At 44.6% G+C, this 286,903-nt stretch overlaps 4 protein-coding genes across 31 annotated transcripts; 2 read left to right on the plus strand and 2 right to left on the minus strand.

Moving 5' to 3' along the window:
• Positions 1-97,550: 97,550 nt before the first annotated feature.
• SNAP47 (synaptosome associated protein 47) lies at positions 97,551-127,012 on the minus strand. 10 transcript variants are annotated; one of them, XM_058179967.1, is made up of 7 exons: positions 126,845-127,012; positions 121,327-121,409; positions 118,730-118,963; positions 117,866-118,407; positions 114,077-114,564; positions 105,506-105,657; positions 97,551-102,191 (listed from the first exon to the last, which is right to left on the minus strand). In XM_058179967.1, the coding sequence occupies exons 4-7, from the start codon at positions 118,360-118,362 to the stop codon at positions 102,045-102,047; spliced, it is 1,284 nt and encodes a 427-aa protein (XP_058035950.1). In that variant the 5' UTR covers positions 118,363-118,407; positions 118,730-118,963; positions 121,327-121,409; positions 126,845-127,012; the 3' UTR covers positions 97,551-102,044. The 10 variants fall into 10 exon arrangements, with proteins under 10 accessions (XP_058035950.1, XP_058035948.1, XP_058035955.1 ...); XM_058179965.1 differs by having other exon boundaries at positions 121,327-121,440; XM_058179972.1 differs by lacking the exon at positions 121,327-121,409 and having other exon boundaries at positions 118,860-118,960.
• A 79-nt stretch (positions 127,013-127,091) lies between these two features.
• JMJD4 (jumonji domain containing 4) lies at positions 127,092-141,439 on the plus strand. 3 transcript variants are annotated; one of them, XR_009154812.1, is made up of 8 exons: positions 127,092-127,235; positions 132,203-132,869; positions 134,141-134,306; positions 135,308-135,433; positions 136,653-136,920; positions 138,359-138,505; positions 138,790-139,163; positions 139,899-141,439. XR_009154812.1 is itself a non-coding variant. In XM_058179960.1 (7 exons), exons 2-7 carry the CDS (start codon positions 132,605-132,607, stop codon positions 139,099-139,101), a joined length of 1,284 nt encoding a protein of 427 aa, XP_058035943.1. In that variant the 5' UTR covers positions 127,092-127,235; positions 132,203-132,604; the 3' UTR covers positions 139,102-141,439. The 3 variants fall into 3 exon arrangements, 2 of the variants coding, with proteins under 2 accessions (XP_058035943.1, XP_058035944.1); XM_058179960.1 differs by having other exon boundaries at positions 138,790-141,439; XM_058179961.1 differs by having other exon boundaries at positions 127,098-127,235; positions 132,207-132,869; positions 138,790-141,439.
• A 1,494-nt stretch (positions 141,440-142,933) lies between these two features.
• ALS2CL (ALS2 C-terminal like) lies at positions 142,934-206,570 on the minus strand. 17 transcript variants are annotated; one of them, XM_058179926.1, is made up of 27 exons: positions 206,438-206,470; positions 203,819-203,924; positions 183,095-183,214; positions 181,260-181,437; positions 176,371-176,436; positions 172,939-173,104; positions 172,176-172,304; positions 170,764-170,883; positions 169,410-169,477; positions 168,267-168,333; positions 167,010-167,206; positions 166,869-166,934; positions 165,867-165,965; positions 163,759-163,920; positions 162,856-162,967; positions 162,659-162,736; positions 160,031-160,158; positions 157,170-157,343; positions 154,136-154,226; positions 152,832-152,989; positions 151,346-151,408; positions 149,563-149,736; positions 148,215-148,257; positions 147,936-147,997; positions 146,722-146,871; positions 145,818-145,911; positions 142,934-144,683 (listed from the first exon to the last, which is right to left on the minus strand). In XM_058179926.1, the coding sequence occupies exons 1-27, from the start codon at positions 206,453-206,455 to the stop codon at positions 144,645-144,647; spliced, it is 2,928 nt and encodes a 975-aa protein (XP_058035909.1). In that variant the 5' UTR covers positions 206,456-206,470; the 3' UTR covers positions 142,934-144,644. The 17 variants fall into 17 exon arrangements, with proteins under 17 accessions (XP_058035909.1, XP_058035907.1, XP_058035922.1 ...); XM_058179924.1 differs by having other exon boundaries at positions 183,095-183,277; XM_058179939.1 differs by lacking the exons at positions 203,819-203,924; positions 206,438-206,470 and adding exons at positions 199,884-200,032; positions 202,054-202,155 and having other exon boundaries at positions 183,095-183,203.
• Positions 206,571-211,190: 4,620 nt separating this feature from the next.
• TMIE (transmembrane inner ear) lies at positions 211,191-233,651 on the plus strand. Its single transcript, XM_058179988.1, has 4 exons — positions 211,191-211,451; positions 218,066-218,183; positions 221,039-221,188; positions 232,134-233,651. The coding sequence occupies exons 1-4, from the start codon at positions 211,350-211,352 to the stop codon at positions 232,469-232,471; spliced, it is 708 nt and encodes a 235-aa protein (XP_058035971.1). The 5' UTR covers positions 211,191-211,349; the 3' UTR covers positions 232,472-233,651.
• Positions 233,652-286,903: the final 53,252 nt, after the last annotated feature.

Below are 286,903 nucleotides of genomic sequence, written 5' to 3' on the forward strand. Positions count from 1 at the left end.
GTTTATGTATGTGGGGGTTGCGTGGAGGTGTGGATGTGGACTTCAGCTGTATGATTAATTATTTTTCTGACTCTCCCCTATTTCTGGAAGACCCTCAACCCAACACACTACTGTTGCTTTGAGACAGGAAACACGGTCAAACACCGTTAAGTTTTACAAAAGCCACAATAATGTTTTTAAAAACGTGGATTTAAAATCCTTCCCTTGTTCAGAATTCCCCCCACTTATCTATGGGGCTAAATTCACTCCATCAGACAAGGGGAAAATTCCTAGCACATAGAGGTAGTCAGTGATGGGATTCAAGTAATTTAACAACCGGTTCTCTGCCCTAATGATTTCTTCCAACAACCAAGTTGTCAAACTGCTCAGAAAGTTAACAACCGGTTCTCCTGAAGTGATGCGAACTGGCTGAATCCCACCACTGGAGGCAGTCCTTGACTTATGACCATTCATTCAACGATTGTTCGGAGGTACAGAGGCACTGAAAAAAGTCATTTGCAGCCAGTCCTCACACTTACGACTGTCAGAACATTCTCCACGGTCATGGGATCAAAATTCCCGCGTTTGGCAACTGCCATGACAGTTTCTGGGGGGGTGTCATGTGACTCCCCCTTTTGCGACCTTCCCAGCCGGTTTCCAACAAGTAAAAACAAAGGAGGAAGTTGTCTTCACTTAATGACAGCATGATTCACTGAACAACTGAAGTGACTTGCTTAACAACCATGTTGAAAAGTTGTTTTTTTTTTAAAAAAACTTCGAGCACGAAGCCTTACCTATCGATTTTGCTTGTTGGAAACTAACTCAGAAGGTTGGAAGGTCGCAAAAAGGGATCACATGACCCTGGAATGCTGCAACCGTCATTTATTTATTTATTTATTTATTGTTTATATTTATATACCGCCCTATCTCCCAAAGGACTCAGGGCGGTTTACAGGCATTTAAAAAACAAAAAATACAATAAATACAATTCTAAAAACAATTAAAAAACTTATTCAAAAGCCTTAATTAAAAATATAAAAATTAAAACCCAAGATAAAACCCACAAACTAAAATCTAACTCAGTCCTGCGCAGTTAAATAGATATGTTTTAAGCTCGCGGCGGAAGGTCCGAAGGTCCGAAAGCTGACGAAGTCCTGGGGGCAGTTCATTCCAGAGGGTGGGAGCCCCCACAGAGAAGGCCCTTCCCCTGGGCATCGCCAGACGACATTGCCTCGCTGACGGCACCCTGAGGAGACCCTCTCTATGAGAGCGCACGGGTCGGTGAGAGGTATTCGGTAGCAGCAGGCGGTCCCGTAGATAACCCGGCCCTATGCCATGGAGCGCTTTAAAGGTGGTCACCAAAACCTTGAAGCGCACCCGGAAGGCCACAGGCAGCCAGTGCAGTCTGCGCAGGATGGGTGTTATACGGGAGCCACGAGGGGCTCCATCTATCACCCGCGCAGCCGCATTCTGGACTAACTGCAGCCTCTGGATGCCCTTCAAGGGGAGCCCCATGTAGAGAGCATTGCAGTAATCCAGGCGAGACGTCACGAGTGCGTGGGTGACCGTGCATAGGGCATCCCGGTCCAGAAAGGGGCGCAACTGGCGTACCAGGCGAACCTGGTAGAACGCTCTCCTGGAGACGGCCGTCAAATGATCTTCTAGAGACAGCCGTTCATCCAGGAGGACGCCTAAGTTGCGAACCCTCTCCATCGGGGCCACTGACTCGCCACCGATGGTCAGCCGCGGATTTAGCTGACTGTACCAGGATGCCGGCATCCACAGCCACTCTGTCTTGGCGGGATTGAGCTTGAGCCTGTTTCTCCCCATCCAGACCCGTACGGCCTCCAGACACCGGGACAGCACTTCGATAGCTTCGTTGGGGTGGTCCGGTGTAGAAAAGTACAGCTGGGTGTCATCCGCATACAGCTGGTACTTCACACCGAAACCACTGATGATCTCACCCAGCGGCTTCATGTAGATGTTAAACAGTAGGGGCGAGAGGATCGACCCCTGTGGCACCCCACAAGTGAGGCGCCTCGGGGCCGACCTCTGCCCCCCTGTCAACACCGACTGCGACCGGTCGGAGAGATAGGAGGAGAACCACCGATAAACGATGCCTCCCACTCCCAATCCCTCCAACCGGTGCAGCAGGATACCATGGTCGATGGTATCGAAAGCCGCTGAGAGGTCTAATAGGACCAGGGCAGAGGAACAACCCCTATCCCTGGCCCTCCAGAGATCATCCACCAACGCGACCAAAGCCGTCTCCGTGCTGTAGCCGGGCCGGAAACCGGACTGGAACGGGTCTAGATAGACAGTTTCCTCCAGGTGTAAGGGAAACTGATATGCCACCATACTCTCTACAACCTTCGCCGCGAAGCGAAGGTTGGAGACCGGACGATAATTACCTAAAACAGCCGGGTCAGGAAGGCTTCTTGAGGAGGGCCTCACCACCGCCTCTTTCAAGGCGGCGGAAGACGCCCTCCACCAAAGAAGCGATCGTAATCGCCTGGAGCCAGCCTCGTGTCACCTCCCGAGTGGCCAGCACCAGCCAGGAGGGGCACGGGTCCAGTAAACACGTGGTGGCATTCAGCCTACCCAACAACCTGTCCATGTCCTCGGGAGCCACAGGGTCAAACTCATCCCAAACAATATTGCCAAAACCACCCTCGAGCATCTCACCCGCGTCACCGCAATCTTGGTCCAGACCATCCCGAAGCTGAACGATTTTATCGTATAGATAACCGTTAAACTCCTCAGCACGTCCCTGCAACGGGTCATCCCGCTCCCCCTGATGTAGGAGGGAGCGAGTCACCCGGAACAGGGCGGCTGGGCGGTTATCTGCCGATGCAATGAGGGAGGAGGCGTAGCTACGCCTCGCTTCCCTCAATGCCACTAGGTAAGTCCTAGTATAGGACTTCACTAGTGTCCGATCAGCTTCGAGCGGCTGAACCTCCAGGAACTCTCTAGGCGTCTTCTCCGGCGCTTCATCCCTCTCTGCTCCCTGGAGGACCAAGGAGGCGGTTGGGACCTGCGCCGGGTCAGAGGCCGCAAAGGCACGACACGGTCTAAGGCCCCCGCCGCGGCCCGTTCCCAGGCCGCAACAAGTTCCTCAACCGAGCCGTGAGCCAGACCCTCAGGAAATGGCCCAAGCTCCGTCCGGAACCCATCCGGGTCCATCAGGCGCCTGGGACGGAACCAACGTATCGGCTCCGTCTCCCTGCGGTGGTGAATGGCGGTCAGAAAGTCCAGGCGAAGAAGAGAGTGATCTGACCATGACAAAGGTTCAGTGACTATTTCCTTTAAGTCCAGATCTCTCAACCACTGACCAGAGAGAAAAATCAGGTCCAGAGTGCCACCCCCAATGTGAGTAGGGCCATCAACTACTTGGGTCAGGTCCAAGGCCGTCATGGAAGCCATGAACTCCCGAGCTGCCGTCGATGACGAGCCGGAAGATGGCAAGTTAAAGTCCCCCATGACTAAAAGTCTGGGGGTCTCAACTGCCACCCCAGCAAGCACCTCCAGGAGCTCGGGCAGGGCAGCTGTCACGCAGCAAGGAGCCAGGTACGCGACCAGCATAACTACATGCCAGTTGCCAAGCATGCAAATTTTGATTATGAGGAATGCTGCAATGGTTATAAATTGAGGATCGGTTATAAATCACATTTTTTGGCCCCATTTTAATTCCAAGTCGTCCTTGAACAAATAAGTTGTTGTAAGTCAGAATGACATGCAAATCTTAGAGGTTGCAATGTTTAAAAGAAATTCATTTCCTTTTCTATACAGGAAGTTTCCAACTTACGGCGACCTGTTTAGTGACCGTTTGAAATTACAATGGCATTGAAAAAAAATTATTTATGACCATTTTTCACACTTATGACCATTGTGGCATCTCCATGGTCAGATGATCAAAAATTGGACATGTATAAAAATAAGATGGAAAACATATAAAAAGAAAGTCGGACATTTGACAACGGATTCACATTTATGACCGCTGCAGTGTCCCAGGGTCACATTATCCCATTTTGTGACCTTCTGACAAGCAAAATCAATGGGGGAAGCCGGATTCATTTAACAACCGTGTAGCTAACTTAACGACTGCAGTGATTCACTTAACAACAGTGGCAAGAAAGGTCATAAAACAGGGCAAAACTCACTTAACAACTGTCTTGCCTAGCAGTTCTTGGTTTACGACCACAATTGAGCCTAACATTTATGTCGTTAAGTGAGAAATTTGTTAAGTCAGCTTTGCCCCATTTTATGACGTTTCTTGCCAGTGTTGTTAAGTGAATCATTTCAGTTGTTAAATTAGAAAAACGGTTGTGAAGTAAATCTGGTTTCTCCATCTTGCCTGTCAGAAGGTCGCAAAAGTGGATCACATGACCCAGGAGACCTGCGGCCGTCATAAATGTTGAATCAAGCAATCACATGATCCTGGGGATGCTGCAATGGTCATAAGAGCGAAAAATGGTTATAAGTCACTTTTTCCAGTTCCGTTGTAACTTTTGAACGGTCATTAAGTGAACCGTTGTAAGTCGAGAACTACCTGTATATAAAACCAGGAAGCTTCGATTAAAAAATACTGTTCAGATACAAACTCCATAAACAGTAGCTGCTCAAACCAGCGTAAAACAAAACTCCAACATCTTTTTATTTTGAGTTGACACTGTTTGCAAACGAGCAGGAATGGTAAATCTGCACTCATGATTTCATGAAACGGCCAAGAAATGGTTCCAGCTGCTGCAAACACACATACACACCCCGGGGATAATTTTAAAAATAGCCTTTTGCTGAAAAGCCTGCAGTTCATTCACCCAGATGTGCGTCTCAAAACCCAACCAAAACCCCAAGAAGAATTTGCCGAGAGAGCAGAAAAAGGCACATATTTATGTTTATTGAAATGACCTGCCCTTGAGCAAGCTGGCAATGCGAGGTGAGGGGAATTATGCAATTTATAGATGGATAGATAGAAGAGGGAGGGAGGGATGGAGGGAGGAGAGAGATATGATAGACAGACAGACCAGATAATAGGTAGGATAAAGATGGATGGATGGATGGATGGATGGATGGATGGATGGATGGATGGATGGATGGATGGATGGATGGATGGATAGACAGACAGACAGACAGACAGACAGACAGATAGATAGATATAGATGGATGGATGGATGAGAGGGAGAAAGATATGATAGACAGACAGACTGACCAGATAATCGGTAGATAGATAGATAGATAGATAGATAGATAGATAGATAGATAGATAGATAGATGATGGATGGATGGATGGATGGATGGATGGATGGATGGATGGATGGATGGATGGATGGATGGACGGACGGACAGACAGACAGACAGACAGACAGACAGATAGATAGATAGATGGATGGATGGATGAGAGGGAGAAAGATATGATAGACAGACAGACTGACCAGATAATCGGTAGATAGATAGATAGAATAGAATTTTATTGGCCAAGTGTGATTGGACACACAAGGAATTTGTCTTGGTGCATATGCTCTCAGTGTACATAAAAGAAAAGATACCTTCATCAAGGTACGTTCATCAAGGTACGTTCATCAAGATACGTTCATCAAGATAGATAGATAGATAGATAGATAGATAGATGGATGGATGGATGGATGGATGGATGGATGGATGGATGGATGGATGGATGGATCGATGGATGGATCGATGGATGAGATACATGATAGATAGATAGATAGATAGATAGATAGATAGATAGATAGATAGATAGATAGATGGATGGATGGATGGATGGATGGATGGATGGATGGATGGATGGATGGATGGATGGATGGATGGATGAGATACATGATAGATAGATAGATAGATAGATAGATAGATGGATGGATGGATGGATGGATGGATGGATGGATGGGAGGGAGGGAGGGAGGGAGGGAGGAAGATATGAGAGACAGACAGACTGACCAGATAACCGGTAGATAGATAGATAGATAGATGATAGATAGATAGATAGATAGATAGATAGATATAAAACAAATATATAAATATATAAATAATAAAACAAATATAACCCCCCCAAGCACATCCTAGATCTGACCAACCACTGCCTATCCAACACATACTTCATCTATAATGGACAAAAATACAAACAAATAGAAGGCGCACCCATGGGATCACCCCTCTCACCTGTCATTGCCAACCTCTACATGGAACACTTTGAAACCCAAGCTCTAGAAAAATCTGATCACAAACCCAAACTCTGGCTCAGATACGTAGACGACACCTTCATAATCTGGCCACACGGGAAAGAAAAACTTGACAACTTCCTCACACACCTCAATAGCCTACACCCCAAAATACAGTTCACCATGGAAACAGAAGTTAACAACCAACTTCCCTTCCTAGATGTCTTAGTCTACAGGAAACCCAATGGCTCCCTAGGACACACCATCTACCAGAAGAAAACACACACAAATCGCTATCTGCACGCACTCTCACACCACCACCCAGCACAGATCAACTCCGTAGCCAAGACACTCATCTCCAGAACAAAACGCTTAGCTGACGAACAACACCTAAAAACCGAACTACACACTCTCACAAACGTACTAACATCCAATGGATTCCAGAGAAATAAGATTATCAAACTAATCCAAAAAGAACCCCCCACTAAAATCCAAGACAGAGAACAAGAAAACGGCACAGCCCTCCTCCCATATATAAAAGGCACCACAGACAGAATCAGCAAGATCCTCCACAAACACAACATCAAGACAGCATTCTGCACAAACCGAAAAATATCCACCATCCTAAGAAACCCCAAAGACAAAATTGAGTTAGAAAATCAAGGAGTATATGAAATCCCATGCACCGCCTGCCCCACCACATACATTGGACAAACCAACAGAAGAATAAGTGCACGCATTGAAGAACACAAGAACTCAGTCAAAAAAGAGGAACCAACTTCTTCCCTGGTCCAACACCTTAAAGCCACAGGACACGATATTGACTTAAAAAAGACCAGAACTATCGCCAAAACTGAACACTTTAACAACAGAATAATCAGAGAAGCCATCGAGATAGAAAAACGGCCACACAGCATGAACAAAAGAGATGATACCTCCCGCCTACCACCCATTTGGAAACCTGCCCTTATTGACAAACGTGTCCCTAACATGAGGAATGACACCAGACCCATACTCACGAGGTCCACACAGGATGTCACCACCACACATCCACCCAGAAAGCAGACCCAAACCCACACTGATCATGAAGCACGATTAAGGACCAGAAGCCAGACCGCAGCTGCAACATTGGCCATTTCAAACCCCTCCAATCCATACATGCAGCAGACTGACACCCACTATGAAGATGTGGCACAACCGCGAACATGAAGCTGGACAACAGCTGTGCAGCTCACCAGCTCAAATCCCCCTGCAGCTCAGACTAATCTGAGCACAACCAAGCCCCCACCCAAAGAGGACACACCCCCATCCAATCAGAGCACCAAAAAACCCCCATCCAATCAGAGCACAGCCAAGCTCCCACCCAATCAGTTCAAACCCCCACTAGCAGTTAAAAAGGAAGAAACAGCTGCAGTCACACATTGCTCCCAGAAGCATGAAGCTGAAGCCTGAAGATGACGAATGAGACTTTGTCGAAACGTCGCCAAGACACTTCCAATTTTACGCGGGAGAAAACCCGAATAACCAAAGATCTAGATAGATAGATAGATAGATAGATAGATAGATAGATAGATAGATAGATAGATAGATAGATAGATAGATAGATAGATGGATGGATGGATGGATGGATGGAGGGAGGGAGGGATGGATGGATGGATGGATGGATGGATGGGAGGGAGGGAGGGAGGGAGGAAGATATGAGAGACAGACAGACTGACCAGATAACCGGTAGATAGATAGATAGATAGATGATAGATAGATAGATAGATAGATAGATAGATAGATAGATAGATAGATAGATAGATAGATAGATGGATGGATGAGATACATGATAGATAGATGGATAGATAGATAGATGTTTATTTATTTATTTATTTATTTATTAATCACACTTTTATACCGCACCATCTCCCGAAGGACTCAAGGCGGTTCACAGGCATATTAAAATAAAACAATATAATAAATAAGCAATATAAAACCCAATTAAAACTAAATATTATAATAGCCAAATCACTAAAACGGTAAAAAACCGATTAAAAACCGATTAAAAACCGATTAAAATTTAACTAAAATAATTTATTCTTAGGCTAGTCCAGCTCGCTGAAATAATAAGGTCTTCAGTTCATGTCTGAAAGTCTGGAGGTCAGGAAGTTGTCATAAACCCGGAGGAAGCTCGTTCCACAGGGTTGGTGCCGCCACAGAGAAGGCCCTCCCCCTGGGGGTCACCAACCTACATTGTTTGGTCGACGGCACCCTGAGGAGGCCCACTCTGTGGGAGCGCACAGGTCGTTGGGAGGCAATCGGCGGCAGAAGGCGGTCTCATAAATATCCCGGTCCTAAGCCATGGAGTACTTTAAAGATGGTGACCAAAACCTTGAATTGCATCCGGAAGGCTACCGGCATCCAGTGTAGGCCGCGCAGGATGGGTGTTATGTGGGAGCAACACGGTGCTCCCTCTATGTTGTGTCTTGCCCGCTCTCACCGCAGCCGGGGTCTGCTTATCTGCTTTCGAACGCTGAAGAATGTCCTCCCGGCCCCAGCCCTGGCTCCATGCCCAGGCAAACAGAGCAGCTAGACCCCTCCCCCTCCTCCACAGCATGTGAGCCTGAGGAAAGTTTATTTCCAACAGCTGCTGATTGGAGTGACCCTCGCATCAGAAGACTGGATAGGCGGAGGCAACAGAAGGAAGGGAGGGGCAGGCCTTAATGAGTGCTGAGTCATGGAGCCACACCCCATGGCCTATATAAAGGATCTGCTTTCTGGCATTCTCTGAGTCAGGCAAAGTCGAACTTATCTTGCTGAAGTCACTTTCTGGTCTCCTGCCTGCTCTGAGGACTTTGCTAGGACTTTGGGCAGAGCTGCAGAGGCAAGCCAGATTCGGATTTCCCTGACCCGGCCGTCAGCAGAGGAGTGGGACACAACACTCTATCACCCGCGCGGCCGCATTCTGGACTAGCTGGAGCCTCCTGGTGCTCTTCAAGGGGAGCCCCATGTAGAGAGCATTGCAATAGTCCAGTCGGGAAGTGACGAGGGCATGAGTGACCGTGCGTAAGGCGTCCCGGTCAAGGAAGGGGCGCAACTGGCGAATCAGGTGAACCTGATAAAATGCTCCCCTGGCGACGGCTGTCAAATGTTCCTCTAAGGACAGCCGATCGTCTAGGAGAACGCCTAAGTTGCGCACTCCCTCCCTGGGGGTCAGTACTTCCCCCCCCCACAGTCAGCGATGGTGTAAGCTGACTGTACCGGGACACCGGAACCCATAGCCACTCTATCTTGGAAGGGTTGAGTCGGAGCCTGTTCCTCCCCATCCAGACCCGCACGGCCTCAAGACACCGGCCCATCACCTCAACGGCTTCGTTGGGATGGTTCAGAGTGGAAATGTCAGCTGAGTATCATCAGCGTACAGATGATAATCCACCCCGAAACCACGGATAACCTCACCCAGCGGCTTCATATAGATGTTGAACAGGAGAGGCGAGAGAACAGACCCCTGAGGCACCCCACAAGTGAGGCCGACCTCTGCCCCCCTGCCAACACCGTCTGCGAACGATCAGAGAGATAGGAGGAGAACCACCGATACACGGTGCCTCCCACCCCCAATCCCTACAACCGCCGCAGCAGGATACCATGGTCGATGGTATCAAAAGCCGCCGAGAGATCTAACAGAACCAGGACAGAGGAACAACCCCTGTCCCGGGCTCTCCAGAGGTCATCCACCAACGCGACCAAAGCCGTCTCAGTGCTGTAACCAGGTCTGAAGCCGGACTGGAATGGGTCTAGAAAGACAGTTTCCTCCAGGTGTTGAGGAAGCTGATATGCCACCACACTCTCAACAACCTTCGCCAAAAAGCGAAGGTTGGAGACTGGACGATAGTTAACTAAAACCGCCGGGTCCAGGGAGGGCTTCTTGAGGAGAGGCCTCACCACCGCCTCTTTCAGGGTGGTGGGGAAAACACTCTCAAACAAAGAAGCGTTGGTAACTCCCAGGAGCCAGCCTCGTGTGACCTCCCGTGTGGCCAGTACCATCCAGGAGGGACACGGGTCCAATAAAACATGTGGTGGGATTCAACCTACCCAACAACCTGTCCATGTCATCAGGAGTCACAGGATCGAACTCAGCCCAGATAACATTCTCAAGACTCGTCTCTGCCATCCCACCTGGATCTATCCAATCAGTGTCCAAGCCGTCCCGAATCTGAACGATTTTATCGGACAGATACTGTACAAAATCCTCAGCACGAACCTGTAAGGGGTCCTCCCGAGCTTCTTGCGTAAGCAGGGAGCAGGTCACCCTAAACAGGGTGGCTGGGTGATTATCTGCCGATGCGATAAGTGCGGAGAAATAGTTATGTTTCGCCGCCCTGATCGCCACTAGATAGGTCTGAATATATGACCTCACTAGTGTTCGGTCGGGTTCGGAGCGGCTGGACCTCCAAGCGCTCTCTAGGCTTCTTTTCTGGCGCTTCATCTCCCTCAGCTCCTCGTTGCACCAAGGAGCTGGTCGAGTTCGTCGCCGGGTCAGAAGCCGCAAAGGCACGACACGGTCCAACGCGCCGGCCACCGCCTCCTCCCAGGTGGCCGCCAGTTCTTCAGCTGAGCCGTGGGCTAAATCCCTCAGAAATGGCCCAAGCTCTGTCAGAAATCTCTCAGGGTCCATCAGGCACCTGGGATGGAACCATCGAACCGGTTCTGTCTCCCTGTGGTGAGGTATAGCGGTCCGAAAGTCTAGCTGAAGGAGTAAATGATCTGACCATGACGGGTTGAGATATTAATTCCCCTAACTCCAGATCATTTAGCCACTGTCCCGAGATGAAAATCAAGTCCAGTGTGTTACCCCCGACGTGGGTGGGGACATCAACTACCTGGGTCAGGTCCAAGGCCGTCATGGAAGCCATGAACTCCCGAGCTGCCGTTGACCAATCGCCCGCAGACGGCAAGTTGAAATCCCCCATGACCATAAGTCTGGGGGTCTCAACTACCGTCCCGGCTATCATCTCCAGCAGCTCGGGCAGGGCTGCTGTCACGTAGCAAGGAGCCAGGTACGTAATCAGCAAGCCCACCTGCACCCCCCGGCCCCACCTCACTAAGAGGGTTTCACAACCGGCTATCTGCAGGACAGCGACCTCCCTCGGATCCAGATTCTCGTTAATGACAACCGCTACCCCCACCCCTGCCCTGGGCCCTCAGCTGATGGAACGTGCGGAAGCCTGGTGGGCACATCTCGGTGAGGGGAGCCCCCCCTTCCGTGCCCAACCAGGTCTCCGTAATGCCCATTAGGTCCGCTCCCCTCTCTTGAATAAGATCGAATATGAGGGGGGCCTTATATATGACGGATCTGGCATTGCATAACATCAATCGAAGGTCCAGGTTCCGGGGGATATAACCACTTGGGACACGAGTGAAGCTTAGGGGCCCAGAGTGCGGTATCGCTTTCAAACATACCTGCCCCTCCCTCGTACCGTGCAGATGGAAGTGCCCATACATGCCCGAGTCTTAACCTCCTCCAAGACCTCCAATTTACAAACCTCCAGATTATGAACCTCAGAAGGGACTAGCCTAATCCCCTGTGGGCGTGCCCACCCCACCCCACCCCCAACCCATTATTTGATTTAGATAAAAGTTTACAAAAAGATAAATTTAAAAACCTCCTTAACCCTCTCTTAGAAGCATGCCACCTCTCGGGATTCCAAAATCCATCATCGAGGTAGGCCTTCGATAAAGAGGAGGGCCACACCCACGAGAGGGGGGCATCTTGCAGTGGAAGAAGCTGGTTAAATGAAAAAGTCATCAGAGTCTGAAGAAATGGTGGTATCCTGGTTTGTCGAGATCTTGAACGACAGTCGTTGGGCAGAACCACCAGCTGGAAAATGAAGAGATCTTAAAAAGTGCATGGTATAGACAGCATAGTCATGGGTGGAACTAAGATGGTCCACCACCCAGGTTCTCACGAAGGTTCCATAGACAGGAGAAAAAGAGAGCAGCGACCGTTGCCGCCGCGGGACGTCTTCCACGATAGCATTATTGCCATCGCCGTCGTCACCGCCCTGGCATCCAGCAGCCACTCAAGGAGCCCCCAAGGACCCCCCAGCAGAGCCCCCAAGAGGCCACAGGGCCCCCCCGGGGGAAAATAGATAGATAGATAGATAGATAGATAGATAGATAGATAGATAGATAGATGAGAGGGAGGGAGGGAGGGAGGGAGGGAGGGAGGGAGATATGATAGACAGACAGACCAGATAATAGGTAGGATAGAGATGGATGGATGGATGGATGGATGGATGGATGGATGGATGGATGGATGAGAGGGAGGGAGGGAGGAAGATATGATAGACAGACAGACAGACCAGAGAATCGGTAGATAGATAGATAGATAGATAGATAGATAGATAGATAGATAGATAGATAGATAGATGAGAGGGAGGGAAGGAGGGAGGGAGGGAGGGAGATATGATAGACAGACAGACCAGATAATAGGTAGAGATGGATGGATGGATAGATAGATAGATAGATAGATGACAGAGATGATAGAAAGATAGAGATAGACAGACAGACAGACAGACATCTACTTCAGGGATGAAATGCTCCCGGTTCGGACAAGAGTTGCCGATTGGTAGAGATGGCAGTTGGTGATTCAGAAAACAGGTAGCAAATATCTCTGTGCCTCCTGCCCATGCCCACCCAATCGCCCGGTCGCCTGCTTGCCCGCTTGCCACTGTTTTCCGGCTCACTCACCTGAATGGGAGGAATAGGTTGTCAAAAATGCTTTTAAAACGTAAAAAAAGGTTCCGACGATCACAGCTGAGCCACGCAATCGTCAGAGCCTTTTTTTTTTACTTTTAAAAGCATTTTTTACAACCTATTCGGCCAAATAGGTTGTAAAAAAAATGCTTTTAAAAGTAAAAAAAAAAAAAGATTGAGTGCCACAGCTGTTCCCAGCCTCGTGCTGTTCGACTTACCTCATGCCTCCTTTTGGTGTGCACTGAGTGTACACGCACACCTCCATTTGGCACATGGCGCACATGCGCAGCCAGCAAACCAATAGTAAACCGGTTCAGATTTTACCACTGATCTACATTGTTGTGCCTCGTCCGCTTTCCCCACAGCCGGGCCCATCTTATCTGCTTCTGAACGCTGAGGAATGTCCTAACATGCCTCCTGGCCCCGGCCCTGACTCCATGCCCACGCAAATGGAGCAACTAGACCCCTCCCCCTCCCCCACAGCATGTGAGCCTGAGGAAGGTCAATTACCAACAGCTGCAGACTGGAGTGACCCTCGCTTCAGGAGAATTGATAGGCGGCGGCAACAGAAGGAAGGGAGGGACAGGCCTGGATAAGTGTTGAGTCATGGAGCCACACCCCATGGCCTATATAAAGGATCTGCTTTCTGGCATTCTCTGAGTCAGGCAAAGTCTACCTTATCTTGCTGAAGTCACTTTCTGGTCTCCTGCCTGTCTTGAGTACTTTGCTAGGACTTTGGCAGAGCTGCAGAGGCAAGCCTGATTCGGATTTCCCTGACCTGGCCGTCAGCGGAGGAGTGGGGCACGACATACATCTACATCTACATCTACATATATATATACATCTACATATACTTGTTTTCGTAGGTTTTCACAGGTATTGGTATGTAGGTCTTGGCATATTCGGGTCTTTTCCCATGTAAGGTTGAGAGTATCTTGGCGACGTTTCAACGATGCTTGGCGATGCTATGAAACAACCGACCAATCTGCAAACACCCACTCCATCTATCAATCAAGATGCAACCACACAGCCAACCAACCCACTCGCAGCAACACTCCCCACCTCCCCACCAGTATTTATAGAGAGACGGCAGCTCCGACCACGCTTTGCTCGCACAAGCACAAAGTCGAAAGCACCAGCCTGAAGATGATGAGTGAGACCTCGTCGAAACGTAGCCAGGATACTCTCAACCTTACAGGGGAAAAGACCCGAATATGCCAAGACCTATCTACATATACATATATATAGAGAGAGAAATGGATGGATGGAGAGAGACAGACAGACAGACAGGAAGAGACCAGGTAGGCATAGTGACAGATAGAGAGAGAGGGATGGATTGATAGACTGATAGAAAGATTGCTAGATACAGATAGAGACAGAGACAGAAAGAGAGAGATGATGGTGATGATGAAGGTGATCACATGACACCAGGACAATGCAGCCATCAAAAATATGAGTCAATTGCCAAGAATCCCAATTCTGATCATGTGACCACAGGATGCTGCAACAGCCGTTAAGTGTGAAAAACGGTCATAATTCTCTTTCTTTAGTGCTATTATCACTTTGAACAGGCACTAACGAACTGTTGTAAGTCGAGGACTATTTCTACCTGCACTATTGGCCAGCGATGAGCCCTTTTGAAAAGATACATTTGATATGGTGTTGGAAAACACACAAACACACCCACATACATCCAGATCCAATGATGTTATGACACCGAACGCTGAGGTTCATTTATCCTGCTACGAAATCAATAAAGCTGCAGAGATAGAAATGGATGAAAAACAAGGGAATTTGGAAATGGGTGGAGAAATTTTGAAGACAACCATCCAGAACATAACAATGAAGAATAGCAGGTGGTCCTGCTTTGATCTGTAGCTTAATTTGCAGCACATATTTCCATGGACCGTCCACCTGATTGCTTAACAACCCAGAAATGTTAACACAAAGCAGAAGGTTTCGAAATTGAAAGGAACAGCCAAGCTCTTCTCTGTTTTCATACTACCCCAATGCCTTCTGGTGGGACCAAACCTTCTCCAGGGCCAAGAGACAACCATCAAATTAAAATGGCGAACCGGTCAAGGTGGCCTGACAAGTTCTCCAGGACTCCTAAAAATGTCAAGATGAAAAGAACAGCTGCCTTTCTCAGAGCAGGACCTTGGAGAAGCTTCTAAAAGAACTGAGACTTCGAGGTTGACCTCCTCTTAAATCATGGTCTTCTCTAGAAAGCCTCAGAGAGAAGGCCCAGAATGAGGCCCAAAAACTATAAGGAAGGAAGTTTAAGGTGGATGTCCAGAAGAAATAGTGGCAACTTCTCCTGGCTGGGATCTTCAAAAAAAGAGGTTGGATGGGCCATTCTAAATGTCCTTCAAGGTCCCTTCCACGTTTTTTATTAGGACAACACCTAACAATCAGATGGAGATCCAAGCATCTTCATTGGTCCCAAACCTGAAGAAACTAAAAAATAAAAATAAAAAAACATCTAGATGTGTGGGACATCAGCTCCCATAAACCCCATCCAGAACGGTTCAGGATGGGTGATAATTATGGGCATCGCAACTTCCCCTCCTCAAAATTAACTTTCCAGTTGAAGCTCATCTTTTTCTCAGATGCTGAAGATTAGCAAATTTAATTTAAGGGAGATTCATGGAATGGGTTTGTTTTCACAGATCTGAGGTAGAGAAGATCTCATGTTCCCTATTTTTCCAGGATCTTCTTCTAAGAGGAGAAGAAGCTTCGCCTTTCCATCAATTTTATTTTAAAATCAAGACATATTCAAATTCAAATCCAATTTTGTTTTCGTCTAGATCAGGGGTCGCCAACCTTGGCAACTTTAAGACCTGTGGTCTTAAAGGTTGGAGACCCTTGATCTAGACGGCTAAATATTCTTCAAAGATAAGCATAATCCAATAAATAATAATAATAAAATAATAATAATAATCCGGAATCTTCCCTCAAAATTGTGGCACAGTTGATCTAGAACCGTGATGGCAAAAACTATGGCATGCATACCACAGTTGGCACATGGAGCCATATCTGTGAGCATGCCCTAGCTCAGCTCCAGCGCGCATGCGTGCGCTGGCCAACTGATTTTCGGCCCTTCCAGGCCTACCAGAAGTCGGGAAATGGGCCATTTCTGGACTCCAGAGGGCCTCCTGTGGGATGGGGAAGGCTGTTTTCATCCTCCCCAGGCCCCAAGAAAGTCTCCAGGTCCTGGGGAGGGCAAAAATGGGCCTACTGGGCCCACCGTGCCATTGCGTGCCGAAAGCAGGGGGTGTGAGGGGGGAAGCACGCATATGTGTGGGGGTGGGGTGGGGCACATTGAATTATGGGTGTGGGCGACCCCCCCAGTGCTTCCCCCACTTTTGCCACGCGACAGTAAAAAGGTTGGCTATTGCTGATCTAGAACATCTCTCTGGATGCGAAGCTGAAATCCTCCAGAGAGGACAACAACTCCTCAATTCATTCCCAATCTGACAGGTTCTGGAGAAATTTTGAGCAATTTGGAAAACTGGTAGCAGAAATTTTGAGTAGTTCGGAGACCCGGCAAATACCATCTCTGGCTGGCTCCAGAATGCGAAAGGAATGGAGATTTTGCAGTATCCTTCCCCTGGAGTGGGGTGGGAATGGATTCTGTTAGCCAACTTCCTTCTTTGTACATTGATTTCATCTTGAACTTTTTTAGATTTTCTCACCAGGCGCCCTTATTCTTGGCTACCTGATTGAAGAGTCAAACATCCCTTATCCAAGTTCAATTTTGTGTCCTCTTGATGATGGGAAATTCATAGGAAACGCTTGCAGAGCTGGGCTGATGAACCATGCAGAAGTTTTGGCTGCCTTGTTCGTGAACTTAGCAAACATAGGAAGGACATCAGGAGGACAGGGGTCAAACTGAGGGAAGGGAAAAAATCTTGAGGAACATTTCTTTTGTTGAGAAATCAAGAAATCAAGAATAGGTTGAAAAACCAGAGCTCAGAGTAAACCCAAAACCTGTAAGAAGGAACCTTTGCATGATCTGGGTGGAAATCAATGAGCAGAATCTGATTAAATAGATGCGGTTGAGAGATCTACGCATGAGATGGAAGACTCAAGATACTTGTGTCCTCCAGAAAGATACATCTAGAGAAACAGTTTTTGGGAGAACATCTCTGAGGACAGAAGTCCAATACATAGTTATGAACTTCTCAGCAACATCTTGTAGATCTTCTTAGATATTTCTCCTCTTTGCTCTTTGATCCTGGGTAAAATACATAGCCATCATGATTCATCACCATTGCGGGTTTTATATACCATGTGGTCCGCTGATACACATGCATAAGCATACACTTACACACAAGCATTGAAGCTGTTAACCATCATCAGGTCTTCTTGATAAAGTATTTTATAGCCGGCCCTGTGATGGCCCAAGAGAAGCTCTGATATATCCGATATATCTCTTTGGAAGTCCTACCTTTGAACCTCACTGAATAAGTGTAGTTTTCAACCTTACGACATGGGACAGGAATTTGCTATCGCCAGGCATAGTTTCTCCATAATTATTATAGATTGTGTGTGATTTTCTTTTTCGGAAGAGGTTGAAGTCCGACCTACGGAGAAATTTTTTTTTTAATACTCTGAAGATGTTCAATTTGTCTCCATCAGCCAATTCTTTATTTTTATTTTTATTTTTATTTTTTCAGGGCAAAATTTTTTATTTTCCATAATAATTCCCACAATTTGACCAGTGTACAATACAATCACTTATCCAACAATTGATCCTATACTCAAATTATACTCCATCAGGGCTGCTCGACCGCCACTCCCTCCCTTAATCCTTTCTTCCCTTCTCATCCTTCTTTGACTTTCCCCACCATCCTTCTCCTCGCTTTCCTACTTCCCCTCCTCTTTCCCACTTCTCACTACCATCCTTTCTAACCCTCTATCTTCTCCTTCTTCTCCTCCTCCTATCCTTTCTTCTCCCTCCCTTCTTTCCTACCTACCCACCTGCCTACCTACTTTCTTCCTTCTTTACTCCTCTTTCCTTACCTTTTCACTTCGGGAGTGGTTTCCGAGCAGTCCCGACTTTACACCATTCCAACTTGTTTAATTCTACCATTATTCCTGTACAATGGCAATCAATTTATAGTCTTCTCCTTCCCCCATTTCCCTCCTCCCCGAGACTTCCCAGAACAGAATACAGGGTATTGTAACTAACAAACATAATCTAAAATATAACATAAAACATATTCCATTTCAGCCAATTCTTATCACCTGCAAAAACCAATCCCAGCTGAACATTCAGTGGATTTCAGATAGCAAGAGATGTTGCATCATCTTTTTCAATCTCGCTCTCAGGTCTTCTGCAAATCTTGAAAGCATCACCTCCAGAAGACTTTTGAAAGAAAAGTCCCTGACACCCACTGCTGCCACCAAACAGTGCTCTAGGGATAGTTCTTGACTTACAACCCCCATTGAGTCATAAAGAGGGGGGATTCATAACACCTCCTGCCTCCCTGTTCTGGTGGGCCAGGTAGATGGGAACAATATCACCGCCAGAAGGGACTGTACGTAAATAGAGTCACTTCCTTCAAGTACTGATTATGTCACCTAGTTCGGTCATAAAATGTCTGCAAGACATCACAGTTCAACCCTGAACTACAAATATTCTCTTGCATTGGTAACTTTCCTCCCTCCCTCCCTCCCTCCCTTCCTTTCTTGCTTCTTTCCTTTTTTTCTTCTTTTCCTCCCTCCTTTCATTTCTTTATTTCTTTCTCTTTTCCTTCCTTTCTCCTCCCTCCCTCCCTCCTTTCTTTTTTATTTCCTTTCCACTTTCCTTCCTTCCTTTGTTTCCTATTTTCCTTCTTTCCTCCTTTCTTGTTTTCCTCCCTCCATCCTTTCTTTATTTTTTCTTTTTATTCTCCTTCCTTCTCTCCTCCCTCCTTTCCTTCTTCCCTCCTTCCTTTTCTTCTTTATTTCTTTTTTATTCTCTCCCTCCCTCCCTCCCTCCCTCTTTCTTTCTTTCTTTCTTTCTTTCGTTCTTTCTTTCTTTCTTTCTTTCTTTCTCTCTCTCTCTCTCTCTCCTTCTTTCCTTCCTTCCTTCCTTCCTTCCTTCCTTCCTTCCTTCCTTCCGAAACCACAGAGCCAAACTACTTTTCGAGGTCTAGACAGCTCAAGTGAGGTTTAGATTCCATCAAAACAATCCCAGCAAGGTGTTCTGTTAGCTTTGGAATTCGGAGATAGGATTTATTCATCTTTTAGTCAAACTCAGCATTTGGAAGGGGGAAAGGGGGATGAACTGAAGAGAGGAAGGAGTGATGAAGCCAGCCGTGAATCAGAGCAATGGATGAATGACAGGCCAACAAATACATTCATTCTCAAAGTCAACCCATTGACCAATCCAGGGTTTCCAAAGCAAACAGGAAAAGTTTATCCTCTTAGAGGTTACACAAAGGGCTGGACCTGAATTATTCTATTAAACCAAAATTCAACTTTATCTAACTATGTTGGTGACTGGCAGGGTCTGAGTCTGCCTCTTTCAGGAGCCACGTGGCTTGAAAAAGCAGTCCAATTGCAGGTAGCCCTCGACTTAACAACCATTGATGTAATGCACTTTAAATTCGGACACTGGGCAACTGGCTCGCATTTATGAAGCTTGCAATATCCCCGGGGTCAGGTGATCCCCTTTTACAGCCTTTGGACAAGCAGAGGGACACGGCGAACGTCATAAATAGGAGCCGTTTGCAAAGCATTCAGATTTGATCATGTGGCCACAGGGATGCTGCCATGGTCGTAAATGTGAAAAATGACCATAAGTTACTTTTTTGGGTGCTGTTATAAATTTGAACAGTTGCTAAATGAATGGTTGTAATTCATTTAGCTGCATTCATTTACAGGAATATGAATGAGAGAGTCCAGCATATTTGGCCCTTAAATATTGGAAAGGATTTGCAAAGCCCCAGACTTCTTATAGAGAGATAGAGATAGAGAGAGATAGGTAGTCAGGTAGGTAGGTAGATAGACAGATGAGATAGATAGATAGATAGATAGATAGATAGATAGATAGATAGATAGATAGATAGATAGATAGATAGATAGATGTAGGTAGGTAGATATAATAGATAAAGATATAGATAGTTAGGTAGATAGACAGATAGACAGATGATAGAGATAGATAGATATAGATATAGATATAGATATAGATATATAGATGTAAGGTAAGTAGGTAGGTAGGTAGGCAGGAATATGAATGAGAGAGTCCAGCATATTTGGCCCTTAAATATTGGAAAGGATTTGCAAAGCCCCAGACTTCTTATAGAGAGATAGAGATAGAGAGAGATAGGTAGTCAGGTAGGTAGGTAGATAGACAGATGAGATAGATAGATAGATAGATAGATAGATAGATAGATAGATAGATAGATAGATAGATAGATAGATAGATAGATAGATAGATAGATCGATCGATCTAGGTAGGTAGAATATAATAGATATAATAGATAAAGATATAGATAAGTAGGCAGGTACGTAGATAGACAGATAGACAGACAGACAGATGCTAGAGATAGATAGATAGGTAGGTAGGTAGATATAGATATAGATATATAGACAGATATATAGATGTAGGTAGGTAGGTAGATATAGATAGGTAGGTGGATGGATGGATGGATGGATAGATAGATAGATAGATAGATAGATAGATAGATAGATAGATAGATAGATGATATAGATATATAGATATATAGATATAGATATATAGATGTAGGTAGGTAGGTAGATGATAGATAGATAGATAGATAGTGTTAAGTTCGGGCAATGAAGAGGCAGGAGACCAACGAGTGGCAACAGCTCTTTAGTTTATTGTGACCCAGCAAAAGACAACTGGCAAAAACCCCTCTTTAAATACTCTTTTGGCTGAGGCTTCAACCAATCAGCAACGTGCAATTTTCCCGCCCAAAATTCCCTCTTGAAGTTCAAAATACATTACACTCCTTCCCTCCCAGAACGCTTTGTACCTCTATTTACATAATATCTACATGCTATCTCTCTACGTAGTCACGCAGGTAGACAGGGCGTCTCCTAACTCTTTCTGACCTGTGCAGTTCATTTTCTGGGAGAGAGTCGAGCTGGTCGGAGGGACTGTTTGTTCCTCCCCGCTCCTCCTCTAGGCCGTCCGGCCCTGGATTATTGGCTGAATCGTTCCTGTTGCCTTCAGGAGGAACCGGTTGGCGTCGCTGGACTTCATCGGAATCAGATAAGTCCTCCGCTCGCCTCGGGTTTGAGTCAGCTGCAGACTCAAACAATTGGTAGTCAGGGCCTGGTTGTTTGGTTTCTAGTTTGTTTGGTATACGTTTTCTTAACTGGTCTATGTGGCGTTTCCATACCCGGCCGTCCTCCATGTCTACTACGTATAATTTGGGTCCGTTTATGCCCAGAATTTCCCCCTTTAACCATGTTGGGCCCTCGCTATAGTTGTGTGCCCATACTGGGTCACCTACCTTCATTTCCCTGGTTTTTCCTTGAATACCCTTGTACCCGTCTGGGGTATAAGTTGGGTTTAGTCGGTCTAGTGGGCACCTGAGTTTCCTGCCCATTAAGAGTTCCGCTGGGCTGCGGCCAGTTGTTACACAAGGGGTCCTATGTTGGACGGCCAGGAAAGTGTCTATTTTCGTTTGCCAGTCGCCTGGACTTATCCTAGATAGCGCTTCCTTGGTGCTCCGAACGAAACGTTCTGCAAGTCCGTTCGTCGCCGGGTGGAAAGGCGCCGAGAGGACATGTCTGATACCCTCTCCCGCTAGATACCCCTCGAACTGATTTGCCGTGAATTGCGGGCCGTTGTCAGAGACTAGGGTGTCGGGCAGGCCGTGTGTTACGAATAGATGCCTTAGGACTGTGATTACTGCTTCGGCCGTTGTGCTTTTCATGAGGATTATTTCCAACCATTTTGAGTAGGCATCTACCATAATTAAAAAGGTCTGCCCATGGAACAGCCCCGCAAAATCTCTGTGAATCCTGGACCAAGGCCCCTGGGGTTTCTCCCACTCTCTAACTGGGGCTGTAGGGGGTAGCGACCTCGACTCTTGACAGGATTGGCATTTCCCTACCCTGTCGCTGATGTCCTTATCTATTAAGGGCCACCATACATAAACTCACTAAACTCTTCATCCGCACAATCCCTGGGTGGCCCTCATGCAACAGTTCCAACACATTTTCGCGTAATTTTTCTGGGATAACTACCCTATCCCCCCATAACAGACACCCCCCTTGAACAGACAGTTCTGATTGTTTTTTCGCAAAGTCTTTGAACGCCGCCTGCGAGCGGGCCAACCCCTTTGCACCCAACCGATCACAGTCCGAATTGTAATGTCTCTATACGATGCCCTAGCCACCTGCTTGGATGTGACTGGGCCAGAGTCTAAAGAGTCAATTAGTAAGACGGGTGTCCCCGGGGTGGGGTCCTCAATTGTCTCTGGTAGAGGGCATCTGCTCAGAGCATCTGCATGCCCTAAGTCTTTTCCTGGGCGGTAGAGCAATTTGTAGGAGTATGCTGCTAGGAAAATAGTCCATCGGGTCAGCCTGGGAGAAAGTGCCACGGGTGTTGGGCGGTCACCCGCTAAAAGCCCTAGAAGGGGTCTGTGGTCCGTGACTATCTCGAAATTTCATCCGAATAAGTATTCGTGAAATTTCTTAACCCCGGAGACTATGGCCAACGCTTCCCTATCTAACTGGCTGTAGTTCCTTTCCGCAGAGGACATCGTCCGGGAATAATACGCTATAGGGGCTTCTGTTCCATTCGGTAACCTGTGGCTAAGCACTGCCCCCACCCCATATGGTGAAGCGTCACAAACTAGTACTAGTGGCAACGTGCCATTGTACTGGATGAGGAGGCTATCGCTGGACAAAAGGTTTTTTACCCCCTCAAATGCCCTAGCCTCTTCTTTTCCCCATGACCACACAGCTTTCTTTGCTAGCAACTTATGTAGCGGTTCGGCTACTGTTGCTTTATTCTTCAAGAATACCGCATAGAAATTAACAAGCCCCAAGAATGCCTGTAATTCTGTTTTATTTTTGGGGGCTGGGGCCTTTCTAATGGCCCGTACCTTGCTCTCCATGGGGTGGATCCCTTCCCTGTCTATCCTGTATCCTAGGAATTCTACAGATTTCACCCCAATATGGCATTTGTTGAGCTTAACCTTAAGCCCCGCTGACCTAAAAATGCCCAACACCTTCCTTAGTTTTACCCCGAGTTCCTCTAAGTTTTCAGCTGATACCAATACATCGTCGAAGTATGGTACCACTCCTGGCAGGCCCTGTAATAATCGCTCCATTAGGTTCTGGAAGAGCCCTGGGGCCACGCTAACTCCGAACTGGAGTCGCGTACATTTGAAAGCCCCACGGTGCGTGACGATTGTCTGCGCCTCAGCTGTGCTGCTATCTACAGGTAGCTGCTGGTAGGCTTGGGCCAAATCAAGTTTGGCGAAGACCTGCCCTTGCCCTAATGAGTGTAGCAGATGTTGCACCACTGGAACGGGGTATGCACTTTTCTGCAACGCTTTGTTAAGCGTTGTTTTGTAGTCAGCGCAAATTCGGACCGAACCGTCCGGTTTGACTGGGGTTACTATGGGTGTCTCCCATTTTGCATGGTCGACGGGGACTAATATTCCCTGGCTTACTAACTTGTCCAATTCTCGGTCAATTTTAGGTTTTAGGGCGAATGGGACCCTCCTAGCCTTTAACCGGATAGGGGCGACTTGGGGGTTGAGGTTTAAAGAAATAGGGGTCCCCATGTACTTGCCCAGGCAATCCTTGAATACGTCCTCGAACTCCTTCAGTAGTTCGTCTCTGAGGATGACGTCGCTCCTGTGGACCCCGGTCACTCCCATACCCAAAGCTCGGAACCAGTCCAACCCTAGCAAACTCGGTAGAGTTCCGTTTACTATGGTGATCGGCAGGGTCTTTGTGAATTGTCCATATTTGACTTGGACGGCTGTAGCTCCTCGAACAGGGATCCGATTCCTGGTAGTCCTGTACCCTCAGCTTCTGGGTTTGTAGCTGACGTTTAGCGATCGCTGGCAAGTCTCTCACGATGGTGTCCCAGGACATAATTGTGATTGACGACCCAGTGTCTACTTCCATGGGACACGGCACCCCTTCAACGTAGACTTGGGTAAATATCTTCTTCTCTAGTCATGTCGATGCGTGGCCCACTCTCACAGTGGTCTGGTTTAACCCGCCCTTTTAAATGGACCAATCCCTGGCCGCTTCGCTGCTCCCGCGCTCTGATTGGTCGGTTTGAATTTTTGGCGGGAAGGTTGGGGGGCTCGGCAGGCCCGAGCTATGTGTCCTTTTTTTTCACACCGTCGACAAACCGCATCCTTGAATCTGCAGTTTTGCCGTTGGTGTTGCCCCCCACGACTCACACATTCGTCCTGGTCACCTCTCTCCAGCCTCCCGGTGTGGAACACCTCTTCCTCTTCCTCACCTTCCGATTCGGCCTGGACTTCCTCGCTGTGGTAGTCTTTGTCCCGGCACCCTGCGCGTTTGGCTTTTGCAAGGTCTCCGCCGCCTTGGTGGACATTTCATGAGCTCTGGCTTCGTCCAGGGCTATCGCTAGAGTCAGGTTGCTTTTAGACAGCAGCTGCCTTTGTAGTCTGATGTCCCTGACCTCACAAATGAGTTGTTCGAGTAAGGAATCCTCCAAATCTCTGTACTCGCAGTGGTTTGCGGCTTTCCTCAATGCGGCCATGTACACATTTATTGATTCGCCTTCTCGCTGTACCCGTTGCCTCAATTCGAAACGTTGGACGAACTTTGAGGGTACCAGTGCGTAGTGCGCTCGAAGTGTTGTTTGTAGTGTCTGCCACGGTACCGATTGTACCGGCGTTGGTTCTGAGAGTGACTCCGCCGTATCGAAGATCTCTGGACCGCAGTGGCTCAGGAAGTATGCTCGCTTCCGATTGTCCGAGACTCCCTGTAGTTCGTTCGCTTCGAGGAAACACTCGAAACGAGCCATATACGACCCCCATTTCTCCTTGGCTGGGTCGAATGGCGCTGGCGGCGTGTAGCTGGACATCGCTATCTTCCACCTTCGCAAACTGGCTGGGTTAAGGAATTCCTGGTTCCTTCAGCTCTTTCTTTTGATCTCACTGCCTCAACATCCCACCTTCGTCGCCAATGTTAAGTTCGGGCAATGAAGAGGCAGGAGACCAACGAGTGGCAACAGCTCTTTAGTTTATTGTGACCCAGCAAAAGACAACCGGCAAAAACCCCTCTTTAAATACTCTTTTGGCTGAGGCTTCAACCAATCAGCAACGTGCAATTTTCCCGCCTCAAAATTCCCTCTAGAAGTTCAAAATACATTACAGACAGATAGATAGATAGATAGATAGATAGATAGATAGATAGATAGATAGATAGATAGATAGATAGATAGATAGATAGATAGATAGATATAGGTAGGTAGATAGATGATAGATAGGTAGATATTTCCAATATCTATCTATCTATCTATCTATCTATCTATCTATCTATCTATCTATCTATCTATCTATCTATTTATATTATATATGTATATATAAATATATCTTTATCCAAACACAACCAACTCTAAACCTCACAGCCCTGATTAAAACCACATTGTCGAGGGAGGGCTGAAGGGAGGGGATCTCCAGATTGATTTATAAAACCACGAAAGGTGCTTTAATGCAGCTGTTCCTGGGCTGCACAAAACGTCAAAAGAAATCTTGGCTCCTGCAACATCCCTCTTACTCCTGGGTTGCAACACCTCAGAAGCCGAAATTGCTGGAACCCCTTTTGCCAGAGGGTTTAGCTGCATGAGAACAAGCCAGCATTTGTAGTTTACGCAGCTGTCTGGCTGGGAAATGTAACTTTGGAAATGCAATTCATTGGCTAAATAACAATGATTACGGTCACATTATGTATTATAACGATGGGAACCAGTTGGATTTGGTGGTTAAGGTGCTAGGAACCAGGAGACAGTGAGTTCTAGTCACACCTTAGGCAGAATTTTGGGCCAATCAACAGGAGAAGGAGAGATTTAGTTCTGCCTTAGGGATAAAAGCCCTCTTGGTGACTTTGGGCCACTTCCTCTCCCTCAACCCAAACTACACCACAGGGTTGTTGTTGTGGGTAAACAGGCGGAAGAAGGAGAATTAGATATGTTCACTGTCTGGTGCATGTTGTGTTATTTTTCTTCTGAGTAGTGATACCCCACAGTGTTTTTCCTCCTCCTCCCCCTCTTCTACCCTTTCCTTTCCTTTCTCCTTTTCCTTTTCCTTCTCCTCCTCTTTCTTTCTCATTCTCTCTCTTTCTCCTCCCTTCTAGCTCTGATGATGTTCCCTAGTTTGGTCGTGAAACATCTGCAAGAAAACCACCCAGCTCAGAGAGCACCAAAGACCCAACAGTCTCCTCCTCCTCCCCGCTCCTCTTCTCTGCACCCCCTTCCTTCTAGCACTGATGATGTTCCATAGCTGGGTCATAAGATGTCTGCAAGAAAATAACGAAGCTCAGACAGCATCAAGGGCTCCACGGTCCTCCTCCTCTCCACAAACTCCTCTCCTTTCTAGCATTGACGATGCTACCTAGTTATGACCATTGCAGCATCTGCATGCATGGTCTCGTGATTAAAATTCAGGTGTTTGGCGACTCCTAGCACTGATGGCGTTACCTAGTTGGGTCCTGAAACGTCTGCAAGAAAACCACAGAGAGCACCAAGGACCGTAACCCACCCCCCTGATCTACAAATCCCTTCCTCTGTTGGTCTCAAAGTCTTCTCGGCTGGTATGGTTCTCAACGGGATTTGATTTCGGCTCACGAGGACGAGGGACGTCCCATTTGTGTTCCGTTTTTGGTTTCAACGCCCCCGCTTTGATCTGGTTCCCCTTTCTTGAAGAAGACTGCAAGTCCTTCTCCTGAAGAGAAGGCGTTGATGGTCTTCAAACTCTCAAAGCCAGAGTTGAGGCGAGTTCACTTCCTTTCCGAACTACACAGCCCAGAGTCCTTACGACAACCGACAACCGCCTTAGCCCTGCCATTCCCAATTTGGCACCCGATTCCTGAAAGGCTCTCCCAACGTAAACACTCTCTCGCTAATGAGGGTTAATAAACTGTTGAAAGCCGTTGCCTGGCAGGTCATCTACTCAAGGAGTAGGACATCTGGTTCTTCTAGGAAATAGAAAGAAGGTGGCAGAGAAACTCTGGATGGAGAGGTCAGGAAGTTATGTGTGTTTTTTGGGGGGGGGCGAGAGAAGGGGGGTGGCTTTTAAACCACCCCCAACTGTATTTCGTTTCGTTTTATTTTTTATTTTATTTTATTTTATCTTGTTTTGTTCTATTAACAAAAATTTATTTTATTATTTTGTTTTGCTTTGCTTTGCTTTGTTTTATTTTATTTTATTATTTTGTTTTATTAACAAAATTTTATTTTATTACTTTATTTTGCTTTGCTTTGCTTTGCTTTTTGTTTTATTTTATTATTTTGTTTTATTAACAAAATTTTATTTTATTATTTTGTTTTGCTTTGTTTTGTTTTCCTTTGTTTTCTTTTATTTTCTTTTATTATTTTGCTATTTTTATTTTATTTCCTTTTATTATTTTTTCTTGTATTTTTTTATTATTTTTCCTTTCTTTTATTTTTTATTATTTTTTTAGCATTTTAGTTTTTTATTTTGTTATTTTATTTATTGTTATTGGGTTATCGGTTCCCCTCTCCATTTTTTATACAGTGTTTTATCGCTTGTAAATTCCCCAGTCAGCTATACACATTCCCTTAATAAATAAAAATAAATATTTTCTTTTATTGTTTTATTGCAGCATTTTAACATTTTAGTTTAGTATAGTTGGTTTTATTTTAGCCTTTCATTTTTTATTTTACATTGCTTTATTTGATCATTTTCTTTTATTATTGTAATACTTTAGCATTTTTGTTTATTTTATTTGATCATTTTATTTTACTATATTGTTTCACTTTATCATGTTCGTCCCTTGACAGGGGAATTCTGGGAGTTGAAGTCCATGGGTCTTCAAAGTTAACAAGATGGAGGGACACCCTTCTAATCTGTTAATGAATATCGTTGCCGATAGGATAGAAGAAGTTGTAAATGCTCCAACACTGGAAATTTTTAAGTAAATGTTGGATAGCCATTTGTCTGAATTGGTGTAGGGTTTCCTGCCTGGGCAGGGGGTTGGACTAGAAGACCTCCAAGGTCCCTTCCAACTCTGATAATATTATTATTATTATTATTATTATTATTATTATTATTATTATTATTATTATTATTATTATTATTATTATTATTAAGTTAACTACCGAATAGATGCTTCAGGTGGAAGAGATCTCTCCACCTTTGCTGACCCATATCTGTGGCAAACTATGTTGAGAAGTGACCTCAACTCATTCTCATTCATTCTCATTTCATTCCCTGCCTCTCAGATTCAAGACAGGAAGAAGATAAGATACCATATACATTGTCTTCCAATAGAAGACAATATTTGCAGCTCAGGGTGAAACTATGGAGTCCTCAGTGCTCTCTGTGCTTGGTTGATCACTCTAAACATGGAGCCAAAGCTAGCTTCCGGACTTTCTGATCCCACCCCATAATTTTGACTGGTGATCTGGACCTTCTCTGGAGACAAGTCACCCCTTTTGACGGTCTGGAATTGGTCAAGAAAGCTGGAACGACTCAATTTGGCTGTGGTGAACCTATTAAAGAGCCCTTACTGGCAGATCTCCTGTTCTACAAGATCCAGGACCAACAAAAATTGGACGTGAAAATATTCCCCAACCCTAGGAAGGGTGTTCCTTTCCAAACCGCCACAAGGTTGTGTTTGGGACAGTAGCTCACGTGGCCAAGATCTCCTTCAAGAACCAAGACCCAGAAGCCAAGGTTCTTCAAAGGTTCTGTTCAGCTTTCCAAGCTAAACATGGTGGGACCAAGCCAACGTGAGATGGGAAGCCTCCAAGCAACAATTAGTTGGATGAACGGACTCATCCTTTTGGATCGACAGCAATATCAATAACCACCGTGGTTATTATTTATGTAGGGTATGTTGAGATCATGGTGGTATTCCATCATTATTATGAGATGGGGTGATTTTATTCGATGAGCCCCTTTGCTCTTGACATAAAGTCTGCGGGTGGATTTATGAATCTTCTCCTTAATTGCATCACTTTGAGATTTTTGGATTGTCTTCATAAAGTCTTGGCAGTTCTCACAAGGGTCGTGAGGTTCCTCACTGAGACTCCACAGAAGCTAAATGTCTTCAACAGCAGGCTGAAGATCGACATTTGGTGCCTGTTCCAGAAGAAAAAAAAACCCAACAGAATTACAGAGTTTGAAGGCCTTGAAGGTCTTTCTAGTCCAATCCCCTGGTCTATCAGGAGAGCCTATACTATTCTGGACAAATGGCTATCTAATCTCTTCTTGAAGACCACCAGTGATGAAGTACCCACAACTTCTTCAGGCAAGTTGTTCCACTGATTAATTGTTCTTACTGTCAGGAAATTCCTCCTTAGTTCAAGGTTGCTTCTCTCCTTGATTAGTTTCCATTCATTGCTTCTTGTTCTGGACATTAGATGGATCCTCCTTTTCTTTATGACAGTCCCTCAAATACTGGAAGATGCTATCATGTCCTAATCCTTCTCTTCGTTGATGTACATACATGTCCCTCAGCTGTCCATCAACATCTTTTATATATCTATATATATAGAGATGTTTTCTGAGGTTTTCGCGGGTGTTTGTATGTAGGTCTTTGGTTATTCTGAAGCCTGAAGATGAAGCCTGAAGATGACAAATGAGACTTCGTCGAAACGTCGCCAAGACACTTCCAATTTTACGCGGGAGAAAACCCGAATAACCAAAGACCTACATATATATAGATATAGATATATCCTGGTGACCACAACTGGATGCAATTTAGCAACTGAGACATAACTTAATTACATCGTCAGTCTACTAAAAACGCATCTTGCCATACCTCCGAGATTCTTCTGCAGAACTTCAGATTGATCATATGGAATTGCAAAAGGGTTTTTATTTTATCTGAGAGATTTAACAAAATTTATGCTGGTAGAATAGCACTGAGTTCACATTCAGGTAGTCCTCAACCTACAACGAGTCACCGAGTCGCGGTTCCAAGTTACACACTGGCAATGGAAAAAGTGATTTACGATTGCTTTTCCATGCTTACGACCATTGCTGAAACCGCATGGTCTCCTGATCAAAATTCAAATGGTTGGCAACTCCTAGCACTATTGATGTATTCTAATGGGGTCCTGAAACATCTGCAAGAAAACCACAGACTCACAGGACACCAATAGTCTTTTTCCTCCTCCTCCTCCTCTCTGTAAATCTTACTTTCTTCTACCACTGATGATGTTACCTAGTAGGGTCATGAAATGTTTGCAAGAAAACCACCAAGCTCAGAGGGCACCAAGGACCCCATAGTCATTGTCTTCTTTCCTTCTCCTCCTCCTCCTCCTCCTCCTCCTCCTCCTCCTCCTCCTCCTCCTCCTCCTCCTCCTCCTCCTCCTCCTCCTCTCTACAAACTCCACTCTCTTCTAGCACGGATGATGTTACCTAGTTGGGTCATGAAACATCTGAAAGAAAACCACCAAGCTCAGAGGGCACTAAGGACCCCACAATCCTCCACCTCGTCCTCCTCCTCCTCCTCCTCCTCCTCCTCCTCCTCCTCCTCCTCCTCCTCCTCCTCCCTTTATCTTTCCTCCAGCCCTTGACCAAGCAGGACTAGAAGCCAAGATGTCCTCCCCCATGGTGTTAACTCTCCTACCTCCAACCTCTGGCAGGGTAGAGAGTTGGGTGTAACCCCGGAGGAGATCTCGTACTTGGCACGGTACCATCCAAGTTCATGCGAGACCACGGCTGGTGGAAGGCATTCTCTCAGCATCTGGGCTCTTATCTCCCCAAATCCCACCACCTCCCTGCCCCCCCCCCCCAAGTCCAGACCTGCTAGAAGACCTCAGCCTTGGGGTCAAATGGATCTTCCTCCCCATCACATGCTTGGTTAACTTTTCTTCCCTTTCTCGGGCAGACGGCACCGTTTTTTGTTTTTTTTTGCCAAACACGGTGGGGGTCTTGGCCCAGCAGAGTGCAGACATAACAAAGGAGTCAGTTGGGCCCCTTGCTTGCTTCCAACAACCCCCCACCCCTTCTTAGGCCCCCAAATGATCCTGGAATGAGAGAGGCAGGGGAGAGGGAGAAGGGGAGGGGGATGAGAGAGAAAATGACAGACAGGATAAGGAGAATGAGAGGAAAATGTGTGGGGGAAAGAATGTGTATGTGAGAGAGAGAGAGAAAGAGAGAGAATGAAAGAAAAAGAGTGAGAGAAAATGAGAGAGAATGTGTGTGTGTTTGAGAGAGAGGATGACAGAGAGAAAGGGAAAAAGGCTGTGAAGAGAGAGAGAATATGTGTGTGAGAGAAAGAGAGGATGAGAAGAATGAGAGAAAGAAAGAGAGTGAGAGAGAAAATGAGAAAGAAATGAAAGAGAAAGAGAGAAAATGAAAGAGAGAACGGGTATATATGTGTGTGTAGGTGTGAGAGAGAAAGAGAGAGAAAGAGAGAGAATAGAATAGAATAGAATAGAATAGAATAGAATAGAATAGAATAGAATAGAATAGAATAGAATAGAATAGAATTTTATTGGCCAAGTGTGATTGGACACACAAGGAATTTGTCTTGGTGCATATGCTCTCAGTGTTCATAAAAGAAATAGAATAGAATAGAATAGAATAGAATAGAATAGAATAGAATAGAATAGAATAGAATAGAATAGAATAGAATAGAATAGAATTTTATTGGCCAAGTGTGATTGGACACACAAGGAATTTGTCTTGGTGCATATGCTCTCAGTGTGCATAAAAGAAAAGATACGTTCATCAAGGCACAACATTTACAACACAATTGATGATCAATATATCAATATAAATCATAAGGATTGCCAGCAACAAGTTATAGTCATACAGTCATAAGTGGAAAGAGATTGGCGATGGGAACTATGAAACGATTAATAGTAGTGCAGAGAAAGAGAAGGTGAGAATGAAAGAAGGAGTGAGAGAAAATGAGAGAGAATGTGTGTGTGGGAAGGAGAGAGAGAGGATGACAGAGAGAATGAAAGGGAAAGAGACTGCAAAGAGAGAGAGAAAGAGAGAGAGAGTGAGAGAGAAAATGGGAGAAAATGAAAGAGAAAGAGAGAAAATGAAAGAGAGAACGGGTATATATGTGTGTGTAGGTGTGAGAGAGAAAGAGAGAGAAAGAGAGAGAAAGAGAAGGTGAGAATGAAAGAAAAAGAGTGAGAGAAAATGAGAGAGAGAATGTGTGTGCGTTTGAGAGAGAGGATGACGAGAGAAAGGGAAAAAGACTGCGAAGAGAGAGAGAGAGAATATGTGTGTGAGAGAAAGAGAGGATGAGAAGAATGAGAGAAAGAAAGAGTGAGAGAGAAAATGAGAAAGAAATGAAAGAGAAAGAGAGAAAATGAAAGAGAGAACGGGTATATATGTGTGTGTGTGTGAGAGAGAAAGAGCGAGAAAGAGAAAGAAGGAGTGAGAGAAAATGAGAGAGAATGTGTGTGTGGGGAGGAGAGAGAGAGGATGACAGAGAGAATGAAAGGGAAAGAGACTGCAAAGAGAGAGAGAGAGTGTGTGTGTGAGAGAAAGAGAGGATGAGAAGAATGAGAGAGAGAAAGAAAGAGAGTGAGAGAGAAAATGAAAGAGAGAACCAGTATGTGTGTGTGAGAGAGAGAGAGAAAGAAAGAGAGTGAGAGAGAAAATGGGAGAAAATGAAAGAGAGAACCAGTATATGTGTGTGTGTGAGAGAGAGAGAGAGAGAGAAAGAGAGAAATTCACTTAACAATAGCGGCAAAAAAGGCTGTAAAATGGGACAAAACTCACTTAACAACTGAACCGCTTTGCAACAGCAATTTTGGCCTCAATTATGCTCCTAAGCTGAGGGACACCTGCAATTAATCATTTTACCTGCAAACTAAAATTAAAATTTAACTGCAAAGAGAGAGGAGACTTCAGGCAGCTGAATCAGGCTCCTTAGAAAAGGGATGAGGGCGAGCCCCTTCCCCCATCCCCGTCTCCCCCCCAACCCCCCCACACGCGGACCCCTAGTCTGGGATTTTTCAGCTTGTAAAACAACATTGCAATCACATCCTGGAATTTTGGAAGGCGATGATAGGGTAGGATCGAACGGGGAGCAGTAGATGTCAAAAGCATCAACTGAATTCGAACTCTCTGCCAAGAATTGTGGAATTTTATTATGGGGGTGGGGGTGGGGGTGGTTGAACGCAGAGGGAGGGGTGTAAAACATATGGTTTTGCGTGCCAGAGCATGTAGGTTTAATTAGGAAGCAAAACCAGAAAAGCAGGGAAAGATTTTGGCTGAATTCTGCCCTGCAAACTCTTACGGGTAGTTCTCCATTTACAACCGTTCGTTTTAGTGACCGTTCAAAGTTACGACGGCACTGAAAAAAGAGACTTAGAACCGCTTTTCACCCTTACGACCGTTTCAGCATTTCTGTGGTCACGTGATCAGAATTCGGACGCTTAGCAACTGATTCGTATTTATGACGGTTGCAGCGTCCCCGGATTACGTGATCCCATCTGGCGACCGTCCGAAAAGCCAAAGTCAACGGGGAACTTGGACTCGCTTAACGACCGTGTGACTAATTGAATGACCGCGGTGGTTTGCTTAGCGACGGTGGAAAGGAAGGTCGTAAAAATGGGGAAAAGTTCCGTGAACGGAAATTTTTGGCTCAATTATGGTCATAAGTCGAGGACTGCCTGAACACATCTCAGACTTTTGGGTTCACACGACGGTTTAAGCCATTAGAGAAATCCTTCAAGGTCACTAGGCAAAATGGTTGTTAAGTGAGTAGCAACTGATTTTACGACCTGTTTGGCCAGGACTGTTAAGCCAATCACTGCAGTGATCCTGAATTGTGCGGTCATTAAGCGAATCCAACTGCCTCCCCATTGACTTTGCTTGTCAGAAGGTCTCAAAGGGGACCCCAGGACCATCCTAAGCATGAACCAGTTGCCACAGCAACGGTCATAACCGTGAAACACGAATGTAAGTCACTTTTTTACAGTGCGGTTGTAACTTTGAATGGTCCTTAAATGAATGGCCGTAATTTGAGGACTCCCTCTCCATGTCGAATTCCCAAATTTTGAAACGGGACCGTGTGGATGTTCTGTTGCAGGTCGCTTTTTTCCACACCGCTGTCACTTTGAATGGTCACTAAAGGAACAGTTGTAAGTGTGAGGACCTGTAATTCGCTATCCCGTCCCAGGCAGCCTCAGGAAGCCCAGCAAGATAAGGAACATTCCGCATATCTCGGTTTTATTATTCCAAGGAAAGACAATAGTTGAATTTAAGGATTTTTGCCAGGGGCTGCAGAAGTTTTCCATTTGCTCCTAAGTTTTCACATTTCTCCATCTGGGTCAAAAATTCAGATAGAAACATGACTAGAAAAGTTGTCACAAATGTCTCCCATCCACACACACACACACACACACACACACACACACCCAATGTTGTGGATTTAAAGATTTGGGGGGGGGGGCATGATGTTTTCCCACCTTGGTAGATCTTTTTGCATGCATGATTTACTTCCTCATTCCCTCCCTCCTTCCCTTCTCTCCTTTCCTTTCTTTTCTTTTCCTTTCCTTTCCCTTCCCTTCCCTACCCTTTCCTTCCCTTCCCTTCCCTTCCCTTTCCTTTCTTTCCTTTCCCTTCCCTTCCCTTTCCTCCACTCCCTACCTCCCTCCTTTCCTTTCCTTTCCCTCCTTCTTTCCTTTCCTTCCCTTTCCTTCCCTTTCCTTTCCCTTCCCTACCCTTCCTTCTCTTCCTACCCTTCCCTTCTCTTCCTTCCTTCCCTTCCTTCCTTCCCTTTCCTTCCTTCCTTCCTTCCTCCTCCTTCCTTCCTCCTTCCCTTTCCCTTCCTTTCCTTTCCTTTCCCTTCCTTCCCTTTCCTTTCCTTTCCCTTCCCTACCCTTCCCTTCTCTTCCCTACCCTTCCCTTCTCTTCCCTTCCCTTCCCTTCCCTTTCCTTTCCTTTCCCTTCCCTTCCCTTCCCTCCACTCCTTCCCTCCCTCCTTTCCTTTCCCTTCCTTTCCTTTCCTTTCCTTTCCCTCCTTCTTTCCTTTCCTTCCCTTTCCTTCCCTTTCCTTTCCCTTCCCTACCCTTCCCTTCTCTTCCCTACCCTTCCCTTCTTCCCTTCCTTCCTTCCTTCCTTCCTTCCTTCCCTCCACCTTCCCTCCTCCTTCCTTCCTTCCTTCCTTTCCTTCCTTCCTTCCTTCCTTTCCTTCCTTCCCTACCCTTCCTCTCTTCCTACCCTTCCTTCTCTTCCCTTCCTTCCTTCCTTCCTTCCTTTCCTTCCTTCCCTTCCCTCCACTCCTTCCCTCCCTCCTTTCCTTCCTTCCTTTCCTTCCTTCCCTTCCTTCCTCCACTCCCTACCTCCCTCCTTTCCTTTCCTCCTTCTTTCCTTCCTTCCTTCCTTCCTTCCTTCCCTTCCTTCCTTCCTTCCTTCCTTCCTTCCTTCCTTCCTTCCTTCCTTCCCTACCCTTCCTTCTCTTCCCTTCCTTCCTTCCTTCCCTTCCTTCCTTCCTTCCTTTCCTCCACTCCCTCCCTCCCTCCTTTCCTTTCCTTTCCCTCCTCCTTTCCTTCCCTTCCCTTCCCTTCCCTTTCCTTCCCTTTCCTTCCCTTTCCTTTTTTTCCTTTCCCTTCCCTTCCCTTTCCTCCACTCCCTACCTCCCTCCTTTCCTTTCCTTTCCTTTCCTTTCCTTTCCTTTTTCCCTCCCTCTTTCCTTTCCTGGTAGCCGATTGATCCCATCAGGGAGATCCAATCGGAAATGACCCAATCCTTATTACATTTCTAGGAATCCATTCTCACAGATACTATTTGTTTGTTTCACAGCCTCTGTTTCTAGGGCAATTATTACTTTTTTCCCTAAAAAAAATTAGCCCAACGACTATGATTAATTTCCACTCTGTTGCCATGGTTATTAATAATAATGAAGTGATCATTACTGCATGCAGACTCCTGGAGCACAATGCTAATATTTGTTTCGAAAATAAGGACTGGACGAAGGACAAGATTTTTCCAAGAGCATGTGAAAACTCCATTTTTGTGTGTGTATGTGCACACACATGTGCGTGTAACACATTTACAAAATTCATTCCTGGCTAAATTCATTTAGCCGTGTCTAAATAGAATAGAATAGAATAGAATAGAATAGAATAGAATAGAATTTTTATTGGCCAAGTGTGATTGGACACACAAGGAATTTGTTTTGGTGCTTCAACAATCAATTTTTTGCAAACAGAGACCATCCTCACCTTACAAAAGTTCATTTAATGACCGTTCAAAGTTACAACAGCACTGGAAAAAAGTGACTTATGACCGTGTTTCACACTTACGACCATTGCAGCATCCCCATGGTCACGTGATTAAAATTCAGACAATTGGCAACTGGCTCATATTTATGATGGTTTTGGTGTCCTGGGGTCACGTGATCCCCTATTTGCGACCTCCTGTCAAGCAAAGTCAAGGGGGAAGCCAGATTCGCTTAATGACTGTATTACTAACTTAACAACCACAGTGATTCACTTAACGACTGTGGCAAGGAAGGCCGTCAAATGGGGCAAAATTTCACTAAACAACTGTCTCACTTAACAACAGAAACTCTGGGCTCCATTGAGGTTGTAAATCGAGGACTTCCTGTATAAATCTATAAATATTAGCCCAATATTAGTCTGGATCATTTTCTTCTTTCTCTCTCTCTGGTTGGATTTGTCTCTAAAATAGGATTTATGAAACTTCGTTAATCTGTAATTTCTGCTTGAGTGATGAACCTCTGCAGGGAAAATGGCACTTTAAATCAGATTTAAAAATAGCTTTTAAAAGCTGACTTTTCTGGTTTATAGGAAACTCTGAAGACAGAAGGAAAAAATATCTTTGTTGTGGTTGGCAGGGACAGTAATGAGAAAGGTGTAACCCTCTCCATGACTTTGGCATTTATCACGATAATTCTAGATTTGAAGCCTGGAAAATTCCTGGAGGGGTGAATTATGCCCCCCCCCCGGAAAAAAAAATGAGTTCGGGGTGAGTATTGTCTTTGCACGCAGATAGTCCTCGCCTTACGATCACAATTGAGTCCAAAGTTTCTGTCACTAAGTGCGACAGCCTATCTCTAACCTTAACCCTTTCTTGCCGCAATTGATCAGTGGATCTTTGACGTTGTTAAGTTAGGAACATGGTTGTTAAGTGAATCTCACTTCCTCCTTGATTTTGTTCATTAGACGACTGCATGACTCTGGGACCCTAAAACCATTATATTGCTAGTGCGATAGATAGATAGATAGATAGATAGATAGATAGATAGATAGATAGATAGATAGATAGATAGATAGATAGGTAGGTAGGTAGGTAGGTAGGTAGGTAGGTAGATAGATAGATAGATAGATAGATAGATAGATAGATAGATAGATAGATAGATAGATAGATAGATAGATAGATAGATAGATAGATAGATAGATAGGTAGATAGAGAGATAGAGAGATAGATAGATAGATGGATGGATAGAGAGAGAGAAAGACAGACAGATAGAAAGACAGACAGACAGACAGATGGACGGACAGACGGATAGATAGATAGATAGAGAGAGAGAGAGAGAGAAACAGAGAGAGAGAGAAAGACAGAGAGAGAGAGAGACAGACAGACAGAAAGATAGATGGATAGATAGAAAAAGAGAGAGAGAGACAGACAGACAGACAGACAGCAAGATAGATAGATGGATAGAGAGAGAGAGAGAGAGACGGACGGACGGATGGACGGACAGACAGACAGATGGATAGAGATAGAAAGAAAGAAAGAGAAAGAGACAGGCAAACAGACAGAAAGAGACAGGCAGACAGACAGAAAGAGATAGATAGATAGTGATAGATAGATAGATATAGATAGATAGATAGATAATAGCTAGAAGCTAGATGGCTAGACAGGCAGATAAGAGAGAGAGAGAGATGATGATGATGATGATGATGTTTGATGAAGGTGATCACATGATTCCAGAACAAATGTCATGAGTCAGTTGCCAAGCATTTGAATTTTGATCATGTGACCAAGGGGAATGCTGCAATGGTAGTAAGTGTGGAAAACGGTCATAAGTCTCTTTTTTTCAGTGCTGTTGTAACGGTCACTAAACGAACTGTTGTAATTTGAGGACTACCTATATCTTTCACTTGGTTGGCATTTTGGGAGCTTATTGGACTGTTCCTGAACCTCAACGGCATTAAAATTCAACTTCCAGAATTCCCTAGCCAATCTGCATGGAATTTAATATCCAGATGTTGAGACTCTGGAAAGAGTGCAGAGAAGAGCAACAAAGATGATTAGGGGACTGGAGGCTAAAACATATGAAGAACAGTTGCAGGGACTCGGTATGTCTAGTTTAATGAAAAGAAGGACTAGGGGAGACATGATAGCTGTGTTCCAATATCTCAGGGGTTGCCACAAAGAAGAGGGAGTCGGGCTGTTCTCCAAAGCACCTGAGGGTAGAACAAGAAGCAATGGGTGGAAACTGATCAAGGAGAGAAGCAACTTAGAACTAAGGAGAAATTTCCTGACAGCGAGAACAATTAACCAGTGGAACCACTTGCCTCCAGAAGTTGTGGATGCTCCAACACTGGAGGTTGTTAAGAACAGATTGGATAGCCATTTGTCTGAAATGGTATCGGCCAGTGATGGCTAACTTTTTTGCCGTCGCATGCCAAAAATGGGGGGAGCGCAGCAGGGGGAGGGGGTCGTACGTGTGTGTGCCCACACCCATAATTCAATGTGCCCCCCCACTGTGCAGAGGCTCCAGAGGCTTTCTAGGAGTCTTCTTCTACGCATGCGCAAGAATGGCGGCGTTTTGAATTTCATGCTGACAGCGTGCCGGGTTTTCCTGGGCCGCGATGCTGAGGAGGTCGATCGCCGAGCTACCTGAGCCCTCCGCCCCATATGTCATCTTTCCGGCAACCGAAGGGAGACCTTTGGGCCTCGCTAGATCCTCGGTTGCCGGGAACGGGGCTGGAGTCGCGGACGGGTAGCGGACGGCGGATGGTGGCGGCCATTTTGGGGGGCGCGGAGCGGCGCTCGCTGGAAATGGCTGGGCCGGATCGCGGCTTGCTGCTTGCCGGCCGCGCACGACATCGGCGGCTGGGTGTTTGCCGCTTCGGTCATCAGCGGCATTGTCTGTCATCAGCGGCATTGATACCAGCGATACCATCGGCATCGTCTGTGGCCTACTGACCGCGTTATGGCTTTGGCAGCTGGATCGTTCTACCGCACCTGTCATCAGCGGCTTTGATACCAGCGGCCTACTAGCCGCGCTTGATATCAGCGGCTGGATTGTTTGCCGCATTTGTTATCAGCGTCATTGATACCAGCGGTGTTGGACACAGGTGGCTCTGGCAGGCGTGATCTGATTCCAGCTGACTTCTGGCCGCGTATGACATCGTGTGACATCGGCGGCTAGAAACCCTTTTTCTGCTTTCGGCACTGGCGGCATTAATTATGGATGGCTTCGGATTTAGTCTTGGACGGCATTGGCGGGCGAAACTTTTGCTGCATTTATCTTTGGCGGCATCAATGGGCGGAATCCATCAGCCGAATTTCCATCTTTATTATGCCCCTTACCGGCCGTTATTGGCCTTGGTTCATGGCTGTCCTGGCTCTGTCCGTAGGCCGCGATATCATCTACTGTCCAGGGATGCCCTTTTTTTTCCTGCTGTTATTTATAATCTTTGCATGAAATACTCGCCTGCTGAACTTCTTCGATTGCGAGGTTCCTCCGCCTCGCAGGAATGGCCCTCCGTGTTATCGAGGGCCTGCCTTAACGAGGGGTCTTGGGACCCGGAGAGGTGGCATGCGATGAAGAAGAACCTCTGTGGATTTGTAAATAGGTTTTTTAAAAAAGGTCTTTTAAAGGGGGGGAGGGAAGAGACGGGTGGGGGGAAAAACCCGTCGGGGAGGGAATGTCCAGTCCTGGGGTTTGTTCATGGCGTTTCTTCATCTGGTCCGAGGGCGGGGGGGGAGGGGTGTGTTCCAGGTGTTGAGGTTCCATCTGTATGGTAAGTGGGAGGGGCAGATATGGTGGAAGCAAGGGGCCGTATCATTTGTTGGGAGCTGTTTAAAAGCGATCACGTGCTCCGGCCCCTTAGTCCTTACCCGTTCCCCGGAAGGTCAAGATCCTCAGAGCTTGGGCCTCCGGTTGATGTCGTGCAATGCCCGGTCCATGGTCAATAAGGCCCCCCTGATCTGCGATCTTATTCAGGGGGAGTCCGCGGACTTTATGGGCATTACGGAGACCTGGCTGGGCACAGAAGGGGGTGTACCCCTGGTCGAACTGTGCCCTCCGGGATTCCGAGCATTCCATCAACCGAGGGCCCAGGGTAGGGGTGGAGGGGTGGCGGTTGTGATGAGGGAAGGTCTGGAGCCGAGAGAGTCCACTGTGCCTCAGATAGCCGGTTGTGAATCCTTCCTTGTGAAGTGGGGCCATAGGAATCAGATGAGTCTGTTGATCGCGTACCTGGCTCCTTGCTGCGTGACTACAGCCCTACCTGAGCTGCTGGAGGTGCTTGCCGGGGTGGCGGTTGAGATTCCCAGACTCCTGGATCATCGTTGATGACAAGCCGGCCAATGGCAAGTTGAAATCCCCCATGAACAAAAGTCTTTGGCCCCAACAGAAAGGGTGCGCAACTTGGGCATTCTCCTGGATGGACGGCTGAAGAACATCTGGCGGCCGTCTCCAGGAGAGCTTTTTACCAGGTTCGCCTGGTTCGCCAGTTGCGCCCCTTCCTTGACCGGGATGCCTTATGCACGGTCACTCACGCTCTTGTCACTTCTCGTCTGGATTATTGCAATGCTCTCTACATGGGGCTACCCCTGAAGTGCACTCGGAGGCTTGGCTGGAGCCAGGGCAACGCTCATGTGCTCACAGATATGGATCCGCGTGTCATAGGCTCGCCATCACAGCTATGGCGTTTCAGACAAATGGTTGTCCAGTCTCTTTTCAAAACTTCCAGTGATGGAGCACCTACAACCTCTTGTAGGCAAATCCTTCCACTGATTAATTGCACTCAATGAAATTTCTCCTTAGTTCTAGGTCTTCAATTCCCAGAATTCTGTGAGCTGAAATTCTATAGATCTTAAATATTTTGAGGTTGCAAAGCACCCGCTTAGTGGATTGAGTTAATCCAGGCTGTCTGGCTTGTTCCAACCCTGAAAAAGGGTTAAATCAGTAATTTGATTAAAACTGACTTTGGGGATATGAGCCAAAGTTGTTGTTGTTTTTTTTTCCAATTGTGCTGAACTAATTTACAAAAGCAAAGTAAACATGCAGCCAACAGAGGTCGTGAAATATTGTATTTTTAAGGGAATAATTGTAAGAATTTGAAAAAAAAGAAGACACACCAAAAAAAGACACAGAAATGCTTGGCCAACGATGTTAGGAGCAGAAGAACGAAAACTGTGACAATATTGGTCAAAAGGTTTGTTCTTTCGCTCTTTGTCACAACAAAAACAAGCAAACAAAACAAAACCTCTGCTTCAGATGTTGAGACAGAACGCACACCGAGAATTTATTGCTGCAAACAAGTGCAGGACTCTCTCCTTTGTGCAGCCCAATAACTCTTTTCTGCAACCTGTGGGGAAAAAAAATCTTTCTTTCTCCCTCCCTCCCTCCCTCCTTCCCTCCTTTCTTTCTTTCCCTCTCTCTCCCTCCTTTCCTCCCTCCTTTCTCTTTCTTTCTTTTTTTCCTTTTCTTTCTTTCTTTCTTTCTTTCTTCCCTCCCTTTCTTCCTTCCTTCCTTCCTTCCATCCCTCCTTCCCTCCCTTTCTTTCCTTCCTTCCTCCCTCCCTCCTTTCCTCCCTCCTTTCTCTTTCTTTCTTTCTTTTTTCTTTTTCTTTCTTTCTTTCTTTTTTTCTTTTTTGTTCTTTCTTTCTTTCCTTTCTTCTTCCTTCCTCCTTCCCTCCCTCCCTCCTTTGTTTCTTTCTTTCTTTCTTTCTTTTTTCTTTCTTTCTTCCTCTCTCTCTCTCTCTCTCCTTCCTTCCTTCCTTCCTCCTTCCCTCCCTCCCTCCCTCCCTCCTTCCTTCCTTCTTTCCTTTCTTTTATCTTTCTCTCTCTCTCTTCCTCCCTCCCTCCCTCTCTCTTTCAACACCCATCTCACAGGCAATTAATGGAAACTCATCGTTCTTGGTCCTTTGACAGATTCCAAATATCCAAGAAGGAGATGTGCCGTCTGGACAAACCAGCGGTCGATCCAAAATCAGATGAGCCAATCAACTCATGTCAACTCAGACTGAGAAATGAAGGACCAGACCAAACCATAGGAGCTAAAATTTTGATTCCTGAGATTTTTCCCTAACAGCAAAGTAACTAGAGGGTTAAGAAGACATCGGACGGAATGACAGAATCGCAGAGTTGGAAAGGACCTTGGAGGTCATCTAGCCCAACCCCCTACTCAAGCAGGAAACCAGAGGTGGATTTCAGAGGTTCTGACCAGTTCTGGAGAACCGGTAGCGGAAATTTCGAGTAGTTCGGAGAACCAGTAGTAAAAATTCTGACTGGCCCTGCTCCCCATCTGTTCTCCGCCTCCCGAGTCCCAGCTGATCGGGAGGAAATGGGGATTTTGCAGTAACCTTCCCTGCCACACCCACCAAGCCACACCCACAGAACCGGTAGTAAAAATTTTTGAAACCCACCACTGCAGGAAACCCTCTCCCATTTCAGACAAATGGCTATCCAATCTGTCTGACATGGTACAGCGTTTGCTGCTTGAGCAGTGGGTGGGTGGGGGAGCGGGGTGGGACTAGATGACCTCTAAGGTCCCTTCCAACTCTGATTACTCTCTGATTTTTCCCCCTCCACCACCACCACCACCCCGCCCATGAAAGAAAGTTTCCAAACTCCAGCAAAGGGCGCAAACTTTCACAGGCCCCGATTTATCTTGGCTTGGTTCTTTTAACATGTTTTGGGAAGGGCTCGGAAAGGAAATGGGTGGAACATCTCATCGCAAGCCGCAAGCTTTGTCCTCCTTCTCTTCTCCCTCCCAACAGGTCTGGGAACACACCGCTTTGGGCTTCCCGCTCCCCACAACCACACCAGATGTGTTCCTCCTCCTCTTGCGGGTGTGTGTCTGTGTGTGTGTGTTTGCATGCACGCGTGAAACACCGCAAATGTTTCTCCTTCTCTTCTCCAGGCTGGGAGACAAAGCGCCTGGCTCATGTTTCTAAAAATCAAATTATTTGCAAATGGTAGAATCACATCCTCCCCAGGAGGAGGAGGAGGAGGAGGAGAAGGAGGAGGAGGAGGAGGAGGAGGAGGAGGAGGAGGAGGAGGAGGAGGAGGAGGAGGAGGAGAAGAAGAAGAAGAAGAAGAAGAAGAAGAAGAAGAAGAAGAAGAAGAAGAAGAAGAAGAAGAAGAAGAAGAAGAAGAAGAAGAAAAGAGGAAGAGGAGGAGGAGGAGAGGAGGAGCGGGGAGAGGAATGAAGGATGAAATGGAGGAGAAGGAGAAGACATAGGTGTGGAGGAGGAGGAGGAGGTGTACAATGGATGGAAGAAAATGGAAGTCTGACCTACAAAATCTCATTTTAAGGGGGCGAAAAACAAGTCCTCCTTAAGTGGAAGTTTATTTTAAGTTGATTCCAGGAAACGGGCGAGTGGACGGGTGTGTCCCAGAAATTCACACTTCGCTCCCAGGAGGTGAACTGGGGAACATTTGGGCTGTTTGGAAGGTGGGAGAGGAACTGCAGAACAGGATTTTGGCTCCTGGCAACCATCATTTAACAACCATTAACCGCTTTCCACAAATATTGGAGGGATTCAGCTCCTAAGTTTGGAGCCAGCAGGAGTAAGTTAGTAAAGAAGTTCCAAAGTAATCAATCAATCAATCAACCAATCAATTAATCAACTAATCAATCAGAATAGAGCTGGAAGGGACCTTGGACCTTGCTTCTCCCCCTGATCAGTTTCCACCTGTTGCTTCTTGTTCTACCCTCAGGTGCTTTGGAGAATAGCTTGACTCCCTCTTCTTTGTGGCAACCCCTGAGATATTGGAAGACTGCTATCATGTCTCCCCTAGTCCTTCTTTTCATTAAACTAGACATACCCAGTTCCTGCAGCCGTTCTTCATATGTTTTAGCCTCCAGTCCCCTAATCATCTTTGTTGCTCTTCTCTGCACTCTTTCCAGGGTCTCAATATCTTTTTTATTGATAGATAGATAGATAGATAGATAGATAGATAGATAGATAGATAGATAGATAGATAGATAGATGATAGATACACACACAGAGAGAGAGACAGAGAGAGAGAGAGAGAGAGAGAGACAGAGAGAGAGACAGAGACAGAGACAGACAGACAATATTAATAAATTTGCCAATATTCACAAAACATAAGGGAATCATTAAAACACACCTGAAATTTGGAAGAATAAAGGGGTCTTTTAGGGAAGAGGGGGGAGACAGATTTCAGGCAGAGGGAGTGAGTAGGTGCTCCATCGTTGGAGATTTTCGACAGCCATTTGTCTGGAACTGTATAGTTTTTCCTGCTTGAGTAGGGGGTTGGACTAGATAACCTCCAAGGTCCCTTCCAAATCTGTTATTCTGTGCCTTAGAATGATTTCCCAGTGGTTCTATCTTCTATGAGATGAGGGGCCCTATCTAGGGGAGAAGAAGAAACACTGTTACGATTATCTATAGAATTGCCCAGGGCTATTGGGAAGGAAGGAAACTACACGCAGTTGTGCGCAGTTGTGCATTCAAGGTGTTTGTGCCCTGAGCAAATGGCCTTCGGGCAGAGGTTCCTGAACAACATCCTTAGGATTTTCTGGAGAAAAGGGATCCTGGGGTGTTATCCATTAAATTGACATATATAAAGTACTGCTATACAAAAACCCTAGTAAGGCCACACCTGGAATTACTGCGTCCAGTTTTGGTTCACCGCATTGCAAAAAAGATGTTGAGACTTTGGAAAAAGTGCAGAGAAGAGCAACGAAGATGATTAAAGTCAAAAACACACAAAAACATATGAATAATGCTATCATCCCATCCTTATTCCTTTTTTTCTCTAGACTGGCCTTTCTCTAGACTTTGGAAAAAGTGCAGAGAATAGAATAGAATAGAATAGAACAGAATAGAATAGAATAGAATAGAATTTTATTGGCCAAGTGTGATTGGACACACAAGGAATTTGTCTTGGTGCATATGCTCTCAGTGTACATAAAAGAAAAGATACATTCATCAAGGTACAACATTTACAACACAATTGATGGTCAATATATCAATATAAATCATAAGGATTGCCAGCAACAAGTTATAGTCATACAGTCATAAGTGGAGAGAGATTGGTGATGGGAACGATGAGAAGATTAATAGTAGTGCAGATTCAGTAAATAGTTTGACAGTGTTGATGGAATTATTTGTTTAGCAGAGTGATGGCCTTCGGGAAAAAACTGTTCTTGTGTCTAGTTGTTCTGGTGTGCAGTGCTCTATAGCGTCGTTTTGAGGGTAGGAGTTGAAACAGTTTATGTCCTGGATGTGAGAATCTGTAAATATTTTCATGGCCCTCTTCTTGATTCGTGCAGTATACAGGTCCTCAATGGAAGGCAGGTTGGTAGCAATTATTTTTTCTGCAGTTCTAATTATCCTCTGAAGTCTGTGTTTTTCTTGTTGGGTTGCAGAACCGAACCAGACAGTTATAGAGGTGCAAATGACAGACTCAATAATTCCTCTGTAGAATTGGATCAGCAGCTCCTTGGGCAGTTTGAGCTTACTGAGTTGGCGCAGAAAGAACATTCTTTGTTGTCCTTTTTTAATAATGTTTTTGATGTTAGCTGTCCATTTGAGATCTTGCGATATGATAGAACCTAGAAATTTGAAGGTTTCTACTGTTGATACTGTGTTGTCAAGTATTGTGAGAGGTGGAAGTATGGAAGGGTTTCTCCTAAAGTCTACCACCATTTCTACGGTTTTGAGCGTGTTCAGTTCCAGATTGTTTTGGTTGCACCACAAGGCTAGTCGTTCGACCTCTCGTCTATATGCGGATTCGTCATTGTCTCGAATGAGACCAATCACTGTTGTGTCATCTGCGAACTTCAGTAGCTTAACAGATGGATCGTTGGAGATGCAGTCATTGGTATACAGAGAGAAGAGAAGTGGGGAGAGCACACAGCCTTGGGGGGCTCCTGTGCTAATTGTACAGGTATTTGATGTGACCTTGCTTAGCTTCACCGAGAAGAGCAACGAAGATGATTAAAGTCAAAAACATACGAAAACATATGAATAATGCTATCATGCCACCCTTATTCCTTTTTTTCTCTAGACTGGCCTGCAAGGATTTGGGTCTGGCCGGTCTAGAGAAAAAAAGGAATAAGGGTGGCATGATAGCATTATTCCAGTTTTTGAGGGGCTGCCCCAAAGAAGAGGTAGTCCATCTATTCTCCAAAGCACCAGAAGGCAGGAGATGAAGCAACGGATGGAAACTAAAGGAGAGAAGCAACCTGGAATTAAGGAGAAATTTCCTAATAGTGAGGACAATTAACTGGCGGAACAGCTTGCCACCAGAAGTTCTGGATGGTCCATCAGTGGAGGTTTTTAAGAAGACTCCAGACAGCCACTTGTCTGAAATGCTATACGGTCTACTGCTTGAGTAGGGGGTTGGACTAGAAGACCTCCAAGGTCCCTTCCAGCTCTGTTATTCTGGGTCTTACAAGAATTTCCCAGGCCAGCTGTGTTTGGAAATAGAGAACAAATCATGTTTTTGACTAGAACAGGGGTCTCCAAGCTTAGCAACCTTAAGCCTGGAGGACTTCAACTCCCAGAATGCCCCAGCCAGCTTTGGGGAATTCTGGGAGTTGAAGTCCTCCAGGCTTAAAGTTGCCAAGCTTGGAGACCCCTGGACTAGAAGACCGAAGACCATGAGAACTTGCATGTGGTGGCATCTGAGAGCCCAGAGAGATTACAGGTTACACGTTACCAGTTGAGACGGGGACCCTGGTTGAAACAGAACGGAAGAAAGGATGTAGGGTGGCTTTGGGACAACCATAAAAATTTAAACATAGTGAGTCCAAATTAAGAGTGGTGAAAACCAAAGGACACAAAGGGTGAGGATTGATTTCACGATTGGAATTTCTGGGGGAGATCCAGAACCTCCAGGGATCTTCCATGGATACATTTATCCAACCAAGTAGACTTTAAAAAAAAATAAAAATTGGCACCACAACCTTGCCAGGTTTCAGACCCATCTGAAATCTCTTCTCCTTCTCTTTCTCCTCCTCCTCCTTCTTCCTCCTTCTCTTCCTATTAATCTATCTTCTCTTTCTCCTCCTCCTTCTCCTTCCTCTCTCCCTCCCTTCCCCTCCTCCTTGTTCTTCACAACTTCTGCAGGCAAGTCGTTCCACTTATTAATTGTTCTGTCAGGAAATTTCTCCTTAGTTCTAAGTTGCTTCGGAGAAATTTCTTCTCATTTTCTTCTCATTCTTTCCTTCCTCCTACTTCTTGCTTCCTTCCATCCTTTCCTCCTCCTTCTCCTTTCCTCTCTTCTCCTCCTCCTTCTTCCTCCTTCTCTTCCTATTAATCTATCTTCTCTTTCTCCTCCTCCTTCTCCTTCCTCTCTCCCTCCCTTCCCCTCCTCCTTGTTCTTCACAACTTCTGCAGGCAAGTCGTTCCACTTATTAATTGTTCTGTCAGGAAATTTCTCCTTAGTTCTAAGTTGCTTCGGAGAAATTTCTTCTCATTTTCTTCTCATTCTTTCCTTCCTCCTACTTCTTGCTTCCTTCCATCCTTTCCTCCCTCCTTCTCCCTTTCCTTACTCTCTTCCTCCTCCTCCTCTTCCTTCTCCTCCTCCAACTTTTCTTACCTTTCTCCCTCCCTTCTCCTCCTTTTCTCTCTTTCATTCCTTTCTTCCTCTCTTCTTTTCTTCCTCCCTTCTTTCCATCTTTGTCAGTCCCTCCCTCCTCCTCTTCCCCCTCCCCCTCCCTTTTCTTTATTCCTCCCTCTCTTCTCCTTTCCTCTCTTTCCTTCCTTCCTTCTTTCCATCTTTGTCAGTCCCTCCTCCTCCTCTTCCCCTCCCCCTCCCTTTTCTTTATTCCTCCCTCTCTTCTCCTTTCCTCTCTTTCCTTCCTTCCTTCTTTCCTCCCACCTTCCCTCCTCTCTCTCTCTCCTTCCTTCCTACTTCTGAACTTGGCTGATGTCCCTCAATAAAGTATTTAAGGGCTGAGTTCCAGATTACCCCTCTTTTAATCCTGTTTCTCCTCTTCCCCCAATTATTTTCCATCTGTTGCTGGATGAAGCTGTGACCAAGAAGTCTGGGCTGGTAGCCCAAATGCTGTGTACACCATCTCTCCACCTCGTGTTGTTGTCTTTCTCAGCACTGGCCAGTATGTATTCAAGAAGCATTGATGAATGTCCCTCAAAGCTTTCTTCTTCTTTTTCTTCTTCTCAGCAGGAAGAATGTTGTCCACCTCTGGTCTATTCCCAGGAGAGATAGTTTGCATGTCCAGGATGAGAAGTAGGCAGCCAGCTCATCTCCTTGGAATGTGCTCCTAGGCTTAAAAACGTATCTTGAAGGGAATGGCCAGAATGCAACATCCTGTTGAAGATGTTTTGATGACTCTGAAAAGGTTGACTTGAACCCAAGGTTGTTGACTTAGATGGCAGCCGTTCAGAGTTCAGACTATCTGTCGGCTATTATGAATGTTCCTCTCTTCTTCAAGGACTAATGAATGCGTTGGGTTCATATAGACCATCCGACTTGGGCCTCTCTTCCATTTTCTCGTTCTACTCATCTCCATCAGTGCGGGGCCTTCAAGGTTGAGGGAGAATATTTCCTAGAATTTCCAGCCAGATGGCTGTGGGCCACCAGCCTTTGGGACTTATGGCTGTCAAGAGGCCAGAACATCTGGAACCTCTGCCTGATGTGTTACATTCGGGTAGAGCCGGGTCTTCCTTCTTTTCTGAAGAAACGTTCTTCACCAGAAGGAGGGTTTGCAGCTACAGAAATGTCCAGCTGACCTAGATTTGTTGGGAAAGCAGAAATCACCCACCAAGTTCAGGGTCTCCTGGGAAGAAAATCAGATCTCACCATAAGGGGGGATGGTGAAGAACACAAGGGGTCCACTCTGAAGAGCTTATATTCTTGATATGAAAGCCCTGCGGGGGGAGGGGACTATGAAGGTATAGAGGGCTCTGCATAAACGGGGCTCATGAATGGTCCAACGGTTTTTGAGCTGAGGGTCCTGATCGGTCTGAATGATGGTGGCTTTGCTGCATTTCTATTTAAATCCATCCTTCCTTCCTTCCTTCCTTCCTTCCTTCCTTCCTTCCTTCCTTCCTTCCCTCCCTCCCTCCCTCCCTCCCTCTGTCTTTCTGTAGGTCTCTCTCTCTCTCTCTTCCTTCCTTCCTTTCTCTCTATCTCTTTCTTTCTTTTTTCCTGTGCCTCTTTCTTTCTGTCTTTCTGTCTGTCTGCCTTTATGTCTTCCTTCCTTCCTTCCTTCCTTCCTTCCTTCCTCCCTCCCTCCCTCCCTCCCTCCCTCCCTTCCTTCCTGTCTTCCTGTAGGTCTCTCTCTCTCTCTTTTGTTTATCTTCTTTCATTTCTTTCTCTCTTTCTTTTTTCTGGGTCTCTTTCTTTCTGTCTTTCTGTGTGTCTGGGTCTCCCTTCCTTCCTTCCTTCCTTCCTTCCTTCCTTCCTTCCTTCCTTCCTTCCTTCCTTCCTTCCTTCCCTCCTTCCTTCCTTCCTTCCTTCCTTCCTTCCTTCCTTCCTTCCTTCCTTCCTTCCTTCCTTCCTTCCTTCCCTCCCTCCTTTCCTTTCCTTCCTTCCTCCCTCCCTCCCTCCCTCCCTCCCTTTTTTCTTTCTTCCTGTTTCTTCTTCTTCCTCTTCTTCCTCTCTACAACCCCCCTTCCTTTCTAGCACTGATGATGTTACCTAGTTCGGTATTAAAATGTCTGTAAGGAAACCACCAAGATCAGACAGTACCATGGACCCGACAACCCTCTTCCTCCTCCTCCCTCTTCTTCCTCTTCTTCATTCCCCTTTCCTCCTCCACCATCATCGTCCCCATCGCCATCATCATCTCCTCCTCCTCCTCCTTCTTCTCAACCTTTCCCACAATTATGGAGTCCTTCTTCTCCAGCAGGAAATGAGAAATGGAAATGGGGTGGAACTCCAGGGACCCCCCTTGGCAGGGACCGAAGTCCGGAACCCTGGAAAATGAGGATGACGTCATTGAAGGAAGCCGATTTCCACTGGGCCCAATCTGGATTAATTCTTTGGATACATGTTATAAATATCCAGGAAGGATATTTCGTTTTCTGCATCTCCTAGGGAGATCCCTCTGCACTGAGTTGGTGGGGCCCAGATCTGTGCAATTGCCTTCTATGAGAAAGAAAGAGAGAGAAAAAGAGAGAGAGAGAGAGAAGAAAGAAACAAAGGAAGGAAGGAAGAAAAAGAAAGAAAGAAAAAGGAAGGAAGGAAAGAAGGAAGGAAGGGGAAGGGGAAAGGAGCCAAAAAAGGTAAGAGGAAGGAAGGAAGCGAGGGAGGGAGGGGAAGGAAGAAAGGACAGGAAAGAAGGAAGGAAGGAAGAGAAAGGGAGGAAGGAGGAAGGAAGGAGGAAGAAAGAAAAGAAAGAAAAAGGAAGGAAGGGAAAGAAAGAGGGTGGAAGAAAAAAAAGAAAGATAGGAAGGAAGGAGGGAAGGGAGGGAGGGAGGATAAAGTTAGAAAGCAGGAAAGGAAGACAGGTGGAAGGAAAGATTCGGAGACAGCCATCAGCCATCATTTCTCCTGCCTCCATCCAAGCCAAACATTTCTTAAGATTCTTCTGATTTTAAGGGCTCCCTCGGATTTGCACAGTCCATTTCAGGGGGATTTGCTCTGCGCCCCTTCCTCTCCCATCCAATTCTTCTGCCCAGGAGATCCTCTGCAGGACTTCACTCAGCCCAAAAGGTTCCTCTGACCTCCCCACTCTCCCATCCCCGCCCCCATCCTTTCTCTCCTTCCTTCTTTTTTTATTTTTTATTTTTTCACAACAGTATACGCAAACATTGACATAAAATAACAAGACATCATATAAACATATATAGAAGCAAAAGCATGCAACAACTATATTAATCTGATATAATAAAAGGGAACAATAGGACAGGAACGGTAGTCACTTTTGTGCTCTTATGCACGTCCCTCATAGTCCTCTTAGGAATGGGGTGAGGTCAATAGTAGAGAGTTTTTGGTTGAAGTTTTTGGGTTTATGAGAAGAGACCACAGAGTCAGGTAGTGAGTTCCAAGTATTAACAACTCTTTTGCAGAAGTCATATTTTCTGCAATCAAGATTGAAACGGTTAATATTAAGTTTAAATCTATTGTTTGCTCTTGTATTATTGCGATTGAAACTGAAGTAGTCTTTAACAGGAAGGATATTGCAATAGATGATTCTCTGTGTTAAACATTTCCTTCCTTCCTTCCTTCCTTCCTTCCTTCCTTCCTTCCTTCCTTCCTTCCTTCCTTCCTTCCTTCCTTCCTCCCTCCCTCCCTCCTTCCTTTCCTTCCTTCCTTCCTCCTCCTCCCTCCTTCCTCCTCCTCCTCCTCCTCCTCCTCCTCCTCCTCCTCCCTCCTTCCTTCCTTCTTTCCTTCCTTCCTGCCTGCCTTCCTGCCTTGAGGAGCACCTGTTCCTGGGAAGCTCTGCAAATCCACCCCCTGTTCTCCTGCCGGTAGACACACGAAGGAGGGCAAACATTGCGGCTGGGCTTGGACCCCTCGCTGGTTTCCTCCTGGAGGTGATGGAGCCAGCAATGACCTCATCGAGGGGACCTCTGGAGCTGGACGTGGACAAGGGGACTTTTCAGAGGCTGCCCAGGAGGTGTGAGAGGAAAACCTCCTGCACTTGCTCATGTTCCTTCCCCACCCCCACCCCAGCCAACCTCTTTCGTAAGTTCTTCCAGTGTCTGGGTGGATGGTTGGGTGGATGGAGGGAGGGATGCAGGGAGGAAGAAAACAGGGGGAAGAAGGAAGGAAACGGAAGGAGGAAGGAGGAGGAGGAGGAGGAGGAGGAAGGAAGGAAGGAAGGAGAGGAGAGAAAGGAAGGAAGGAGAGGAGGGAGGAGGGAGGAAGAAGGAGAGGAAGGAAGGAGGAGAGAAGGAAGGAAGGAAGGAGGAAGAGAGGAGGGAGGAGGAGGAGGAGGAGAGAAGGAAGGAAGGGGAGAGGAAGGAGGAAGGAAGGAAGGAGAGGAGGAGGGAGGAGGGAGAAAAGAAGGAAGGGAGAGAGAAGGAAGGAAAGAAGGAAGGAAGGAGGAAGGAAGGAAGGGAGAGATGGAAAGATGGAAGGGAGAGGAAGGAAGGAAGGAAGGAAGGGGGGGGAGGGAGAAAAGGAAGGAAGGGGGAGAGAGAAGAAAGGAAGGAAAGAGAGGGAGGGAGAGAAGGAAGGAAGGAACAAGGAAGGAAGGAAGGGGGAGAGAGAAGAAAGGAGGAAGGAAGGAGAGGGAGGAGGGAGAGAAGAAAGGAAGGGGAGAGAGAAAAGGAAGGAAGGAAAATTTTTTGTCAAGGAGAGACAAAAAAAATTACATCCATAAAATTGGTGCACATATTTGACTACTCTCATTTTTCATTAAAATACAGGACGTCTTCAACTTACAGCAATTCATTTAGTGACTATTCAAAGTCATGATGGCTCTGACATAGGATAGGACCAATTTTCACACATGACCACTGCAGCATCTCTGTGGTCACGTGATCACAATTCAGATGCTTGGCAGCTGACTCATATTTATGACGGTCACAGTGTCGTGATCCCCTTTTGCGACTTCCTGACCAACAAAACCAATGGGCAATTCACTTAACAACCAATGTGACCCACTTAACGATTGCAGTGAAAGGGCGTAAAATGGGGCAAAACTCACTTAACAACTGCCTTGCTTAGGGATGGAAATTTTGGGCTCCGTTGTGGTTGTAAATCGAGGACCACCTGAAAAATGCAATAGTCCCTCTTGAGATTCTGTCCTCACAACAACAGCCCTGTAAGGTAGGCAGGACCTATGGAATGGCTGGCCCCAAATCCTACAGGGAGATTCCATGGTTATGGATAGATTTAAATCTCAGTCTCTGATCTGATCTTAGTCGGAAACTAACCAACATACTATGTTTCTTATATTTTGGGGAGTATCTCAACTTTTATCTTTGATCAAACTGATTAAGTCAGTTTTCCTATTGTACTAAAAAGCTGATGAACCCATTATACCTAACTGTGATTCTCCCAATTAGTCGCTATGACATACGCTGAACTGAACGTTGAATTGAAGCTTATTATGGAGAAACTTTCTACTAAATTAAAGATGGAAGGACAGTTGTGGAAGAAAGTTCTAGATGGGTGGTTCTCAACGTTAGAAACTTTTAAGACTTGTGGACCAGCTGGGGAATTCTGGGAGTTGAAGTTCACATGTCTTAAAAAGTGCCAAAGTTGAGAAATACTGATCTAGATATTCCGTCTACAGCTCTATACCATGAGTTGGACCTAGAACGTCCACAATTCCAGCCCATCCTGTGTGAAACTGGTCCAACATCTCAGCATGGCTGGCTGGGAATTCTGGGAGCTGAAGTCCACCATGTTCACGTTGCCAAGGTTGAGAAACACTGGTCTACTGGGAACATGCACCTTTGGACTCATTATATTTTAATCTTTACATGAACTTCTCCAGATGTTCCAACGTCTACCTGATTCTCCATCCCTGCTTCATAGCTCTTCGGTCCACCCTGGTTCCATTCATGGTAGTCCATCTCTACTCTGCCCTGGGTTCCATCCTTCCTTTGACCCTCTCTTTTTCAATCTCCCACACGATTTCAAGTGGATCTGGAATCTAAGGTTTCCTAAATTTTCACGTCCAAGCTGACTAGACATCGTTAGCATGGCTGGCTTGGAAATTACAGTCGAAGTCCAGTTATCTTCATGTTGCTGAGGTTGAGAAACACTGGTCTGTTGAAAGGTGGACCTTTGGAGTCCTTCTGTTTCAAACTTTTCATGGACTTCTCCAGATGTTCCAACGTCTACCTGATTCTCCATCCCTGCTTCATAGCTCTTCGGTCCACCCTGGTTCCATTCATGGTAGTCCATCTCTACTCTGCCCTGGGTTCCATCCTTCCTTTGACCCTCTCTTTTTCGATCTCCTGCACGATTTCAGGTGGACCTGGAACCTCCTGCCTTCTCGTCCAAGCTGACCGCCCATAAATAACACCATTTCTCCAGGCAATGTCCGTTTCCAAGGTGTACCTTGGAGCAGCTTCAGACTTCTTCACTTTGAAGAACGATGCTTCCTGCTTCTCCGACAGACACCCAGTCATCTGACTGGAGAAACATCTCCTGTTTCTCTGTTGACCACCTGAAATTCTCCGATGAGCTGTCTATTTCCATCCTGGGAAGGTGGAAAGGCTGAGCTCCTTCCTTTTCAGGGAAGGTCCCACCTCTCACTCGCCCTCCAAGGGAGAGGAAAGGAGGAGTCCCAGTCTCTCTGTTTGACTTTCCCATAGGTTTGTTTTGGCTTCTCCAGTGAGAAGTTGGATGCTCCATCCAGGACCCCGTCATGCCGAGACTTGCCACCCGCTCAGAGCCGCTGAGCCAAACTGACACCTTCCAGGCCAAGTGCTCGGAGTCCAATTTGGAAAAGTTTCCAGTAGGAAACGCCAATTAGTAAGACCAAGTGAGCGAAAATGGAAAAGTATTTAGGATGAATGCTGACAGTTACCTTGTCCTGATGTGGTAATTCGTGGAAGACACAGCCTATAATGCGCTGCCTTTCGTGGAGAATATGGTTCCCACTTATTTCCTACTATAGTGGTTATTCTTTAATGTTTGCAGTAATTTACTATTAGGAGTAATTTGCTTCATGGAGCAATTTACTATTTGGAGTAAAGCATTAATGCCTTACTCCTAGGGTTCATCATTATTCTAGACCTAGTAGGTAAAGGTAAAGGTTCCCCTCGCACATACGTACTAGTCATTGCCGACTCTAGGGGGCGGTGCTCCTCTCCGTTTCAAAGCCGAAGAGCCAGAGCTGTCCGAAGACGTCTCCGTGGTCATGTGGCCGGCATGACTCTATGCCAAAGGCACACGGAACACTGTTCCCTTCCCACCAAAGGTTGTCCCTATTTTTTCTACTTGCATTTTTACGTGTAGAATTGGAGCTAAATGGCAGGCCATGGTTCCCACCTATTTCTTTAAAAATTGGTAATTCTTTTCTATTTGGAGTAATTACTATTAGGAGTAACTTACTGTATGGAGTACTGTTTGGAGTAATGCACAAAAGCTTACTGCGAAGGATAATTTTTCTAGATTTAGCAGAATTTGAGCTCAAAGACAGTGCATAGTTCCCACCTATTTTTTTTTTATTATGATGGTCATTATTTCCTATTTGGTATAATTACTATTAGATGTAATTTACTACATCGAGTAATTTGCTATTTGGAATAATACATTAATGTATTATTTTAGATTTAGCAGCACTGGAGCTGCATGATACAGCTTGACTCCCACCTTTTTCTTATAAGTAGTGGTCATTCTTTTCCATTTGGAATAATTACTACTTGGAGTAACTTGCTACTTGGAGTAACTTACTATCTGGAGTAATGCACAAATGCTTTATTGCTAGGGATTCACTGTTATTCCAGACTTAGCTGTATTGCAGCTGAATGGCAGAGCACGGTTCACATTCATTTCTTATCCTGATGGTCATTCTTTTCTATTTGGAGTAATTACTACTAGGAGTAACTTACTACTTGGAGTAAATTACTATTTTGAATAATGTAGAACTGTTTTACTGCTGGGGATTCATTATTATTCTGGACAGCAGAACTGGAGCTGAATGGCACAGCGAATAAATCTCTAAATTGACTATAAATAAGTACTAGTGGCGTTTTAAACGTTTCATTTGAAGCAACATGGAAGATGGAATGCAGTCTCCCCAAGGGATTAAAGTGTGTGTTACTTATGTTACTATGGCGACCGCGTGTGTTACTTGTGGTTTTGTCTTACTAAAGGTCAGGCCTTTTGCTGCGTTTCACAGCCTGGTTTTCACCGAGGTGTATCGAGCATGTTGCGTGGAGTTTGCAAATGTTAGTCTTCCGCCAAATGAGATTTCTTATTTTTTTTCAAAGGAAGGGGAAAAATAGGGTAATTAATCAAAATTAAATGACCCCAAACATCTCATCGGTGGTAAGCCATGGTTAGATTCACTCCATTTCCTAAGCCATAACTGTGATTTGCTTGAATTCTCATGATGCAAGCTGGGTGCACCTGGCTACTCGGGCTTGTAAAGCACGCTTTGCTCGTGGTTAAGCGTACCTCGATCTTCCCAAACGTAATTTACTCGGTCAACCTGTTTTAATCAAATTTGGGTCAACAAAAGCTTAGCTCCTAGGGTGAGAACCCCCATTAGACAGGTAATCCTAAACTAATGACCACAGTTGCTAAGCAAGGTGGTTGTTAAGTGAGCCAAACCCAATTTTAGGAACTTTTTTTGCCAGTGTTGTTAAGCGAATCACTGTAGTTGTTAAGTAAACTATGAGGTCGTTAAGTGAATCTTGCTTCCCCCCATTGACTTTGCTGATCAGAAGCCAGCTGGGAAGGCCACAAAAGTGGATCCCATGATCCATTTGTGTGCTTGGCAACTGGTTGATGGTTGCACCATCCAAAGTGCAACCATCAACCAGTTGCCAAGCACACAAATTTAGATCATGTGACTATGGGAACGTTGCAACGGTGGTAAGTGTGAAAAATACATCATAAGTCGGGTTTTTTTTAGTGCTGTGTAGTCATTAAATCAATGATTGTAAGTTGAGGATCCTATACGTTTGAGACAAATGGCTTTTCCAAACTCTTCTTAAAAATTTCCACAACTTCTGGTGGCAAGCTGTTCCACTGGTTAATTCTTCTCATTGTCAGGAAGTTTCTCCTTAATTCCGGGTTGCTTCTCTCCTTGGCTCAGTGGCTAAGAAGCTGAGCTTGTCAATCAAAAGGTCGGCAGTTGAGCGGTTCGAATCCCTAGTGCCGTGTAATGGGGTGAGCTCCCGTTCCTTGTCCCAGCTTCTGCCAACCTAGCAGTTCAAAAGAACGTAAAAAAAAAATGCAAGTAAAAAAAATAGGGACCACCTTTGGTGGGAAGGGAACAGTGTTCCGTGTGCCTTTGGCGTTGAATCACGCCGGCCACATGACCACAGAGACGTCTTTGGACAGCGCTGGCTCTTCGGCTTTGAAACGGAGATCAGCACCGCCCCCTAGAGTCGGCAACGACTCGCACATATGTGCGAGGGGAACCTTCACCTTACCTCTCTCCTTGATTAGTTTCCATCCGTTGCTTCTTGTCCTGCCCTCAGGTGCTTTGGAGAATAGTTTGACCCCCTCATCTTTGCAGGAGCCCCTCAAATATTGGAAGACTGCTATCATGTCATCATGAGTCCTTCTTTTCATTAAATATCTAGTTCCCACAACCATTCATCCTGTGGTATAGTCCCCAGTTCCTTAATCATTTGCATTTGACCCAGCATGCACTCAGTGAGCCAAAGTCTACTCTCAGACACTGCATTTTGAAAACTCTGGAGGGGGACCCAGCCCTTGGGCCAGTCAACTAATAACCTACTAACAGTAGCTGGTAACTTCTTGGAACAGACTGATGAAGAGGGTTAGGGTTAGAAGAGGGCCATCTGTCTTCCAATGACTTTGCCCCTTGGGAAACTTTGGCGAGCCACTGGATGGAAAAGCAATTTGGGCACCAGAAGAACCGTTGCGATGTGCCAAGATAGCTCAGGATGCCAATATGGAGAGAATATGTTTGAAATTGGACTGTCGGTTCTCGCAACTGGAGTGAAAAAATCACAACTAATCAGTTTCAGCCAATTTTGGTGTAATGTTGGACTTAGGTGGCCCTGAGACCGAGTAGATGGGATCTCAGTGCTGCCTGGTTTGCTAGTCCCAGAAAATATTTCATCATGTGGTCATCTAGTATCTAGTCATCTAGCATCTAATCATCTAGCATCTAGTAGCGAGGAGAACCAGGTGAAGGCCTCAAATTGCTGATGATGAAGGTGTCCTTGAGTCTCTTTGGACTGGAAGACTTCTAAGATCCCTTCCATCTCTGTTGTTCCATATTCCTTGGAATCCAGAAACAGTTCTAAGCATCCAGAACCATCCACCGCCATTGCAACTTCAAGAGATCCATCAAAAGATGAGTAGCAGAAGATGAGACTGAATGTCTACTGTTGAGAAACCTGATGGATTGAAAATTCATGGTCAGGATCTTGGATGGTTTGAATCTTCATGGACTTGGACACGATGGTCCAAAAATTCATGGGCCTAACCTTCATGGCATTCCAAGTAGTGACAATGTAAGGAGGGGGAATGGTGGAGGTGTAGGATTGAAGAGGAGAGAAACCTATTGAGTTGTTTCTTCACCTTCACACAGGATACCTCTTGGGTCATCAGGACATCTCATAATTCCAGAACGTTCTTGTGGGAGAAGAAATATGGCTTCCACCTAACCTTGGTGATTTGAAGAGGTATGGAATTCAACTCCCAGAATTCACAGGGAAACTCAGCTGGCTGGGGAATTCTAGAAGTTGAAGTCTATACCTCTTCAATTGTCCAAGATTAAGAACACTGACCTAAGAGGAACTAGGCAGAACATCAGTGAGTTTTGGGTGATTTGCCCAAAATCACCAGCCAGATTCCATGCCTAAGGTGGTACTAGAACTCCCCGTCTTCTGCTTTCTAGCCTGGTGCCTTAACTCCTAGACAAACCTGCTTCTCAGTTTCTATTTCAGTTTAGAAATTACAGTTTCTTTGAAGATCTGGACCAATTGTGTGTCTAATTTTATTAAAAAAGAAGCAAAAAAGAAGTGCATAATCTTCTTCTTCTTCTTCTTCTTCTTCCTCCTCCTCCTCCTCCTCCTCCTCCTCTTCCTCCTCCTCTTCGTCTTCTTCTCCTTCTTCTCCTTCTCCTTCTTCGTCTCTTCCTCCTCTTCCTCCTCCTCTTCCTCCTCCTCCTCCTCCTCCTCCTCCTCTTCTTCTTCTTCTCCTTCTCTTCTTCCTCCTCCTCCTCCTCTTCTCCTCCTCCTCCTCCTCTTCTCCTCCTCCTCCTCCTCCCCTCCCCTCCTCCTCCTCCCTCCTCCCCCACCCACCCCCACCACCCTGGCACATCTCAGTCTAACAAATAAACACGGATGCGTTTTTGGACAAGCAATCAAACCTGGTGGGTTATCTGCCAGTGTAAAGCTTCCACTCCCTCCCTCTTGGCCAGATGCCTTGAGTATCATCCCTTGAGTAATGGGGTGTTGGTGGAGAGGCAGTGATTAAAGAGAGAGGAGACAGATGGACGCAGCCCACGGTCGGACCAACGACTAAAGAAAGTTTAGAAAGTGTCCACATTGCTTAGAATGTTAACTTCTTGACACTGCAAAGAAAAACAGAAGTTCAAGATGCGGAATTAGATTCAATTAGATGCAGAAGCTTATCAAAGAGAGATCCGACACAGAATTTAAGAGAAATTCCCCGTCCACGAAGGCAATCATTGGAACCGGTTTATCTCCAGAAGTTCTGCGTGCTCCATCACTGGAGCTTTTCAAGAAGGCAAATAGGACTGCAGAGATGCGGGAACTGACATGCGAAAACCATTCGTAATTCACTTTTTGCAGTGGCGTATGATCGCTACACAAACTGTTGTAAATCAAGGATTATCTATACTTTCAAAATAATTGGGAAATTGGTAGAAAACCTCCAAAGAAGAAGAAAAAGAAAACAAAACCCAATTCAGCCAGTCCTCGACTTAAAACCACAATGGATCCCAAAACTTCTATTGTCAAGTGAGACATTTGTTAAGTGAATTTTGCCTTACCATTTAATGACCTTTCTTGCCACCGTTGTTAAGTGTATCACTGCAGCTGTTAAATTGCAGGTCCCACGGTTGTTAAGTGAATCCAGCCTCCTCATAGGCTTTTACTTGTCCGAAGGAGATCACGTGACCTGGGACACTGCAACCGTCATAAATATGAACCCGTTGAATTTTGATCACATGATCACGGGCATGTTGCAAAGGTTGTAACTATGAAACACGGTCAAAAGTCACACGGCTAAAGAAATGGTTGTAACTCAAGGACTAACTGCGAGGTATGATGAGCATCCATAACTCTGATGCCCCTTTCTGGTCCACCTCAAAGGGCTACTACTTCCTGTTACAGGCAGTCCTCAACTTACAACCACAACTGAGCCCACAATTTCTCTCCCTAAGCGAGACAGTTGTTAAGTTTTTAAGTCGAGAAACACCTGTGTGTCATTTTCATTGCACCTCTTGTCCAAAAATACTCTGTGTTTCGTATGCTACACACAATAGCAAGGTTGACAAAGCTAGTATCTGGATACTTTCCGGATACTCCTTCCTTACTACATGCCCAGGAAGTAACTGACTGGCCACGATTCCTGCTTGTCAGCCATCTCATCTTTCTTTGCCTGCTTATCTCAAAACGTCCCTCTGGCACTTTCAGGTCCTCCCACCATAGATGATAACCCCAAGGAGAAAATGTCAAGCAAGGCCACAACATTGTGTTGGCGTTGACACAACCACCCTGCCTGCCGCTCCCTCTCAGTGAGAAAAAAGCTATCGGGGAGTCTCAGATGTCCGGGCAGAAAGTCACACCCTAGAGATAAGGGTTGTCTTTGTTGGCTATCCAAATCAAGCAACTCCCTCATCCAGAGCAAGCAACTGCCTCAGACTTCTTGGAAAAGAAGAAAGGTCAGGGGAGGTCCATAGCTCCATGATTGACCCTACTCAACTCTAGCAAATGTTTTGGGTCCTGGAAGGAGGTCAACCAGAAGGTAAAATAACCATGGACTTGTTTTGGGTCCTGTGAAGGAAGTCAACCAGAAAATGAGACAACCTTGGAGATAATTCACCAATCAGTTGGCAGGATTTTAAGCCTGTGGTCTGCCAAGATATCTCACCAGGGTTGCGGGCAAGACTTGGCTCTCCACATGGCTGTTCCACTGGCAGGAGATAAGATGGGGTGGGGTGGGACTGAGAAGACAAAATCACCCCACGATTTGATTCCTGCTCTATTTGGGAAGCCACAATGATCTCCAGATCCCTTTTCTCTTTCTTTTTGACTTCTTGGGACAACAGGAGCCATCACAGATCTCCGATGTTTGAACGAACTCTGATTCATAGTTAGAACAAACTCTGATTCATAGTTAGATTTTCTGAAGGAATCATGGTCACGGTTCAGAACATGCATCAAATCATCTAGTAAGTCCTCGACTTACCTGACAGTTAGAACAATCAATAAGTGGAACGACTTGCCTGCAGAAGTTGTGAATGCTCCAACACTGGAAATTTTTAAGAAAATGTTGGATAACCATCTGTCTGAAATGGTGTAGGGTTTCCTGCCTGGGCAGGGGGTTGGACTAGAAGACCTCCAAGGTCCCTTCCAACTCTATTGTTGTTGTTGTTGCTGTTGTTGTTGCTGCTGCTGCTGCTGCTGTTGTTGTTGTTGTTATTATTATTATTATTATGTTACAACAGCACAGGACCCATGACTGTTTTTCAGAATTTGCAGCATCCGCATGGTCACTGATCAAAATTCAACCGCTTGGCAACTGACTCATATTTATGACGGTGGCCGTCTCCTTTTGCAACCCTTTAACCGACGAAGTCAATGGGGAAGCCAGATTCACTTAACAACCGGGTGACTATCTTAACAAATACAATGATTCACTTAACAACTGTGGCAAGAAAGGTGGTAAAATGAGGGGGAATTCACTTAACAACGGTTTCGCTTAGCTACGGAAATTCTGGCTCAATTGTAGAAGTCAAGGTCAACCTGTCATTCAATAAATGATGGTTTTGGACAGCGAGATTTTACCCTTTGGCCCAAATCTGAGGGCTGATCCGTGACCATGATTCCTTCAGAAAATCTAACTATGAATCAGAGTTCGTTCAAACATCGGAGATCTGTAATGGCTCCTGTTGTCCCAAGAAGTCAAAAAGAAAGAGAAAAGGGATCTGGAGATCATTGTGGCTTCCCAAATAGAGCAGGAATCAAATCGTGGGGTGATTTTGTCTTCTCAGTCCCACCCCACCCCATCTTATCTCCTGCCAGTGGAACAGCCATGTGGTAGAGAACGCCCCAAGGGTCATCTTCTGCTGGTGGTCTCAGTTTAGATGGGACGTTGAACAACTTCGAGTTCGTGGAGGAGGACACTTAAGGGGTTCCAACTTTTCTCTAGGACCAGCCATAAATGGAAGAAGACCATCAAACCAATCTCAAGCTCTCCTGAAGTTCTGCTGACTTGAACAGCCATCCATCCAAACACCTAAACAAAGTTATTGTTTATCGTGCTATTTTATATTGTTTTTAATCTAAATTTATCAAGATTTGTATTTGTGGCCACAACGGTTTTTAAGCGAACCCGGTTTCCCCATTGCTCGTCAGAAGGTCGCAAAAGTGGATCACGTGATCACAGGACATTGCAACCGTCATAAATAGGAGTCAGTTGCCAAGCGGTTGAATTTTGGTCACGTGACCATGGAGATCTTGCAATGGGGGTAAGTGTGAAAAAACGGTGGTAAATAATTTTCTTCAGTGCCCTTGTAACTTTGAATGGTCACTAAATGAACTGCTGTAAGTTGAGGACATTTTATACATCAGTTTATGTCCATCATTTATTTTTTTTATTTATTTAATTTGATTTTTATACCGCCCTTCTCCCGAAGGACTCAGGGCGGTGTACAGGCAAAATAAAAACAACAATACAAATATACACAATTTAAATACCCCTAAAAAACTTATTCAAAATTAGCCTGATATTAAAAATCATCATCAATTAAAACCCCATTTAAAATTGGTAAAATTCCCTTTTAAAATCCAATTAAGCCAGCCCCGCGCGAATAAAAAGATGGGTCTTCAGTTCGCGACGAAATGTCCGAAGGTCAGGAATTTGACGTAAACCAGGGGGAAGCTCGTTCCAGAGAGTGGGAGCCCCCACAGAGAAGGCCCTTCCCCTACCATTTATCATGGTAGATAAATAAAAATAAAACATGAAGTCACCTCCCAGTTAGACGACTGAAGCACGTGAACGATTTAAAATTGCCAACTCTTATTCCCTCAGAAAACACAACTGACAAGAAACGTGGAGTATAAATAAAATAAAACACAAAATAAAACCTACAACATACAACAATAAAATGAAATGAAAGGAAGGAAATAATAGAATAACATAGAATAGAATAAAATGAAAAATATAACAAAAGAAGATAAAATAAAATAACGAAATGAAATAATGAAATATAATCAAGTAGAACATCAAATAAAAAAATAATAAAATAACAGAATACAAGAAAATAAGATATATAAAAATGAAATGAAATAAAAACAATATAAAACATAAAATAAAAATTAATAAAACCAATAGAATAATAGAATAAAACAAATTAACAAAATAAGATAAAATAAAGCAAAAGTTAAAAAGTGAAATGAAATAAAAGATAAAATAAAAAGTAAAAATAAAAGGAAATACTGCCATAAAATGAGATAAGATTAAAAAATACAATACTATACAATGCAGAACACAGAATGCAGAACAACAAAGTGGAAGGGACCTTAGAGATCTTCTAGTCCAAACCGCTGGTCAGGCAGGAAATCCTGGCCTGTAACATTTCAGACTAGTGGCTGTCTAGTCTCTTCTTGAAAGCCCCTAACGATGAAACATTCATAACTTCTGGAGGCAAATTATTCCATTGTTTACAATTACAATTACAATTACAATTATAATATAATAATAATAATACAATATAATACAAATATAATAATACAATATAAATACAATATAATATATAATATAATAATAAATATAATACAATATAATATAAATACAAACATAATATAGTATAGTATAAATATAAAACATAAAATAAAATAAAATAAAATAAAATAAATATAAAATAAATATAATAATAAATATAAATATAATATAAATATAATATAAATATAAATATAACATAATAAATATAGTATAAATACAATATAAAATAAATATAATACAATAATAAATATAAAACATAATATAAATGTAATATAAATATAATATAATATAGTATAAATATAAAACATAATATAAATTAAATATAATATAATATAAATATAATATAGTATAAATACAAATATACAAATACAATACAATACAATACAAACACAATACAAACACAATACAAGAGAATACAATGATAAAATAAAGAATGAATGCCTGCATGAGCTGGGACGTACGGCCATTTATTTGCATCTGGAGGACAATTACGGAGAGTATCAATTTGGAAGTGCAGATGGAATTTCCCCCAAGGAGACCCCTCACCCATTAGCTGATTATTCATTCTCCCTGGGTCTTCTGTTTGTGACATCACTCAGGGTTGCCAGGGGCAACCAAGGATGATGTCACAGAGGGAGAATTCACACCTTAGAAGGCAAAGCCAGGGACCTGCACTGGACGGAGGGCCAAAAGACCCCCTCTGGACACAAGGGGCTAGGACATTGGACAGGAGAAATGTTTTTTAAAAATGGGGATCTTTTTGAACAGAAAAGTAATGATTCAAACTTTGCATTTGAATAATGATAACATTAGCAATGGTGGAATAAGAACAGCTGTTGGATCGGGCGGTGGGGACATCCATGGTGGGACGGAGACCTTTTCTCCTCTCAATGCAAAGAACGGAGAAATTAAGAGTTGGAGATGCTCCAGTGCTTTATAAATTCACAGAATCCGAGGACTTTGGAGGTCTTCTAGTCCCAAAATGGTCCCTCAACATGAAAGACTTGAAGCTGCTAAAGATCATCAGGAAAAGAAAGTTTTTGAACTGATGCCAGTTAGGGGATTCTGGGAGTGGAAGTCCACCCATTTCAAGGATGCCAGCTGGGGGATTCTGGGAGTGGAAGTCCACCCATTTCAAGGATGCCAGCTGGGGGATTCTGGGAGTGGAAGTCTATTCAACCTCAAGGAGCTAAGATTGAGAAACACTAATATAGAGAAACAGTTGCATAGAAACTTATAGCAGTTAAAGAAAAAGAAAAGAAGTGTGAGCTAACACAACAGAAAAGAAAACGCAGGAAGTGCAGATGTGAATAAATAATTCCCTAAGTATTTGTCATTAATAGGAAGGAATGTCGTTTTCCAAAATCTGATGTATTTTTCCTGGACTTACTACGCTGATTCAATTACAATTAACCTTTGGGTTTCCTACAATTTGGGAAGAAACCTCCTTTTGCAAAGGTGTACTCCAAGATAAAATTCTAATTATCTGCACTGATTCTGTGAGGATGTAAAAAATCCAGATTACAACCGGTTGTTGCGCGCTGGTTTTACAAGCGCTTTGCAGAAATAGATAAATTCAGCAATTTCTATCATTAACGCACTAATTCTATCTTCATACCTTGAGAAAAAGGGTTCCCCCCCCATTTCTGGGGGGGCACAGTTAGTCCTCCACTTACGACTACAGTTGAGCGCAAAATTTCTGTCGGTAAGCGAGACAGTTGCTGAGTGAATTGTGCCCCATTTTACGAACTTCCTTGACGTGCTTGTTAAGTGAGTCACTACAGTTACTAAATTAGCCTCACGGTTGTTAAGTGAGCCTGGTTTCCCCATTGACTTTGCTTGTCGGAAGGTCATGAAAGGGGCTCACGGTCGCTGCGACCGTCATAAATGTGAGTCAGTGGCCAGGACATCCGAATTTTGATCGCGTGACCCTGGGGAGGCAGCAACAGTTGTAAGAGTGAGAAACATTCCCGGGATTTTGAGTGCCATGGTAACTTCGAATTGTAACTAAATCAAAGTTGAGAATAGAATAGAATTTTTTTTTATTGGCCAAGTGTGATTGGACACACAAGGAAATTTGTCTTGGTGCATATGCTCTCAGTGAACATAAAAGAAAAGATACCTTCATCAAGGTACAACATTTACAACACAAATGATGGTCAATGTATCAATATAAATCATAAGGACTACCTATACTCTATTCCAGGGGTCTCCAACCTTGGTAACTTTAAGCCTGGAGGACTTCAATTCCCAGAATGCCCCAGCCAGCTTTGCTGGCTGGGGACTTCTGGGAGTTGAAGTCCTCCAGGCTTAAAGTTGCCAAGGTTGGAGACCCCTGTTCTAAGGGGACCGGAGCGCCAGAAACCCAAAGACCAGCTGGCCGACACACGCATGCCTGGTTTTTTGGCCATTTTTCGGGCCATATACAGGCCATTTTTCGGGGCATTTTCAGGGCATTTTTTTGGGCTTTTTTGCAGGCCGTTTTTCGGGCTATTTTCAGGCTGTTTTTCGGCTGTTTTTGGCCTGAAAAATGGCCAGTTTTTGCCATTTTTCGGGTCATTTTGCAGCCTTTTTTACGGGATGTTTTTCAGGCTGCTTTTGGGGGCATTTTCAGGTCTTTTTCTGGGGCTGTTTTTGGGCTGCTTTTGGGGGGCATTTTTGGGCCGTTTCCCAGGCCATTTTCAAGCTGTTTTTCAGGCTGTTTTGGGGTCATTTTGGGGCTGTTTTTCAGGAACCAAAAGATCAGCTGGCAACAGTGTGTGTGCCCACAGAGAGTGCTCTGCGTGCCACCTCTGGCATACCGTCAAGGCTCTATTCTGTTCTGTTCTGTTCTGTTCATTGCATTCTCTGTTTTATTTGGTTCGGTTCAGTTCCATTTATCCTATCTTATCCTACTCATTCTCTTTTCTTCTCCTCTCCTCTCCTCTTCTCTTTTCTCTTCTCTTCTTCCTATCCTATCCTTCTCTTCTCTTCTCTTCTCTTCTCTTTTCTCTTCTACTCTACTTCTATTCTAAATTCCATTCCTATCCTATCCAACCTATCCTATCCTATCCTATCCTATCCTATCCTCTTATTCTATTCTATTCTATTCTATTCTATTCTATTCTATTCTATTCTATTCTACTCTACTCTACTCTACTTCTATTCTAAATTCCACCCCTATCCTATCCTATCCTATCCTATCCTATCCTATCCTATCCTATCCTATCCTATCCTATCCTATCCTATCCTATCCTCTTATTCTATTCTATTCTATTCTATTCTATTCTATACTCTACTATAATAATAATAATAATAATAATAATTATTATTATTATTATTATTATTATTATTATTATTATTATTATTATTATTATTATTATTATTTAATTTTTATACTGCCCTTCTCCTGAAGGACTCAGGGCGGTGAACAGCCAAGTAAAAACAATACAATATATTACAATAAAAACTATTTAAAAAACTTATTCGATATGGCCTAAATTTAAATATAAAATATAAAATAAACCCCTTTTAAAACAAATTAAAAACCCCTATCAAGACAGTCCTGCTCGGAAGAATAGGTACGTCTTCAGCTCACGGCGAAAAGTCCGGATATCAGGAAGTTGTCAAAGTCCTGGGGGAAGCTCGTTCCAGAGGGTAGGTGCCCCCACAGAGAAGGCTCTCCCCCTGGGGGTCGCCAGCCAACACTGCTTGGCTGACGGCACCCTGAGGAGACCCTCTCTATGGGAGCATACCGGCCAGTGGGAGACATGTGGTAGCAGAAGGCGGTCCCAAAGATATCCCGGTCCTATGCCATGGGGCGCTTTAAAGGTGATAACCAACACCTTGAAGTGCACCCGGAAGACCACAGGTAGCCAGTGCAGCCTGCGCAGGATTGGTGTTATATGGGAGCCACGAGTGGCTCCCTCTATCACCCGCGCAGCTGCATTCTGGACCAACTGAAGCCTCCGGGTGCTCCTCAAGGGGAGCCCCATGTAGAGAGCATTGCAGTAATCCAGGCGAGAAGTGACGAGGGCGTGAGTGACCGTGCATAAGGCATCCCGGTCTAGAAAGGGGCGCAACTGGCGGACCAGGTGAACATGGTAAAAGGCTCTCCTGGAGACGGTCGCCAAATGATCTTCAAAGGACAACCGTTCATCCAGGAGAACACCCAGATTGCGCACCCTCTCCATTGGGGCCAATAATTCGCCTCCAACAGTCAGCCGTGGTTGCAGCTGGCTGTACCGGGATGCCGGCATCCACAGCCACTCAGTTTTGGAGGGGTTGAGCTTGAGCCTGTTTCTCCCCATCCAGACCCGCACGGCCTCCAAACACTGAGACAACACTTCAATAGCTTCATTGGGGTGGTCAGGGGTGGAAATGTACAGCTGGGTGTCATCCGCGTACAGTTGATAACTCACCCCAAAACCACTGATGACCTCGCCCAGCGGCTTCATATAGATGTTGAACAGGAGAGGCGAGAGAAAGGACCCCTGTGGCACCCCACAAAGGAGGCGCCTCGAGGTCGAACTCTGCCCCCCTGCCAACACTGTCTGCGATCGGTCGGAGAGATAGGACGAGAACCACCGAAACACGGTGCCTCCCACTCCTAAACTCCCCAACCGTCGCAGCAGGATACCATGGTCGATGGTATCAAAAGCCGCTGAGAGATCTAGGAGAACCAGGGCAGAGGAATAACCCCTATCCCAGGCCCTCCAGTGGTCATCCACCAACGCGACCAAAGCTGTCTCCGTGCTGTACCCGGGTCGGAAACCGGACTGGAACGGGTCTAGATAGACAGATTCATCCAGGTACTGGGGTAACTGATGTGCCACCACACTCTCAACAACCTTCGCCACAAAGCGAAGGTTGGAAACTGGACGATAGTTACCTAAAACAGCCGGGTCCAGGGAGGGCTTCTTGAGGAGGGGCCTCACCACCGCTTCTTTCAAGGCGGTGGGAACAACACCCTCCCCCAAGGAAGCGTTGACAATCCCCTGGAGCCAGCCTCGTGTCACCTCCCGGGTGGCCAGCACCAACCAGGAGGGACACGGGTCCAATAAACATGTGGTGGCATTCAGCCGTCCCAGCAACCTGTCCATGTCCTTGGGAGCCACAGGATCAAACTCCTCCCAGATGGTTTCAACAAGACTAGCCTCCGTCACCTCGCCCGAAACTACCCAATTTTGGTCCAGACCATCCCGAAGCTGAGTGATTTTGTCAAACAGATACCTGCTGAAATCCTCAGCACAACCCTGTAAGGGATCATCGCCCGCCCGCCCCCGGTGTAGGAGGGAGCAAGTCACCCTAAACAGGGAGGCTGGGCGGTTCTCTGCTGACGCAATGAGGGTAGAAACATAGGCCCGCTTGGCCTCCCTCAATGTCACTAGATAGGTCTGGGTGAAAGACCTAACTAGTGTATGGTCAGCTTCGGAACGGCTGGACCTCCAAGCGCTCTCTAGGCATCTTCTCCGGCGCTTCATCTCCCTCAGCTCCTCGGAGAACCAAGGAGCTGGTTGAGACCTACGCCGGATCAGAGGCCGCAAAGGCACGACACGGTCCAAGGCTCCCATCGCGGCCTGTCCTGTCTACTCTACTTCTATTCTAAATTCCATCCCTATCCTAACCTATCCTATCCTATCCTATCCTATCCTATCCTATCCTATCCTATCCTCTTATTCTATTCTATTCTATTCTATTCTATTCTATTCTATTCTATTCTATTCTATTCTATTCTATTCTATTCTAAATTCCATCCCTATCCTATCCTATCCTATCCTATCCTATCTTATCCTATCCTATTTATAGAATAGAGGTCTATTCTATATATATATATATAAAAACGTCTTCTGCAGTCATGACATAAGCCTAAGACTGAAAGTCAGCCTTGTTACATCTTTTCTGTCCTGCTCTATGGAGAAGAGAGCTGGTCTCGGTCAGAAAGCCACTTGAAGAGACTGGAAGTATTTAAAATGTGGATTTACAGGCGCCTGTTACGTATAAGTTGGGTTGACAAAACCAGACACGAGGCGAGGATAAGCCGCCTGGGAAAGCCAAGGGAAATCATGAAAAACATAAAAAAGCAAAAGTTAGAGTATTTTGGACACGGGATGTGACATCCCGAAACTATTCTATTCTATTCTATTCTATTCTATTCTATTCTATTCTATTCTATTCTATTCTATTCTATTTTCTGTTCTGACAAAGACAGATGGTTATCCAATATTTTCTTAAAAACTTCAGTGTCGGAGAATTCACAACTTCTAGAGGCAAGTAGTTCCACTGATTAATTGTTCTCACTGTCAGGAAATTTCTCCTTAATTCTAGATTGCTTTCCGCCTTGATTAGTCTCCATCAGTTGCATTTTGAAGAAGAGATTGACTCCCCTCTTCTTTGGGGCAACTCCTTAAATATTGGAAGACCATTATAGTCCTTCTTTTCAATTAAACTAGACAGACCCAATTCCAGCAACCGTTCTTCATACGTTTTAGCCTCCAGTCCCCTAATCCTCTTTGTTGCTCTTCTCTGCACTCTTTCTAGAGTCTCAGCATCTTTTTTACATCGTGGCAACCAAAACTGAATGCAATATTCCAAGTGTGGCCCTACCAAGGCATTATAAAGTGGTATTAACACTTCACGTGATCTTGATTCTATCCCTCTGTTTATGCAGCCCAGAACTGTGTTGGCTTTTTTGGCAGCTGCTGCACATACTATTCTTTCTCTATTCTGCTCTGTTCTATTCTATGCTGTATCCTAGTCTAGTTTAGTCCATTCTATTTTGTATTTCTGTTATATTCTGTTCTTTTCTGTTCTGTCCCATCCCATTCTAATCTTATTTTGCATAGTTCAGATTCACAGATAGTCCCTGAGTTCAAACCACAACTGAGACCGGAATCTCCATTATTAACCAAGGCGGCTGTTAAGTGAGTTGCATCCAATTTTATGACCATGTGTTTTTTTTTGCCATTAAGCGAAACACTAAACTTGTAAAGGGAATCCTGTGGTCTTTAAGCTAATTCAGCTTCCCCCCTTGCTGGAAACTGGCTGGGAAGGTCATCATCACCATTGGTGATCATAGAACCAGGAATAACAGGCTTGGGAGGGACCTTGGAGGTCTTCTAGTCTGACCCCTTGCTCGAGCGTGAACCCAGGATGCTGCGACCATTGTAAATCCATGCCGGATGCCGAGCATCCCAAAATATTTGATCACGTGACAACAAGGAGGCTATGTTGGTTGTAAGAGCGAGGACTAATATAAATCAGGTTTTCCAGTGGCGTTGTAGCTTTGAACAGTCACTAAATGAATGGTTGTAATTCGAGGATTACCTATATATAGAACAAAGCAACCAATACATAAAACCAAGGATTCTAAAAATACACAAAGTTTTATATTTACTGCCCTTATCTCTAAATTTCTAGGGAAACTGCTATTCCTATTTTCTGCATTACAGTTAGTTCTCAACTTACAGCCATTCGTTTAACGACCGACTGAAATTACAACAAGCGGTGAAAAAAAATGACTTAGGAACATTTTTCACACTTACGACCATTGCAGAGTCCCTGTAATCGTGTGACCCAAATTCAAACTCTTGGCAGCTGACTCGTATTTACGACGGTCGCAGTGTCCCAAGGTCACGTGATCCCCTTTTCACGACTTCCTGACAAACAAATTCACCCAACAATCGTGTTCCTAACTTAACAACTGCAGTGATTCACTTAACGGCGTCCAAGAAAGGTCGTAAAATGGGGAGGGGGGCAAAACTCACTTAACAACTGCCTGTGTAAGTTCAGTGAAGAATTTTCACAGTTCAAATCTGATATTTTTTTTCCCCCTTTTCCTTTTGTTTTGCTCCACGTGGGTCTGACTGTTTCACCTTCAGATGCTGCCTGGCCACAAAACCTCAAACACAGAGCGAATCAAAATTTCTCCGCAAGTTTTCCTGTTTTTCTGCCCCTCCCCCCGCCCTCCACCTCTCTCTCTCTCTTTCTCTCTCTGCTGTACTTTCCTTTTGGAGCTTCCCTGTTGCCCACAGAAAACATCTCCGGCTAGTCCTCCCAGCCAAGGCAAATGTTTTTGGGGAGTTCTCTTAACCACAGACGTTGTGGAAAGAGGGGGGAGGGGGTGACAGATGGAGAGGGAGGGGGGAGGGAGAAGGAGGAGAAGCAGAAGGAGAAAGAGAAGGAAAGAGGGAGGGAGGGAGGGAGGGAGGAAGGAAGGAAGGAAGGAAGGAAGGAAGGAAGGAAGGAAGGAGGGAGGAAGGAGGCAAAAAGAAATAAGAGGAAAGTCAGTAGCTATGTAGGTAGATGGGAAAGAAGGAAAGAAGGAAGGGAGGAAGGAGGAAGGAAGGAAGGAAGGAAGGAGGCAAAAAGAAATAAGAGGAAAGTCAGTAGCTATGTAGGTAGATGGGAAGGAAGGAAGGAAGGAAGGAAGGAAGGAGGAAGGAAGGAAGGAAGGAGGGAGGGAGGGAGGGGGGGAGGGAGGAAGGAAGGAAGGAGGGAGGGAAGGAGGAAGGAGGCAAAAAGAAATAAGAGGAAAGTCAGTAGCTATGTAGGTAGATGGGAAGGAAGGAAGGAGGAAGGAAGGAAGGAGGGAGGGAGGGAGGGAGGAAGGGAGGAAGAGAGGAAGGGAGGGAGGAAGGAAAGAAGGAAGGAAAAGAAATAGAGGAAGAAAGGAAGGGGGTAAGAGATGGAAGGGAGAGAAAGAGAGGAAGGAAGGACAGGAGGGAAAGGAAGGAAGGAAGGAAGGAAGGAAGGAAGGAAGGAAGGAAGGAAGGAAGGAAGGAAGGAAGGAAGGAAGGAAGGAAGGAAGGAAAGATTTTGATCACATAATCTGGTAATGTTGAGATGGTTGAAAGTGTGAAAAACAGTCCTAGGTCTCTTAGAACAGTGGAGTCGTAACTTTGAACGATTGCTAAGTGACCGGTTGTAAGTCGAAGACCACCTGTATTGAACATTCTGCGCCTTCTTCTATCTCCCACCTTCAGGCCTCCATTGAATGAGGCTTTCCTGCGTATTGATGGGGGTCTGTGTATATTTTGCTCTTTCAGTTGCTATGGCCGTGTCTGAAGTGAGGGGTGAGGACATAAAATATCCCCCCAAATCCCACCCTCCTCCCGCCTCTGGGGGGAATCGTTGTTTGTTTTAAACCATGTTTCAAGCTTTGGGGGTCCCGGGGACCATCCCGAATTTCACGCAAGGCTTCCAAAGACATCAGAGGCCATTTAACCAGGTGAGGGGTTTTCCCTCTGCGAAGAAGAAGAAGAAGGGGGGGTCAATTACTTCGGTGTGATTGGCAGGTATTTGCTGGCAGGAAGCTTTTAAACAGACCATCGCTGCTGCTTGGAAACGGCGCCGGACCACAACAGGAGGGTCTGTTTGGTTCACATGGCGACAGACCCTGCAAAATAACAATAACAATAATAATTAAAATAAATGGAAGGGCGGGTGAGCAAGGAAAGGTGACGAGAACCAAGGTACAAACAGCCCATCCACCTCAATGCCACGGTAGGAACCCGACAGAACAGAAGGCAGAAGCTGCAAGGATATATATATATTTGTTTTCTGAGGTTTTCGCGGGTGTTTGTATGCAGGTCTTTGGTTATTTGGGTTTTCTCCTGCGTAAAATTGGAAGTGTCTTGGCGACGTTTCGACGCAGTCTCATTCGTCATCTTCAAGCTTCAGCTTCGTGCTTCTAGGAGCAATTTTACGCGGGAGAAAACCCAAATAATCAAATCTTTGAATAATCAAAGACCTACATATATATATTGCAGAAACAGCTGCAATCACACATTACTCCCAGAAGCACGAAGCTGAAGCCTGAAGATGACGAATGAGATTTTCGTCGAAACGTCGCCAAGACACTTCCAATTTTACGCGGGAGAAAACCCAAATAACCAAAGACCTACATATAATATGCCCTATATGCATATGCATATACATGTACATAATATACATAAATATTAATATAATATATACATAAATATATATAACCTTGTTTCTCCGAAAATAAGACCTATGTTTTTTTTGAACCCTGAAATAAGCGCTTGGCCTTATTGCCATGCGCTCAAAAGCCTGATTGGGCTTATTATTAGGGGATGTCTTATTTTGGGAGAAACAGGGTATGTATATACATATATATATATATACCCTTATGGGTGTCCTTCCTTCCCTCCTTCCTTCCCTCCCTCCTTCCTTCCTTCTCCCTCCCTCCCTCCCTCCCTCCCTCCTTCTTTCCTTCTTTTTCTTCATTTTAATATATTTTTATTATGTTTCTTTCTGAAGATAAATCGGATATTGTTTCTACCATAAATATTCAAAACTAATTAATATCAATGGAATATCTATTCTTTTTTTCCCCTTTCTTTCTTCCTTTTCCTTCTTTTCTTCCTTTCTCTTTCTTTCCTTCTTTTTGTTTTCTTTCTGTTTCCTTTCTTCCTTTTTCCTTTCTTCCTTTCTGTTTTTCCTTCCTTCCATCCTTCATCTTTCCTTTTTATTCTTTCTTACTTTTATCCTTTCTTTCTTTTCTTTCTTTCTTCCTTCCTTTCCTTTTTTCTTTCCTTCCTTTTCCCCTTTTTTCTTACTTTTTCTTTTCTTTTTCTTTTTCTATTTCTTTTCTTTTTCTATTTTTTTCCTTTCTTTTTCAGTTTCCCTCCGTTCTTTGTCCTTCCTTCCTTCCTTCTTTCCTTCATCTTTTCTTTCCTAGGCAATTTTTCTTAACCTTTTTTTCTTTCAGGATCCATTTCCAACTTTTAAAAATTATCAAGAACCCCCAAAACAGTTTCCCTACATTTACCAACGTTGCCAGTAGTAAAAATTAAAATGGATGCCTTTGTATGATATTGATTGAATCTTGTAAAAGTAACAATATTAAGCCCGTTCTATACAGACTAAAGAAAAGTCTTTTCATATCCAAACTGTGCATTTTTTAACAAATCAAAAATAATAATGGGAAGAGGGATGTTGGGTTAAATATTTGCATGTCTCTTCAATATCAGGTAAATTCTGGAATCAATTCTAGGGAATTCCATGGGGCCCCCCCTCAACTTTAAAAGGACTTCGTGTGCTGATAAAACCGGCAATGCCTTCTCTCCTTCCTCCACCACCAGATGTGAGCCAGGCAAACATCTGGGACGCTGCCAGGGTTGCAGATTACAGATCCTTGTTTACTTATTGGGCAGGTCTGCATATATATTAATAAGCTAGTTCAATATTGTGGCTCTGCGGTCAAATATGCTTTGCCAAAGAGGCCGTTGACCTAATTTGCCATCACGGCTTCCTAATCACATTGCCTCCTTCAGCTCAGAAGCAGCTCATACCTTGAAGCCCCCCCTGAGTCAAGGGCAGGCTGGCTTCTCTAGGATCCCTCACCCTAACCTTGGCCCCCTTAAGCTGCATGGACTTCAACTCCCAGAATTCCCCAGCATCATTGGTGGAATCTAAATTGTTTTTACTACCGGTTCTGTGGGCGTGGCGTGGCGGGCGTGGCAGGGGAAGGATACTGCAAAATCTCCATTCCCTCCCCACTCTGGGGCCAGCCAGAGGTGGCATTTGTCGGTTCTCCAAACTACTCAAAATTTCCGCTACCGGTTCTCCAGAACCTGTCAGAACCTGCTGGATTTCACCCCTGCCCAGCATGCATGGAAGGAAGGGAGGGAGGAGAGGGAGGAGAGAAAGAAGGATGAAGGGAGGAAAGAAGAAGAAAAAGAAGTAGAAGTAGAAGGGAAGGAGGGAGGAAGGAAGGAACAAGAGGGAGGAGTGAAGGAAGAAAGGAGGAAGGAAAGAAAAAAAGGAGGGAGGGGGGAATAAGATGGAGGAGAGAAGGAAGGTGGAAGGAACAAAGGAGAAAGAAAGGAACTAAAGAAAAGGGAGGAGACAAAAGACAGGATGGAAGGAAGGAAGGAAGGAAGGAAGGAAGGAAGGAAGGAAGGAAGGAAGGAAGGAAGGAAGGAAGGAAGGAGGGAGGGAGGGAAGGAGATAACGTCTCCTGCCTTGGCGGGGTGGGGGAGTTTTAGACTAGAAGACCTCAAAGGTCCCTTCCAGCCCCACCATTCTATGAATCACGGGTTCCCATCCCAAGATCTGGAGATCTTGGTTTGAACAGAGGCCTCCCATGAATTGCAACCCCTCAGCTGTCCATTCTCCTCTATCCCACCATGAACCGAGACAGGAAATTGGCCCCCTTCAGGCTTAATTAAGCCCGCAGCAGCTTGGAGACCCCATGAACCCCCAGGAAGCAAGAAGGGCTGCAATGGGTGTTCTGGTCTCTGTCAACACACATGACAAGGTCACTTGCAAGAGAAGGCTAAAAGTGACTTCTTCAACTGCAAACCCGAGATAATGATATTTTAGGGACTGGGGCCAAAGATTAGCAGCTTAATCAAAGCCCTTTTGTCGTGACAAGAGAAACCAACAGTGGTTCAACCCCGGATGTTTCTGGCTGCCCTCGATGACTTCTCTTGATGATGGATGAAGATCTGTCAAGTCTTCTCCAGGAATGGAAGGCCTTATTCAGCTGGTGTTGAAGGACAAGGAGACCTGGAAGAGGAGGGAGGGAGGAGGAAGGAAGGAAGGAAGGAAGGAAGGAAGGAAGGAAGGAAGGAAGGAAGGAAGGAAGGAAGGAAGGAAGGAAGAGGATTATCTTGGTCAATGTTGATGACATGGAGGTTGGAAGGGGACTTTGGAGGACCTGAATGGACAAGGACCACATCTGCTGGGGTTTAAGGTCAGGAACAAACCCTCCACAGATGAGCAAATTCAAATTAATTCAGAGTTTCTCAGCCTCCCTTGAGACATCAAAAATGGATGGACTTCAACACCCAGAATTTCCCCAAGACACTGGGAGTTGAAGCCCACTCATCTCCAAGTTGCTCGATTTGAAGGATACTATTACCATGCCATTTTCGGACAGCTAGGTTCCTCAAACCTGGGACCTTGAAGATGGGTGGACGTCAACTCCCAGAATTCTTCTGGAAGATGCTGAAGCTGGGGGATTCTGGGAGTTGAAGTCCACCTGTCTTAAGCTGGCTCAGGTTGAGCGATCCATTGCCATCTCTGAATCAAAGGATTTCTCAGCCTTGGGACCTTAAAGATGGTGGGACTTCAACTCCCAGAATCCCGCAAATAAATACAGTGTCAGACGCCTTATTATTTATTTATTATTTGTTCATTTCATTGCGAATTATTATTGTACCGCATGCCAGTTTCTCCTTCTGTGTTCTTAAAATTAAATTATCTTAACCAAAAGTGGGGGAAAAACAGAACCATAAATACTGCTATTTGCCTGCTGTCTAAAAAAATTGGAGAATGACAAGATGTCCTCAACTTACAACCACAATTGGGAATAGAATTCTCATCGCTAAGCAAGGTAAGTAAGTCGGTCCTGATTTTACAACCTTTTTTGCCATGGTTGTTACGTGAATCACAGCAGTTGTTAAGTGAATCATGCATTCGTTAAGCAAAGCTGGCTCCTCCTCCTCCTCATCTACCTTCTTCTCCTTCTCCTTCTCGTCATCCTTCTCCTTCTCCCTGTTGTCCTGCCCCTTCTCCTCCTCCTCGCCTATCTTCTCCTTCTGGTCTACATTATACATCTTCCTTCCTTCCTTCTTTCCCTCCTCCTCCTTCTCACTTACCTTCTCCTCCTCCCTATTGTCCATCCCCTTCTTCTCCTTCTCATCTTCTCCTCCTCCTTGTCTATCTTCTCCTCCTCCTCATCTTCTCCTCCTCCTCCTTCTTGTCTACATTGTCCTTATTTTCTCCTTGTCATCCTTTTCCTTCTCCCTCTTGTCCTTACCCCTCCTCTTCCTCCTCATCAATCTTCTTCTACGCCTCTTCCTTCTCATATTCTCCTCATTCTCCTCTATCTTCTCCTCTCTTCCTATCATCCTTCTCCTTCTCCTCATATTCTCCCCCTCGCGTCTACCTTCTTCTTGATCTTCTCATCTTTCTCCCTGTCCTTCCCCTTTTCCATGAAAATGGAAAAAATCTATCTCTAGATCAGGGGTCTCCAACCTTGGTCCCTTTAAGACTTCAACTCCCAGAGTTGAAGTCCACAAGTCTTAAAGGGATCAAGGTTGGAGACCCCTGATCTAGATGGTCACTAAGAGTTGATCCCAATTTGATGGGACATCATCCAGGGAGAAAGCTCTTGGTCAAAAAGCTAAATGTCAACAAGAGACCTTTAATCATATCTGATGAGAAGATTTCTTCAAAACTCCTGACCAAGTAGGTTGGTTTTCTTGTTTCTCCAAGTCTTTTGAGGGGTTTTCAAAACGGGATTTAGGGGCAGCAGTGGGGGAGATCAGCTGTAAAAACTGAGAACCCTTTTTAACCTGAAATGGGTTGTGATGGCTTTTCTTCTGAATGGAAAGAAACTTGGCCAACACCTCATTGGAAAAAGCCACAGCTTTTCCATAAAATGAGCTGGGATATGGAAAAGGGCTGGATGGATTACGATTCCTGGGGACTGATTTGCTGGGTATCCAGCCTTTTCTCTGCTTGCTGAGAAGGTGAGGCCAGGTTCTCAAGACCACACATGGAGGCTAGCTGGCCCTTCTTTTCGTGAATGGCTTTCTGCTTCCCTCTGGTGGTTGAAAGCAGCCCTCCCACATTAAAGTTGAGTATTTGTGCAAATGTTCACATTGAGTTGTGGGTCAACATGTTGGAATCTGAGGGCTGGAAGGGACATTGGAGGTCTTCTAGTCCTACCCCCCTTAGATCAATAGTTCTGAACAAATAGTAGTTCTTCTTCTTCCTCCTCCTCCTCTGCTTCCTCCTCCTCCTCCTCCTCCTCCTCCTCCTCCTCCTCCTCCTTCTCCTCCTCCTCCTCTTTCTTCTTCTTCTCCTCATCTATCTTTTCCTTCTCTTCCTTCTCTATCTCTTCTCCTCCCTCTCCTCCTTGTTTGAAGTTACAATGCACTGGAAAAAGTGACCTATGACCATTTTTCACACTTAACAACCATTCCCACGGTCGCTGTATCAAAATGTTGCCACTTGGCAACTGACTCATATTTATGACGGTTGCAATGTCCCGGGGTGATGTGATCCACTTTTGCGACCTTCTGACAAGAAACATCAATGGGGAAGCCATTCACTTAATGACCGTGTGACTCACTTATCAACTGCAGTGATTCACTTAACAACTGGGGCAAGAAAGGTCATGAAATTGGGCAAAACTGAACTTCCGGTTTGGCTCCGCTGTGTTAATGGCGGCAATTTCAGTCCGCCCGTTCTTTGTGATTCTGTGAGAGCTGTTTAGACAGTGCTAATCTTCTGTCAACAGCTCGTAAATCTCTGCCTCGGGCAAAGAGGGGGAGATGAGCATTTGAACTGAAGTTTGAGCCCCCAAGAAAAGCCCCAGAATGATTTCTGGTGGTTTGATGGGAAACGCTCCTTCGATAGTTCAAAAAAAGCTCCAGAGTCCAGAACGCCTCTGCAAAAGCAGAGCAAAACGCAGCGTCCATCTCCGTGACTGAAGAGGATTAATGATAAATTTTCAACACGGAAGAATCGAAAGCAGGAAGGCTGGCATTTGCTTGTAAGATGATTTTAACTCCCTGACAGAGAAGTTATTTGAAGAGTGGAGATGAAGAAAGATGGCGTTTTGTTTTTTGAAAGTGAAAGCTAAGGAAATGCTGATTACAATTGCTGGTGTGGAACCTCTAAGAAGAAAATAACAAGATTTTTTTTCTAAATGGAATTCTTTTTAAAAAAATCTATTTCTTTTTATTATCTTTTTTTTACAGTGTTTAAGAAGAAAAATTTATTGGGTTTTTTCTTTTATTCCTCCCCTTTTTTTTTTCTTCTTCTTCTTGATATTACTTAGTTTAAAATGGCTTTTAAGCAAAGAGATTTAACCACTTCTAAATTATTGGAAATATCTTCACTTCAGGTACGGAAATTGAAAGAAGATATTAAAGACAGTCTAAGGAATTTTTACAGGAGCTTATGGGCTCATCTTTCAGAAATAGATCAAAATTTAATGAAATGGAGAGAAATACTGGATTTTAAAGATTTGGTGGAAGAGCAGAGTAAGGAGATGAAAAATTAAAGGAATCAATTACTCCATTATTGTTATCTAGTACATAGACAGAAGAAAGACTGAATGAATTTAACCAAATTAATTTAGATTTGCAAAGGAAAATAGATGAAGTTCAAATTAATTTGAATTTAGAAAATAAAATAGATGATATTCAGGTTAAGGCTGATAAGGCAGAGGAAGAAAGGGTTATATTACAATATAAATTAATGGAATATGCTATAAGGGTAAGGGTTTAAGAGAATTTAAAGAGGAAAATTTGAAAGAGATTTTTATTCAGGCCTTTGCCCAGATAGAGGAATGGAACCAGAAGATTTTGAAGTAAATATTGAAAAAATTTATCGTGTTAATTCCTGGTGGGCAAGGCAGAAGTGTTTACCGAGAGATGTGGTTATTTATTTTACAAATAAGAGGATTAGGTATGGAATTTTGCAAGCATTTTATAAAAATAAATTTCAAATATTAGGACAAGATATAATAATGATGAAGGAAATTCCTCCTAAAATGTTAAGAAGAAAAGAATTTGCCTTTCTGGTGGATGAGCTTAAGAAACATCAGATATATTTTAGATGGGAGGTTCCAGCAGGTTTAACACTGAATTATAAAGGAAAAAGTATTTTCTCAATACAATTTGTAAAGCACGAGATTTTTATACTAATGTATTAAAGATTGGGAATTCTTTGTTAACAGATGTTAAGTTGAATGGTGAATAGATGGTTGAAAATGTGTAAGATAGAAGAAGGAGGAGAATGTTTAACTTTATTAAATATGATTATGGTTAATTTTTGTAAATGACTTATTGTGGATATAAATGTGTAATTTTAGGGGTACTATATGATATATTAAAGGTATAAAGGAATAGGAAGATGGAATATTGTTTAATTTTGGAGGATAGATAGTAAAATTTAGGAACTTGGATTAAATATTATATTTAAGAGATGGATGTAATGTTAATTAGAATGTAATTGTTATAATAGATATATTGTGGATGATATAGGTGTAATTTTAACAATGTTATTTGACATAAGTAAGGTAAAGTGAAGATTTTAATTATTACAATTGACACTTTGGATATTTGTAATATTATTTGTTGTATATATAAATGTTAAAGATGTGAAAAGATGGACTATTGCTTACCCTGAAGGTTGGACAGAAAAATTAAAGAAACTAAGTCGGAAATATGAACTATTTTTGAGAGATTGCTAAGGAAGAAAGACATTTTAGAAGAAACTTTGGTGAATATTGGAAGATGGAACGTTGTTTTGATATTGATTGATGAAGGTTGGATATTAAAAACTACGTACTTTATTCAAGAATAAACACTAACTCAATTGGAAACTTTGGAGAATTCTAGGAGTGGAATGGTCTGATATATAATGGAGTGGAAGAAAAGTATCTTCTTTGTCTTTGGAAGGAGTGGAGGTTTTAAGGAACGACTATGGTTTATGATTTGTGCTAGTTTTTAATTTTTGTTGTTATTTTTATACCCTGTACTCGGTTCTCGGAAGTCCTGGGGGGTGGGGGGAGGAAGGGGAAGGGAGGGAGGGGTAGAAAATGGATTGATAGTTAATGTACAAAGATGATTGAAGATGTATAATTAATGTAAGATCGGACCTGCCTGGTTACTACTTTAGAATGAAGGAAAGAAGGAGTAGAAGAGAAGGAGGAAGAGAAGAGGAGGAGGAGGAAAGGAAGGAAGGAAGAGGAGAAGAAGGAGAAGAAAGGAATAGGGAGGAAAGAGGAGAGGATGTAGATAAGAGAGGGGGAGGATGGTTATGGAAAGTAGAAGAAGGTAAAGAAGGAGAGTAAAAGGAAAAGGAAGGGGGTGGTGACCAGGCAGATCCGATTAATTGTATATGAGGGTACATTAAATATGTTATTGGATATGTTATTGGATAAGAATGTCAAAATAAAACTTTTTAAAACAAAAAAAAAAAAGAAATTGGGCAAAACTCACATAACAACTTGTCTCGCTTAAAAATAGATATTTGGGCTCAGTTATGGTCGTAAGTCGTGAACTGCCTGTATTTCCCTTTAATTCCATTCATCACATTTCTTTCTCGGTTAAAAATTATACGATTTTATTAAAAAAGGAAAACTGAACATCAAATCAATTGCATGCAATTCCTTTTTACAGATCATTCTTCCACACTATGGGACAAAAAGCATCTTTACACACGAAATTAAAAACAATTACAGGGATAAATGCATGTTTAGAAGCAGGGCTGAACAGCCAGCATGAAAATCTGTCGCTCAAGGTCGTCTCAGCAATTAAAAGAGGGAAAGGAAAAGCTTCAATTAAAGGACGATTTTCAAACAACCAGAGTATAATTACCTCGGAGCGGCCTGTTAAAAGGCTCACAGGCTATCCAGCAAGACATTAACAAAAACAAAATATAAAATAAAACTCAAATTAAAACAATGAAATAAAAAAATAAAATTGCAAATCAAATAAAATTGCAAATGAAACAAAACAGAACGAAATGAAATGAAAAACAAAATGATAAGATAAAATGGATGCTGTTAAATAAAACAAACGGGTGAGGAACCCTAATCAAAATACAATTAAAAACCAATTATGCAGATAGAGAAGAGGATCCGCAAACATCCATCGCTCGGTCCTTTCAGGGATATCTTGGAAGAGACAAAAGTACCTGGGAAAATGTGGCTTCCCAGAGGCCCAATGACAAATTTTGGCAGGTGATTCGGTAGTAAGAAACTGTAGATTTCAGTATAGAAATTACTCACTCTGTAAACACCACCTGGTCTTTTTCACCCCAGGAAAAAAACAATAGAAATGTTGAGCCAACTCACCAAGGATTCTCGATATTGACAGCTTTGAGATGGGGAGACTTCAACTCCCAGAATTCCCCAGCCGGCGTGGGTTCCAAATTTGCATAGAAGTGGGGCTATCTCTTTTGCATAAAGAGATTCTCATCCTAAGAGAATCCTATCACCTTTCTTTTAGCTGTAAGTTTATTTAGCAACCATTTAAAGTTGCAATAGCACTGAAAAATCTGGTTTACAACTGGCCCTTGCGTTTGTGACCATCGTAATATTATTTATTTTTTATTTGTTTATTAGTTTGTCGAACAAGTATGAACCTGGATATGAATGAAAGAAATGAATATAAATAAATGGGGACAGTAGAACAGGGACGGTAGGCAGGCACGTTTGTGCTCATATGCACGCCCCTTACAGACCTCTTAGGAATGGGGTGAGGTCCACAATAGCCAGTCTAAGGTTAAAGTTTTGGGGGTTTGAGGATGTAACAACAGAGTCAGGTAGTGCATTCAAGGCGTTGACCACTCTGTTCCTGGAGTCGTATTTTCTGCAATCGAGTTTGGAGCGGTTTACTTTGAGTTTGTATCTATTGTTCGCCCATGTATTATTGAGGTTGAAGCTGAAGTAATCGTTGACAGGTAGGAAGTTGTAGCAGACAATTTTATGTACTATGTTTAGGTCAGATTGAAGACGGTGAAGTTCTAAGTTGTCTAAGCCTAAAATTTGGAGTCTGGTGGCATAAGGTATTTTATTGCGGGAAGAGGAGTGGGGGACTCTTTTTGTGAAATACTTCTGGACCTGCTCAATCGTATTAATGTCCAATATACAGTGTGGATTCCAGGCAGATGAGCTGTATTCGAGAATTGGTCTGGCAAAGGTTTTGTGTGCCCCCGTTAGCAGTACAATGTTACCGGAGAAGAAGCTTCGCAAAATCAGGTTAACAACTCTTAATGCCTTTTTGGCAATGCTGTTACAGTGAGCTCTGGGGCTTAGATCGTTTGAGATGAGTACTCCTAGGTCCTTGACAGAGTGAGGGTTGTCTACGACGTCGTATCCGCCCAGCTTGTATTTGGTGTTCTGACTTTTGTTGCCAATGTGTAGGACAGAGCATTTATTACCCTGTTTCCCCTAAAATAAGACATCCCCTGATAATAAGCCCAATTGGGCTTTTGAGCGCATGCACTAAAATAAGCCTCCCCTTGAAAATTAGCCCTCCCCGAAAAATATTTAAACCCATGCGCAGCCGGTCCCCGCCATTTCCTCTGGTTTCCTCCATGCGCCCCAAAATAATAAGACTTCCCCGAAAATAAGGTCAAGCGCTTATTTCAGGGTTCAAAAAAATATAAGACAGGGTCTTATTTTGGGGGAAACATGGGTAGTTGAGATTTGGAGTTGCCAAATGTGCGACCATTCTGACACATGCTCAAGGTCGCTTTGTAGGGCAGCAGCATTGTCAGTGGTGTTAAATAATTTTACGTCATCAGCAAAGAGGACGCAGCTGCTTTTAATATGATTTTCTTCTTCTCCTGATTAATTCCTTCCTTCCTTCTTCCCTTCCCTTCCCTTCTCTTCCCTGTCTCCTGCTCTCTTTCCTCCTTCCTCTGCATGTCTCCTTCATCATTCTCATTTTTCTTCCTCTTCCTTTCCCTCCCTTTCCTCTCTCCTTCCTTCTTTCCCTTCATTTCTTTCTTTTTCTTTCTTTTTCTTTTTCTCTCTCTCCTCCTCCTTCCTCCCTCCCTCTCCGTTTCCATTTAATCCTCTCTCCTTTCCTTCCTTCCCACCCTTCCTTCCATTTCTTCCTTTCTCCCTCCCTTTCTCCTTCCCTCCATCTATTCTTTTCTTCCTTCATTCCCTCCTTCTTCCCTTCCCACTCCTTCATTCTTTCCTCTCTCTCTCTCTCTCTTTCTTTCTCTTTCTCTTCCTTCCTTTCTTTCTTTCTTCCCTTCCTTCCTTCCATTTCTTCCTTTCTCCCTCCCTTTCTCCTTCCCTCCATATATTCTTTTCTTCCTTCATTCCCTCCTTCTTCCCTTCCCACTCCTTCATTCTTTCCTCTTTCTTTCTTTCTCTTTCTTTCTTCCCTTCCTTCCTTCCTTCCTTCCATTTCTTCCTTTCTCCCTCCCTTTCTCCTTCCCTCCATATATTCTTTTCTTCCTTCATTCCCTCCTTCTTCCCTTCCCACTCCTTCATTCTTTCCTCTTTCTTTCTTTCTTTCTTTCTTTCTTTCTTTCTTTCTCTTTCTTTCTTTCTTTCTCTTTCTTTCTTCCCTCCCTCCCTCCCTCCCTTCCTTCCTTGCTTCCTTCCTTGCTTCCTTCCTTCCTTCCTTCCTTCCTTCCTTCCTTCCTTCCTTCCTTCCTTCCTTCTTTCCTCCCCCACCAGGGAAGATGCAAAGCCAGGGAAGGAAGGGAAGGGTCACCTTTCTTGTCTGCAGATCCTGAAAGGATTACAGAATGAAGGACAGGATGTCAGACCCCCTACCCACTCAACCCTAACCAATACAGAAAACGCCCCCTCTTCTCAGCAGAATCTCAGCCACCCTTTTCCTCTCTTGGGAACGAAATTCCACAACCGAATTCTCCCTCCATAAATAAAAGAGCCAGTTGATTTTTTTAAAAAAAACAAATCCAGGAGAAATATCCTGCATAATACCCGCTCTGAATGTTTTAATCCACCTTGCAAAATCCCTCTTTAAAATTATCCTTTGCCAGCCTGCATAACCAGGTTAATTTCCAATCTGGTCAAAAGGTCAACCCAAAAGTTTGGCGCTTACCCAAAAACTGGTGCAGAAGGAGAAATCAACCACGGCGGGGAGTGGAATTGTGAATTTTTTGTTCGGAGCCCGATTTGGTCCTGGTCGGAAGGGTTCGTGACCAGAGGTTCTACTGTGAATCTGGCTTCTCCATTGACTTTGCTTGTCAGAAGGTCGCAAAAGGAGATCACGTAACTCTGGGACTCTGCAACGGTCGTAAATATGAAGAATGGTCATAAGAACGTGGTTTTTTTTGTTCCATTGTAAGAGTCGTGGTGGCTGAGAGGCTAAGACACGGAGCTTGTCAATCGAAAAGTCGGCAGTTCAGCGGTTCGAATCCTGAGTGCCGCCTAGCGGGGTGAGCTCCCGTGACTTGTCCCAGCTTCTGCCAACCTAGCAGTTCGAAAGCAGGTAAAAAATGCAAGTAGAAAAATAGGGACCACCTTTGGTGGGAAAGGAACAGCGTTCCATGCGCCTTTGGCATTGAGTCATGCCGGCCACATGACCACGGAGACGTCTTTGGACAGCGCTGGCTCTTCGGCTTGGAAACGGAGATGAGTAGCGCCCCCTAGAGTCAGGAACGACTAGCACGTATGTGCGGGGGGTGGAACCTTTATCTTTACCTTTAAATTGAACAGTCACCAAATGAACTGTTGTAAGTTGAGGACTACACACACACACACATATTTTGAGAGCGGGCAACAGAAATTTATTTTTAATCTGTGCCAACGTGCTCACAGTAAAACCAAAGGGAAAAAACAAAAAAAAAGACAATAAAGGTTTTATTATCTTAATCTTAATAACATTTGGCCGGCCACACCTGTTGAGGGGACGCAGCGAGGGGCGCTCGGCAAATTCATGACACGTCCGTCCAGCCAGCCAGCCAGCCAGACAAACTTCTCAAGTGTTGTTGCCGTCACCGGTAGACCATGCCACCGTTTGTGTTGGCAGCAATGCCAGGAACGTAAAACCCGGTGGCTTCGCGTTGCAGGCTCCGATGTTCCGAATTGCGCATAGCTTGGCAAGGGTGTGATGGATCTCCCGCAGGTGTCGGTGGTGGGTCGAGCCAACAACAGGAAACGAAGGGATGCGGGGGGGGGGTGGAGAGGCAACTGGCAAAGAGAGAGAAAAGAGAGAGAGAGGGGGAGAGGGAGAGAAGGAGGGAGGGAGGGAGGGAAGGATGCAGACTTCAAGGTATGCGTGGACTTCAGAAAGGCAGGCGGGTATCCGGTTCTATGATGTCCTGCAGGGAGGGAGGGAGGGGATGGGGACAGGTGGAAAAAGCCACGGGGCTTCCCTGAGGTCCGTGTTTGCTTTAGGTGGGAGGGGTCCCTTGGCCATTGGCAGCAAGCAAGCAAACCTGGAGGTCGGGCGTCAGAGGAGTTGTATGTAAAAAAGAGAGTTGGGTCAATGGTGCAGAAAGCACAAAGAGAATATTTGAAACTCAGAGTTGGATGGGAAGGGAAAGTGGCGGGGGGTGGTGGTCCTTGGTGGTCTCTGAGCTAGACCAAGCTAGGTAACATCATCGGGGGAGGGGGGAGGAGGAGGAGGAGGAGGACTGTGGGATCCTTGCTACTCTCTGAACTGGGTTCTTTTCTTGCTGACTTTTTATTACCAATCTAGGTAACATTGTCAGGGATAGAAGGGGGAGGAGGAGGACTGTGTGGGTCCTTGTGCTCTTTGAGCTTGGTGGTTTTGTTGCAGACGTCTCAGGACCCAACTGGGTAACGTCATCAGTGCTAGATGGAAGAAGGGTTTGCAGAGAGGAGGAGGAGGAGGACTGTGGGTCCTTGGTGTTCTCTGAGCTGGGTGGTTTTCTTGCAGATGTTTCATGACCCAGCTAAGTCACATCATCAGTGCTAGAAGGGAGGGGGATCCAAAAGAAGTTCTTTGAAACTGACAGCATTCTTACAAAGCTTTGCTAAGCCCAGGACTGATTTCCTCAGATTTTAATCCTTAAGGAACAGCTAGTCCTTGACTTATGACCGGCTAATTAGTTACAATGGACCTTCCTAGGAGTTCTTACAACTCAGATCTGAAGTTCTGACAGCTAAACCCACCCCCACCCCTCCCCTCATGGTCACGTGAGTACAATGTGAGCACGCAACAACCACCTCAAATTATGACCACTTACAGTATCCGCACATTTGGTTACGTTTTATGTCGGTTTTGCCAAAAATAGTCCTGGTGTTTGATCCTTGGCATTGTTTTTTACAATCGTGGTGTTTGCTTAATAACCACCACAACAAAACTGTAAAATTATGACTTGTGATGAAGATGGGCAGGGCCAGGGCCTATTATGGTCATAAGTCGAGAACTCCTTGGAAAGCCGGGATTCTCAGCTTTAACACATTTAAGACCTGAATTTCAACTATGACGTTCAAAATGTTCTAAGATTATATCTAACGTAAAGGCAGTCTTCGACTAACAATTCATTTAGTGACGGTTCAAAGTTACAATAGCACTGAAAAAAGTCATTTATAATCATTTTATACACTTTATATTGTATATCCGTTGCAGCATCCCCATGGTCACGTGATCAAAATTCATACACTTGGCAACTGATTCACATTTACGACGGTCGCAATGTCCTGGGCTCAAGTAATCCCCTTTTGCGACCTTCTGACAAGCAAAGTTGACAGGGAAGCCAAATTCACTTAATAACCATGTTACTTACTTAATGACTGCAGTGATTCACTTAAGAACTGAGGCCACAAAGGTTGTAAAATGGGGCAAAACTCACTAAACAAATGTCTCGCTTAACAACAGAAATGTTGGCGTCAGTTGTGGTTGTAAGTAGAGGACCACCTGCATTTCTTAATAAATGCAATTTATTGGTCCCCAATTTTCTAACATATGCCAATGGCTGGGTTAAATCTGTCCTCTGCATCCAAGATTATTTTATTTTATTTTATTTATTATCTGCAAGGGGACTTCTGAAACAGACAGCAACACCTTGGATCCTTTCAGCACTTCGTGCATGCTCAGGAACCCTCCACAAAGCCTCCCCTGCTGAGTGGGGATTTCACAGCTGTTCCTTTCGACTTCGGAGATTGATGTCCTGCCAGATACACACTGCTGTTGACATGTCTTGAGTTGCAGGACTGGCCCTCGGGGGCTGCGGAAAGCGAGGGCTGACCCTTCACGGCCCCCGTTATCTCCGCTAGGCCCGGATGATGGGAAAAAAGGCTTCCCCTTGACCCCCTCAGCCGTCTCATGGCTGATTCCCAGAAGCGAGACCTCGGAAAGGATCAGATAGGTAGATGAACAGAATCTCCGGCTCCAAAGAGGCACTGAGCAATTAACCAGCTGGTTGGTTCCTCCTTGGAAGAGAATCAGAAAGATCCCACCTTTTCAAAAGCAAAATATCCTTTTCAGCCAGGACTTCTTTTTTCTTTTCCTTTTTTTTTTTTTAAAGGAATTATTTCCCTGAGAAAATTTAGCTGCCAGAAGAAGGGAGGGGGAATTGGAGAGAAGAAGAAGAAGAAGAAGAAGAAGAAGAAGAAGAAGAAGAAGAAGAAGAAGAAGAAGAAGAAGAAGAAAAAGAAGAAGAAGAAGAAAAAGAAGAAGAAGAAGAAGAAGAAGAGGAGGGAGGGGGAGGGGGAGGAGGAGGAGGAGGAGGAGAAAAAGAAGAAGAGGAAGAAGGAATGAGGAGGAGGAGGAGGAAAAAAAGGAGGAGGAGGAGGAGAAGAAGGAGGAGGAGGAGGAGGAGGAGGAGGAGGAGGAGAAAAAAGGAGGAGGGAAAAAGGAGGAGGAGGAAGAGAAGGAAGAGGAGGAGAAAGAGGAGGAGGAGGAGGAAGAGGAGGAGAAAAGGAGGAGGAGGAGGAGGAAGAGGAGAAGAAGGAGGAGGAGGAGGAGGAAGAAGAAGAGGAAGAAGAAGGAATGAGGAGGAGGAGGAAAAAGGAGGAGGAGGAGGAGAAGAAGAATGAATGAGGAGGAGGAGGAGGAGGAGAAAAGAAGAAGAAGAAGAAGAAGGAATGAGGAGGAGGAAAAAAAGGAGGAGGAGGAGGAGGAGGAGGAGGAGGAGGAGGAGGAGGAGGAGGAGGAGGAGAAGAACGAATGAGGAGGAGGAGGAGAAGAAGAAGAAGAAGAAGAAGAAGAAGAAGAAGAGACGAGGAGGAGAGGAGGAGGAGAAAAAGGAGGAGGAGGAGGAGGAGAGGAAGGAGAAGGAAGGAGGAGGAGGAGGAGGAGGAGGAGGATGACGACAACCAAGGCTGTGGGTCCAGAGAGGAGAGGTTATGGCTCCCTTGTTGGACCCTAAAATTGTCCTGCTTCTGCTCTTGCAAACTTTGCAAACTCCAAACTGGGAACCAGCAAGAAGGAAGAGAAGAAAACCAGTTGGAGATAGAGCAGTTCCAGCACCTGAGGGCACTTTGCAAAGTTAATAATTTTGTGTGGCCAGAATTCCACCTGCTGAATCACGTAATACAGGTAGTCCTCAACTTACAACCACAACTGAACCCAACATTTGTTACTAAGCGAGTCCGTTGTTAAGTGAGTTTTTGCCCTATTTTACGACCTTTCCTGCCACATTTGTTAAACGAATCACTGAAGTTATTAAATTAGTAACACAATTGTTAAGTCAATCCAGGTTCCCCAGAAGGTCGCGAAAGGGGAATCACAGGATCTCGGGACCCTGCAGCCGTCATAAATATGAGCTAGTTCCCAAGCGTCCAAATTTTGATCACGTGACCCTGGGGATGTAGCCAAGGCTGAAGGTGTGGAAAACAATGTCCCTTTTTCCAGTGCCGTTGTAACTTGGAATGGTCACTAAATGAACTGTTGTAAGTGGAGGACTACCTGTAGTAGCAACACCACCTTCATTGCATTTAGTAGACCAGCAGACCAACTTAGCCTGGGCACAAAACTTTATCTATTGTAATCAGTGTGGGAGAGCTGAGCTTTCTCCTTCCTCTCTCTCTTTCTCTCCACCTCTTCTTTCTTCCTTCGTTTCTCTCCCTCCTTTCTTCCTCCTTCCCTTCTTTTCTTCCTCTCTCATTCTCCTCCCTCCCTTTTCCTCCCTCCCTTTTTTCTTCCTTTTTCTTCTTTGCTTTTCCTTCCTTCCTCCCTCCCTTCCTCCCATCTCCTTCCTTCTCCTCCTCCTCCTTCCCTCCTTCCCTCCTTCCCTATTTTCTTCCTCCCTCCCTTCCCCTTCCTTCCTCCCTCTCCATTGCTTCCTCCTTCCCTCCCTCCCATCTCCTTCCTTCCTTCTCCCTCCCCTCCTTCCCTATTTCCTTCCTCCTTCCCTCCCTCCCTCCCCTCCCTTCCCTTCCCTTCCCCACTCTGTCCATTGCTTCCTCCTTCCCTCCTTCCCATCTCCTCCCTCCCTCCCTCCATCTCTTCCTTCCTCCTCCCCTCCTCTCCCCAGTCCAGTTACCTGGCGGTCTTCCATCCAAAGATCTGCACTTTAATTTTTTTATTAAAAGTAACAGCAGAGATCAGGAGATGGAGGTGCTCTTTTAGTGGATTTGTGTAGCAGGCAAGAGATCAGTCTGGATGACCTCCAGCCCTTCCATGACTGTAGGCCTATTGCAGATGGCTCAACATTGTGGTTCTCTTAATTCAATCTGGTTCATTCTTTGGTCAAATCGAAACCTCATTCTGGATTATTTCATTTTACCTGTTTGCTTCCTTACCTGAATGTGACGCCTGCACAAGCCCAGCCAGATGCTCTAAGTTGGGAGCTTTCTCAGGTAACTCCATGCACCACATAAACCCTCAGCCACACCCACCCCTCCAGTCTTCAGCCCTTCCTCAGGAAAAGTTTTGCTGAACTACCCAGATTTCAATCAGACCCACATTAACATTTTTGCAAAAGCCACTGGGGACATAGAAAGGATCCATTGCTGATTTCTTGCATCTGCCAAGCCAAACTCTTCTGTAAACTCAAATAGAACCCACTGGGTCATTGCTAGCCAGGGAAAGGAAGGAAGGAAGGAAGGAAGGAAGGAAGGAAGGAAGGAAGGAAGGAAGGAAGGAAGGAAGGAAGGAAGGAAGGAAGAAAAAGAAAGAAAGAGAGAGAGAAAAAGAAAATGAGGGGAAATAGGGGAGAAAGGAAGGAGCAAGGAGGAGGAAGGAGAGAGAGAAAGCAAGAAAATGAGGGAGGAGAAAGGAAGGAGAAAGAGTGGGAGGGAGTAATGAAGAAAGGAAGAAGAAAGGGAGGAGAGAATGGAAGGAAGGAAGAAAGAAAGAAAGAAAGAAAGAAAGAAAGAAAGAAAGAAAGAAAGAAAGAAAGAAAGAAAAGATGGCACTGAGGAAGGAAGGGAAGATGGAAGGAAGGAGGAGAGGGAGGGAGGGAGGGAGGGAGGAGATAGAAGGAGGAAGGAGGAGGAAAGAAGGAAGGAAGGAAAAAGATAGGAAGGAGGAACAGAAGGAGGAAGGAAGGAAATAGGAGGGAGGGAGGAAAAAAGAAAAAGAAAGAAAGAAGGAGGAGGAGAGGGAGGGAGGGAGGGAAGAAGAAAGGAAGGAAGGAGAGAGGGAGCAATGAAGAAGGGAAGAAGAGAGGGAGGAGAGGAAGGGAGGGAGGAAGAAGATGGGAGTGAGGGAGGAAGGGAAGGCAGGAGGAAGGAGATGGAAGGGAAGAAGGAAACAGAAAGGAAGAGAAGAGAAGAGAAAAGAGAATAGAATAGAATAGAATGGAATAGAATAGAATAGAATAGAATAGAATAGAATAGAATTTTATTGGCCAAGTGTGATTGGACACACAAGGAATTTGTCTTGGTGCATATGCTCTCAGTGTTACATAAAAGAAAAGATACCTTCATCAAGGTACAAAATTTACAACACAATTGATGGTCAATATATCAATATAAATCATAAGGATTGCCAGCAACAAGTGATAGTCATACAGTCATAAGTGGAAAGAGATTGGTGATGAGAACTATGAGAAGATTAATAGTAGTGCAGATTCAGTAAATAGTCTGACAGTGTTGATGGAAGAGAAGAGAAGAGAAGAGAAGAGAAGAGAAGAGAAGAGAAGAGAAGAGAAGAGAAGAGAAGAGAAGAGAAGAGAAGAGAAGAGAAGAGAAGAGAAGAGAAGGGAAACATGGACATTCTATAATGTTTACAGCCTCATGATGCCAAGAATAGCAATATTACCAACACTTTCCAAAAGTTGCTGCTTTTTCATCCAGATCTGATAGAGATACTTCCCCATATTGATTCCGGGAACAATATAATTTGGCTCACTAACTAATCTGGCTCCTGTTTCACTCTATGTGCGACGGCTTGCCGTGTCCCAGGTTCACATACTCCCCATTTGCAATCTTCCCACCTGGCTTCCAACAAGCAGAATCAATGGGGGGGAGCCAGATTCGCTTAATGGCCTTGTGATTCATTTAACAACTGCATGGATTTGCCTAACAACCATGGCCCAAAAAAAAAAAAAGAAGATGTAACTCACTTAAAACGACCATCTTGCTTAGCAGTGGAAATTGTGTGTCCCAACTGCGGGGACACACAATTCAAGGACTCCCTGTAATTCTTCTTTGCGACCAAACAGGTTGAGAAGGGGAAAAAAGGACATTTCCAAAATTACAATTAGAAAGCACTGAGTTATTTTTCCCCCCCAGCTCAAGTCTTAACTTGCTCGCATGTTATATTAAAGCTGTTTCCATTGGCATTCGAAATATCAATTATGATTAGTAATTATTAACCCTAATGTTAAAAAACCAACATAGTTTTCCACCGGCCAATGTCCCTTTAAGGTTTCTGTTATGCTTCGATTGCAGGCCTGATTTATTACACCTGTAGTTTTAAAAGTTTGTGTATGTTACAGCGCTCTGGTTCCTTCTCCTGACTACCACATCTGGAATTAATTTTGCAAAAAAAAAAAAAAAAAAAAGTGGGGGGGTAGCAAATTGGGACGGCAAATACAGGCTATACAGCTATCGGCCTCCAGATTTTCTCTTGGCAACCTGATAGGGTTAGGGTTTAGCTGGGCCGGGAGGCGGGACTAGATGACCTTTAAGGTGCCCTCCGATTCGGACATTTTTGCTTTTCTAATCCAATCCTGGCATGGTACAGGGAGACAACTTAAGAGGCATTTTTGAACAGGAGGCGGCAGTTTCTCTGTTGACACCGAGAGCAGGACAAGGATCGACCACATTGAAATGGAAAGACCAAAAAAAAAAAAGATTTAAATGTTTAGTCTGCTGTCAATTTTTAAAGCAGTACAGTTATATAGTAAAAGGTAAATGTTCCCCTCGCACATACGTGCTAGTCGTTCCTGACTCTAGGGGGCGGTGCTCATCTCCGTTTCAAAGCCGAAGAGCCAGCGCTGTCCGAAGACGTCTCCGTGGTCATGTGGCCGGCGTGACTCAACGCCAAAGGCGCACGGAACGCTGTTCCCTTCCCACCAAAGGTGGTCCCTATTTTTCTACTTGCATTTTTTACCTGCTTTCGAACTGCTAGGTTGGCAGAAGCTGGGACAAGTCACGGGAGCTCACCCCGTTACGCGGCAGCACTGGGGATTCGAACCGCCGGACTGCCGACCTTTCTGATTGACAAGCTCAGTGTCTTAGCCACTGAGCCACCGCATCCCTTATATATTTATAATTATATATTTATATACAGATATATTTAACTATATATTTATATCCACCTATATGTATAACTATATATCTTTCTATCTAGCCATAGAAATTTATATTTGTGTATATTATACCTCCGTCTCCATCATTCTGTCTGTCTGTCTGTCTATTTGTTGTCTGTCCGTCTGTCTATCTTCCATCCATCATCTACCTACCTATCATCTATCCTTTTTCTCTCCCTCTGTCTACCTATTCTCTCTCTCTCTCTATCTCTCTCCCTAGCTACCTGCCTGCCCGCCCCTCCCCCCCTCTCGTCCTCAGTTTACAATTGTTTGTTTAGTGACCGTTTCAGTTACAAGGACACTGAAAAATGTTGCTTCCAAGCGTTGCAACATCCCCTTTGCACATGATCAAAATTCAGACGCTTGGGAACTGGTTCATATTTACAACATTTGCAATGACGTAAAGGCCACCCGATTCCCATTTGCGACCATTGGACAAGCCAAGTCATCGCTTAAAGACCATGTGATTAATTTAACAACTGCAGGGATTAGTTTAACTGTGACAAGAATGATCACAAAAAGGAGTAAAATTCACTTTCCAACTGTCTCAGGTAACAACAGAAATTTTGGGCTATATATATATGTGTGTGTGTGTGTGTTTGTATATATGTATACAGGTATATGTATATATGGTATGCATATGCATGTGTATACATACATAATATACAAGAATATATAAAGAAAAATATACATGTAGGTATGTCTGAAATACTTAAATAGAAAATATAAACGTATGTATATGTATAGAGACATTTTTTATTTATAAAAAAAAACGAATATGTCAAATTTGGGGATACACTGCCCTCTACTGGCTATCTCTTAATATTACAAAACCAAGATAGACTTGCAATTCAGGTGTGAATCTGTGAATATTTCTGTGTTTTCTTGTTGAGCAGCCACCAGACGATTTACACGTAATCCTCAATTTATGACCCACAATTGAGCACAAAAATTCTGTTGCTAAGTGAGACAGTTCTTAAGGGCGTTTTGGCCCATTTTGCGACCTTTCCTGCCACAACTGTGAAGTGAACCATTGCAGCTGTTAAGTTAGTTGCACGGTTGTTAGTCCATACGTTGCTTACTGGGGATTAAAGGTTCCCTTGGCACATATGTGCTAATTGTTCCCAACTCTAGGGGGCGATGCTCATCTTCGTTTTAAAGTCAAAGAGCTGTCCGAAGACGTCTCTGTGGTCATGTGGCCGGCATGACTCAACGCCAAAGGTGCCCGGAACGCTGTTCCCTTCCCACCAAATGTGGTCCCTATTTTTCTACTTGCATTTTTTAACCTGCTTTCGAACTGCTAGGTTGGCAGAAGCTGGGACAAGTCATGGGAACTTACCCCGCTAGGCGGCACTCAGGATTCGAACCGCTGAACTGCCGACTTTTCGATCGGCAAGCTCAGCGTCTTAGCCACTGAGCCACCGTGTCCCACTGCTGGGGTTAAAACTGGCAGTTAAATTCAATGCATGCTGTCTAGGGAATTCTGGGACTTGAAGTCCACCGCTCTTCAAGTGGCCAAGCCTGCGAAACACTGCTCTACTGCATCCGTTCCCTTGCGTGCGGCCTCCCATCTGCGTATCCAGGACATCCCAGCCTTGCGGAGGCCCTGAATTCGCACTTCGCACGCTCACAGGGGCCACCTCTGACTCTCCCGCTTGTGGTGGGCATCTCCTTTCCCATTCCGTCCGCTCCACGGGTTTCCTCCAGATGCAGCGGGAAGGCTGGGAAAGGAATGGGGATGGGTTTTTTTCCCCTTCAGATGTTCGGTGCTCCGGGTCGCTGAGGTGAGGCTGGGTCACTCACCATGAGGACTAGATGCTTGAAAACAGGCCCAAGAGAGGAAAGGAGAAAAGGAACTCTGCAACCTGCGACAGTTTGAATGTCTGACATAACTGGGATTTTTCAGGAATCACACAATCAAAGACCTCGTCTGTCCAGCTGCTCCACAATTCACCTGGCACACACGGCCGATGCCTTTCAATATAACTTTGCCATTTAAAGAGTTTGCAAACGATTTACGATTTGCTTCGTGCCAGACATTTGCACCCTGGGTTGTTTTCATCCAATTTCCAAGTTTTCAGGAAGCTCAAATCCGATTTGGTGCATTTGAGATTTAGGGTATTTCAGAAATATGAAAAATAAGATTAGTCCCCCTGGATTCTCCCTTATCCATTCTTCGATACACCCAGTGTTCCGTTTAGCAATTATATTTGTACAAAATATATATACATATCTCTGCCCTTGTTTTACAGTCCTCAAGTTACAGCAGTTAATTTAATGACCGTTTAAAGTTACAAAGACTTATGATTATTTTTCACATTGTAGCATCTCCATAATCATGTGATCAAAATTCAGGTGCTTGATTCGTATTTATGACAGCCGCAGTGTCTCGGGGTCACGTGATCCCCTTTTGCGACCTTCTGACAAGCAAAGTCAATGGGGAAGGCCAGATTCACTTAACGACAGTGTTCCTAACTTAACAACTGCCGTGATTCACTTAACAACCATGGCAAGAAAAGGTCATAGAAGAGGGCAAATTTCACTGAATAAATGTCTCACTTAGCCGCAGAAATTTTGGGCTCAATTGCGGTCATTAGTCGAGAAGTTACTGTATCAGGAGCAGTCAGAGGAAATATCTAGAAAATGTCTATTTTTTATAAATGAGTTTCTCAATTTTTGGCAACTTGAAGATTTGTGGATTTCAACTCCCAGATTGCTGGCTGGGGGATTCTGGGAGTTGAAATCCACACATCGTCAAGTTGCCAAAAATTGAGAAATAAATGATTTACAGCTTATTTATCTCTACAAAAACCGTGTTATTTCCGTTTTGTCAAGTCTATGCATGGCCGGTTATGAAATTCAGCAGATTCTTACTGTGAGCAGCTTTAGATTTGTCTCTGGGGAGAGAAAACACAGTTGTAGTAAACAAAAATAAAAATAAAAAGAGTTATGTCAGTTATATGCCTCTGGCATTTTGCTACCCAAGAGGTTGCGTCAAAAATTGGAGGGGGAAGTCGGTCTTGCAAGGAATCGACACAATCCAGCTTTTTTGGCAACACGGCTGAGCACAAAAATTATGTAGGATGCAAATCAACCAGGATTGGGGAAACAAACCATTTAACTTAGAATAAACTTGAGTTAGGCAAACCACGTCAGAGATTTGTCTCGTTCTTTGGAAAAGAATATGGAATACTGGTAGTCTTCGTCTCATGTCCGCGACTGAGCCCTAAAATTTCCATTGCTAAGCAAGTTTCTCCCCCACACCACCCTCGTTACAACCTTTCTTGCCAGAGTGGTTGAGGGAATCACCACAGCTGATAAATTAGTAACCCGGTTGTTAAGTGAATCTGGCTTGCAAAAGCTGATCACGTGACTCCCGGGGACCCTGCAACCGTCAGAAGTACATGCCAGTTTCCAAGCGTCCCAATTTTGATCACGTGACCATAGGGATGCTGCAGCGGTCGTGTGAAAAACGGTCCCGAGTCCACTTTCTCTCAGCACCGTGGTAAGTTCGAACGGGCACTAAGTCAAGGACTGCTTGGAAACAGGCAAATGAGACATAGGTGATCCTCTAGGTAAGAGCATCAAAGGTTTCTTCTGACCAGCTGCTGTTTGCTGTGCCAGGAAGAGGTTGGGTGAAGAGACGGCACTTGCCACTGTAAGTTAGTCATTCATTTTATTATCAGGGGGAAAAGAAAAAACATGTTACAGTCAAATCAATTAACAAGAATACCCCCAGTCAGATTTGGGAAACACAAGATGTCACCCGGCTGCCCTCCCACCTAAATTTCCAGGTCTGGGGGGGTGGGTGGGGGGGGGGAGGATGACTGTGGGGAGGGAAATCAAATATTGTGATGGGGGAACTAATTCCAGTTTTTTCCTACGGAACTGGTTCAGTTTTTATTCCCTTGCACTTCCCAAATCTGCATAAATAGCGTCCCATAAATTAAAACAACCTGGTTTAAGAAAAAATAAATAAGCCCAGACACAATTAGTGGTTAAAAAACAAAATTGGCAACATAAAAAGGCAGAAAGTAATCAGTATTTTTTAAAAAAACAAAACAACAGCAGAACGTGCAAAATGCTGCGTAGGGTTTAACTTCCCTTTGCGTGCAAATCCTTTGTAAACGTTAAGCCCCTGGAATAGGATGTAGTAAAATAGGAGTTGACAAACGGCGATTAAGGAAGAACAGATCGAATCTGCGGCAGTTAAATTAATTGGAAATGCAGGTATTCCTCGGCTTACGACCACCATTGAGCCCAAAATTTCCTTCGCTAAGCGGGACAGTTGTTGAGCGAGTTTTGCCTCACCTTATGACCTTTCTTGCCACCGTTGTTAAGTGAATCCCCGCGGCTGTTAAGTTAGCAATGCGGTTGTTAAGTGAATCTGGCTTCCCCGTTGACTTTGCTCATCAGAAGGTCGCAAAAGGGGATCATGTGACCCCGGGACCGTCATATATCTGAGTCAGCTGCCAAGCATCTGAATTTTAATCACATAATCGTGGAGATGCTGCAACGATCGTAAGTGTGAAAAAAAGTCACAGGTTACTTTTTTCAGCACTCTTGTAACTTTGAATGGTCATTAAGTGAATGGCCGTAAGTCGAGGACTGACTGCAATCTTCCCCCAGAGATCCCTGCAAGTAGCTCTGAGCACAGCTAAGTTTGAATCTGCTAATTCGCATGAAAAGGAATTTGCAACCTATCCAGAATGAATCTAGTTGCAGCCCAATTTGTCGCTCTTAACACACCCAAAACAGAAACAGCTGTGAAATACACACCAAGCGACTGAGATTTTGTATATATGTAAAAATCTAATCAATTAAGAGTCTGAGAAATGTAATTTAAACCAGGGGTCTCCAACCTTGGCAACTTTAAGCCTGGCGGACTTCAACTCCCAGAATCCCCCAGCCAGCAAAGTCCGCCAGACTTAAAAGTTGCCAAGGTTGGAGAGCCCTGGTTTAAACATTAAGGAAAAAAAACTCACTTTATAGTTTCGATTGGAACTTACGGTCACTAACTGCGAAAAATAGTCTGTAACGGCGGCAGTTTTAGCCCAACTTAAATCTATAATTAACGGCTCACAACTAGCAATAAATAAACAAACAAACTGGAATATAATGATGTTTAGTAAACAAATTCACCCTCATCACCAACTATTTCTTTTCTCTCGGCTGATAAAAAGGAAAGCGGAGCTTCAGAAAAGGCAGAGTTTGCACAGGTAGTCCTCGCTTAACGACCGTTCAAAGTTGCGACGGTGTTAAAGCTTTGCGACCGATCCTCGCACTTATGACCATCATTGCCCTGCAATTACAGGATTGTCAAGCATGCAATACGCGTGCAATAAGCGGCCCTAACAGAGAAAGCGGAAGGCAGATTGTTGTGATCTTGTGATGTTTTAACGACTGAAAGGGAAGAAAATCAGTGAAGTGACTTTCTGCTTAGCGACCGAGCTGCCAGACCAGATTGTAGCCGGAATGCCACGCATAACGCAACACACTTAGGAAAAGCTGATCTCAGCCATGCGCAGTGACAACCCACCGTTACCTGCCTTTTAATCATCATCCGGATTTTCTGCAGGTCAGATTTGGTAGACTACTAGATAGTCCTCGAATTATGACCATCAGCGTTTTTGTTGCTAACCAAGGTGGCTGCTAAGTGAATTCTAAGTGCTAATTCTAATTCTAATTCTAATTCTAAATGCTAATTCTAAGGCTGCTAAGTGAATAAGGGCCGCGGTGTGGCTCAGGCTGTAAGAAGCCTGTTATTAAAACACAACTGCCTGCAATTACTGCAGGTTCAAGTCCCACCAGGTCCAAGGTTGACTCAGCCTTCCATCCTTTATAAGGTAGGTAAAATGAGGACCCAGATTGTTGGGGGGGCAATAAGTTGACTTTGTAAATATACAAATAGAATGAGACTATTGCCTTACACACTGTAAGCCGCCCTGAGTCTTCGGAGAAGGGCGGGATATAAATGTAAATAAAAAAAAAATTCACAACTTTTCACAACCATGGTCGTTAAGTGAATCCGGCTTCCCCCACTGACTTCGCTCATCAGAAGCCAGCTGGGAAGGTTGCATATGGAGACCACTTGACCTCAGAGATGCTGCAACCTTCCTAAATTCGCGCTGGTTGCCGAGTGCCTGAATTCAGATCGCAGGACTATGGGGCTGCTGTGATGGTCGTAAATGGGAGGACTAGTTATGTCGCTTTTTTTCACTGCCGTTGTAACTTCAAACAGCCGCTAAACGAATGGCTGTATGTCGCAAACTATTTGTTATCTCCAACTCAGTGACTTTTCAGATGGGTGGACTTCAACACCCAGAATTCCAAGGGCAACATGGCTGGCTGGTGGATTATGGAAGTTGGAGTCATCCTCTCTTAAAGCATGCCAGCTGGGTGATTCTGGGAGTTGAAGTTCATGCATGCTGGCTGGTGAATTCTGGGACTAACAGGTTCCTATTAAAATAAAGCTCAATTTGTGTCTGCGTTAAGACCAACGCATCTCACAGGCGGAAAGTAAAGCCCAACTTCCCGTTCGATTCTAACCGAATTCAAATCCTGCTACTCGAAAGAAGTCTCTTTTATTCCCCAGTGTTGCTTCTGGGTTCCGATCCAGAGATTTCCGTCGTTAATCATCCCCAAATCTCCCAAGTCAATTCAGTTCATTTCCGACAGGTGCTACTACGGCTGCAATATTTTTATTTTCTCTTTTTCTCCATGCAAAATGGCATTCGACTAGTCCAGGGGTCTGCAAACGTGGCTCTCTTAAGACTTGTGGACTTGAATTCCCAGAGCAAAGCTGGCTGAGGAACTCTGGGAGTTGAAGTCCACAAGTCTTAAAAGAGCCAAGTTTGCAGACCCCTGGACTAGACGGATGTCAATGCTGCGTTAACAGTCATTCCCTTTTGTGTTAAATTCAACAGTTAAAGTGCACAGAGCAATCTAAGGGCTGTTCAAAAATGGTGAGTCTCCCCCAAAAATAGCAGAAATAAGACCATTTTCCCCCCCAGATTCCTAGCAAGTCAGCTACATTAACAGGCAGTTTTGTCACTGTCTTAGATTTTTTTTAAAAAAACAACCTAAAAGCAAAATATTCATGCTGATAAGTAAGTGGGATGCAGGCAACGTAGCCATGCCCGCAAACTTCAGATTGCTAAATGTTTCTCCTTCCTCCGTGTTTAGGGGCCAGGTAAGCCCACGTAAGAGATTTAAACAAAATTCACAATCTCGAAGAAATCCCAGCGGAGAAATAGACGGAAGGTGGGCTCAAACCAGACCAGAAATTCATCGCCTCACTTATGGGTGTCTCTCTAAAATGCCTGCTTGTCCGCATATTCGCTTCGGCACGATGGCTTTCTCGAAAAAGGTAGGGTGAAGGCCAATCCAGACATTAAATAACAAAACAAAACATAAAACATAGAATCCTAGGGCCGGAAGGGACCTCAGAGGTCTTCTAGTCCAACCCCTTGCTCAAAGGAGAGCTTAGACCATCCCGGTCAAATGGTTGTCCAGTCTGTCTTTGAAAACCTCCAGAAATGGAGCACCCACAAGCCTGGGAGGGGCGGCACGGGGGGAAAATACGTAGGCTTCCTGAAGCCCCAAAGACTGGCCCAATGCCAGAGGTGCTATCGAAGTCACGAAGAAGACCGTCGGTGGTGCGACGGAGGTGCTTCCAACTAAAATTTTCGCAAATCACATTGCCGCCTTTCCCACGCGCCGTTCGAGATTCTCTCTACTGGCATGGATAATTTCAAGGTGCAGCGGGTCTCTCGCCAAAAGGAGGGGTGGGGGGGGGAGGGGGTAGGACCCCCCCCCCCATGACGTGGTGTTTCTCACATCAGCTGCAGAATAACCGAAACTGAAGGTTGTTTCGGTTTCGCAACTTTTTACGTCCTTCCTTTTTTGCGACTCAAAAGGTCCTTTCGCGAGTTAGGTAAAAGAACTTGGGTTCCTTCGCAGTTTAAACCAAACTCCCCTTCGTTTAATAATAACAACAACAATAATAATAATAATACCCCAGTCGGGAACACCTTCCTTCTTTCGTGAATATCAATTTGACACCTAAAAGGAGGTGTGGCCCACGGGACGAACGAGGCCCTCTGCTTCCCAGCTGCCCAAATCCTCTCGTTTTGAGAACGGGGGTTGTTGTTTCCTAGGTGAGTTTCCGGATTCTGCGGTTCTGCCGGTCGATATTCATGGTGGCCCGATCCACGGTGGACGTGATGGCATCCAGGCTTTCGTCCTGCCGCTCCAGCTCCGTCTCCGTCTCCAAGGCCAGGCATTTGAGCCTCCGAAGAATCTGGGTTAAGAGAAAAGAGGTTTGGTTGCAACCGGGAAGCCAAGGAAGGAAACGTTCGGCCCTCCTTCTCGCCTGGCCCGCTGTCGGGGATACCGCCTTGAAGAATCTTGCACGGCACAGGCGGTCCTCGACTTACGACCAGTATCGGGACCAGAGGTTTGGCCGTTGAGTTGAGGCAGCCATGTAAGCGGACTCAGGAGCATAAGAGAAGAGAAGGAGAAAATCAAATCGGCTTCCCCGATTTCAGCTCAGCCCTGGCGAGCTGGGAGATGCTTGAGAGCGTAGCTGGGACTCTGAGTTCGCACCGAATTGTCTGACAGGAAGGAAGAGCAAGACTGAGGGTGGAATGAGAGGAGGAGGAGGAGGAGGAGGAGGAGGAAGGAAAGACTGTGGGGTCCTTGGTGCTCTCTGAGCTTGGTTGTTTTTTTGCAGATGTTTTATTACCAAACTAGGTAACATCATCAGGCTAGAAGAGAGGAGGAGGAGGAGAGGAGGAGGAGGAGGAGGAGGAGGAGGAGGCTAATAGCCAAGCACAGAAAGCACCGAGAATCCCTCATTACAATCCGAGAATCCCTCATTACAATCCTGAGCATAAATATTCTCTTTTAAAGAAAAGAAGGGAATGAAGGGAAGGGAGAATGAGAAGACAGATATGGAAAAAGAGGAGGAATATGAGAAAAGAAAGGTGAAGGAGAAGACGGGAGGTGGAGGTGGAGAAGGAGGCAAAGAAGAAGGCAGAAGTGGAGAAAGAGAAGGAGGAAATAGGTAAGAAAGAGGGGAAATGAGAAGGAAGGAAGAATGAAGTACAGAGAAAAAGAGGAGAACCAAGAGAAGGGAGGAGGAGATAGACATGGAGAAAGAGGAAGAGAAGGAGATAGAAAAGAAAGAGAAGGAGAAGAAGGAAAGAAGATAGAGGACAGAGAAAAGGAGGTGGAGAATGAAGGGAAGGGAGGAGGAATTGGAAAGTTAAATATGGAGGAAGAGGAGGAGAAAAAGGAAGATTCTGTGTGTATCTGCATGTGTGTGTGTGTGAGAGAGAGAGAAAGAGACAGAGGGGGGATGGATGAATGGATGAAAGGGGAGAGAGAGGGAGGGAGGGAAGGATGCAGAGTGTGGCCTGAACTTCTTCGCTTTCCACCTGCCAGCTCCAGCCAACCCAGTTTCAGACCGACTGGCCCAGTACAGCCTGGCTCACAGCAACTGCCCTTCACAAGTCTGGACTTCTGGAGAACTGGGTGGATCAGACATAACTGACTCATCAGCGCCAAAATGAGAGGAGTGGCTGGGGGTGGGGTGGGGTGGGATGGGGGAGAAACCAACCTAGCATCTTGAGGTTCGCCACCGCCTGTCGGTTTTCCAATCCTGCAGATGGGACCAAGAGCAGAAGAGGAGAAACCGGAGCCCCTGGCAGGACTCTTCCTGCCAAAACCCACTGAGATCTCTCCCGACTTTCTCCAACCACAGACTTTAAACTAATATTATCCTGTCTCCTCCCATCTTCGCTGACATGATGTCAACTTCGGGGAGTTGGTAGACGGGAGGAACCATCGTGAAAAACCATTTTTCTCTAAAGCGAAGGGCCCACATTGCTCCCCACCCCATCGGTGTGTCTCCCCCCCCCCGCACCCCAGAGCAGATTATGGCGCTTTGGATGGATCCCAGATCCTATGAAGGAGGAATTTCCAGATCTCTCGAGAAAGTCTTAAAGATGCTTTTCATAGAAGCGGCTGAGACGCCTCCTGGGCCTCTGTGCTGTATCACGACCCCACAACGAGCATCAGAGTAATGGAGGGGAGGGGGGGTTAAGATTCGCCTTCCCTAGGTTTCTTTGTAGCATGAAGCCAACATTTTCTATGACCGACACCGATCCCTCTCCGGTAGCTCCCGAGTTCATACGGTGCACAATTATTTTGTGGTTAGGATCTTAGCCTACCCAGCCCCAGGGATACCCCATAACCTATCACTATTTCTCTTGGAGTTGGATACAGTGTGGCTTTGGGGCGGGGGGGGGGGTCCTTGGTGCTCTTTGAGCTTGGCAGTTTTCTTACAGGCATCTCGTGACCCAACCAGGTAATCTCATCAGTGCTTGAAGGGAATGTTGTGGAGAGGAGGAGGAGGAGAATGTGACTCTTGGTTCTCTCTGAGCTTAGTCGTTTGCTTGCAGGCATTGCATTACTCAACTAGGTAACATCATCAGTGCTAGAACGGGGTGGGATTAACTCTTCTAGCACTTACTATAATACGTATTTGGGCCGTGAAACATCAGGAAGGGAGGGAGGGAGGGAGGGAGGGAAGGAGGAAGGAAAGAAGGAAGGAAGGAAGGAAGGAAGGAAGGAAGGAAGGAAGGAAGGAAGGAAGGAAGGAAGGAAGGAAGGAAAAGAAAGGGGGTGGGTGGATTGGTTTGGTAGATAGGTAGACAGACAGATGACGGGGAGCTGATAAATATAGCTGATAGATGGATAAGGCAGTTGATGGAAGGAAGGAGGAGGAGGAGGAGGAGGAGGAGGAGGAGGGAGGGAGGAGGAAGGAGGAAGGAGGAAGGAAGGAAGGAAGGAAGGAAGGAAGGAAGGAAGGAAGGAAGGAAGGAAGAAGGAAGGAAGGAAGGAAGGAAGGAAAAGAAAGGGGGTGGGTGGATTGGTTTGGTAGATAGGTAGACAGACAGATGACGGGGAGCTGATAAATATAGCTGATAGATGGATAAGGCAGTTGATGGAAGGAAGGGAGGGAGGGAGGGAGGGAGGGAGGGAAGGAGGAAGGAAGGAAGGAAGGAAGGAAGGAAGGAAGGAAGGAAGGAAGGAAGGAAGGAAGGAAGGAAGGAAGGAAGGAAGGAAGGAAGGAAGGAAGGAAGGAAGGAAGGAAGGAAGGAAGGAAAAGAAAGGGGGGGTGGATTGGTTTGGTAGATAGGTAGACAGACAGACAGATGATGGGGAGCTGATAAATATAGCTGATAGATGGATAAGGCAGTTGATGGATGGAAGGGAGGGAGGGAGGGAGGGAGGGAGGGAGGGAAGGAAGGAAGTAAGGAAGGAAGGAAGGAAAGAAGGAAGGAAGGAAGGAAGGAAGGAAAAGAAAGGGGGGGTGGATTGGTTTGGTAGATAGGTAGACAGACAGACAGATGATGGGGAGCTGATAAATATAGCTGATAGATGGATAAGGCAGTTGATGGAAGGGAGGGAGGGAGGGAGGGAGGGAGGGAGGGAGGGAGGAAGGAAGGAAGGAAGGAAGGAAGGAAGGAAGGAAGGAAGGAAGGAAGGAAGGAAGGCAGGCTGAATAGAAAAGGAATTCTATTTAATCGTCCCAGCCTCAGGGCTTACCTGGCGGATTTCCTGCGTTTCACTCTGGGAGATGGCCTGTTTCTCCTTCTGCACCTGAGCCTGGTGCTGCTGCTGCTGCTGGTGGTCTCCATTCCCTCGAGAGGAGGAGGGTGTCACTCCAGTCTGAACTAGGCTTCCCACAAACCCAGTGGCTGCAAGAAGAGGGGGGGGGAATGAGGGGGGATTGTTAAGCGAATCACTGCAGTTGTTAATTGAATCACATGATTGTTAATCAGATCTGGCTTGTAAATATATGCCGGTTACAAAGCAGCCAAATTTTGACCATGTGACCCTGGGGATGATGTGATGGGCGTAAGGCGAGGACTGGTGCTAAGTGAATTTTTTCAGTGCCCTTGTAACTTCAAACAGTCACTACACAAATGGTTAACGTTAAGGAAGTCTACACATCTGAAAACCACCAAGGCAGAGAAACGCTGCATTTATAGATAAGCCTCAACTTATGACAGGTCACTTAATGATTATTAGAAGTTATGACAGACCGGGATTTGAAGTTCCAACAGTCACTGCCCCCCAAGGATCACATGACCACATTTTTTTTCGCATCCCACAATCAGTTTTTTTTTTTGCTGAAAACACGCATTTCTTTCCAGTTTTGGGCAAAACCACTGGTTCGCTTAATGACCAGAGCATTCATTTAATGACTGATGCAAAAACCAAGAATAAACACATGACTGACCCGAGTTATGAGTTACGACTGCAATGGGCAGGCTCCCATTAGGGTCGTAAATCGAGGACTATCGGTCATGCAATGGTCACAGATGACAAAAGTTGTAACAGGCAGCAGAGATTTTAATTCCTGAAGCTGACAAAAAACACAGCCACACAATGGCAACTGCTGATTGTTGTGTGCAATGCCTCCATGCAATGAAAGTGCAACTGGAATCTAAAACTCAGCTGAGTTCCCCACTTACGCCCGCAATTTCCATCACTAAATGAGACAGTTGTTAAGAGAGTTTGGCCCCATTTTACGAGATTTCTTGCCACAGTTGTTAAGTGAACCTGATTTCCCCGTTGACGTTGCTTGTCAGGAGGTCGCAAAAGGGGATCACGCGACCCCAGGACTCTGCGACCGTCATAAATATGGAGTGGTTACCAAGCATCTGAATTTCGATCAGGTGACCAGGGGGAAGCTGCGACGGCCGTAAGTGTGAGAAGCGGTCATAGGTCACTTTTTATACTGCTGTTGTATCTTCAGCCACTAAATGGACTGTTGTTAAGTTGCATGTATTTTTATTATTTCGCGTCAAGAAATAAAATAAGATATACAGTTAAGTAAATCGAGATTTAGTAGCCCCCTTCATACACTGGGCGGCGCTCTCATCGAACGGTTGTTAAAAGAACTGCTGTAACTTGGCGACCGTCACTAAACGAGCAGTCGCAAGTCAAGGACTACCCGATCTTGCAGCGTGGAGCTGCAAAGAGTAGGCTAAGCCGGCCCCCTCCTCCTCTCTGTGCCCAGGGTCTCTGCTGGAACAGGATACGCTGGGCTGGGGGGGGGGGCCAAGGGGTGTGTGTGTGGGGGGGAAGAGCCTCCTTTAGAGGAAGCTGCCCCTGCCCCAAAGCAGCCCCCCCCCCGGCCCCCTCTCCACCGCGACAGCTGCCGGGCTCTAGGCCAGAAACCAGGCGGAAAAGCCGACGCTCGCTCAGATTTTGGAGGCCCCGTGCCAGAAAGACTGGGCCGGTGTCAGCTCGGGATTGTGTTACTTAATGGAAAAGGCAGACACAAAAGCTGCAGCTAAAAATACAACACCCACCCACCCACCCATCAAATCCTCCCCACCCCCCACCCGCCCAGGAGTTAATTACCGCAGACTCTTAATTCTTCCCCTCCCGCCCAGAATTAATTCGGTTCTCGCAGCAAACCGGGAGCCGTTGGCTACAAGGGAGACGTCGATGGCGGCCTAAAATTTAACACGGTTCACAATCCTGCCAGCCGAGCGGCACAGGTGCAAAACTTTCCACCGATGACGCCTTACAGGTAGTCCTTGACTTACAAATGTCGGTTTAGGGACCTTTCGAAGTTACCAAAAAGAAAAAAGAAAAAAAAAGGGGGGGGGGACGGGACGATGACTTATGGCCGTTTTTTTTACACCTACGGCTGTCGCTTCATTCCCCGTGGTCACGTGATCAAGACTCAAGAGGCTTAGCAATGGACATTTTGGATTTGATTGTGGCCGTAAATCGAGGACATCCTGTGCAGGCAGTCCTTGACTTACAACAATTTGTTCCGTACGAAGTTACGACAGGACTGAAAACAGTGACTAATGACCAATTTTCACACTTATGACCGTTGCAGCATCCCGATGGTCACTTAATCAAAATTCAGACGCTTGGTAATTGGTTCATATTTATGACGGTCGCAGTGTCCTGGGGTCACGTGATCCCCTTTTGAGACCTTCTGAAGAGCAAAGCCAATGGGGAAGCCAGATTCGCTTAACAACCATGCTACTAACTAAACGACTACAGTGATTCACTTAACGACTGTATCAAGAAAGGTCGCAAAATGGGGCAAAACTCGCTTAACAATTGTTTTTGCTTAGCAATGGAAATCTGGTGCTCGATTGTGGTCGTAAGTCGAGGACTACTTTCACACTTACGACCGGTCGCTTGGCGAGCATTCAAAGTCACGACAGACGTCCCTCAAAAGATACGTATTTCTGGCAACGACACCCCATAGCAAATTTCATGACTGCAGATTCAGTGAGTGAACATGGCGATTCACTTAACAACCGGTAGGAAAAAATCCGCTGTAAAATCGGGCCAGTCAGTTTCTCTATGCATTCTCAGCGCTGCTGGGATGGGGAGGAATCTTCCTGTAAGCCACCTTCAAGTTCTTAGAACATAAATTGGATCCATCCACCAGCAGGGCGCCTGGCCAAGGAAGAACCTGCCTTAAGCCTCCTTGTTTCAGGAGATTAAATGACTGCCTTTCCCAGCTTAGATTGGGGGCCTCTTTTTCAGAGCAACGTTCACCAAGTCACACTGCTCTTTGTCTGGCTGCCAACGGCCCCCGAATTAAACCTCAGACTCTCTTTACGCCTCCGTATTTCTTCCTGCAAGATCCCGTTTAAAGGCCTCTACTAGAGGGAGCAGCTTTGGAGGAGGGTTCAAAAACGGGAGGGGGGGGGAGATCAAATCAAAGAGGAATCAAATCAAATTGGCCAGCTTGAACCATTCCCCAACCTCTTTTAGAAAAACAAGGAGATACTGAATGTCTATTTTTCTGTCTACATACACGCTCGCGCGTGCACACCCACCCACCCACACACATACACACAATGTATACAATGTGTGTCCATGCATACTCTATCTACCGGTATCTCTCTCTCTTTTCTATCTTCTATTTTCTATCTACATTTTCTATCTATCTATCTATCTATCTATCTATCTATCTATCTATCTATCTATCTCTATCTCTACCTATCTATCATCTGTCTCTTTATCTCTATCTCTCTCCATATATATACACACACACAATCTATCTATCTCTCTTTCTCTCTATCCATCCATCTCTCTCTAAACACAGACACAAACTCTCTTTCTATATATATTTATCTTTCTGTCTGTCTCTTTCTCCCTCCCTACATATATATACACACACACACACACATATACACACACACACAAACTCTTTCTATATCTATCTATCTATCTATCTATCTATCTATCTATCTATCTATCTATCTATCTATCTATCTATCTATCTATCTATCATCTCCCTTCCTCTCCTTCTCTACATACATACATACATACAGTAGTCCTCAACTTACACCTATTTGTTTAATGACCATTCAAAATTACAATAGCACTGAAAAAAATGACTTATGACTGTTTTTTGGTCATGCCCCAGATGCATGGCAACTGACTCCTATTAATGACGGTTGCACTGTCCTGGGGTCACGTGATCCCCTTTTGCGACCTCCTGATAAGCTTAACAAGCATGTAATTCACTTAACAACTGCAGTGATTCGCTTGACAACTGTGGCAAAAAAAAAGGTAATAAAATGTTGCAAAACTCACTTAACAACCGTATCGCCTAGCAGTAGAAGCTTTGGACTCGTATGTGGTTGTAAGTCGAGGACTACCTGTCTACTGAATGATCAGGTGCAGTGCTTGATCGCCACCTAGTGGCCATTCTCAGTTAAAAAAAGGCAAGCCTAATAAGTTTTAGAGAAACAGAACAAGCCAGCATCTAGCCATCCTTGATAGATTGATGTTACTGATGTTTGCGACTTAAAGAAGAAAGAAAGGACACTGGAGTCCTATCAGTTGTGAATGCAAACCATTTTATGCACAACAAGGAACAAGCTGAAAAAGACTCACCAAAGAAATTATTTTATATTATGAGTCCTTCGGGAGAAGGGCGGTATAAAAATCTAATAAATAAATAAATAAATAAATAAATTTTTAATAACTGGTGAATTGAACCAAGATGAAGAAAAGCAACCAGTTGTTCCGCCTTCCAAGAGCTAAACTAGCATTTTACCATCTGGTGCCCAGGAGTCCTTCGTTTAAAAATGAACTGGCTATTCCAAGCACCGAATTTCAGCAACTGACCAACAAAAGCGTATTCTAATCTTTAATTTAATTTAATTTTAGCAGAGGGTACAGCGGAACACGGGTTGGTTAATGGCTAGCTTGCTTTAAGGGCCTGAAACTCTTTTTTTTTAAGCGTAACAGACCAGAAAATTCTTTCCTCCTACATTTTTTTAGAATTTGGAAAATATGTTAGAAGGTAGCAATAGCAATAGAATTTAGACTTATATACTGCTTCACAGTGCTTTCCAGCCCTCTCTAAACAGTTTACAGAGTCAGCCTCTTGCCCCAAACAATCTGGGTCCTTATTTTACCCATCATGGAAGGCTGAGTTAACCTTGAGCCTGGTGAGATTCGAACTGCCAAATTGCAGGCAGCCAGCAGCCAGCAGAAGAAGCCTGCAGGACTGCACTCTAACCAATGTGCCATTGCGGCTCTTAGGAGATAAGAAGGATGGATTGGAATACATTTTTGAAAATTGCAATTTATGGCATGAAATTTGGGCCAACTACGCCCCTATAGCGAACAACGGGGCGGCTTCATGACCGTCCTGTTTCGCTTAACAACCACTGCAAAAAAATGACGTAAAAACATGCCTGGTCACATAGTGACCTGCTTTAAAACTGCCATGATTTATAACCATAATGAGCTCCATTAAGACTGTTATATGGAGCCTTTCCCTTTGCTTCAGCCATTGTCTTGTAGCAGGAGGAAAGTAACTGTTCCGCTGCTCCAAATACAGATGCCCACCGCCAACCCCCCACCCCACCCCACCTCCACTCTCCACCAACTACAAGGTAAATCAATATCCGAAGACTGTCAAAAGGATACTCAAAGCATCATAGATGCTCCTATGGAGGTAAACCCAGTCAGGGTTCTTTCAGCTGTGTGTGAGACTCTTACAACTTTGGGCTAAAGGTATTTGAATACAGAATGACAAGAGCTGGAAGGGATCCCAGAGGTCTTCTAATCCAACCCTCCGCTCAAGCAGGAGACCCTACCCCATTTCCGACAGGTGGCTGTCCAGTCTCTTCTTTAAAAACTTCAGTGTTGGAGCACCCTCAACTTCTGGAAGGACGCTGTACCGCTGGTTAATTGTTCTCTCTGTTAGGAAATTTCTCTTATTTCTAGATTGGTTCTCTCCTTGGTTAGTTTCCATCTGTTGCTTCTCGTCCTACCTTCAGGTGCTTTGGAGCAGGGGTCTCCAACCTTGGTCCCTTTAAGACTTGTGGACTTCAACTCCCAGAGTCCCTCAGCCAGCAAAGCTGGCTGAGGAACTCTGGGAGTTGAAGTCCACAAGTCTTAAAGGGACCAAGGTTGGAGACCCCTGCTTTGGAGAATGGATAGAAACACACACACACCCAAAACACTGGAACATTGCTATCATGTCACCCCTAGTCCTTCTCTTCACTAAACTAAACATACCAATTCCAGCAACCGTTCTTCGTATCTTTTAGCCTCCTGTCCCCTAGTCATCTCGGTTGCTCTTCTCTGCACTCTTTCCAGAGTCTCAACATCTTTTTTTTTTGTATTGTGCTGACCACAACTGGATGCAGCATTCCAGTATTCCAGCCACAGGTAGCCCTTGACTTCTGGCCACAATGAAGCTCCAAATTTCTATTGCTAAGTGGGACAATTGTTAAGCCAGGCTCCCCCCGTTTTGCCACCTTTCCTGCCACAGTTGTTAAGTGACTCGCTGTGGCGGTTGTTGCTAGTAACAGCAATCTAGCAAAAATGGCTAGAGGCTGGTGGTTGTTTTTCATTCAACTCAGAATGGCCACTAGGTGGCGGTCAACGACCACACTTGATCAACCAGTCTGTAGGTAGCCCTTTACTTATATAACCACTTATATGAGCCCCAAATTTCCACTAAGTGAGACAGTTGTTAAGTGAATTGTTTTGTGAGTTAAATTTCGGGCTCAACTGTGGCTGTAAGTCGAGGACTACCTGTACAGGCGTCCTCCACATACAAATACAATTTTTTTATTTTTATTTTTTTTTTTGCATTTATATCCCGCCCTTCTCCGAAGACTCAGGGCGGCTTACACTATGTTGAGCCCCAAATTCCTGTTGCCAATCGAAACAGTCGTTAAGTGAGTTTTGCCCCTTTTTACGACCTTTCCTGACAGAGTGGTTAAGCGAATCCCTGCAGTAGTTAAGTTATTCACACAACTGTTGAGTGAATCTGGCTTCCCCCTTCTCTTCATTTGCCAGAAAGTCGCAAAAGGGGATCACGTGGCCCCGGGACGCTGTGACCGTCATAAGTAAGAGTCAGTTGCCAAGCACCTGGGCTTGATCACGTGACTGCTGGGATGCTGCAACGGTCAGTGTGAAAAACGGTCTTAAGTCACTCTTTTAAGTACCATTGTAACCTGGAACGGTCACTAAACAAATGGCTGTAAATCAAAGACCACCTAAGACTTCTTGTGATCTGGACACTAAAATAGAATAGAATAACAGAGTTGGAAGGGGACCTTGGAGGTCTTCTAGTCCAACCCCCCTACTCAAGGAGGAGACCCTAAACCATTTCAGACGAATGGTTGTCCAATCTCTTCTTAAAAATTTCCAGTGTTGGAGCATTTATAGCTTCTGCAGGCAAGTTGTTCCACTGATTGATTGTTGTAACTGTCAGGAAATTTCTCCTTAGTTCTAAGTTGCTTCTCTCCTTGATCAGTTTCCACCCATTGCTTCTTGTTCTACCCTCAGGTGCTTTGGAGAACAGCCCGACTGCCTCTTCTTTCTGGCAACCCCTGAGATATTGGAAGACTGCTATCATGTCTCCCCTAGTCCTTCTTGTCATTAAACTAGACATACCCAGTTCCTGCAACCGTTCTTCATATGTTTTATCCTCCAGTCCCCTAATCATCTTTGTTGCTCTTCTCTGCACTCTTTCCAGGGTCTCAATATCTTTTCTACATTGTGGCGACCAAAACTGGATGCAGTAACCCAAGTGTGGTTTCTTTTATTTTTCATTATTCTTTGCGATTCACTACGGATTTCATACTCATGAGACCATCTGCTAAGAATTATTTATACTGACTGTTTCCTAATATGATTTGATTAGTTATTTGTACCCTATGACTATCATTAAGTGTTGTATCTTATGATTCTTGACCAGTGGTGAAATCTGAACCGGTTTACTACAGGTTCACTGGCCACATATGCACCAAACACAAGCCGTGTGCAGATGCGCAGTGCGCACGAAAAGGAGGCTTGGGAAGGTAAGCAGAACAGCGGGTGGGGAGGGGGGTAAACAGTTGTGGTACGCGTGGGAACCGTTTTAAAAACTTTTTAAAAGCATTTTTTACTACCGGCTCGGGCGAATAGGTAGTAAAAATTCTTTTAAAAAGTTAAAAAAAAGGTTTCAATGATCGCGGGGCACAGCTGTAATCGTCAGAGCCTTTTTAAAAAAAATTTAAAGCATGTTTTACTATCTATTCGCCTGAGCCAGTAGTAAAAAAATGCCTAAAAATTTAAAAAAAAAAGGTTCCAGCGATCAGCTGAGCGACACGTGATCGTCAGAACTTTTTTTTTTTTTTTTACTTTTTAAAGCATTTTTAACTACCAGTTCTGGAAAACCAGTAGTAAAAAATGCTTAAAAAGTTTTTTTAAAAAGTTCCAACGATTGCATGTTGCTCAGCAGATCATCGGAACTTTTTTTTTTACTACCGGTTCAGGCAAACCGGCCCAAACCAGTAGCATTTCACCTATTCTTGACAAATGTATCTTTTCTTTTATGTACACTGAGAGCATATGCACCAAGACAAATTCCTTGTGTGTCCAATCACACTTGGCCAATAAAGAATTCTATCCTGTTCTGTTCTGTTCTGTTCTATCCTGTCCTATCCTATCCTATCCTATCCTATCCTATCCTATCCTATCCTATCCTATCCTATCAGCCTAAACTGTGTTGGCTTTTTAGGCAGCTACCGCACACGGCTTCCTCATACATGCTCTTCCTTTTGCTATTATTTCTGAAATTCGAACTATCCGACTTCCTCCCCTCCCTCTTACCTGCTTGCCAAATGGAGCCCCCCGCCTCCTCTGGAGACGCCCTCTTAGGCTGTGCGAAGGCCAAAGCGTCTTCCAAGAACTGAATCTTCTTGTTGAACTGCATCTCCAGGAACGGGATGGCTTCGGGCATCTTTGCCGACAGCAGCCGGTAGCAGATATCCGGTTTGCCGATAAACCTCTGTCGGACGCAGATTTCGTAAGGGGTGTGGACCCTGACGTCATCCACGTCCCTCTTGTCGAACCAGTGCAATAGCTGGGATTTGGCGTCACAGATCCTCAGGCCGGACACTAAGAGGGTGAGGCTGCCCGGTTTGACGTGAGCATCGGTCCGTTCGGTGATGATGACAGGGATATGCACAATGACGCCATCTTTGTTTTTGGAGGGAGAAGCTGCGGGGTTCTCCTTCGCCTTCCCCGCTTCGGACACAGCCCTGGGGAGTTTCCCACCGAAGGGCCACCAAGACGGAGATTCGAGTTCGGACAATAACCTAAGAGGAAGGGAAGAATGATTAGAAATGATCTAAGTGCCAAAGCCCACTGCAACTATATAGCAAAAAAGGCTCTAATTCTGTCTAGCTTCTTTTCCAAAAAACGCTACACTACTAACCAGAGCATTCAAAACATTTGCCAGACCCATTCTTGAATACAGCTCATCCGTCTGGAACCCATACCACATCTCTGACATTAATACAATTGAACGCGTCCAGAAAATATTTTACAAGAAGATTTCTCCACTCCTCTGAAAACAACAAATTACCTTATTCCACCAGACTTGAAATCCTGGGATTAGAAAACTTAGAACTCCGCCGACTCTGACAAGACCTGAGTTTAACACACAGAATCATCTATTGCAACGTGCTTCCTGTTAAAGACTACTTCAGCTTCAATAGCAATAATATAAGAGCAAACAATAGATTCAAACTTAATGTCAACCGTTTCAATCTTGATTGCAGAAAATATGACTTTTGTAACAGAGTTGTTAATGCTTGGAATACACTGCCTGACTCTGTGGTCTCCTCTCCAACTCCTAAAATCTTCAACCAAAAACTGTCTACCATTGACCTCACCCCATTCCTAAGAGGACTATAAGGGGCGTGCATAAGAGCACAAAAGTGCCTACCGTTCCTGTCCTATTGTTTCCTTTCAATATATGTTCCTGTATATAATGTTATGACAAAATTAAAAAAAAATACAGGCAGTCCACGACTTGTGACCATTCTTTTAGTGTTCGAACTTACAATGGCACTGAAAAAAGTGGTTTATGACCATTGTTCACACTTACGACCGTTGCAGTACCCCCGTGGTCATGTGATCAAAATTCAGACACTGGCAATTGACTCGTATTTATGATGGCCGTAGTGTCCCTTTTTGCGACCTTCTGATAAGCAAAGTCCACGGGGAACCCAGATTTACTTAACGACCATGTTAACTAATTTAACAATTATAGTAATTCGCTTAAACAATTGAGACAAGGAAAGTTCTAAAAATGGGGCAAAACTGAAAGATGTCTCACTTAGCAATGGAAATTTTGGGCTCAACTGTGGTCATAAATCAAGGACTTCCTGTATAGATAATCCTCAACTTTCGGCCACAGTTGCGCCCAATGTTTATACTGATAAGTGAGACACTTGTCAGCTGAGTTTTGCCCCATTTTACGACCTCTCTTGCTGCATTGACTTTGCTTGTCAGAAGGTCGCAAAAGGGGATCACATGACCACCGGGACGCTGCGGCCGTTGTAAATTTGAGTCAACTGCCAAGCATCCAAATTTTGGTCGCGTGACCGCGAGGATTCTGCAAACGGTCATAAGTGTGGAAAGCGGTCACCAGTCACTTTTTCATTGCCATTGTAACTTCAAACGGTCACTAAATGAAGAGTTGTAAGTCGAGGAGTACCTGTATGTCTGGCCAGTTAATGAAAGCCAACGCAAGCCCCAGGAAGAAGACATGTGTCTTCCAGATGTGCTGGAGAGAAACACCTGTCCTCTCTGCCTAGTGACAGAGCTGACTGGAGCTGCTGGGAACTGTAGTTCATTAGGACTGGAAGGAGCACACACACCACCCCGCCCCCAAAGAGTCGCAAACAGTCACACCACAGAATCTGCTCCCATGGCCACGTTCCACGTGGATGTTGGGCACTTTGCAACCAGTACTCTTTATGCCCGCTTACGGTGTTATGCAGAGCCAGGATCACTAGTCTTGATTTTTTTATTTTTTTTGGTCCCTTTCTGGCAAAAAATAAAAATAGCCATTCGAATGAATGGATCCGCACTTATGACTGGTGCGTTCTCTTAACGAACACCACAAAAAAGGTAATGAAGTCGCTTCCAGTCACAAGAGCGCTACGATTTAAAGACTGGATTCTTACTAGATTTTTATCACACCTCTGTTCGGTTTTGTAAGTTGTTCAAGGCAGTGAAGAGTCCAAATAGTCCTTCGTCCTCCGTTTTCCCCACAACAACCCTGTGTGGTGGGTTGGGCTGAGAGGGAAGGGACTGGCCTGAAGTTACCCAGCCAGATTACATGCCTTAAGGTGGGACTAGAACTCAGAGTCTCCTGGTGACTGTCCCAAAGTCACCCAGCCAGTTTTCATGCTTAAAGCGGGACTAGAACTCACCATCTGATGGGCTCAAAGTCAACCAGTCGGCTTTCATGCCTAAGGCGGGACTAGAACTCACTGTCACCTGATGATTGGCCCCAAATCACCCAGCTGAAATCCTCGGATGGAACTGGAACTCACCATCACCTGGTGATTGTCCCAAAGTCCCCCAACCAGCTTTCCTGCCTAAGGCACGAAGCTCAGGCTCTCCAGGTTTCTAAGCCAGCTCCTCAACTCCTACCCCAAACTGGCTCTCTTCCGGTCCCAACTGCAGTCGTAAGTCAAGGCCTTCCTACATTAAGCCAATGTAGGATCCTTTCCCAACGCAGCAGTTTGCCCTTATTTCAGGAGAAAGCATTCTTGAATTTAAGTCATTCTCTACCTCTCTTTTAAGCTGCAGCTCTCCACTTGTTCTTGAGGACAAATTCTCAGTGGGGAAATCTAATTTCTTTCCCATGGGTTCTGTGGGCGTGGCTTGGTGGGTGTGGCTTGGCGGGCGGGCGGGTCATGTGACTGGGTGGGCGTGGCTATGTGACTGGGGGATCAAAAGACAGAAACTCACTAAGAATGTCCTACTGGCGCAGAGTTGGACTAGATGACCTCCAGGTCCCTTCCAGCCCTGGATTATCCTCTGAAGCTGCATCTAGTGCCAGGTTTGTAGTCCTTCCTTCCTCTCCTTTTTCCTCCCTCCCTCCCTCCCTCCCTTTCTTTCTCTCTCTCTCTCAAACGAACCCCCCGCCACCCATTTTTTGCCTAGCAGTCTTCAGCTTTTTTACCTTTTAAAAAATGCTTTTAAAAGTAAAAAAAAAAAAAAAAAGCCTCCGACGATCGTGTGGCTCAGCTGGGCATGTGGGGGGGGGAGGGGGGGCAGGGATTTTTGCCACCAGTTCTCCAAACTACCCAAACCGGGAGTTTTCACCCCTGCAATGAGTGTCCTCTAAGACAGGGGTCTCCGACCTTGGCCGCTTTAAGTCTTGTGGACTTCAATTCCCAGAATTCCTCAGTCAGCTTTTGCTCTGGGAGTTGAAGCCCACAAGTCTTAAAGCGGCCAACGTTGGAGACCCCTGCTCTGAGACTCCATCCAAAGCAGACCTCCAGATGTTCTCCTAGGCCCCGCCAACTCTATGACCCACCCTGGGGAGGACCGGATCCCACACCTGTCTCAATCAGAACCCATGGCTTGCCGCCATACCTGTCTGCCACATCCATCTCAGACTCAATCTTGTCCAGGCCTTTCATGATGTTATCGAACTGTTCACCCTGGTGCTCCAGGACCTTTGCGGTATCTTCCAGGCGCTTCTCAGATCCCATCAGCAAGCCGGTCAGTTCCTTGCCCTTGGAAGTCTGGGCGCACGCTGCCTGCGGCCTGGCTCCGCCGGGCGAGAGGAGTTGTTCTCTCCAAAAGTGTTCCAGCACGTTGAAGATCACGTTTCGGTTGGGTTGAAGGGAGCTGAACCAATGCTTGGTGTTGCTCTCTAAGAGGGTGAGGGAACTGAAGATTAAGGTGGACGATTCTTTCTTGATCTCGCTGATGGAGGAAAGGGGGAAGCTGGCCAGAATCTCTCCGGATTTGTCCGCCGTAAATTTGACCGAAACTGGAGTCAGCAGGAGTTTCCCGGGAACCCATTGTTTTTCCGAGCTGAGATAATAGGAGCAGGACCAAGCATGGATGTGAATGTTGTCCTCCATGATCTTATTTCTTACCGCCGCTTCCTCAAAACAAACATTTCACACCTTCCAAAGATCAAATAAATTGTGCAATCAGCGATTAGTAATTAACACATGGTTCAATTCACCTTTCACGAGCCTTATGACGAATACTTGTGTTCAAAACACGGAAGAAGGCATGGTGAGAATCTAACTCAGGGCTGCCCATCCTTGGCAACTTTCAGACCTGTGGACTTCAATTCCCAGAATCCCCATGCATGGCTGCCTGGGGAGATCTGGGAATTGAAGCCCACAGGTCTGAAATTGGCCAAGGAATGGATGCTACTGCTTTAAAACATTGAAATGTGAACTCACTCCTTCTGATCCCCAAATCTTGACTTTTGAATACCTGAAGCTGCGGTCTTCTGAATTAACTGTTGGGTTTACTAGTCCTCAGCTTGCAGTCCTCAACTTACAACCATTTGTTTAACAGCCATTCCAATTTTTTTTTAAAGGTGGTTTATGTCCAGTTCTCACACCTATGACCGCTGCAGTGTCCACGCAGTCAGGTGGTCAAACTTTGGATGCTTGACAAAGCATCTGGGGTTGTCCAATTGTCATCTGCAGCCTTCCTCAGCAGCTTCTGGCAAGCAAACGCAAATTCTATTAGTTAAATGAAACTAAACCCCAGGCACAATCAATCACTCCCTTTCTCAATTCCCACCCTTCAAAAAAAAAAAAACTCAAAACAAGAACATGCAAATTTCATTTAAAATAGACCAGTTCAACTTTGTCACTGCCACGCACGAAAGATACAACATGTCAACTTAAAAGCAACAAAAATGAACACAGATTCTTCAGCCTTGCTCATTTTAAGTTGTGCGGACTTCAGCTTCCAGAATTCCCTAGCCAGCCAGTTTTTGACAAAAAAAAAAAGTCAATTAAAGAAGCGCGTTCACTTAATTACTGTGTGATTCATTCAACGGCCATGTGGTTCACTTAACGTCTGCGGTAAAACAGTCATAAAATCAAGTCCAGATACATAATGACTCACTTAATGACTGCATTGCTTAGTGACAAGAAATTCTGGTCTCGACTATGATCATTAGTTGAGGACTAACTATAACTTCAGATATAGCAACATGTGCAAAAACAGATTGATTCATACATGTACATTTGTTACTTGACAACTGCAAATCAGCTGATCGCATAGAAGAAACAAATTCTAAGCTTCCTTTAGCCACCCCAAATGGCACAGGCAACTGATCATTATGTGAAGCATTCGCTAAGTGAAACGGCGGTTGCTAAGTGAAACCGCAAAACTCCTCTTATGTATTCTGCTTTGCTATACAGACTTGTGAAAGTCATCAATGCAAGGACTGATGGGGGAAAAAGCACTTTTTCATCATGGTCGTAACTGAGAACGGTTGCTAAGTGAGGACTGCCTGTACAACTAATCTAAAGGACAGGTTGTTGTTTTTTTAAATAAAGCCAGTTCACACACACTCAACCCTTCATTAGCAATAACAGACGTTGGAATAATATTTAAGCATTCTGGACATGATCATCTATCAGAATAAAAGCTATTAAAGACATTCGGGTCTTAATAATAATAACAGAGTTGGAAGGGACCTTGGAGGTCTTCTAGTCCAACCCCCTACCAGGCAGGGAACCCTATACCATTTCAGACAAATGGTTGTCCAATCTCTTCTTAAAAACTTCCAGTGTTGAAGCATTCACAACTTCTGGAGGCAAGTTGTTCCACTGATTAATTGTTCTAACTGCCAGGAAATTTCTCCTTAGTTCTAAATTGCTTCTCTCCTTGATTAGCTTCCAAGCATTGCTTCTTGTTCTACCCTCAGGTGCTTTGGGTCTCTCTCTTTGTTTGTCGTTTTCCATCTCCTCTACACAACCCACTAAATATCTTGTCTTAATTAAACACAGTATTTCCCCATTTACCTGGACTGTTGGTGCATCCAGAAGTTTTCGATAGCTTAAAATTTCTTATCAATTTTGAGGCTTCTTGGTTTCGGAGTCCAACAAAAATTGCCCAAAATTGTACAGATCAAAAACAAACACACACAAAAAGGAAAAAAAACCTATCACACTACATAAAATTTGCTACACATCTAAAACTTAGAAAACATATATTTTGGGGGAAAATGATAATCCAAAGCAGGCATTTGACTGTCCACAGCACAAGAAAATGAACATTAAAGGAGGATGCTAGATATTATGTGTGTGTGTGTGTGTGTGTGTGTGTGTGTGTGTGTGTAAATATATATATATATATAAATATATATATATATATATATATATATATATATATATATATATATATATATATATATATATATATATTGTTTTGATCTCATGATTCATTGTCCAAGTCACCTTTACCATCTGGGTAGTCATGTTCTCACATGACGAAATGGAGGAAATTATTATTGCTCAGGTATCACATGTGACCACAGTCAACATCACATCAGGAAACCAGGTCTTATATTGATACAAATAGTCCTCGGCTTACGACCATAGCTGAGACCGAAATTTATGTTGCTAAGTGAGACATTTGTTAAGTGAGTTTTGCCCCATTTCACCACCTTTCTTGCCACAAGTGAATCCTTGCAGTTGTTAAGTGAGTCACACCGTTGTTAAGTGAATCTGGGCTTTGCTTGTCAGAAGGTCGCAAAAGGGGATCATGTGACCCTGGGACACTGCGACTGTCATAAATACAAGTCAGTTGCCAAGCGTCTGAATTCTGACCCACGAGAATGCCCGCAATGGTCAGAAGTCACCATTGTAACATCCAATGGTCACTAAATGAACTGTTGTAAGTCCAGGACTATCTGTCCTTCTGGTTTTTTTTTTTTTTTTTTTAAATAATTTAGATGCATCCTGCCTTTATTATTCTCACAAATATCTCAAGGCAGCAAACGTATCTGACACAGCTTCCTCATCCTATTTTTCCCAAAACAACAACCTAGCTGAGAGAGATTGACTGACCTGAAGTCACCCAGCTGGCTTTCATGGCTAAGGCAGGACTCGAACTCATCTAGTCCAGGATTTCCCCTTGGGACAGCGCCGGCCTTTATGGAATTATAAAAGCTGTTTTCTTTGCTGCAAAGATGATGCAACCTTTCCAGCAAAATCAATAAATTACTCTTCGGACCAACAAACATATTTTACGAGTCCTTTTCCCAGAAGCCTTCAAGGAACTGTCCATGAAATAAAATATTAAAATATCATAGTATTTCCTTGTTTACTCCGAAGCAGAGAACTTGGTTGTTGCTGCTGTTTTTAAAAAAACATGTAATTTTAAATTATTCATGGCAAGACAGCCAGGAAACGCAACCTAAGTACAAGCTGTACCGGCAGACCTGGTCAAATGCGGTACGGACAAAACAAGACCATTAAAGGCAAAACGTTTCACTCATTAACCAGGTAGGTAGTCCTCGGCATTTCTGTTGCTAAGTGAGAAAGTTAAGTGAGCCTTGCCCCATTTTACGACCTCCCTTGACACGGTTGTTAAGGGAATCGCTGCACTTGTTAAATTAGTAGTCTGACTCCCCCCTCCCCCGTTGACTCTGATTATCAGAGGCTCGCAAAAGGGGATCACATGACCCCGGGATGTTGCGACCATCATAAATATGAGTCAATCACCAAGCGTCTGAATTTAGATTATGTGACCGTGGGGATGTTGCAATAGTCCTAAGTGTGAAAAGGGGTCGTAAGTCCCTTTCTTCAGAGCTGGGGTAACTTCAGTCATTAAACTGAAAGGGGCCTCTGGTGGCTCAGACTGCTAAGACAGTCTGCTATTAACAGCAGCTGCTTGCAATTACTGCAAGTTCAAGTCCCACCAGGCCCAAGGTTGACTCAGCCTGCCATCCCTTATAAGGTAGGTAAAATCTATCTAGACCCGTTCCAGTCCGGTTTCCGGCCCGGTTACAGCACGGAGACGGCTTTGGTCGCGTTGGTGGATGATCTCTGGAGGGCCAGGGATAGGGGTTGTTCCTCTGCCCTGGTCCTATTAGACCTCTCAGCGGCTTTTGATACCATCGACCATGGTATCCTGCTGCGCCGGTTGGAGGGATTGGGAGTGGGAGGCACCGTCTATCGGTGGTTCTCCTCCTATCTCTCCGATCGGTCGCAGACGGTGTTGACGGGGGGGCAGAGGTCGGCCCCGAGGCGCCTCACTTGTGGGGTGCCGCAGGGGTCGATCCTCTCGCCCCTTCTGTTCAACATCTATATGAAGCCGCTGGGTGAGATCATCAGTGGTTTCGGCGTGAGGTACCAGCTGTATGCGGATGACACCCAGCTGTAGTTTTCCACACCGGACCACCCCAATGAAGCCATCGAAGTGCTGTCCCGGTGTCTGGAGGCCGTACGGGTCTGGATGGGGAGAAACAGGCTCAAGCTCAATCCCTCCAAGACTGAGTGGCTGTGGATGCCGGCATCCCGGTACAGTCAGCTAAATCCGCGGCTGACCATCGGTGGCGAGTCATTGGCCCCGATGGAGAGGGTGCGCAACTTAGGCGTCCTCCTGGATGAACGGCTGTCTCTAGAAGATCATTTGACGGCCGTCTCCAGGAGAGCGTTCTACCAGGTTTGCCTGGTGCGCCAGTTGCGCCCCTTTCTGGACCGGGATGCCCTATGCACGGTCACTCACGCACTCGTGACGTCTCGCCTGGATTACTGCAATGCTCTCTACATGGGGCTCCCTTGAAGGGCATCCGGAGGCTACAGTTAGTCAGAATGCGGCTGCGGGTGATAGAAGGAGCCCTCGTGGCTCCCGTGATAACACCCATCCTGCGCAGACTGCACTGGCTACCTGTGGCCTTCCGGGTGCGCTTCAAGGTTTTGGTGACCACCTTTAAAGCGCTCCATGGCATAGGGCCGGGTTATCTACGGGACCGCCTACTGCTACCAAATACCTCTCACCGACCCATGCGCTCTCATAGAGAGGGACTCCTCAGGGTGCCGTCAGCGAGGCAATGTCGTCTGGCGACGCCCAGGGGAAGGGCCTTCTCTGTGGGGGCTCCCACCCTCTGGAACGAACTACCCCCAGGACTTCGTCAGCTTCCGGACCTTCGGACCTTCCGCCGCGAGCTTAAAACATACTTATTTAATTGCGCAGGACTGAGCTAGATTTTAATTTACGGTTTTTAAATTGGGTTTTATCTTCATATTTTAATTTAGGCTTTTAGAATAAGTTTTTTAATTGTTTTTAGATTGTATTTACCTGTTTTTTAAATGCCTGTAAACCGCCCTGAGTCCTTTGGGAGATAGGGCGGTATATAAATTTAAACAATAAATAAATAAATAAATAAATGAGGACCCAGATTGTTGGGGGCAATAAGTTGACTTTGTATATAATATACAAATGGATGAAGACTACTGCTTAACATAGTGTAAGCCGCCCTGAGTCTTCGGAGAAGGGCGGGATATAAATGCAAATAAAAATATAAAAAAACAACGAACGAATGGTTGTGGAGGTAGGGCAAGGACTAGCCATCTAGTAAATGGAGGCCAATGGGGCAGAGAACGCCCCACCTCCTCTTTGTGTGCATTTTGCTCCCTATCTCTTATTAATGTTTCGTTTTAAATGACTGTTCAATTAAAAAAAAATTCACTGTTTTAATATTTTACATTGCAATTTATTCATGTGCCTGTAAGTCACTGGGGGTCGCCTTTGGCAACATCTGAAATGTCCAGAATGGTATAAGAGGGGTTAGAATAGGGCAGTAGTGAAATGTAAAATGTGTTACTACTGGTAACACATCTTAGGCCGAAGAGGGTGCAGAAAAAAATGCTTTTAAAAGCCTCCGATGATCAGGCAACTCAGCTGGGATCGCCAGAGGAGCCTTTTAAAAGCCTCTGACGATTCCAGATGAACCGCACGATCATCAGAGTTTTTTTTTTTTTTTTTACTTTTAAAAGCATTTTTTTCAGCTGAAGAAAAAATGCTTTTAAAAGTAAAAAAAAAAAGCCTCTGATGATAGTGCGGCTTAGCTGGGCATGGGCGGGACGCGAGGCCAGGGCTTTTTGCTACCGGTTTTCCGAACCATCCGCCACCATCGCTACCGGATCAGGCGATCCGGTCCGAACCGGGAGCATTTCAACCCTGGACTAGGGGACCTCCAAGGTCCCTTTCAATTCTCTTATTCTGTATTCTGCACGGTGGGTGGCATAAAAGGTTGATAAACAGATAAGATATAAGAGTAAAATGTCTATGGAGGTGTTAATTGCACACAAAACACAAAACCTGACCACAGCTACACTAACAGCTACAAATTATTTTTTGCAAGATGTCTAATCAAACCATCTATTTCATATTTTGAATACACTGGGCAAGAGTATTTACTTTTTCACACCCTGTGGGAAATTAATCCTCGATGTATAGCCATTCGTTCAAAGTTACATCATCACTGAAAGAAGGGACTTATGGCCATTTTCACACTTATGACGGTTGCGGCATCCCCATGATCATGTGATTTACATTCAGAGGCTTAGCAGCTGACTCATATTTATGATGCTCGCAGTATCCTGGGCTTCATGTGACCAACTTTTGCAACCTTTTTACAAGAAAAGTCATTGGGGAAGCCAGATTCATTTAATAACCATGTTGCTAACAACTGCAGTGATTCATTTAACAACTGAGGCAAGAAAGGTCATAAAATGGGGCAAAATTCACTTCACACAACTGAGCCCAGAATTTATGTTGCTAAGTGAGTTTTGCTCCATTTTACGACCTTTCATGCCACCATAGTTAAGCGAATCACTGCGGTTGTTAAATTAGTAACACGGTTAAGAGAATCTGGCTTCCCCATTGACTTTGCTTATAACAAGATTCTACAATCATCATAAATACGAAATCAGTTGCCAGGTGTCGGAATTTTGATCACGTGACTATGGGGATGCTGCGATGGTCGCAAGAGTGAAAAATGATCCTGAAGTCACTTATTTCAGTGGTGTTGTAACTTTGAATAAGTCACTAAATGAACTGTTGTAAGTCAAGAAGTACCTGTATCTATACTGATGCTTTGTGATCAAAATAGAATAGAATAATAGAGAACAGAACAGGATACAAAACAGGGGTCTCCAAAGCTTTGTTGGCTGAGGGTCTCTGAGAGTTGAAGTCCACAAGTCTTAAAGTGACCAAAGTTGGAGACCCCTGATATAGAATAGAACAGAACAAATATCTGTATAATTATGTGTAATGTACATACACACACACATACACACACATATATGTATATATATATACACACACATACATACATAGAATAGAATAGAATAATAGAAAGAATATGGAACATAAAATATAGAATAAAATATAGAACATAGAAGAATAGAATAGAATAGAATAATAGAGAACATAGAATATAGTGTAGTATAGAATAGAATATAGAATAGAATAGAATAATAGAAAAAATATGGAACATAGAATATATAATAGAATAGAATAATGAATATAGAACATAGAATAGAATAGAATAGAATAGAATAGAATAGAATAGAATAGAATAGAATAGAATAGAATAATAGAAAGAATACGGAACATAAAATATAGAATAAAATATAGAACATAGAAGAATAGAATAGAATAATAAATAGAGAACATAGAATATAGTATAGTATAGAATAGAATACAGAATAGAATAGAATAGAATAATAGAAAGAATATGGAACATAGAATATAGAATAGAATAGAATAATGAATATAGAACATAGAATAGAATAGAATAGAATAGAATAGAATAGAATAGAATAGAATAGAACAGAACAGAATAACTTTATTGCCACTTTGAATGTACACAAATCGGCATGCATTAAAAATGAAATTTCCTTGCATACAGCTCTCAAAGGGTCACCACCTCCAATATACGCTACTACATAAACGACAGAATAAATAAATAATAAATAAATAACAATAAGTACAAAATTATGCAGACACCCACATATATTACAAGACACAAAGGGAGAAAACAAGTTATTAGAGGGCTCTAGTTGGGATGTATTTACACATCCGGGGGGGGAAGAAAACGACAATGGTATTTTGCCCTTGTCCGAGACAGACGTTCAAGATTATCTGATTTTTATTTTTATTTTTTTTTAAATTTATTTTATTTATTTCGTCAAGCATGCCATTAGATGACAGGTACAGGTGTAAACGTGATTATAAATCCATGTGAAGGATACGAAGAAAAGAAAGCACCGGGGGGGCCCTCACTGCCCCCCCCTTAACCCTTGGGGCTTCCCAGGGGCTCCCCCGACCACCAAGGACCCCCAGCTGCCGCCCCCTCCCCACCTCCCTTCCCCACAAAGAAGAGGGCGAAGGCCTGGTCCTCTGCCTTCCCTCCTCCGGCTTCCCCCCGCCCTCAGACTACAACTCCCGGCAGCCCTTGCGCGAGCCTGACGAGGCCCTCACGGCGAGATATTGGGGAGGGGGCTTCCGTAGGGCAACGCCGACCCGCCCCCCACATCCCCGGGAAGTGCCGTCGTGCCCACCGCGGCTCCTCACCGGTCGCTCGCGAAAGGCGGCGGGAAAGAGCCGCAGTCAATCCGCCATTGCTCGAGTCTCCCGCTGCTTTCTTTCTTTCTTTCTTTTCTTTTTTTTTTTCTTCTTCTCCTCTCCCCCTCATTCCCTCACGACGCTCGCCACGCGCCTGCGCAAACCCGGCGCGCCGTTTGATTGGGTGTCCCCCCCACCCCCACCCCTCCGCGAACAAAGTCGTGCGCAGGCGCAGTGCTCGGGTCTTCGAGACCACAGGAGGCACGGGCGCGCGCTGGGCGGCGACGGAGCTGCCTGAGAGGGGCGGTGGGGGCGCCGGCGAAGACGGCTCACGGCGCATGCGCAGCCGTTTGGGCGCGTCCTCTGAGGGGTCCGAAGAAGAAGCGGCGGCAGAGGCCGGGTTAGTGGGGGGGGGGGGTTGCGCATGCGCGTGCTGTGGTGGGTTTTGAGGGGCGGCGGGGAGCTGAAAGGAAAGCGAAGAGGGGGATATGGGGAAACTGAGGAAGGGTATGGGGGGGCTGCGGGGCCTCTTTTCAGGCGTTTTGCGTTTGGAGGTGGAGGATGGGACTACAGATCCCGTTATTCCCATCTCTCGCCTCAGAGATCCCGTCATTCCCAGCTGCCGTCGCCTAGCTAACCTCTATCCCCAAGCTAACCACTGGACTACAATTCCCATCTCCCTGAGGGCATTGGATAGCCTTTCCCACGCCCCCAGTCCAGAAAGTAATTGACTACAATTCCCATCTCCTACCCCCTGTAACCATTAGATTGCAATCCCCATGCCCTCAGTCCAGAAAATAATTGACTACAATTCCCATCTTCCCTCAGCCATTAGATTTCAATTCTCCTGTCCAGAAAATAATTGACTACAATTCCCATCTGCCACCCCCTGTAACCATTAGATTGCAATCCCCACGCCCTCAGTCCAGAAAATAATTGACTACAATTCCCATCTCCCACCCCCTGTAACCATTAGATTGCAATCCCCACGCCCTCAGTCCAGAAAATAATTGACTACAATTCCCATCTGCCACCCCCTGTAACCATTAGATTGCAATCCCCACACTCTCAGTCTAGAGAGTATTTGACTACATTTCCCATCTCCCCTCAGCCATTAGATTTCAATTCTCCTGTCTTAAGTCTGGAAAGCAATTGATTACAGTTTCCATCTTCCACCCCCTGTGGCCATTAGGCTGCAGGTCCTTTGCCCGAAAGCCACCTACAGATTTGTACCCTATAGTATTATAGATTGATGTTTACTTGTTTCTGGTAAAAAAATTTAAAAACTCGGCATAAGATTTAGTAATAATTATTTCCTGATACAATTTTCTTAAAGGTTTTGCCTTTAGTTAAAAATTGAAATACAAAAAAGAAAAGAAAAGAAATATTGGGAAGGTAATTATAATTGGACTGCAAGGGGAACAAACAAGTCAGTCCTAGAGGAGATCAACCCTGACTGCTCTTTAGAAGGCCAGATCCTGAAGAGAAAACTCAAATCCTTTGGCCACCTAATGAGAAGGAAGGACTCACTGGAGAAGAGCCTCATGCTGGGAAAGATTGAGGGCAAAAGAAGAAGGGGACGACAGAGAACGAGGTGGCTGGATGGAGTCATGGAAGCAGTCAGTGTGAGCTTAAATGGACTCCAGAGGATGGTAGAGGACAGGAAGGCCTGGAGGAACGTTGTCCATGGGGTCGCGATGGGTCGGACACGACTTCACAACTAACAACAACAAAAATTATAATTGCTCACGTTTCAAATGGGTGAATTTGGGCCAATCCCTTTCTCTCTCAACCCAACCCACCTCACAGGGTTGTTGTGATGGGGAAAATAGGAAATAGCTATACTGTATTAATGAAGTTTGCACACCTGGAGTTGTACATTAAAAAAGGAGGATTGAAAAAATATGTATATAGGGTTTCTAATGTAATACAAATAGTTCTTGACTTACAATTACAATTGAGCCACAGATTTATGTTGCTAAATGAAAGATTTGTTAAATGAGTTTTGCCTCATTTTACGACATTTCTTGCCACAGTTGTTAAGTGAATGTTAAGTTGTTTAATTTATCACACAATGATTAAGTGAATTTGGCTTCCCATTGACTTTGCTTGTCAGAAGGTCACAAAAGGGAATCACCTGATCCTGGGACACTGACCGTCACAACTATGAGCCAATTGCCAACCGTCTGAATTTTGATCCATGTGACCATGGAGGATACTACAATGGTCGTAAGTCTCTTTTTTCAGTGCCATTGTAACTTTGAACCGTCACTAAATGAACTGTTGTAAGTTGAGGATTATCTAAATCTCAGTTTCTGGCAAAAATCTCATAAATTAGAATCATGTGACTGCTGGGTGCTGCAAATGGCTGTAATGAGTGACAGATGCCCAAAATGTGATCATGTGACTGGGGGGGGGGGTTTCATTGTAATTTTCAATGTGGGTCATAAGTAGGTTTTTTTTCAGGGTCTGTCGTAACTTCAAAACACCCAGTCGTAGGTTGAGGACTATGTGAATGTGAAGACTGATGAAGAGGTCAAGATTGTACAGATCCCTTATTTTATTTGGATGAAACAGATGGAAATGGACATATTATAATTCTGCCATTATAAAAGAATTTAAAAGTCTCAGCATCTGTCCGAAGAAGGGATGACTTGGGGTCATTTTGCAATTACTGTGACTAATTCTAATTTTTCATGATTATGCCATCCTGCTGGAATGACACTACAATGAGGCCAGCAAATTGGTAGTTGTGTGTGTATGTGTCGTCTTTTATGTATTCCCACTGTTCATTTTCAGACGTAAGGTTGTCTGTTCATTTCAGGACAAATCCTCTCTACTTTGGATTTATGGAACTTGCGTTCCTATGATTGACAGTTTGAGGTCACTGCTTGCAAAGCAAATGTGCCAGCAATAGTTGGTTCAATTAATCTTGCAGACAAATAGGGCATTGTTTGGCTCTTGGACAAGATATTATCTTCTTTTTTTTCAAAACATCTACACATTGTGGAATGAGAAGCACTTAAACCAGGAACATGCTACATCAGAAATAAAATTTAAAAATCTGCTTCCTCCCATTTGCAAAGAACAGTTTGCAAAGAACAGAGAATACCTCTGGATTTAAAAAAAAAAAACCCCTGTACCATTTCAGACAAATGGCTCTCCAATCCCTTCTTAAAAACTTCCAGTGTTGAAGCATTTACAACTCTGGAGTCAAGTTGGTCCAGTGATTAATTGTTCTCAATGTTAGGAAACTTCTCCATAGTTCCAGATTGCTTCTCTCCTTGATTAGTTTCCATCCATTGTTTCTTCTGCCATCCGGAGCTTTGGAGAATAGATTCTCTTCTTTGTAGGAGAAGATATTGGAAGTCTGTTACCATGTCACCCCAGTCCTTGTCTTCATTAAACTAGACATACCCAGTTCCAGCAACCCTTCTTTATATGTTTTAGCCTCCAGTCCCCTAATCGTCTTTTGTTGCTCTTCAATGCACTCTTTCTGCACAATGTCTTCAACATTTTTTCTCCATCATGGCAACCAAAAGTACTCCATGGCAGTATTCCAAGTCTGGTCTTAAAGGTAAAGGTAGAGGTTTCCCTCGCACATATGTGTTAGTCATTCCTGATTCTAGGGAGTGATGCTCATCTCCATTTCAAAGGTGAAGAGCCAGCACTGTCCAAAGACGTCTTCGTGGTCCTGTGGCCGGCATGACTCAACGCCAAAGACGCACGGAACGCTGTTCCCTTCCCACCAAGGGTGGTCCTTATTTTTCTACTTGCATTTTTTATGTGCTTTCGAACTGCTAGGTTGGCAAAAGCTGGGACAAGTCATGGGAGCTCACCCCATTTCACGGCACTAGGGATTCGAACCGCTGAACCTTTCGATCGACAAGTTCAGCATCTTAGCCCCTTGAGCCACCACGTCCCCAAGTCTGGTCTTACCAAGGCTTTATAAAATGGTACTAACTCTTTACATGATCTTGATTCTGTCCCTCTGTTAATGCAGCCTAGGATTGCGTTGATCTTTGTGGCTGAAGACACACACTGCTGGCTCATCTTTAAGTGATTGTCCACTAGGACTCCAAGATCCCTCTCGCAGTTACCACTATTGAGCCAGGTACCACCTGTTCTGTACCTGTGCATTTGGTTTTTCTTGCCTGAATGTAGAACCTTACTTTTGCTGCATTAGCACCATTTGCAACAATTCTCCCACGCGTAAGGGAACAGAATGATTTTTCCCTACTCCTTTGAGGAAAGGAAAGCATCTTGCATTGAGTGACACGTTTAAATTTTCCTTTTTGAGATTCTCCGAGATGCTTTTAAGAAAAAAATGTCAGGCACTTTATTCAGGATAAATCTTCATCCCTGCAGGCATCCATTTCCATCTGTTTCATCTAAATAAAATGAGGGATCTGTATAATCTTGACCTATTTATTCATCCGTCTTCCCATTCAGGTAGTCCTCAACTTACGACTGGGTGCCTTAGCAGCCATTTGAAGTTACGACAGACTCCCAAAAATCTACTTACATCCCACACTGAGAGTTACAATGAAAACTCCCCGGTCACATGATCAAATTTTGGGCATTTGGCACTCATTGCAGCCATTTGCAGCATACCACAGTCATGTAATGGTAATTTATGACGTTTTTGCCGGAAACTGACATTTAGGTAGTCCTTGACTTAAAACAGTTCATTTAGTGACTGCTCAAAGTTACAACGGCACTAAAAAAAATGACTTGGGATACTTTTTCACACTTACGACTGTTGCAGCATCCCCATGGACACCTCATCGAATTCAGACAACTAGAAACTGACTCAGAACTATGACAGTCACAGTGTCCCAGGGTCACACGATCCCTTTTGTGACCTGACAAAGTTAGTGGTGAAGCTGGATTCACTTAACAACCATTTTACTAATTTAACAGTAGCAGTGATTCAACCATGGCAAGAAAGGTCGTAAAATGGACAAAACCCACTGAACAAATATCTCGCTTATCAAGATAAATTTTGGGCTCAGTTGTGGTCATAAATCGAGGATTACCTATACTTGAAATTTCCCATAGCAAAAATGCCCCATAGCGAACAACAGCTTTGCTTAATGACTGCTGTATTTGCTTTACGACCACTGCAAAAATGGTCATAAAATGAGGTGTGGTGACACAGTGACCCACTTTATAACTGTCATGACTTACCATTGAAATTGTAGTCATAAGTTCAGGACTACATGTGAGGCAACTGGACAGTTTACAGATTATTTTCCTTTTTTCCCTTCTGCATTTTTGTCTTTTCCTTTGAAACTATCCGTATGCCTAAAAGCCAACCCTTTGACAGAGTGGTGTTAAAATGACTGTTTTGTTGCTTGGTCCTAGAAAGACCCTCTCCTTGGCCACTGCCCTCCATGAAATGCCAGAGGGGAAAGAGGACCAAATTATCCCGCTCCTTGCTCCAGCTCTGAAAAGAAAACCCTCGGCTGGAGATAGCTGATGTGCTGCCGATCCGCCTCTCAAGCGTTCTAGTCCTCAAAAAGCCCAAACGACAAAGAGCATTGGAGCCCTTCCTCACGCAAGCCCAATGGGACGATTTTCCAGCAAGGTCTGGAATTGGACCTCTTTTTTCTACGCCCTTCACCGTTCCTGATTTTTTTTTTCCCTCTCCTCCCTGACAAACCCCCCCTCCCCATCTTTTTTTTTTAAAGAAAAAAAAAATCTTTCTGGCAAACCCAGTCCAGTTACTTCATAGGGACTAGTCTCCTTCCCTCTGTCCTCGCCTGAATGGACAGGGAGACTTTTGCGTGTGCCACAAAGTTTTTCCGCGACTACAGCGGCCCGACTCGGGGCGCCGCCTGCCAGCCTCACGACCATGTGGACTACATCGAGAAGCCGGAGACGTTCACATACGCGGATTTTTTCAAGGATTACTTGATCCCCAACGATCCTTGCGTCTTCTCCGCGAAGTTCACAGAGGGCTGGGTCAGCCGGAGGAAGTGGGTCACGCCGGACGGGAAACCCAACTTGGATTACCTCCTGCGAACGTTCGGTAAGCCGGCTTTTCATTGAAACTGAACTGGCCGTAATCTTGGTGTTTTTTGTTTTTTGTTCTTGTTCGAGAGGTGGTGGAGGTGGCTGCGGTGGTGCGCGGTTCTTGATTTGGCCAAAGGCCGCAGGCCCTGCCTGACTGGTTGAAAATCTGGGGCCGACTTGAAGATGCTCCAGCAGTTTTAGGGGCAGTCGTAAAATTAGAAGCAAGCCTTTCCTTCTGTCCAGGAGAGTGAATAGCTAAGATAGTGTATATATAGCAACATTTCTCAAGCCTTAAGACACTTTTAAGATGTGGGTGGAGACTTCAACTCCCAGAATTACTTGCAGGAGAATACTAGGAGGTAGTCCCTCTCCCCTCCTATTCCTCCCTCTCTCCTCTCTTCCTCCCTTTCTCCTTTCCTCTCTCCTCTCCTCTCTCCTCTCTTCCTTGCTCCCCCTCTTTCCTTCCTCTCTTCCCTCCCTTCTCCCTTTCTCCTCTCCATCCTTCTCCTCTCCTCCCTTTCCCCTCATCTTTCCTTCTCCTCTCTTCCTTGCTCCCTCTCTCTTCCCCTCTTTCCTTCCTCCCTCATCCTTCTCTTCCCTCTCTTCCCTTTCTCTTCTCCTCCCTCTCCCCTCACCTTTTCTCCTTTCTTCCTTGCTCCCTCCCTCTTTCCTTCCTTTCTCATCCTCCTCTCTTTCCTCTCCTCTTTCTCTCTCCTCCCTTTCTCCTCTCCATCCCACTCTTCTCCTCTCTCCCCTCGCCTCCTCTCCTTCTCCTCTCTTCCTTGCTCTCTCTCTTTTCCCCTCTTTCCTTCCTCTCTCATCCTCTTCTCTTCCCTCTGCCCTCGCCTTTTCTCCTCTCCTCTCCTCCTCCTCTGCTCACCTCCCTTTTCCTGTCTTCTGCTCCCTCCTCCCTCTTCCCCCCTCTCCCTTTCCCCTCCCCTCCTCTCATTTCCTTGTTTCTCCCTCTTCTCTCCTCCCCGCCTTTACTCTCACCTCTCCTGTCTCTTCCTCCCTCTCCCCTCTCTTCCTCTCTCCCTCTTTCCTTTCCTCCCTCCCCTACCCACTGCTCAGAAAAGGAGAGAATGCCTTTCCAGATGGCAGTCACGCAGGCATGCCCCACTGGGGTCCCCCTAGAGTCTAGGGGGTCTTAATTTGGTCTGGGGCCTAGACCAAATCCCTCCACGGCTTGACCTTTCACCCCCCTACCCCCTACCCCCCCCCCCGGAGCGAGGCCAGGAAACAACAAGAGAGTCCAACCCTGGTGGGCTGAAAGAGTTTATGTTGCAGGCGAGGCTGTAGTCCCTGTGGCCAACTGCGATGTCAAGGAATACAATTGTAACCCAAAGGAACAGCTTAAGCTCAAGGAATACATAAGCTATTGGAAGGAACACATTAAAAAAAGCTATCGCTCCACCCGCGGCTGCCTTTACCTCAAGGATTGGCATCTGCAAAGGTAAGCCACGGCTCTTGCCCGGAGATTGCCGGCATGTCGCTAAATCCCCTCAGTTGATGGTTTTTTTGGGTGGTCCTGCTCCTGACGCCACCTGCCCGGAAGAAACCTCCTTAATTCGCCTCTCTTGTCAGGAACCCACAGCATGAATTTCCTCCTGAAGCTGCAGGAATTGGCTTTAATTTGCACCTCTCGTCATGAACTCACTCACCTGCCGTTGTTTTTTTGTCCTCCTGAGTGTGTCGAATGAATTATTATTATTACTATTATTATTATTATTATTTACATTATTATTATTATTTTCTGGTTTTCTCCTACAATTTGCACGCCTCTTGAGTTCCACCCTGTGTTGTGCTGCCACAGGCGTGCTTCCTTCTTCCATGTCGTAGCACCCTTGTAGGGGCAGTCCTCAACTTGCAACCGTTCGTTTAGTGACTGTTGGGAGCTACCTGACAGAAATGACTTACAGTCAGTCCTCGCACTTACGACCCGTGCAGCATCCTCTCACATCAGTGGCCAGCTTGGCACACGGCATGGTATTTAAGGCCATTGCAGCCTCCCAGGATTGCATGATCGCCATTTACGTCCTTCCCTGCCGGCTTCCGGCAACATCCCCAAGGTCATGTGATCCAAATTCGGACACTTGGCAGCCAACTCGTATTTATGACAGTTACAGCATCCCGGGGGTTGCGTGATCCCCTTTTGCGACCTTCTGGCCAGCAAAGTCAATGGGGAAGCCAGATTGTTACTAACTTAACAATTGCAGTGATTTCCCGTAACGACTGTTTCAGTTGTTGGAAAGGCTGTAAAATGGGGCAAAATTCCCTTAATGATTGCCTTGCTTAGCAACAAAAATATTGGGCTCAGTTGTGGTCGTAAGTCGAGGACTCCCTGTATCTGTTTGGCTGGATAGTCCTCCTAAGTTATTAAACCATCATCTGCCCTTCGTTACGCTCTGGTTTGTCGCAGATTTCAAATGTTGTCATAATCCTTGTCTCTTTAAGGACATTTCCGGATCAGGAGGTCTACACCACGCCCATCTATTTCTCCTCTGATTGGTTGAATGAATACTGGGAAGCCATCGCTGTGGATGACTACCGGTTTGTCTACATGGGACCTAAAGGCTCATGGTAGAACCAACTCCTAATCGGTTTTTTCTTGGGGGGGGGGGTGAGGAGGAAATGTTTGTTTGGAATAGCTGTGATGATGTCCCATCAAGTTGTGGTTGACTCTTGATGAGAACCTAGATAGGTTTTCTGCAGGATGTTCTCACCCAGCCTGGTCCTTCAAGGCTTCTTCCAATGGTGCCCCCATCAACCCTGTAACTGAGTGTCCCTGGAGATCCTCCGTCATTCAGGACAGTGATCATCACATAGATCTAGTTCACAACTCCCCAAAGGACTCACATCCACTCAACAACAGCATTTCTGAGTGAAAAGTACGTGGCCACTCAAAGGAATTCAAGGAATTCAAAAAGTGTGTGGCCGTTCAAAGGAATCAGAGGTCACTGATCTACTTGAAGATAAACACTGGTTCAAGGTTTCTTGAAACCTTTTTTCTTCTGGGATTTGAAGCCACTTGAATTCTTAGATTTGAAGCCACTTGAATTTGAAGCCACTTGACTTCAAATCCCAGAATTCCTCAACCAGCCTGAGGAAATAGAAATAGCTTCTCCTCCTCTATCTCTATCTCCATCTCTATCTTCTCTTCCTCGTTGCCTATCCTTCTCACTGCTTCTCCTCCTTCATGTCCTCCTTCTCCTCATTGCCTATTTTCTCTTTGTCTATCTTTTCCTCTTTGTCTATCTTCTCCATCCTCTTTGTTCATTTCCCCCTCCTCATTGTCTTCTCCATCTCTATTTCCTCCTCCTCATTGTCTATTTCTTTGTCCTTATTATCTATCTATCTCCTCCTCCAACTCCATCATCTCCTCTTTGTCTATCTTCTCTTTCTCCATCTTTTCCTTCCATCTTCTCCTCCTTCATGTTCTCATTGTCTATCTTCTCCGTTTTTCCTCTTTCTCATTTTCTATCTTCTCCTTCTCCTGTTCCCCCCACCCCCCATTCAGAGCATGCTGGCTGGGGAATTTTGATGAGTTGAAGTCCATTCATATTCAAGTGGCCAAGCTCGAGCTACACTCAGAGGTAGCTCTATCCCAAAATATCCAGCAAAAGGGTGTCCAGTCTCTATGGCCCTGGCAGTCCCAAATTAGCCCAGGATATTTCTGCTTTGCAGGATCTACAACTCTGTCTTCAGAAGGTGGAATTCAATTTCACAGTTAAGTCTCCCTCTTATTCAGTGCGTCGTCCTCCTTCTTCCTCACCTGCCTGCCTCTTCCCTTTTCTGCCAGGACGCCCTTCCACGCCGACGTCTTCCGCTCTTACAGCTGGTCGGCCAACATCTGCGGCAAAAAGAAATGGCTAGTTTTCCCCCCAGGCCAAGAAGAGTTTCTAAAGGACCGCCACGGCCACCTGCCATTCGACATCACAGCTCCCGACTTGAAGAATGGCTCCTTGTATCCCCGCTACGCTCAGAGCAGCCCTCCGGTCGAAATCATACAGGAAGCTGGTGAGATAGTCTTCATCCCGAGCGGTTGGCATCATCAGGTTTACAATCTGGTGAGAATCTTCCAAAAACCACAAGCTTTCGACTACACACACACACACACACACACACACCCCGCACTGTGGATTCTGCTGCTGCCAACGTCATTTGGTAGCATGCATTTTCTTTCTAGGGCCACTGAGAGGAAGATGTCACCACTGAGTTCACAAGCCTTGCTTTGCACGCCAGAGATTCTGGGCGCCCTTTCCTCTGACGCAGCATTAAACAATTGTGGCTGCTCAGACTTAATTGTTCCTGATTCGATATAAGCAAAAAGCAAGAAAGCCAGTTTGGGGCTTAGTGCAGTGGTTCCCAACCAGTGTGCCGCGGCACTAAGGGGTGCCATGAGATCTTTTGAGGGTGCCGGGAACTTTTGAGCTACAGAGATTTTAAATATCTATTTCCTTATAAGGGTGCCGGGAACTTTTGAAAGGCTTTCCAAGGGTGCCTCAAACAAGAAAAGGTTGTGCCTCAAACAAGAAAAGGTTGGGAACCACTGGCTTAGTGGCTAAGGCACTGGGCTAGAAACTGAGGAAATAAGAGTTTTAGTCCAGCTGGTGACTTTCGGCCAACTGTTAGTTTTAGTCCCACCTTAGGCAAGTCCAATCAACAAGAAATGGAGAGTTCTAGTTCTACCTTAGGCATGAAAGCTGGCTGAGTGATATGGGCCAATCGCCAGGAGACAGTGAATTCTAGTTCCATTTTAGGCATGAAAGCCGCTTGGGTGATTTGGAGCCAATCACCAGGAGACAGTGAGTTCTAGTCCCGCCTTAGGCATAAAAGACAGCTGGGTGACTTTGGCCAATCACCAGGAGATGGCGCGTCACCAAGAAACTATCTGTGAGATTTGGTCCAACATCATCCAGCCAATTGTTGATTCCTAAGGCAGGATTAGAACTCATTGTCTCCTGGTATTTGGCCCAAAGTCACCCTTTGATGCCAAAGTTTCAGCCCTAAATTTACAGCTTGATTTCTCCCCAACTCCCTATTTTCTTAAGAGACCCAATCCACAGTCTACGAGTTGAATTCTCTTTTAAACCAACTACCTAATCCTTTTCTGTGATGAAATGTTTGACTTTTGATGGGTCGTTGAACAGAAATTTTCATCCTAGAGCCCCAAAGGTGCTTTTTCAAGAGGCAACTGGACTTTCTGGGTTTTTGGTTTTTTTTGAAGATACTCTTGGATGAGAAGTGAAACGTCTTGAAAGAAAAACCAGAAAATCCAGTTGCCTGTTGAAAAAACACCTTTGGTTAAAAAAAAAAATAGCACCCTAACCATGACCTGAGTGGCTGAGAATCTCCATGGAGCCCATTTTAATCCTTTGAGGAATTCAGTCCCTTAGGCTAGGAGGAGACCAATAGTACCACACCAGCCCCCTCATCTTCGTCCCAGTCCCCCCAGGTGTCACAGGTCAGAGGGATAAACGTTTCCCGTTTCCTGCCCCCTCCCAGGAAGACACCATCTCCATCAACCACAACTGGGTGAACGGATGCAACGTGGCCATTATGTGGAGCTTCCTCCAGGACGAACTCGCCGCCGTCCAGCGGGAGATCAAAGAATGGAAAGAGACCATGGAAGACTGGCACCTGCAATGCCAGGTAAAAAACACACCTGGGAACCTTTCGCCAGGAGTCTGGTCCCTGACATACAGGTAGATATTTTCGAGTGAAACCTGAATAGGACACCATAGCTACAGCCTCTCGGCGTGACCGAAGACATGGTGGAGCCTGCAAACCATCCGGTTAACGTCTCAACCACATTGAGCGTCCTTTGTTTTTTGTTCTCCCTCCTTCCCTCCCTCCCTCTCTCTCTCTCTCTCTCTCTCTCTCTCTTCTGGACGATGTGCTGGGCCTCAGCCTCTCCCCTTCTTCCTCTTCCCCAGGTGCTGATGAAGTCCTACACTGGCATCGACTACAAAGAATTCTACAACTTCCTGAAGATCATTGCGGAAAATCGCATTTTCGTGCTGGAGCACCACCACTCGGAAGACGATGCCTCCAAGCGTTCCTCCAGGGCCGCCCTCTCCAGCCTGGGGATGCTTCACGCGGTGTTCGACCTGAAAAGGACCGCAAAAGTCTTGGCCTCCTTGAACGCCAACGAAGAATTCAAGAAGCTGAAACCCGACGCCCTCTCGCCGCCCCCGCAGGCTCTCTTGCACCGTCTGAAAGCTGCAATCGACACTGCCCTCCTCTGAAAGCCTCCCTGGCGAGCATCTTTTGATTTGCAAATGGCCTTTCCTTTGCAAGATGGCTGCATGTGAATATTATCCTCTTCTTCTTCTTTTTCCCCCCTTTCAATCGCCCCTTTTAAAAGTCTCCAGCACAAAAATTATTATTATTATTTTGAGGAGATCAACGGGTAACGCAGAGGTAGATTTTTAGATAATTTAAAAAGTAAAGGAGTCCGTATAAGTTTTACAGGTAATCCTCGGCTTATGACCACAGCTGAGCCCAAAGTTTCCACAGACACTTGTTAAGTGGTGAATTTGGGCCCATTTTATGATTTTTCTCACTGCTGTTGTTCAGTTAGTAATCCGGTTGTTAAGTGAATCTGGCTTCCCGGTTGATTTTGCTCATCCGAAGGTCGCAAAAGGGGAATCAGGTGACCCCGGGACACTGTGACCGTCATAAATAAGGGTCAGTTGCCAGGCGTCTGAATTTTGATCATGATGCTGCAATGGCCGTATATATGAAAAACGGTCATAAGCCACTTGAACGGTCACTAAATGAACAGTTGTAAGTCAAGGACTATCTGTACTCTGCTAGTTGTAGATGAATTTAGGAGGTGAACTAGGGAATTTAAGGGCGGGGGGGTAGGAAATGTTGCTGAAAAGCAAAGAGTCAAATTCGAGGGTACGAGGGAGTTATATTCGCTCCCCGAAAACTCGCTTCCTGAAGAAATAGGACTAGAGTATTCTTGAGTTACTGCTACTTACTGAATTTAAATCTGGCCGAATCAAAATTCTGAATAAATATCTATATCTATCCATAGAAGCTTATACTCCTGGCACCTTTGCTTCGTTTGATTCTTTGGGCCGGCGGAAAAGAGCCTTAAGATGGAGCACACAGACGAGAAAAGAAAGGACAAATGAAAAAAGTCTCATATTTATTGCTTGAAGCCAATTTTTTTTCCCCTCGGCGCTGCGTGAATGTGAGAGAGCAATTAGGAATTTTCAGCTCAGGCATAGCATATCAACTTTTCAGGGATCGGCCGAAGATTGTGGTGGGTCTTAGCCGGCTCAAGCTGGACGGTGGACAAGGGCTTCCACTTTTTCTTACTAAGCCATGTTCGCTTTCTCCGCCTCAAGGGCTGCCTCTCACTTTGCCTTTCTGCTTTGAGTTCAAGACGTTTTCGAAATCAGCCGGGATTGTCGGTTTTTTTCCCTTCTTCTTCGTTTTCGTAAACCAAGATTTCCTGAAATCCTTCTCGGTGGCTTCCAGGCCTGGAGCAGAACCACCCCTGGTGAATTCAAGAGACGAGGAGGACAAAGAACATCAAATCGGAGGGTTGCAAGGGACCTTGGAGGTCTTCTAGTCCAACCCCCCCCAGGAACAAAGGCTTTGAAGGACTTTTCTCCGAGGCCCAACCTTCTCTCTTCCTCCTTGATCAGATGTGATGGGCGAACATGGAGACTTTGCTCAAGCTATGAGTGGGAGAAAGGAAAGAGGAGGTGGTCCTTCAAACACGAGGAAACAGACTAAATCTCCACAACAGTTGCTCGGAGGAAGGGCGTCCCTTCCTTTAAAAAAGGACAGCACAAAATTTACTGTACATTTTAGGAATGATCCATGGTGTCCTCTGAGCTGGGTGGTTTTCTTGCAGACATTTCATGACCCAACTAGGTAACATCATCAGGGCTAGAAGGAATTGCATGAGAAGAAAGGGAGGACGACGATTGTGAAATCCTTGGTGCTCTCTCAGAAATGTCTATATTGTTCCAGACATTTCATGAACAAACTAGGTAGTATCATCAGTGCTAGAAGGGAAAGGGATGTGTGGAGAGGAGGAAGAGGGGGACTTTCTTGAAACCTCTGCAAGAAATTCCCGAGTTCAGAGAACACCAAAGACCCCACAGTCATCGTCTTCTCTACAAACCTTCCTTCTAGCACTGATGATGTTACTTAGTTGGGTCAAGAAATGTCTGCGAGAAAACCCACCAAGAGCCCCACATTTCATCCCTGAACATAGTTATAGGATACGAGCTTCGATGCTATGGCTAAGTGTAACTAGTCCATATGCCATAAGGGCTCAAAACTACTCGTAGGATGTCCCTTTGGGGGTGTCTGTAGAACCCTCCCCACCTCTATAGAGGCTTCCTTCTCAATGGGGACTGGCTGGGACCTGGTCTTCCTCTTAGCTGTAGTCCATTAAATGTCCACTTTGACCTTTCCTGGTGGGGGCCCCTGTTTTAACCCTGAGCTGAAGTGGACCCCCACCCCCTTCCCCCCAAGTGTTTTGCCAGAGCATCTGGAGATCTTGATAAAATCGCACATTGAGGGGAAAAAAAAGAGATAATAAATGAATTAAACGTTCTTGGTTTCTCTGGTCTTTTTCAATCGGTCGCTCTTGAGCTGGGCCTGAATGCCACAGGGTGAAAAGAAGGTTGTGCGTAAAACATGGTTACCCAACCTTGGCAACGTTCAACTGGAATTGCCCTCCCTCCCTCCCTCCGTCCTATTTTTTTCGCTTCCTTCCGCAGTGGTTAGAGCGCAGTCCTGCAGGCTACTTCTGCTGACTGCTGGCTGACTGCAGTTTGGCAGTTAAAATCTCACCAGATTCAAGGTTGACTCAGCCCTGAAAATGAGGATCCCAATGGTTGGGGGCAATGTGCTGACTTTATAAACCGCTTAGAGAGGGCTGTAACAGTACTATGAAGCGGTATATAAGTCTTAAGTGCTATTGCTATTCCTTCTTTCTCTTTCCACCTTTCCCTTCTTTCGTTCTTACTCTTGTCTTTCTTTTACTTACACTCAGTTCGGCTTTTCCTTCCTTTCCTTTTTTCCCCTTATACTCAATCCTTTTTTACATTCAGTTCCTCCTTCCCTTTTCCCTTTCCTTCCTTCCTTTCTCCTTCCTTTTCATCCTCTCTTTCCTTCTTTTTTTTACTCAGTTCCTCCCTCTTTTCCTTCCTCCTTTCTTCTTACTCTCCCTTTTTCTTACTCAGTTCCTCTTTTCCTTCCTTTTTTTGGTTTTTTCTTACACTCAGTTCTTACTTACTTATTTACTTACTTTTTCCTTACACTCAGTTGTTCCTCCCTCCCTCCCTTCTGTATAATTTTTCCTCTTTTCCTCCCCTTTTGTTCTCACAGTGGAAAAACACCTCCAGAATAAAATGTCACGTATACATGAGGTCCTTTTGTACTTATCTCAAATTGTGTCCACTTTTTTTATCTGATGTATTGCAAAAAACAAGGTCACGGTTGAGAACACGTTTGGCGGTTTATTAATTTTTGTGTTTTTTAAAAAATATAAAACCCAGTCAATAATTCTACAAAAGACCAGAATTTCAGAGAAAAGTCGATTAGGAAAAATTAGAGTTGCATTTCTAACAGCTGGGAAATGATTTGCCTGGTACTTGAGAGAAGTTGACCTCGGAGAAAAACAAGCTAAATGCTTGTCACGTTAAACTTCTCTGTTCCCCAAAACCAATCCTGTTTCAAATTATTTTTAAAAAAACAACAGAATTTAGCATCCAGTATGAAATATTGGTAGTTGTAGAAAATCTCTTTGCAACTTCATAATTAAGGTGTTTTTTTTCCTCTCCCTCTGGTGGATCATTTTGAGACCCTTAACTCTCTCCATCCTTAGGATCCTGTTCCTTCTATTTTAATTGGTAGACGTAGCAAAGGGTGTTAAAATAGGACAAATAAAAATTGAGATTTCTGCCCTTAACAGACTGCAGCTCTCAAGAGAAACGTTTTAATTTGTTAAAAAAGATGGGATTTTGCAGATTGACCCGCAAAAATACATCTGTGAGACATAAGCAGAAGTACAAAGAACAGAAAAAAACACTACACAGGTAGTCCTCCATTTACAACAGTTCATTTAGTGACCTTTCAAGTTACAATGGCACTGAGAAAGTGGTGATTTATGACTGTTTTTCACAGTTATGATGGTCGCAGTTTCCTGGGGTCACGTGATCCCCTTGCGACCTGATCAGAAAAGTCAAATGGAGCATCATATTCACTTAACAACCATGTGATTGTTGTGTGTGCGCCCCCCCGAGCTGGGCCCCCTGCCAGAAAGTGACTCGGAAAGTGAGGGGAAAGGGCCATCAGGACTTACCTCTGGAGCATTGGCTCCTCTGGCTCAGCTCCAGGAGCCAGAGGCAGGCCAGGTGGAGGAGATAACAAGGCCTCCATCCCCTGATTCTTCCCCCCCCAGGCCATGCCTCCAGACCCAGCTGATGGCAACCAGGCTGACTAGATCCCAGGTTTCAGAGATACGCGAGGCGCTACAACAAAGAAAGGGGTGGGGCAGGCCTAGAGAGTGCTGAGTCACAAAGCCACACCCCACAGAGTATAAAAGCAGCCCTGGCTGCTCTTCTGCTCCATGACGAGCAAAAATTGAGCTGAACTCTTTGATTCGTGGAGAAGTGAGCTAAACATTCGGCCTGGATTGCTGACTTCCTGGTTGCCTGGCAACCCCAAGATAAGGGAAACTTTAGCAGGCAGCTGCAGATTCCCTGCCAAGATGATAGCCATGAACTCAATTACTGGCTTGTTTAGCCAGCTCGCATGGCTGAGGCCAGGAGGGGACAGAACAGTGACAGACTTAACAATTGCACTTAACTGGGGCAGGAAAGTTCATAAAATGGGGCAAAATTCACTTAATATCTCAAGAGAATTTTGGGCTCAATTATAGTCGTAAGTCAAGGACTACCTATATTCTATTGAATCTCCTTACAAAAGTCCTCACTTAATGACCGTTCCAATGGACCCTCCTGAGGTCATCCAACCACACTGCAGGAATTTGGCAACTGGTTTACCTTTAGGAACCAGTTCCATAGTCAGGTGATACAATTAATGTTTTTTTTTAAATTATATTTATTAAATTTACTATACGTAATTATTTTCTAAACTTATTGAATTTACTAAGTATTATTTACCAAATTTATGGAATGTATTCACTTATTTATCTACCAAGTTTATTTATTGAAATTATTCTATTAAATTTGTTCCTTGAATTCTTATTTCAGTGAGTAAATGCAGCTGTTCAATTAATACCATGGTCGTTAAGCGAATCCAGCTCCCCCATTAATTGCACTTGCCAGGAAGTTGCAAAAGAGGAATCGAGTGACAGCCCGCCTTCCCCGGGACTCTGCAACCGTCATAAATTTGAGACAGTTGCCAGGCATCTGAATTTTGATCACAGGGGATGCTGCGATGGTCGTAAGGCTGAGAAATGGCCATAGGTCACTTTTTTTCACTGCTGTTATAACTTTGAACGGTCACTAAATGAACTGTTGTAAATCAAGGACTACCTGTAGCCTCACCCTATCTTTTTTTCTGTCAATTTCAAGCAAGCTCCGGTCATTGATTCAATTTTGAAGAAACTGACAGCGCCTTTAAAAGAATGAACATGCTTCCCATAGGAAAGACAAATATTAATTTTAAAAAATAAACAACAGCAGCAACTGCGTTCAGTCTAGTTTCTGGGCATGACCAGAATAAATTCTCCAACTGCTGTTGGCTGTGGATGATGGGGTTGTGTAGTCTTTCAGGAGTCACACGCCGTTCAAGGAAGTCTTATCTCCTGGATAAGCTGGTAGCAGGACTAAAAGGCAAGAAGGAAAGTTCAGTTTGGAGATTAAGAACTAAAAAAAAAAATTGCGTTTATTCTGTGTTCCTCCCCTTAAGCTCATCTTCTCTCTCCCATCACCCCATAAATGTTGAGGGGGAAAAAACTCCAGCAGCTGACACAACATCAGGAAAATATTGCATTTTGCCACCTGCTAAAATTTATCTTTTTGGGTAAATATTACACACTGAGATTAAAAGACTCCCAACTCAATCTAGCAGTATAGCAATTAAAAAAAACCTTTTTTCTCCAAAGGAAGATTTATAAATCCAGCTCAGCTGTAGATGAAGAAGGATGCCATCGAAAACACAAAGGAAGGATCCTTCCTTCCTTCCTTCCTTCTTGCCTTCCTCCCTCCCTCCCTTTCCTCTTTCCTTCTCCCTTCCTTCCTTCCTTTCCCTCCCTCCCTTCATTTCCCCTTCCTTCCTTCCTCTCTTTCCCTTCCTCCTTTCTTTCTTTCCTTCCTCCTTCCCTTTCCCCTTCCTTCCTTTCCTTCCCTCCCTCTCTCCCTTTCTCCTTTCCCCTTCCTTCCTTCCCTTCCTCTCTTTCCCCTTCTTCCTTCCTTCCTTCCTTCCTTCCTTCCTCCTTCCTCCCTCCTTTCCTTCCTCCTTCCTTCCTTTCCCTTCCTTCCCTTCCTCCCTTTCCCCTTCCTTCCTCCTTTCTTTCCTTCCCTTCCCTTTCCCTTCCTTTCCCCTCCCTCCCCTCCTCCGTCCCTTTCCTCTTCCTTGCTTCCTTCCTTGCTTCCTTCCTTCCTTCCTTTCCTTCCCTCCCTCTCTCCCTTTCTCCTTTCCCCTTCCTTCCTTCCCTTCCTCTCTTTCCCCTTCCTTCTTCCCTTTCCCCTCCCTCTTTTCCTCCCTTCCTCCCTTCCTCCCCCTCCTTTCCTTCCTTCCTCCTTCCCTTTCCCCTTTCTCCCTTCCTTCCCTTCCTCCCTTTCCCCTTCCTTCCTCCTTTCTTTCCTTCCCTTCCCTTTCCCTTCCTTTCCCCTCCCTCCCCTCCTCCGTCCCTTTCCTCTTCCTTGCTTCCTCCCTTCCTTCCTTTCCTCCCTCCCTCCCTCCTTTTTCTTTCTACTCCTTCCGTCCTTTATTATTTCTTCCCTTCCTCCCCCCTTACCTCCAGTGCCGTCAGGAGGAAGTCATGTTTTCCACCATTTGTGGGATCCATCAGATCTCTGATCAAGTGAATTTCTGCTCCTAGACGTTGGATGCTACAAAAGAGGAACATCTTACATCAGAACAGGAAGGTGGGTGACAATCAGGTTAGGTGTCTGCAGAGCATCATCACAACAATTGAGACCATCCACACAATCTTGACCATACGGTGTAGAATCTTATGAGTGGGGGGTTGAAGTCTGCATGGAGGAGGAGGAGGAAGAGGAGGAGGAGGAAGAATGTTGGTACTCTCTGAACATGGTGGGTTTTTTGCAGATGTTTCATGACTCATGTAGTGCATGGAAGAGGGGTTTGTGGAGAGGAGGAGGAAGAGGAGGAGGAGGACGAGGAAGAGGAGGAGGAGGAAGAGGAGGAGGGAGAGGAGGAGGAAAAGGACTGAAGAGCCCTTGTTGCTGTCTGAACTGGGTGGTTTCCTTGCAAACCTTTCATGACCCAACTAGGGAACTTCATCAGTGCTAGAAGAGAGTGGAGTTTTTTTTTAATTTATTTGCATTTATATCCCGCCCTTCTCCGAAGACTCGGGGCGGCTTACACTATGTTAGCAATAGTCTTCATCCTATTTGTATATTTATAATTGGTAGTAGAGTTGGTAGAGAGGAGGGGGGAGGAGGAGGAAAAGTATTGTGGAATCCTCAGTGCTCTCTGAGCTGGGTGGTTTCCTTGCAGATGTTTCATGACCCAACTAGGGAACTTCATCAGTGCTAGAAGGGATGAGGGGGTTGCGGAGAGAGGAAGAGGAGGAAGAAGGACTGTGGGGGTCCTTGGTGCTTTCCGAGCTTCGTTGCTGGCCTGTCAGGTGTGTGTTCCCCCCCCCACACTTGCAATCCACAGAAGCATGTCCTCACCTGGCCCGTGTGACCACATAGGTCAGCAGAGGCAGTAAATCATCCATCGGCAAATTACATTCCTTCCCCAAAATCTGGTTTATCGTTTCCTCAATCTCCTCGTACGTCTGCTGCAGAATGTCCAGTTTTTCCTGAGGGTCCATGGTAGTGCTGCAAGGGAGGAGGGGGTGAACAGAGACACAAGGCTCCCAATTCTATAAAATCCCCTGGGAAGCCAAAAGCTGCTATGAGGTGCACAGGGAAGAATTTTTTGAGAATGATTTCTCAAAAAAAAAAAGAAAAAAAGAGGAATCTCATTGACCAGTAGTCTCATTGACCAGTAGTCCTCGGCTTACGACTGGTTGTTTATCAATGACCATTCTAAGCTATGACAAATCGCCCAAAAGCGTTTTGACACCTGGATTCGAATTTCAGACAGCTGCCCCACTGGTCACATGACTGCGTTTGGGGTGATCAGCAGCCAGACTGTATTTATGGCCATCTGCACTCTTTGAACGGTCACTAAACGAACGGCAGTAAATCAAGGACGGCTTGTATCCTTCTCATTCGATGAGAGGTTAGGGTTAGATTTAGGACAACTGGGCTTTCTGACTTTTCTGTGAAGACATTTCACTTCTCATCCAATAAGCTTCTTCAGCTCTGATTGGATGGAAGGATTTCTACTCCTTCCAGACAGCTGGTCATTTGTATTCTTTTAGCAGGTCATTGTGACCACTTGGCGGTTTAACCGTGTCCTCAGGGTCACCTGTGTGCTGCAAATGGGTGTGGAGCCTTCTTGGAATTGCTGAACATCCTGCGGAAAGCACAACTCCACAACAGATTTATAGGTTTATAAATCTAATAAAATAAATAAATAATAATAAATAATAAACACAAGTTCTTTCAGCAGTTCCAAGAAGCTCCACGCCCATTTGCACCACTCGGGTGACCCCGAGGACAGAGGTAAACCTCCAAGCGGCCTCAACGATACTCCAAAAGAACGCAAATGGCCAGCTGTCTGCAAGGAATATAAACCCTTCCATCTGGTCGGAACTGAAGAAGCTTCTTGGATGAGAAGCGAAACGTCTTCAAAGAAAAATCAGAAAGTCCAGTTTGCCTCCTGAAAGAGCACTTTAGGATGACTGAGGATAGACGTTGAGCTCTATTGTCGTCGTAAGTTAAAGACCCCCTTGCATTATGAAGCTAAGATTAGAAGAACTTTTGCTGGTACTTACATCAACTTCTGCAGACATTCAGTAGCAGAGAGAAAGCAATGATCCTTCACCAGCGACTGCCTCTTTAAAAGAAGAACACCACAAGAGGTTAGCACACCTGGGGGGGTATTGGAGGACACCCCAATCTAAGGTTTTGGGGTGTCCGAAATATTCTACATCCAAACAGGGGTCTTTAATTCATGTGGAGATGCGGCATCGAAGATGCGAAGTTTCAAACATGCAGGCGTGAGAAGTGTGCGGTGTGTCTGAACCGGGACTCGAACCCGCGCGAGAACTTACTTGGTTACTGGTGAGGGTGAGGTCTTTCAGGGGCCAGAAGTCTCTGGAAAAGGAAAAAGGAGGAGGGGATGAGGGACATTTTCCAAGAGGTGGAAGAGGAGAAAATCGGATTGCAATCGGGGAGCAGCACCTGCTCCAAGGAAATTTGGAAAAAGTTGTAGGGAGGGAGGGAGGAGGAGATAGAGGAAGGAAGGGATGGAGGGAAGAAAAGGAGAGTGGGAGAGAGAAAATAGGGAGGAAGAAAAGAGGAGAGGGGAAGAGAGGAGGAAGGGAGGGGAGAGGAAAGCATAAGAGGGAAAAAGAGAGGAGGGAGGAGAGAGGAAGAGATGGAGGAAGGAAGGATCGAGGGAAGAAAGGGAGAGTGGGAGAGAGGAAAGAGAGAGAGGAAGGAAAGAGGAGAGGGAAGAAGAGAAAGGAAGGGAGGGGGAGAGGGAAGCATAAGAGGGATGAAAAAAGAGAGGGAGGGAGGAAAGGAGGAAGAGACGGAGGAAGGAAAGAGGAGAGGGAGGAAAGGGGGAGGGAGGGAAAGGAGGGCAGGTGGAAGGACAGAAGACCGAAAGAGGGGGAGGGAGGGAGGACAAGAAGTGAGGAAGAAAGGGAGGTATAAAGAGAAGGGAGAAACGGAGAAAGACGAGAGAGGGAAGAAGTCAGAGGTAGGATAGGAAGGGAGAGAGGGAAGGATGGATGGAGGGAAGGAAGGAAGGAGAAAGGAAAGAAAGGAGGGGTGTTTTGTCCCCTCCCAACCACAACCAAAAAGACACGCGAGCTGACTATATTTGTCAGCAATTTACTCCGACGACATATAACAGTGCTGGCAACGAACCTGCGATTGCCTGCCAAGTTCTCCTCAGACCAGCGTAATTTGCAGTTCAGGAATAAACAGAAGCCAAAGTCTGAATCACAAAATAGCACAGCCAAAGCTCCCAAAAGTCTGTTTTTGTCCGTCACGGAGCCCAAAGGCAGCTCCACCCACTTTTATACCCTGTGGGGTGTGGCTCCGTGACTCAGCACTCCCTGGGCCGGCTCCTTCCTTCCTTTTGCTGCGCACGCTTCACTCGGCGTCGCTGCCTTGCATCTAGCCACCATTGATCCTCCTCAGCTGGCTCTTGGAGCTCTGCCAGGGAGGAGGAGGAGGAGGGGTCGGGGGAAAATGGCCGTGTCAGCTCCTCCTCCACCACCTGGCCTGCCTCTGGGACCTGGAGCTGAGCCAGAGAGGAAGGTCCCGCAGAGGGAAGACCTGTCGGCTCTTCCCCCTCACTCTCTGAGTCACACTCAGCCAGGAGGCCCGGCTCGGGGGCTGCAGCAGACACAACAAGGGGCCTTCCTGAGACCACCACCCCCTACTCACTTCTGCACATCCAGGTATTCCAGGAGTTTGGTGTCGGAGAGGCGGCTGAGGTTGATGATTCCCTGGCAATAAACCTCGTCCTGCTTCCCGTGGGCGACCATGTAGAGCATCAGAAGATCCGGGTAGAAATACGGGAGGATGAGAGGCAGAATGACAGAAGCTCCTTCCACGTCCCTAATCCGAGGGACAGCAACAAATCCCATCATTCCCATCCTCTCTTTCAACCCACAACAGCAAAGAGCTCTCGACCCACAACACTGACACGTTCACTGCTACCGAGGTCTGGGTTCAAATCCAACCTCATCTATGGAAACTCGGCGGATTACTCCGGTGAGTTAATCAGACTGGCCCACCTTATAGGGTTGTTGTAAAGGGGGAAAAAATCCAAGGGGAGAAAATATTAACGAAGCCACCATGATCTCCCAGAGGGTAGGTGAGATCTGCAGATAGTTCTCGACTGATAACAGTTTGTTTAGTGACCATTCCAAATTACAACAACTTATGTCCGTTTTTTACACTTGCGACCATGGTCAAATGATCCAAATTCAGATGCTTGGCAACTGACTCATATTTATGACGGCTGCAATGTTCCGGGAGTCATCTAATCTCCTTTTTACGACCATCTGACAAGCAAAATCAATGGGGAAGCCAGATTCGCTTAACAACCGTGTTACTAATGTAAGAACTGCAGTGGTTCACTTAACAACGCTGGCAAGAAAGGTAGTAAACTGGGCAAAACACAATAAATGTCTCACTTAGCCATGGAAATTATGGTTGTAACTCGAGGACTAGCTATAAATCAAAAGAAACAAGCACATCAGTTAATCTGGAAGGCTAAAAATCACGAAAATGTAAGATTTCTGTCATTTTTAATGGGGAACAAAACTGAAGTAGCAACCAAAGAAAGAAACCAGTGGCAAAATCCAATTTTTTTTACTACCGGGCGTGGCTTGGTAGGTGTGGCTCGGTGGGCGTGGCAGGGGAAGGATATTGCAAAATCCCCACTCTGGGGCCAGCCACAGATAGTATTGGCCAGTTCTCCAAACCAGGGGTCCCCAACCTTGCTGACTTTAAGCCCGGTGGACTTCAACTGGCTGGGGAATTCTTATTTATTTATTTATTTATTTATTTATTTATTTATTTATTTATTTATTTAAATTTTTATACCGCCCTTCTCCCGAAGGACTCAGGGCGGTGTACAGCCAAAAATAAAAACAGCAAGTATACAAAGTTAAAATATCAATTTAAAATACCTATTCAATAGTGGCCGAATTAAAACTGTCAGACTGACCTAACCTAAAATACCCCATATAAAATTACAAAGGATTAAAACTTTAAAGTTTGGAATTTAAAAAATCAGTCAGTCCAGTCCCGCTTGAATAAATAAGTGAGTTGAATTCTGGGAGTTGAAGTCCACCAGGCTTAAAGTATTCTGGGAGTTGAAGTCCTCCAGGCTTAAAGTCGCCAAGATTGGGGACCCCTGCTCCAAACTACTCAAAATTTCCACTACCAGTTCTCTGAACTGCTCAAAATTTCCTCTATCAATTCTCCAGAACCTGCTGGATTTCGCCCCTGAAAGAAACCGTGTTTTTTATATTATCATCCACAAAATTTTGGAAATGCAACCGCGTGTCCAGAAATGAATCCCAACCTTTTAGCATTTGAATGTGTGAATTTGTACAACATGGTTTATGTTGCACAAAATGAGCACCAAAGGACTGTGGCTTAGGTAACAAGCCATGATTCGAACAATCAAGGGCTTAACGGAGTTGTATATCTATACCTTTTTTCTGTGTTTTGGGTAGATTTGAAGCTTTTGACCTTGAAAGCAAGTTGCAACAAGTCTCTACAAGAGAAGGAATTTAAAAGAGACTGTTAGAAAACAATCGGAAATTTAAAATTCAAATTCAGAAACTTAAAATTTAAGCTCAGAAAAGACACTTGGAAAATTAGGAAATTTTAAAAAGTCATTAGGAGACTCTAGGAAATTTAAAATTGAAACTCAAAAGTCTTCAATTTAAAGTCAGAAAAGACACTTGGAAATTAAAAGAGATCATTAGAAGGTGCTAGAAATTTTAAAATTTAAATATGGAAAAGATACTTTGAAAATTAACAAAGTTAAAAGGAACCATTAGAAAGACACTGGAAAATTTAAGTTTTAAACATGGGAAGTGAAAATTTAAACTTGGAAAATTAAGAAATTTAAGAGAGATCATTAGAACACACTGAGAAATATACACAGAAATGAACAACTTAAACTAAAAAAAGAAACACAGAAAATTACGGAATTTTAAAAAGATTAGAAAATACCCAGAAACTTAAAATTTAAACTTCGAAAAGACTTGGAACATTAAGAAACTTAAAAGGGATCGTGAGAAAACACTTAGAAATTTAAAGTCAGAAACTTACATTTTAAACTCAGAAAACTAAAATACTTAAGAGAGATAATGAGACTCCGAAAGTTAAAATTTAAACTCAGAAAGGTAAAAATTCAAGGCCAGAAAATTAAGAAATTTTAAAAACATCGTTAGTAGACACTCAAAAATTTAAAAAACTGAGAAATTTAAATTTTGAACTTGCTCAAATCTAAACTATTGAACTTGCTCAAATCTATTCTTTAGCTAAAGATTTGGGCCTCCCACCTATAGGTATACAGTAAGCGAAACTGAGCAAGGGGTTGGATTAGAAAACCTCCAAGGCTCCTTTCAACTCGTATTCTCTTATATAGGCAGTCCTCAACTTACAACCACAATCGAGCCCAAACATTTATGTTGATAGATGATACATTTGTTACGTGTTTTGCCTCCCTTACAACCTTTCATGCCACAGTTGTTAAGTTAGTAACACGGTTGTTAAGTAAATCTGACTTGGCTTATCAGAAGGTCGCAGAAGAGGATCACATGACCCTGGGACACTGCAACCGTCATAAATATGAGTCAGTTGCCAAGGGTCCAGATTTTAATCACTGGGGATGCTCAAAAGTGTGAAAATGGGTCACAAGTCACTTTTTTCAGTGCCGTTGTAACCTCAAATCAGTCACTAAACAAACGGTTGTAAATCAAGGACTACCTCTACGGTTAAAAAATGATATTTTCCACATCTAGGATCTCTTACAAATTTAAAGGAAAGTTTTAGAAGCACAATCCAGGCAAAGAGCAAATGGAAAACACCAGAGTAGGAAGCCAGTGACCCAAAGCAGAAAATAAATTTACTTGCAGTTGCTTAAGAGCGAAGTTTTCCAGGAACTGTGCAACACAAGCCATACTTACTGATAAAATTCCCATATTTTCTTGGCGTAGTGTTTGACCTCTTCTTGGGCCATTCTCAAGAGATGCTTGTTAGCACCGATGCCAGAATAAGTGGATTGAAACACCAAAATCAGAGTTTTCAGCAATTTCCCTAAAGGATGTAAGGAGGACCCTAGAGCCTGGAAAATCAAGAAAATAAAATACTTTAAAATCAAGCTGGATTTTAAACTTGGACATAGTATAGATAGATAGGGAAATGCCAAACAGGGCTTGTGCTCCTACTACAGTTAGTCCTGAATTTACAACGGTTCGTTTAGTGACCTTTTGAGTGACAAGGAAAGAAGTGACTTATGACTGTTTTTCATACTTACGACCATTGCAGCATCCCAGGGTCATGTGATCAAAATTCAGGTGGTTTGCGATACTCAATGGAGAAGCCAGATTCCCCTAAACCTTGTTACTCATTTAACAACCCTAATGATTCCCTTAACAACGGAAGCAAAAAAGGTGGTAAAATGGGACGAAACTCTCTTAACAAATGTCTCACTTAACAACATAAATTTTGGGCCCTATTGTGGTCGCAATTCAAGGACTACCTGCATTTCTTGCCTCCCTACTCTTCAATACAGGTAATCTTCAACTTTTATGATTACAATTGATCTCAAAATTTCTGTTGCTAAGCTAGACAGTTCCTCATTGAATTTTGCCCAATTTTATGACCTTTCTTCCCACAGTTGTTAAGTGAATCGCTGCAGTCGTTAAGGGAATCTGGCTTCCCCATTGACTTTGCTTGTCAGAAGGTCGCAAAAGGGGATCACGTGACCCAGCAATGGTCATAAATACGAATTAGTTGCCAAGCATGCAAATTTTTATCATGTGACATTGGAATGCTGCAACGGTTGTCAGTACGAAAAACAATCCTAAGTCACTTTTTTTAGTGCCGTCGTAACTTCAAGAGGTCACTGTTGTAAGTCGAGGACTTCCTGTACAAGGAAGAGGTTTTTAAGATTTGCAAAAATGGATGCTCAACTGTCCCTTTGACAGAAATACAAAACAGAAACAACGGATGGAAACTAATCCAGGAGAGAAGCAACCTGGCGTTAAGGAGAAATTTCCTGACAAGGGAGGACAATTAAACAATGGAACTCCTTGCCACCAGAAATTGTAGGTGCTTCATCCCTGGAGGTTTTTAAGAAAAGTCTGGACAGCCACTTGTCTGGAATGGCACAGGGTCTCCTGCCTGAGCAGGGGGTTGGGCTAGAAGACCTCCAAGGTCCCTTCCAGCTCTATTATTCTGTTTGATGCTTAGCTGTGCTACACCATACCTGTTGCAAATAACTCTGCCGAACTTCCGGCTCCTGGTGTTTTATTAGTTCTTCAAGAAAGTCCGTTTTCTCAGACGCTTCTGTGGTTCCTCTAGAGGAAACAAACCGAGGTGAGTAAAGCCATCGAGCAAAACCATCGAGTAAAACCACAGCCTCACGGTTTCTCCGACGTTACAGGTAGTCCTTGACTTACAACCGTTCATTTAGTGACCGTTCGCAATTAAAATTTACTAAAATCCTAGAATCCTGGGAGTTGAAGTCCTCTAGGCTTAAAGTTGCCAAGGTTTGGGGACTCCTGATTTAAATAACCTGATCCCAACCCAGGTAGGGCTTTCAAGATGATCATGAGCATCTGGAGTTGAACCTGGAAGCACATCGGAAGCCAAATCAACTCCCGCAAGAGACGTGTACAAATTTAGATTTGCACAAAACCACTGCGTGTTGAACCAAAGGAAGCTTCCAGGTAGTTTCCGAGGGCAGCCCCAGTTAGAACAGCACTGAGAAATGGGATTTATGACAGTTTTTCACACTTATGACCGTTGCACTCTCTCCATGTGATCAGAATTCAGACGCTTGGCAACTATTTATGACGGTTGCAGTGTCCCGGAGCATATAATCCCCTTTTGCGGCCTTCTAACAATGGGGAAGCCAGATTCACTTAATAACCATGTTACCTACTTATCAGCTGCAGTGATTCACTTAACAACGGTGGCAAGTGAGGTTGTAAAATGAGGCAAAATTTGATTTAAGAACTGTCTTGCTTGGCAACATAACTTTTTGGGCTCAATTGTGGTCATAAGTCAAGGACTAACACCTGAGGGAAAAATACAGGTAGTCCTCGAATTATGACCACATGTACATCAAAAAATGTATCCATAAGGAGAGGGGTCCTTAAGCGAATCATCACACAATCCTATGTGGTTTTCTAACCTTTTGCATTACGGTCTTTAAGTGAATCACCACATTCGATAGGTGGGATATCACATGATTGCGACTTGCAAACTTCCCTGCTAGCTTCTCCTTTGGATGTTGTGTGTTGGATGCTGGTTGGGAAGGTCGTAACTGGGGATCACCAGACCCCAGGATGCTACAACCATCAAAACTGAATGGTCATAAGTTGAGGACTACTGGTATATCCGCACGCCCCTCCAGATCAAATCCCCCTCCCTACCATCCAATCCTGAAGATGATTTTGAATATTTATATGCCAAGTTGAAGCATCAAATTCATCACCCAGCTGAACTGGTACACTTAACGACCGTGGCAGCATCCCCATGGTCACATGATAGAACGCTGGGCAAGTGACTCGTATTTATGACGTTTGCAGTGTCCTTAAGGTCACATGGCTCCCCCTCCCTCAACACTATCAAACTATTTACTAAATCTACACTACTATTAATCTTCTCATCATTAGTAAGCTCAAACTGCCCAAGGAGCTGCTGATTCAGTTCTACAGAGGAATTATTGAGTCTGTCATTTGCACCTCTATAACTGTCTGGTTTGGTTCTGCAACCCAACAAGAAAGACACAGACTTCAGAGGATCATTAGAACAGTAATTATTCGGTTGAAAAAATGCTTTTAAAAGTAAAAAAAAAAAAAAAACAGCCTCTGATGATTGCGCAGCTCAGCTGGGATCGTCAGAATTCCTTTCAAAGCATTTTTTCTACAAGCTCTTCGGCCGAAGAGGCTGTTGAAAAAAATGCTTTTAAAAGGCTCCTCTGGCGATCCCAGCTGAGTGGAGAAAATTTGAATTTGGGAAGATGGACTAATTTTAAAAATGGACTGTAAGAAGGGAAGGGAAGATTGTATTGGTATTGTTCCTTTTCTTTTTTCTTTTTTCTTATTCTTTCTTATCTCTTTATTTTTATTGTGAGGGGATTTAAAGTTTTAGAGCAGGGTGGGAGTTTATGTATATTTTGTATATTTTAGCTTGTGATTGTACCCAGTATTTGCTCTGGGAAGTCCGGGGGTGGGGTGGGGGGAAGGAGGGGGGAGGGGGGGAAATGATACATGGATTGGTTATTAATGTACAATAATGATTGAAGATATGAAATTAAAATTTGAAATGATATTGGGGCTACTCGACTGCCATTTCAGAAAGAAAGGGAGAGAGGAGTAGAAGAAGGGAAGAAAGTAGGTAGGAAAGAGTTAAGAAGGAGGAGGGGAATAAGAAGGTTAGAAAGGGTGGAAGAAGGGAGGGTGGAGAAGGAGGAGAGGAAGTAGTAAAATGAAGGAGATGAAGGAGGGGAAAGTAGTAGAGGGTAGAGAGGGAGGTTGTGAAGAAAGGAAGTGGCAGTCGGGCAGGCCCGAATCAGCAATATATAAAAATTAATGATTAATGATGGATAACAGATTGTACATAAATATGATGTTGGAAAATGGAAATTAAAAAAAATTATATATTAAAAAAGTTTTTTTTAAAAAACATGGCCAACCAGTCACATTACCCCCCCACCAAGCCACGCTTACAGAACCGGTAGTAAAAAAATTTACATTTCACCCCTGGTCCCACCAGATGGACCTCCTTAAGAAAGGAGACCCATAACATCTCCTGCCACCCTGCTCTGATGGGTCAGGTAGATATAACTGGGAAAAGGTGGTCTTTTAAATGAGGGGTCTCTAACCTTGGCAAATATAAGACTGGCGGACTTCAACTCCTAGAATCCTGGGAGTTGAAGTCCTCCAGGCTTAAAGTTGCCAAGGTTGGAGACTCCTGATTTAAATAACCTGATCCCAACCCAGGTAGGGTTTTGAAGATGACCATGAGCATCTGGAGTTGCACCTGGAAGCACATCGGCAGCCAAATCAACTCCCACAAGAGAGGCGTGCGAATCTAGATTTGCAGAAAATTACTGTATGTTGAACCAAAGGAAGCTTCCACGTAGTTTCCATGGGCAGCCCCAGGAAGAGCACCTTGCGGTAGTCAAGATCTAACCCCACTGTCATCCCGTCTTCATAAAGACGGCAAACCCCAGGCCCCGATCCTGATGCTCGGAAACAGCGACGGTCTCTCGCAAGGCGACGGCCATTTACCCATGGCAGAAGAGATTCTCCTGAGATTTGCGCAGTTCGCGACTTGTCTGGACGTGAAAACCCATGAACGATTCTTCCGCGTCCGCTTGGCCTCCCATGCGGACAAATGCCAGAAACTGGTTGTAGAGGTCTTCCCATCGCTTCTCCACCGGGAATTCTTCCTGACCCAACTGACTGGACAAGAAAAACATATGGTTCACACTTACAACATCCCCATCCTCGATGACTCTCAAATCACGTGCAAATGGACATCCATGAGCATCTAGGGCAGTGATGTCGAATCTATGCCATGCATGCTGGAAGTGGCACGCAGACCAGGGGTGAAATCTACTTACCTTCCTTACTGGTTCGGAAGTGGATCACATGCACGCGCAGGTAAAAAACACATTAAAAGATAAAGTTTCCCCTCGCACATACGTGCTAGTCGTTCCCGACTCTAGGGGGCGGTGCTCATCTCCGTTTCAAAGCCAAAGAGCCAGCACTGTCCGAAGACATCTCCGTGGTCACGTGGCCGGCATGACTCAAAGCCAAAGGCGCACGGAACGCTGTTCTCTTCCCACCAAAGGTGGTCCCTATTTTTTCTACTTGCATTTTTTATGTGCTTTCGAACTGCTAGGTTGGCAGAAGCTGGGACAAGTAATGGGAGCTCACCCCGTTACGCGGCACTAGGGATTCGAACCGCTGAATTGCCGACCTTTCGATCGACAAGCTCAGCATTTTAGCCACTTGAGCCACCACGTCCCTACAAAAAAAACACATTACTTCCTGGTTAAAACCAGGAAGTAATGACACCCGGGCGGGTGGGCGGAGCTTCGTTCAACCATCGCTACTAAATCGCCAAACTACTGGCCACGATCACTACCGGATCACGCGATCTGGTCCGATCCGGGAGCATTTCACCCCTGACGCAGAGCCCGTCAGCTGTCACCCATAGCTCTTCCAGGTTCTAGCTAGCGGGTCTTCGTGCACGCGGGAGCACCAGAAACTAGAAGACCAGGTGACCGGCTTCCATGCGGACGCCGGACGCCGGAAACCGGGAACTCACCTCTTCTAGTCTCCAGCATACCCCACCCCACCCGTCTGTGCACTCCCATTTTGGCACTCAGTCCCAAAAAGGTTCACCAACATTGATCTAAGGTGACGGGCATTAACTCACAGCTATCAGCCTCTGGCAATGTAGATCTGTTCATATTCACCTTACAGACAGTCTCTGACTTACAACAGTTCGTTCAGCGACCGTTTGAAGTTATAGCAGCACTGAAAAAAGTGACTTAGGACCGTTTTTCACACTTACGACTGTTGCATTCATCCCCGTGGTCTCCTTATCAAAATTCAAACACTCGACAACTGACTCATGTTTATGACGGTTGCAGTGGTGGTTGGTGTCACATGATCCCGTTTTGCGACTTTCTGACAAGCAAAGTCAATGGGGAAGCCGGATTCACTTAACAACCATGTGACTCGCTTAAAATGGGGCAAAACTCCCTGAACAACTGCCTCACTTAGTGACAAAGCATAGGCTAAATTGTGGTCGTAAGTTGAGGACTGCCTGTACAAACTCCCATGTTTTCCCACAAGAAGTCAAATTCTGTAAAGTCGACCAAATGGAGATACTGGCTGGTCCATGAAAGGGTATACTCGGGATAAGGCCAAAAAGTCAAAATGGAGCCCACACTGGAACAATTGAAACATTGACTGTTTTTGATGTTTAATGTTTCACGGGGACCATCATGGCTTCAAAGATGGTAGAGATGACCCCTGGATCTTGGTGTCCTACCGAACTTCATGGCTGAGCAAAGTCTCCGAATCCTGATTTAATGATTCTAACCCAACACTTCATCACATTGAAAACTTGTGAACTTCAACTCCCAGAATTGTCCATGCTAGCTGTGGGATTCTGGGAGTTGGAGTCCTCCCCTCTTAAAGCATGCTGGCTGAGGGATTCTGGGAGTTGGAGTCCTCCCCTCTTAAAGCATGCCGGCTGAGGGATTCTGGGAGTTGGAGTCCTCCCCTCTTAAAGCATGCCGGCTGAGGGATTCTGGGAGTTGGAGTCCTCCCCTCTTAAAGCATGCCGGCTGAGGGATTCTGGGAGTTGGAGTCCTCCCCTCTTAAAGCTTGCTGGCTGAGGGATTCTGGGAGTTGGAGTCCACCCCTCTTAAAGCATGCTGGCTGGGGGATTCTGGGAGTTGGAGTCCTCCCCTCTTAAAGCTTGCTGGCTGAGGGATTCTGAGAGTTGGAGTCCTCCCCCTTTAAAGCATGCCGGCTGAGGGATTCTGGGAGTTGGAGTCCACCCCTCTTAAAGCTTGCTGGCTAAGGGATTCTGGGAGTTGGAGTCCTCCCCTCTTAAAGCTTGCTGGCTAAGGGATTCTGGGAGTTGGAGTCCACCCCTCTTAAAGCATGCTGGCTAGGGGATTCTGGGAGTTGGAGTCCACCCCTCTTAAATCATGCTGGCTGGGGGATTCTGGGAGTTGGAGTCCTCCCCTCTTAAAGCTTGCTGGCTAAGGGATTCTGGGAGTTGGAGTCCTCCCCTCTTAAAGCATGCCGGCTGAGGGATTCTGGGAGTTGGAGTCCTCCCCTCTTAAAGCATGCCGGCTGAGGGATTCTGGGAGTTGGAGTCCTCCCCTCTTAAAGCATGCTGGCTAGGGGATTCTGGGAATTGAAGCCCACCCATCTTCAATGTGTTGAGCTTGAGAAACATTGGATTACAGGTCATTAGACCAGGATTTGGAGACCTGTTTATGGTGGGATTGCTCTAGAAGTCCATCAGGAAGGTCTTTCCTAGCCAAACTTCCTGGGGAACAAGAATGGATTTTCTAGAGTGGAAGCCCCACCCTCTCAACAAACCAAGCCTTCTGACTTACATAGCAGATTTGGTGACAGTCTGTTGATCTCCAGAATGGCTGCTCATCCCTGGCACCTGTAGTCCTTCTCTAGATTTGTTGGCGAAGGTTTCCTCCAGAACAAACCCATTTGAAAAGGTCAGCTTTCCCTACGTAAAATTATACGATGGTTGGTTGCATTCATACAGCCGCCCATTTCAAATACATGATCCCGTGTCACTAAAGCTATTAAACATGATAAAAACAGGCAGACGCACCCAGAAAACCCATTCCAGTATAGGTAGTCCTCAACTTTTAACCATTCATTTAGTGTCCATTCGACATTACAACGGCTTTGCTGAAAAAAGTGACTTAACGGCCGTTTTTTCACGTTTACGACCGTTGCGGTCACATGATCAAAATTCAGATGCTTGGCAACCAACTGGTATTTATGACGGTCATGTGATCCCCATGCGATTCACTTAATAACCATGTTACTAATTTAACAACTGCATTGATTCACTTATCAGCGGTGGCAAGAATAGTCGTAAATTGGGGGAAATAACTCTCTTGCTTAGCAATAGAAATTTGCGACTCGGTTGCGATTGTAAGTCCACAACTGGGACTGAAATTTTGGTCACTAAATGATGCGGTCATTAAGTGAGTCATCAGATGATTGGACCCATATTACGACCATTTTAGAGCAGAATCATGCAGTCCTTAAGCAAATTCAAGCTTAAATTTTAATAGCAGTCTACCATAAACGTCAACCAGTTTCTAAGGCTGTGACAGTCATAACTTCAAGGATAGTTTATAAGTTCCTTTGTTCAGCACCATCGTTAACTCCAAGCTGTTCTTAAACAAACGGTCATAATTTGAGGAGTCCTTGTGAAAAATTTAGCAGTTGGGAAGGGGATTAAAATCATCCAGTATCACTAACACACCTGGCTAATTTGAATGTACTAATTGTTAGTTTATTCTAATTTTAACTATTGTTCCTTGCCAATGCTTAGTTTATCGTTAATCATTATTATTAATAGTTAATAATTTTGGTTAATCAATAACTGTCATTAATTATTCATTATTACTAATCACTATTTCCCCACATCCATACAAATATCATGGCAGCAATAAAGAAAATCCATCTATCTATCTATCTATCTATCTATCTATCTATCTATCTATCTATCTACCTATCTATCTATCTATCTTTGTTTCTCTCTCTTATCTACCTATCTATCATCTAACTATCTATCTATCTATCTATCTATCTATCTATCTATCTATCTATTTTTGTTTCTCTCTCTCATCCATCCATCCATCCATCCATCCATCCATCCATCCATCCATCCATCCATCTATCTATCTATCTATCTATCTATCTATCTATCTATCTATCTATCTATCTATCTATCTATCTATCTATCTTTGTTTCTCTCTCTCATCTATATCTATCTATCTATCTATCTATCTATCTATCTATCTATCTATCTATCTATCTATCATTTATCTATCTATCTATCTATCTATCTATCTATCATTTATCTATCATCTATCTATATCTATCTATCTATCTATCTATCTATCTATCTATCTATCTATCTATCTATCTATCTATCTATCTATCTATCGTAACTATCGAGTTTCCCTGAAAATAAGAACCTGTTTTATATTTTTTTGAACCTTGAAATAAGTTCTTGGCCTTATTGCCATGCGGTCAAAAGCCCGATTGGGCTTATTATCAGGGGATGTCTTATTTTGGGGGAAACAGGGTATATCTATCTATTTATCAATCTATTTAACCATCTATCTACCTATCATCTATCCATTTATCTGTCTGTCTATCTGTATTGATCTACCTACCTACCTTTCAGTGGTGGGTTTCAAATTTTTTTTACTACCGGTTCTGTGGGTGTGGCTTGGTGGGCGTGGCATGGCTTGGTGGGCGTGGCTTGGTGGGCGTGGCAGGGGAAGGATACTGCAAGATCCCCATTTCCTCCCGATTAGCTGGGACTTGGGAGGCAGAGAATAGATGGGGGCGGGGCCAGTCAGAATTTTTACTACCAGTTCTCGGAACTACTCAAAATTTCTGCTACCGTTTTTGTTTGTTTGTTTGTTTGTTTAATTTCTTTTGTCACAACAGTATACATAAACAATTGTCATAAATAAAACAACATATCTTGAAGAAAATATATATATATATAAGTAAAAAAAATATGCATCAACTATATTAATTTGATATAATGAATAGAACAATAGGACAGGAACGGTAGGCACTTTTGTGCTCTTATGCACGCCCCTTATCTTATCTTATGCCCGGTTCTGCAGAACTGGTCAGAACCTGCTGAAACCCACCTCTGCTACCTACTACCTACCTACCTACCTATCTGTTTGACATCTAACTTATCATACCTCTTTCTCATCTATCTATCTATCTATCAATCTATTTATCCATCCATATACCTATCATCTATCCATCTTTCAATTTATCACCTATCTCTCTATCTATAAATAAATAAACTATACAGTATTAATCTACAGACCTGGGATTTCCTGGTGGTCTCCTGTCTAGGGATTTATCAACCCCGATGTTAAGAAAAACATTTTAAGCAGCAGCCCGACTCTTCCATCCAGACCTCGATTCGAACAGGTCCTCCATCTCATACTTGCCTTGCCAACAAACTTGAAGTCGTTCGTGAAATTTCCCTCGTAGACGGAATCATCTTCCAGAATCAAAACCCCGGATCCCTTCCAGACGAAGAGAGAAAAAGAGAAAGGAATGGTTGGTTAAAGGTGGGGTTGAAAATCAAGTAAATAAATAAATGTTAGTTTTTATAGAACCCATAGCAGGCAAAAGATTCCCTTACCACCATTTTATCCAGGTGGAAAGTCCTTTGGAAGCAGACACCTGACTGCATCACCACAATTCCTGGTCCGTGCCTCTGGTCGTTTTCCCACATCCCAATGTATCTTTCACCTCTGAAATCCAACAAGCCAGAAATAAGAAAGTGAAAGTGAAATTAAATTAAATTAAATTTGTGTTCTTGGTGGTTCCTTGCTTAGGCTGTTGTTGACTACCAAAACTGACAGGGTGAGCCACTAGTATATACACAGACAGCAAACCCCACATCCTTCAGGCACTGCTGATGTTACCTAGTTGGGTCATGAAGCGTCTGTAAAGATCAGTTTACCACTGCTAGGTCAACCTGATTCCTCCAGATGGTTTCAGTTACAAATTCCATCAGCTCAAACCAACATGGCCAAAAGGAATGGTTTATGGGAGTGGCAATCCAAAACATTTTGAACGGTGTGTCAATGTGGTTGATCTCTATGTGTCTGTTGATGGCTGATCAGTGATGAAAAAACCAGACTTAGAGAGCACCAAGGACCGCCCCCCAGTTCTCATCATCTTCCTTCCTCCTCCTTTTCCTCCTCTTCCTTCTTTTCTCCACCAACCCCACCTCCTTCTAGCACTGATGATGTTACCTAGTTGGGTCCTGAAACATCTGCATAGAAACAACCAAACTGAGAGAGCACCAAGGACTTCAGTCATCCTCTTCCTCCTCTTCTTCCTCCTTCTCCTCCTTCCACAGTCCTTGTCCTCCTTCACCAGCTCCTCCTCCTCCCCTCCTTCTCCTCTACACAACACCCCTTCTAGCACTGATGATGTTATCTAGTTGGGTCATGAAACATCTGCAAGAAAACCACCAAGCTCAGAGAGCACCAAGGACCTTACATTTTATTTACTCATGAGATGCAAGCCATCTTACCTTTCCTTGTCATCCCAGACACCATAACCTGTCCTCTTGTCCTTTGTCCAGTGTCCAGTGTATTTGAATGGATGGTCAGTACTCAGGGGGCTGTCTAGCACACCAAAACCCTCACGCATGTTGTCCTTGAAATACCCTTTGTAGACCATCTCATTGCCGTATCTGAAAAATGCGCCAACTTTAACAAAGACCTCTTCAGTGGAGAGTCGTTTTATCAGTACAGGTAAAGTGTACTTATGAAGAGAGGTAGAAAATCTTGTTTAGCCTCTGGTGGCTCAACAGACTAATGCAGTCTGTTATTAACAGCAGCTGCTTGCAATTACTGCAGGTTCAAGTCCCACCAGGCCCAAGGTTGACTCAGCCTTCCATCCTTTATAAGGTAGGTAAAACGAGGACCCAGATTGTTGGAGGGGCAATAAGTTGACTTTGTATATAATATACAAATGAATGAAGACTATTGCTAACATAGTGTAAGCCGCCCTGAGTCTTCGGAGAAGGGCGGGATATAAATGCAAATAAATAATAATAATAATAATAATAATAATAATAATAATAATAATAATAATAATAATAATAATAATAATAATAATAATATTTTACTTTGTTCATTGATCCCAAAAAACCCAAAAATAATAAAAATGCATACATTCTCAAAAAAAGGGAGAGAGATCATAGGTACTTTTAAAAGAAAGCTTTAAAAAAATAGAAGGAAAAAAATTGCATCATTTTAATGGTAAATAGAATTCTAGATTAATGCTGGGAACGATTGACGGCAAAAGAAGAAGGGGACGGCAGAGAACGAGGTGGCTGGATGGAGTCACTGAAGCAGTAGGCATGAGCTTAAATGGACTCCAGAGGATGGTAGAGGACAGGAAGGCCTGGAGGAACGTTGTCCATGGGGTTGCGATGGGTCGGACATGACTTCGCAAATAACAACAACAAAGAATTCTAGAGACAGTTTATGTAATTCTATTATTATTCAATCACATTCTTTAAACGTATGTAATCGTCGACTTAAAACCACAACTGAGATCAAAATTTTCCGTTGCTATGCAAGGCAGTTGTTAAGTGAGTTTTGGCCCATTTTATGACCTTTCTTACCACCCTTGTTAAGTGAATCACCGCCTTTGTTAAATTAGTCACACGGTCGTTAAGCAAATCCGCCTTCCCCATTAAGTTTGCTCGTCAGAAGGTCTCAAAAGGAGATCACGTGACCCCGAGACACTGCGACCGTCATAAATATGAGCCAGTCGCCAAGCATCTGTATTTTGATCACGGGACCCTGGGGATGCTGCAATGGTCATAAGAAAAACACCCAGAAATCACTTTTTCAATGCCATCATAACTTTGAACGGTCACTAAACAAACTTTGGTAAGTGGAGAACTACCTTTATTCTATAACTGGGAGGTGTAGAATATCCAGGAAAGGAAGGAAGGAAAGGAAGAAGAAGAAGAAAGAGAGGAAGAGGAAGAGGAAGGAAGGACAGAAGGAAGGAAGGAAGGAAGGAAGGAGGGAGGGAGGGAGGGGGAGAGAGAGAGAGAGAGAGGAAGAAAGAAAGAAAGAAAGAAAGAAAGAAAGAAAGAAGAAAGAGAAAGAGAGAAAGTCAACATAGATTTCCCTTTCAATCACTGTCAATCCAAGTTCTTACAGGTAGTCCTCGATTTATGACCACAAGTTACTGAGCCCAAAATTTCTGTGGCTAAACAAAACAGTGGTTAAGTAAAATTTTGCTCCATTTTACAACATTTTTTGCCACCGTGTTGAAGTGAATCCCTACAGTTTGTCACACGGTCGTTAAGTGAATCTGGCTTCCCTATGGGTTTGATATCAGAAGGTCACAAAAGAGGATCACATGACTCCGGGACACTGTAACCGTCATAAATACGAATCAGTTGCCAGCCGTCCCAATTTTGCAATGGTCATAAGTGTGAAAAAACAATCCTAAGGTCACATTTTTCAGTGCCACTGTAACTTCGAATGGTCACTAAACGAACTGGTTGTAAGTCGAGGACTACCTATGTTCTATAACTGGGAGGTGTAGAATATCCAGGATTCTTTCTACCAATGGCTCATCCCAAACAGATCCCAGGTAATCTTTTGAACTTACTCACAGATACCGTAGCCATTCATCTGGCCTTCCCGCCAGTGGCATTTGTAGCAGTCATAGCGGTCACTGGATCCTTGAGGGATCAAACAGATCCCGAACCTGAAACCCGGCAGAAAAGACGTTAGACAGAAACGGTGAGGTTGACTTAATTCTAGTGAGGAAATCTCGCGATTCTGCTATTGGAGGAAGCCCTTAAGGTCATCCAATCCAACCTGCTTTGTAGGACCCCAAATTAAAACATCCTCAATGCTCCATCACATCCAGTACAGGCCGTCCTTGACTTACGACCGCAATTGAGCCCAAACTTTCCATTGCCAAGTGAGACGGTTGTTAAGTGAGTTTTGCTCCATGTTACGAACTTTCTTGCTGCTGCCGTTAAATGAATCGCTGCAATGTTAAGTTAGTAACACGGCTGTTAAGTGAATCCGGCTTCCCTACTGACTTAAGTTGCCTGAAGGTTGCAAAAAGGGCATCACATGACCTTGGCACACAGCAACCGTCATAAATGTGAGTCAATGGCCAAGTGTCTGAATTTTGATCATGTTACCACAGGGAACGTTGCCACGGTCACAAATGAGAGGACTGGTTGAAAGTCACATTTTTAGCACTGTCGTAACTTAGAGTGGTCGTTAAACAGGTGGTTGTAAGTCGAGGACCAGCTGTATATAAGTGTGTAAGATCAATTCTGAGACAAACATCAGCGCAGTTTTTCTCGGCACCTTCCAGAGGCCGCTTGATTTTGCCTTAATTTAAAGGGATTTTTAACCTCCTAGGCTTCTCTCTTTAATCCAGGATTTCCTGGTGGCCTCCCATCCAAAGCCCAATTTGGCCCAATCTTGCTTAGTTGCCAAACATTCACAAGATCGGGTGGATTTCAGGCGTGGATCCACCCAGCAGACAAATCTGGGCATTGCACATTAAACTTGAGCGAGACCAAGCCACCTGCCACTCACAACGGCCCCCTTGTAGGTCGGCAATTCACCAGGTGAAAAAGCCTCTCACCCGTCTTCCAAGCCTTTTTTGAAATCTCCTGCAAAATTCCGGCCATTGGGCCACGTCAGCTTCCCTCTGCAAAGATTAAAGCAATGCATTAAATCTGAGTCATTTTAAGAGGGTGCCTTCCAGCCCCAGGCGGGGACTTACTTTCCGTGGGGTTTCCCCAAGCACCACTCTCCCTCGTACGTGGCGCTCTTGAACCGCCCTTCGGCCCTGAATGCGAAGGTGGCAAAGCGGCAGAGCTGGGGGGGCAAGTTTTTGCCTTCATCGCCCCACACGGAGACCTCTCTCTTGTCCGCCAAGGCCTGGGCCACCGCCCGGTAGATCTTCCACTGCCACACCACCTGCAGAGGGGAATACGAGATGGGTGGCAAACAAATGGATGAAAGGAAGGAAGGAGGGAGGGAGGGGAGACAGAAAGAAAGAAAGAAAGAAAGAAAGAAAGAAAGAAAGAAAGAAAGAAAGAAAGAAAGAAAGAAAGAAAGAAAGAAAGAAAGAAAGAGGAAGAAGAAAAGAAAGAAAGAGGAAAAGAGAGAAAAAGAAAGAAAGAGAGAAAGAAAGAAAGAGAAAGAAAGAGAGAGAAAAAGAAGGAGTGAGAAAGAGAAGGAAAGGAGAGAGAGAAAGAAAGTCAGAGAGAGAGAAAAAGAATGAGTGAGAAAGAGAAGGAAAGGAGAGAGAGAAAGAAAGAAAGACAGAGAGAGAGAAAGAATGAGAAAGAGGAAGAAAGAGGGAAAGAGAGAAAGAAAGAGAGAAAGAAAGAAAGAAAGAAAGAGAAAGAGAAAGAAAGAGAGAGAGGAAGAAGAAAAGAAAGAAAGGAAAGAGAGAAAGAAAGAGAGAGAGAGAGAAAAAGAATGAGTGAGAAAGAGAAGGAAAGGAGAGAGAGAAAGAAAGACAGAGAGAGAGAAAAGAATGAGTGAGAAAGAGAAGGAAAGGAGAGAGAGAGAAAGAAAGACAGAGAGAGAAAAGAATGAGAAAGAGGAAGAAAGAGGAAAGAGAGAGAAAGAAAGAGGGAGAAAGAGGGAGAAAGAAAGAGGGAGAGAAAGAAAGAAAGAAGAGAGAGAGAGAAAGAAAGAAAGAAAGAGAAAGAAAGAAAAAAGCAGAGAAAGAAGGAAGGAGAGTACAACAAGACAGAAAGAGTGAGAGAAAGTGTGTGTGTGTGAGAGAGAGAGAGAGAGAGAGAGTCCCCATTTACTTTGCTTGTCAGAAGGTCACATGACCCCGTGACACTGCAACCGTCATAAGTACATGCCAGTTTCCAAGCATTTGTATTTTGGTCACGTGACCATGGAGATGCTGCAACGGTCACAGCTGTGAAAAAGCCACTATTTTCAGTGACATTGTAACTTTAAACGGTCACTAAATGAAGCATTTCACGTCCACCACCCAATGCCATGTACCACTCACTTGGGCTTCTGGTTCTTTGGCCGACAGGAAGAAATTTTCTTCTGGAGTCACAATGTTTAAAGTGTGGCTGCAAAAAAAAAAAAACCCAAAAAACAGCGAATTGTTGACATTGTGCATTAAAAATAATTTCACTTTTTTTAACCGTGTGAACGGAAGGAAGCGTCTGGATCAAGGAAGGTTTTCTTATCATTGAATTCTTATCAATTCCTCCACCCACATTTTTCCTCCCAAGTACATGAAGTCCTCGACTTACAGCCGTTTGCTTAGTGACCGTTCAAACTTAACAACGGCACTGAAAAAAGTGACCTTATGACCGTTGAAACATCCCCAGGGTCACAATTCGGACACTTGGCAACCGGCTCCTATTTACGACGGTCGCAGTGTCCGGGGCAAGGGGTGTCACGTGATCCCTTTTTACGACCTTCTGACAGGCACAGTTAAAGGGGAAGCCGGATCCACTTAACAACCACATGACTAACTTAACAACTGTCAGAAGAAAGGTCGTAAAATGGGGGGGGCAAATCTCACTTAATTGTCTCACTTAGCAACAAAAACCTTGGGGTCAATTGTGGTCGTAACTTGGGGACTGCCTGTATGTGCGAGAACCGGTCATAAATCACCTTTTTCAGCGCTGTTGTGTGGTCACTAAACAAACAGTTGTAAGCCAAGTGCTAATTTGAAAGATACTAAATCTTCCCCAGGTAATAAATGGGGAACGACATAAATTTTTCCTCTGCTCTATGTAGGTAAAAGGTAAAGGTTCCCCTTGCACATATGTGCTGGTCATTCCTGACTCTAGGGGGTGGTGCTCATCTCCGTTTCAAAGCCGAACAGCCAGCGCTGTCCGAAGACGTCTCCGTGGTCATGTGGCCGGCATGACTCAACGCCAAAGGCGCACGGAACGCTGTCCTCTTCCCACCAAAGGTGGTCCCTATTTTTCTAGTTGCATTTTTTTTAAGTGCTTTCGAACTGCTAGGTTGGCAGAAGCTGGGACAAGTCACGAGAGCTCACCCCGTTACGCGGCAGCACTAGGGATTCGAACCGCTGGACTGCCGACCTTTCTGATCGACAAGCTCAGTGTCTTAGCCCCTGGGCCACCGCGTCCCTCTATTCTACATAAGCCATTGAATTAATTTTACTCACTTTCCGGTTTCGCTGGAAGTTGTCTCAACCCACAGAAGCTTCAGATCAAAACTCTGGAAGTTATTCCCCTGGAAAATTTGAGAATTAAAAGAAGTATAAAAACAGAAAGGAAAAAGGTAGCCTCAAAACAATTAATGAAAAAAAACACAGACATTATCTGCTGCTCTTTGCTTGAAGGGAGTAACTGGCACACAAGGCATTAAACCCATTACAATTCTGATTCTTGGGGTTCCTAAGGCTCAGGTGGAGAGCCCTCCTCTGATCTTGAAAGAGACAGGTATTATGGGATGGAAATGGGTGCTTGAGATAAAACAGGCTTGGGAAATCTCCAGGAATTTGCAGAATTGCAACCAATATGTAGGGAAAGAAAGGAAGAAGAAGAGGAGGAAGGGAGAAGGAGGAGGAAGAAGAAGAAGAGGAGGGGAAGAAGAGGAGGGGAAGAAGAGGAAGGAGGAGGAGGAGAGGAAGGGGAGGAGAGGGAGGAGGAGGAGAGGAAGCGGAGGAGAGAGAGGAAGAAGGGGAAGAAGAGGAGGAGGAAAAAGAGGAGGAGGAGGAGGAAGAAGAAGAGGAGGAGAGAAAAGAGGAGGGGGAAGAAGAGGAGGAAGGAGGAGGAGAGGAGGAGGGGGAAGAGAGGGAGGAGGATGAAGAAGAAGAGGAGGGGGAGGAATAGGAGGAGGGGAGGAGAGGAGGAAGAAGAAGAAGATGAGGTGGAGGAATAGGAGGAGGGGAGGGGAGGGAGGAGCAAGAGGAAGAAATGGAAGAGGAGGAGGAGGAGAAGGAGGGGGAGGAGGAGGAAGAAGAGGAGGAGAGAGAGAAGGAGGTGGAAGAAGAGGAGGAAGGAGAGGAGGAAGAGGAAGAAGAGGAGGGGAGAAGGAATAGGAAGAAGAAGAGGAGAGGAAGAAGAGGAGAGGAGGAAGAGGAGGAGGGAAGAAGAAGAAGGTGGAAGAGGAGGGAGAGGAGGTGGAAGAAGAGGAGGAGGGAAGGGAGGAGAGGGAGGAAGAAGGAGGAGAAGAAAAAGAAGAGGGGGAGGAGGAGGAGGAGGAGGAAGAAGAGAAGGGGGAAGAGGAGGGGGGTGCTTTCTAGTTCCAGATTAGAAATTGGGAGAGGGGGAATTCCATCTTAGGCACGGAAGCTAGTCTCTCTCTCAACCCAGCCCACCTCACAAGGTTGTTGTGGAGAAAATAGGGAGGAGGAAGGTAGATTCCCTGCCTTGAGTCATCAATATAGAATGACAAAAGTGGAATAAAAACTCAGTAAGTGGATCCCCGGGATTTTAGGGTCTGTGGGTCACAGAGAAAGCCACGCTGAGTGTCCCAAGCCGAGAGCATCCAAAATCCGTCTTGGATCTTCTTACCTGGATGAGCACCAGGGCATCGTTAAAGAGGAGGATACGGTCCGTTCTGCTGGAGCTGGTGAAGATGGGGAGGCTTTCGCTGTCTTCCAGCAACCGTCTCTCAGGGGTACAAAGGACATCCTACGAGACAGAGGGAGAGAGATACAGGCAGTCCTTGATTAACAACGGTTAGCGACCGTTCATCGTTACAACGGCACGGAAAAAAAGTGACTTACAATGATTTTTCACGCGTATGACCGTTGCATCATCCCCAGGGCCACGTGATCCAAATTGGGACGATGGGCAACCGACTCACGTTTATGACAGTTGCAGAGTCCCCTTTTGCAGGCTTCTGACAAACAACGGGGAATCCAGATTCGCTTAACGACCATGTGACTAATTTAACAGCTGCAGGGATTCACTTACAGCCCCGTGGCAAGGAATGGGACAAAATTCCTTAATAATCATCTTGCTTAGCAGTGGAACTTTGGACTCTAGTTGTGGTTGTAAGTCGAGGACTACCTGCACTTATAATCAGGTAGTCCTCGACTTACAACAGTGACCGTTCAAAGTTACAACGGCACTGAAAAAAGAGACTTATGACTGTTTTTCACACTTACTACCATTGCAACATCATTGTGGTCAGGTGATCAAAATTCAGACGCTTGGCAACTAGTTCATATTTATGACGGTCGCAGCGTCCCAGGGTCATGTGATCCCCTTTTGTGATTTTCTGACCAGCAAAATCAATGGGGAAGCCAGATTCACTGAATTGTGTGACTAATTTAACAAATGCAATGATTCACTTAACAACGGTGGCAAAAAAAAGTCGTAAACTGGACTTAACAAATGTTTCACTTGGCAACATAAACATTGGGCTTAATTGTGCTTGTAGCTTCAGGTTTACCTGTCAGAGTATATTCATCAACTGGAATAGGACATGGTAACAAAGTCAGCCAATGAATAGGCATAGCAACTAAATCAGCCAATGAGGGCTGTTTGGGAGCTGAGACAGACTGGAGCCAGGGCGAGTCTTAGTCTGCAGCTTCTGAGCCTGTGCAGAGAAATTGTAATTAGTCTGCTCTGCTGAAATGAAACTAACTGTTCTCTCCTGCCTTGTGTGCTTTGCTTGTAGCTGCTAATGCATTGAAGAAGAATCTCTATTGGTATTGTAAATTTATTTCATGTATTATTATGTATATAAAGAAGTTAATGAATCCTGCTGCATCTATCTTCCTTTGTATGCTTTCTGGATGTTTGATTTTCTGACATTACCTGTACCTAAATTTTGTAACCAATCTTTCCAATTTCAGGTGTGTTTGGACTAAAGTCGCACCAGACAAACACACAGGACAAAAATGATATTTGGGCAGGAATCCTGATGGCCATTTCAGTGGGACCCCTCATTTATCCATCCGTTCTCAAGAACGCACCGTGAACTTAGTTCCTATGGACTTCCACAAGGCGGCGGTGAAGCCAGCTTCGTCCACGATTCGGCTGACGTGTGAACGCAGCTTTGCAAACTTTTCAGAAGCGTCGGCTATTTTTTCTTTCTCTAAGATCTGTGGAAAGAAAAGCATACACTGAGCCGGCTTGGCCGGCTCCCAACTCCTTCTGTCTTTCAAGGTGGGCGTTGGCAAAATGGGGTGAATCTGCTTCGAGGATTAATTCAGCTTTCGGATTCACACAATCCCGTGAACTCTTAAGTGGTTCCAACTAGCTGGAGGGGAGGGGGAGGGAAAGGAGGAGGAGGAAGAGAAGAACTGTAGAATCCTTGGTGCTGTCTGAGCTTCCAGATGTGTCATGACCCAATTAAATATCATCATCAGTACTAGTAGGGTTTGTAGGTGGGAGGAGGAGGAAGAAAACGAAGAAGAGGAAGAAGAAAGAAAAGAAGAAGAAGTAGAGGAGGAAGAGGAGGAGGAAGAAGAAGAGGGAGAAGAAGAGGAAGAAGGAGAATGTGAATGTGGGGTCCTTGGTGCTCTCTGAGCTGGGTGGTTTTCTTGCAGACGTCTCATCACCCAACTAGGGAACATGATCAGTGCCAGAAGTGGGAACCCCACTCCCTTCTAGCACTGGTGATGTAATCAAGTAGGATCATGAAACATCTACAAGTCAACCACCAAGCTAAGAGAGCAACAAGGACTCCACAGACGTGGGTGGTGGGTGGAGGGTGTCTGGCTACAGATGCTTTACCTGGCCTGTGGCTGCCTTGAGTTTGGCGAGGAGGCAGGCGTATCGCTGCAGGTGGTCTCGGAACGGCTTCTGCAACACCGCGTGAAGCCCTATGGCCAGGCAGCTGTCAGGTGAGAAATCGGCAAGCAATTCCCCCAGGGCAGGCTTATGCAACTTCCAGACATCGCTGCAATTGGGAAGAAATAGCAAGACCACAGAACGGTCAAACTGGAAAACGATCCAAAGAAAATTCTGAATATATATATATTTTTTTTACAAAAAAGGCCCCTTTCCATCAAATATTGAAATTCTTCAACCAATAGAAATTTTGCCACGAAACCTATAGAATAGAATAGAATAGAATTTTTTATTGGCCAAGTGTGATTGGACAAACAAGGAATTTGTCTTGGTGCATATGCTCTCAGTGTACATAAAAGAAAAGATACATTTGTCAAGAATCATTAGACTAGACTAGACTAGACTAGACTAGACTAGACTAGAATAGAATTTTTATTGGCCAAGTGTGATTGGACACACAAGGAATTTGTCTTGGTGCATATGCTCTCAGTGTACATAAAGGAAAAGATACCTTCATCAAGGTACAACATTTACAACACAATTGATGATCAATATATCAATATAAATTGTTACGTTCGGGAAGTAACGAGGCTGGAGACCAGGGTAGTGACAACAGCTCTTTAATATAGGGTGAACCCAGCGACAGGCTGGGGGAAAAACCTCTCCTTTTATACAGTTCTGCTGGAGGCTTCGTCCAATCAGCATCGTGCTGATTTCCCGCTCAAATATTTAAAGGTACAAACATGAATACATAACACTCCTCCCCTCCCAGAAAACACTTTGCCTCGATTTACATTTTATTTACATGTTATTTTTCGACGTAGTCACGCAAATAACCTGGGCGTCTCCTAATTCTTTCAGACCTGCGCGGTTCAGACCTGGGTGGTGTTTTGAGCTGGTCGGAGGGTCTGTTTTCTCCTCCCAGCTCTTTCTCTAGGCCATCGGGCCCTGGATTACTGGCAGTCTCTTTTTCTTGGCCCTCCGGCCTTGGATTTCATGAGTATGATCTCCAACCATTTAGAGAATGCGTCGACCACCACTAGGAAGGTTTGGCCATGGAAAGGGCCAGCAAAATCAATGTGGATTCTTGACCAGGGCCCTTGAGGTTTTTCCCATTCCCTGACTGGGGCCGTTGGGGGTAGGGGTCTGGACTCTTGGCAAGCCTGGCATTTCCCTACCCTCTCAGCAATCTCTGAGTCCATGAGTGGCCACCACACATAGCTTCTTGCTAGCCCCTTCATCCTTACGATCCCTGGGTGACCCTCGTGGAGGAGGTCCAGTACCTTTCCCCTTAATTTATCCGGGATTACCACACGATCGCCCCATAACAGGCACCCCCCTTGAGCCGAGAGCTCATCACGTTTTTTAACAAATTCCTTAAAACGTTCGCCCGGCGCAGCGGGCCACCCTCTTTGTACCCAACCGAGTACAGTCCTTAACATAATGTCCCGGTATGATGCCCGAGCCACTTCCTTAGATGTGACTGGGCCAGAGTCCAAAGAGTCAATAAGCAGGATGGGCGTCCCCGGCGTGGGGTCTTCGATCGCCCCTGGTAGTGGACATTTCATGTGCTCTGGCTTCGTCCAGAGCGTTGGCCAGCGTTAGGTTGCTCTTTGCTAGCAGCCGTCGCCGCAAACTGATGTCTCTGACCCCTCGGATGAGTTGCTCAAGCAGCACCTCGTCTAGGTCTCGGTATCCGCAGTCCTTGGACGCTTTCCTTAGGGCGGCCATGTAGTCACCGATGGATTCGCCCTCCATCTGTCTTCGCTCTCCGAATTCAAACCGCCGCACGTATTTGGACGGCGCGTGCGCAAGTGGTTTTTAGTAAGGTTTGCAGAGTTGGCCACGATACCGATTGTATCGGCGTTGGCTCTGCCAGGCTTCCGATATCGATGACCTCCGGACCACAGTGGCTTAAGAAATAAGCCCTTTTGCGGTTATCTGGAACTCCTTGCAGTTCGTTGGCTTCTAGAAAGCTTTCGAAACGGGTCATATACGTTCCCCATTTCTCTCTAGCCGGGTCAAACGGTGCGGGCGGAGTGTAACTGGCCATCTCCGCTTTTCTGCCCTGTGTTTGCTGGGTTCGGGTCTATCGTGCTTCAGCTCGGTTCTGGTTCTCCTTAGCCTCAAGATCCCATCCTCGTCGCCAGTGTTACGTTCTGGAAGTAACGAGGCTGGAGACCAGGGTAGTGACAACAGCTCTTTAATATAGGGTGAACCCAGCAACTGGCTGGGAGAAAAACCTCTCCTTTTATACAGTTCTACTGGAGGCTTCGTCCAATCAGCAACGTGCTGATTTCCCGCTCAAATATTTAAAGGTACATACAAGAATACATAACATAAATCATAAGGATTGCCAGCAACAAGTTATAGTCATACAGTCATAAGTGGAAAGAGATTGGTGATGGGAACTATGAAACGATTAATAGTAGTGCAGATTCAGTAAATAGTCTGACAGTGTTGAGGGAATTATTTGTTTAGCAGAGTGATGGCCTTCGGGAAAAAACTGTTCTTGTGTCTAGTTGTTCTGGTGTGCAGTGCTCTATAGCGTCGTTTTGAGGGTAGGAGTTGAAACAGTTTATGTCCAGGATGTGAGGGATCTGCAAATATTTTCACGGCCCTCTTCTTGATTCGTGCATATATATCATGGGTCTCCAACTTGGGAACTTTAAGACTTGTGGGCTTCAACTCCCAGAGTTCCTCAGGGCTGAGGAACTCTGGGAGTTGAAGTCCACAAGTCTTAAAGTTGCCCTGATACATATGACCTTTCTTGCCACGGTTGTTAAGTGAATCTGGCTTCCTTGCTGGAAGGTCTCCAAAGGGGATCAGGACACTGCGACCGTCATAAATATGAATCGGCTGCCAAGCATCTGAATTTTGATCACATGACCCTGGGGCTGTTGCAACGGTCATTAAGGGTGAGAAACGGTCATATTTTTTTTTCAGTGCTGTTGTAACTTCAAACGGTCACTAAATGATTTTTTTTTTTTAAGTCAAGGACTGCCTGTATCAAACTATGGCCTTTCGTACTCTTTTTCTTAATGTTCTCTTTCTTAATAATGTATGTATTTCTACCATTGGGGTTTTTTGTCTGTTTTGTTCTTTCTGTTAGGAATTCCAAACCATCCATCAATCACTAAAAAACGTTTGGCCTGAAAAAAGCTTTGGAGCCCAATCCAATTTTTTTTTTCTTTCCTTTAAAAGCGATCGTGTAATATTTCGCACATTTTAAATCTCCAAATACGTTGTTCTTGCCATGTCACGATTTTGCTCTCCTAGAAACAAGCTGGAAAAAGATTTTGGCCCTGAACAGCTGAATTCAAACCGGAAATATTTTTAGTTTTAAAGAGCCAATTCTAATGCTTCATTGCTCACCTTTTACTCCTGGATGCCTGTTCAAAATTTTGCAACACCACGCAAGTACCAAATGTGAAGAAGTATCTGTAGGTTAAACAAAGAAAGACAGAGGTCTGTTATTGCTGCTGGCCACTGTAAGATGGCTGGACTTCAACTCCCACAATTCCCAAGTCTGCATGCTTCTATAGCGGTGGACTTCAACTCCCAGAATCCCCCAGCCGGCATGCTTTAAGAGGGCTGGACTTCAACTCCCAGAATCCCCCAGCCGGCATGCTTTAAGAGGGCTGGACTTCCACTCCCAGAATCCCCCAGCCAGCATTCTTTAAGAGGGCTGGACTTCAACTCCCAGAATCCCCCAGCCGGCATGCTTTAAGAGGGCTGGACTTCCCAGAATCCCCCAGCCCGCATGCTTTAAGAGGGCTGGACTTCAACTCCCAGAATCCCCCAGCCAGCATGCTTTAAGAGGGCTGGACTTCAACTCCCAGAATCCCCCAGCCAGAATGCTTTAAGAGGGCTGGACTTCAACTCCCAGAATCCCCCAGCCAGAATGCTTTAAGAGGGCTGGACTTCCCAGAATCCCTCAGCCCACATGCTTTAAGAGGGCTGGACTTCAACTCCCAGAATCCCCCAGCCAGAATGCTTTAAGAGGACTGGACTTCCCAGAATCCCTCAGCCCACATGCTTTAAGAGGGCTGGACTTCAACTCCCAGAATCCCCCAGCCAGAATGCTTTAAGAGGACTGGACTTCCCAGAATCCCCCAGCCCGCATGTTTTAAGAGGGCTGGACTTCAACTCCCAGAATCCCCCAGCCAGAATGCTTTAAGAGGGCTGGACTTCCACTCCCAGAATCCTCCAGCCAGCATGCTTTAAGAGGGGTGGACTTCCCAGAATCCCCCAGCAGGCATGCTTTAAGTGGGCAGGACTTCCACTCCCAGAATCCCCCAGCCGGCTCTGCTTTAAGAGGGGAGGACTTCCGCTCCCAGAATTGAAGGATGGTGGCTGGAGATTTCTGGAAGTTGAAGTCCCCCCCACTCTTAAATTTCCCAAGGTTGAAAAACAGTCTTCCAGGTCAAGGAGACCCTTCAACTCTCATATTCCATCATCCTGGCCAGGTAGGATGTGGCTGCTAGAAGCTCAGGAGATGAAGAAGCTGCCACTAAATGAACAGCTGTAAGTTGAGGACTGCCTGTATTTAGGAGAGAAGCTGGTGATGGGAAACTTTGAGTTATCTGAGTCGGTCTAGAGAGCTAAGGGGCTGCAGGTCCACTCCTACTCCAAACGTTTTCGGGCCACAAAACATGGACCATAAAAACCCATTTCTTGGAACCTCCCAGTCAAGAGTTGTAGCGGCCCTGAAAAAAAAAGAATTTATGTCCATTTTTTCACACCTACAACTGTTGTAGTATCCGCATGGCAACGTGATCAAAATTCAGCCGCTTGGTAACAGACTCGTATTAATGACGGTTGCAGTGTCCTGGGGGGGGGGGTGTCACATGATCCCCGTTTACGACCTTCTGACAAGCAAGGTCAGTGGGAAAGCTCAGATTCACTTAACAACCCTGAGACTCACCTAACAACTGCAGAGATTCACTTAACAACGGTAACAAGAAAAGTCGTAAAATGGGGCAAAATTTACTTAACTGTCTTGCTTAGCAACTGAAATTTGGGGCTCAACTGTGGTCGTAAGTCGAGGATTACCTGTATATATTTTTTTTGTTCAAAAAGTTTTTATTGGTCAAAAAAGGTTTATACAAATACATATCAGGTATGGTAAATTTTCATTTTTCTTATGCAAGATAAGAATTTTGCTCAAATTTTAAACACATACAACAGCCATATGGCAAGCAGGTGACACGAAGTAGCTAAGTTTACAAATCTTACATACGCAATAAAGAAGGGTCAAGAATAAACAGAATATCATACAAAAGAGAATAAGGAAAACCAACACAATACCAAATATCTTTGTCACTTCCTAGTTTTGGATCTCAGAACTCTGGGTTCAGCCTGACCCAACTCCAGGGCCGCAACAGCGGCAGCCGCCTCCGCCCCATGGTCTATAAGCTCCCCTTCTTCAACTCCTGGGTCATCTAATTCCAGGAGGGCTTTGTGTTCCTCCACGTAGGCCGTAGCCTCCGCAATTGTACTAATTTTTTTCGTAATGCCCTCCCGGAAAATCATCAATCCCTCTGGCATCAGCCATCTGAAGCCTACTCCCTTCTGGTACAATTTGCTTGACAAAAAGTAATATTTCTTTCTCATTTCACGTACCTGTCTGGGAATCTGCCTCAGAATGGCTATCTCCCTGCCCCTATAAGTCAGTGCCCCACTCCTATGTTTTCTAAGAATTTCATCTCTCGTCTCTCTTCTCACAAATTTGACATGAACCTCTCTGGGAACTGCATGCGTGCGTGCATATTGTGAATTAACTCTATAAACTCGATCCACATCCCAATTCATGAAGTCAACACCTCTCCCAAGAAATTCTCCCAACAATTTAGTCACAACATCTCTCAAATCTTCTTGGTCCACTTCTTCCAAATTTTGAAACCTAAGGAAATAAGACATTTTATCCATCTGTAGTCCAAGCACAGCATTGCCTGTCGTCTCCTCTCTTTTCTGCACTGCCCGCATCTCACCCTCAGACCTTCCACTTTCTGCTTGTTTTCTGCTGAGACTTGTTGAGTATCCTTTAAATCCTTTTGGATAGTCACAATTTCAGCTCATATATGCCTTTGGCCTCTTAGCAAAGCATCCAGTTTCTTGTGCATATTGGATAACTTTTCCAGAATTCTCTCCATCTCTCCAGCAGTTGGTCTCTGACCTTTTGCCATTTAAAAAAAAAATTTCAAAATCCTCAGGCAAGCACAGTATCCTTGTAATTTCCTCCGGATCCACCAGGGGGCACTCACAGGAGCAACGAGTCCAGAGTACAATTAGTCAACCAGGAAGCCGAAGGGAAGTGATGTCACCAAGATTCTCATAGTGAAGGCGGAAGCTGGGCGCCACCACTGTTCCCCAGAGGAGGGGCCTCAAACCCTCCCCCCTAAATTTCTCCATCACCTCTTCTCTCCAGAGCTCCACAAAACCGGTAATCTTCTTATTTTAAGTTCTCCTCTCTCCAGAATGACCCGTGCTCCTTCCAGCCGCAGGGGAGAAAACCCCCCCCGCACTCCGGGCACTCCACTCGCGTTACCGATATCCCTTCCCTTCTCCATTCCTCAATTCTTCTCCGTTCCTGTTCACCACCAGGCTGCTGCAGTTATAAATCCAAAGCCCGGTGTCACGGGCACAGCGCCCAGCGGCGACCAAAGTAATGGCCGTGGCCTGTGGCCTCCAAACCCCGCCGAGCCTAGGACGCGCCAGCATCGGTCCCCCCAGTCCTGTATGTCGGCTGGGAGACCCCTGGCGAGCCGTCCGTGCGGCAGGTGTCCTTTTCGGAACACCTGGCCCCTAGGGGCCTCGGCGGCGGCCGGATTCGGGCACTGGAGGCAGGAGAAGCCTCCAGACGACCGTTGCCACTGGACACCGGAAGTCGTCTCCGATTACCTGTATATATTATTGTATAAAAGTAAAAAGTTGAGGTTTCATCTTATTATCATATTCTACTGCACCAAATGATTCGGTAGAGTAAGATAATATTCTTATTGTATATTCTAATTGTATAATTCAATTAGAATATTATAAGTGAATATTGTTATTCTATATTTTAATTGTATAATTTAATTAGAATATTATAAGATATATTATTCCATATTTTAATTCTATAATTCAATTAGAATATTATGATAATATTGTCATTCTATATTTTAATTATATAATTCAATAGAATATTATGATAATATTGTTATTCTAAATTTTAATTCTATAATTCAGTTAGAATATTATAAGACAATATTGTTATTCTATATTTTAATTCTATAATTCAATTAGAATATTATAAGATAATATTGTTATTCTATATTTTAATTCTATAATTCAATTAGAATATTATGATAATATTGTCATTCTATATTTTAATTCTATAATTCAATAGAATATTATAAGACAATATTGTTATTCTATATTTTAATTCTATAATTCAATTAGAATATTATAAGATAATATTGTTATTCTATATTTTAATTCTATAATTCAATTGGAATATTATGATAATATTGTTATTCTATGTTTTAATTCTATAATTCTATTAGAACATTATAAGATAACGTTATTCTATATTTTAATTATATAATTCAATTAGAATATAAGATAACGTTATTCATATTTTAATTCTATAATTCAATTAGAATATTATAAGATAATATTGTTATTCTATATTTTAATTCTATAATTCAATTGGAATATTATGATAATATTGTTATTCTATGTTTTAATTCTATAATTCTATTAGAACATTATAAGAACGTTATTCTATATTTTAATTATATAATTCAATTAGAATATTATAAGATAACGTTATTCATATTTTAATTCTATAATTCAATTAGAATATTATAAGATAATATTGTTATTCTATATTTTAATTCTATAATTCAATTGGAATATTATGATAATATTGTTATTCTATGTTTTAATTCTATAATTCTATTAGAACATTATAAGATAACATTATTCTATATTTTAATTATATAATTCAATTAGAATATTATAAGATAATGTTATTCATATTTTAATTCTATAATTCAATTAGAATATTATAAACGAATATTTTTATTCTATATTCTAATATTCTTGTTCTATATTTTTTTCTCTTTTCCCTTCTACCCTACACTTCTCTCTCTTCCCCTTTTCTTTCTCCTATTTGACTTTCAACTTCCTTTATGCCTGGATAAATGAATACAAAAAGCTTTTAACAGCGGCCAAACATCCTCCCCTCTCCTCCACAAGATGGGCTTTGTAGTACTCACTGGACATAAGCATTCAGGAACGAGTCTGCTTTGCAGACGAGATACACATCAGGGACACCAACGGATTCGGAGGTGCTATTCGCCTTCTTTAGCGTCCTGTAGTTCTCCTCCGTCAGATGCCAGATCGCTTGGAAGTGGTCGTTCAACAGGAAAAAGAATTTTACATTCTCCAAAGACCCTTTTCAAGACAAAAAATTGAGACAACCCCCCACCCCCCTTAAAGTGAGAAAGGATCCAGTTTGGAAAATTGTCCAGAAATAAAAAGGAAATTTGGTGATCTTGTAAACAGGCAATCCTCGACTTATGACACAATTGAGCCCAACATTTTTTGTTGCTAAACGAAACGTTTGTTAAATGAGTTTTGACCCATTTTGCGATCTCGTTTCTCACAGTCATTGAATGAATCCCTGACGTTGTTAAGTCAGTAAGGCAGTTGTTAAGAGAATCTGGCTTCCTCCATTGACTTTGCTTGTCGGACGGTCACATAAGGGAATCACGTGACCCCCAAGGCACTGCGACCGTCATAAATACGAGTCAGTAGCCAAGCGTCTGAATTTTTGATCATGTGATCAAAAAGGGATGCTGCAACGGTCACAGGTGTGAAAAACAATTGTGAATTATTTTTGTCAGTGCTGCTGTCAGTTCGAACTGTCACTAAACAAACTCTTATAAGTGTCACTCTGTGGCTGAGCTGGTGGATGCGTCAGAGAGGATGTTATACTAATAATATATCGGCCTTAAAATTAAAGTGTTTTTTTTCCCCTTTTTCCTCTGGGTTAAAAGTGGGCTAAGTACTATATAGAGAAATTTTGTGCCTAATTTAAATTAAAACTCTGAATGCAGGCACAGCTATTCTTCAAGGGACTCTACAGAAAGTCCTTGACTTATGACCACAATTTAAACCCAACTGAAAAAAAAAGGATAAATGGATTATCACCCTCCCAAATTTAACATAACATAACATAACATCAGAGTTGGAAGGGACCTTGGAGGCCTTCTAGTCCAACCCCCTGCCCAGGCAGGAAACCCTACACCATCTCAGTCAGATGGTTATCCAACATCTTCTTAAAAATTTCCAGTGTTGGAGCATTTACAACTTCTGCAGGCAAGTCGTTCCACTTATTGATTGTTCTAACTGTCAATTAATTTGGTTCTTTGTTTTTCCACAATGTTTTCTACCCCCACCCTTAAATTCCCTTAAGTTCAGGGATTTCTAACCTTGTCAATTTTAAGACTTGTGGACTTCCCAGAGTTCCTCAGCCAGCAAAGCTCTGGGAGTTGAAGTCCACAAGTCTTAAAATTGGAGGTTGGAGGTTGGAGACCCCTGCCCTAGTTCACCCCCTAAAGTCATCTACAACTAGCGGAGTACAGATAGTCCTTGAGTTACAACGATTCATTTAGTGACCATTTGAGTGGCTTATGACCGTTGCAGCATCGTGATCAAAATTTAGACACTGACTCATATTTACGACAGTCGCTATGTCCTGGGGGCGAGGTGTCACCTTTCACGACAAGCAAAATCAGTGCAGGGAGACAGATCCGCTTAACAACCGTGTGACTAACTTAACAACCACAGGGATCCATTTAACAACCGTGGAGAGAACAGTCATAAAACGGGCCAAAACTCACTCAACAACTGTCTCGCTTAGCAACGCAAATCATGGGCTCAAATCGAGGTCATAATTAGAGGACTAGACTGTTATCTAGAATTTCCCCACGGTAAATTCCAACCCACCCTGGTAAATTCCAACCCACCCTGGCTGAAGTGACCCATTCCGAAGCCCAGATGAAAAGCGGCTAAACCTGAACCCAAGACAGGGTCCTCGCCTTCTTACCTGTTTGCAGAAGGGGCTTCAGGACCACCGCGTTGATCCGCGCCAGATGCGCTGAGAACGTCTCCTCAACCCTGAGTAGTGACGAGACCACCTCCGAGATCCTCATTTCCTGGGAAGACCCTGTTGGAAAAAAAGAGAAGGCAGAGACGCCGAGTTGGGCCGGAGTTCCAAAAGTTTTGGACGCTTCAAAAAGAAACCAGGTTGAAATTCAACTTGATCCTCCAAATCATGGTTCACACACTGGAACACCCTTAAAAATTCAGCAAAGAGGAAGTGGGTGGGGATTGATATTTAAGATGTGAAAGATTGTGGTGGGATTAAGGATGAAGAGGTGTGGACTTCAGCTCCCAGAATTCCCCAGCCAGCATGATTTAAAATAAGTGGACTTCAACTCCCAGAATTCCCCAGCATGCTGTAAGAGAGGTGGACTTCAACTCCCAGAATCTTCCAGCATGCTGTAAGGGACATGGACTTCAACTCCCAGAATTCCCCAGCATGCTGTAAGGGACATGGACTTCAACTCCCAGAATTCCCCAGCATGCTGTAAGGGACATGGACTTCAACTCCCAGAATCCCCCAGCCAGGCTACTTTGAGATACGTGGACTTCAGCTCCCAGAATTCTCCACTCAGACTGCTTTAAGATAAATTGACTTTATTTTAAGATGGGTGAGCTTTAACTCCCAGAAGAGCTGGCTGGGGAATTCTGGGAGTTGAAGTCCAAACATCTTTAAGCTGCCAAGGTTGAAAAATATTGGGACAGGGCATAATAACCAGATCTAGAAAAATAATCCATGTTTATCCCTGTCCCTTCTTATGCTAAATAAAACCAAACCAGGTTTATTATGAATTTATTTCTACTGGCATCAAATCCCAGACTGTATGATCACTTCTCCAGTCCCTTGTCAATGCTTCTATCATGCCAGGGGCATGATTAAATTTATTTACAAGTGGGGGAGACATAAATAAGTGAGTCAGTAAATTAAACCAGGATATCTTGATTATGATTATATTTTTCTTTCTGATTTGCTTCAGAAAGCACGTGAGTTTGAGCTGCTGCTTTAAGGTGAATTGGGGGAGGAATATTTCTGCATTTCTTTCTGATTTGCTTCAGAAAGCACGTGAGTTTGAGCTGCTGCTTTAAGGTGAATTGGGGGAGGAATATTTCTGCATTTCTTTCTGATTTGCTTCAGAAAGCACGTGAGTTTGAGCTGCTGCTTTAAGGTGAATTGGGGGAGGAATATTTCTGCATTTCTTTCTGATTTGCTTCAGAAAGCACGTGAGTTTGAGCTGCTGCTTTAAGGTGAATTGGGGGAGGAATATTTCTGCATTTCTTTCTGATTTGCTTCAGAAAAGCACGTGAGTTTGAGCTGCTGCTTTAAGGTGAATTGGGGGAGGAATATTTCTGCATTTCTTTCTGATTTGCTTCAGAAAAGCACGTGAGTTTGAGCTGCTGCTTTAAGGTGAATTGGGGGAGGAATATTTCTGCATTTCTTTCTGATTTGCTTCAGAAAAGCACGTGAGTTTGAGCTGCTGCTTTAAGGTGAATTGGGGGAGGAATATTTCTGCATTTCTTTCTGATTTGCTTCAGAAAAGCACGTGAGTTTGAGCTGCTGCTTTAAGGTGAATTGGGGGAGGAATATTTCTGCATTTCTTTCTGATTTGCTTCAGAAAAGCACGTGAGTTTGAGCTGCTGCTTTAAGGTGAATTGGGGGAGGAATATTTCTGCATTTCTTTCTGATTTGCTTCAGAAAAGCACGTGAGTTTGAGCTGCTGCTTTAAGGTGAATTGGGGGAGGAATATTTCTGCATTTCTTTCTGATTTGCTTCAGAAAAGCACGTGAGTTTGAGCTGCTGCTTTAAGGTGAATTGGGGAGGAATATTTCTGCATTTCTTTCTGATTTGCTTCAGAAAAGCACGTGAGTTTGAGCTGCTGCTTTAAGGTGAATTGGGGAGGAATATTTCTGCATTTCTTTCTGATTTGCTTCAGAAAAGCACGTGAGTTTGAGCTGCTGCTTTAAGGTGAATTGGGGGTGGAATATTTCTGCATTTCTTTCTGATTTGCTTCAGAAAAGCACGTGAGTTTGAGCTGCTGCTTTAAGGTGAATTGGGGGAGGAATATTTCTGCATTTCTTTCTGATTTGCTTCAGAAAAGTACGTGAGTTTGAGCTGCTGCTTTAAGGTGAATTGGGGGTGGAATATTTCTGCATTTCTTTCTGATTTGCTTCAGAAAAGCACGTGAGTTTGAGCTGCTGCTTTAAGGTGAATTGGGGGAGGAATATTTCTGCATTTCTTTCTGATTTGCTTCAGAAAGCACGTGAGTTTGAGCTGCTGCTTTAAGGTGAATTGGGGGAGGAATATTTCTGCATTTCTTTCTGATTTGCTTCAGAAAAGCACGTGAGTTTGAGCTGCTGCTTTAAGGTGAATTGGGGGAGGAATATTTCTGCATTTCTTTCTGATTTGCTTCAGAAAAGCACGTGAGTTTGAGCTGCTGCTTTAAGGTGAATTGGGGTGGAATATTTCTGCATTTCTTTCTGATTTGCTTCAGAAAAGCACGTGAGTTTGAGCTGCTGCTTTAAGGTGAATTGGGGAGGAATATTTCTGCATTTCTTTCTGATTTGCTTCAGAAAAGCACGTGAGTTTGAGCTGCTGCTTTAAGGTGAATTGGGGTGGAATATTTCTGCATTTCTTTCTGATTTGCTTCAGAAAAGCACGTGAGTTTGAGCTGCTGCTTTAAGGTGAATTGGGGAGGAATATTTCTGCATTTCTTTCTGATTTGCTTCAGAAAAGCACGTGAGTTTGAGCTGCTGCTTTAAGGTGAATTGGGGAATATTTCTGCATTTCTTTCTGATTTGCTTCAGAAAAGCACGTGAGTTTGAGCTGCTGCTTTAAGGTGAATTGGGGAGAATATTTCTGCATTTCTTTCTGATTTGCTTCAGAAAAACGTGAGTTTGAGCTGCTGCTTTAAGGTGAATTGGGGAGGAATATTTCTGCATTTCTTTCTGATTTGCTTCAGAAAAGCACGTGAGTTTGAGCTGCTGCTTTAAGGTGAATTGGGGTGGAATATTTCTGCATTTCTTTCTGATTTGCTTCAGAAAAGCACGTGAGTTTGAGCTGCTGCTTTAAGGTGAATTGGGGAGGAATATTTCTGCATTTCTTTCTGATTTGCTTCAGAAAAGCACGTGAGTTTGAGCTGCTGCTTTAAGGTGAATTGGGGAGGAATATTTCTGCATTTCTTTCTGATTTGCTTCAGAAAAGCACGTGAGTTTGAGCTGCTGCTTTAAGGTGAATTGGGGAGGAATATTTCTGCATTTCTTTCTGATTTGCTTCAGAAAAGCACGTGAGTTTGAGCTGCTGCTTTAAGGTGAATTGGGGAGGAATATTTCTGCATTTCTTTCTGATTTGCTTCAGAAAAGCACGTGAGTTTGAGCTGCTGCTTTAAGGTGAATTGGGGTGGAATATTTCTGCATTTCTTTCTGATTTGCTTCAGAAAAGCACGTGAGTTTGAGCTGCTGCTTTAAGGTGAATTGGGGGAGGAATATTTCTGCATTTCTTTCTGATTTGCTTCAGAAAAGCACGTGAGTTTGAGCTGCTGCTTTAAGGTGAATTGGGGGAGGAATATTTCTGCATTTCTTTCTGATTTGCTTCAGAAAAGCACGTGAGTTTGAGCTGCTGCTTTAAGGTGAATTGGGGGAGGAATATTTCTGCATTTCTTTCTGATTTGCTTCAGAAAAGCACGTGAGTTTGAGCTGCTGCTTTAAGGTGAATTGGTGGAATATTTCTGCATTTCTTTCTGATTTGCTTCAGAAAAGCACGTGAGTTTGAGCTGCTGCTTTAAGGTGAATTGGGGAGAATATTTCTGCATTTCTTTCTGATTTGCTTCAGAAAAGCACGTGAGTTTGAGCTGCTGCTTTAAGGTGAATTGGGGAGGAATATTTCTGCATTTCTTTCTGATTTGCTTCAGAAAAGCACGTGAGTTTGAGCTGCTGCTTTAAGGTGAATTGGGGAGGAATATTTCTGCATTTCTTTCTGATTTGCTTCAGAAAAGCACGTGAGTTTGAGCTGCTGCTTTAAGGTGAATTGGGGAGGAATATTTCTGCATTTCTTTCTGATTTGCTTCAGAAAAGCACGTGAGTTTGAGCTGCTGCTTTAAGGTGAATTGGGGAGAATATTTCTGCACTTCTTTCTGATCTGCTTCAGAAAAGCACGTGAGTTTGTGCTGCTGCTTTAAGGTGAATTGGGGGAGGAATATTTCTGCATTTCTTTTTGATTTGCTTCAGAAAAGCACGTGAGTTTGAGCTGCTGCTTTAAGGTGAATTGGGGGAGGAATATTTCTGCATTTCTTTCTGATTTGCTTCAGAAAAGCACGTGAGTTTGAGCTGCTGCTTTAAGGTGAATTGGGGGAGGAATATTTCTGCATTTCTTTCTGATTTGCTTCAGAAAAGCACGTGAGTTTGAGCTGCTGCTTTAAGGTGAATTGGGGGAGGAATATTTCTGCATTTCTTTCTGATTTGCTTCAGAAAAGCACGTGAGTTTGAGCTGCTGCTTTAAGGTGAATTGGGGTGGAATATTTCTGCATTTCTTTCTGATTTGCTTCAGAAAGCACGTGAGTTTGAGCTGCTGCTTTAAGGTGAATTGGGGGAGGAATATTTCTGCATTTCTTTCTGATTTGCTTCAGAAAAGCACGTGAGTTTGAGCTGCTGCTTTAAGGTGAATTGGGGGAGGAATATTTCTGCATTTCTTTCTGATTTGCTTCAGAAAAGCACGTGAGTTTGAGCTGCTGCTTTAAGGTGAATTGGGAGGAATATTTCTGCATTTCTTTCTGATTTGCTTCAGAAAAACGTGAGTTTGAGCTGCTGCTTTAAGGTGAATTGGGGAGGAATATTTCTGCATTTCTTTCTGATTTGCTTCAGAAAAGCACGTGAGTTTGAGCTGCTGCTTTAAGGTGAATTGGGGTGGAATATTTCTGCATTTCTTTCTGATTTGCTTCAGAAAGCACGTGAGTTTGAGCTGCTGCTTTAAGGTGAATTGGGGGAGGAATATTTCTGCATTTCTTTCTGATTTGCTTCAGAAAAGCACGTGAGTTTGAGCTGCTGCTTTAAGGTGAATTGGTTGAGGAATATTTCTGCATTTCTTTCTGATTTGCTTCAGAAAGCACGTGAGTTTGAGCTGCTGCTTTAAGGTGAATTGAAGGAGGAATATTTCTGCATTTCTTTCTGATTTGCTTCAGAAAAGCACGTGAGTTTGAGCTGCTGCTTTAAGGTGAATTGGGGTGGAATATTTCTGCATTTCTTTCTGATTTGCTTCAGAAAAGCACGTGAGTTTGAGCTGCTGCTTTAAGGTGAATTGGGGGAGGAATATTTCTGCATTTCTTTCTGATTTGCTTCAGAAAAGCACGTGAGTTTGAGCTGCTGCTTTAAGGTGAATTGGGAGGAATATTTCTGCATTTCTTTCTGATTTGCTTCAGAAAAGCACGTGAGTTTGAGCTGCTGCTTTAAGGTGAATTGGGGGAGGAATATTTCTGCATTTCTTTCTGATTTGCTTCAGAAAAGCACGTGAGTTTGAGCTGCTGCTTTAAGGTGAATTGGGGGAGGAATATTTCTGCATTTCTTTCTGATTTGCTTCAGAAAGCACGTGAGTTTGAGCTGCTGCTTTAAGGTGAATTGGGGGAGGAATATTTCTGCATTTCTTTCTGATTTGCTTCAGAAAAGCACGTGAGTTTGAGCTGCTGCTTTAAGGTGAATTGGGGGAGGAATATTTCTGCATTTCTTTCTGATTTGCTTCAGAAAAGCACGTGAGTTTGAGCTGCTGCTTTAAGGTGAATTGGGGTGGAATATTTCTGCATTTCTTTCTGATTTGCTTCAGAAAAGCACGTGAGTTTGAGCTGCTGCTTTAAGGTGAATTGGGGAGGAATATTTCTGCATTTCTTTCTGATTTGCTTCAGAAAAGCACGTGAGTTTGAGCTGCTGCTTTAAGGTGAATTGGGGTGGAATATTTCTGCATTTCTTTCTGATTTGCTTCAGAAAAGCACGTGAGTTTGAGCTGCTGCTTTAAGGTGAATTGGGGAGGAATATTTCTGCATTTCTTTCTGATTTGCTTCAGAAAAGCACGTGAGTTTGAGCTGCTGCTTTAAGGTGAATTGGGGTGGAATATTTCTGCATTTCTTTCTGATTTGCTTCAGAAAAGCACGTGAGTTTGAGCTGCTGCTTTAAGGTGAATTGGGGAGAATATTTCTGCATTTCTTTCTGATTTGCTTCAGAAAAGCACGTGAGTTTGAGCTGCTGCTTTAAGGTGAATTGGGGGAGGAATATTTCTGCATTTCTTTCTGATTTGCTTCAGAAAGCACGTGAGTTTGAGCTGCTGCTTTAAGGTGAATTGGGGGAGGAATATTTCTGCATTTCTTTCTGATTTGCTTCAGAAAAGCACGTGAGTTTGAGCTGCTGCTTTAAGGTGAATTGGGGGAGGAATATTTCTGCATTTCTTTCTGATTTGCTTCAGAAAGCACGTGAGTTTGAGCTGCTGCTTTAAGGTGAATTGGGGGTGGAATATTTCTGCATTTCTTTCTGATTTGCTTCAGAAAAGCACGTGAGTTTGAGCTGCTTTAAGGTGAATTGGGGGAGGAATATTTCTGCATTTCTTTCTGATTTGCTTCAGAAAAGCACGTGAGTTTGAGCTGCTGCTTTAAGGTGAATTGGGGGTGGAATATTTCTGCATTTCTTTCTGATTTGCTTCAGAAAGCACGTGAGTTTGAGCTGCTGCTTTAAGGTGAATTGGGGGAGGAATATTTCTGCATTTCTTTCTGATTTGCTTCAGAAAAGCACGTGAGTTTGAGCTGCTGCTTTAAGGTGGATTGGGGGAGGAATATTTCTGCATTTCTTTCTGGTTTGCTTCAGAAAAGCACGTGAGTTTGAGCTGCTGCTTTAAGGTGAATTGGGGTGGAATATTTCTGCATTTCTTTCTGATTTGCTTCAGAAAAGCACGTGAGTTTGAGCTGCTGCTTTAAGGTGGATTGGGGTGGAATATTTCTGCATTTCTTTCTGATTTGCTTCAGAAAAGCACGTGAGTTTGAGCTGCTGCTTTAAGGTGAATTGGGGGAGGAATATTTCTGCATTTCTTTCTGATTTGCTTCAGAAAAGCACGTGAGTTTGAGCTGCTGCTTTAAGGTGAATTGGGGGAGGAATATTTCTGCATTTCTTTCTGATTTGCTTCAGAAAAGCACGTGAGTTTGAGCTGCTGCTTAAGGTGAATTGGGGAGGAATATTTCTGCATTTCTTTCTGATTTGCTTCAGAAAAGCACGTGAGTTTGAGCTGCTGCTTTAAGGTGAATTGGGGGAGGAATATTTCTGCATTTCTTTCTGATTTGCTTCAGAAAGCACGTGAGTTTGAGCTGCTGCTTTAAGGTGAATTGGGGGAGGAATATTTCTGCATTTCTTTCTGATTTGCTTCAGAAAAGCACGTGAGTTTGAGCTGCTGCTTTAAGGTGAATTGGGGAGGAATATTTCTGCATTTCTTTCTGATTTGCTTCAGAAAAGCACGTGAGTTTGAGCTGCTGCTTTAAGGTGAATTGGGGGAGGAATATTTCTGCATTTCTTTCTGATTTGCTTCAGAAAAGCACGTGAGTTTGAGCTGCTGCTTTAAGGTGAATTGGGGGTGGAATATTTCTGCATTTCTTTCTGATTTCACAACCCGCGCGCCGAATCTAATCTAATCACTATAAATAAAAAATAGCAATAATATATTCAGGGTTGGTCCACTTGAGATTGTGATTTTATTCTATTCAAAATGACTGGCTTAGTTCAGTGCAATACTTGTTTTGCAGCTGTCTTTCGCAGTACCTTTTTCAAATTTGGGTACTGTCCTCTTTGTAAACAAATTAGCAGTCTACGTGGACAGATTAAATATCTAGAATCTCTAATCTATGCTCTCCAAGCAGAAATTAGGTACCCAATTCAGCCATTCCAGCTGCTGAGCCATCAGCCCCCTCTACCACAAAGATCCAGCAGGAAAAGGGCAGTATGGACAACCGTGGGATCTGGCAGGGTGAGAGCTGTGAACCATAAACACAAAGCTTTTACAGTGTCCCAGTATAACAGATATAGTGCCCTTGCTGACCTAAATAGGAACACTAAAGTGACAGATCAAGGTAGTTGTGATACTGATAACTCAAACAATCAAGGGATTATGGTTCAAGATGAAGAACTTACTTTGGAAAAGTGTGAACCTACTTTGGAAAAGTGTGTATCAAGTATTACAGATCGGTCACACAAGAAGAGCAAGGTATCCAAAAAGAGAAGCCACCTTCTGATTGGTGATTCAATTGTAAGGGATGTAAATTTAGGAAAGGATATGGAGGTTTTGAAAGACGTCAGGTGTCTACCTGGTGCTACTGCCAGCAGAGACAAGAGGCGTATTCTTAAGATAGTCAAGAATGCCAGTAAGGATTCTGATGTTGATGCTATTATACACCTTGGCACAAATGATCTGTCCCAAAAGGATGTGCTTTCTGTGCAGAATGATTTCCAGAGCTTAGGGTATGAACTTAATAGCATAGGTTGTAGGCTTAACTTTTCAGAGGTTTTACCAGTACATAAGGAACAAAAAGGTAAAGGCCAGCGTGTAGTGGAGTTTAATGTGTGGCTAAAGGAGTGGTGTAAAAGGGAAGGCTTTGGTTTTATTAGTCATGATGTCTGCAACTGGTCCAATGAAAATTGTACAAAGAGATGGATTGCATCCATCAAAGAAAGGACTGAGTTACTTAGCAATACATTCACAGATTTTCTGGATAAACATTTAAACGGACAGTGGGGACAGAGAATTAACTGATAAGGAAAATTTCTGTCCCCAGCAATCGAAAACTAAAAGGGTTATCAGTGCATGTAACATAGATGTCTGTATGGGTAAGACTATCAACCATGCTATCAAGCAAAACCAAGCATTTAACAGTGAGTGCCATACCATGTGCACTAAACCAACAGGTGGCATGAAAGTAGGGGCAGTCAACACAGGTTATGTAGACAGTAAACACAAGATCAATCCAAATGGACTCAAATGTCTATACACCAATGCACAGAGTATGAGGAATAAACAGGGTGAATTAGAAATCCAAGTAAATGAGGGTAGATATGATATTGTTGCCATTACGGAAACTTGGTGGGATGAAACTGACAAATGGAACATACAACTAGAGGCATATAAATTATTTAAAAGAAATAGACCAAATAAAAGAGGAGGTGGAGTTGCACTATATATAAAAAATAACTACATCTCTACAGAAATAGAGCACATCAATGATGAAAATCATCTTGAATGTATTTGGGTCAATATAAAAGGGTGAAAACGATATTGCCATAGGTCTATACTATAGGCCACCCAACCAAACAGAGGAAGTAGATGAACTTTTGCTAGTCAGCTAACTAAGGTATGTAGGAAGCACATCACAGTAGTAATGGGGATTTTAACTACCCTGACATCAACTGGGAAACAAACTCTGCACCAAGTGGAAAATCCAACAGGTTCCTAACAAACCTAGCAGACAACTTTGTTTCCCAAAAATAGAGAAGGCGACAAGGGGTCAGCCATATTGGACTTAATTCTCACTAACAGAGATGAAATGATAGAAGGTGTTGAAGCTACAGGAACCTTGGGGCAAGTGACCACGCAATATTGGAATTCAACATTAAGCAAATACAAGTAGTAGAACAAAGTCAAACTAGAGTCTTGGACTTTAAGAGAGCTAATTTCAATAAACTTAGAGAGATCTTGAGAAGGATTCAATGGATGAGAATCCTCAGGGGGAAAACAACTCAAGAAGCTTGGGAAATTTTGAAAAGTGAGATTATAAAAGCACAGTCTAACACAATACCAATGAAGAAGAAAAATAGTAGATCACAAAAGAAACCAGCATGGATGCATAAAGAACTATCTGACAAATTGAAAGACAAAAGGACAAATATAAAAATGGAAAGAGGGCAAATAACTAAGGCAGAATATCAGCAACAGCCCGAGCCTGTAAAGATGAAGTGAGGAAAGCTAAGGCTCACAATGAACAAAGGCTAGCGACAAAAGTAAAAATAATAAAAAGCTTCTTCCAACATGTTAAAAACAAGAAAAAAGTCAAGGAAACAATTGGCCCATTGCTGGGAGAAAGTGGCAAGAAGATGACAAGCAACAGGGAGAAAGCAGATCTACTTAACTCATATTTTGCATCTGTCTTTACACAAAAGGAAAAACAATCCAACCTATCAAAACAGCACTACAAAAACAGATTAGAAACACAAGTTAAAATAGGGAAGAAAATGGTAAGTGAACACCTGTCTACCCTAGACGAGTTCAAATCACCAGGACCGGATGGATTACACCCCAAGGTTCTGAAGGAACTGGCAGACGTGATCTCAGAACCACTGAACTATATCTTTCAAAGATCCTGGAGCACAGGGAGCTGCCAGAGGACTGGAAAAGAGCTGATGTAGTTCCCATCTTCAAAAAGGAAAAAACAGATCCAGGAAACTACAGACCTATCAGTCTGACCTCAATACCGGGAAGATTCTGGAAAAGATAATCAAGCAACGAATCACCGAACACCTAGAAGCAAACAAAGTAATAACCAAAAGCCAACATGGGTTTGTCAAAACAGATCATGCCAGACTAATCTTATCGCATTCTTTGACAAAATGACAAAATTAGTAGACCAGAGGAATGCTGTTGATATAATTTACTTGGACTTCAGTAAAGCATTTGATAAAGTAGACCATAACCTACTACCAGATAAAGTAGAAAATGTGGGTTAGACAGCACCACCACCAGATGGATTCGTAACTGGCTGACCAACCGCACTCAACGTGTAGTCCTCAACGGAACTACATCCACATGGGAGGAAGTATGCAGTGGAGTACCCCAAGGCTCTGTTTTAGGCCCAGTACTCTTCAACATCTTCATCAATGACTTGGACGAGGGGATAGATGGGGAACTCATCAAATTTGCAGATGACACCAAGCTGGCAGGAATAGCCAACACTCCAGAAGATAGGCTCAAGTTACAGAAAGATCTTGACAGACTTGAACATTGGGCGCTATCTAACAAAATGAAATTCAACAGTGAAAAAAGTAAGGTTCTACATTTAGGCCAAAAAAACAAAATGCACCAGTACCGTATATGTGGTACCTTGCTCAATAGTAGTACCTGTGAGAGGGATCTTGGAGTCCTAGTGGATAACCATCTAGATATGAGCCAGCAGTGTGCAGCAGCTGTTAAAAAAGCCAACACAATTCTGGGCTGCATAAACAGAGGGATAGAATCAAGATCACGTGATCGTGCCTTCTATAATTTTGTCAACAACAAGCTTAAAAACTCTAGACGCATGCCACCTCTAAAAGATCCTGATGGCAATGAATACAATGCTGAAGAATCTAGAGCAAACCTCTTTAATAAATTCTTTGCATCAGTTTTTGTCAACAGTGATGGCACTCATCCAACATTCCAAATTTGTACAATCAATGAGCATGACAACTTAACAATTGTTGATTTTACAGAAGAAAATGTTGGTAAAGCTCTAAGTAAATTGAAGCCATCTCTATCCATTGGACCTGATGGTCTTTGTGCTTACTTTTTAAAAAAACTCTCTAGTAATCTAGCAGAACCCCTAAGTATAATCTTTAATATAGCCTTTAGAACCAGTTCCCTTCCCAGTCTCTGGTCGCTAGCCACAGTCATTCCAGTTTTCAGGAAAGGCGACCCCAGCCTAGGTGATAATTATAGACCTATCTCCTATGTTGCGTCGCCTGCAAGGTTATGGAATCCATCATCAACCAATCCATTACCTTACACTTAGAAATGCACAACCTTCTCTCAAATAAACAATTTGGCTTCAGGAAAAAATTATCATGCAATCTACAACTTCTCTACTGTAAAAACCTATGGACTACTAATCTTGATCTAGGTAAATCAATAGATGCAATATACATAGACTTCTGCAAAGCTTTTGACTCAGTAGTACATGATAAACTTCTCCTAAAATTAAAATCCTATGGCATTTCAGGACCCTTACACCACTGGATATCTGCTTTTTTGTCAAACAGACAACAAATAGTTAAAATTGGTAATGCTCTTTCAAATCCTGTTCCTGTCAAGAGTGGTGTTCCTCAAGGCAGCGTTCTTGGACCTACTCTCTTTATAATATATATAAATGATCTTTGTATTGATATTTCAAGTAACTGTGTTCTCTTTGCTGATGATGTCAAACTTTTCAACACCACTGACAATGCATCCACAATTCAAAAGGACCTTGATCATCTATCTGCCTGGTCTAAAATTTGGCAACTACAAATTTCAACCAGTAAATGCTCAGTCTTGCACATTGGAAGAAAGAACCCAATCACAAAGTACATGCTTGATGGACATTGCCTGCAGATGACCCCCACCCTGTCAAAGACCTTGGGTTTTGCATCTAACGATTTAAGTTCCAAAGCCCACTGCAACTACATAGCTAAGAAGGCTCTAAGAGTTGTCAACTTAATTTTACGTAGCTTCTTTTCAAAAAACACCATGCTACTGACCAGAGCATATAAAACATTTGTTAGGCCAATTCTTGATTACTGCTCTCCTGTCTGGAACCCTTACCATATATCTGACATCAACACAGTTGAGCGTGTCCAAAGGTATTTTACGAGAAGAATTCTCCATTCCTCTGAAACTAATAAAATACCTTATTCCACCAGACTTGATATCTTGGGTCTAGAAAACTTGGAACTTCGTCGCCTTCGACTGGATCTGGGTTTAGCATATAAAATCATCCGTTGTAATGTCCTTCCTGTCAATGACTTTTTTAGTTTCAATAACAATATCACAAGAGCTACAAACAGATTCAAACTCAATGTCAACCGTTCCAGTTTAGATTGCAGAAAACACGATTTCTGTAACAGAATTGTATATACTTGGAATGCATTACCTGACTCTGTGGTTTCTTCTCATAACCCCAAAGGTTTCACTCAAAAACTGTCCACGGTTGACCTCACCACTTTCCTAAGAGGACTCTAAAGGGGCGTGCATAAGAGCACAAACGTGCCTACCGTTCCTGTCCTACTGTTTCTTTCCCTATGTATATACACGTTTTTAGTACCTCATTTCTCCTCATATATACGTTCATATATTTATAACCTTTTATGTAACGCTTGTATATTGTTATGACAAATAAATAAATAAATAAATAAATAAATAAATAAAATAAATAAGTGCTAGTACCACTTTATAATGCCTTGGTAAGGCCACACTTGGAATATTGCATCCAGTTTTGGTCGCCACGATGTAAAAAAGATGTTGAGACTCTAGAAAGAGTGCAGAGAAGAGCAACAAAGATGATTAGGGGACTGGAGGATAAAACATATGAAGAACGGTTGCAGGAACTGGGTATGTCTAGTTTAACAAAAAGAAGGACCAGGGGAGACATGATAGCAGTGTTCCAATATCTCAGGGGTTGCCACAAAGAAGAGGGAGTCGGGCTGTTCTCCAGAGCACCTGAGGGTAGAACAAGAAGCAATGGGTGGAAACTGATCAAGGAAAGAAGCAACTTAGAACTAAGGAGAAATTTCCTGACAGTTAGAACAATTAATAAGTGGAACAACTTGCCTTCAGAAGTTGTGAATGCTCCAACACTGGAAATTTTTAAGAAAATGTTGGATAACCATCTGACTGAGATGGTGTAGGGTTTCCTGCCTGGGCAGGGGGTTGGACTAGAAGGCCTCCAAGGTCCCTTCCAACTCTGATGTTATGTTATGTTATGTATGTTATGTTATGATCTGTGGGCATCTGTTTTTAATACTGTATTATTATGTTTGCTGTTGTTTTTCAGTCTGTAGAATCACATCAACAAGCAAAACAAATATGAATACATTGGGTGAAAACATGACTTGAAATCTAATTTTCTGCCTTCCATATGTAGCCAACCTGAAAAACGTGACTTATGACCAGCCCTCACACTTACGACCATCATAGGATTCCCATGGTCACGTGATCAAAATTTGGGCACTTGGCAACCGGCATGTATTTATGATAGCTGCAGCATCCTGGGGTCACATGATCCCCTTTTGCAATTTTCTGACAAGCAAAGTCAAAGTCAGGAGCCGGATTTACTTAATGACCATATGATTCACTTAACAACGGCAGTCATTCGCTGAACAACAGTGGGGAAAAAAGTTTGTAAAATCGGGTGCGGTTCACTTAACAACTGCAGGAATTTACTTAAGAACAGTGGCACCAAACGTTGGGAAATCAGGCGTGACTCACTTAACAATCTCCTTGCTTAGCAACGGAAATTTCATGGTCGTAAGTGGAGGACTGCTTGTAGCGGGAAGTTTTCAGCTGTGGATAAAAAGGCGTTGAGCACACAAAGGCATCTCTGCAAATCGACAACTGCTTAAGAATGACATTTTTTTTGCGTGTATGTGTGTATCCAAGGTATGACATTGTATAACAACACAATCTCTTGTACAGTTTTGGTTTGCGCACTGCGAACGGGCTGGCCCATTTTGGAAGTCTGCAAACTTTTGGGGAGTTTTTTTTCCTCTTTTTTTCCCCCCCCCCCCCAACAGCTTTTGAAACCGGACTGGACACACTGACTCACAAACGGTGAACAAACACATTTCTATTTTCTGACCTCTTTTTAAAAACGTAGCAACCCCAACCTCAAAAATCTACAAACGGGATGAATGCAGCTCAGTATGAAAATCGTGAATCCTGTCTGCTTGCACCGTTGTTAAATTAGTCACACGGTTGTTAAGTGAATCTGATTTCTCCATTGACTTTGTTTGTCAGAAGGTCGCAAAAGGAGATTATGTGACTCTGGGGACATTGCGACCGTCATAAATATGAACCAGTTGCCAAGCGTCTGAATTTGGATCCCATGGCCACAGGGATACTGCAACGGTCATAAATGTGAAAAATGGTTGTAAGTGCAAGGATGGGTTGTAAGTCACTTTTTTCCCAAGCATCTGAATTTAGACCCGATGACCAAGAGGTTGCTGCAATGGTCATAAGTATGAAAAATGGTTGTAAGTGCAAGGACCGACTTGCAAGTCATTTTTTTCATGCTGTTCTTACTTCCTGCTTACTGACTACTTACAGTCAGTAAATGAACTGTTGTAAATTGAAGATTAGGTATGGGCCATCACAGCTGGTGGCTTTCAAGGGTTGGGTGGGGCACCGGGGCCTTATGCAACCTAATTATGCAAGGCCTTTTTTTCAAGTTTCTAGACCTCACCCTTCCTGTGCCCTGACATGATTTCAACGTCCCTCTTCCCTTAATGATTAATTACTCAGGCATGTATTTACAAGGCCTGGGGTGCCTTGGGAATCTTTTACACAGTTTATCCACCTTGGTGTAAATCAAGTAGCTCAGCCAGCCAACGGGGTTGTCCTTAATTTGGGGAGCTGCGAGAAAGACCTGGGTGTGATTTCTGACTCGGTTCTCCCTTCCCAGCAGTTGGCAGGGAAATAGACCTTCGCCTATATATACGGAATGGTATAGATTAGAATAACTTTACTATTATCACTTTGAATGCACGCTAATCGGCATACAGTAAAATGATATTTCATACATTAAAATGAAATTTTGGGTCTTGAGTAGGGGGGGGTCAGAATAGATGACCTCCGAGGTCTTTTCCAACCCTGTGAGTCTATGTTCTCTCCCTGGCAAGAGTTTAGCAACAGGGTAAAATTGTTCCTTCAACAGGTTACAGGCATACGGGTCTGGATGGGGAGAAACAGGCTCAAGCTTAATCCCTCCAAGACGGAGTGGCTGTGGATGCCGGCATCCCGATTCAGTCAGCTGCAGCCGCGGCTGGCTGTTGGAGGCGAGTTATTGGCCCCAAAGGATAGGGTGCGCAACTTAGGTGTCCTCCTGGATGATCGGCTGTCGTTTGAAGACCATCTGACGGCCGTCTCCAGGAGGGCCTTCCACCAGGTTCGCCTGGTTCGGCAGTTGCGCCCCTTCCTTGATCGGGATGCCTTGTGCACAGTCACTCATGCGCTCGTTACCTCTCGCTTGGATTACTGTAATGCTCTCTACATGGGGCTCCCCTTGAAGTGCACTCGGAGGCTTCAGTTAGTCCAGAATGCAGCTGCGCGGGTGATAGAGGGAGCTACGCGTAGCTCCCATGTAACACCGCTCCTGCGCAGACTGCACTGGCTGCCTGTGGCCTTCCGAGTGCACTTTAAGGTTTTGGTTACTACCTTTAAAGCGTTCCATGGCTTAGGGCCTGGGTACTTACGGGACCGCCTGCTGTTACCACACGCCTCCCACCGACCCGTACGCTCCCATAGAGAGAGACTTCTCAGGGTGCCGTCCGCCAAACAATGCCGGCTGGCGGCCCCCAGGGGAAGGGCCTTCTCTGTGGGCGCTCCCACACTCTGGAACGAGCTTCCCCCGGGTTTACGCCAAATACCTGACCTTCGGACATTCCGTCGCGAACTGAAGACACATCTCTTTATCCGCGCGGGGCTGGCTTAAATTGGAATTTTAATGTTAAATTTATTAATTTTTAAACGGGTTTTTTAGTGTATGGTAAATTTTAATCCTCAGGCTAATTTAAATAAGTTTTTTAAATTGTATTTTAACCTGTATATTGTATTGCTGGTTTTATCTTGCCTGTACACCGCCCTGAGTCCTTCGGGAGAAGGGCGGTATAAAAATCAAATAAATAAATAAATAAATAAATAAAATACAAGCAGTCCTTGAACTTACAACCATTCATTTAGGTTGTAACTTCCGAAAATGTGACTTATGATTGCTTTTCATACTTACGACCGTTGCAGAATCCTCGTGGCCACGTGATCAAAATTCAGATGCTTGGCAACGGACTTATGACAGTTGCAGAGTCCCTGGGATGTCACACGATCCCCCTTTTGTGACCTCCTATGAAACCAGATTCACTTAACAACTGCAGGGATACGCTAATAATAATAATAATAATAATAATAATGTTTTAATTTGTATACCGCCCTTCTCCCGAAGGACTCAGGGCGGTGAACAACCAAATAAAATACAAACACAGACACATACAATATTAAAAAACAACCCTTAAAAAACTTATTCAATTTGTCAAAAAATTTAAAATACAAATTACAACCATAAAATTACAAAAATTTAAAACCCATTTAAATTAAATTAAAATTTTAAAAATCAAGCCAGTTCAGCCATACGAAATAAATAGGTTTTAAGTTCGCGGCGAAAGGTCCTAAGGTCAGGTAATTGTCGAAGTCCAGGGGGAAGCTCGTTCCACAGGGTAGGAGCCCCCACAGAGAAGGCCCTCCCGCTGTTTGGCTGACGGCACCCTGAGGAGTCCCTCTCTGTGGGAACGCACCGGACGCTGGGAGATAGAGGCCGGCAGTAGACGGTCCCGTAAGTAACCCGGTCCTAAGCCATGGAGCGCTTTGAAGGTGGTAACCAATACCTTGAAGCGCACCCGGAAGACAACAGGTAGCCAGTGCAGTCTGCGCAGGATCGGTGTTACATGGGAGCTCCGACCCGCTCCCTCAATAACCCGCGCAGCCGCATTCTGGACTAGCTGGAGTCTCCGAGTGCTCTTCAAGGGGAGCCCCATGTAGAGAGCATTGCAATAGTCCAAGCGAGAAGTAACGAGAGCATGAGTGACCGTGCATAAGGCATCCCGGTCCAGGAAGGGACGCAACTGGCGGATTTATAAGGCGAACCTGATAAAAAGCTCTCCTGGAGACGGTCGTTAAATGATCTTCAAAGGACAACCGACCATCCAGGAGCACGCCCAAGTTGCGTACCTTCTCCATCGGGGCCAATGACTCGCTCCCGATAGACAGCCGCATCTGCAGCTGACTGTACCGAGGTGCCGGCATCCACTCCGCCACTCCGTCTTGGAGGGATTAAGTTTGAGCCTGTTCCTCCCCATCCAGACCCGTACGGCTTCCAAACACCGGGACAGCACTTCGACAGCTTCGCTGGGGTGGCCCGGGGTGGAAAAGTACAGCTGAGTGTCATCAGCGTACAGTTGGTATCTCACCCCGAAGCCACTGATGATCTCACCCAGTGGCTTCATATAGATGTTGAACAGGAGGGTTTAACAACCGTTCCAAGTTAACAATGCCACTGAAAAAAAACGGGACTTGCAGTTATGACTGTGGCAGCCTCCCCGTCGTCGCACGATCACTATTTGGGTGCCTGGCAGCTGGTGTGTGCTAACAAAAAATTTTGCAGCCATCCCAGGTACCTTCCCATTTGCTTAAGGGTAGCACGATTCACTCAACAACTGCAGGATTCACTTAGTAACCGTGGCAAAAATAAGGGGTATAGTCAGGAGCAACTCAGTTCACACTTGCCTGGCTTAGCAATGGATATTCAGGTCCCAATGATGGGTCGTAAATCGAGGACTGTGTGTGTAAAATGAGGCTGTTTGCCTGAAGTAAAAGTGAAAGGAAGAGAAGGAACAGGAGGAGGAAGAGAAGGAGAAAGAGAAGATATAGAAGGAGAAGATACAGGAGCAGGAGGAGGAGGAGGAGGAGGAAAAGAAGATATAGAAGGAGAAGATACAGGAGGAGGAGGAGAAAGAGGAGGAGGAAGATAAAATATGGAAGGAGAAGATACAGCAGGAGGAGGAGGAGGAGGAAGAGAAGGAAAAAGAGAAGATACAGAAGGAGAAGATACAGGAGGAGGAGGAAGGAGGAGGAAGAGGAGGCAGACAAGGCAGAGGAGAAGATGATGAAGGGGAGGAAGAGAAAGAGGAGGAGGAGGAAGACAAGAAGATGAAAATACATAAGGAGAAGGAGAAGATAAACAAGGAGGAGGAAAAGGAGGAGGACTGTGGAGAGAAGGAGAAGGAAGATAGGCAAAGAGGGAGGAAAAGAAAAGAGAGGAGAAGGTTAGAAACGGAAGAGGAGTAAAAGGAGGAGATTAGAAAGAAGAAGGAATCCCACCCTCCAAAGAATCGGCTCAGAAGACTCACCTTACATTAAGACTTCCCTGGTTTGCTCCGGCTGACATTGTCTCCGTCTGGTTGACCCATTGGGGAAGGGAGCAAGTAGGGCTGAGCCCTCCCCTCCACCTCCGCACAGTCAGTTCCTCTTTCCTCGCAGGGCGCATCCAGACACGCCTCATTCCTGACCCAGGAGAAGCTCTGCCAGCAGCAGCTTTCAAAGCGGCTTCTCCACTCCATGATCCCTTCTGGATGGCCAGAGAGGTCCTCCTCAAAAGCCCAGCCTCGTGGCCAGAGGGACCATCCGGACCAGGGGGCTCCAAACATGGCCACTTTAAGACTTGTGGACTTCAACTCCCAGAAATCTCCAGCCAGCTGGCTGGGGGATTCTGGGAGCTGGAGTCCACAAGTTTTCAAGTTGCCAAGGTTGGAGACCCCTGTCTTAAAGCATAGTTGGCTGGGGGATTCTGGGAGTTGGAGTCCACCCCTCTAAAAGCATGCCGGCTGGGGGATTTTGGGATTTGGAGTCCGCCCCTCTTAAAGGATACTGGCTGGGGGATTCTGGGAGTTGAAATCCACACCTCTTAAAGCACATGACCTGGGACATTGCAATTTCAATAATGCCGGTTGCCAAGCACACAAATTTTGATTACGTGTACATAGGGACGCAGTGGCTCAGTGCCTAAGACACTGAGTTTGGTGATCGAAAGGTCGGCAGTTCAGCGGTTCGAATCCCTAGTGCTGCGTAACGGGGTGAGCTCCCATGAGTTGTCCCAGCTTCTGCCAATCTAGCAGTTTTGAAAGCATGTAAAAATGCAAGTAGAAAAAATAGGGACCACCTTTGGTGGGAAGGGAACAGCGTTCCGTGCGCCTTTGGCGTTGAGTCATGCCGGCCATATGACCCCGGAGACGTCTTCGGACAGCGCTGGCTCTTCGGCTTTGAAACGGAGAGGAGCACCGCCCCCTAGAGTCGGGAACGACTAGCGCATATGTGCAAGGGGAACCTTTACCTTTACATGGGGATGTTACAATGGACATAATCCCTGTCGCTAAGCAATACGGTTGTTAAATGAGTTCCGCCTCATTTTACAAACTTTCTTGCCTACATTGTTAAACGAACTCTTGCAGTTGCTAAGTCAGTCACACGGTTGTTAAGTGAATCTGGCTGTTCATCAACTTCGTTTGTCAGAAGGTCGCAGAAGGGCATCACGTGACCGCGAGACACTCCAACCGTCATAAGTATGAGTTAGATGCCAAGAGTGGGACGAAGGGGATGCTGCAACAGACATATGTGTGAGCACTGGTCTTAAGTCACCTTTCTTTCCACTCCTGCTGCAAACTTCGAACAGTCGTCACTAAACGAGAAGTCATAAATGCAGAACTGTACAGTGTTTCCTGTTATTTTGCCCTGTTTAGTACCAGAATCAACCATAAATCCCAGGGAGATATTATCACTGCAGTTTAATCTAATAGTGACTTTTTCATTTTGGGATCCTGAGATTAATTCGGGTCCTTGATTCGAATCTAGCCCAATTGCATTTTTTTTTCCAGACGCTGCAAACTGCCTTTCGTATTTGCGTGAAGAGAAACTTCAGGGTTGCTTGAGTAATAAAGGAAAGTGATCAAAACTTAAATCACATTGCGACACCCATTTCCCAGCTGGCGGAAACGCCGATCCAAGTTTGGGGACAAGCCACACAATGTCACAAGCGGGCGACATGAAGCCATCATGCAAATTATGTGGGTAGTGTGATTTGCATCCGTGATAACATCATTCGCATGAAGAGGCCCTCACCTGCATGGCGAGGGTGAGCTCCGGCATTTTGACATGTGTGGCAGGTTGATGCCCTCACCAAATGGGGAAGGGGTCCCAAGCCGTCAGATGTGGACAGCACCCAAAGCTGGGTTGAAGGAACATAAATACTGTAAATATTAATAGAAAGGAAAAAGAAAGAGGGAGGAAGGGAGGCAGAGAGACAGAGGTGGGGAGAAAAATAGAAAAAAGAAAATAAAAAAGGAGAAAGAAGGAAAGAAAGAGAGAGAAAGAGAAAGAAAGAAAAGAATGGATAGAAAGAAAGAGAGAGAAAAAGAAAGCAAGGGAGAGAAGGCGACAGAGAGAAAGCAAGAGAGATAGAGAGAGAAAGCAAAAAAGAAATGAGAGAAATAAATAGAAAGGAAAAAGAAAGAAACAAAGAGGAGAAGAAAAAAACAGAATAATAAAATAGAGAAAAAGAAAAAGGGAAAAACGAAGAGAGAGAAAGAAGTGAAAATAGAAAGAAAGAAAAAGCAAAAGAGAAAAGAGAGTAAAGTAAAGAAAGAAGTAGAAAGAGGGCAAGAGAGAAAGAGAGAAAGAGAAGGAAGGGAGATAGAGAAAGAAAGATAAAAATAAGAGACAAAGAAGGAAAGAGAGTGAAGAGGGAGAAAGAATAAAGAAATGTAAAGAGGAAAAAAGAACAAAAGAGAGAGAGAATAAAGAAATGTAAAGAGGGAAATAGAGAAAGAAAGAGAGAAAAGAAAGGAAAGGAAAGAGAAAGGAAAGAGAAGAGAGAGGAAGGAAGGTAGAGAGAGAAGGAAGGAAGGAAGGAAGGAAGGAAGGAAGGAAGGAAGGAAGGAAGGAAGGAAAAAAGTGAAGGGAAGGAAAGGAAAGGAAAGGAAAGGAAAGGAAAGGAGGAAGGGAGGGAGGGGAGGAAAGGGAAGGGAGTGAAGAGGAAGGAGAGGGGAAGGGAAGGGAAGAGAAGAGGAGGAAAGGAAAGGAAGATGGAGGGAGGGAGGAAGATGAAGGGAGGGAGGGAAGTGCTTTTTCCAACCATATATTGATCCTTTTGTATTTACTCGGTCCCCTGAATTCCAATGATGCCCAGGAATGTCCAAAATGATGATAGCATGGTTACATCAACCATCTTGACATTCTGCCCTGCCCGTGGATAAACCAACTTAGTTTGTGGATCCTTAGTGCTCTCTGAGCTTGGTGGTTTTCAAGCAAACATTTCATGTCCCAACTGGGGAACATCATCAGCAAACACCACTAATTTTTTGTGCTGATGATGTTCCCTAGATCAGGGGTCTCCAACCTTGGTCCCTTTAAGCTGGCTGAGGAACTCTGGGAGTTGAAGTCCACAAGTCTTAAAGGGACCAAGGTTGGAGACCCCTGCCCTAGATGGGTCATGAAACATCTGCAAGAAAACCACCAAGCTCAGAAGGAGAACCAAGGACCCCACAGTTCAACTCTGAGGTACAAATATTCTCTTTTATCGTTAGCTATTTTACTTATTGTCTTAGTGTCTCCCCTTCCTCACGCAAAGTGCAAATCCCTGCTTTTCATTTCATTTTAAGGCATATCCTTTCCCAAATCTCTTCAATTCTCCACTTTTTTTTTTTTCTCCCCAGGCTGGAAAATGAGATGAAATGGGTCAAAGAAACCAATACCATCCAACCATGAGGCAGCTTCAAGAGAAAACCACTGAAGAAATTTTCCATTGAGAATGAGGCATTAAAAACGGAAGCCGCTGGGGCTCTTCAGTGAGGAACTATCACATTCTCGGTGCAGAATTCCCACGGGCAATTTTGCCAAACGGTGATCGTGGAGGTTTACAGAAGGGAGAAATTGTGGGGCGTGGGAAAACCTAAAGCCGAATGCCACCCCCACCTAGGATTAACTGCCCTTTTTGAGGGGCATCCTATGTTATGTAGCAGTTACGTAGCTGTCGTGGAAAACAAAGAGAGAGGAAGTGGGTAGTTGATTTTCCCACCCACCAAAAAACTACCTACCCAACCTTAGAGGGAGGTTAAGGTGTTGTGATTGTTTATCAAGCAAGCTATTTTCTCACTGGGCGCAAACACTTCATCCCTCCCTCCACTGCCCTTCTCCTTCCTTCCTTCCTTCTTACCTCCACTGTCCTCCCTCTCCTCCCTCCCCTTCCTTCCTTCATCCCACCTTCCCTTTCCTTCCTTCTTCCTTTATTTTTTGCCTTCCTCTTTTCTTCTTCCTTCCTTTCCTTCCTCTCCTGCCCTTGCTTCATCCCTCCTTTCCTTTCTCCCTTTCCTTCTGTCCTTCCTTTTTGCCTTCCTCTTTTCTTCTTCTCATTCCTCCCTCTTTTCCTTTCTTCTCCTCCTTTCCTTCCATCCTTTCTCTCTTCCTCCTTCTCCTCCTCTTTTCTTTTCCTTCCTTCCTTCCTCTCCTGCCCTTGCTTCATCCCTCCTTTCCTTTCTCCCTTTCCTTCCTTCCTTCCTTCCTTCCTTCCTTCCTTCTTCCTTTATTTTTGCCTTCCTCTTTCTTTTCCTCCTTTCCTCTTTGTATATTTTTCCTGGCTCTCCTTCCATGCTTCTTCCCTTCCTTCTTTTCTTTTCCTTCCTTCCTTTTTTTCCTTCGTTCTTCCCTCCCTCCTTCCCTTCTCCCACAGCAAAGCAACCCCACCTGGGCTGAAGCAGGCATCCGTGGCCGTCCCCTCCAGCTTTCCTCTCTCGCCCTTCCTGGTCACAACCCACAGGGCACATTCTCTTCCTCCCAGCTCACGTGCTCCCTGGGCTGATGTGTTGCAGGAACTCGCAGCTCAGCCAATCTCTCTTTCAAAGACTGACCCACCTCCCAAAGAAAAGGGGGGAAAAATGGGTGTGTAGTAGGGGGGCAGGATCCCCCCTACTACAAATTTAAATAATAAATAAATATAAATAAATTTATAAATATATAAATTTAAATAATAAATAAATAAATAAATAAATAAATCCCACAATGCACTGCAATCACATTCCTTCTGGCCCTCCTTGGAATTCTTTGGGGAGCAGCCAAGATTTCTGACACTTGGCAAGGAGGGCACAATTATTCAAAGTTAAGACATTTTCAGATCAGTGTGCTACAACTGCGGAATTCTCCAGCCGGCTGTGCAGATGAGGAGGGTTTGAACCGGTTCGTGCCCAAATAAATTCCATAAATAAATAAAAATAAGTAAATTGTGAAATTGCAAGGTGCCAGGTTTATATGCTTTAAGAGGGGTGGACCTGGACTCCCAGAATTCTCCATTCAGCATGGCTGGCTAAGGAATTCTGGGAGTGGAAGTCCTCCCCTCTTAAAGCATGCCGGCAGGGGGATTCTGGGAGTGGAAGTCCTCCCCTCTTAAAGCATGCCGGCTGGGGGATTCTGGGAGTGGAAGTCCTCCCCTCTTAAAGCATTCCAGCTGGGGGATTCTGGGAGTGGAAGTCCTCCCCTCTTAAAGCAGAGCCGGCTGGGGGATTCTGGGAGTGGAAGTCCTCCCCTCTTAAAGGATAGCTGGCTGGGGAATTCTGGGAGTGGAAGTCCTCCCCTCTTAAAGCATGCTGGCTGGGGAATTCTGGGAGTGGAAGTCCTCCCCTCTTAAAGCAGAGCCGACTGAGGGATTCTGGGAATGGAAGTCCTCCCCTCTTAAAGCAGAACCGGCTGGGGGATTCTGGGAGTGGAAGTCCTCCCCTCTTAAAGGATAGCTGGCTGGGGAATTCTGGGAGTGGAAGTCCTCCCCTCTTAAAGCATGCTGGCTGGGGAATTCTGGGAGTGGAAGTCCTCCCCTCTTAAAGCAGAGCCGGCTGGGGAATTCTGGGAGTGGAAGTCCTCCTCTCTTAAAGCATGTCAGCTGAGGAATTCTGGGAGTGGAAGCCCACCCATTTAAAGCATGCCGGCTGGGGGATTCTGAGAGTGGAAACGAACTTCTAAAAATTTCTAAACACTGCTGTATAGGCGCCAACGTTGAACCGGTCTCTGCCCAGATCTGCTAAATATAGACAAGAAAGAGGAAACAGGAAAAGATGGAAATTAAATCACGGCGATTGCATCAAAAGATGAACAGAAAAGCAAACAAAGGCTGTGCCCTCTCTACCTTGCATTCTGCAAAAACAATGCTGAATTAACCATGTGATCCCGGGATAAGTAGGAGTCAGTTGCCAAGCATCTGAATTCTGATCATACGGTGAGGCTGCAACGGTCGTAAGTGTGAAAAATGGACATAAGTCCTTTTATTCAGTGATGTTTTAACTTTGAACGGGCATTTGACGAACTGTTGTAAGTGAAGGACTAGGATTAACTTCCAACTTTTCTTCATGAAAGAATAAAAATAGAATAAAAATAATAAAATACAGGGTCAATTCGCATTTTTCTAAATTGAACTGGGGACCTGAGAAATGAGGTGGTACTGCAGCAGCATACAAGTAGTCCTTGATTTTCAGCTATTCGTTTAGTGACCGTTCAGAGTTAGAACACTATTGAAGAAGGTGACTTACAACTAGTACTCACACTTATGACCCTTCCAGCATCCCCATGGTCATGTGACCTCTTTCCTCCTTCCTTCCTCTTTCTCTCCTCCATCTCTTCTTCCCTTCTTCATTACTCCCTCCCTTCTCTCCTTTCTTCTTCTTCTTTTATCCTCTTTCCTTCCTTCCTCTCTTCTTCCTTTGTCTCTTTCCTCCTTCCTTCCTCTTTCTCTCCTCCTCACTTCTTCCCTTCTTCCTTTATTACTCCCTCCTTCCTTCCTTTCTCCCTCCCTCTCTTCTTCTTCTTTCCTCTTTCCTTCTCTCTTTCCTTCCTCCTCACTCTTTTCCTCTTCTTCCTTCATCTCTTTCCTCCTTACTTCCTTTCTCTCCTCCTCCCTTCTTCCACTCTTCTTTTACTACTCCCTCCCTCCCTATTTTCCTGGTCTCTTCCTTTCCCCTCTTCTTCTTCTTCCTTCCTTCCTCTTCTTCCTTTGTCTCTTTCCTCCTTCCTTCCTTTCTCTCCTCCTCACTTCTTCCCTTCTTCCTTTATTACTCCCTCCTTCCTTCCTTTCTCCCTCCCTCTTCTTCTTCTTTCCTCTTTCCTTCTCTCTTTCCTTCCTCCTCACTCTTTTCCTCTTCTTCCTTCATCTCTTTCCTCCTTACTTCCTTTCTCTCCTCCCTCCCTTCTTCCACTCTTCTTTTACTACTCCCTCCCTCCCTATTTTCCTGGTCTCTTCCTTTCCCCCTCTTCTTCTTTCCTTCCTTCCTCCCTCCCTCCCTCTTTCTCTCCTCCCTCTCTTCTTCCCTTCTTCATTACTCCCTCCCTTCTCTCCTTTCTTCTTCTTCTTTTATTTATTTATTTATTTATTGTTCAAATTTATATACCGCCCTATCTCCCACAGGACTCAGGGCGGTTTACAGGCATCTAAAAAAACAGATAAATACAATCTAAAAAACAATTAAAAAACTTATTATAAAGCCTAACAATTAAAATAATTAAAAATATAAAAAATAAAACCCCACTTAAAACCCATTAATTAAAACCTAACTCAGTCCTGCGCAATGAAATAAGTATGTTTTGAGCTCACGGCGGAAGGTCCGAAGGTCCGGAAGTTGACGAAGTCCCGGGGGCAGTTCGTTCCAGAGGGTGGGAGCCCCCACAGAGAAGGCCCTCCCCCTGGGCGCCACCAGGCGACATTGCCTCGCTGGCGGCACCGTGAGGAGTCCCTCCTGTGAGGCGCGCGGGTCGATGAGAGGTATTCGGTAGCAGTAGGCGGTCCGTAGATAACCCGGCCCTATGCCATGGGCGCTTTAAAGGTGGTCACCAACACCTTGAGCGCACCGGAAGGCCACAGGTAGCCAGTGCAGCCTGCGCAGGATGGGTGTTATGTGGAGCCACGAGGGCTCCCTCTATCATCCGCGCAGCTGCATTCTGGACTAACTGCAGCCTCCGGATGCCCTTCAAGGGAGCCCCATGTAGAGAGCATTGCAGTAATCCAGGCGAGGCGTCACGAGTGCGTGGTGACCGTGCACAGGGCATCCCGGTCCAGAAAGGCGCAACTGGCGTACCAGGCGAACCTGGTAAGCGCTCTCCTGGAGCGGCCGTCAAATGGTCTTCTAAAGACAGCCGTTCATCCAGGAGGGCGCCTAAGTTGCGCACCCCTCCATCGGGGCCAATGACTCGCCACCGATGGTCAGCCGGATTTAGCTGACTGTGCGGGATGCGGCATCCACAGCCACTCTGTCTTGGAGGATTGAGCTTGAGCCTGTTTCTCCCCATCCAGACCCGCACGGCCTCCAGACACCGGGACAGCACTTGATAACCGTTGGGGTGGTCCGCGTGGAAAGGTACAGCTGGGTGTCATCCGCATACAGCTGATACCTCACGCGAAACCACTGATGATCTCACCCAGCGGCTTCATGTAGATGTTAAACAGAAGGCGAGAGGATCGACCCTGCGGCACCCCACAAGTGAGGCACCTCGGAGCCGACCTCTGCCCCCCTGTCAACACTGACTGCGACCGGCCGGAGAGATAGGAGGAGAACCACCGATAAACGGTGCCTCCCACTCCCAATCCCTCCAACCGGCGCAGCAGGATACCATGGTCGATGGTATCGAAAGCCGCTGAGAGGTCTAATAGGACCAGGGCAGAGGAACAACCCCTATCCCTGGCCCTCCAGAGATCATCCACCAACGCGACCAAAGCCGTCTCCGTGCTGTAACCGGGCCGGAAACCGGACTGGAACGGGTCTAGATAGACGGTTTTATCCTCTTTCCTTCCTTCCTCTCTTCTTCCTTTGTCTCTTTCCTCCTTCCTTCCTCTTTCTCTCCTCCCTCCCTTCTTCCACTCTTCTTTTACTACTCCCTCCCTCCCTATTTTCCTGCTCTCTTCCTTTCCCCCTTTTCTTCTTTCCTTCCTTCCTTCCTTCTTCCCTCCCTCCCTCTCTCTCTCCTCCCTCTCTTCTTCATTACTCCCTCCCTTTTCTCCTTCCTTTATATCCTTTTCCTTCCTTCCTCTCTTCTTCCTTTGTCTCTTTCCTCCTTCCTTCCTCTTTCCTCCCTCTCTTCTTCCCTTCTTCATTACTCCCTCCCTCTCTTTCTCCTTCCTTCCTTTCCCCTTCCCTCCCTCCCTCCTTTCTTTCCTTCCTGCTTCCCTTCCCTTTGAGAAGAAACCCAGCCAGCCGAATGGCCCCAATCCCCTTTCCCAGCCTAATCCACGCGGCTCTCCCCAGGCGGCTGCCTGCATCACAAAACTGAAAACCTGCAGCTACAGTACAGGGGCTGCCAAAAATGTCCAGATGCTGCCCTCCCTTTGAAAAAAAAATAGACAAAACCCAGGCCTGGGCTAACCGAATCACTTCCTCCCCAGGGAAAATGCCCTAGAACTGAGCAAGAACCGCAAAAAAAAACACAACCCACCAAGATATTTGCAGTCTCCTGGCTTCCTAGTCCAGCTGAGCAAGGCTGCCTGTAAGCTAACCTGGGCTAATGAATTAATTAATGGCTCTGCCTGGACAGTGACAGGGAAGGGACGAAAGAGGGAGGGGGAGAGCCATCTCTCCTCCAGCCGAAGCAGGCTCCGGTTTGCACCGGGCTTAGCCACCGAAGGGAGATGGCCTGGGATCCGAATACCCGAAGCCCCCTCTGTCCGTTAGGGGGGTCACCCTCCATCCTGCTCTGCTACTCCAGCACTGCCTGGAGCCAGCTAATTCAGGTGAGGAAGGGGATGGGAGAAAGCTTTTGGGGGGGGGAGGCAGAAGGGATTGGGGTGGGTGCCTGGCAGAGAGATGGATAGATGGATGGATGGATGGATGGATGGATGGATGGATGGATGGATGGATGGATGGAGAGACCCCATCCAGGATCGTCAAAGGCTGAGGAGTGGCTGCAGGGCATCCAAAAATAGAAGAGAATATTTGTAGCTCAGGAATGAACTCCAGGGTCCTTGGTGCTCTCTGAGGTTGGGGGTTTCCTTGCAGGCATTTTGTGACCCAACTAGGGAATGTCATCAGTGCTGGAAGGGAGGGGGGTTGCAGAGGAGGAGGAAAAGGAGGAGGAGGAGGAGGAGGAAGACAATGACTGTGGAGTCCTTAGTGCTCTAAGAACTTGATGCTTTTCTTGCAGAGATTTTATGACCAACTAGGGAATATCATCAATGCTACAAGGGAGTTGGATTTGCTCCCTGTTTATATAAACACTTGCCCAGCCAGTGTTGGCCAGGGTATAGTTTTCTCCTCGGTAATACTTTGATTTGGGTATTGCTCTCTGCTTGACTTTTGTCTGGTGTTAATCCCTGTGTCAGCTTTGGAAGCCATCGGATTGGGGTCCCTGCTTGGCTGCTGGACAGGATGTGTTGTGATCTGATTGTTTCCTTCTTACGTTTTTTTACGATGTCTTTTGAATGGTGTGTAAATGTGGTTGATCTCTATGTGTCTGTTGATGGCTGATCGGCGTGGAAACAACCAGGCTCAGAGAGGTACTAAGAACCCCCCAGCCACAAACACCCTCCTCCTCCTCTCCACACAAACCCAATCCCTTATAGCACTGATGATGTTCCCTAGTTGGGTCATGGAACATCTGCAGAAAACCACCCAGCTCAGAGAGCACCAAGGACCCCACAATCACTTTCTTCTTCTTCCTCCTCCTCCTCCTCCTCCTCTTCCTCCTCCCCACTCCTCCTCCTTTCCACAAATCCCACTTCCTTCGAGCACTGAAGATGTTCCCTAGTTGGGTCATGAAACGTCTGCAAGAAAACCACCCAACTCAGAGAGCACCCAGGACCCCACAGTTCTCTTCTTACTCCTCCCCTCCCCCTCTCCCTCCCCCTTCCTCTTCCTCCTCCTCCTCCTCCTCTTCCTCTTCTTCTCCTCCTCTTCCTCCTCCTCCTTCTTCTTTCCACAAATCCCACCTCCTTCTAGCACTGATGATGTTCCCTAGTTGGGTCATGGAACATCTCCAGAAAACCACTAGCTCAAAGAGCACCCAGGCTCCCTTAAATCCATTGTTGTGCCAAATTCTTTGGGGTCCTAACAGGAAGGAAGCTCAGGGCAGGACTGTCAGATCTAGGTTGCAGATATCTGGATGACCACTAGATGCCAACAGAGAATTTGGAGTGGTGGTGGAGATCTTTTTCCCACCACCTAACGGCCATCACATTTTGACAACCCAGATCTGATGGTCCAAGAGGCAAATGGGGCCACTGTTGTTTTTAATGTTTTCATCGGTTGAGTCTTAGCGGTTTAATCTGATTATCTTTTATTTTTTTGATTGGGTGACACCCAGAGTTGATTGAAAGATGAGGCAGGTTATATAAACATTTTAAATAAATAAAATAAACAATGAGACAAACCTGCAGGTTAAGACTCCCCAAATACTTCTAGCCCTCGACTACAATAATTCATTTAGTGACTATTTGAAGTTACAACAATACTGAAAAAAGGAACTTATGACTGTTTTTCACACTTATGACCATTGCAGCATAAAATTCAGACGCTTGGCAACTAGCATGTACTTATGACGGTTGCAGTGTCCCGGGGTCACGTGATCCCCTTTTGCGACCTTCTGACATGCAAAGTCAACGGAGAAGCCAGATTCGTTTAACAACCATGTGACTCACTTAACAACTGCAGGGATTTGCTTAACAACGGCAGCAAATGGGGCAAGAAAGGTCACCAAATGGGGCAAAATTCACTTAACCACTGTCTCACTTAGCAATGGAAGTTTTGCGCTCAGTTGTGTTTGTAAGTTGAGGACTAACTGTATTTAGTTTTGCCTTGCAAAAATCCAATTTTTTCCATCAGTCTGAAATCCAGACCAGCTCTGACAGTGGTCTGTCATAAAGGAAATTTACAGGGATCCTGCTTGGGGTTTTTATTTGAGCTAAGTTAAGGTCAGGAATTTTGCAAACAAAAGAGAAAATTCCTAAGAACCAACGAAAGGTATTTGGTTCAGTATCAGAAAAGTTGCAGGAAATCTCCAAGAAAAATCTTTAAAAGAGAGAGAGAAAGAGGTTTTCAAAAAATTCTGGATGGTTTTGAGTTTGGCGCTTGAATATTTATTTAATTTAAGGTTTGTAAAGGCCCCCTGAACCCAAATTTTTATCCCTCTGTTGTTTCATCAGCATTTTTTTTATTCCAGATCAAAATTGCAGAGGAAAGGCTCACCAATTATATTTATTCTCCTCTGTTTGAAAATGTTTCAGAATCTGTGACCTTATATTTTAATAAGGCTTTCTGAGTCAACAAAAAATAAAAGAGAAACAAAACAAAACAAAAAAAGGACTAGGAGAAGACGAGATCAGAAAAGGAACAAAATGAGGAGAGCAGAAAAGAAAAACAAATGAAAAAAAAATTAGAAAAAGGAAAATTTCTGACTTTTTCTGTGCAGATACTGTGCAAATATAAAGTACATTAAACTTCTTGCTCTTAAATTTACGGTGGTGCAGTGGTTAGAGTGCAGTACTGCAGCTTACTTCTGCCGACTGCCGGCTGCCTGCAATTTGGCAGTTCGAATCCCACCAGGCTCAAGGCTGTAAAGTACTGTGAAGCGGTATGTAAGTCTAAGTGCTATTGCCCTTCCTTCCTTCCTTCCTCCCTTCCTTCCTTCACTTCTCCTTCCTTCCTTCCTTCCTTCCTTCCTTCCCTTCCTTCCTCCCTTTCCTTCCTTCCTTCCTCCCTTCCCTTCCCTTCTCTTCCCTTCCATGGTGCGCAGTGGTTAGAATGCAGTATTGCAGGCTAACTCTGCCGACTGCCAGTAGTTCAAATCTCACCAGGTTCAAGGTTGACCATCCATCCTTCCATCCTTCCAATGTGGGTAAAATAAGGACCCAGATTGTTGGGGGCAAGAGGCTGACTCTGTAAACCGCTTAGAGAGGGCTGCAAAAGCACTGTGAAGCGGTATATAAATCTAAGTGCTATTGCGTAAAGTACATTAAACCTCTTGCTCTAAAATTAGAGGAATATTCTGTAATACACAAACCATAAAGGGTTCTAATCATCTAATTCCACAAATGAAGTTTTGTTTCTTTTAAGCAAGAAGTAGAGATTCTAGTCCTCGAGGTAAAGTTCTTATCCTAAAACAGAGATTAATTCTACTGAAAACAGGCTTATTTTGGAGAAATTATATATAATGGGCTGCATAGCAAGGAAGTTAGGTTTTCCTGGTAGGAAGGGGCTCCGAATTTTACTGCTAAGCAAACAAATCTAAGTTCTAGCTAGGTTGATTGGGGTAGACCAGGGGTCTCCAACCTTGGCAACTTTAAGATTTGTGGACTTCAACTCCCAGAGTCCACAAGTCTAAAGTCTAAAAGTCTACAAGTCCACAAGTCTAAAAGTTGCCAAGGTTGGAGACCCCTGGGGTAGACAATTTAATTGTAATTCAGGTAGCCCTCAACTTACGACCAAGGCTCTTGATCTAAACCAGAATTAGGGACCAGAATTTCTAAACTTGCTAAACGAGATGAGTCACACCCAATTTTTTATGCCTCGGTTGTTAAGCGAATCCAGCTTTGACTTTGCTTGTGGGAAGCCGGCTTGACTTGATCAGTCCTCATACTTACAACGGTCACTGCTTAACCAGGCTCCCACGATCAAAAGTAACCGGAATATATTTACAAACATTGCAGCATCCTGGGGTCACGTGATCACTTTTTGCGACCTTCTCAGCTGGCTCCCGACAAGCAGAATCAATGTGGGAAGCAGGATTCACTTAACGACCGTGTGCTTCACATAACAACTGCAGGGATTCACTGATCAACCATTGGCCAAAAAAGTCAACAACAACAAAAAAAATCAGGCGTAACTCATTGAAAACAACCACCTGGCTTATGCCAAGGGACAATCTAGTGTGGCAAGTTGTGTCGTTAAATGGTTCGATTGTGGCCGTAAGGCGAGGACTACCTGTACTTGAGATAAATGCAGCAATTTTGCACATGGTAGGAGAAGGGTCTTTGTGTGTGTATGTGTGTGAGTGTTAGACTGTTGTGACCCAAGTAGGTAGTAGGAAACTTAGTCCGTGGAAAAAAAAACAACTTTATTCGAACAGCTGAGAATTTACTCATTCTCAGCGTAGTCCAAACTAAATTAAAGCAAATTCCTCCCAACACAAATTCCTCAGTCCTATCGCAAACCGTGGTCCAATTAGGCAAACTGCCAAGGGCTTTTATCGGCAAAAGTTCAGAAGTCACAGATACAAAAATAAATGCAAGAAGACGAAGCTACCAAGTTGTTTTCCAACAAAGAGCCCAAACGCCATTGCTGGTCTGTTTTAAGCCTTATGGGAGGGGCCAATCATCTCTTGGCCTTACTCCTGAGTTGTCCTCTTTGCTTGAGCTGCTCTTGCCTTCTGGCAGCTCTTCTCATGCGTGCATTAGGAACAGGCTCCTCCTGTTCCTCTGCCTCACTACTATCAGTCTCTGGAGGCTCTGGAGTCGACACATTACTCCCCGATGGCCCTGACCCCATCTCAGCCTCATCGCTGTCCGACTCCGTTGCCAGCTCCGCAAGCTGCTGGCGGACCACAACATAGATATCACAATTTGGCATTATAGTCCTTTTTTTTAAAAAAAGTGGCAATACGTTTACGCAACGCCGCACCTCAACAAGAGCCAGACTGTGTTCGGAAATTGGAGACGGACGGGCAAGGAACACAATGCCCTGGAAATAAATCATAAATAGAGCCTTCCAGGAAGACAGAAAGCTTTGTGTATGTGTGCAGGAGTGTGTCGAAGGGTTGTGTGTTCACTGTCCCCTACGAATTTTGCACATAATTCAGTGTGACTGTTCCACCCCCACCCTCACCCCCCCCCACTGGCCCCTTTGTGGCAACACAAATTAGGAGAAAGGAAAAGATATGAAGATAAAAACAAGATAACTAACATAGGTAGTCCTCCACTTACAACAGTTCACTTAGTGACCATTCAAAGTTACAACCGCACTGAAAAATGTGACTGATGATCATTTTTCACACATTAAACCTCTTGCTCTAAAATTAGAGGAATATTCTGTAATACACAAACCATAAAGGGTTCTAATCATCTAATTCCACAAATGAAGTTTTGTTTCTTTTAAGCAGGAAGTAGAGATTCTAGTCCTCAAGGTAAAGTTCAATCATTGCAGACCCTCCCCCCCCACAAGATCAAAATTCAGACACTTGGCAACTGATTCGTATTTATGACGGTTGCAGCTTCCTGGGGGTCACGTGATCCCCTTTCGTGACAAGCAAAGTCCATGGGGAAGCCAGGTTCACTGAACAACCGTGTGACTAACTTAACAACTGCAAGGATTTACTTAACAACTGTGGCTAAAAAGATCATAAAAGGTGGGCAAAGCTAACTTAACAAATGCCTCACTTGGCAACAGAAATTTTGGGCTCAGCTGTGCTTGTAAGTTGAGGACTACCTGTATAGCTGAGGACAACCTGATCAACTACAACACCCAGTAGCCCCAGGTAAGGAAAGCTTCAGATAGAGGATGCTGGGTGTTGTAGTTAAGCAACACTCGGTAATATGGGGTTGTCTAAGTCCCTTAGACCTGTGCTTTTTTAAGCTTGACCATTTTAATTGGTTTAGACTTCAACTCCCAGAATCCTCCAGTTTGCATGCTTTAAGAGGGCTGGACTCCAACTCCCAGAATCCTCCAGTCTGCATGCTTTAAGAGGGCTGGACTCCAACTCCCAGAATCCTCCAGTCTGCATGCTTTAAGAGGGTGGACTCCAACTCCCAGAATCCTCCAGTCTGCATGCTTTAAGAGGGTGGACTCCAACTCCCAGAATCCTCCAGTCTGCATGTTTTAAGAGGGCTGGACTCCAATTCCCAGAATCCTCCAGTCTGCATGCTTTGAGAGGTGGACTCCAACTCCCAGAATTCTCCAGTCTGCATGCTTTAAGAGAGGTGGACTCCAACTCCCAGAATCCTCCAGTCTGCATGTTTTAAGAGAGGTGGACTCCAACTCCCAGAATCCTCCAGTCTGCATGTTTTAAGAGGGTGGACTTCAACTCCCAGAATCCTCCAGTCTGCATGCTTTAAGAGGACTGGACTCCAACTCCCAGAATCCTCCAGTCTGCATGCTTTAAGAGGGGTGGACTCCAACTCCCAGAATCCATCAGCCAGAATCCTGGGAGTTGAAGTCTGGATACTTACAATTATTTTTCCAATAGCTGCACGACAAGACTTGCAATTAACAAAAGTCAAAGCCGCTAACAATTGCCAACTTCCTCTTTCCCACAAGGCTCTGGGCCTGTTTACGGCTGCTCAAGCCAAGACGGCAGCCAACTCCCAGAATCCCCTCTGCCTTCAACCTCCTTTCTTTCGCCACTTTTGTGTTTCCGTAGGCGACCACCGAACCGCCGAAAAAGAAGCCGGATCCTGTCACTTCGGAAACCGTGGTGATTTGGGGTTTGCGACTCTGGCAAGTGGTTGGGATTTTTGCCATTTTTGTGCTGAGTGTTAGTAAGTGCTGTTCCTTCTTTTTTTTAATTTGCATCCTCTGGAGCAGGGGTCTCCAACCTTGGTCCCTTTAAGACTTGTGGACTTCAACTCCCAGAGTTCCTCAGCCAGCAAAGCTGGCTGAGGGACTCTGGGAGTTGAAGTCCACAAGTCTTAAAGGGACCAAGGTTGGAGACTCCTGCTCTGGGAGTACCGGTTTTATTGGCAGAGAGGTTAAAAAAGTCAAAAATGTCATTGTACACTTGCGTCTGCCATCTTAACGTTTTTTCGCCTCTTTCTTGTGGACATGCCTTTTGGGAAGTGTGAAAGAAACAAGTTTTGGTCTCCTCCAGTACAGGTAGTCCTCGACTTACAATAGTTCATTTAGTATTTATTTTATTTATTTATTTACTCATATTTTTATACCGCCCTTCTCCGAAGACTCAGGGCGGTGTACAGCCAATAAAACGACAAGAATGCCCAAAAATTTAAAATAAAATATCAAATTTAAAAAAACTGATTCAATCGCTGTAACATTAAAATATTAGCTAAAATTTATCAAAACTAAAACCTAAGTAAAACCCTATAAAAAACCCCACTAAAATCCCCATACTAAAATCAATCAGGCCAGCCCCGCTTGGTGAAAAAAGAAAGTCTTGAGCTCGCGCTTAAAGGTCCGGAGATCAGGGACGGTTCAAAGTTTTTCACCTGCCTTTCAATCGCCGCAGCATCCCCGTGGTCACGTGATTAAAATTCAGAGGAGCAGCCTCTGTAGTTCTTCAGGTCGAACTGCTGCCTGCAGCAGAGAATCTGGATGGGTTTTTAGAGTCATAAATAATAGCGGCATGGTTGACAGGACTCGAACTCGCTTCTATCCCCAGGAATTAAGCAAACGGCAACTGTTCTACCGCACGCCCCATTGATTCCACCTGGCGCGGGCCGTTTTCCAGGTCTGCAGCCTGCCTGCTGGCATTGGAATAGAAAGGCTAGAAGAAAATGTTCCCGGACAGGGGAGGAAATATTTGCACCATTAAATAGGCATCATCATGGGAAACACAGCCAGATTTTTCCCGTGGCTGACAGTGAAAACAGACCCACCAAAAAAGCTGCCAGGAAGAGAAAACAAGCTTTTTAAGGAGCCTATTTTTTTTTATTTTTATTTTTTTGGGAGGCAGATTTAATTTCACGAACATCGCGCAGGGAATGTGCGCCGAGTATGCCGGACGGCGAAGTTACTCAAAACATTTTGACCTTGCCAAATTGGCTTGTTGCCTGGCTTCCAGTTGTAGTTGACTTTCCCAGTGAATCTTTCTCAGCAATGCATCCAAGGGGCTTGTGAAAGCCTTCCTTGGAGAACAGGAGCCAGGCTTCTATGGTGGACGTTTAGCTGAGGTTCCCTAGACAGGGCGGGGGACGTCCTCAACTTACGACCTTTCATTTAGCAACCATTATGCTGATGCTGAAAAAAGGGACTTTTTAATTTAATTTAGCTTAATTTTTTTTTCCCATTTAACATGCTATCCATTTCATTATCAAGCGACTTGGGGCCATTTACAGTGTTGTAAATCACAGTATAGATTGTCCTCAACTTACAAGCTTTCTTTCTTTCTTTCTCTTTCGTTCTTTCTTTCTTTTTCTTTCTCTTTCTTTCTTTCTCTTTCTTTCTTTCTTTCTCTTTCTTTATTTCCTTCCTTCTTTCTTTCTTTCTTTTTCTTCCTTCCTTCTTTCCTTTTCCTGTTTTCTCTCTTCCTCCTTCTTTTTTTTTTTTAATTTACATTTATATCCCGCCCTTCTCCGAAGACTCAGGGCGGCTTACAGTGTGTAAGGCAATAGTCTCATTCTATTTGTATATTTATATACAAAGTCAACTTATTGCCCCCCCCAACAATCTGGGTCCTCATTTTATTTATTTATTTATTTTTATTTATTTATTTTGTCACAACATCATACAAAAAGATTATATAGTATATACACATATAAACATATATAGGAAGAAGAAAAGAAGAACAATAGAACAGGAACGGTAGGCACATTTGTGCTCTTATGCACGCCCCTTATAGTCCTTTTAGGAATGGGGTGAGGTCAATAGTGGAAAGTTTTTGGTTGAAGCTTTTAGGATTATGGGAAGAGATCACAGAGTCAGGTAAAGTCTTCCAAGCACTGATGATTCTGTTACAGAAGTTTTTTTTACCTACCTTATAAAGGATGGAAGGCTGAGTCAACCTTGGGCCTGGTGGGACTAGAACCTGCAGTAATTGCAGGCAGCTGTGTTTTAATAACAGGCTTCTTACAGCCTGAGCCACACCGCGGCCCTTCCTCCATATTTCTTTCTCTTCCTTTGTTCATTTTTCTACTTCTTTCTTTCTTTTTTCTTTCTCTCTCTTTCTCTCTCCTTCTCTCCTGTCCTTTTTAACTTTTCTTTTTCCTGTCCTTCCACCCTTTCTTTCTTTTCTGTCTTTCTTTCCTTTCTTTCATTCCTTCTTTCTTACTTTTCTTTATCTTTCTCCTTCCTTCTGTCCTTCTTCCTTCTTTTCTTTTTTCTTTCTCACTTCTCCCTTCCCCTTCTGTTTCTTCTTTCCTTCCTCCTGTTCTTCCTCCCTCCTTTCTCTCCTTCCTCTTTCCCCCTCTCCTCCTTCTCTCATTTCGTTTTTATTTCCCCCTTTTTCTCCATTCTGCACCCTCATGTTTTTCCTTGCTTTTCACCATTCAATTCCAATTTTTAAAAATTTAATCCAGTGGTCTCTCCTTTGGGGAAGCCCTGAATGTGTATGTATGGGGGGGGGGTCATCCTCCCATGGGGGTGGGGGAAAGTTCTGCTGAGTAAGCCGCTCATTCCTTTCTTTCCAGCCAATTCTCCCTTCTTTCCTCCCCGTTTTTAGTCATCACCCTCTGTTGCATCTTCAAATGTCGCATCCCGAGGACCAAGAAGGAGATCGAGGCCCGCTATGCCAAGAGACAGGCGGCCAAGATGTACGCGGACAAACTGGACACTGTGCCCCCCCTCAATGAACTGACCGAGATCCCAGGAGGTGAGGACCCCCATTTTTTCTCTGGGATTGGAGAGGGGGCGGAAACTGGGGCATCAGGTAGTGGGAGGCCTTGACTTACGACCACAAAAGGGATCAGAACTTCTATGGCTAAGCAAGTGAATGAGTGAAGCTGTTAAGTGAATCACTCGGTCGTTAAGCGGATCCAGCTGGGCTTGTCTTCTCAGAGGTGTGGCGATTCGTTTAACAACCGTGGCATAAAGGTTGCCAGATCAGGTGGGACTCGCTTACCGATGGTCTTGCTTAACGGTGGGACATTCTGGTGTCCATTGTGGTTGTAAGTCGAGGACAACCTGTACAGAAAGGAACTGCAGCCAGCTGTTTTCCTCCCCCTCCTCGGCTGAGTGACACATCTGCCTCTTGCAATGGCCAGACTCACAGGTGAGCTGCAGGTTGGCAGCTCTGTCCACCCTGATTACAAGTTCATTGGCTTAAGTAAGTGACCAGCTCTGAATGTTTTCCTTCCTTCCTTCCTTTTATTTCTCTCTCACTCTGTCCTCTCCCTGCTTCCTTTCCTCCCCCTTTTCCCTTCCTTCCTTTCCTCCGCCTCCCTCCCTTTCTTTCTTTTATTTCTGTCTCAGTCTCCCCTCTCCCTGCTTCCTTTCCTCCCTCCCTTTTCTCTTCCTTCTTTCATTCCTTCCTTCCTTCTTTGCCATCCCTCCCTCCCTCTTTCTTTCAACCCTTCTGCTTTCCTCTCCTTCTTCTTCTCCTCCTTCCTTCCTCCCTCCCTCCCTCTTTTATTTCTCTCACTCTTTCCTCTCCTTCCTTCCTTCCTTTTATTTTTCTCTCACTCTCTCCCTGCTTCGTTCCCTCTTCCTTCTTTCTTCACCATCCCTCCCTCCCTCTTTCTTTCAACCCTCCTGTTTTCCTCTCCTTTTTTTCTCCTTCTCTCTCTCTCCTCCCTCCCTTTCAGTCCTCCCTCTTTCCTTTTGTTCTTTCCTTTCGTTCTTCCCTTCCCTTCCCTTCCCGTCCTGTCCCGTCCCGTGCCGTCCTGTCCTGTCCTGTCCTGTCCTTCATTCTCCTGCTTCTCTGCCTCTTCCAGGATCCACCGAAAGTCTCCCGACTCTTTCGGGCCAGCTAGAAGCGCGACCGCTCGCCTCCCTGCCGGCCGTCCAGGAAGAAGAGGAAGTTGCGGGGGAAGGCCACTAGAGGGCAGCCGCCGCCCGCTTTTCATTCTCTTATCCAGCGCTGTCCTTCGTTCGTGATTCTGTGCCTGTGTTTGTCTCTCTCTTTCTCTCTGCTTCGTCTGCCTTTTTCCTCCTCTCTTCTACCTTCGCATCGAAAGCCCCACCTGTCGCCTCTGCCTCCTCCCGCAACCCGAGCAGCTCCCAACGGGCACTCAGGCAGAGCGCTCAACTTCTTGCCCTCGAACACAGGAAACCCTCGACTTACGACCAAGCCCCAAATTTCCGTCGCTAAGCAAGACATTTGTTGAATGAGCTTGTTGTTTAGCGAATCACTGCCCTTGTTTCAGTTAGGAGCGTGGTCAGTTAGCGAATCTGGCTTCCCCCCCTTTGTCAGAAGAAGGTCGCAAAAGGGGAATCACTGCGACCGGCGTAAATACGAGTCAGTTACCAAGTGTCCAGATTTTAATCAGGGTGATTGAAGGGAGGCTGCAACGGTCGTAAGTGTGAAAATGTCACTTTTTTCGGTGCTGTTGCAACTTTGGACGGTCACCAAACCCAATGGTCTTAAGCAGAGGACTACCTTAAGGCTGAGTTTTTTTCAACCTCAGCAACTGGTCATAAATCAAGGACTGCTTCCATCCCTCCTGCAGCTTTCAAGCAGGTTCTGCTTGCCTTCTAGTTCAGTCTCTCAGAGGAAGTCGAAACCTGCATCAGGTGCTCAAAAAAATTCAAGATTTTTTTTCATTTTTTAAAAAAATGTGCAGTCTATTGTACTGCTGGGGGCTGCCATTTTGACTTTTTTGACCACCACCCCCTGGGGTGAAATGCACCCCTTCCTGCTGCCTTCTGCTGACTCCCGTCTGGACTGCCATAATCCTTTGCGGCCGCTCATGAACGATTCTGCTTAATTTATATAAATCTGCATAGATGCCCAACCAAGATCAAGCAGTGAGGCTGAAGACAGTGGGGGCAGGAAAAAAAACCCCCACAAAAAATGTTGGCTTGTTTATTTATTTATTTTTAATTTGTAGTTTGTTTACTGCAAAATTAAAGTCCTTGGGGGGGAAGGATTAGAATTTTTTTATTGGCCAAGTGTGATTGGACACACAAGGAATTTGTCTTGGTGCAAAAGCTCTCAGTGTACATAAAAGACAAGATACATTCGTCAAGAATCATTAGAATAGAATAGAATAGAATAGAATAGAATAGAATAGAATAGAATAGAATAGAATAGAATAGAATAGAATTTATTAGCCAAGTGTGATTGGACACACAAGGAATTTGTCTTGGTGCAAAAGCTCTCAGTGTACATAAAAGAAAAGATACGTTCATCAAGAATCATTAGAATAGAATAGAATAGAATAGAATAGAATAGAATAGAATAGAATAGAATAGAATAGAATAGAATAGAATTTATTAGCCAAGTGTGATTGGACACACAAGGAATTTGTCTTGGTGCAAAAGCTCTCAGTGTACATAAAAGAAAAGATACGTTCATCAAGAATCATTAGAATAGAATAGAATAGAATAGAATAGAATAGAATAGAATAGAATAGAATAGAATAGAATAGAATAGAATAGAATAGAATAGAATAGAATAGAATAGAATAGAATAGAATAGAATAGAATTTATTAGCCAAGTGTGATTGGACACACAAGGAATTTGTCTTGGTGCAAAAGCTCTCAGTGTACATAAAAGAAAAGATACGTTCATCAAGAATCATTAGAATAGAATAGAATAGAATAGAATAGAATAGAATAGAATAGAATAGAATAGAATAGAATAGAATAGAATAGAATTTATTAGCCAAGTGTGATTGGACACACAAGGAATTCGTCTTGGTGCAAAAGCTCTCAGTGTACATAAAAGAAAAGATACGTTCATCAAGATACAACACTTACTGGACAGTACAACTAGTACTGGATCATAAATGCAGTTTTGAAAAAAAAAAAGGCTGAATTTTAGGCAGAGTTAATAATAATAAAAAATGTTTGTAAAAGCTTGATAATCTCTGAGGCAGGAAGAGGCAGGTGTGTAAAGGCTCTGCTGCAAAGCTGGTCTATGTTGGTTTGTGTTGGAAACCCAGTTAACGGATGGAGATAAAGGAAACTGAATTGATTGATGGAACAGAGGGAACAAAATTAGGCATTAAAAGCTTCTATCAGCCAACTTATTTTGGGAGAGATGGAAACTCGAAAAGGAAGGAAAAACGAGGGTTCGGATGAGCCCCCAGATCTCTAGATCCTCAATGAGACCTGGAATCTTTTGGATCCTGAAATTAAGGAGGGATTTTGGATGATTTGCTTAATTAGCAATTTAAATAAAGACGAAGAGATATAGGATGCAAAGCCTTGGAAGAATGCAGTGTTTAGTTTGTGCCGGTTAAATTCTGCTTTGGATAAAGAAAGGAAATATAGGCAGTCCTCGACTTACAACTGTTTGTTTAGTGACCGTTCGAAGTTACAACGGCACTGAACGACCATTTTTCACACTTATGACTGTCACATGATGAAAATTCAGCAGTTTGCCAACTGACTCGTATTTATGACGGTCGCAGTGTCCCAGGGTCACCTGATCCCCTTTTGTGACTCTCTGATGAGCAAAGTCAACCCAGATTCACTTAACTTAACAAGGAAGGTCGTAAAATGGGGCAAAGCTCACTTAACGACTGTCTTGCTTAGCAATGAAAATTGTGGGCTCAGTTGCGGCCATAAGTCGAGGACTAACTGCGGAAAGGTTCAATCTGCAAAGACAAGAAAAACAAACAAATATTAAAAGGATGCGTGAAGTGGAAAATAGGTTTGGTTTGGAGCAGGAAGGCGTTGCCTACAAGGGGGGTCAAAAAAGTCAAGATGGCGTCCACAGCCAAGCAGTCGCGAGGGGCCTCTCTGGTTTATATGCAACATGACGGCATCCTCAGAATAAATATTTAGTCATTGAGGCCTACCATTAAGGTTGTAAATCATGACAAAAACGTTTTCCAGCCTGTTTTACGACGGTCGTTAAGTGAAACTCATTGTTTCCTGTGAGGCAGCTTTACTTAAAACCAGAAATAGGCACCAATGTTAGCTTTACGGCAAACATACAATCAATCACATTAAAAATATTTACCACATTTTTTGTTAATTTTTATTTATGTTTACTATTTATTAATTTTTTAATTATTTTTTCCCTTTTTGGATGGTTACCAGCAAAAAACAACCATAGGAATGCATTGATTTGCTTAACCCCTACTGTACTGGCTTAACGACCACTGCCAAAAACGTCATAAAATTGGATTTGGGTGCCTCAGCTTACGACCGTCGTGACTCGAGATGGAAATTCCAGACTCCATTACGATCATAAGTTGAGGATCGAGTTTGCTCAGGCGGTTTAGCCATGAATTTGAAGCGGAGCAAACATCTCCATTCTTGGTTCAGCTAGAAAAAAGTACGCATTATTTATTATTAATATATTGCAAATTATTAATATATTACAACATTAATATTTAATAAAATAATATTTAATGAGGAAATGGATATCACTTATTAAACATCAGTGATTGTTAACTGGTAAAAAAGGAATAAGAGGCAGAGAAAAGGAAGAAAGAGAGAGAGAAAGAACTGGTAAGAATTTACGTTTTTTTCAACTACGGGTAATCCTCGATTTACGACCATTTGTTCAGTGGCTGTCACAGCGCCACTGAAAAAAGCGATTTATGAATATTTTTCACACTTACAACTGTTGTAGCATCCCCAGGGTCACATGAGCAGAATTCAGCGGCTTGGGAACTGACTCATATTTAGGACGGTTGTAGTGTCCAGACGTCACGTGATCCCTTTTTGCAATCTTCTGACATGAAAGACAACGGGGAAGCCTGATTCACTTAACAACCGTGTGACTAGGTTAACAACGGCAGTGATTCGCTTAACAACTATGGCAAGAAATGTCGTAAACTGGAGCAAAATTCACTTGACAAAATTCACTTGTCTCGCTGAGCAACGAAGAGTTTAAGAGGCAGTTTGGAGTCCTATTAACGCAAGTGGCATAGAAGTGCCATTGGCAAGAAATAAGTAAGACACAGGTAGTCCTTGACTTATGACTGGAATTGAACCTGGAATTTCGGTTATTAAACCATTATAATGTGACCAGATTTGAAGGGTATTTTTAGGACAATCCTTAAGTGAGCACAACGGTCATTAAATGAATTTATTTTTCCTGCCTGGCCATTTGTTTAAAAAGGGTCATAAGTCACTCAGAGGAGGTCCATCTAATGTTAAATAGTTGCTAAGCCACCGGTCGTAAAGCGAGGATTACCTAGAAAGAGGATTATGACAAAACCTGGGTTTGGTACAGCCCAGTTAATCCTTTCTCCCGGATATTTATTTATTTTACTTATTAATGGGTTCTTACTCTCCCCCTCTGTCCTACAGAGGTTTCCTTCAATGAGCGGGGGTGGGGGGGGGGTTGGACTGGATGATCTCAAGGGACATTTCCAATTCAAGGGTTAGAAATTAAAAGTGCTCCTCTACGGGACCCTGGTCATTAAAAGCTCCTTCCAAACTTCGGAGGGGTTTGAAAGAAGAGTCCAAACGGACTTGAGGATGGCTGAAGTGGTGTTCCTGCCCGTCGCAGGGGGTGGACTACATGACCTTTCGGGGGTACCTCCCAATTTGCCAATTCTCTGGTTCTCCGGCTCTCTTGCTATGAGATGGCTCCTCAGTTCAGACTTCCTCCCGGAATTTATAACTCCACCTCGCGTGTGGCAGGAAACAAGCTGTTTTTGGTTGCTCTAGCCAACAAATCTTGGTTTGTGTCCAACGAAAAGCGACGTGGCGGTTCCAGACAAACATCTGGCCAGCTTGTAATTAAGAAACAGAAAAACAGCCCCAGGTGATGACACATGAAAAGCCAGATTTCTTATAGAACATGTCCTGCAGGGAGGCAGTAAATTTTCAGAGTGTTTTGCAAAAATGTGTGTGTGAGAGAGAGGTTTAAACCACCCAATGCCTTTCCTGGGTCCCCCAGTTTGCAGATAAACCCCTAAAAGAGACATCTATACCTTAAAATCTTCAGTGAAATATTTTGGGGACATAGGTTTCATCCTTATGCAGCTCTATTTTCCAGCAGGCTAGACTTTAAATTAGTTTTTCTCAAAAATCGTCATCTTTAAGATGTGTGGACTTCAACTCCCAGAATTCCCCAGCCAGCATCATGGCTGGGGAATCCTGGGAATCAAACTCCATGCATGCTGTCTGGCTGAGGAATCCTGGGAGTTGAAGTCCACACATGCTTGCTAGGGGATTCTGGGAGTCAAAGTCCACCCCCTTTAAACCATGCTGGCTGTGGGATTCTGGGAGTTGAAGTCCAGCCCTCTGAAAGCATAGCAGCCTGGGGGATTCTGGGAGTGGAAGTCCACCCCACTTAAACCATGCCGACTGGGGGATTCTGGGAGTTAAAGTCCACCCCTCTTAAAGCATAGCAGGCTGGGGTCATTGCTAATGAACCTATCTTTTCTTTTATGTACACTGAGAGCCTATGCACCAAAGACAAATTCCTTGTGTGTCCAATCACACTTGGCCAATAAAGAAATCTATTCTATTCTATTCTATTCTATTCTATTCTATTCTATTCTTCATTCCAATATGCTATGCTATGCTATGCTATGCTATGCTATGCTATTCTATTCTATTCTATTCTATTCTATTCTATTCTATTCTATTCTATTCTATTCTATTTTAAAATCCCCGTCGCTAAAACTCTCCAGTTAACCAAAAATGAAAGTTTAATCAAAATTCAAAAGCTGAATGAAATATATTACTATTAATTAATCTCCCAGGCGGCTTCAATAACTTTTCCGTACATTTTCGTTTAGCTGATCCACATCCAGCAAGCAGAACGGAAGAGCAGCGATGGTGCGCAAGTTTATTTTATCCAGAATCTATCTTGGTGTCACAACCTTTATAGTTGAAATTTCAAAGTGATTCTGTTGTGATACCTATACAGGGAGTCCTCGACTTACGACTGTAATCGGGGCCAAAATTTCTCTTGTTATGTGAGGCAGTAGTTAAGTGAATTTCACCCCATTTTACGACCTTTCTTGCCGGGAGTTGTAAAGTAAACCGTTGCAGCGGTTGTGAGTAACCTGCTTGTCAAGTAAATCTCACTTCCTCGTTGACTTTGCTTGTCAGATGGTCATAAAAGGGGACCACGTGACACTGCGACCGTCATAAATACGAGCCAGTTGTCAATCACCTGACTTCTGATCACTTGACCCTGGGGAGACTGCAACGGTCTTTAAGTGTGAAAAACTGTCATAAGTCACTTTTTTCACTCACTTGGTACCTTTGAATGGTCACTAAATGAACTGTTGTAAGTCGAGGACTACTTATATTGTAATCATTGCCACGACTTGCCTTTTTTAAAAAGAACATCCTTCAGGACTTCTATTTGCTGGCTGCACAAAATAAAAATATGGAATGTAAATTTCCAAAAATAAAATAAGACCAAATTACAAAGATATTTTATTTGGGCATTCAAATATATAGGAAGTCCTCAAGTTATGACTACAATTGAGCCCCAGATATCCATTGCTAAGCGAGATGCTTCTTAAGCAAGTTTTGCCCTATTTTACAGCTTTTCTTGACACAGCTGTTAAGCGAATCCCTGCTGTTGTTAACTGAATCATGTGGTCATTAAGCGAATCTGGGTTCTCCCATGGACCATTCTAGCCAGAAGGAGGTGGCAGAGTGATCCTAGAACACTACAACTGTCATGTGTCTATGCCAGGTGCCAAGTGCCCCAAGTTAGATCACATGACTGCAAGGATACTGTGATGGTCATAAGTCTGGGGACCAGTCATAAGATGGACCTTCCTTCAGCTGCTCTCCATTCAGGTTTGCTCCAGTTAATCAAAGAGAAAATTTTCTTTCTTTCTTTCTTTCTTTCTTTCTTTCTTTCTTTCTTTCTTTCTTTCTTTCCTTCCTTCCTTCCTTCCTTCCTTCCTTCCTTCTTCTATTCTTTCTTATTTTCTTTCCTTCCTTTCTTGCCCTTCCTTTCATCTTCCTTCTTTCTCCTTCTTTACTTTCTTCTCCCATTCTTTCTATCTTCCTTCCATCCGTCCTTCCTTCCTTCTTCTATCCTTCCTTATTTTCCTTCTTTCCTTACCCTTCCTTCCATCTTCCTTCCATCTTCCTTCTCTCTCCTTCCTTCCTCCCATTCCTTCCATCTTCCTTCTTTCTCCTTCTTTCTCCTTCTTTTCTTTCTTCTCCCATTCTTTCCATCTTCCTTCCTTCCTTCCTTCCTTCCTTCCTTCCTTCCTTCCTTCCTTCCTTCCTTCCTTCCTTCCTTCCTTCCTTCCTTCCTCCTTCTATCCTTATCTTCCTTCTTATCATCTTTCCTTCTTTCCTTCCTTCCTTTCTTCTTTCGTTTCCATGAGTCACTGAAGCAGTAGGCATGAGTTTAAATGGACTCCAGAGGATGGTAGAGGACAGGAAGGCCTGGAGGAATGTTGTCCATGGGGTCGCGATGGGTCGGACACGACTTCGCAACTAACAACAAAAAAATATTCCCAATCCTTGACTCACACCCATTTGTTTACTGACATGCAAAGTTACAACAGCACTGAAAAAGGTGACTTACGACCAATTTTCACACTTACGACCATGGCACAATCTCTGCAATCACGTGATCAAAATATGGGTGCTTGGCAACTGACTCATATTTATGACGGTCACAATGCCCTGGCTGGGGTCCCAAGATCCCATTTTGTGACTTTCTGCATCAGGAAAAACCAATCAGGGAAGCTGAACTTATTCAACAACCGCAGCTCACTTAACAATGCCTTGCTCAGCGACCGAAATCCTTGCCCCCATTTTGGTCGTAAGTCGAGGACTTCCTCTATGACATTTATGCAGTAATCAGTTAGAATTAAAATTACGAGCGAATCTGATCTACAGCTATCGATTAAATTTATCCCCACGGAAAACGTTTTCGTGACTCCCCGTTGCTTTTTTTTAATATTTCTGCTAGCGGAGGCTTTTTAAAATAATCTCTGTTTAATGCAGGGATGACATTTATATAGCCCTGGGTAATCCATTAGAATAAACATTATGAGTATAACTAAAATATAGTTATTGGCTAAATGTATCTTTACGGAAGGGCCTCTTATAACTCCCTGTAGTGAGTTTAATTTTTCTGCCAAAAGGGTTTCTTGCACTTTTAATTGGCAAATGAACCTGATCTTCAAAAAACATTTTTAAAGAATGAATGAATGAATATTTTAATTTGTATACCGCCCTTCTCCCGAAGGACTCAGGGCGGTGAACAGGCAGATAAAATACAGATACACACAATAATTAAAAACATCCCTTAAAAAAAACTAATTTAAATTTGCCAAATGTTAAAATGACATACTCCCCCATAAAATTATAAAACTTTAAAAACCCATCAAATTCAATTAAAATGTAAAGATAAAAATCAGGCTAGAGACTTTTGCGACACCAAAATTAACAGCCAGTTAAGAATTAAGTGATTTTTTTTTCTCCACCTGGGTCAATTTATAGGCAATAGATACAGGGAGTCCTTGACTTACGACCATCATTGAGCCCAAAACTTCTGTTGCTAAGCGAGACGGTTATTAAGTGAGTTTACGACCTTTCTCGTCAAGCAGTTAGGCAAATCGCTATGGTTATTAAGTTAGTGACATGGTCGTTAAGTGAAGAGATTCACTTAACGACCATGTCAGTAACTTAATAACCATGCCATTAACTAACTTCCCCATTGACTTCGTACATCAGAAGGTCGCAAAAGGGGATTATGTGACCCCTGGACGCTGCGACCGTCATAAATACGAGTCAGTTGCCAAGTGTCTGAATTTTGATAACGACGCTGCAAAGATTATAAGTGTAGAAAAAGGTCATAAGTCATTTTCTTCAGTGCCGCTCCAACTGTGGTCACTAAACAAATGGTTTTAAATCGAGGAATAACTATCTATTTTATTATTTTATTTTATTCAGCTTCTGTCACTGCCCAACTCAACCAAGTGACTTTTTGTGCAAAATGAAAAAATAAGCGAACAAACGAGGGAACATTTAACATAAGCTGCAAAACTTGGTGGCTTTCTTGCAGACATTTCATGACCCAGCTAGGTAACATCATCAGTGCTAGAAGGGAGTGGAGGTTGGGGAAAGGAGGAGGAGGAGGAGGAGGAGGAGGAGGAGGAGGAGGAGGAGGAAGAAGAAGAAGAAGAAGAAGAAGAAGAAGAAGAAGAAGAAGAAGAAGAAGAAGAAGAAGAAGAGGAAGAGGAAGAGGAAGAGGAAGAGGAAGAGGAAGAGGAAGAAGAAGAAAAGAGGAGGAGGAGGAAGAAGGAGGAGGAGGAGGAGGAGAAGGAGGAGGAGGAAGAAGAAGAAGAAGAAGAAGAAGAAGAAGAAGAAGAGGGCTGTGAAATCCTTGGTACTCTCTGCATTTAGTTCTTTTCTTGTAGACATTTCATGAGCCAGCTAGGTAACATTATCAGTGCTAGAAGGGAGTGGAGGTTGGGGAGAGGAGGAGGAGGAGGAGGCGGAGGCGGAGGCGGAGGAGGAGGAGGAGGAGGAGGAGGGCTGTGGAATCCTTGGTACTCTCTGAATTTAGTTCTTTTCTTGTAGACATTTCATGACCCCTCTCCCTTCTAGCACTGATAATGTTACCTAGTTGGGTCATGAGACGTCTGCAAGAAAAGAACCCAGCTCAGAGAGCCACCAGGGACCTCATTCTTGTTATTAATGGCACTTTTTGCCTCTGTCCCCTCCCCTCCCCTCTCTTTCTCTTCCTTCCCCAGGTCCGGCCAATGTGAAGGCAGAGGAAGAAGAAGAGGAAGAAGAAGTGCCCACCGTATCAGGCAAAGTCGATGCCCAGAAGAAGAGGGAAAAATCAAAAGAGGGAAAGAAAGAGAAGAAGAAGCCGCAAGAAGAAAAAGAAGAAAAGGAAGCGACTGAGAAGGACAGGGAAGAGGGGACAAAGCAAAGGCAAAGAAAGAAAGAAGGGAATGAGACAAAATCGGAGAGGAGGAAGAAAGAAGAAGGAGAAAGGAATGGAGGCAAAGAGAAACACAGAGGCAGTTCCAAGGCACATACGAAAACACCCGGAAATCCTAAACCTTCATCCCGGAAAAAGTGAGCGAAGATGAAAGAAAATTGCAAAAGAGAGAGAGAAAAAAAAAAGAGAGAGAGAAACAAACAACAAACCCGGAGGCTTTTTTTTTTAAAAAAATGAGGACTTTTTGCATCTTTTCAAAGTCTTCTGAGTGTTTGCGTTACTTTGGACTCATTAAAAAAAAAAAGCTGATCGATAAAAATAAATATCAAGCTTGAGGTCTAGAAACTTGAAGAAGCATCTTGAAATCCATGTTGGCGATCTCTTTTGTCCTGTTGCAAAAAAAGAAAAGTACAATTGTGAACTCAATTCAGAATATTTAGGGGAAAAAGGATCAAGTGGTTGTTTTTAGCAACTGTATTCGTCCAGTGCAATAATTTAATCCATAAAAATCCTAATTGTTTTGGAAAAAAGTAATACATGGTGGAAAATAATTATTATCCCAATGATATGCGATTGCATGCAAACACTAGGAAAAGTTGCACGTGGCAGGACCCAGCAGGTAGAAAATAAAAATAAATTCAGATTTTTTTCCAGTGGATTTTGAAAACATCTGTTCAAAAGGCAGATGGTTAATGAGGGTTAAAAAAATGTATAATTATGCTTTGAAGTCCTAATTTGCTCAAGATCGTTAGGACTGCCCAGTTTATGGCAATACTCAGAAAATCAAATTCTTTCCACGGAAAGAGTGCCTCTAGGCATGTACAGAAGGCCGTTTCGCATTTTAGCATCTGGAGCAAGATGGGTCATCTGCTCCAAGGGATGATTTGAAAGGGAAGTTTTCATTTTTGGGAAAATAAAATTATTGAGGTTTATAGCACAAGGTCAAATACAAATAAAAATTGAGAAAGTTAAAGAGAGAAGAAGAAGAAGAAAGGAAAAAGAAGTCAAAAAGAAAGAAAAAAATTGAAGTGACTTCGGCAATCCTGGACTTACAACAGTTCATTTAGTGACCGCTTAAAGTTAGAAGTGCAGTGAAAAAAAGAGACTTATGAACGTGTTTCACCATCCCCATGGTCATGTGATCAGAATTCAGACACTTGGAAACAAACTTTATGTTGCTGGCTGTGTCCTGGGAGCAAGGGGTTGGACTAGATGATCTCTAAGACCACCTTCTGAGATATGCCTCTTTGGTCTTTTTAAAGATCAACACCATGAATTTAAACATCCCCTTTCTTTTCTGTGTGTGCAATATTGGTCTACGTTTAACCTGATTTATTTTGTTGTTCTTTGCTTGTTTTCCAATTTTTTTTTTTTTAAGAAACATCTATAAATTGGTTTTCTCCTAATACTGACATTTTTGTGTGTGGTTTGTTTGTTTTTTCTATTTCTTCCCCTCATTCTCTCTTGTTACTCAATACATGTTTCCGGGCTTAATTTTTTTATGTCCCTTTTCTGAATTACAGATGCATTACGAAAAAAAAAATCCGGACAATTTTTGAATTTGCGGAGTCCAGTAGGAAGCCTACCAATTCTGAACAGAAGGAGTTTTCCAGATTATCTCGCTACCTGTATATTTAATTTAGAAAACTTAATGCACTATTTCAGAACGGAACTTCTCTGTTCCCCTAGAGACGGGAACCGTTTTAAAATCTAATTTTCTTGACATGACGATGATCATGCATATGTTTGTCGCTGGGAAAATTGTGCGTGGGATATAAGAGTTTCTAGCAGGCGAGTGCCAAAGTCATCTGGAGTTGTACCACTCAACGACCTCTTGGCTGGATTCGCACCTGGTGCTTGCAGGGCAGAAGGTAAAAAAGATGGCTGGATTTGAAGACGAGGGCTCACTGAGATCCCGCGTATTTAATGGAGCAGACGGCGGTAATTTCCAGACCAAAGATATAGGTAATCCTCGACTTACGACCACAACGGAGCCCAAACATTTCTGTTGCTAAGCAAGACATATTTTAAGTCAGCTTTGGCCCCATTTTGCAGTGGTTAATTTAGGAACACGGTCATTAAGTGAGCCTGGCTCCCCCACTGACTTTGCTTGTCGGAAGGTCATCAAAGGGGGATCACGTAACCTCGAGGACACTGGCCGTCATAAATCTGAGTCGGTTGCCAAGAGTCTGAATTTTGATCACGTGACCGTGAGGATGCTACAGCAGTCGTAACTGTGAAAAATGATCCTAAGTAACTTTTTTTCAGTGCTGTTGTAATTTACAACGGTCTCTAAATGAACTCTCGTAAGTCGAAGACTATCTGTATTTCTGTCCTGCCTTTATTAGTTTGGCAATTAACTCAAGATTACGAACATACTTAATGCTCCTTCCTAGGTGATTGACCTAGCTGGCTTTCATGCGTAAAACAGAACTAGAACTTCCTGTCTCCTGGTGATTGGCCAAAAACCCACCCAGCTGGGTTTTGTGCCTAAGACAGGACTAGAACTCATTGTCTCCTGGTGATTGGCCCAAAGTCACCCACTTGGCTTTCATGCGTAAGACAGAACTAGAACTTCCTGTCTCCTGGTGATTGGCCAAAAACCCACCCAGTTGGGTTTTGTGCCTAAGGCGGGACTAGAACTCATTGTCTCCTGGTGATTGGCCCAAAGTCACCCACTTGGCTTTCATGCCTAAGGCGGGACTAGAACTCCCTGTCTCCTGCTGATTGGCCCAAAGTCACCCAGTTGGGTTTTGTGCCTAAGGCGGGACTGGAACTCATTGTCTCCTGCTGATTGGCCCAAAGTCACCCACTTGGCTTTCATGCCTAAGGCGGGACTAGAACTCCCTGTCTCCTGCTGATTGGCCCAAAGTCACCCAGTTGAGTTTTGTGCCTAAGGCGGGACTGGAACTCCCAGCCTTCTGGCGATTGGCCCAGAGTCACCCACTTGGCTTTCATGCCTAAGGCGGGACTAGAACTCCCTGTCTCCTGGTGATTGGCCAAAAACCCACCCAGTTGGGTTTTGTGCCTAAGGCGGGACTGGAACTCATTGTCTCCTGGTGATTGGCCCAAAGTCACCCACTTGGCTTTCATGCCTAAGGCGGGACTAGAACTCCCTGTCTCCTGCTGATTGGCCCAAAGTCACCCAGTTGGGTTTTGTGCCTAAGGCGGGACTGGAACTCATTGTCTCCTGGTGATTGGCCCAAAGTCACCCACTTGGCTTTCATGCCTAAGGCGGGACTAGAACTCCCTGTCTCCTGCTGATTGGCCCAAAGTCACCCAGTTGGGTTTTGTGCCTAAGGCGGGACTGGAACTCCCAGCCTCCTGGCGATTGGCCCAGAGTCACCCACTTGGCTTTCATGCCTAAGGCGGGACTAGAACTCCCTGTCTCCTGGTGATTGGCCAAAAACCCACCCAGTTGGGTTTTGTGCCTAAGGCGGGACTGGAACTCATTGTCTCCTGGTGATTGGCCCAAAGTCACCCACTTGGCTTTCATGCCTAAGGCGGGACTAGAACTCCCTGTCTCCTGCTGATTGGCCCAAAGTCACCCAGTTGGGTTTTGTGCCTAAGGGACTAGAACTCCCTGTCTCCTGCTGATTGGCCCAAAGTCACCCAGTTGAGTTTTGTGCCTAAGGCGGACTGAACTCCCAGCCTTCTGGCGATTGGCCCAGAGTCACCCACTTGGCTTTCATGCCTAAGGCGGACTAGAACTCCCTGTCTCCTGGTGATTGGCCAAAACCCACCCAGTTGGGTTTTGTGCCTAAGGACTGGAACTCATTGTCTCCTGGTGATTGGCCCAAAGTCACCCACTTGGCTTTCATGCCTAAGTCGGGACTAGAACTCCCTGTCTCCTGCTGATTGGCCCAAAGTCACCCAGTTGGGTTTTGTGCCTAAGGCGGGACTGGAACTCATTGTCTCCTGGTGATTGGCCCAAAGTCACCCACTTGGCTTTCATGCCTAAGGCGGGACTAGAACTCCCTGTCTCCTGCTGATTGGCCCAAAGTCACCCAGTTGGGTTTTGTGCCTAAGGCGGGACTGGAACTCCCAGCCTCCTGGCGATTGGCCCAGAGTCACCCACTTGGCTTTCATGCCTAAGGCGGGACTAGAACTCCCTGTCTCCTGGTGATTGGCCAAAAACCCACCCAGTTGGGTTTTGTGCCTAAGGCGGGACTGGAACTCATTGTCTCCTGGTGATTGGCCCAAAGTCACCCACTTGGCTTTCATGCCTAAGGCGGGACTAGAACTCCCTGTCTCCTGCTGATTGGCCCAAAGTCACCCAGTTGGGTTTTGTGCCTAAGGCGGGACTAGAACTCCCAGCCTCCTGGCGATTGGCCCAGAGTCACCCACTTGGCTTTCATGCCTAAGGCGGGACTAGAACTCCCTGTCTCCTGGTGATTGGCCAAAAACCCACCCAGTTGGGTTTTGTGCCTAAGGCGGGACTGGAACTCATTGTCTCCTGGTGATTGGCCCAACGTCACCCACTTGGCTTTCATGCCTAAGGCGGGACTAGAACTCCCCGTCTCCTGGTTTCTAGACCACCACCTGAACCTCTACACCAAACTGAGCCTGTTTTAGATCACAAATCCTTCGTTTTCCTCTAGGTGGAAATGATCAGATGCTGAAGAGAATAACCAGATCCCTACAAACTTCTCCGAGTCATCTGACTGGAGGTTAAAAAAAGTCAAGACGGCAGCCATGACCAAGAGATCAGAGTTTAGATTTTCTACAGGTGGAAGAATGTGAAGCATTTACATCCAAAAACAGTGGGGAATTGAGACAAACCAGCATTAATAGGCACATAGAGATAAACCGGCGTCTGACTGACAACCTACACTTGTCAATAAAGGTTGCGGCTGCCATCTTAACTCTTTTGACCTCTCTCCTCCTCCAGAGATGTTCCGGGAACTTGTCAACTTTGGAAAAAAAATAATCATATTGATGAATTAAGAAGTTGCTGAGCGCGGCCGCCGTTTCTAACGGAAACAACCTCCAATAATGGAGTCGCTTGTTCTCCAGGAATATTCAGCTGAATTTGCATTTAGAAAGCCTCCATTAGTGAAATTTATGTGCCTAACAACAAGACGATTTGCGTTATTGTTGCTGTTGTTGTTGTTGTTCTTTTTATTTTAAAGGCACCTTATCTGCCAATTTACAACAACCTGTAAGTTAAAGAGGAACAATTAGCAAATATGCGACAACACGTTGGAAACGCAAATGGTGATATTTGCTTGGCTTGCAAACTTTTTTCTCTCTGTTAAGTGTCAACCGGAGTGATTTGTGTCTTCCAATGTCCCCCCCCCCCTCCTTTTTTCCTTTTTTTCAAAAGTTGACAGTCAATTGTGAGTTTCTGGAATATTCTCTTCTTCCTCGACAGCAGCCTGTGTTGACCGGGAACGATGAAGAGAGAGTGATTTTTCAGACATTCTTGCAGAGGTTTCATGGCCCAGTTAGGTAACCTCATCAATGCTATGGTAGAAGGGAGTAGGGTTGGAGGAGGAGGAGGAAGAAGGGTGACAGCAACTGTGGACTTCTTTGGTGCTCCCTCAGCTGGGTGGTTTTCTTGCAGACGTTTCATGACCCAACTAGGGAATATCATCAGTGCTAGAAGGGGAGGAGGAGGTTGCAAAGAGGAGGGGGAGAGGAAGGGAGGGAGGGAGGGTAAAGGAAGAGGAGGAAGATGATGATTGAGGGGGTCCTTGGAGCACATTGAGCTAGCTGTGTTTCTTGCAGACGTATAATGATGCAAGTTGTGCTAGAGGGGAGGAGGAGGATGCAAAAAGGATGAGGAGGAGGAGGAGGAGGAGGTGGAGGAGGGCTGTGGGACCATTGGTGCTCCTCTGAGCTTGGTGGTTTTCTTTCAGGCGTTTCATGACCCAACTAGGGAACAGCATCAGTGCTAGAAGGCGGGGGGAGTTGTGGAGAGGAGGAGGAGGAGGAGGAGGAGGAGGAGGAGGAGGAGGAGGAGGAGGAGGAGGACTATGGGACCATTGGTGCTCCTCTGAGCTTGGTGGTTTTCTTTTTCTTTTTTTATTATTATTTTTTATTGCTTTTTTCTAACAAACAAAAAAGAAAATACATTATTGCACCCTTGTGCTATACATAAAAAGGAAGATTTGGGTCTTCGGATATGTCCTCATGATTGCCAAAATCCACGTTCTCGAGGTACAGGTACCGAGGCGTCCAATTTTCCAAGCGCATAGTCCACGAATGGTTTCCAAGTCTTCCAGAAAATATCTTCTTTATACACACCACTTCTAATTTTAATATCACATGTCATTTTATCATTTAAGGCTAATTTCCACATTTCAGAATTCCACTCTTCTATTCTAAAAAACACATCTAATTTCCAATATCTAGCTATTATAATTCTACCTATTATAATCATAATTCTAATCAATTCTTTTTCATATTTTGTTAATTCTATTTCCTTAATTACCAACAATAATATGGAGAGGAGGAGGAGGAGGAGGAGGAGGAAGAGGAGGAGGAGGACTGTGGGACCATTGGTGCTCCTCTGAGCTTGGTGGTTTTCTTTCAGGCGTTTCATGACCCAACTAGGGAACAGCATCAGTGCTAGAAGGCGAGGGGAGTTGTGGAGAGGAGGAGGAGGAGGAAGAGGAGGAGAAGGAGGAAGAGGAAGATGATGCAAAGAGGAGGAGGACGACCATGGGATGATTGGTGCTCCTCTGAGCTTGATGGTTTTCTTCCAGGCATTTCATGACCCAACTAGAAAACAGCATCAGTGCAGAAGGTCTGTGTTTGGAACTTGCTTGTGGAAACGAAGGTTTGCAGACCGACTGGGGCTCCGTGCAAACTCTCATTCAGCCGATGAAGGGAGGCGCAAGGCAGCGTCAGACACGCGAACGGCTGGTGCATAAACGGAGCCTCCAGCGTTCCTTTAGTTACAGTCACCCTTGTTTCTCAATTAAATCTAAAAAAACGAGAATGAAGGCAATTTGTAATTGGGGGGGTTTGATCTTTGCTGGGCTTCAAGCTGGCAGTTATTAAAATTCTCTTTAGGCTTCGCTAAAAGTGGCACAGGCAGAGCTAATTAGTGTGGCTAATAGACTTGCAAATTAATGTAACTCTGGCTTCTTGCATAAATATTGTATAAAGAGGAGAGGAAAAACGTTTTTCCCCTCTTAGAGACGGATTCTCAAGTCCAGGTAGTTCTCGACTTACATCCATCCGTTCAGCCCCAAATTTATCTTGCTAAGCGAGACGCTTGTTAGGCGACTTTTGCCCCATTTTGCAGTCTTTCTTGCCACCGCTTTTAAGTGAATAATTGCAGTTGTTAAGTTGGTAAGATGGTCGTTAAGATGGGACACTGCAACCGTCATAAATACGAGTCAGCTGCCGAACGTCTGAATTTTGATCCCATGACTATGGGGATGCTGCAATGCTCCTAAATTCGAAAAACAGTCATAAGTCAGTTTTTCAGTGTCATAACTTTGAACGTTCACTAAATGAACTGTTGTAGGTTGAGGACTACCTGTGTTTATTTGCCTTTGGAAAGCAGTTCAATTTTGCTATTTTGTATTATAAACCTGGTGGTCAGTGGTCTATATCCTGTACACGTCTTCGACTTATGACCAGAATTGAAGTCAGCATTTCCATTGTTAAGCAATTCACACCTGATTTTATCACCCTTTTTCCCACTGTTGTTAAGTGAATCACAGGGTCATTAACTGAATCTGAGTTCCCTCATTGACTTTGCTTGTCAGATGCTGGCTTGGAAGGCCGCAAAAGGGGGATCACGTGACTGTTGTTAAGCGAATCACTGCAGATGTTAAATGGGTTGCACAATCGTTAAGGGAATCTGGCTTTCCCATGGACTTTGCTGGTCAGAAGGTCACAAAAGGGGATCACGGGACACTACGACCGTCGTTAATATGAGTCAGTTGCCAAGCACCTGAGTTTTGATCACATGACTTGGGGGGATGCTGCAACAGTTGTAAGTGTGAGGACTGATTGTAAATCATTTGTGGTAACTGTGAAATGGTCACTAAATGAATGGTCGTAAGTCGAAGACTACTTGTATTAGCAACAAGGATCTCAGATGAATAAGAGTTACAAAGCTTATAAAATTTTAAGTTGTGACTTTTTCACAAACAAATCTTGAATACAGACTAGGCTGTCAAATCTTTCTGTAAATAATATTGAAGCTGAAGGAAAAATTACAATATTTCCCAGGGTATCTGTCAAAGTCCATCCTCTTGGCCACGAGAGAAAGAGACGTGACTAGCATCTGGCCAACCAACAATATATATATATATTCTTTCTCCTACTACTACTAGAAAAAGTAGAAAAATGTGGGTTAGACACAGCACCACCAGATGGATTCGTAACTGGCTGACCAACCGCACTCAACGTGTAGTCCTCAACGGAACTACATCCACATGGAGGGAAGTATGCAGTGGAGTACCCCAAGGCTCTGTTTTAGGCCCAGGACTCTTCAACATCTTCATCAATGACTTGGACGAGGGGATAGATGGGGAACTCATCAAATTTGCAGATGACACCAAGCTGGCAGGAATAGCCAACACTCCAGAAGATAGGCTCAAGTTACAGAAAGATCTTGACAGACTTGAACATTGGGCGCTATCTAACAAAATGAAATTCAACAGTGAAAAAAGTAAGGTTCTACATTTAGGCAAAAAAACAAAATGCACAAGTACCGGATATGTGGTACCTTGCTCAATAGTAGTACCTGTGAGAGGGATCTTGGAGTCCTAGTGGATAACCATTTAGATATGAGCCAGCCGTGTGCAGCAGCTGCTAAAAAAGCCAACACAGTTCTGGGCTGCATAAACAGAGGGATAGAACTAAGATCACATGAAGTGTTAATACCACTTTATAAGACCTTGGTAAGGCCACACTTGGAATATTGCATCCAGTTTTGGTCGCCACGATGTAAAAAAGATGTTGAGACTCTGGAAAGAGTGCAGAGAAGAGCAACAAAGATGATTAGGGGACTGGAGGATAAAACATATGAAGAACGGTTGCAGGAACTCAGTATGCCTAGTTTAATGAAAAGAAGGACTAGGGGAGACATGATAGTCTTCCAATATCTCAGGGGTTGCCACAAAGAAGAGGGAGTCGGGCTGTTCTCCAAAGCACCTGAGGGCAGGACAAGAAGCAATGGGTGGAAACTGATCAAGGAGAGAAGCAACCTAGAACGAAGGAGAAATTTCCTGACAGTTAGAACAAGTAATCAGTGGAACAACTTGCCCGCAGAAGTTGTGAATGCTCCAACACTGGAAATTTTTAAGAAAATGTTGGATAGCCATTTGTCTGAAGACCACTTGTTTAGTGACTGATTGGAGTTACATCAGACCTCCCTGAGGGTTCTGACAATCAAATTCTGAAATTCCAACATTGGATTAGGGTGGTTTGCAGTGTCCCATGGTCACATGCTGGGTTTTACATTTTTATCCTGAAATCTGTAATTTATTGTCAAGTTTTCACAAAACACCCATAGTGAACAAATGGTTCACTTAACAACCGGGGTATTGCTTAACAACTGCTGCTTTCCAAAAAAAGGTGGTAAAATCAGTGGGTCACGTGGGTGATTCATTTTACAACCATCATGACTTTCGACTGTAACCGGCAGGTCGTAAATCCAGGATTATCAGTGACAAACATGAATAAAGCGGAGGCAACTTGAACCAGCAGGTGGCGCCATGTAGCTGATTTGAGTGATTTCAAAAGTATTTAAATAAAAGATCAGATCAGTTGAAATTCCCAGGGGCTTGCTTTGCAGGCACTTTGTATATACACAGGAACCTCTTGCCGTTGCTGGGTGGGATTGAGGAGGGCATCACGGGGAAGAGGAAGCGAAGGCCCTTCAGAAGGAGGGTTCAAGGAAGCAGCTCTTGAGTTCAGCTCCAGGGATGGACGAGATGAGGGATCCCGCAATGGTGATCCTGTTTGCCAGATTCCTCCCTGGCTTGGGAAGGAAGGAAAGAAAGGAGGATGGGAAAAGAAGAGAGAAAGAGGAAGAAAGGACAACAGAGTGAGGGAGTGGGAGGGAGGGAGGAAGAGAAGGAAGGAAGGAAGGAAGGAAGGAAGGAAGGAAGGAAGGAAGGAAGGAAGGAAGGAAGGAAGGAAGGAAGGAAAAGTGACAGCGAGAGAGGGGAAGGGAGAAAGGAAAAAAAGGAAAAATCTAGTAAGGAAGTAGTAAGAGGAAAAGAAGGAAGGAAGGAGGGAGAAAGTAAGGGCAGAAAGGAAAAATCTAGGGAAGGAGAAAGAGAGGGAAAGGGAGGAGGGAAGGAAGGAAGAAGAAGAGAGAAGGAGGAAAAAAGGACAACAGAGTGAGGGTGTGGGAGGGAGGAGAGAAAGAGAAGGAAGAAGGAAGGAAGGAAAAGTGACAGGGAGAGAGGGGAAGGGAGAAAGAAAAAAAAGGAAAAATCTAGTAAGGAAGTAGTAAGAGGAAAAGAAGGAAGGAAGGAGGGAGGAAATAAGGGCAGAAAGGAAAAATCTAGGGAAGGAGAAAGAGAGGGAAAGGGAGGGAGGGAGAGAAGGAAGAAAGGAAGAAGAAGAGAGAAGGAGGAAAAAAGGACAACAGAGGGAGTGAGTGAGGGAGTGGGAGGGAGGGAGGGAGGAAGAGAAGGAAGGAAGGAAGGAAGGAAAGAAGGAAGGAAGGAAGGAGAAAGAGAGAGCCAGAGAGATGGAGGAAGGGAAGAAAGAAGAAAAATTAGGAAAGAAAAAGACTGAGTGAAGGAGGAAGGAAGGGGAAGAGAAAAGAAAAATATGCCACTGATCATCTTCGCTGATAAATTCAATTTTAGACCTTCAAGCCAAATGCCAACCTAGAGCCAAACTTCCCTTGGTTTACTTTACTCCTCTTGTCCAGAAACCCCCCAGCAGCTTGCAGGAGCCCAGGAACCCCCTCCCACTACTAACCCCCTCCTGAAGTTCCCTCCCTGGCCACAGAGGTGGGGGCATGCAGGTGCAAACCCCCCCCCCCACACACACACCTATGCAGGAGAGGACCCAAATTTCCCTGGGTGAAAGGAAACCTCTTCCGTTTCCTTCGGGCAACTTGGAGGAAATCACGAGGCTGGGAGAGGCATTGCAATGCTGAGCCTTACTCCTAGGAGGAGGGCCGCTTTGCAGGAGAGGAAAGTTGCGCTCAAACCTGCCAGGAGTTGAAAGGCAGCCAGGCTGGATGATTTTGGCAGATGTTGGCAGCTGGGATGGGCAAAGCCCCCCCTTAAAAGCCCTCATTGATCAGACGCTTGCCATTTTCTCCCCGAAGACCCTCAACGGACCCCAAAAAGCGGTTCACAAGCTTGGCAACTCCTTCCTTCCTTCCTTCTCTTCCTCTCCTTTCTTCCTTCCTTCTTTACATTCCTCCCTTCCTTCTCTACTTCCTTCCTCTCCTCTCTGCCTCATTTTCCTACTATCTCTCCCTTCCATTCTTCCCTTTCTTCTCTCTACTTCCTTCCTTTCTTCCCTCCCTCCTTCCTTCATTCATCCCACGCTTCCTTCCTTCTTTCCCTCTTCTTCCTTCTTTTTCCATTCCTCTCTTATTTCTCTCTGCTTCTTTCTTCTCCCTCCCGTGAGTTCCTTCTTTCCTTCCTTCCCTTCTTCCTCTCTCTTCTTTATTCCTTCTTTCCATTCTTCCTTCTTCTCTCTCTTCCTTCCTTCCTCTCCCTCCCTTATCTTCCTTCTATCCCTCCCTCGCCTTCCTTCCTTCCCTCTTTCTCTCCCTCTCTCCTTCTTTCCTTCCTCTCTTCCTCCCCCCCCCTTTCCTCCTTCCTTCCTCACATCTCAAATTTGCCATGGTAGAGAATCCCTCCTCCAGACCAACATCACTTCTTTAGAGAAACTGTTTCACAAAAGTTTTTATTAGCTTCTTTTGTTATCTCAAATGACCCCAGCAGGACCCCAAGGCTCTTATCCACAATATATATGCATTAAATTGGATTTTTTAATAAAAGAGTATTTGAATGGGTGTTTTTCCTTGAACTTACCACAGAGATATTAATCAGGAATCCAAAGGTGGCAGATTAAAAAGCCGCAAACACAGCACTGGCTTTAAGACTCGTTGCCTCATTTTTAAAAAATTATGTATTGTGTTTTGTTCCTTCTGCCTTTTTCTTTTTTCCTTATCACTCTAAGAAAAAAAGGGAGGGAGGAGAGATGACACAGAAAGAGAAACAGAAATGTAGATAGATAGAGAAAGAGAGGCAGAGATACAAGGATTATTATACTATATTAGCATATCCTATAATATTAATACACAAATCTATCTCAGCTTATGAAGAGAAGGAAACACAATTTTCCGCATAAGCTTGCAGCATCTCTGGACAGCTGGCCAAAGAATGAAACGAAAGAGAAAACAAAGAAAAGAAAAATGAGATGAATTTAATTATTTGCAATTTGCTTTAGCCTTGTATCTTTCAATTTATATTGTTTTTATTTGTTTCCTAGTACGATTTGATAGCTTATTAGCTATAACCGTGACTATCACTAAGTGTTGTATCTCTTTATTCTTGATGAATGTATTTTGTTCTCCTTGTGTACACTGAGAGCCTATGCACCAAAGACAAATTCCTTGTGTGTCCAATCACACGTGGACAATAAAAATTCTATTTTCTATTCTATTCTATTCTATTCTATTCTATTCTATTCTATTCTATTCTATTCTATTCTATTCTATTCTATTCTATTCTATTCTATTCTAATGAACACTCCAATAAATAAAACTGTTTTGAAGTGGCAAGCCGTTCCACTGGTTAGAATAGAATAGAATTTTATTGGCCAAGTGTGATTGGACACACAAGGAATTTGTCTTGGTGCATATGCTCTCAGTGTACATAAAAGAAAAGATACCTTCATCAAGGTACAACATTTACAACACAATTGATGATCAATATATCAATATAAATCATAAGGATTGCCAGCAACAAGTTATAGTCATACAATCATAAGTGGAAAGAGATTGGTGATGGGAACTATGAGACGATTAATAGTAGTGCAGATTCAGTAAATAGTCTGACAGTGTTGAGGGAATTATTTGTTTAGCAGAGTGATGGCCTTCGGGAAAAAACTGTTCTTGTGTCTAGTTGTTCTGGTGTGCAGTGCTCTATAGCGTCGTTTTGAGGGTAGGAGTTGAAACAGTTTATGTCCAGGATGTGAGGGATCTGTAAATATTTTCACGGCCCTCTTCTTGATTCGTGCAGTATACAGGTCCTCAATGGAAGGCAGGTTGGTAGCAATTATTTTTTCTGCAGTTCTAATTATCCTCTGAAGTCTGTGTTTTTCTTGTTGAGTTGCAGAACCGAACCAGACAGTTATAGAGGTGCAAATGACAGACTCAATAATTCCTCTGTTAATTGTTAATTGTTCTAACTGTCAGGAAGTTTCTCTTTAGTTCCAGGTTGCTTCTCTCCTTGGTGAGTTTCCATCCGTTGCTGCCCTCAGGTGGTTTGGAGAAGAGCTTGACTCCCTCTTCTTCTTGGGGCAGCCCCTGAGATACTGGAAGACTGCTATCATGTTCATGCCTAGTCCTTATCTTCATCAAACCAGACATCCTTAGTTCCCTCCATCGTTCATCGCATGTCCAACCTCTGGTTATCCGAGTTAGTCTTCTCTGCACTCTTTCTAGAGCCTCAGCATCTTTTCTATCTCATGGTAGGAGACCCTGAAGAAACTTTTCTCAAGAAAGGCACTTGAGGTTCTACCACAAAATCTTGCTTCATAGAAGGACTGGAAATGCTTGTCCAGAAACCCTGGCAGGTTCCCACCATATTGGACCATCTCCAACAACCCTCAGATCCTACTTGCTCTTAGTCAAAAGTTATCCTCTTTGATCTAACAGATCTTCCTCCCTTCCTATTCCTTCTTTCCTTCTTTTTCTTCTTCCTTCCTTCCTTCCTTCCTCTTCCTTCCTTCCTTCCTTCCTTTTCTTTCCTTCCTTCCTCTTTCTTTCTTTCTTTCTTTCTTTTTCTTTCTTTCTTTCCTTCCTTCCTTTCTTCTTCTTTTCTTTCTTTTTTCTTTTCTTTCTTCCTTCCTTCCTCCTCCTTCTTTTCTTTCTTCCTTCTTTTTGATTCCTTCCTTCCTTCTTCTTCCTTCCTTCCTTCCTTCCTTCCTTCCTTCCTTCCTTCCTTCCTTCCTTTCTTTCTTTCTCTTTCTTTCTTTCTTTTCTTCCTTCCTTTCTTCCTCTTTTTTTATTCATTCTTTCTTTACTTACTTCCTTTCTTCTTCTTTTCTTTCTTTTTTCTTTTCTTCCTTCCTTCCTCTTTCTTTCTTTCTTTCTTTCATTACTTCCTTCTTTCTTCTTCTTTCCTTTCTTTTTTCTTTTCTTCCTTTTTTCCTTCCTCTTTCTTTCTTTCTTTCTTCCTTCCTTCCTCCCTCCTCCTCCTCCCTCCCTCCCTCCCTCCTCCTTCTTTTCTTTCTTTCTTTCTTCTTTTCTTCTTCTTTTCTTTCTTTCTTTCTTTCTTTCTTTCTTCTTTTCTTTCTTCCTTCCTTCCTTTCTTCCTCTTTTTATTCATTCTTTCTTCTTACTTCCTTTCTTCTTCTTTTCTTTCTTTTCTTTCTTCCTTCCTTCCTTCCTTCTTCCTTCCTTCTTCCTTCCTTCCTTCCTTCCTTCCTTCCTTCCCTCCCTCCCTCCCTCCCTCCCCCCCTCCCTCCTTTTTTTCTTTCTTTTTTTTTTTTTTTCTTTCTTTCTTTCTTTCTTTCTTTCTTTCTTTCTTCTCTCTCTCTCTTTTTTTCTTTTTCTTTCTTTCCTGTCCTCCCAGCCTGAAGGCTAAGGAGCTCCAAGGAGACTTTTCTGAACTGGACGTCCAAGGCCGTGCTTTCATTAAGAACTCCAGCTGAACCCTTTCATCTCTTCCAATAATTATTAGTCTCCCTCGGAATGCCGTAATGTGGGGCGCAGGGAAGGCTATAGTTACTCTGTGGGGAGGCCTGGCAGGCCTTCGTTCGGGTTTCGAATTCTGCTTCCATTGGTCCCTGGGCACACTCAACGCATCCAGGAAGCCGCGACGGATCATATTTTGGGGGTGACAAGTCACCGAGAAATAGAGCTGAGGTTTTTGGCGTAAACAAAGTTTCAGTTGGACAGAAACTGCCGAAGTTTGTAATTTTCTTGTAAATTGGAGAGCATAACTCGACCTGCGTGCGAATCGCCGAGAGATGCTTAACAGCGCAGTCACGATAAATGCTAATTTTGGTTTCCGTGCAACCTATAATCAACGTGTGGAATTCCTTCCCACAAATTTGAGATCGTTTTTTGGGGCGGATGAAACATTTAACGGAAGGCCAAGCTTGAAATCTCTCCCCCACCCCCACCCATCCCCCCGCAAAGTTAGCTGAGTTTGAAACCCCCTCAAAACTAAGTCAGGCACAGCCAATTACTGGTAGTCCTCGACTTACAACCGTTAGTTTAGTGATGGTTCGAAGTTACAACGGCACTGAAAAAAAGGGACTTAGGACCGTTTTCCACACTTACGACCGTTGCGGCATCCCGTGATCACGTGATCAAAATTCAGAAACGTGGAAACTGGCATGTACTTATGACAGTTGCAGAGTTCTTGCAACCTTCTGACAAGCAAGGTCAATGGGGGGAGCCAGATTCACTTAACGACCATGTGACTAACTTAACAACTGCGGCAAGAAAAGACTGTAAAACGGGGCAAAGTTCACTCAACAACCGTCTTGCTTAACAATTGCGGTCGTAAGTCGAGAACTACCTGTATAGGTATCTATAGATAGTCCTCGATTTACGGCTGATCGCTTAATGATGGACCCTTCCAGTTTATGATGGTGGCACTATCCCGGGATCATGTGTGATCCCCTTTTGCGACCTTCTGACAAGCCAAGTCAATGAGGGGAAGCCGGATTCATTTAACAACCGTGTGATTCACTTAACGACGGCAGTGATTCACTTAATGACAGCTTCAAGAAAGGTCGTAAAATGGGGGAAAACTCGCTTAACAACTGTTTGCTTAACAGCAGAAATTTCAGGCTCCATTGTGGTCGTAAGTCGAGGACTAAGGAAGAGACTGGCTTTAAAGTTACTTTCCAAAATGTTGAATAATTCACGAGGAAAGGTATGAATAATTATGCAGAGTTGGAAGGTGGGTGGGCAAAAAAGGGATATAATATCTCTATCAAAGTGAAAACCAGTCAGCTTGACGCATGATTTTTCCGGCTCCTTGTATTTCTGTTCCTTCCACGTTATAAACATAATCAATAAAACATAATACGTTTAATTAAATTTCTTCACGGGAGCCCATTGCTAAAAGGCAAAACGGGACTAAAAGAAAACGAAACGCATGACGGCTAATCCTCGAGTTACGACCGTTCATTTTCTGATGTCTGAAATTACAACGGGGCTGAAAAAAAGGGCAGTCCTCATACTTATGACCGTCGGAACATTGGTGGGGGTCACGTGATCAAAATCTGGGCACTTGTCCACCGACATGTATTCACAACAGTTGCAGCGTCTTGGGGTCAGGGGATGGCCATCTGTCCAAGAAGTAATGGGGGAGGGGGGGAAAAGACGATCTGCTTAGTGACCAGGTGACTCGCTTAATGACTGCAGCAAAAAAAGTTTGCAAAATTGGGCGTGGCTCACTTAACAACCGCATTGCTTAGTGATGGAAGCCCCCATTGTGGTTGTAAGTGGAGGATTACAGGAAGTCCTCAAGTTATAACAGTTCATTTAGTGACCATTCGAAGTTACGACGACATTGAAAAGATGACTTATGACCGTTCTCACATTTACAACCTTTGCAGCATCCTTATGGTCACATGATCAAAATTTGGATGCTTGGAAACTGACTCCTATTTATGACGGTTGTAATGTCCCGGGATCACATTATCCTCTTTTGCGACCTTCTGACAAGCAAAGACAAGGGCAAAAATAGATTCACTTAACAACCATCTTAATAACTTAACAACTACAATGATTCACTTAAGAACGGTGGCAAGAAAGTTTGTAAAACGGCTCAGCTGTCTCGCTTAGCAACAGAAATTTGGAGCTCAGTTGTGGCCATAAACGAATGACTTTCTATAAGTGCGAGGACTGGTCATAAGTTACTTTTTTTCAGTGCTATTATAACTTTGAATGGTCGCTAAACAAATAGTCATAAGACAAGGATTACTCTAAAATGTACTAAATTTTCCCCTGGCAATGAATGAGGAACAAGATATTTTTTTTCCTCAGCCCTATATAAGCAACTAAACCAATTTCACTCACTTCACTAATGATTTTGTCAAGAAACATCATAAAACTCACTTAGCCCGTGTCTCACTTAGCAATTGGGCTCCATTGTGGTTGTAATTTGAGGACTACCTGCGACCCATAGCGAACTCAAGTCAGTGGGTTCTCTGCAATTATTTTGAGTTTCCATCATTAAATGAAGCCTTCCCTGTGCTGGATTTCAAGAAAATTTAGCCTATGATAGTCCTCAACGTACGACCGCAACCGAGCCCAGAATTTCTGTTGCAAAGTGAGACACGTCTGAAGTGCATTCCGCCACATTTTACAACCTTTCTTGTTATGGTTGTTAAGCAAATCACAGTGGTTGTTAAGTGAGTCACACGGTTATTAAGTGAAGCCAGTTTGCTTGTCATAAGGTCGCAAAAGTGTTTCATGTGACCTCAAGATACTGAGACCATCATAAATTTGAGTCAGTTGCCCAGCATCTAAATTTTGAGCATATGGCTGCGGGGATCCCGCAATGGTCCTAAGTGTGAAAAACAGTCATAAGTCACTTTTAATGATTAATATTTATATGTTAGTGTGCCGGTATGTACATATATATGTTTATAGCATATCTATATCTATATGTGTGTTATGCATGTGTACATTTTGAGAGCAGATGACAGAATTTCATTTTTAATGCGTGCCAGTGTGCCCATAGTAAAAAATCGACAATAAGGATTATTTTATTTTATATTTTTCAGTGCTGCTCTAATTTTGAATAGTCACTAAGTGAGCTGCTATAATTTGAGGATTACTTGTGCACATTAGTTCATAAGTTCATAATGTACAGATTTGACGGTTTTAATTTTCGGCCATTTATAGAATAGGTTATTTTAACTGTGGTTTTTATATTGTACTGTTTTAATTTGGCTGTACACCGCCCTGAGTCCTTCGGGAGAAGGGTGGTATAAAAATCTAAATAATAAATAAATAAATAAATAAATTTACGTGTAATGTGCATATTTGTGCACCATGTGCAATCATGCTCAGACAAATGGCATTATATAGGAGATTAAATTTTGTTCCTCTAGATTTTCCAACTGCCCAGCATAACCAATTAAACAAGATTTTAAAAATAATTTAATGCCAAGGATTAGGGGTTGCAGCGCAGAAACTTGAGAGCCGAGACAGAGACATTTAAATACTTTTAAATTTCCTCTCTCTCTCTCTCTCCCCCCCTTTCTTTCTTTCTTTTTTTCAACTTTCTGCCCTTTTCACTTAAGTGCAATCTCTATTTTTACAGTCATTTTTGAACGAGTAGGAAAGATTGTGTTGTAATAGCACCGCGTTTATTTTACGGCTTAAACCGTCTGAATTATTCATTGAATATCTACTGGCCGCAATCAAGCAGGTTTAGAGTGGTTTACGGTCATTTGCATTGGTTTACAGTAATTAAGATCATCAAACAAAAACATGAGCGATCAGATGGCTGAAGCATTCATCACCAGACTAAAACAAAGCCATAAATCCATAACATATAAAAATAAACATCCATGCTTCCTGGCTGGTTTTTATTCTGATGAATGGCAGGAAACATTGAAAAATAAATTGTGAAGTCTTTGGTGGTCTCTGAGCTGGGTTGTTTTCTTGCAGACGTTTCATGACCCAGTTGGGTTACATCATCAGTGTTAGAAGGGAGGGGGATTGCGCGGCGGTGAGGAAGAGGAGGAGGAGGGGGAGGAGGAGCAGGAAGAAGAATAGAATAGAATAGAATAGAATAGAATAGAATAGAATAGAATAGGACAGGACAGGATAGGACAGGACAGGACAGGACAGAATAGAATAATAGACCTGGAAGGGACCTTGGAGGTGTTCTAATCCAACCCTCTGCCCAGGCAGGAAACCCTACACCAATATCTTCTTAAAAACTTACAGTGTTGGAGAATTCACAACTTCTGGAGACGTTGTTCCACTTGATTAATTGTTCTGACTGTCAGGAAATTTCTCCTTAGTTCTAGGTTGCTTCTCTCCTTGATTAGTTTCCACCCATTGCTTCTTCTTCTACCCTCAGGTGCTTTGGAGAATAGCTTGACTCTCTCTTCTTTGGGGCAGCCCCTGAGATATTGGAACACTGCTATCATGTCTCCCCTGGTTCTTCTTTTCATGAAACTAGACATACCGAGTTCCTGCAGCCGTTCTTCATATGTTTTAGCCTCCAGTCCCCTAATCATCTTTGTTGCTCTTCTCTGCACTCTTTCTAGAGTCTCAGCATTTTTTTTATATCGTGGCGACCAAAACTGGATGCAATATTCCAAGTGTGGCCTTACTAAGGCCTTATAAAGTGGTATTCACACTTCACGTGATCTTGATTCTATCCCTCTGTTTATGTAGCCCAGAACTGTGTTGGCTTTTTTGGCAGCTGCTGCACACGGCTGGCTCATATCTAAATGGTTATCCACTAGGACTCCGAGATCCCTCTCACAGTTATTACTATTGAGCAAGGTACCACATATACGGTACTGGTGCATTTTGTTTTTTTGGCCTAAATGTAGAACCTTACTTTTTTCACTGTTGAATTTCATTTTGTTAGATAGCGCCCAGTGTTCAAGTCTGTCAAGATCTTTCTGTAACTTGAGCCTATCTTCTGGAGTGTTGGCTATTCCTGCCAGCTTGGTGTCATCTGCAAATTTGATGAGTTCCCCATCTATCCCCTCGTCCAAGTCATTGATGAAAATGTTGAAGAATACTGGGCCTAAAACAGAGCCTTGGGGTACTCCACTGCATACTTCCCTCCATGTGGATGTAGTTCCGATGAGGACTACACGTTGAGTGCGGTTGGTCAGCCAGTTATGAATCCATCTGGTGGTGGTGCTGTCTAGCCCACATTTTTCTACTTTTTCTAGTAGTAAATTATGGTCTACTTTATCAAATACTTCATTGAAGTCCAAGTAAATTATATCGACAGCATTCCTCTGGTCCACTAATTCTGTCACTTTGTCAAAGAATACAATAAGATTAGTCTGGCATGATCTGTTTTTGACAAACCCATGTTGGCTTTTGGTTATTACTTTGTTTGCTTCTAGCTGTTCGGTAATTCAAAGAGAGTTCGAAGTTCGAAGGTGGAGGAGGAGGAGAAGAAAAAGAAGAGGAGGAGGAGGAGGAGAAAAAGAAGAAGAGGAGGAGGAGGAGGAGGAGAGAAGGAGGAGGAGGAAAAGAAGAAGAAGAAGAGGAGGAGGAGGAGGAGAGAAGGAGGAGGAGGTGGAGAAGAAGAAGAAGAGGAGGAGGAGGAGGAGGAGGAGAAGGAGGAGGAGGAGGAGGAGGAGGGGGAGGGGGAGGAGGAATAAGAGAAGGAGGAAGAGGAGGATGAGGAGGATGACCGCGGGGTCCTTAATGCTCTCTGCACAAGGTCTGTTTCCTTGCAGATGTTTCACGCCCCAATTAGTATTAGGTAGGACATCTAGGTCTACCATACTCCCACTTGAAATTGTGTGTGTGTCTGTGTGTCAGCTTCCCACAACACATATTGTAAGGTGCGCCTGCCTATGGATAGGCAAGCAAAAGTCAACCTAGGAAAGCATCTCCATGCACACCAACTAGGTGTCAGAAGAAATTATGAAACCTTTTTAATCTCGCAGCACATGCCTGAGAGCATCCTTAGACCGAGTGAAGTCCCCAAACACTTGGGAATCTGGCATTCAGACAAATCCATCATCAAAACGCCCATTGAGATAAACCACACTTACAAACCATTCCAAAGAGACAATAAAAAAGCCAAGGAGAGAACACAAACATTGCTTCTCCAGCTGCCAACATCCAGATAAGCAGGCATTAACACCAGACAATCAAGCAGAAAACAATACTCGAAATATTGCATCCAGTTTTGGTCGCCACGATGTAAAAAAAATGCTGAAACTCTAGAAAGAGTGCAGAGAAGAGCAACAAAGAGGATTAGGGGACTGGAGGCTAAAACATATGAAGAACAGTTGCAGGAACTCGGTATGCCTAGTTTCATGAAAAGAAGGACAAGGGGAGACATGATAGCAGCCTTCCAATATCTCAGGGGTTGCCACAAAGAAGAGGGAGTCAAACTATTCTCCAAAGCACCTGAAGGCAGGACAAGAAGCAACAGGTGGAAACTAATCAAGGAGAGAAGCAACTTAGAACTAAGGAGAAATTTCCTGATAGTTAGAACAATTAATCAGTGGAACGACTTGCCTGCAGAAGTTGTGAATGCTCCAACACTGGAAATTTTTAAGAAAATATTGATTAACCCTTTGTCTGAAATGGTGTAGGGTTTCCTGCCTGAGCAGGGGGTTGGACTAGAAGACCTCCAAGGTCCCTTCCAACTCTGTTGTTGTTGTTGTTGTTGTTGTTGTTATTATTAGTAGTAGTAGTAGTAATAGTAGTAATAGTAGTAGTAGTAGTATTAAGTATCCAGGACTAAAATGCCATTTCCCCCACACTGGCAGCACAAACTATTGTATATAAGCAGGGATCAAACTCCTTACTCCCCCCTAACTGATAATATTGCCTAGTTGGGTCATGAAATGTCTGTGTAATAACAACCAAGCTCAGAGAGCACCAAGAATCCCACAGTCTTTCCTCCTCCTCCTCCTCCTCCTCCCCCCACTTCCACAAAGCCCCCCCTCCCTTCTAGCACTGATGATGTTCCCTAGTTGGGTCATGAAACGTCTGCAAGAAAACAGCCTAGCTCAGAGAACACGAACGACACCAACACCCTCAGCTACAAAGCTTCTTCTATCGTCACCACAAATTGCATCGATGTAGAAGCTCCCGAGGTCCTCAGGGGAATAAACGTGAACGAATGAATGTGTGTCCGTTTGTGTTTGCTGTACATTTTCTACCCTCTGAAAATAGCAGGCTGCAAATGATGGAAATTAACCAACAGCGGGTTAAACTGGTGCTTTTGTGGCCACGAGAAGATTCCACATGGCTGAAAGGGTAGATTGTTTGAAAACGGTCTTGCAGGTTGAACTTTTGCAAAATGGGAGATTGTGCAAAGAGAGGCGAGGACTCGATTGTGACACCACACCTGCCAAGTGTGCGCAAGAGAGGGGCTTTAATTGCCTTCGTGGAGCCCGCCATCTTGCAGAATTTAGCCACCTCCGGTGGATGCTCCTGCTACACCTTGATGGTACAGGCTATCCTTGACTTACAACCGTGCTTTTAGTGACCGTCTGAAGTTTAAAACAACACTGAAAAAAGTGACTTGCAACCAGTCCAGACGTTTAAAGAAGATTTTAGCACGCCCAGGATCAAGTGCAGGGGTGAAATGCTCCTGGTTTGATCCAGTAGCGATGGCGGCTGGTGGTTCAGAGAACTGGTAGCAAAAATCCTTGCTTCCCCCGCACCCCATGCCCAACTGAGCCACGTGATCGTCAGGTGAGGTTCCTGATCATCAGAGGCTTTTTTTAAAAAAACTTTTCAAAGCATTTTTTAAAAGGTAAAAAAGCTGAAGACTGCTAGGCAAAAAATGGGGGTGGGGTGGGGGGTTCGTTTGAGAGAGAGAGAGAGAGAGAAAGGAAGGAAGGAAGAAAAAAGAAAGAAAGAAAGAAAGAAAGAAAGAAAGAAAGAAAGAAAGAAAGAGGGAGGGAGGGCAGAAAAAGAAGAATAGAATAGAATAGAATAGAATAGAATAGAATAGAATAGAATAGAATAGAATAGAATAGAATAGAATTTTATTGGCCAAGTGTGATTGGACACACAAGGAATTTGTCTTGGTGCATTGTCTTGGAGGAAAGAAGGACTACAAACCTGGCACTAAACGCAGCTTCAGAGGATAATCCAGGGCTGAAAGGGACCTGGAGGTCATCTAGTCCAACCCAGCAGGACATTGTTGGCGAGTTTCTGTCTTTTGATCCCCCAGTCACACAAGCCCCCCCCCCCGCACCAAGCCACGCCCACCAAGCCACGCCCAGAGAACCGGTAGGAAAGATATATAGATTTCACCACTGTTCAAGTGATCAAACATCAGAGGCTTGGAAATTGGCATGTTTTTGTGATGGTGGCAGCATCTTAGGCAGCGGTGGGATTCAAGTAATTTAACAACCGGTTCTCTGCCCTCATGATTTCTTCCAACAACCAGTTCGCCAAACTGCTCAGAAAGTTCACAACCTGGTTCTCCCGAAGTGGTGCGAACTGGCTGAATCCCACCACTGATCCTGGGGTCATGTGATCCGCATTTATGACCTTCCCAGCTGCCTTCAGACAAGCAAAACCGATGAGAAAAGGCGGACTTGCTTAATGACCATGTAAGCTGCTTAACAGAAGCAGTGATTCACTTAACATCCGTGGCAAAATGCCATCAAATCAGACGTATCCAGTGGTGGGATTCAGCCAGTTCGGCACCACTTCGGGAGAACCGGTTGTTAACTTTCTGAGCAGTTTGGTGAACTGCGACCGTCATAACTATGAGTCAGTCACCAAGGGTCTGAATTTTGATCACGTGACCAAGGGGAATGCTGCAACAGTCGTGTGAAAAACGGTTCTAGGTCCCTTTTTTCAGTGCTGTTGTAACTTTGAACGGTCACTAAATGAACTGTTGTAAGTCAAGGAACCTTTGTTCTTATTCTGCATTAAAGGGTGGTTTTCTGCACCTAGCACGTCGGGGTGAGATGCATGGGGAATCCCCAGTGCCCCAAAACCACCAGGCCTTTCTGCCAGGAACTTCCTAGAAGAACAACTAATTTATAAAACCAGAAACGCCCAGTGCTGAATTCCCTTTCCTTTCTTCCCGTCCCATCCCATCCCTTCACTTTCGTTTCTTTCCTTTCTTTCCTTTCCTTTCCTTTCTCTTCCCTTCCCTTTCTTTCCCTTCCCTTCCCCTCCCCTTTCTTCCCTTCACTTTCCTTTTGTTCCCTACCTTTCCCTTTCCATTCCTTTCTTTCATTTTTTCTTCCTTCCTCCATCCCTCCCTCCCCCGTCTTTCCATCCTGTCTTTCCTCCCTCCCACCCACCCTCCTTCATGTCTTTCCTTCCTTCCTCCCTCCCTCCCTCCCTCCCTCCCTCCCAACCGAAACCTAACCCTAACCCTAACCCTAACCCTAACCCTAACTCCCCTAACCCTAACCCTAACCCTAACCCTATCCCTAACTCCAACTCTAACCCTAATCCTAACCCTACCCTTAACCCTATCCCTATCCCTATCCCTATCCCTAACTCTAACCCTAACTCTAACCCTATCCCTAACTCCAACCCTAACCCTAATCCTAACCCTAACCTTAACCCTATTCCTATCCCTATCCCTATCCCTAACCCTAACCCTAATCCTAACCCTAACCTTAACCCTATCCCTATCCCTAACCCTAACCCCAACCCTAACCCTAACCCTAACCCTAACCCTAACCCTAACCCTAACCCTAACCCTAACCCTAACCTTATCCTTAATCCTAACTTGAAAACTTGTTTCTCAACTTTGTTGGTTAGCAATTCTGGCTGGGGAATTCTGGGAGTTGAAGTTCACCCATCTTACAGCTGTCAATGTTAAGACACATTGAGCACAAGGAAGTGGGGACATGTAGGCCAAGGAGGAGAAGCTGGAATGGTGGACAGGCTAATCCTCGTCCAATCCTCAAAGGGTTGTCCAGAAAAGACAATATAGACTTATCCTCCATGATGCCCCAAGGAAGAACCAAACTTGACCACGAAAGCTTCAGAGATGGAGATTCAAACACACAATAAGGAGGACCTTCCTGAAAACTACTCAGCATTGGAATAATCTCCCTGGTGTCATGGAGACTCTGCAAGTTGAAGGTTGCAAGCCGTTTGTCCAGGATGGTCTGGGAATTCTGGGCGGGGATCAAATTAGATGACCTCAATGACCATGACCAGTAAAATCTAGGATTTTAGGTCTGACAACCTGCCGTAGAATTTTTCCAGTAGAACTCAGAATCCATGTTTCTTTCATCTGTCTGCGAAGTATATGCCACGTTTCAGAATCACAATTAAGTTCTTCCGTTGAAACAAGAAGGTTTTTTCCCCCCAATCAAGGGTCAGCCTGAGGAAACCTGGCTGGACGAGACCCATCCTTGGAGGGGGAAGGTTGGTCCACTCTCAAGGCTCTGCTTTCCATGCTGACCCACAGGACCTGCAGGAACCTCTGGAGAAACTCAGAATCAGGAGGCCCCCAAGGGTGCGTCTCCATCTACCAAACCCTAGAAGGGCTTCATGAATGAATCCCGTGGTTCCTCTGGAGTAGGACCACTCTGCTTTCAACATTCCTTCGACTGACAGCCTTGTTTCTCTTGGATGTTCTTCTGGGTGGACACTGGCACGGGCAGCTTCCCCCAAACTCAGCAAGGCCTTTCCAAGAATTTCCTGACCACAGATGGTCTAGCTGCAGAGGTCTTCTTCTGGGACCTCCTCGCCAGCGGGAATCCTGCCTCTGGTTCGGTACAACTTTCCCCTGAAGATCCCAACTGGAAATATTGTTCCGAAGCGATAATCCGATGAGCCTAATGGTGGGTGAGAAAGGGAGAAGAGAGACAGCAAGGCCTATGGTTCGATAAGAGGCAGCTGAGCCCCCAGAAGGAAAAGGGGAGTGGGAAGCATCTCAGAAAGGACCCTCCCTCATTTCTTCGGCTGGAAAGATAAGGTGGGCAGGGGGAGAAGAGATACAGCTTTCAGACTTGTAAGATTCTTTTAACAAGACCCGACAATAGAGTAGAATTAGCTCATCTCCTCTTCCCTTCCTTCCTTTCTCCATCCCTATCTCTCCTTTCCTTTCCTCCTCTCGTCCCTTCCCTTCTTCCCTCCCTCATCCTTTCCTTTCCCTTCCTTTCCTTCCTTCTTTTTCCTTCCCTTCCCTTCTTCTCTCCCTTCCTCTTTCCTTTCCTTCTTCTCTTCTTTCCTTTCCTTTCCTTCCCTTCTTTTTCTTTTCCTTTCCTCCGCCCTTCCCTTCCCTTTCTTCCTTTCCTTGCTCTTTCCTTTCCTTTCCTTTCCTTCCTCTTCCTTCCTTCCTTTCTCCATCCCTATCTCTCCTTTCCTTTCCTCCTCTCGTCCCTTCCCTTCTTCCCTCCCTCATCCTTTCCTTTCCCTTCCTTTCCTTCCTTCTTTTTCCTTCCCTTCCCTTCTTCTCTTCCTTCCTCTTTCCTTTTCTTTTTCTCTTCTTTCCTTTCCTTTCCTTCCTTCTTTTCTTTCCTTTCCTCCTTCCTTCCTTTCTTCCTTTCCTTGCTCTTTCCTTTCCTTTCCTTTCCTTCCTCTCTTCCCTTCCCTTCTTCCTTCCCTCACCCTTTCCTTTCCCTTCCCTTCCCTTCTTCCTTCCCTCACCCTTTCCTTTCCTTTCCTTTCCTTTCCTTTCCTTTCCTTTCCTTTCCTTTCCTTTCCTTTCCTTTCCTTTCCTTTCCTTTCCTTTCCTTTCTCTCTTCCTTTCCTTTCTCTTTTCCTTTCCTTTTCTTCTCTCTTCCCTCCCCTCCCCTTTTCCTCCTTTTCCCTCCTTTTTCCTTTCCTTTCCCTTCTTCTCCCTTCCCTCAGAATTTTTTTTTTCTGAATGAAATTGGACTTCGTTCACAAAACAAATTCCTGGCACGCACTTTGGGGTGGGAGAAATAATTCACTAACTTTATTGTCCGATAGTGTGCATCGCCACTTGTTTTCCAAAGATGTGTAACTCTCTCCCCTGTTTTTTTCACCTCGCCTGACCCTGGAAGAATTTCAGCCCTGCCTCTGTGCAGAACATGGGATAACCAACATTTTTCTGCCAGGGAATTATTTTGTCCATCTTTTTAAAAAGCCTGTTTTTCACCGCATCCTGGTCATCAGCCAGCAGCCCAGTTTCTCACAATCCGACACAGAGGCGCTTCCGCCAAGCAAGGAGAGTTTACAAATCGAAGGCTGAGTGACCAATGGCACAGCTGAAATGAATGGGCTTTCTTCGCCATTCATGTTGAGAATCTGTTTTCTCAGGATGCAGGCGAGGCGGCTTGTTTGGGAGTCTCTGAAGGGACATCACACCTGGGATGGAGGAGGAGGAGGAGGAGGAGGAGGGATTGTGGAGTCCTGGGTGCTCTCTGAGCTTCGCAGCTTTCTTGCAGACGTTTCATGACCCAACTAGGTAACTTCATCAGTGCTAGAAGGGAGGAGGGTTTGCAGGGAGGAGGAGGAGGAGGAGGACTGTGGGGTTTTTAGTGTTCTCAGAGCTTGGTGTTTGTGTTGCAGACGTTTCTGGCAACATCATCAATGCTAGCAATGGCGTCTATCTAGACCCGTTCCAGTCCGGTTTCCGGCCCGGTTACAGCACGGAGATGGCTTTGGTCGCGTTGGTTGATGATCTCTGGAGGGCCAGGGATAGGGGTTATTCCTCTGCCTTGGTCCTATTAGACCTCTCAGCGGCTTTTGGTACCATCGACCATGGTATCCTGCTGCACCGGTTGGAGGGATTGGGAGTGGGAGGCACCGTTTATCGGTGGTTCTCCTCCTATCTCTCCGATCGGTCGCAGACGGTGTTGACGGGGGGGCAGAGGTAGGCCACGAGACGCCTCACTTGTGGGGTGCCTCAGGGGTCGATTCTCTCGCCCCTCTTGTTCAACATCTATATGAAGCCGCTGGGTGAGATCATCAGTGGTTTCGGTGTGAGGTACCAGCTGTACGCTGACGACCCTCAGCTGTACTTTTCCACACCGGACCACCCCAACGAAGCTATCGAGGTGTTGTCCCGGTGCCTGGAAGCTGTACGGGTCTGGATGGGGAGAAACAGGTTGAAGCTCAATCCCTCCAAGACAGAGTGGCTGTGGATGCCGGCATCCCGGTACAGTCAGCTGCAGCCGCGGCTGACTGTTGGGGGCGAGTCATTGGCCCCGATGGAGAGGGTGCGCAACTTGGGCGTTCTCCTGGATGGACGGCTGTCTTTTGAAGACCATTTGATAGCCGTCTCCACGAGAGCTTTTTACCAGGTTCGCCTGGTTCACCAGTTGCGCCCCTTTCTAGACCAGGATGCCTTATGCACGGTCACTCACGCCCTCGTGACATCTTGCCTGGATTACTGCAATGCTCTCTACATGGGGCTCCCCTTGAGGAGCACCCGGAGACTCCAGGTAGTTCAGAATGCGGCTGCGCGGGTGATAGAGGGAGCCCCACGTGGCTCCCATGTAACACCTCTCCTGCGCAGACTGCACTGGCTGCCTGTGGCCTTCCGTGTGCGCTTCAAGGTTTTGGTAACGATCTTCAAAGCGGTCCATGGCATAGGGCCGGGCTACTTACGGGACCGCCTGCTGCCACCGAATGCCTCTCACCGACCCGTGTGCTCTCATAGAGAGGGACTCCTCAGGGTGCCATCGGCCAAGCAGTGCCGACTGGCGACACCCAGGGGAAGGGCCTTTTCTGTGGGGGCTCCCACCCTCTGGAACGAGCTTCCCCCAGGACTTCGCCAACTTCCTGACCTTCGAACCTTCCGCCGCGAGCTTAAGACACATCTATTTATCTGTGCAGGACTGGACTAGGGTTTTAAATTTTGAATTTGGTTTTAATTGGGGTTTTATTATTTATATCTCTATTTTAAATATTCGGCCTATGTAATAAGTTTTTTAAATTAATGTTTTATCCTGTATATATATATGTTTTTTAAGTGGCTGTAAACCGCCCTGAGTCCCTCGGGAGATAGGGCGGTATAAAAGTGTGAATAATAAATAAGTAAATAGCAGAGAGTGGGATTTGTGGAGAGGGGGAGGGGCAAGGGGAGGGGAGGGGAGGGGGAGGAGGAAGAGGACTATGGAGCCTCTCTCCCCCTCCCCCTCCCCCTCCCCCTCTCCCTGCCTCTCCACCAGAAACATCTGCAACACAAACACCAAACTCTGAGAACACTAAGGACCCCACAGTCCTCCTCCTCCTCCTCCTCCTCCTTCTCCTCCTCTTCTTCCTCCTCCTCTTCCTTCCCCCTCCTCCTTCTCCTCTTCCTCCTCCCCCTCCCCCTCCTCCTTCCTTCTCCTCTTCCTCCTCCTTCTCCCCTCCTCCTCCTCCTCCCCCTCCTCCACTTCTTCCTCCTCCTCCTACTCTTCCCCCTCTTCTTCCTTCTCCTCCTCCCTCCCTCCCCTCCTCCTCCTCCTTCTCACCTCCTCCTCCCCTTCCTCTTCCTCCCTTCTAGCACTAACGAAGGTTCCCAGTTGGGACATGAAACATTGGGAAGAAAACCAGAGAGCACCAAGGACCCCGACCCCTCCCCGCCAAATCCTCCCCTCCTCTTCCTCCACATGAAGTAGGGTCATGAAAGGTCTTCAAGAAAATCCCCAAGCTCAAAGACCCCCAAAGGACCGCCCCCCCCCAGTTAAACTCAGAGCTGCAAAGGTTCTCTTGTATACATTGCTTGAACCTCCTGAGAAGAAAAGGGAGATATATACATTTTAAAAAAAGGAATACATTAGAAAGCAAAACTCTCTTCTTTCCTGACTCAGCTAATTGATAGCCCCTCAGGGGGATTATCTAAAAGAGTGGAACAGTCCTGAGTAGGGGGGAGACATGGTGTGTGTGTGTGTGTGTGTATTTGTGTGGCACGAATATTTTCAACCTACTGCCCACGGATGCTATTTTGGCAAAATTAGCAAAGATTTTTTTTTTACAAAGGGAATAGAAAGGTGAGAAGGTAAGTAAGTAAATATAGGATTTCTAGCACCCACCCCTCCAAAGCCACAAATAATCTCAGTGTTTGTGCCTCTGCGTTTGTGTCGTGGATGTGTGTGAAGGACTGTTGTGTCTGTGCGCTTTTGTGTTCCTCCCCTCCCTAACCACACGAGCTGGAAATCAACCCAGGTCAGCAATACACTGGCCAACTTTTGCAAAATGATGTCCAAAACCATTTAGGAACCCATCCCTCCCCTCTACTCGCCCACTCCTTAAAAAATAGAAAAGAGTCCACTCATTTTCACTTTCTGGACTCTCCTTTTAGGCAACCCTCCTGGGAGACTTTGAAGTGCCTCCTGTCAGCTTCCCGTGGCTTTCCCACTGACTCGGATAGCAGCCGGCATCAAACAGAGCCCAGCAGGAGCCAAAAATAGTCTTAACTAGAAATCTCAGCACCTGGGGGTCCGGGGAGGTTGGGTGGGTGGGTGGGAATCACAGTTTGCGTTGAAAGAAATGTAGGGTGGAAGAGGGAAATTTCCAGGTCTCTGTCAAAAGGTTGTGTGAATCTCTCTGTGTGTGTGTGTGCATGCAAGAAGGAATTTAAAAAAAAAAATCTGCAGGTCTTTCTTGGCTTACAACTGTCCATTTAGGGACCATCCGACATTGAAACAGCACTGAAACAAGGAACTGATGGACCATTTTTAAAATACTTATGGCCATTGCAGGTCACGTGATCAGAATTCAGAGGTTTGGCAACTAACTCGTATGTATGACGGTCGCAGTGTCCCCCTGGTCGTGTGACCTCCTTTTGTGACCTTCTGACAAGTAAAGTCAATGGGGGAAGCCAGGAAGGCTTAACTACTGCAGGAATTGGCTTTCCGACTGTGGACAGAAAAGCTCACTGAACAACTGTCTCACTTAGCAGTGGATATTTTGGGCTTCATTGCGGCCGTAAGACGAGGACTTCTGCTGTGTCTGCTCTTCCTCCTTCTCATTCTTTGATGCATTCACCCCATCCGACTGAGATTTTTCCTAGCAGATGTGAGAATGCCGGAAACCTCAGTTCTGGATGAACTTTTCAAATCATTAATTTTTATTAATTTTTACAACCAGCAGCTGGTGGCCTTTGTGTCTTTGCTGGATGGGCCAAAAACAGCCTTAAAATAGAATTTCCCCTGGTGCGGCCATCCACAGAGAGCTCCGATAGAGAATAATAGGTGTGGAAGGGACCTCAGAGGTCTTCTAGTCCAACCCACTGCTTGTCTTGTTGGCTGCTTTGTGCCAGTGGGTACAGCTGGATGTCCAGAAAATTAGAGGGGGGGAGGGAATGAAAAATTCTCACAGAGGATAGAGGTAAAAGTAATCCTCAATTTACAACCATGCATTTAGTGACCATCTGAACTGTTATAACAGCACTGAAAAAAGGGACCGAGGAACTTTTTTCACACTTACGACCGTTGCAGCCTTCCTGCAATCGCGCAATCAAAATTCGAATGCTTGGCAACTGACTCATATTTATGACGGTTGCAGGGTCCCCTTTTGCGACCTTCTGACAAACAAAAGCCAGATTCACTTAACAACCGTGTGATTAACTTGACAACTGCAGTGTCAAGAAAGGTCATAAAATGGGGCAAACCTCAATCACTGTCTCGGTTAGCAACGGAGTTTTGGGGGTAAATCTAAAACAGGAGTTGTTCTTTCTCTACTCACTTTGGTGACGCATGGTCGCCAAATTGTAAAGGTTTTCTGATCAGATACCTTCCCTCCAAAAATGTGTGTGTGTGTGTGTGTGTGTGTGTGTGTGTGTAGGTCTTGGCGTATCCGGGTCTTTTCCCGTGTAAGGTTGAGAGTATCTTGGCGATGTTTCGACGAGGTCTCACTCATCATCTTCAGGCTGGTGCTTTCGGCTTCGTGCTTCTGCGAGCAAAGCATGGTCGGAGCTGCCGTTTCTCTATAAATACTGGTGGGGAGGTGGGGAGTGTTGCTGTGAGCGGGTTGGTTGGCTGTGTGTTTGCATTGTGATTGGTAGATGGAGTGGGTGTTTGCAGATTGGTCGGCTGTTTCGTAGCATCCTGTGTGGGTGTGGTCCTCGTCTTTTGTTCCCGAGCTTTGGTGTTGTGGCCTCTGAAGTTCTGTGATGTGATGTCTTGAGCAGATGGATGTGATGCAGCATCCCGGGCCCTGGTTTGGCTCCGAGTCCGAGGTCCTGTCATGTGTTCCTGGCGTGTGTCAGCTTGCTTTGTGTGGGGATCGGAGGGGGGCGCAGCAGCCAGTGGTGACAGCATGGTCTGGCTTCTGGATGGTGGTTGTGTTTTGTCTGTGGGATGGGTTTGGGTTTGAATCTGTTGAGGATGATTGGGGGTGGCGTTGTGTGTTAACCTGGGTCCGGTGTCAATTTTCGTGGCTGGGACTCGTTTTGTTGACTAAGACTAGTTCCCAGATGTCTGGTAGGTGGGAGGTGTCCTCCCATTTGTTCATGTTGTAGGGGTGTTTCTCTATTTCGATGGCTTCCATAATTATTCCCTTGTTGTAGTGTTCAATTTTGGAGATTAATTTGGTTCCTTCAAAATCAATTTCGTGTTCTGTGGTTTTAAGGTGCTGGAAAAGGGAGGAGGTTTTTTCTTCTTTTCTGACTGCGTTCTTGTGTTCTGCGATGCGTGCATTTATTCTCCTACTAGTTTGTCCAATGTATGTGGCTGGGCAGATTTTGCATGGTATTTCATAGACTCCTTGGTTTTCTAGATGGATCTTGTCTTTGGGGTTTCTTAAGATGTTGGCTATTTTTTGGTCTGTGCAGAAGCTGTCTTGATGTTGTGTTTGTGAAGAATTTTGCTGATTTTATCTGTGGTGCCTTTGATGTACTGGAGGAGAGGGATGCCGTTGTCATGTTCTGTGTCTTGGTTCGTGGGTGGTGTCTCCCTTTGGATTAGGTTGGTAATTGTGTTTCTTTGGAATCCATTGGAGATTAATACGTTTGTGAGAGTGTGTAACTCAGTTTTCAGGTGGTCTTTGTTGGCTAGGTGTTTGGTTCTGGAGATGAGAGTCTTGGCTATGGAGTTGATCTGTGCAGGGTGGTGATGTGATTGTGAGTTTAAGTAGTAGTTGGTGTGTGTTTTTTTCCGGTAGATGGTGTGTCCCAGGGAGCCATTGGATTTTTTGTAGATTAGGACATCCAGAAAGGGGAGTTGGTTGTTAGCTTCTATTTCCATAGTAAATTGTATTTTGGGGTGTAGGCTGTTGAGATGTGTGAGGAAGTTGTCCAGTTTCTCCTTGCCATGTGGCCAAATTACGAAAGTGTCATCTCCGTATCTAAGCCAGAGTTTGGGTTTATTTGAGTTGAGATTTATCTAAAGTGTTGTTTTCAAAGTATTCCATGTATAGGTTTGCGATGATGGGTGAGAGGGGCGATCCCATGGGTGCTCCTTCTATCTGTTTGTATCTTTGTCCATTATGGATGAAGTATGTGTTGGTTAGGCAGTGGTTGGTTAGATCTGGGATGTGTTTGGGGGAGTTGTATTTCTTTGGATAGCTGTCAAGGCTTCTTTAATAGGCACTTTGGTGAAGAGGGATATGACATCGAAGCTCACGAGTAGCTCCCTGGGTTGTAGGCTTTGTTTCTTTATTGTTTCTATGGAGTGGAATGAGTTTTGTACGTGTGAGGTGATGGATTCTGTGTAGGGCTGAAGTTGTTTGACAAGGAATTTGGCTAGGTTTTGTAGAGGTGAGCCTATGGAGCTGACTATGGGTTTGAGTGGTGTTCCTTCTTTGTGTATCTTGGGGAGACCATAATGCTTAGGGCATCTGGATGATTTCTCTCTGGGGATGATTCTTTGCTGGATTTCTTCACTGATGGGGGAGGCTTTTATTTTGGATTTGGTGGTTTTTTCCAGGTAGGGGGTGGGGTCTGTGTTTAGAGGTTTGTATGCAGGGTCTTGGAGTAGGTTGGATAGTTTGGATTGGTAGTCATGAGTGAGACCTCGTTGAAATGTCGCCAAGATACTCTCAACCTTACACTGGAAAAGACCCGAATATGCAAGACCTACATACCTATACCCGTGAAAACCTACAAAAACAAATATGTGTGTGTGTGTGTGTGTATTTCCTGATTGCTTATTTGTTCCCTATGACAATCATGAAGTGTTGTACCTTAGAATTCTTGATGAATGTATCTTTTCTTTTGTGTACATTGAGAGCATATGTACCATGACAAATTCCTTGTGGGTTGAATCACATTTGGCCAATACAAAATTCTATTCTATTCTATTCTATTCTATTCTATTCTATTCTATTCATTTTATTAGAGAAAAAGAATGTCTACATTTATGAGTGACAGGAAAAAGCCTCACTGATGTTTTTGCAGGAAACAGAACAAAAATTAATCATTTTAGGTTTTGATGATGAGAGAAAATAGCTTTAGAAAAAAATAGCTTTTTTATAATTATGCTCTAAGAGATATATGAGCTAATCGGAAAAAGCTAGCTTTCTCCACCCCCACCCCCCCTGTAATTAGAAAAAGGTATTTATAAAGTTGTAATGGCTCAGATGGAATTCAGAAGCAATTTCTTTTGGCGTGTTTTAATTCTTTCTTTTAGCATTTTGCTTCTTCTTCTCAGCTTTGACCCTCTTAGTTTGGGTTAATTATATATGTTTTAAGTCAAAACATATGCCAGAATTGTGTGTATGGTTTTCCCTTCCACCTTTTTAAACTATATTTTTTATTCACATTGTTTCTAGTCTAGCAGCCTAGGAGCTGCTTCCTAACATTAGAACAAGATACTAAAGTAATTTAATGTATTAAATAATAACCCAACAACATCCACCGCATATGAAGAGAACCAATGTAAAATGTTTTATAGATAACATATGCCACCTGAAAAACTGGCAAAAATGTTTAAAGATAAATCAGCTAAATGCTGGAAATGCCATCAGATACCAGGATTGTACTATCATATGTGGTGGATATGTCCAGTAGCGAGAAATTATTGGATTAGAATTAAAACTTGGTTAGAAGAAATGCTTCAACAACATATTGATTTAAAACATGAGCGGCTCCTATTGGGTATTCTTCCAGAGAAAATTAGTAAAGAATATATATATATATATATATATATATATATATATATGATTATATATGTAATAACTGTAGCGAGGATAGTATTTGCACAAAGTTGGAAGGAAGAGAAAAGTAATTAAGAAGTAATTAAGGAGAAGTAATTAAGAAAATATTAGATTGTGCAGAAATGAATGGATTGACTTTGATAATCAAAGAAAGAGAGGAGTCGGAATATTTCAAGCTATGGAGACAATTTTAACATTGGTTAGAGAAGATATATATATATGGCAAAACCGAATAACCAAGACCTACATACAAACACCATGAAAACCTCAGAAAATACGTTTCTGAGGTTTTCGCGGTGTTTGTATGTAGGTCTTGGTTATTCGGTTTCTCCCGTGTAAAATTGGAAGTGTCTTGGCGACGTTTTGACGAAGTCTCATTCGTCATCTTCAGGCTGGTGTCTTCAGCTTCATGCTTCTAGGAGCAATGTGTGATCGCAGCTGTTTCTTCCTTTTAACTGCTAGTGGGGGTTTGAACTGATTGGTTCGGAACTTGGCTGTGTTCTGATTGGGTGAAGGTGTGTTCTGAAGGAAGAAACAGCTGCGATCACACATTGCTCCTAGAAGCACAAAGCTGAAGACACCAGCCTGAAGATGACGAATGAGACTTCGTCAAAACATCACCAAGACACTTCCAATTTTATGCGGGAGAAAACCCGAATAACCAAAGACACACACACACACACATATGGCAAATGTTGTAATGTATTAATAGTAAGCAAGAGAATAATAAATGAATAATGTGGGGAGAATGTTGTAACAAATGAATAGAAATTATCAAGAAATGATGAAGATAAGAGGAACAAGAAGACGTCATCACAGGAGAAGCAACTAGATGATACACTGAATGACTCATTATGTACTGTATGTTTGTTTGTTTATAAAATAAAAACTTGACTAGAAAAAAGATAGTAAAATAATTTAATATATTAAATAATAACCCAACTCATGATGGAAGGATGTGTGTAAATAATAAACTAATATTTTTGGTCTGCATTTGCTCTGTGTTAACCAATTTCTTTTGACCTGGTGAGTCCAGTAAAGAAATTCACCAGTTCATTAACTAAAGAATTCCTTTTTCCAACTCGTGAAAAACACAAAATATTTTCTGTGCATCAACGACCAAACACAACGGTGCATTGTCACTTATTAAATAGCACTTTGTGGCCATTGAAATTGGACTTTAAAATAGCTAAATCTGGTTCAGTAGATCAGCAAAAACACACCCAACAACATAGTTTTTTTTTAGAGAGGGGAAAACAGACCAAGAAACGGCTGAAAAGTTGCATTGTTTTGTGCTGACAATCCATAAAACTTGCTACCAGCTTGAAAAACATTGCAATAGTCCTCGGGTTACGACCACAACTGAGACCAAAACTTCCATTGCTGAGCGAGACAGTTAAATGAGTTTTGCCCCATTTTACAAGCATTTTGCCACGGTTGTTAAGTGCAGTCGTTAAGTGAGTCACACGGTTGTTAAGCGAATCTGGATTCCCCATTGACTTTGCTGGTCAGAAGGTAGCAAAAAGGGGTCACGTGACCTTAGGACTCTGCGACCGTCATAAATACGAATCAGTTGACAAGTGTCTGAATTTTGATCACGAGACCATACAGGGATGTTTGCAACAGTGAAAAAGGGTTGTAATATATTTCTCTTCAGTGTCATTGTAATTTCGGTCGCTAAACGAATGGTTATTAAGGCGAGGATTACCTGTATTGTTTTTGGGGTTGCAAAGTCGTTCCTTTTTCCTTCCTGGCAAGCGAGGCAGGAAGGAAAACAAACTGCAACTCTGGAACAGAGTTAAATTCTTACTTTTCCCCCCCTGCGTTGAATTACAGGAGATAGCAAATTGGGTAACATTAGCCGAGTTTGCAAATTGCTTATGTATTGTGTATTTCCCCCCCTAATTTTCAGGAGGCAAATTCATACAAACAGCTTTCAGGGAAAGGAATTAGCAGCTGTTTTCAATGATAAATTTCACTTGGAGCTCACATTGAGGGGCTTTTAACGGCTGATCTATCATGCACCTTGAAAGATTTTGGAGTGTTTCCAAATGAGTAATTCTCTCTTTATGCACTTATTGGAAATGAGCATTCCTTAAGCATAGACACTCTGGGATTTTGGTATGATTAATAGATGTTATAATGAACAGCAGTTTTTTTTTTTTTTTTTGGTTTTAAGCAGGTGCAACTGAGTTAGGGCATTCTCCAGTTAAATGTTTTGGGGATGACTTTATCAAAAAGAGAGAGCAAGAGAGCAAGAGAGAGAGAGGAAGTAAGAGAAAGAGAGAGAGAGAGAGAGAGAGAGACTTCTGGACTGCAACTCCCAGAATCCCCCAGCCGGCTCTGCTTTAAGAGGGGAGGATTTCCACTCCCAGAATCCCCCAGCCGGCTCTGCTTTAAGAGGGGAGGACTTCCACTCCCAGAATCCCCCAGCCGGCTCTGCTTTAAGAGGGGAGGATTTCCACTCCCAGAATCCCCCAGCCGGCTCTGCTTTAAGAGGGGAGGACTTCCACTCCCAGAATCCCCCAGCCAGCTATCCTTTAAGAGGGGAGGACTTCCACTCCCAGAATCCCCCAGCCGGCTCTGCTTTAAGAGGGGAGGACTTCCACTCCCAGAATTCCTCAGTCGGCTCTGCTTTAAGAGGGGAGGACTTCCACTCCCAGAATCCCCCAGCCGGCTCTGCTTTAAGAGGGGAGGATTTCCACTCCCAGAATCCCCCAGCCGGCTCTGCTTTAAGAGGGGAGGATTTCCACTCCCAGAATCCCCCAGCCGGCTCTGCTTTAAGAGGGGAGGATTTCCACTCCCAGAATTCCTCATTCGGCTCTGCTTTAAGAGGGGAGGATTTCCACTCCCAGAATCCCCCAGCCGGCTCTGCTTTAAGAGGGGAGGACTTCCACTCCCAGAATCCCCCAGCCGGCTCTGCTTTAAGAGGGGAGGATTTCCACTCCCAGAATCCCCCAGCCGGCTCTGCTTTAAGAGGGGAGGATTTCCACTCCCAGAATTCCTCAGTCGGCTCTGCTTTAAGAGGGGAGGACTTCCACTCCCAGAATCCCCCAGCCGGCTCTGCTTTAAGAGGGGAGGATTTCCACTCCCAGAATCCCCCAGCCGGCTCTGCTTTAAGAGGGGAGGACTTCCACTCCCAGAATCCCCCAGCCGGCTCTGCTTTAAGAGGGGAGGATTTCCACTCCCAGAATCCCCCAGCCGGCTCTGCTTTAAGAGGAGGACTTCCACTCCCAGAATCCCCAGCAGCCTCTGCTTTAAGAGAGGAGGATTTCCACTCCCAGAATCCCCCAGCCGGCTCTGCTTTAAGAGGGGAGGACTTCCACTCCCAGAATCCCCCAGCCGGCTCTGCTTTAAGAGGGGAGGATTTCCACTCCCAGAATCCCCCAGCCGGCTCTGCTTTAAGAGGGGAGGATTTCCACTCCCAGAATCCCCCAGCCGGCTCTGCTTTAAGAGGGGAGGATTTCCACTCCCAGAATTCCTCATTCGGCTCTGCTTTAAGAGGGGAGGATTTCCACTCCCAGAATCCCCCAGCCGGCTCTGCTTTAAGAGGGGAGGATTTCCACTCCCAGAATCCCCCAGCCGGCTCTGCTTTAAGAGGAGGACTTCACTCCCAGAATCCCCAGCCGGCTCTGCTTTAAGAGGAGGATTTCCTCCCAGAATCCCCAGCCGGCTCTGCTTTAAGAGGAGGACTTCCTCCCAGAATCCCCAGCCGGCTCTGCTTTAAGAGGAGGATTTCCACTCCCAGAATCCCCAGCCAGCTCTGCTTTAAGAGGAGGACTTCACTCCCAGAATCCCCAGCCGGCTCTGCTTTAAGAGGAGGATTTCCTCCCAGAATCCCCAGCCAGCTCTGCTTTAAGAGGAGGACTTCCACTCCCAGAATCCCCAGCCAGCTCTGCTTTAAGAGGAGGATTTCACTCCCAGAATCCCCAGCCAGCTCTGCTTTAAGAGGAGGACTTCCACCCCAGAATCCCCAGCCGGCTCTGCTTTAAGAGGAGGACTTCCTCCCAGAATCCCCCAGCCAGCTCTGCTTTAAGAGGAGGACTTCCTCCCAGAATCCCCAGCCAGCTCTGCTTTAAGAGGAGGACTTCCTCCCAGAATCCCCAGCCAGCTCTGCTTTAAGAGGAGGATTTCCTCCCAGAATCCCCAGCCGGCTCTGCTTTAAGAGGAGGACTTCCACTCCCAGAATCCCCAGCCGGCTCTGCTTTAAGAGGGGAGGATTTCCACTCCCAGAATTCCTCATTCGGCTCTGCTTTAAGAGGGGAGGATTTCCACTCCCAGAATCCCCCAGCCGGCTCTGCTTTAAGAGGGGAGGACTTCCACTCCCAGAATCCCCCAGCCGGCTCTGCTTTAAGAGGGGAGGATTTCCACTCCCAGAATCCCCCAGCCGGCTCTGCTTTAAGAGGGGAGGATTTCCACTCCCAGAATCCCCCAGCCGGCTCTGCTTTAAGAGGGGAGGACTTCCACTCCCAGAATCCCCCAGCCGGCTCTGCTTTAAGAGGGCTGGACTTCCACTCCCAGAATCTCCCAGCCAGCCTGCTTTGAGAGGGGAGGATTTCCACTCCCAGAATCTCCCAGCCAGCATGCTTTGAGAGGGGAGGACTTCCACTCCCAGAATCCCCAGCCAGCCTGCTTTAAGAGGACTCCCAGAATCCCCCAGCCGGCTCTGCTTTAAGAGGGGAGGATTTCCACTCCCAGAATTCCTCATTCGGCTCTGCTTTAAGAGGGGAGGATTTCCACTCCCAGAATCCCCCAGCCGGCTCTGCTTTAAGAGGGGAGGACTTCCACTCCCAGAATCCCCCAGCCGGCTCTGCTTTAAGAGGGGAGGATTTCCACTCCCAGAATCCCCCAGCCGGCTCTGCTTTAAGAGGGGAGGACTTCCACTCCCAGAATCCCCCAGCCAGCTATCCTTTAAGAGGGGAGGACTTCCACTCCCAGAATCCCCCAGCCGGCTCTGCTTTAAGAGGGGAGGACTTCCACTCCCAGAATCCCCCAGCCGGCTCTGCTTTAAGAGGGGAGGACTTCCACTCCCAGAATCCCCCAGCCGGCTCTGCTTTAAGAGGGGAGGATTTCCACTCCCAGAATTCCTCATTCGGCTCTGCTTTAAGAGGGGAGGATTTCCACTCCCAGAATCCCCCAGCCGGCTCTGCTTTAAGAGGGGAGGACTTCCACTCCCAGAATCCCCAGCCGGCTCTGCTTTAAGAGGAGGATTTCACCCCAGAATCCCCAGCCGGCTCTGCTTTAAGAGGAGGACTTCCACCCAGAATTCCCCAGCCAGCCTGCTTTAAGAGGAGGACTTCCACTCCCAGAATCCCCAGCCAGCCTGCTTTAAGAGGGAGGATTCCACCCAGAATCCCCCAGCCGGCTCTGCTTTAAGAGGGGAGGACTTCCACTCCCAGAATCCCCCAGCCGGCTCTGCTTTAAGAGGGGAGGATTTCCACTCCCAGAATCCCCCAGCCAGCTATCCTTTAAGAGGGGAGGACTTCCACTCCCAGAATTCCTCAGTCGGCTCTGCTTTAAGAGGGGAGGACTTCCACTCCCAGAATCCCCCAGCCAGCTATCCTTTAAGAGGGGAGGACTTCCACTCCCAGAATTCCCCAGTCGGCTCTGCTTTAAGAGGGGAGGACTTCCACTCCCAGAATCCCCCAGCCGGCTCTGCTTTAAGGGGGAAGGACTTCCACTCCCAGAATCCCCCAGCCGGCTCTGCTTTAAGAGAGGAGGACTTCCACTCCCAGAATCCCCCAGCCGGCTATCCTTTAAGAGGGAAGGACTTCCACTCCCAGAATCCCCCAGCCAGCTATCCTTTAAGAGGGAAGGACTTCCACTCCCAGAATTCCCCAGTCGGCTCTGCTTTAAGAGGGGAGGACTTCCACTCCCAGAATCCCCCAGCCGGCTCTGCTTTAAGGGGGAAGGACTTCCACTCCCAGAATCCCCCAGCCGGCTCTGCTTTAAGAGAGGAGGACTTCCACTCCCAGAATCCCCCAGCCGGCTATCCTTTAAGAGGGAAGGACTTCCACTCCCAGAATCCCCCAGCCAGCTATCCTTTAAGAGGGGAGGACTTCCACTCCCAGAATCCCCCAGCCAGCTATCCTTTAAGAGGGGAGGACTTCCACTCCCAGAATCCCCCAGCCGGCTATCCTTTAAGAGGGGAGGACTTCCACTCCCAGAATCCCCCAGCCAGCTATCCTTTAAGAGGGGAGGACTTCCACTCCCAGAATTCCCCAGTCGGCTCTGCTTTAAGAGGGAAGGACTTCCACTCCCAGAATCCCCCAGCCAGCTATCCTTTAAGAGGGAAGGACTTCCACTCCCAGAATCCCCCAGTCGGCTCTGCTTTAATAGGGGAGGACTTCAACTCCCAGAATCCCCCAGCCGGCTATGCTTTAGGAGGGTTGGACTTCAACTCCTAGAATCCCCCAGCCAGCATACTTTAAGAGGGGCTTGGGAATTCTGGGTGTCAAAGTCCCCCCACCTTCCAGCTCCTAAGGCTGGGAAACCCGATCTAAGCCAAGAACCATACATTATGGGGGTGGGTTGTAATCTTCCCTGTTCTCGAATCTTGATCTTCCCTGACATTGTCTCGAACTCGTCACAGGCTGGGAATGTCATCCCATGTGCCCATGTGCCTCATGGGAACCCCACAATGGCAGGAGAAAAAAGGGTGTGTGTGTGAAATCACAAAGCAGAATCAGCCAAGCATATTTTAGATAAAAATGAAAGTGTCGATCACAACTGTCAAACAAGAAGGGTGTGAGAGAGAGAGACCAGATTAGAGATTCTATAAACCACAGGAGATCCATCTCGATCCTTTCCCAGCCTCTCTGTGGCAATGGTTAGCCTGGCTTCTCTAAATCTATACAGATGTCTTGACTTATGGCCATTATTCACATTTACGACCGTTGGAGCACCCTTGTGTTCACATGGTCAGAATTCACTTGGCAACTGACTCCTATTTATGACGGTTGGATTGTCCTCGGGGTCATATGATCCCCTTCTGCGACCTACTGGCAAGCAAACTCAATAAGGAACCCAGATTCACTTAACGACCGTGTAACTCACTGAACAGCTACAGTGATTTGCTTAACAGCTTTGGCAAGAAATGTCGGGGCAAAACTCACTTCACAATCGTCTCGCTAAACAAGAAAAATTTTGGGCTGAACTGTGGTCATAACTTGAGGACTACCTATGTCTTGATTCATGAATTCAGCGCTGGTTTTTTTTCCTCTCTGCTTAGATTGGTCTCACTGTCTCTATTCCTGTTTAGTGATCAAACATAAAGATCCCACATTCGGAAGATCTGCAGTCCTCTACTAAAGACCGTTAATTTAGCGACTGTGCACAGTTACAGCAACAATGAAAAATGTGATTTTTGACTCGTTCTCATAGTTACGACCATGAAGACAATCACAGGTCTGAAATGGTATAGGTTCTTTAGCAGGGGGTTGGACTAGAAGACCTCCAAGGTCCCTTCCAACTCTATTGTGGGGGCTCAGCAACTGACATGTATGTACAACGGTTGTACCGTCCTGGAGTCACGTGATCATAATTTACGACCTTCCCAGCTGGCTTATGCTGAGCAAAGTTATTCACTTAAGCACCACGTGATTCACTTAACAACTGCAGTGATTTGCTTAACAGCCGTGCCAAACAAAGGCAGTAAAATCGGGCTGCGCTCACTTAACAACCGCTTCACTTAGCGATGGAAATTCAGGCCCCAATTGCGGATGGAAGTCGAGGACTCCCTACATTCCTAGGCTAAACAATGCAAAAATGTTTTCTGGTAGACGTAAAAAGATAAAAATCTGCCTTAATATGAAGCAGTTTCTTTTAGGTTTTCAAGTTGGCAAAGAGTCCCCAAATTCCACAATATCCGTATCCATTTCCCCCATCCACGGCCTCCGTAATTAATCCCAAATATGTATTTAGTTAAGCAAAAGTCTAGCCTACGTGAAACTGCTCGGAAAAGTTTGAACGGCCATCCTGGTGAATTTGACTTTCTTTTTCTTGTGGGACTGCTTGGCTGACTTCAGACGCCGGTTCCAAGTTTTCGTCTAATTTTTGCTGGCTTTGCAATTTCTCCTGCCTATTTTTGATTTAAAAATCGGTGCGGCCAGAAACATGACTTTTGTACAGCTTCTATGTTAAGACGTTTCTGTCCCAGGGATTAAGGGAGGAATTCGCAAAATTTCAAATATTCTGAGATGGGACGCAGAACGGGGCAGTCTGCCCCATTGGAAATTATTTTTAGAAAAAGACACCCTGAATGCCAAAAATGGCCAATGCTTGTCCAAGCATTAATTGACTGATGGATTGCAAGCAGTCCTCGATGTGCAACCTTTCATTTAGTGACCTTTTGAAATTACGACAGCATTGGGGGAAAAGAATGAAAATTAGAGCCAGTCCTCACACTTACGACCGCCACACAGTCCCATGGTCAAAATCTGGGCATTTTACATGTATTTACAATAGTTTCAGTATCCTGTGGTCACACACAGTTAGTCCTTCACTTCTGACCACAATTTATGTTGCTAAATGAGCAACAGTTGTCACGTGAGTTTTGCTCCATTTTGCCTTGTCTCATTTGTCCCAGTTGTTAAACAAATCACTTTGGTTGTTAAGTGAGTAACATGATCGTTAAGTGAATCAGGGTTTCCCCATTGACTTCTATTGTCGGAAGGTCACAAAAGGGGATCATGTGACCTTTGGACACAGCCACCGTCATAAGTATGAACCAGTTGCCACGGGGATGCTGCCATGGTCGTAAGTGTGAAAAACGGTCACAAGTCACTTTTTTTCAGTGCTATTGGAACTTCAAACAGTCATTAAATGGACTGTTGTAAGTTGAGGACTTCCTACATCATCACTTGCGATCTTCCTGTCTGGCTTCCAACAAGCAAAGTCAATGAAGGAAGGCAGATTCACTTAATGACCACTTAATTGCTACAATTCACTTAACAACCATGGCCAAAACAAGGTCATACACTATTTAAGGCCAGTGAGTATTTTATGACCTCTTTTGGCCATGGTTGTTAAGAGAATCATTTGTAGCCCTGTATTTCAGTGCTGTTGTAACTTCAAAAGGTCGCTAAATGAATCTTTATAAGTCGAGGACAACCTGTTCTTCAACCAGGACACACATATTTTAATAATCTGAACATTTCTTAAAAATTGTCAATGAGAGCCACGTTATAAGTCCTGCAAAGGAAGCAGGTTTCGGTGGCGCCCCATGAAAGAAAAAGTGAATTCAAATAATTCCTAGAAATCTTTTGAAGCGGATGGTTTGACACGAGTCATTCGCTTCTTTCAAAGACCTGGAAAGTTGTGCGAGAAATAGTGATGCGATGGGAACCTGAACTGCTGCTACTTTCCTCGTCACCCTCTGAAATCGCCCAATAAAAACCCAAGAACTGGATGGGCTTCTAAAACCCAAAGACTTCAAAACAGGCATTAATATAAAAATGGAGGGAAGAATAATCAGAATAAAGCGATTTTTACAGCTAGGAAAAGAAGCCACAAGAGGGAACCGGGCAGCGTTCAGACAACGCACTGAACCAGACTACCTTCCTTTGGGCTGATCCCAGTTGACGTAACAGAAAAGCAGAGTTGGAAGGGTCATCTCAGAGGTCATCTAGTCCAGGGGTCTCCAACCTTGGCAACTTTAAGACTTGTGGACTTCAACTCCCAGAATCCCTCAGCCAGCAAAGCTGGGAGTTGAAGTCCACAAGTCTTAAAGTTGCCAAGGTTGGAGACCCCTGATTCTAGTCCATCCCCCTGCTCAAACAGGAGACCCTCTACCATTTCAGACAATTAACCGTTTAATATCTTCTTAAAAACTTCCGGTGTTGGAGGATTCACAACTTCTGGTGGCAAGTTGTTCCACTGGTTCATTGTCCTCAATGTCAGGACATTTCTCCTTATTTCCAGGTTGCTTCATTAATTTCCACCCATTGATTCTTTTTCCTGCCTTCAGGAGCTTTGGAGAATACATTTACATTTCTTGCACCATGAAAAAAACATTCATCTCCCCTTAAAAAGAACAGCAATTGTACGCCTTTTTGAACAGCAAAATGAAAACGGTTGCCGGAAGCGAAGCACAAGACAATTAGGGTGGATATTGGCTGCAGTTTACAATATTTAGATAAAGAGGCTGTACAAATACTGCTCCCTCTTTTATTTTTTTCTTCTGAGTATAATTTTATTAAAGTTTACAAATGCAAAGGTTATAAAAAAAATAACAATACAGGTAGCCCTTGGCTTCCAATTATTCATTTAGTGACAGTTCAAAGTTATAACGACACTGGGGGGAAAAAGCAATTTATGACCATTTTTCACACTCATGACCATTGCAGCATGCCCCAAGGTCACGTGATCAAAACTGAGACGCTTGGCAACTGACTCAAATTTATGACGGTCGCATTGTCCGGGGTCACATGATCCCCTTTTGCGACCTCCTGATAATAAACCCGTGGGGAAGCCAGATTCAATCAACGACCCTGTGACTCACTTAACAACTGCAAGGATTCACGTCACCACAGTGGCAAGAAATGTAAAATGGTGCAAAATTTACTTAACCGTTGTTTCATTTAGCCACAGAAATGTCGTGCTCAGTGGTGGTTGTAAATCAAGGACTACCTGTAAGAATTTGGATTGACAGTGATTGAAAACTAAATCTATGTTGACCTTCCTTCCTTTCTTTTTCTGTCTCTTTCTTCTTTTTCCTTCCTTTCTTGTTTCCTTCCTTCCTTGTTTCCTTCTCCTCCCTCCCTTCTGTCTTTCCTTATCTCTCTTTCTCTGTCTCTCTCTCTCTCTCTCTACATACATAATATTTCCTCTATGTACACTGAGAGCATATGCACCAAAGACAAATTCCTTCTGTGTCCAATCACACTTGGCCAATAAAGAATTCTGTTCTATTCTATTGTATATTCTATATATATGATTGCTTATTTGTAACCTATGACTATCATTAAGTGTTGTACCTTATGATTCTTGATGAAGGTATCTTTTCTTTTATGTACACTGAGAGCATATGCACCAAAGACAAATTCCTTGTGTGTCCAATCACACTTGGTCAATAAAGAATTCTATTCTATTCTATTCTATTCTATTCTATTCTATTCTATTCTATTCTATTCTATTCTATTCTATTCTATCCTATTTCTCCTTCTTCTGCCCTCCTTCCCTCCCTCCCTTCCTTCTTCCTCCCTCCCTCCCTCCCTCCCTCTTTCTTTCTTTCCTTCCTTTCTTTTTTCTTTTCCTCTCTCCCTCTCTCCCTCCCTCCCTCCCTCCTTTCTTTTTTCCTTTCTTCCTTCCTTCCATCCATCCATCCATCCATCCATCCATCCATCCATTCATTTATGGATAGAGAAAAAACAGCTGGAGAAGGATTGTGGCTGAACGAACAGATGACATCCTTCAGCCCAGAGTGTGTGACATTTGTCACTTGTCACATCCGTTTTGGTAACCTTGAAGGCCACTCACAAAGACATTCCATTCCAGAAATTTCTATCTCGGAGGCCACCGGCTGGACCACAAGCTGTTGAGATGACCAAGAGAGGTCAACGTGACTTGCCCGATTCAGTCCCCAAGGAACTTAATGGATGAGCTCTGACATCATCTTCCCATTGCTTCTCTTGATGGTCTACCCTAGCTTTCCCTTCCCACAACCGCTTGGGAAGGCAAGAAGAAGAAGGAGAAGGAGAAGGAGAAGGAGAAGGAGAAGGAGAAGGAGAGGGAGAGGGAGAGGGAGAGGAAGAAGAAGAAGAAGAAGAAGAAGAAGAAGAAGAAGAAGAAGAAGAAGAAGAAGAAGAAGAAGAAGAAGAAGAAGAAGAAGAAGAAGAAACTTAGAACATCATTTGTTCTAAGGAGGAGGAGGAGGAGGAAAAAAAGGAGGAGGAGGAGGAGGAGAAGGAGAAGGAGAAGGAGAAGGAGAAGGAGAAGAAGAGGAGGAGGAGGAGGAGGAGGAGGAGGAGGAGGAGGAGGAGGAGGAGAAGCTTAGAACATTATTTGTTCTGAGGAGGAGGAGGAGGAGGAGAAGAAGAAGAAGAAGCTTAGAACATCATTTGTTCTAAGGAGGAGGAGGAGAAGGAGAAGAAGAAGAAGAGGAGGAGGAGGAGGAGAAGAAGAGGAAGAAGAAGAAGAAGAAAGAAGAAGAGGAGGAGGAGGAGGAGGAGGAGGAGGAGGAGGAGGAGGAAGAAGAGAACATCATTTGTTCTAAGGAGGAGGAGGAGGAGGAGAAGAAGAAGAAGAAGAAGGAGAAGAAGAGGAGGAGGAGGAGGAGATGAAGTAGAGGAAGGAGAAGAAAAAGAAGAGAGGAGGAGGAGGAGGAGGAGATGAAGAAAAAGAAGGAATGAGGAGGAGAAGGAGGAGGAGGAGGAGGAGGAGGAGAAAGGAAGAGGAGGAGGAGGAGAAGAGAGGAGGAGGAGGAGGAGGAGGAGGAGGAGGAGAAGAAGAAGAAGAAGAAGAGAAGAAGAGGAGGAAGAGGAGGAGGAGGAGGAGGAGGAGGAGGAGGAGGAAAAGAGGAGGAGGAGGAGGAGGAGAAGGAGGAGGAGGAAGAGGAGGAGGAGGAGGAGGAGGAGAGGAGGAGGAGAAGAAGAAGAAGGAGAAGAGGAGGAGGAGGAGGAGAAGAAGAGGAGGAGGAGGAGAGGAGGAGGAGGAGAGGAGGAGGAGGAAAAGAGGAGGAGAAGGAGGAGGAGGAGGAGGAGGAGGAGGAGGAGGAGGAGAAGGAGAAGAAGAAGAAGAAGAGGAGGAGGAGGAGGAGGAGGAGGAGAGGAAGAAGAGGAAGAAGAAGGAATGAGGAGGAGGGGGAGGAAAAAAGGAGGAGGAGGAGGAGATGAAGAAGAGGAAGAAGAAGGAATGAGGAGGAGGAGGAGGGTAAAAGGACAAGGAGGAGGAGAAGAAGGAGGAGGAGGAGAAGAAGAAGAAGGAGAAGAGGAGGAGGAGGAGGAGAGGAGGAGGAAGAAGAAGAGGAGGAAGAAGAAGAAGAGGAGGAGGAGGAGGAGAGAAGAAGGAGGAAGAAGAAGAAGAAGGAGGAGGAGGAGGAGAGGAGAAGAAGAGGAGGAGGAGGAGGAGGAGGAGGAAGAAGAAGAAGAGGAGGAGGAGGAGGAGGAGGAGGAGATGAAGAAGAGGAAGAAGAAGGAATGAGGAGGAGGAAAAAGGAGGAGGAGGAGGAGCAGAAGAAGAGGAGTAGAAGAGGAGGAGGAGGAGAGGAAGAAGAAGAGGAGGAGGAGGAGGAGATGAAGAAGAGGAAGAAGGAATGAGGAGGAGGAAAAAGGAGGAGGAGGAGGAGAAGAAGAAGAGGAGGAGGAGGAGGAGGAGGAGGAGGAGAAGCTTAGAACATCATTTGTTCTAAGGAGGAGGAGGAGGAGGAGGAGAAGAAGAAGAAGAAGAGGAGGAGGAGGAGGAGATGAAGAAGAGGAAGAAGAAGGAATGAGGAGGAGGAGGAGGAAAAAAAGGAGGAGGAGGAGGAGGAGGAGGAGGAGGAGAAGGAGAAGAAGAAGAAGATGGGAGGTTAAGCTCAGAAAGAGGCCCACCACCTATCAACTTCAATTTCAGGAAGTGCTTCTGCTTAGTTTTCCAGTCATCCATGCTTTGCTAGAAGGACCTTTCTTCTGTTTTTCCAGGTAAAAGACCTCCATCATGCCTTTGGGGTTGATTTTGGGGTCCTCGGGACGAGCACCCAATTGCTTGTCTTTCCATGAAGGTGGGTTCGACCCAGTGATGGAATTCATTTTTTTGTACTACCGGTTCTGTCGGCGTGGCGTGGTGGGCGTGGCAGGGGAAGGATACTGCAAAATATCCATTCCCACCCCACTCTGGGGTCAGCCAGAGGTGGAATTTGCCGGTTCTCCGAACTACTCAAAATTTCCGCTACCGGTTCTCCAGAATCTGTCAGAATCTGCTGGAATTCACCCCTGGTTCATCCTCAACAAACATTCAGGGTCTACAAAGAGAAGAACCACTCACGCAGGGTCCTGCTGGACTGGATCCCTGGACCATCTGGTCCAGAGGTCTCTTTTAAAAGGGGCCCATCAACTGCCCGAGCAAGTCCCTGAGTCTCCTTTTGATGACCTTTGGAGGACTGGAGGAAGGAGGAAGAGGAGAAGAAGGAGAAGACAGACAAGGAGGAGGAGGAGAAAGAAAGAGAGGTCAGATAAGGGGGAGGAGGAGGAAGAGAAGAAGGATGAGGAGAAAATAGAGGAGGTGGAGGAGGGTGAGGGGGAAGAAGAAGAAGAAGAAGGGGGGAGGTGGAAAGAAAGAAGAAGGAACGAAGGAAGGAAGGGAAGAAAGAGAGAAAGGAAGGAAGAAGGAAAGAAAGAAAGAAAGAAAGAGAAAGAAAGAAAGAAAGAAAGAAAGAAAGAAAGAAAGAGAAAGGAAGGAAGGAAGGAAGGAAAGAGAGAGAGGAAAGAAAGAAAGAGAAAGGAAGGAAGAACAAAGGAAGGAAGGAAGGTAGGAAGGAAGGAAGGAAGGAAAGAAAGAGAGAAAGGAAGGAAGGAAGAAGAAAAAAAGAGAGAAAGAAAGGAAGAGAAAGGAAGGAAGGAAGAAGGAAAGAAAGAAAGAGAAAGAAAGAAAGAAAGAAATAGAAAGGAAGGAAGGAAGAAGAAAGGAAGGAGGGAAGGAAGAAAGGAACAAAGGAAGGAAAGAAAGAAAGAAAGAGAAAGAAAGAAATAGAAAGGAAGGAAGGAAGAAGAAAGGAAGGAAGGAAGGAAGGAAGGAAGGAAGGAAGGAAGGAACGAAGGAAGGAAAGAAAGAGAAAGAGAAGAGAGAAAGGAAGGAAGAAGGAAAGAAAGAAAGAAAGAAAGAGAAAGAAAGAAAGAAAGAAAGAAAGAAAGAAAGAAAGAAAGAAAGAAAGAGAAAGGAAGGAAGGAAGGAAGGAAAGAGAGAGAGGGAAAGAAAGAAAGAGAAAGGAAGGAAGAACAAAGGAAGGAAGGAAGGTAGGAAGGAAGGAAGGAAGGAAAGAAAGAGAGAAAGGAAGGAAGAAGAAAAAGAGAGAAAGAAAGGAAGAGAAGGAAGGAAAGAAAGAAAGAAAGAGAAAGAAAGAAATAGAAAGGAAGGAAGGAAGAAGAAAGGAAGGAAGGAAGGAAGGAAGGAAGGAAGGAAGGAACGAAGGAAGGAAAGAAAGAAAGAAAGAGAAAGAAAGAAAGAGAGAGAAAGAAAGAAAGAGAAAGGAAGAAAGGAAGAAGAAAGGAAGGAAGGAAGGAAGGTAGGAAGGAAGGAAGAAGAAGAAGAAGAAGAAGAGAGAGAAAGAAAGAAAGAGAAAGGAAGAAAGGAAGAAGAAAGGAAGGAAGGAAGGAAGGAAAGAAAGAAAGAAAGAAGGAAAGAAAGAAAGAAAGAAAGAAAGAAAGAAAGAAAGAAAGAAAGAAAGAAAGAAAGAAACTGGTCTAGAAGACCCTCTGACTTCCAAAAATCAAACCAACCTGATTCATGAGTAGCCACCACCTGAGTTCATGGTCATGAATATCTAATTTTGATGATATTTCTTCCATTCGATATGTCCAATTTTTGGACGCTTCCTGGACACATATTGCTTACATATTGTATACAGGTGGTCCTTGGCTTACGACCACAACTGAGCCCCAAATTTCCATCACTAAATGAGAAAGTTCTTTGTGTGCCCAATCACACTTGGCCAATAAATTCTGTTTTGTTCTATTCTATTAAGAGAGTTTCCCCCCCCCCCATTTTACGACTTTCTTTCCACAGTTGTTAAGCGAATCACTGCATTGTTAACTTAGTCACACAGTTGTTAAGTGAACTTGGGCTTCCCTTATCAGAAGGTTGCAAAAGGGGATCACGTGACCCTGGGGCTATGCAAGCGTCGTAAGTATGAGTCAGCTGGCAAGGGTCTGAATTTTGATCCTGCGGCCATGGGGATGCTGCAGTGGCCGTGTGAAAAGTGGTCGTAAGTCACTTATTCAATGCCTTTGTAACTTATAATGGTCTTTGAATGTCTTCAAGCCCTCTGACCCCCTTCTGCTTCCACTACAGGCAATCCTCAAGTTATGACGGTCATAAGGCAAAGTCATCATCACATGACTTTGGGACGTTGCAACGGTCATAAATTCAAGCATCCAAGCATCTGATCAGGTGACCCTGGGGATGCTGCGATGGTCGTAACGACGAGGACTGGTCCAAAGTCACTTTTTCAGTGCCTTAGCGATTTCAGGTGGCTGCTAAACAAACGGTCGTAAATCCCCGTGGATGGGTGATTCGCATTCAGACATTTGGCAGTTGACTCGTATGTATGACCGTTCCATTGCCCCGGCCCCGATCCCCTTTTGCGACCTTCCGACCAGCAGAGTCAACGGAGAAACCCAGATTCGCTTAATAACCGTATGGCTAACTTAACAACTGCATTGATTCACTTAACAACTGTGGCAAGAAAGGTTGTAAAATGGGGGCGGCGGGGGGGCAGAAACTCAGCCATTGTCTCCCTCAGCAGGATAAATTTTGGCCTCAATAAGTCGAGGACAACCTGTATATAATATAGTGAAGGGTGGGGGCTTTGGGGGGCTGTTTGGAAGGGTGTGGGTGAGTGGCAGGGAAGATGAGTGACAGGACAATAGAAGGACGTGGTAGTGACCCTTTAATTATCCCTGGGATGACCTACGACAGAGGTCTCCAACCTTGGCCCCTTTAAGACTTGTGGACTTCAACTCCCAGAGTCCCTCAGCCAGCAAAGCTGAGCAAACCTGGGACTCTGGGAGTTGAAGTCCACAAGTCTTAAAGGGGCCAAGGTTGGAGACCCTTGACCTACGAGATGCCTTCAAATATAGGCAACGTGGATGTTCAACCTTTAAGCTTATTTTTAGCCCCTTCAGAGGACAACTGACTCTTGGACACAAAATACACTCAAGAGTTTGTGCCTGAACATATATTGTGTTTTAATTTTTGTATATGTCTTTTTAACTTGGCTGTAAACCGCCCTGAGTCTTCGGAGAAGGGCGGTATAGAAATGTAAATAATAAATAAATAAATAAACATTACCGCCAGGGCATCTGCCTGCTGTGCCCATCACTCCAGAGCTCAGGAATATCGGCTCGATGGGGCCATGGGACAATGCACTGACGCCTCTTGGATGGATGGAGACAGCCCAGAAGGGGTTGTGATGGGGGAGGGGGGGTGTGAGGAGATATTTTGGAAGCGGGGAAGGGGGATGGAGGGGCCGTAGGACAAGGGCCTTGGGGAGGGGGGAGCAGAGCCGAGCATCCCGAAATAACTCAACAGGTCAAGAGGGGAACATGATGGAAGCTGGTTGAGTTCAGCGGGTGGGGTGTCGAGTTACTGGAATGCGAGGGTCCTTGGGACCAAGGGGGGAGGGGGAGAAGAATTTGGAGGGGCTGCCAGGAATGCAGAATAGGGGAGAGAGGAGAGGGTCTCTTGGGGAATTCTTAAGGGGAGTTTGCTTCTCTTTTCCTTTCTTTTCTCTTCTCTTTCTTTCTTTCTTTCTTTCTTTCTTTCTTTCTTTCTTTCTTTCTTGTTCTTTCATTCTTTCTTTCTGTCTGTCAATCTTGCTTATTCTTTCTATCTTTCAACCTTGCTTGTTCTTTCTTATTTCTCTCTCTCTCTCTCTTTCTTTTTGTCTGTCAATCTTGCTTGTTCTTTCTTTAATTCCTTTCTTTCTTTGTCTGTCAATTCTTTCTTTCTTTCTTTCTTTCTTTCTTTCTTTCTTTCTTTCTTTCTTTCTTTCTTTCTTTCCTGTTTGTCATTCAGTGTTAATATTTCTTGGTTCTTGCTCTTTGTGTATCAAACTCTCTTCTTCTGCCTGTCTGCCTGTCTTCCTTCCTTCCTTCCTTCCTTCCTTCCTTCCTTCCTTCCTTCCTTCCTTCCTTCCTTCCTTCCTTCCCTCCCTCCCTCCCTCCCTCCCTCTTTCCCCACTCACCTTCAAAATGTAAGGTCCAATATTAATATGTTTAAGCTCATAAATGCCAAACAAGAGACTTAAACAGAGGCTTGAGTAAAATAGCATTTAATCTTGATCAAGCTTAAATGGTTAGCTGTTCCAAACACATGGAAGATACATGCACGGAAGGACTACAAACACGAGACAAAACAATATTCTCTTTTATACCAGAAAAGGTCTTTGTAGTATTCTTTAGGAACGTCATAAACCTTCAATTCTGGCATCTTTGATTTGTGTATCCTGGAATCCGGTAGGCACTTTTGTGCTCTTATGCACGCCCGTTATAGTCCTCTTTGGAATGGGGTGAGGTCAATAGTAGAAAGTTTTTGGTTGAAGATTTTGGGGTTTTGAGTAGGGACTATAGAGTCAGGTAGTGAGTTCCAAGCATTAATAACTCTGTTACAAATGTCATATTTTCTGCAATCAAGTTTGAAGCGGTTGACATTAAGTTTGAATCTATTGTTTGCTCTTGTATTGTTGCGATTGAAGCTGAAGTAGTCTTTTACAGGAAGGACATTACAATAGATGATTCTCTGTGTTAAACACAGATCATGTCGGAGTCGGCGGAGTTCTAAGTTTTCTAATCCCAGGATTTCAAGCCTGGTGGTATAAGGTATTTTGTTGTTTTCGGAGGAACGAAGAACTCTTCTAGTAAAATATTTCTGGACGCGTTCGATAGTATTAATGTCAGAGATGTGGTATGGGTTCCAGACTGATGAGCTGTATTCAAGAATAGGTCTTGGCTATTTGGCCCCCTGGGAGTGGAGGGAACCCAAGAGATCAAAGATGAGATACGTACTTAGGCAAGATAGGGAAGGATAAACCTCTGGGACATATAGTTTGACAAATGCCAGATATTTTCACAAGAGACCTCGGTAAGTCGAGGAAGTTAGTCAATGTGACATGTTTGTGTTATAACCACATATGTTAGTGTCACAGAAAACAAACATTTACAGCATGCAGGTATACAAAGACACCATACACCACATACACATACGTTGCAAGAAACAGTTAGCAAGTTTCTATTAATTCTAGTATTTTAGCATATCTACTCCCTTACACTACCTACGGTGAAAGAATTGATCTAACTGGCCTTTCCTCTTGAAAGGTTCACTTATTAATATGTCTAAGCTCATAACTGCCAATCAAGAGACTTAAACAGAGGCTTGAGTAAAATAGCATTTAATGCTGATCAGGTTCAAATGGATAGTCGTTCCAAACACATAGATGATGCATACATGCAAGGAAGGAAGCTACAAAAGTCATGAGAGGAAGCAATGTCTTCTTATACCAAAAAGGTCATCAACTCTGCATATTCGGAATCTGGTTTGGGTATCTCCCATAGTAAAAGTCAGTGAATGTAATCTAACTCCAGATTTACATCCCTCTGCATTGTTTATCTTTCCCTCCTTTGTCTTCTTAATTACCACTTGATTTCCTGGAGCAGTGGTTCTCAACCTTTATAGTGCTGCGACCCCTTTAATACAATTCCCCACGATGTGGCGACCCCCAACTGTAACATTATTTTCGTTTTGAATGCCTGAAGCCGTCTTGGCTAGCGATCTGAACTGCTTGCGATTGCCTTGAGGACGGAGGCATTAAAGCGGAGACTCCTCCCCTATTAAATTTATCGCACCTGAAGCCAGATTAGGCTAGCGATTGGGAGTGATTGCAGCTGGCTTGAGAGGGAGACATCAGAGCAAAGATTTCTCTCTTTTTTAATTCATCGCGCCTGAAGCCGAATTCGGCTAGCGATTTGAAGAGCCTGCAGCTGGCTTGTGGAGTCAACCATTGGAGCACGATTCTTCGACTCGCAAGTATACTT

Source organism: Ahaetulla prasina, chromosome 4 (assembly GCF_028640845.1).
Source record: "Ahaetulla prasina isolate Xishuangbanna chromosome 4, ASM2864084v1, whole genome shotgun sequence".
In the NCBI taxonomy this organism is placed as follows: domain Eukaryota; kingdom Metazoa; phylum Chordata; class Lepidosauria; order Squamata; family Colubridae; genus Ahaetulla; species Ahaetulla prasina.

What these genes read in the sequence shown, in the direction of transcription:
- SNAP47 (XM_058179964.1), bottom strand. Translation starts at nt 118,362, where the DNA reads ATGGAGGACAACATTCACATCCATGCTTGGTCCTGCTCCTATTATCTC. An exon ending in GAGATGGATGTGGCAGACAG is followed by an intron (nt 114,565 to 117,865) that starts GTATGGCGGCAA and finishes CCTTCCTCTTAG; the next exon opens with GTTATTGTCCGAACTCGAAT. An exon ending in AAACGCAGGAAATCCGCCAG is followed by an intron (nt 102,192 to 105,505) that starts GTAAGCCCTGAG and finishes CTCTTAACCCAG; the next exon opens with ATTCTTCGGAGGCTCAAATG.
- JMJD4 (XM_058179960.1), top strand. Translation starts at nt 132,605, where the DNA reads ATGGACAGGGAGACTTTTGCGTGTGCCACAAAGTTTTTCCGCGACTAC. An exon ending in ATGGGACCTAAAGGCTCATG is followed by an intron (nt 135,434 to 136,652) that starts GTAGAACCAACT and finishes CTTTTCTGCCAG; the next exon opens with GACGCCCTTCCACGCCGACG. An exon ending in ACTGGCACCTGCAATGCCAG is followed by an intron (nt 138,506 to 138,789) that starts GTAAAAAACACA and finishes CCTCTTCCCCAG; the next exon opens with GTGCTGATGAAGTCCTACAC.
- ALS2CL (XM_058179923.1), bottom strand. Translation starts at nt 201,092, where the DNA reads ATGACACTCAGCTGTACTTTTCCACCCCGGGCCACCCCAGCGAAGCTG. An exon ending in TTCCTGAATGCTTATGTCCA is followed by an intron (nt 176,437 to 181,259) that starts GTGAGTACTACA and finishes TTTAACCTACAG; the next exon opens with ATACTTCTTCACATTTGGTA. An exon ending in ACTTCCAGCGAAACCGGAAA is followed by an intron (nt 168,334 to 169,409) that starts GTGAGTAAAATT and finishes TTTTTTTTGCAG; the next exon opens with CCACACTTTAAACATTGTGA.
- TMIE (XM_058179988.1), top strand. Translation starts at nt 211,350, where the DNA reads ATGGCCTGGGATCCGAATACCCGAAGCCCCCTCTGTCCGTTAGGGGGG. An exon ending in CCTGGAGCCAGCTAATTCAG is followed by an intron (nt 211,452 to 218,065) that starts GTGAGGAAGGGG and finishes GTGTTTCCGTAG; the next exon opens with GCGACCACCGAACCGCCGAA. An exon ending in CATTTTTGTGCTGAGTGTTA is followed by an intron (nt 218,184 to 221,038) that starts GTAAGTGCTGTT and finishes CCCCGTTTTTAG; the next exon opens with TCATCACCCTCTGTTGCATC.